This window comes from Anabrus simplex, chromosome 1, assembly GCF_040414725.1.
Source record: "Anabrus simplex isolate iqAnaSimp1 chromosome 1, ASM4041472v1, whole genome shotgun sequence".
Lineage (NCBI taxonomy): Eukaryota > Metazoa > Arthropoda > Insecta > Orthoptera > Tettigoniidae > Anabrus > Anabrus simplex.
The window spans coordinates 719,550,982-719,839,339 of NC_090265.1; the positions used below are offsets into that span (position 1 = coordinate 719,550,982).

The window sequence follows — 288,358 nt, forward strand, 5'->3', positions numbered from 1 at the left end:
AAACAAATGAACGCCCTAGCCGCTTTTTGATACGTATTGACGGAATGGAGAAAGTCCGCGCTTGACTATTCGCATACTCGGCACAAACAACATTAAGCTCAGGCTACGTATAGGCCTACGACATGCTGCTCACCACACAATGCGGGGACAACGCTCTTCAGATCTCTTGGAATTTCTCGCGAGAAGTAGTGCCTGCGCTAGACTCGGGAATTTTCGAGAAATCTCGAGACCTCGCCTCAGACTGTCCATCACTACCTATTAGACTTTTCGGCAACGACTTACCTCGTTAATCAGAACAACTTTCTCTTCACTATAAAATTTTGTAACAGGTTCAAAAAGGTTAAATTATAATTGTTAAAATCTAATACTGTAATAGTAATTAAACCAGGGGGTAATTTGGAAAAGCGGTATATGGGCCTATGAGTATTAATGTCATGCTGTCTGTTTTATTTAATTGAGATTATCGTTCGTGTTTGAATTTTGGCTCCTGTTATTTTTATTTTTATTATTATTGTACCAGGAGGTACATCTCTACGCCGCACGTTTAAATCTCGCGCCAATTGGAACTCCATATTAGAGAAACACTGAACTTAAACTGGACCTACTTAAACCTTTCCTCTGAAGATGTCACTGTGTGAATTTCGACTTGTTTTTTTAATATTTATCAAGAAGTTTGGACATTCTCTCTAAGATGTCACTGCCGAAAAACTATGATCATGCACCCTGGTGCGAAGTGCAGGAACTTTATTTGAAGAAATGTTGTATTCATAAGTTTGTACTTTACTAAATTTCGTTCATTCGTTTGGGGGTTGGCAATATTTATCTTTTTTCCGCCAGTTTCGAATTTAGCCAATCCTCAATTTCTGTAATTAATTTTCAGCCAATCACCGGCTTCTTCGATTTGGTGTGTATCTGTAAGGTATCCAAAAAATTGAGAGGGTGTGGCTTAATTATTCATGAAAGGTCTTTAACCTTCCAGGGTTTATAAATCGCTGATTTTCACATCTCTTGCCCACTTAATCTACGTCTAACTCAGTGTGTGGTTGTAAAGCAGGGGGCGGGATGCGCCTCTTTCATCAGGCCGCAGGTCTTCAGCAAGGTACTGGCCAGTTAACATCTTTATTTCTTGCTAGCTCAGCAGTTTAACCCGCGGGAAAGGTCCGAAACTTTTGCCATGTAACCTACCTTTCTGTAATGTAAATTTCTGCCGGCTTATGTAAATATAATTATAAATCGGGGATAGAGAGTGCTTTACCCTCTCGAGCTCCCCTTCATTTTGGTTTGAGGTGACTACGTTTTGGTAACTGATTTTCTTCTCTTCCTTAACGTATTAAATAATTCTTATACGAGTCACCTCCATAGTTTGGGAATAGCCCCTGTTTCATCGGCCCAATGCCTTTTAGGTTTTAAGAAGCTGCATAGAGGAGTGCAAGTATCCGCCTCCTTCCTTTTCTTTGGGCCATTTATTTAACGGTTATTTATTTTACTCGAAGTCCCTGTAGGTTGGGTACGAGATACCCCTGTTTCTATTTGTAAGCTAGGCCATGAAAGGCCAGATAGTATACGACATTTTTGGTGTTGCCTTGAATAGGCGTGGAAAACTGAGAGCGTGTCAGCTCTTTTCATGTGTTGTAAAAGTGCCTCAGAGAGGCTTGATATTTTAATTGTGTGCAATTGCTCCATGTATTAGTGGTTTTCTGCCCTTTTGAACACATTGTTGCTCGGTTAAAGTTGAACTAGGAGCTCAGTATTGTAAAATTAGGGTTTGCTACCCCAAGAATGTTTAAAGGTTGAAATCTTAGATCCTTATAAGACTTGGTTCTAAATTGCCATACCGTTGTTATTGTTGTTAAAGTTTTGTTATTCTTGTTTGATAAAACTTAGAAAATATAACCTTATTAAAGTTTTATATTAACTTTGATTTGGTAGTTAGACCCATTCACCCCGGCACCTTCTTTCACCTCTGCCGTTCCACAAACCATGGTAACAATTATTATTATTATTATTATTATTATTATTATTATTATTATTATTATTATTATTATTAATATTAATATTAAAATATGTTCGGTGTATTTTATTCTATATTTCCTTGTTCTTATTATGTGATGTCCTATTGTGCCGTTATTTATTGTGAGATGCCCTGTGTTGGTTAATTTGTCGTTATGGGTTTGTTTGCTCTGCTTTCTTGGATCGGGTGTAAATTATACCTCATAAGCACATTATGCCGTGTCCAAAGCCTCCTTGACTTAAAATCATTAACAAAGATTTTGGAATACTGTGAAATGAAATGTAAATCACTGCCACTGAAAATAATAATTATTACTATTGTTTATCGTCTGTAACATCGCGGTTGTGGAGAAATTTGTTTCTTGTGTTTCTTTAATCTCATTTCGTTTATGTTCTCCTGTCCTATTCTTCTCCACGTTTGGTTTTCTTGTCTTTTATTATTTGTTGCGTCACATCCCTTATCTCGCGTGTACGCTTTAATTTTGGTTGGCCTTGGCTGCTATTAATTAATGATAGCTTTGCTTGGGTAGCTGTAGGCTTCAGTTCGTGTATCGTTGTTCTGTTAATTGTGGAATATTAATATTGTTTTTCCCTTGTAATTTTATTTGTAATTTGTTTGGATAATTTCTCTGCCAATTATTATTTTCATTTTAATTTATGTATTTATCCCTGTGATTTTATTTGCTGTTCGAGTCACATTTTGAGTTTGTGTGTGTCCGTGTTTCTTTAATTGCTTAAACATTCACGTAAGAATGAATTGAAACCAATTTCATTTTAACCACATTAATAGTTATAGTAGTTACTGGCCAGTTTCTTTTTTTCAAGTAGGGTTTGATCTAAGTTTGATTATCTATTATTTAACCCGCGAGTGGTCGCTAGCCAAAATGTAACGCGAGTGGTCGCGCGTGAGACTTTCTCTCACATCAAAATAAATATGAAATTTTTCAGTTTTGTGGGGCGTAAGGCTGAAATTTACCACTGAAATCAAACGCAAGTTCTACCTTATATATTTTAGATAAAAATGAAATAAAGAAAATGAAATGGCGTATGGCTTTTAGTGCCGGGAGTGTCCGAGGACAAGTTCGGCTCGCCAGGTGCAGGTTTTTGATTTGACTCCCGAAGGCGACTTGCGCCTTGTGACGCGGATGAAATGATAATGAAGACGACACATACACTCAGCCCCCGTGCTAGTGAAATTAACCAATTATTCTTAAAATTCCCGACCCTGCTGGGAATCGAACCCGGGACCCCTGTGACCAAAGGCCGGCACGCTAACCATTTAGCCATGGAGCCGAACATAAATATGAAATGATTAGCTGTTTATTAAAGACACAAATTGCTACTTAAAATAACATATGCAATGTACATAAAAATAACTTCCGTCCTGGAGTTGTAAAAAATAAAATATCTAGTAATATTTACGTAAAAAGCAAGGTTTCTGAACACAATAACATTTTCAAAAAACAAGAAGTGCTCATAATACAAATACTAACGCGTACAACAGGAGTAAGTTTTCCGCTCCACTTCAACATAACACCAACGCCATTGGTCGCGCGATGAGAGAAACTCTCACGCAGTGCGCACGGTCATATAGGAACCTTTGTTCTGACTAGGGGAGGGGATGCTTACCCTTCAAATATGAATCGCTGTACACACGACAGTTATAAACTCAGCTAGAAGAGGGAACAGGCACCTCCCTTTCATCACTGTGAAGTAATAACACAATAAAAAATAATGTGAGAGAAAATCTCACATAGCGACCACTCGCGGGTTAATGGTATTGGTGTCTGGATTTTCTTTATAGTCCAAGTTATTACTATTTAACAAGATACAACCTTTTCAGTATTCTAATATTTTAGAAAACTTTTAATTTAATATTAATTGTTAATTTTTTTAAAGATATTAGTATTTGATTTCCCATAAGTTTCTATCAATTGTAATTTAAGAACATTTAATTATCTGGGTGTGATTAGTGATCTTTATTTTTTTAACATTTCCCTTAAATTTTAATTACGTGTCTTCATTTGATAGCGATATAAACCTGGCAACCTCTCAAATGTTGATTTAAGATCCTGGTGTCTTATCTCCCCCCCCCCCATTTTTTGGGCTCTCTCCCAAGTTTGCAAGTTGCTGTACCCAAGGTAAGTTGCGTTGTGTTTTTGAGTTGTTTCTCTGTATTCTTTATCTGTGTCCTCGGGCGTTGCAGTTACTCTAATTATCTTGAACTGGAAACGAGCCAATACTGAAGGAAGTAGTTCTATGAGATTCGGTCCCTTTTCAACACAACTGTTAACACTGGGATTCTTGTTTTCACATGCCGATGCAGGTGTGGTACTTTCTGTTTCACGACGTGATGATGCAGCAAATGACAGGGAGAATCCATTGTTTTTTCAGTTACCTCTTCTATTACACCTTCCTGTATCCACTCGTCCAGTACAAATTGATATGCATTATAGTAGCCCCCAGATTTTAATCTTTTAACTGTGGAATGGACACTCTTTTCAGCCATATTGTAGTTGTTAGGTAGTGGAGGATCCAGGGTAGGTAGCACTCAAATCTACCATCTCAAATCCTTACTGTATCCACGAAATGTTGATGAGTAGCCTCTTGAAGTTCTAATTTACTTTTCTTCTCAGCAGGGCGCATTATGCCAAGGGCATCCATAGTCCACAAATCTGATACACGGACTTCTCTTGTTAGCATAGCTGTCACCACCATAGGCATACTTTCCTCATTACTATGTCCTGAAGGTACTTACCCCATTAAAATCCGTCCCAAACGATTTTCCATGGCCACTAGTCAAGTACTTATTATCTTGTGGCCTCCTAGAGACAATTTGCCTGCAACATCAACTCCTATTAATATTTCTATCAGTCCATAAGGTTCGATGTCACTCAAAACAATGTCCTGACTACTTAGTTCCTCAATCCAAGGACCTTGATATACTGAAGGTATGGCACCAAAAATTCTTGTTTAGTCTAATGCTTCAAAGTGACAGTTGTAGCTACCATCCAGACTAGAGAGATGAATAGTGTACACACAATGATGGTATACACCAGTGGTTGTACCTCCAAACTGCGAGTGTTGGATATTTTCCTGTCTGCCAGTTTTATATCCCATTTCTGTGTCTGTACTCTTCAAAATGTAGGAACGTTGCGATGCTGAATCAATCGATGCTTTTAAGTCCGCTCAACTCCTTGTCGCCGAACTTTGACAACTAGTGTTTGCATTAATACCCCACAATGGTTCAACAAACTAGCTAAAGCCTCATCTTTCTGAACTTGCGCAGTAGAGGCCTGCTGAGACCAGTCTCTCTACGGCTGAGTCTACCTGGGTTTGTGGCAACTTACCACACATAACCACAAAATGTCCTCGACCACAAATGATGCACCGAGGCCTATTTCTACATTTCCTCGCTGGATGTCCGACCTTGAGACAAGAAAAACAGAATATTTTAGTCTCAAGTGCAAGACGACGTTCTTGCAGTCATCTTCAGGGCCTTAAGACAGTCTTGAGACTTGTGACTAGACTAGCAAAATACATACCCTTTTGCTTCTCTATTAGATGCAGTAAAGAGACTTGCTGCTTTAGGAATGTTCTCATTCAGATTAAGTGGTGTAATTCAAGCACTTGTCCTTGTTCTTTAGACCTCCCTTGACAGTTACCGAAGGCAAAACCTGACATAGTCAAATCAATCCCTGTTCCTGTTCTACTTCACATCTAAGAAATTCCATCAAGCTGTCTAAACGATTCTTGGAATTTACACTCTGGTCACTGACACCAGCGCCCATTGGTTCAGCAGCTGAACAACCTGAAGAAGACTGGCCAATGAGTGCGATTGAATTAGTTCTCTCCCAAATTCATAGAGTATCCTCGGCCAAACATGGCTCTACTAGCGGTAAAAGCATGGAATTACAGTTGTCCATTGTAACACCTAACGACACCACCTATAGAGAAGGCCTTAGCAATACGATTCGTGACGTCACAGCACTAAGGCCGAGAACGGGCCATAGGCGTATGTCATGCCATTCGCAACTAAAATACTTTAGACTGGATTATTTCGGTTCGAATATTTTTACTGAGCACTTACCGTACCAAAACGTATAAGATGTATTACTGATCATTTCTAACGCAAGGATTACTCGGCAAAACAACCAGTGTTTAAATAACGAAATTTTACGCAAATAGGTACCCGGTTATCCCTATACTTCGTTTGGTAGTTTCCAAAATATTCATACTCTATTCAAGAGAAAAGTGAAATAATAAGTAAACCACATATTTTACAGTAGGTACTGATGAATTCATAGACTAAGATATTTTACAAAGCGATGTCTAAACAAGAACCGCGGCATCTTAAAACACACCGTCCCGTCTTACTAATAAACGGTGTATAACTTTTATACAAGGTTTATACACAGCTTATGTAAAATTCGTTACTAATAAACCGTGTATAAGCCTCCTGTGTATACGCACACTATAACTACGCACAGTCCTACTAATAAACTGTGTATACCAAGCTTATACAACTCTTCGGCACAAAACGTTACTAATAAACTGCATATAGGCTCTATCGTGTATAAGTTTGTTATAAGCAGTAATGTTAATGCATGGCAATTGTTATACACCGGTTATACAGTATACTATATCTTTTTTTTTGCTATTTGTTTTACGTCGCACCGACACAGATAGGTCTTTTGGCGACGATGGGATAGAAAAGGCCTAGGAAGTGGAAGGAAGCGGCCGTGGCCTTAATTAAGGTACAGCCCCAGCATTTGCCTGGTGTGAAAATGGGAAACCACGGGAAACCATTTTCAGGGCTGCCGGCAGTGGGGCTCGAACCCACTATCTCCCGATTACTGTATACTATATCCATCCCCATTGAAGTATTCTCGACTTATTGGAAATTAGGTGGTTTATCCTTCCAATCCCTCGACGAACTTGCATCTCCATCGAAAAGAGATGCCTCAGGGTTCAACTCGCTATTTTGGTGATACGTTTTTCGTAAAGCTCCTAGTATAAGAAGTATATAAGACAATCCATTGCATTTAACAGTATTTCCGTGCACTCATATTAATACCGTTGGTGGTGTAGTTTGACGAATTGTATTAATTACGAGTTCAGTGACAGAAGTGGATTGAAATAATGAATAATTGTGACGATTTAGTGCACGATATTTTAGGTATCGCCTGTTTAAGTTATGCACAATAGAGTCACTGAGTCTATCTTGGGTGTCTATGGCTGAAATTTAATGAATTGTTGCCCTAGCCGTCTTACACCTCCCGAAGAAGAAGAACAAATCGCAATTGTAGTCTAACCTCCCAATTTGCATGGTCAAGCTGCCAGAACTGCTTTCATCTATAATTACTTTTGAGATGACGAAAAATGAAGAGCAGATATTATGCGACTAACAGACAATTTTCTTTACAAATTCATCTTAATTTATATTTATTAGTAAGACGGTTATAATACAATGGTGCCGATGAAACAACTAATAATGAATGTGGAGTCACTTGCTTCACTGCTTTCTGAGAAGGAAGTCTTTTTTAAAATTTCAATTTCCCAGTTAAGGTGCGTACACACTTGCGAGCATCTTGGAGCCGAGCGGGTCATGAGCCGCTCACACTACCATGCCCGCAAATGTGTACGGGGTACTGAGCGTACAGCGAGCATGTTGTGAGCCGCTCACTGCGAGCCGACTGGAGTTGGTTTTCTAGGCGAGCACGAAGGGATGCTCGCGCTCAGTGTGGACGGCCAAGGAACGTGCTCGCAAGTGTGTACGGCTACAGTGAGCATCCCGCGAGCATGGCGGCCTGGCCCGACGAAGATGTGTTTACGCTAATAGACACTTATCGGACACATTCTTTCTTATGGGACCCGAAAAATGACGATCAATTGAAAAAGAATGTGAACGAGGATGCATGGCGGGATATTGGTACAACAACTGGACGACCCGCGGATGAATGTAAGAAGAAAATTATTTCTTTGTTGGGATCACACCGGAGGGAAAGGAGCAAAGAGGAAAGCAGTCGCACTACTGGAAAAGGTACGTTCTCTTTTTTAAATAAAATGAAGCTTGAACTTTCTTTTTGTACTTGATGTATTCATTTATTTTAAAGCAACAATTGTAGTAAACAAGTAATGATATAATAACCAATAAATATCAAAAGTGAACACAGGTTGCAATTCAATAGGTAGTACCTATACAATACCGTATTCAATCATACATATTTTGTACAATTATTATTATTATTGATTTAAAGGAGCTACGGAAATTTACAAAAGCCGATTGTTTGCGTATGAAGCTTTGGAGTTCCTCAATGAAAGATGTGAACCAAGACAGACGGTAAACACAGAGAGTATTTTTCCTTTTCATTATATTTTTCATGCTAACGTATTTTTTCATGGCAGAGCTCCTTCTTTCGTGCAATAGTCAGCTATTTCACCTCTAATTTTGTTTACGGAAGGAGAAAATCTCCTAGGAACATTTCGTAGCGGTCTCACGAAGTCACATCTTCATTCTGTCTCTATGTTTCTTCAATAATCTCTCCGTTCGCTTCATGGTCTAGTGAACCGGATGGTGTGAATAAGTTAGAGGAATGAATCCTCAGGTAATTATGCAAAGCTGCTACAGGCATAACGATGATATCGGCTTTGGGGGGCTCCAAAAGCATTGGTTTTCTTAAAACTCGAAGCACTGAACTTGATATACCAAACGTATTTTCCACTACTCGTCGAGCTCTGCTCAATCGATAGTTGAAGATTCTCTAGTAAGTTCCAGAGGCATGATCTCCCGGGAATAGTTTCATAACATTTTCGCTGAGTGCAAATGCACTATACGTACGAAAGTTCTTCTGGTAATGGCAGACATCTTTGCATGGAATTCACAGACTGATCCTGCGAGCAAATGGCTCAAGCAATGCTCGCGAGCCGCTCGGACATTTAATGTTTTCCATGAGCCGCTTGGATCGCAAGATGCTCGAAAGTGTGTACGCACCTTTAGGGGCCCTTGTCCTTTTTGTAACTGTCTCCATTATACGCAATTCTCTCAATGATCCCCCAAAAATGTGCTATTAAAGAGACGGAATGACAATGAATAACTACAAAATAAATTATGGTTGGGCGTATTTTTGTGTAATATTGTGTTACTGCTTAATAGACTTTGGAATTGCGAGTTTATTATACATTTCTGCCTCTAGAAAGATCTTTCTCAAATTTGAGTACGTATAAATAGGGACATATTCCTTGACATAAAAAATGGTATAACTTGAAAAGCGTACGTAATATGATTTCCATACTTTGCAGTTGAATACGCAGAAATATGATGTATAAGTGCCTCATGGAAACTTTTATATCAAACTTTCCTTTTAGCTACAAGACAGGTTTTCCTTTCTCCTGAAAAGTAAGGATTTTGGAATGTGTGCCCTTTTCAACTCGCCGATTCAATTACAATTGCTTACGTTTTCCATACTATTCCAGTTAGGAGCTATTGATCTTTTCTTAAGCTTCTCTATTTTTTTTTTTTTTTTTTGGCGTTCATTACACAAGCAAGCTGAAGAAATGTTGATATCAGTAGAAGCCAATTTACAACTGTCTCACTTTGTGTTGCCACTGCCTTTTCGATATACCGTGCTACTGCGCGACTTTCCGAAAAGTTTTGCTCGTAGATAACCAGCAAGAGCGATCATAAAGGCGATGAACGTGCGAAATACGTCAGTGAACTGCAGGAAGAAATTCCTACGCCTTGGAACGTGTGTATACGTGCTGTATAGTACTACAGTGCGTATACCACGTTTATTAGTAAGAAAAATGTACAACGCTTATACAGGGTTTATTCACTGTATTACTATACAAGTGTTAAACAACTGTATAAGGACTTTTTATTTGTAACTATAAGAATGGCATACACAATCAATGACTCCACATATTTGCCTTAATAACAAAATACAGTACATGACCCACAAGTTTACCACTAAAACATGAACAACTTAAAACACACCAACTAAAAGCTGGCAAACACACTCAATCATACTATAATTACCTTATCAATGAATTAAGTCCAGTAGGGGCTTACATGGCTTAGACATCAATGTAGAAGTTTAAAATACCAATTACTGACAATTGCGTAGAGCATTTACATAAACATACCAGATAATTTAATTTACAAACTACTTGTCTGCTTTTAAGTTTAGTCATATTTCTTACACTAAAAGTAGTATGTACTCTGTTTACAAAATGATTGTCATAATCAGTACTAAACACTGTAATTCACTGCATTAGTTTTCTTCTTTTATGCTGGGCGAGAGTTTTAGATTTAGCACCATCATTGAAATCCTTTACAAAATTACTAATCAAAATATTGCTAGCTGTATGAAGAATGTTCCGTTGAGTGAGATCTGTCGTGTGACTGCACTCGTGGCCCATAAAAATGTCAGAGGCAAACATTTCATGGTTACTTGTAACAGCATATTCAAGTGACTGGGATTATGTAAAAACTGTGTTTTGAAATCCTCCTGTAATCGTTTATTCATAATTATGAAACAGTATGATGTGCACAGTACCACATCGCTGTGTGGATGACAGTCCTCCCCTGTCATTTGCATTTATTAAGCAAAACGGTCTCAAAGATGGCAACTAGCTGTGCGTGGTTCGTGCATAAAATCAATTACTGCCGAGGACGACTACATCATCTGTGACGGTAAGTGTCATAGAAAACATCACAGAGCGTGTGTTAAATTAAATAAACGGAAATTCAAGACACTAATTGTGGACAAATTAAAGAAGTGGTACTGCGGCAAGTGTGACAGTGTGAATGGCGATCTGGCCACAGGGGATAAGCTTGGGGATATGAAATCTGTAGTTAGGGACTTCCACAAAAGGCTATGTAAACTAGAAGGAATTGAAGCTGAACAAGCGGAAATTAGAAAGTCGGTAACCTTCTGTGCTGAGAGTTTCGACGATATTAAGCGTCAGCTGCACAAAATAACTGATGATTTTAAAAACGCTATGGCAGAAGTAGCGGCATTGAAGTCTAAGGTTGCTGTCCTCGAAAGGGAAAAGACAAGAGCAGATGAAGAAGTCTCTAAGCTTAGAGAGGAAAAGCAAGACCTTCAACAGAACGTCCGGAGGAACAACGTAGAAATTCATGGACTGCCTCAGCTTGGTGACGAGAATCCAGTCGCAGTTGTGAAAGCACTTGGCAGTGCGCTCGGTGTCGAAGTGACCGACGGTGATATTGATGCGTCATCGTCTACCCCAAAAGAAGCAGGAACTCCTTCCTCCTCTCCTTGTAAAATGTTATAGCCGGTTTAAAAAGGATCAGCTGCTCGCAGCAAGGAAGAATAAATCAACACTAAGCTCAAAAGATTTAGGTATCTAAGCAGTTAACCGAGCTGTATATATCAATGAGCATCTGACATCGGGGAATAAATATCTCCGCGAGATGGCCAGGGATCTACGGCAATATGGATATAAATATATTTGGACAAGGGACTGCAAAATCAACGTAAGAAGGACTGAAAACCATCGATCAGTGCGAATTAGGAGCATTGATGATATTAGAAAGTTGCAGAACGAAGACACAAGTGTAACGACACAGCCAAAATATCATACCAACACTCGTTAATGGCAGTACCTAAGTGTTACAAGAAACATTCCATTTTTCCATTAGGCTGTTATGAAATTCAATAAGATTCTATAAGTAACTTTGTTTTACAGAACATCAGTTCATATACAGTTGCTTATCATCTGGACGGAAACAGCTCTACTCCGTCAAAATCTTACAGTGCGGTTAGGTGCTTGTACCTAAACAGCAGGAGTATCCGAAACAAACTTGAGGAAATAGAAATTCTGTTGCACATTATAGGTCAGGTAGATATATTGGTTGTGACAGAAACCTGGGTAAAATGTGAGGAGGCGAAATACTATAATTTACCAAATTATAGAAGCATCTTTTCACACAGAGACGGCAAAGCTGTAGGTGGCTTAGGTATTTACATTTCGCACTATTGGAAAGTAAATGTGAAAATGAATTGTGAACTTGATCATAGCTGGATATGGGTTGAAATTTATAGGGATAAATTTAGTAGTAGTAAATATAAAAGTATTGATTTAATTGCAGGATATAACCCAAATAGGAATAATGCCACACCATTTCTACCATCCCTCGAACATTTTCTAATTAAAACAACTAACAATTTATGCCTATTTTTGGGTAACACGAATATTGATATCTTAACTAGTGACCAACTAAAAAAAATACATGAACCTGCTTTCTTGCTATGATTTCAAGCAATGCAATAATGTATATCCAACAAGAATATGTGATACCACAAGCACTTTAATAGATCATGTGTCTATAAATATATCTGGAATATATTATTATTCATCAAATGTTGGTAGCTATATAAGTGACCATAATATATTAATATTTTATATTATTTTGCAAAATTCTAAAACTCCATCACAATCGCTTGAACTGAAAAGGCTGAAAGCAACTAACGTAAACCGAAAAGATGATAGACCTGAAAGTAGTAATATCACATAACAGAAAAACAACAAAAGGCGATAATTGTACATCTCTAGAAATAGATAACAAGATAATTACAGACAGTCAGGAAATATGTGAATCATTAAATTTATATTTTTCAAATATTGCTAAAACCCTGGCTTCAGCACTCCCTCCCCAGAGCAATGAAACACTTCGGGTTCGTAGTTACTTGAACTTATTTTACCTATATCCAACTGATGAAACAGAAGTAAGATCTATAATATCAAATCTAAAAAAACAAGAGTAGCAGGATGGGCAGGATGATATAACTGCCAACTTTCTAAAAGAATTCCAGGATTCTTTAAGCGGGATGCTAACAGATATCATTAACGAATCCTTGGCATCTGGTACATTACCTAGTGAGCTAAAAGTAGCTAAAGTAGTTCCTGTCTTCAAGGGTGGGGATGGGAGGAATCCTAGTAACTGCAACTATCGGTCTATCTATCTGTATTCTCTCCATAATCTCCAAAATATTAGAAACTATTGTTAAAAGAGACTTCTCACTTATTTAAACAGAAATAATTTCTTTTACAATGCACAATATGGCTTTCGTGAGAACTCTAACACTGAAATAGCAACCGTAGATCTCATAAATCTGCTGCAAGAGTAAGATAGTTTTTAATAATTTTGCTGGTGGGTTGTTTATAGATCTAAAGAAGGCCTTTGATACAGTGGACCATGGAAGACTGTTAACTAAATTAGAGAGAGCAGAAGTCCGTGGTGTTGCTTTGAAGTGGTTTGATAATTATCTGTCTGATAGAAAACAGTATGTAGTGCTGAATAACTGTAGGAGCTCAGCAATTAGGGTAACCCATGGCGTTTCACAGGGGTCGGTATTAGGGCCGATACTCTCTCTAGTCTACATCAAGGACATTGCAACTTGCCGTTTGAAAAGACGTATCACACTATATGCCGAAGACACAAACTTGTTCTATACTGGTTGCAATATAGACTCCATTGTTAAAGATATGCAGGAAGACCTCAATATTCTGTGCTTTTGGTTTCAAGCAAATAAATTAATAATTAATGTGCAAAAGACTCATTATATGATAATGACAAAAGAAGGTCAGAATGAAATCCCACACAGTAAAATATATATGCAGAATACTAAAATAAAACTAGTTAGTACTGTCAAATATCTTGTGTTGGTTTTTGATAGGAACTTGAACTGGACAGACCATGTTGAATACATTACTAAAAAGATCACACCTGTTGCAGGAATTTTTAAGAAACTTAGTTACCATTAGCTCATTCAAGTCAGACTTCTTACAGCGCATCCAGATTACATTCAAATATTGTAGGTGACTATGAGTTAAAGAGTAGTAGATCTGTTTTAGAAGATGTTGTTCATCGCAGTACATACCACCCTGCCCTGTTTGAAATCTAACTGGGGTTTGATATGAACCTCATCCATTGACAATAGCACCAATTTTTCTTCTGGAGAGAGTAATGGAAATTAACTCTTCATATAGAGCAGATAATTGTCATTCTTTTCCTGCAGAGATTTTGTTACAAGCTTTGAGCATATTATTTGCAGCGTACGTGGAGCAGGAAGAGTTAAGTTACCAGATCCTCAAATAAATTTGTAACAATGGGGAGAAATTGAATGAGCTAATGAAGAATATACCATTAACTCCCAGGAATAATTCTTCTGCCTCTTCTTAGGTAACAAGAATAACTGTTCTTTTAAGATATTTAACATATTTTTCTTCTCAGGAAACTTATTTTATAAGTGTTGCAATAAATCACCAAGAACAGTCAAAGTTTCTTCTCTATCCTGGCTGCTAGACATAGTAGAATATACATACAGAGAATGTGCATTCTGTGTTAATGTTTCAATTTCTGTAATATTCTTAACATGCTTAGGCAATGACACCCCTTTACAGCGTTTAACTTCTACATTATTGACAAATAATGAAGCATGTAAATCTTGTGTTATTTTAACACAACAAGAAATATGAGGGTTGGGTTCCTCTTTCGTTAAAATGAAATATAAACGTGATCCTTTCTTGAGCAAGTCCCATTCAGTATCAAATGTAACGCCATTCATTTTTAGCTTTAATTCCGCAAAGTCTTTAAATGTTATTGCCTCAGCATGTTCACTATATGTACGTAAACTGTCAGTAAAAGCAATTTCTAAATACTGGTTTTCCACTCTACGCTGCCTCTTTTCTGGATCTTCAGGGGATGCAGTAATGGCTCCAGAGAGATATTGAGGGAAGTTTTGAAACGGTGATGGAACTGCATCTAAAATTATTAAAATTAATTGTTACACAGTTGCACTGAAACTGGCATTCTATTAAGAAACAAAGATTGTGCCTAAAGCATCATTTTGTGTTCTATCTAGAAATGATGAAGTAATCTTTCACCAATCTGGGGTTTGACAAAAGAGCATTCAGTAACCTCCCGTTCTTTTCATCGACCATGCTCGTGGATCTTTCAATCTCATCATCTTTAAAATGAAGTTCGCATATCTAAAATACAATGACATTGAAACGTGAATGTACATGTTCGTAAACTATGCTGGTCGTAATTTCTTAATGTGATTTCCGTGTCGAAAGGATTTAGTAAACCAGAACTATACATACCCTAGTGTTTCGTAGGAATAAAATCCTCCCGATAAATAGCTCTTATCCATTTTAACCTCAGTTCTTCATTAGTAGGGAAAGAGAACACACTCACTTTTGGTCCGTTTAAATAATAGCCTTTACAATTTGGCACACCGCACTTATGAGGCATTATGCCTTTTACTATGATAGGTTGGCCTACCACCAAGTAAAGAACATAAATTCACACGCACTTGTCAAAAACTACACTTGTTCACACATCCAACAAAAGTAACATTCAAATCACGCTGCCAGTTGTTTACAGTTCAGATAGGACGTAGCAGCATGACGTCACTCGAGGATCGTATTTGTATTGCTAGGCCTTCTCTTAGTGCTAGGAACGGTAGGAGCGGAGCAGTTGTTTTCGCTCGTCCTCCGGAGACCTCCGGTAGTCCTCCGATTGAATTCACTGGCGTAAAATTCAAATGCTTTGATGTGGGCAATGTTGTAACGTTGGTCTTAGGAGGAATTACAATTCAGATTTCAGTACTAATTCCACAGATGCATGTGTTCCTCTACGTTTGTCATTCAAATGCTGTAGTCATTTCAAGATCGCTGCATTATTTGTTACGCTATAACAGATTTTGATCTGCTGACATTCAGTTTGCAGTAGGTGCAGATGGATAGAATACTGTAGATTGAATATTGGCATATATTATACCGTTGCAAATGCATTTATAATATTATTAATAGTACCGTACAAAAGTTTAAGTAATAATTCTATTCCATTGCATGTAAACATGAATTATATACGATGCTCTTACATTCATTATACTCGTAGCTCATTTTTTACGGAAGAGTACGTCCGCCTACATGGCTAAATGGTTAGCGTGCTGGCCTTTGGTCACAGAGATCTCGGGTTCGATTCCTGGCAGGGTCGGGAATTTTAACCTTAATTGGTTGATTTCGCTGGCACGGGAGCTGAGTGTATGTGCCGTCTTCCATCATTTCATCCTCATCACGACGCGCAGGTCGCCTACGGGAGTCAAATCAAAAACTTGCATCTGGTGAGCCGAACTTGTCCTCGGACACTCCCGGCACTAAAAGCCATACGCCATTTCATTTTTTACTGAAGAGTACGAACTGATTGGAATTGGTTATATGCTGTACCGGGCTCAGCAGTTCAGACCGTAGATCGCTGGCCTTCTGAGCTCAAGTTTGAGGTTTCAGTTCCGACTTTGTTCGTCGGTACTTGACAGTGGTCACATACGAGAGTCTCATGTCGGCAGGTGTACCGGCACATGAAAGAATTCCTGTGGGACAAAATACCGGCACCTTAACGTTGCAGAAAACCACATAAGTGGTTATGGGAGTACAATAATAATAATAATCTTTCTATCAATTTACCCTCCAGGATTGGGTGTTCCTGTGGACTCAGAGGGGGATCTCACCTATACCGCCTCAATGACAGTGTCCTGGAGCGTGAGACTTTGGGTCGGGGATATTTTGTTTTGTTTTACGACGCACTGACACAGATAGGTCTTATGGCAACGATGCGATAGGGAAGGCCCGGGAGTGGGAAGGAAGCGCCCGCGGCCTTAGTTAAGGTACAGCCCCAGCATGTACCTGGCGTGAAAATGAGAAACTACGGAAAACCATCTTCAGGGCTGCCGACAGTGGGGTTCGAACCCACTTTTATCCTAGAGATAGTGGGTTCGAATCCCACTGTCGGCAGCCCTGAAGATGGTTTTACGTCGTTTTCCATTTTCACGCCTAGAAATTGCTCTCCTTAGCCGTTCCCACCACATCGTCGCCATAAGACGGCATGACGTAAAGCAAATTGTTACAAAAGTAATCGACAAATGAAACACAAACGATAAATGAGAATGTATATATTTCATATATTCGCCTTCGTCATACTTGCATAACAGTCTATAATGATAATGTATGTACATAAAACTTTTCCCATCACTAATTCTGCGAAAGGTCTTTGGACATTCAACAGCAGATTTAAAGATTTGTTCTTTTATTCTGAGATTGTCTGCAAGCTCTGATAATTTACTAAACGTCGCCACAATCCTTGATTTGCAACTAGTGCTGTGGCCTCATTTAGTTCCATACCTCTTATCTTTAAATCGTTAGAAACCGAGTCTAACCATCGTCGTCTTGGTCTACCTCTACTTCTCTTACCCTCCACAGCAGAGTCCATTATTCTCCTAGGTAACCTATCCTCCTCCATTTGCCTCACATGACCCCACCACAGAAACCGGTTTATGCGTACAGCTTCATCCATAGAGTTAATTCCTAAATTAGCCTTTATCTCCTCATTCCGAGTACACTCCTGCCATTGTTCCCACCTGTTTGTACCAGCAATCATTCTTGCTACTTTCATGTCTGTTACTTCTAACTTATGAATAAGATATCCTGAGTCCACCCAGCTTTCACTCCCGTAAAGCAATGTTGGTCTGAAAACAGACTGATGTAAAGATAGTTTCGTCTGGGAGCTGACTTCCTTCTTACAGAATACTGCTGATCACAACTGCGAGCTCACTGCATTAGCTTTACTACACCTTGATTCAATCTCACTATATTACCATCCTGGGAGAACACAACCTAAATACTTGAAATTATCGACCTGTTCTAGCTTTGTATCACCAATCTGACATTCAATTCTGTTGAATTTCTTACCTACTGACATCAATTTAGTCTTCGAGAGGCTGATTTTCATAACATACTCATTGCACCTATTTTCAAGTTCCAAGATATTAGACTGCAGGCTTTCGGCACAGTCTGCCATTAACACCAAGTCGTCAGCATAGGCCAAACTGCTTACTACATTTCCACCTAACTGAATCCCTCCCTGCCATTTTATATCTTTCAGCAGATGATCCATGTAAACTACGAACAGCAAAGGTGAAAAATTACAGCCTTGTTTAACCCCTGTAAGTACCCTGAACCAAGAACTCATTCTACCATCAATTCTCACTGAAGCCCAATTGTCAACATAAATGCCTTTGATTGATTTTAATAATCTACCTTTAATTCCATAGTCCCCCAGTATGGCGAACATCTTTTCCCTCGGTACCCTGTGATATACTTTCTCTAGATCTACGAAACATAAACACAACTGCCTATTCCTCTCGTAGCATTTTTCAATTACCTGGCGCATACTGAAAATCTGATTCTGACAGCCTCTCTGTGGTCTGAAACCATACTGGTTTCCATCCAACTTCCTCTCAACGATTGATCGCACCCTCCCTTCCAAGATGCCAGTGAATACTTTGCCTGGTATATTAATCAATGAGATACCTCGATAATTGTTGCAATCCTTCCTGTTCCCTTGCTTATAGATAGATGCAATTACTGCTTTGGTCCAATTTGAAGGTACCTTACCAACACTCCATGCTAATTTTACTACTCTATGAAGCCATTTCATCCCTGCCTTCCCACTATACTTCACCATTTCAGGTCTAATTTCATCTATTCCTGCTGCCTTATGACAATGGAGTTTTCTTACCATCCTTTCCACTTCCTCAAGCATAATTTCACCAACATCATTTTCCTCCTCCCCATGAGCTTGGCTGTTTGTAACACCACCAGGATGATTGCCTTTTACATTGAGAAGATGTTCAAAATTTTCCCTCCACCTCTCCAGTGATTCCCTGGGATCTATTACGAGTTCACCTGAATTACTCAAAACACTGTTCATTTCCTTTTCCCCTCCCTTCCTAAGATTCTTTATTACTGTCCAGAATGGTTTCCCTGCTGCTTGACCTAGCCTTCCCGGGATATTACCAAAATCTTCCCATGACTTCTTTTTGGATTCAACAACTATTTGTTTCGCTCTGTTTCTTTCATCTACGTACAAATCCCTGTCTGCCTCGGCCCTTGTTTGGAGCCATTTCTGATAAGCCTTCTTTTTACGTTTACAGGCTGCTCTCACTTCATCATTCCACCAAGATGTTCGCCTTTTCCCATCTTTACACACAGTTGTTCCTAAGCATTCCCTTGCTGTTTCTACTTTCATTCACTTTCTATATCCTGAACCTGCTTACTGTCTACTGTTCGAAACTTCTCACTAATCACATCCATGTACTTCTGTCTAATTTCCTCGTCCTGGAGATTTTCTACCCTTATTCGTTTGCAGACAGATTTCACTTTCTCTACCCTAGCCTAGAGATACTTAGTTCACTACACATCAGATAGTGGTCTGTATCATCGAAAAATCCGCGAAAAACTCGTACATTCCTAACAGATTTCCTGAATTCAAAGTCTGTTAAGATATAGTCTATTATGGATCTGGTACCCCTAGCCTCCCATGTGTAGCGGTGAATAGCCTTATGCTTGAAGAATGTATTCGTAACTGCTAAACCCATACTAGCACAGAAGTCCAGCAAACGCTTCCCATTCCCATTAGCTTGCATATCTTCCCCACATTTACCAATCACCTTTTCGTATCCTTCAGTTCTATTCCAAACTCTCGCATTGAAATCGCCCATTAGCACTATTCTATCCTTGCTGTTGACCCTGACCACGATGTCACTCAATGCTTCATAAAACTTGCCAACTTCATCCTCATCTGCACCCTCACATGGTGAATACACAGACACAATTCTAGTCCTAATTCCTCCAACTGACAAATCTACCCACATCATTCGCTCATTTACGTGCCTAACAGAAACTATGTTGCGTGCAATGGTATTCCTGATAAAGAGCCCTACCCCAGGCTCTGCTCTTCCCTTTCTAACACCCATCAAGTACACTTTGTAATCTCCTATCTCTTCCTCATTTTCTCCCCTTACCCGAATATCACTTACTCCTAGCACATCCAGATGCATCCTCTTTGCTGACTCAGCCAGTTCTACTTTCTTTCTTCCATAAGCCCCATTAATATTGATAGCTCCCCATCAAATTCCATTTTGTTCACCAAGTTGTTTCCAAGGAGTCCCTCGCCTGTCAAATGGGAGTGGGACTCCATTACTCCCATAGGTCCGAGGCTTGCTTAAAATGTTCTGAGCTCGGTAAATTCATGAAGCAGGATGCTACCCTACTTGCACATAGTCCAAGTGAGGATCCCTCCTCAAACGGGTTATGGACGACCGGTGAATTCTATAGTCCTAGCCGCCTGAGCACAAGGAGGGCCACGACTCAGAAGAATATGTCCGAGATGCCCACTCCCATTCCATAGCAACTGGTATCCCGACTCTCAGGACCACTTACTAGGCCACTCAGCCGTTGCCCAAGGTTCACGAACTAGGATGTGACTGCAGTAACCCACAAACATGAACCATTTTTTTTATGTAACTGCACGAAAAATAAATTTACTTTCTTATAGAACACGTGTTATTTTGCAGGCAGCAGTATGGAGTATAGTGCTTGGTCACAATCAAAAGTGGCAACGCTATTAGTCCAATCGCTTAATTCATAATCTTTTTATTCATATTAGATAAAAGTCTTAATCATTTCAGAAGCTTATTAAAGACACTTGAGGCTACATTGTGTTAAAATTTGGTTATAATTGCATATCAAGGTTTTTCCAATCCCATCAAAATATCTGAAGCTTCGAAACATATGAAAAAATATTCCATACCACCTCTAAACAGAGAAGGGTAAAAAAAAAGTTGGTGTATTTTAAGGTGAGATTGGCCTACTCATATTATAGAGGTTTAAACTTGATTCTGCATAATTTTGAATCCAACAGTAATACACAGGGAACAAATATTACTGGTACAATGCACTTTATTTTCTAGGACTTCTGTGAAAAACTACTAGGCCCCTGACTTTCTCTTGGTAGTCATAAAGGTGCGGCGCAAAAAAATAAAGTATTCAGGCTAAAATGAATTCTGTTATCCGCCTCGTAGGTTGACTGGTCTAAATCAGTCGTACAGTACATCTGTATTATACGCTGTGAATGAAAGACCAAACCCATCATTTCTCTTGCCTAGTTGATCGAGAAACGTCACTGCAAGACTCAAGAAGTGTGCGTACACTTCTCGAGTCTCCTGGGGAAGACATTGCTTCTCGAGAAGTGGGCTCTTGTTTCTCATCCTTATCAGTTTACATGTTCTTGTGGAACACTGTGAAAGCGAAGTTTTACTTACCTCTGTTGCACTGGTAGGAAGGAAAGGACAAATGGGATGAATAAAACATCAAATCGTCATATGTAATCATTTACGTTTATATAATATTTACTGACAATTACCATTATCTTAGAAGAAAATATCTTTCTGAATTGTGCACAATCATTGAAACCAGTAACTTATATCCGAGATGTTATATCTTACCCTGGATGGCTAACATTAGATCAGGTGAAGCCAGAAGCCATTTTTAAAATGGGCAGAAAGGGCAAACAAGGCACCAGGGAAAATCAGCTCGAGTACTTTTAGTCTCCAACATAAGTAGCTGGACCACAGCTTTCGAGTTGTGCATCCAGGGTATGACAAACATGTATCATAGAACTCTCTTATAATGTTTTTGTACTTTTGTCTGGAACATTCCACAGGAAAGTTAAAATATATCTTTATATGTACTAGCACATACCCCATGGTATGATTGACATGTATTCTATTCATGACACAAAGACTGAAGACCAGCTCTATCTCAAGGCTTCTTGAGCACTCTTGTAAGGGGCAACTCATGGAACTGAACTGGATGTCTCACAATATTCCTGCTGCACAAATAGAATAGACACAATGCTCTTAAGCAGCAATGATACAATCTAAAGAACTCAAGCTATGGTGCCTGACACACCAGACTTGTCTAACCATCTCATAATGACATATACCTAGAAAGAAATGCCTCTTGGTTGAAAAGCAGGGCCAACCAAGGAAGGGGGGGAGGGCAACTGCGACACCATCCAGGGCGGCAGGTTTTGGGCAGGGCAAGGTTTTAAAACAAGAACACTAAATACAGGGTTTACAGTGGACGAATTCCACAATGGAAGTTTAATATTCATGAAGATAGGCTATGTGAAAGTATGATATAATTACAAGGAACCTTGTGGGTGACACATGAATTTAATTACACTGCCTACCCCTCTATGACTGATGGCTTGTTCCTCTTGTATGGGCAAGCTCACATGACAGGCTCTGGCCAAGCCAAGATTTTTCACTCCGATTACTAGTTTTGTTTCTTAGAAATAAATGATGTAAGAACTATAAGAACTGGAAGAACTATATTATATTATAGGCCTTCAGACTAGCATGCTTACCTGTGATACTTCGAACACATAGCCAGAAGAACAGGCACTTTCTAGAAACTTGTGATGGAGAGAAAGATTAATGACAAAACTTTCTACGAGGCTACCCTTATCATGAAATACTGCTAGACTTGGAGAAAACATATCAAGACAGCAAACGCATGAAATGCCATCATGCCCTGACAAGGGCAAAGGTTTGAGGATAAGAGATATTTGGTTACTGATGATTATGATGATTATTAAACTGTCAAGGAAAAAAGAGAATGTTAATAGTTACTGTATACATTGAAGCCATTTGTAAAAATGTTTTTCCGAGTTGGAAATGAAAATCCACAGCCCGTTTCCAATCCGATCGGGTCAGGAATGGAATGAATGAAGCCCCTATCTAGCGGCGAGGATAAGAATTGTACCGGCTGCCGAAGCCTGTCGCACTCCTCTGGGGCAATGATTAATTAATGATAGATGAAATGATATTGGAGAGTGTTGCTGCAATGAAGTATGATGGAAAACCGGAGTACTCAGAGAAAAACCTGTCCGCCTCTGCTTTGTCCAGCACAAATCCAACATGGAGTGACCAGGATTTGAACCACGGAACCCAGAGGTGAGAAGCCGGCGCGCTGTCGCCTGAGCCACGGAGGCTCTGTTTCTTTCGAGTTGTTTTATCTAATTTTAGAATGGGTTTTGTTCTATTATGTAACCAAATAAATATTGAAAGATAGGAGCATTTTAATACTTTCTTATTTAACAAGTAACTTTTAAACTCTGAAATTTTGTACGTGCTTGAATTAAAAATAGAAAAAGTAAGAATAAAAAAACAGATGGTGTGCAAAACAGAATGCAGGGAGCAGCAATACTCCTGAAGCCTGCCTTTTTCAAGTGCCATACAAGGCCTGTCACACTCCCCTGGGGCAATGATTAACGACTGACAGATGAAATGAAATGATAATGGAGAGTGTTGCTGGAATGAAAGATGACACGGAAAACCGGAGTACCCAGAGAAAAACCTGTCCCGCCTCCACTTTGTCCAGCACAAATCTCACATGGAGTGACCGGGGTTTGAACAACGGAACCCAGCGGTGAGAGGCCGATGCGCAGCCGCCTGAGCCATGGAGGCTTCCACAATATTCATAATTTATATTTTTTGTAATTTTTGTGTTACAATATTTCAGTTCTTTGTTTTGAAATCTCTGTTCTCGTTAGAAACAAAATATGAGAAGATCTGTAGGTCATAACGTTTTAACAGCATGTAGTCCTTAAAGAGAAATGATCTCAAAAGGAAAATAACTTTCCTATAAATATAATCATATCTAAACTTAAAAAGATGAATATTCACGTTAACTTTCTAGTACAAAGATAGAGAAACTGGTTGGATGATAAAAACTTAAGTTAACAATATCTACAATGCACCAATTAAAAGATGACATGTCATCAACATCCGGAGCCTGATGATAATCGTATTCAAATATCCTCAAATGCTGAAAGCCCTCTAGTATGAAGCAGCCACAATAACTTAATCATGACTTTAATTAAGTCTTCAAGTTGAGTTTAGACAGTGAAATAGATATTCAAGATCTTGAATTGCACCACAGCTGCAATCAGCATTCTGTGTATAACCCCATTTTTTTTAAAGTGTAGCCTTGTTTCTGGGCATTCCAGTTCTCATCCTATTAAGGTCAAGATTGCAAAGTATGGCTAAAAGGTTAGCGTTTTTGGCCTTTAGTCACGGGTCCCCATTTCGATTCCCAGCGGCAGGGTCGGAAATTTTAACCATCATTGGTTAATTGCCGAACGCAGTCTTTGGTGAAACATCGGTACCATCACGTGCTCCTGGACCACGGCCTACAAGCTGGGAAACCTCTAATATGATTTACTGGTTAATTTCGTTGGCACGAGGTCAGAGTGTATGTCATCTTCATCATCATTTCATCCTCATCACGACGTGCAGGTCGCCTACGGTCGTCAAATCAATAACCTGCACCTAGCGAGCCGAACATATCCTTGGATATCCCGGCACTAAAAGCCATACCCATTTCATTGCAAAGTATGTGCTGGTGTTCCATCTGTTGGCCGATTCCAGTCAGATAGTGTAGACTGTTGCTGCCAGTACTGATTCCTAAGAACACTTCGTGTGGCTGGAGCTACCCTGGTGTTAGTGATGTAATATTTTTGTGACCTGAGACACTGTTGTACTATTTCATGACCATAGAGAGGATGACTGTAGTACACCTCATTTGAGTCATTTCAAGAGTACCGGTATCGAGAAAGTAGCCACTTTGCTAAAGAAGGCATTATATTTTGCAAAAATGGCATCGCAAAACTTATCCCAGGCTTAGACAAATGCTTCAATGACCCTGGAGACTATGTTGTGAAAATAAAGTGCTAAGTGAAGAACAGAATGCATACTGTGTCATGTGCAGACTATCATAATATTATACTGAGAAATAGATGTTGTAAACTTTTATTTGAGATGCCCTTCATGTTGTTTCTTAGTGATAGGGCTGTCGCAATCTACCGATCAATCTCGCCAGGACATATCAAAGTGAGCGTATCTGATATAGGGAGTTGTACACTGCCTGAACGGTTTAAAGCTCCTGTTTTCATTGAATATCCTTTCATGTTGTTTTTGTTTTTGAGTGTGGCCACTGAAGTTCAACAGCAAACCACTGCTCTGTTTGACTGATATAGTTGAGGAAGGACCTATATTAATTAGATACTTATCAGCAGAAAAGTGCAAGTGACTTTTAAAAACTTGGATTTTTTGCTAGAAGGGTTCAGTGGTCAAAGTCCAGAGAAAACTTCACATAGGTCTTAAGACCACCAAAAGATGGCAGTGATACCATACCCAAGCTCTCACATTAGTGTTTTCTTTTCTGCTGGCAAATAGGTTATCTGAAAGTACAGAGAAACGGTTTCTTGTTAATGGACAGCAATCCTTCCTCGTGATTCTGATTTCACTCTTATAGAGAAAAAGAAGGCAGTCACAAAGACGTATGTATGCTTTTCCTTGTTATTTACTGTTTGTCTTCAGAAACAGTGGAAAAAATGAAGGTATTAAAACCGTTTGAAGTAGTTCCTACAAAGTTAGCTCTTCCATACATTCATTGTAACTCAAAAAAGAACTTGAAGGCCATGATTCTATATTTAGCCATGGAAGAATATTATTTACAGATCTTTAAATAATAAATGTAGCAAAGCATGTATGAAATGTTTGCAAGACTTGGCACCTTTCAGAAATTGTGATTTTTGTTTATTTTTCAGTGTAGTAATTTTAACTTTATCATCAATCTAGGCCTACTGTTAACAAATTGAACACTGTGCTCCCTTATTTACTGCCATATACAGTACCCGAGTATTCTTGTGTTCTTTGCACTTTGCTTTCTCACTCGTCAACAATGGCATCATAGTGTCTTGATTTTTGAGCAATAGTGTGATAGAAACACTGATAAACTGAAATTCAGGTAAAAGTAGTGTTGAATTTATAAAGCCTCTAAATATGGTTAAAATGCTCAGTATGCAGCAGTTAACATGTTATAAATATGCCAGTCTTCAATATGTTAACAATCAATCAAAAGTTTTTATTTGTTCCTTTGATTTAACATGTCGAGTACCATTCGGGTACCTGAGAGCACGCAGTTTCTTGAACTTCATGTCCCCTTATGCAGTTGTACATTTGTTCGAATACACGAACTATGTAAACTCATTTGTGTGTGCAGTAAGTGTGTGTTTTGAGACTGTATAAAGCCTCTTCCTGCCATCTGTTGACCATATATTTAAGAAAGTGCTTAGTCCATTTCTCATTCGTTAATTCCTGTGTTGGCGCTACCGGATATGAGTATTAAGAGTGCTTTGTGAATCTCACAAAGTCTTTGTCTATTGTGTGGGTTAGATTTTTCATTTGCTCTCTTTAAATTTCTATGAGTATATGAAGCAGTAAAAGACTTTGTGCAGATAGTCTGGATAGTGACAATTTACAAAGTGCTGAAAGTGAGTCACAAAAATGAAAACGAGAATGGGGTTTCAACGCAAAGAACAGCCGGGAATAATACCTGCATAAAAAACTGGGGACCTTACACTGGCGCTCAGCATGACATTCCCTTTCAAGGGACGGAGGTAGTTAACACAGGGACAGCTCATGATTCCGAAGACTCACCTTATGAAATTTATTGTTTATTTGTTACGGATGAAGTAATAAATTTAATGGTACAGGAAGCAAACTATATAATGTTCAGAACGGCCAGGAAAGAAGAAGAAGCATTAGCATTTAAGAAGATTAAGTCAGCTTCACGAATGGGTGGCCACAACACCAGAAGAAATGAGGAAATTCCTCACTTTATGCTTGTGGATGGATCTTGTTCAACTGCTGTCCTTTGCATGTTACTGGAGTGTTAAGTCCGTTTTCTATACACAGCTGAAGATGCTTGTAGTGTTATAAGCAGAATTCGTGACATTCTGACATTTTATCAACAATGAGGGACAGGTTCGCAGATTGTATATTGCGCAATTGTGAACGTGATATAAAACTGATTTCAGGAAGTGAAGACTCCAGGCTGTAATATAGTCACAGATGAATCTATGGTTTCCTGGCGAGGGGAAATTATCGTTCAAACAGGATCTCTCACTAAGGCCCAAAAATATGGCATTAAATGAACATGATTTGAGATCCCGTTTTTAATTTACCTGAAGTTTGCTCTCTTGTTCATCCTACAAATCTGGATAACACGTTGCGTGTGGTAAGCTCATCGTAAGAACAAGCTTACAAGTCTTTCATAACAAAAGGTAAGTACTGCCGAGCATCGGGGCATTACCACTGTGACATTAACTATTGTATTAGTGCAACCCCACATGAGGGCACTTCTGGTATAATTTGAAGATAAGACAAGTTAACCTCATATATCATAAATATATCCTCGTTTCAGCAATCCATTGCTTGGTTAAGTCTGTGAATGTTTTGGCACCTGGAGTAACTCAGTGTTATTAGCTCATGGCACCAGACAGCAATCCTAGAAATTTTGGCTTGACACTCAACGTGTTAACTCTCAAAAATAAATCCATTAAATTGTTTGTCAGAGACAATTTCTTATGAATAACATACTGTTTATACATTTGGGACTTGCACTTTCTAGTGATAAGCATCCAATTACGCTATTATTTATATCCTGGTAGTTTGAGCATTGATTTCAATAACCCTGTGAAAGGTCTTTAGGAGACAATTAACTATTAAAACTACTAGTTTGTATAGGTCTTTTCTGTAATAATGGAATAAAACTTGTAACAGTATAGGTTTTATCAATATTTATAATGAAAAAGAAATTACCTATCCACTTTTTTTTTAAACACAACTGATTTAGTAGGTACCGCGAGTATGATGACTATGCACCATAAAAGTACTGTATAAGTAAATATTTTACACAATAATTTTAAATTTACAGATTTGAATGCACAGTTCAGTTTATTTAAGGTTCACACAGGGTTCTAATGCTATAAATAAACCAGTATTATCCAAGGAGGAGAACCAAAACTGAGAGTCCAGTAAATTGGCATATACTTCGTTACCATAGAGTGCTAATATTTGTCAGAATGGCCATTGTCTTAGCCCAGAGCATCAGTTGAGTTCTTTGTAGACAAATTCTTGTTAAATTGTAAGTAGATTTTGTTTGTGATGGATGTATTTAAAGCCTTTTCTTCTTATTTATCACAACAGATCAGAGAAATAACATTGCAATTTTTTGAAAGTGAAATGTCATTTTTTAGGATTATTCTTAAATTACCTTCATTTAACGTCCCCATTTCTCGAGGCAATTTAGACTGCCCATATGTCAATTTCAGCAATCCATTTTACTCTGCCAAATGGCAGAGAAACTAGAACTCTACTAGTTAGTTTTATTGAGGAGACATCAAATGTGTCACCAGACACACATACATCATACAACATGGAATGCCAATGACCTCTGCTATTTTTGAACCCATAATCCTGAAATTTGGTGACTGAATTTGTAAAGGGGCATTAGGCAAATACTGATGCACTTTACTCAAAGAAATTAGGTAGTGCATATACTCGGTAGGAACACCTTCGCTGTGCCTATATCATGCGTCAAAGAGCTGAAGTAACCAAAACTGACCTGTATTCCCTCAACCTTATGGAGTGTTTTCAAACAATGACCAAAGCAGTTCAAACAGACGAGTTTAGAATACAACCCATTCCATAACAATCCTTTTTATGAAATTGTACACAACTATACCCGGGAGGGTTAACAAAAGCCAGTTAAAAGAAAGAAATAAACCAAAGAGAAAGATGTCAAGCCTAGGTCCAGATCACATGACAAGACAAAAATTTGCCTATGAGATCTGCGAGAGATTAAGTAACAAGTTCTAAATGTTGGCAGTTCCTTCAAGAGTGCCTCTGTTGTCTATGGTAATTATTATAATTGGTCCACAGCAATCTTTGTAAGGATAAGAGAAACATTTATGATTGTGATCTCTGCCATTAGGAAAATCTCCGATATTTGCAAAATAAACAAGAACTCAAACTGCCATTAGCGCATAACCTAATTTTGCAATCTAACAACGCAGTTCATAATAATTTGTCTCAATTTTCTATACCACTGTTTTATAATTTTAAGTAACATGTTGCATTTTGGGTTCAATTTCTCAGGCATTTTTTGTATTGTTATAGAAAAGTAATTTTTTCAAGACAAGAGTGAAAGAAACAGTAGGCTATACATACAACATATTCTGATAAGCACCTGTTTATACTTTATATGCATGTACAGAAATATTTGTTCTGTAGTTTTAGCTTCAGAATAAAGTTTGCCAATAATTCTGGTTCATCAGTCCTGATACTTCTCCATGCAAAAAATAAAATAGAACTCTGTTTTGATTAAAAATTATGACAAAACATGAAATACAGCATTATGTACACATCAAAATACCAGAAAAAATTCTGTCACAGGTATTTCTCTTGAGATCACTATCATAGAGGTCTTCAGAGTTTCTAGGAGATTACAAAGCCATCTTTACATATTTTCTCCCAACATTTTTCAAAATAGGTATCTCCCATTTTAGAAAAAGTACATTTACTCAGGACTAATTCATGTGTCACATATCTAGAAAATATTTACTTCTTTAAGGGAGGAGGGAAGAGATCCAGTTCTCCTTTAGAATATACTGTACTTCATGTGATTAATGTTTGTGAACGTTTCTGCACATATAAGACGTGAAAAAAAAAAAGAAATGCTTTTGGCTGCAGTGGGGAAGAGACTAATATTTCAAACCAGAAATGACGGTCAGCAGGTTTAAAACAGTCTTGACTTCTAGTGCCCACGATCATGCTTTTAAAACTGACTGAAGACAGGATAATCCACTGTATATCACATCATGCTTGCTAGCAAGACAGTATATATACACTGCTGGCTAGAGATAATGTTACACACTTTTGCAATTAGATCAATGCAACAAAGTATGGAGAAAAGTACGAAAATGACAATATTACAAAGAGGTTACAAGTCAATCCTCTGTGATATTGGCAAGGTCACAACTGTCATTGTTATGAGGAAAATAATAAACCACCATACTGTAATAATCAGTCATGTCATGTAATCGCTGCTGCATATGAATGTGCAGAACAGGTACCACCAGATTATCACATCTGCTGATGTACAATATCCAGGCAGATCCTTTACTGTATTGGCTTCACCAACAACAAAAGAATGCTCTCTGTAATAATTTCATAAAATTGTGTTAGTAGTGTGAAGATTAGTATAGGAAAAACAAAATGGTTTAAAGTTGAAACTGGTCGTACTATCCCCGATATTATTCATCATAGTCATGGATTAAATTCATAAGAACATTAAACAGAGATTGGGAAGAATGTTGTTTTCAGATGATATAGTGATATGGGGCGATTATGAAACGGAAGTGCAAAAACAAGTAGATGTATGGAATCAAGATATAGGAAAATCTGGGATGAACGTAAGCACAGAGAAAAGTAAAACAATAGTGATGACAAGGGGAAGGAAGAGGAAAGATAAAACTGAATGGTAAAATTCTGGAAGTGGTTAAAAGTTTCAAGTACTTCGGAAGTGGGATCACAGAAGATGGAAAGATTACCGAGGAAATTGGAAAAAGAATACAAAAAGCGAACAGCTTGTACCAGAGTGTAAGGGGTATTTTGTGGAACCAAGATGTCATAAAGAATTGTAAGAAAGTATCATATTCAACATATTATGAACCCATACTAACCTATGCAGCTGGATCGTGGACTACAACAAAACGAGATGAGAGTAGAATACAGGCAGCGGAGATGAAATTCCTAGAGGTATCGTGGGCAAGACCAGAAAGGATAGAATTAGAAATAAAGAGATAAGGAAAAGGACAGGAATCTTGAAACTTCAAGACAGGATAGAAACAACAAAGCTAAAGTGGTATGGGTATGGGTAACAGGAAAGAGACCACAAGGAAGACCCCAAATGAGGTGGACAGATTCACTGCATAGAGAAGAGGGGAGGAAAACCAGAAGATGTACTTAAAAAAGTAGAAGAGTGGTGGAGAGACAGGCAGCGATGGAGGTCCTTGATTCACAACCTGACCCAGAAAGTTGGAAACAGGAAATGAAGATGATGGAATAATTTCAGAAAGCTTCAAATACTGCCAGAGGTACGAGCAGTTTTTATATTCGGCACTGTCATTCTCAGTGATTTCATTAATTCCTGATTCCACTCCTGCTTATGATGGGCAGTACAACCCGATGATAAAAGTGGATAGTTAAAATTCTTCTACAAGTCATTTTAATGATGTTGACTTTGAAAATTGCAGCCATACCTATATGATCTATTATTCTTTTACTGCTAGATGTCAGACTCATGAAGAAATGTCCTTCGCTAATATTGCACATGAAGTCAAAGCAACAGCAATGTGCAGAGTACAACAGACATGATAGCATTCTAACTCACTATCAAGTGTCAGTGAATGTCTTAACAGATCTCTCAAATAATATCTTCTGAAAAAATTGTTTGTATTTCAAAGGAGTGTAACAAACAGTTTTTTCAAGTGTTTCTCATTAAAAGATTAAGTGTACAAAAAATGAGTTAGGTTAATATTCTAACAAATAGTAAGGAATACCAGGATATTAACACAAAGTAAATACAATTGGCATCAAACTTCTCTATCAAAATAAAGCTGAATAAAACCCAACGTATAAAAACTACAACTGCATAATGAAATTTGGCACTAAGTTTAGAAGAGTACATTAATGGTCATTAATAAAAGAATCACAAATATTGTTTCCTTACAGTCTATAAACATCTCTCTCTAAATCAAAGTATGCAAACTATTTACAACACTAGGCGAACAGTAGAATGTACCCATTTTGACACTATGAACTAAATAAAGTTGCCAACATATAAGGGAATTTCAAAGGAGATAAGATCTTGTCTGATACTAAAATTATCACATCCACAAACCATGTGTTATTTCTACACACACTGCAGCTCATGAACATACTGTAGAGATACTTAAAATGACCAAAATAAAATCTGCAAGTCTAGGAAAGCAAGAAGAAAGACTTCAACCTATGTCAAATTTTCCTTTGTTTTTACAATGAACCGCCACGAAATTAGAGGTTTTGGTCTTTTTCTTGATGTAATCTAACTTTTCAGACAATGTGGCTATCATTTCAAATGGTGTGTAATAATTCATAATTAAAATGTTGTATAATAAAATATATAATTTGTCATCAAATAGAGGATTTCATTTGATGAGGCATACTTGCAATACCTTCAACAGGCAGTCTCCTGATACCTCTATTTTTCAGAACAAGATCTGACACAACACAATAATCACCAGTTACTAACCTACGGTTGTTTCGTTGGTTGAAATTCAAAGAGCAAAAATGGAACCTAAAATGCATGTTTGAAATCAACTAAGTCAAGAGATAGTTTGCACAGCAATAAACTGGCTCTTCAACATGTCTTGGCAAGCAAATATAGGAATAAACTGAAAAACTCCTAATTCAAAGGCAGGTACATGGTAGGCTACATACAATCTAAGCTTTTCGGGGGTACCAGGACCACATTATAAATGTGTTGATATTTCAAGTACTGCTCGGTAGCCTTGTCAACATGATGGTGCAGGTTGGGTGGATCCCTGGTCTTTCCTAGTAGCAAGAAAGCTAAGTGGTGGTGTCAGCATCAACTTGCCTCTCTCTCAGATTGATATTTTCAAAAGGACTGAGTTTGGTGACCCTGCTGGCTGCCAGACAACAGAAGAATGGCCACACTGGACCACACTGTTTAAATCCTGGAAACATCTGAAAGACAGGCACCACCAAGTCAGGGTGTCCAGCCAGCCCAAATCATTTCACCTTGACAAGGGCTCTTCCCTCCCAGATTAATGTATGAGGATGAACAAAGGAAGAAAATATCTGCTCTTTATAAGACACTAAAGAGTGGCAATAGAAGAACAAATTGAGCTAAGTCTTGTTTTCCTCTCAAGGAATTCACAACCTAAGTATTGACAAGAAAGAGAAATATCAACAAAGTGTAAGAATATATATATATTTTTTTTACACAATTTATATTCATTACTACTGAGAGGTCAGTAACTAGGTTATGGTGAAGTGTCATGAATCTCAAGGCGAAGAACTATCGCAGGGTGTGTCAGGAGAAAGCAAGCACTTGACAGGTGCTGGAGTTCAGTCATCAAACATCCTTCATGGTTTCACCACGATCACATTTAGCGAGAGAAACAAAAAGCTTGAGGCCAATGCTGCCAGCATCTCTGAAGGATGTTGTACCTCAGTAGATCAGTTCACATTTATTTGAATGAGGTACAGTGTTTGAGAACTAGACATACTGCACCATTCTTGTGTAGAACCATCAAAAAGTGGAGTTTTTGCCACATGACTCCCAACACTACCACAATTATTGAAAATGGTACAAAACTTTATCCCAGAGGATATGTCTTTAAAATTTTCCCATCATTCCCAAGTGATTCACCAAAACTAGCAAACTGAGTCACAAAACATTTTAAAACAAATATTGCTATTGTAATCTGCATTTTACTTCCACACGACATATTGTGTACATCTTCTTTCTTCACTCAGCACCATGGTATGTAGTGCTGCAACACACAGAAGAATGTTAACAGCATTTAGAAAATTCCTCATCTGCATTCCTTTCTTATCCAGTGAATCTTGCACTTACCGGCCTTTGGACCCATGGCGGCGACTGAGACGTCGACCCTGCATCGACATGTTCAGCGTGAATCTGTCCGTGTGCTGCGGATTTACCCTCAGTTCACGAGCGTTTGTATTCCTCGCCTATCAGAAAGAAAATTATGATCCACTTGTAAGTTATGACCTTTGAGTTAAAGGACATGGAACTATCATACTCTGTGCTTAAAGGCTAGAAAAAAAGCAAAGTGAATTAATATATCGGTGCAGAATTTCATGGGCAATGTGAAATGACAAGCTTTGATCCATCTCTGGCCATAACGACATTATAGATCTGTTGATGTTTCAAGTACTGTTTGGTAGTCGTCAAAACTTCCTTTGTAAAGTAAAGCAAAATAATGATGCAGGTTGGGTGGATGCCCGGTCTTTCATAACAGGAAGTGGTGGTGTCAGCATCGACTTGCCTCTCTCTCAGATTGATATTTTCAAGAGGACTGAGTTTGGTGACTTTGCTGGCTGCCAGATAACAGAAAAATGGCCACACTAGGTCACATCGTTTAAATCCTGGAAACATCTATCTGAAAGATAGGCACACCATGTCAGGGTGTCCAGCCAGCAAGTCAAGGGCTACTGAACAGTAGCTGAAATGTCGATATAATGTTATAAGGGTCTAACATCCTGGAAAAAAAAAAATTAAAGCTTGTCAATGTAAATCAATATTAAGGCTTGGTTTCAATATCTCTGCTAAGACTTCAAATGAAATTAAATACTCCTCTTCATAAATATCACTGCCCACCTTTCTGTTAAGGGGCTGTATACACAAGAAAAATTCTAAATTTGTGTTTTCTTCCTAAGTACCTATTTTCATGCAAAACAATCCAGTAGGTTTAATAAAAATGTATAATTGCATTTTAGTGAATAGATGTGTACTTCAGTCAGGACAGTGGTCCCGGTGTCCAACACAACATCGCTCTACTCCTCACATGACATTTGTTGTTTAAGTACCATGGTTTACTCTCTTGGTCTAAGAATAAACAAAGAATCAAGCTATTCCAACATATTTATTAACTTAATTGGATGATACACTTTAAAAAATTTCAAATTCTATAGGTGTAGTTATTCTTGAGGATGAACCAAAATGATCGTGTTTAATTAAAAACTGAAGAGGTTACAGGTAAAAAATAAAAAACTTTTTTTTCAAGAGGCTTTACGTCGCACCGACAGATAGGCCTTATGGTGACGATAAAAAAATAAAACAAAAATTCTCTTCAACTTCTTAGTGTTTTGGCCACAGACTGCTTATTGCTGCACGTAACATGCCCATACCAACACAGAAGCCCATGTATCCTGCTTTGACGGGTGCCACTCCCATGACTCCTTGCATGTCACTGTTTTAAACATGGTCTATGTGCGTTAAAGGGTAAGTGGGTGTACAACATTCTTGTATATCTTGGCTTTCAGGTGAAGAGGCACTGGCGACCACACAAGACTGCAGTGACTTCCCTCTATTTCAGCCAGGTTGCATTGTCACATGCATGGATGTCAGGTACTCCGGTTTCTTAACGTTTAATCTGAGTCCATTTTCAACCAACTTGGATGGGTGAAGGATTGGAAAGGTAGTAGCCGTGGACTTAATTAAGGCACAAGGTGTGAAAATGGAGAACCACAGAAAACCATCTTCAGGCCTATCGACAGTGGGATTCAAACCCACCATCTCCCGAACCTTAACCGCATGGCTAACTTGTTTGTAACTTTTGTGCTAATTGTCTCAAGTTGAGAAGCTGGTAAGACTGCCTTTCAAATGACATGCAAAATAATCATAATTGCAAAATTTTAGTTTTTGATGTTCCGTTTTTACTATAGGTCTACTAGGTGGCACAGTAAACCGGATCTCTCTTGTACGTCTATGGCTGAGTTTTAATGAATTTGGTCTGATAAAAATAAAATGCATCACCAGAAATCTTACAACATCCTACAATATGGAGTGTTGCATTGACTTTCTTCCTCCCTTTAAAAAACCGAATACCTCTGCCAGGTTTGAACCCGTCATCTCAGGATCCGATGTAATTGACCGAGTTACACCAATAAATATCTTCAGTTCTTTAAATTCTTATGTTAATTAAAGTATTATATTTAAGATCTGTAATTTGGTGTGAATGAATGCTTTCTTCCATAAAATCTATGGGTGCTATTCATAAACATTCACTCGTCCTGCTATAATCCTGACTAACTACGTACCAAGAATACGTTATTCATAGACCTGCATTATGCGCGTACTAAGTTAGTCTGGAGATCATCCTCGCACACTGCTGCTAAGCATTGCAAATTACTTGCGAGCATGTGCATAACTCCAAAACGGAGCATGGCTGACTTGATTTATCGCTCTAGCTAGCGCAATGGAGTTCTTGTTGACCACGGTCTGAGACGTCAGTAACAACTGAGTAACAACTTACGTTTGTTTCATATTCATATGTGCAGGCCTGAATGATAATAGAGGTCGAAAAGATGATTTGAGGAAAAATTATTCCTCTTTTTATGTGTGGAGAAGAGATTACCAGTGGGGGAACATAAAATCTACTTCCATAAATTCGAATATAAAGAAGATATATTCATTTTCTTCAATTTCTTGTAAACATAATTACACAAACATTATCTTCCTAGTTACTGATGATTTTACATTTCATTACCAAGTTCAATAGCATTGAATAATACCATGAGCCGGCCCCGCGGTGTAGGGGTAGCATGTCCGTCTCTTACCAAGAGGCCCCGGGTTCAATTCCCGGTCAGGTCAGGGATTTTTATCTGGATCTGAGAGCCGGTTTGTGGTCCACTCAGCCTACATGATTATAATTGAGGAGCTATCTGACGGCGAGGTGGCAGCCCCGGTCTAGAAAGCCAAGAATAACGGCCGAGAGGATTCGTCGTGCTGGCCACACAACACCTCGTAATCTGCAGACCTCCAGGCTGAGCAGCGGTCGCTTGGTAGGCCATGGCCATTCGGACTGTTGTGCCATGGGCCTTGGTTTGGTTTATTCATTTCGTTACCCGTACATTTAAAGAAAACCATCCTTTTCTGTTAATATAAATTTGTGCGTCTTCCCCTCCAGGATTTTTAATCCGAATATGTGTTCCATCAATGGTCTCAATGACCTAGAATGAATTTTTAATGATGATTACCACTGATGGGGTGAAACCCTGTGCCGGCACATAGCCTACTCTTGTTGAATAGCACGAAGGGTTTTGCTGAAGCCTTTACATCCCCATCTGATGGACGAATCACCATCAACAGCATCATTTGCTCTCACTCCATATGAACAATGCGGAGAGGTGTGCAATTTAATCAAGACTTTTTTTTTGCTAGGTGCTTTACGTTGCACCGACACAGATAGGTCTTATGGCGACGGTGGGATAGGAAAGGCCTATGAGGAGTTGGAAGGAAGCGACCGTGGCCTTAATTAAGGTACAGCCCCAGCATTTGCCTGGTGTGAAAATGAGAAACCACGGAAAACCATCTTCAGGGCTGCCGATAGTGGGACTCGAACCTACTATCTCCCGGATGCAAGCTCACAGCCGCGCGCCTCTACGCGCACGGCCAACTCGCCCGATCAAGACTTTTGACACGCCATCTGGTCATTAGAAATAGTATACCACCACCTCCCCTATCCTGCCGGCCAACATTCTGACAGTAAAAATATTTTCGACCAATGGGACTCGAACCAGCTAACCACAGTGTCAGACCATAATACACTCAATGCCTTAACGATCATGCTAGCTGACTTGCACACATTATATTACTGCAGTTAATAGATTAATACAATTAAATAACACTGACCTGTGAATTCAAACTTTCCGATCATTGCATAAAGTTTACATAGTGATCTTTTATATTTCGGGCATGCTGATTTCAGAACTGAAGTCAGTTTCCCCTATCACATCAGGTTTTTGTGCAAATTCAAAACAAAAATTTGATAAATATGCAGCACGCGTACATGCAAGATTACTATTATCACATGTAAAGAACGCTTCTTTCTTATTATTTTCACCCATCTGAACATTCCTATCTCACAGTGGTATACTTATGAACATAATATAAAGATATGTAGTGTATTGTGTTAACAGATCTGTAGAAAAACAGCCAAATGGACCAAAATTTACCACGCATTAAGCCTCATAACGTACTGAGAACTATACGTCTCTATGGTTTCAATTTTATAATGTCCTACCTTAGTATAAGAAACGTCTTCGCCTTGCTTTTCGTGTATGAGGAATAGTTGGACCTTCTATCTTTAGTAACCAGAATGTTTTTGTTCCATTTCCTGTAGATTCTGATGGTATCTTTCTCCTTGCTCTTCACTCAGCATTCCCAGGTTCTCAGGGAAATAGTCCAGATGTGAATGTAACATGTGCACTTTCAAGCTCATTTTGCAGCCTAAATTTTGGAAAAAAAAATCTATCCAGCAATTGTTTGTAGTCTGAATCCTTTGTGTTTCCAAGAAAGTTTCTGACCACATTCTGGAATGCTGTCCATGCTGATTGCTCTGCAGCGCACATAACGTCTTCATAATTAGTATCAGAAAGAAGTTTTCTGATATTTGGACCTGTGAAAATAGCCTCCTTGATTTTGAAATTACTCATGCCTGGGAACTGATAACTCAGGTACTGAAAGCATTCACCTTCATTGTTTAGGGCCTTAACAAACTGCTCCATAAGCTCTTGATATGAAGCGGAGGTAACAGTATCTTGCTCTTGTGTGAACAAGAGTTTCTTGTTTTATGTTTTTCGACCCTACAATCCATTGTCTACGTTGCCATTCTTTTTGAGTCCAGTGATGTAACCTTGCTGTGTTCCACTCACACAGAAAGCAGGGGTGCTTTGTGTAACCTCCTTGTAAACCTAACAGAATACCTATCACTTTGATATCACCACACACTTGCCACTTGTGTTCCTGGTACTTCAGTTTACACAGCAGCATTTTGAGATTTCCATATGTTTCTCGCATAATAACTGAATGAGCAATGGGAATGGATGCAAGTTTGTTTTCATTGTGAAGAAGGACGCACTTCAAACTCCGCTTGGAGGCGTTGATGAAAAGTCTCCAATAGGGTCATACTGTGGTGCTCCTAGTTTTAAGATAACCTCCGGAATGTTGTTGCAATAAACCACGGCTCCTTCTTCAGAAAAGAAGGATGTAAATTCTTGTTCGCGATGTCTGTACCAATAGTACATCGTCCCTGGTGCCAACATGTTCCTTTTACGAAGTCTAGACCTGAGTAACTCGGCAGATACCTTTGTAAGGCCAAGATCTCAAATGAAGTAATTTAATGCACTTTGCTTGAACAGTTTACACCATTGGAATACTGAATGGCAACACAGTTCGCTTACCGTTCACCCATTGCTGTGACTGCTCTATACAGGTTCTACAAGCCTTACGTGGTCTTCCACTTCACTCAATACATCCATCATGCTGTCAGAGCACTCATCATCACTAGCGTTATATTCACTCTCATCAACACTTACATCTTTCTCTCCATCAGAATCCATAAGAAATTTACAAATATCCAATTCACTAATTCTCCTCTTGGTAAGTCACTTACCATTTCTACCAAGAATATTACCACTATCTTCCATTTCTTTATATTTTTGCACAACTATACAAACCAAATGATAATTCGCACGTAAACGAGGAAAAAAACAATGCCTGGGGCGCTTTCACTTGTGAGAATGATCACTGGCCAGTCAGTGATTTTGGAAGAATACTGTGGTGCCATATGTTGGCACATGGTAACAATACATAACTGGAATAGACCCTGTAGTTCGCATTTCACGTAGTACCAATTGCATAGATGTCACAGCTGATTTTCTACAGTGCATCGCTCGAAACTCTGCTGTGCCGCCATATGGCATCACACCAACTCTGATTTCAAGACCCGTGTGTCGCCATATGGCATCACGCCATCTCAAATTTGAAGACCAGTGTGACACCATATGGCGTCACGTGGCACCCAACGTGTTAAACTACCTCTAGACCAGGACTAAAGCCGGATCATGCTCAGACTAATGGGATAAGCTGTCTATGAATAAGAAAAATGGTTGTCTGCTCTTAGTCTGGACTAAACATGACTATGAATAGCACCCTACAAATCTACCAAATTTCATCAAGATCCGAGTATGTAAGGATGGACTGAGTGATTTGGCATGGAATGATTCTGAAAGAGGGGAGAGTCCAGCAGAACATCATGCCACACTACAGGAATTGTGGTAAAGGAACTGTGTCCAATCAAAATTTGTATACTTCAGACACAGCATGAGACCAGAGTGCATCCAAAATGAATTATGAGGAACCTAGTCAAATATCTTATCTAGGTCTAAGAAGACATTATGAACTTGCTTGTTCTTCCCTCTGTGAACAATCCACTGCCACATTCCTCTACAAAAACATTTTTTTTTTCAAAAACGTTGCTTTACATCTTATCATGATGATGGAATAGGAAAGGGCAGGAGTGGGGAGTAAGCGGTCGAGGCCTTTAATTATGTACAGCCCCAGTATTTGCCTGGTATGAAAATGGGAAACCACAGAAAACTACCTTCAGGGCTGCTGGCAGCGGGGTTTGAACCCCACTATCTCCCGAATGCAAGCTCACAGCTGAGCATCCTTATCCGCAGAGCCAACTCACTCAGTCAAAAAAAAACAAAAAACAAAAAAAAAAAAAACACCACTTTGATTACGAGTTATATTGAGGATGCTGTAGAGGTGGCTATTAGGAACCCACCCAAAAATCTTCATGGTGAGCCACAGCAGACGAACACTGTGGTAAGTCATTCACTGACAGCATCTCCTTTACCCTTCCAGATGGGAACCTGTTATGCTGGAAGACCAGCCTTCCTCCACAATTCAACTGACAAAGATTGCCAAGAGTTCGGCACTGCACTGACCAAGCATCCTTCAGATTTCAGGTGGAATATTGTCTGGGTTGGTTGCCTTCCCATTCTTCACCCTGATCACTGCTGGAAAAAAAAAAAGATTTTTTCTAAAATGTATATAAATGTACCAATTATTCTCATGGTGGTTCATCCTCTGGAAGAAAACCCTGCTATCAACAGGTGGAAAACAACTCTGTCTTTTGGTTTTACTTTCGGATATACTGTGTTTTTGAAAAATATGGGAACAAAATTTAAGCCTTAGTAATCGATAGCATCATACCAAATAAATTTTTCTACAAACGGAGACGACTTTGCTATACGAAACAATTAATAATTTACATTCACGAAAATCTGTCAAACAGTCGCAAGTCCTCCACTCTATTTTGTGGCTGTTACATTAGGCCTAACGGATGTCTCCAAGAACAGGATACTGACTATATTGATATTTTATCATTTCCGAGTGTCATGACTGCTATGGTCTGTTCTTTACTTGTCACATCTTCGCTGTGGCGCTACAATCCCAGACAATCCTCGATTTTCTGCGTGGCATATTTGAAAGATAAACCAGTGATAGTCTTCACTTGTCCCATCCATCTGATTGCAGCCCTTCCCCTGGGTCTCCTTCTATGATCAATTTCTCTATATTTCCTCCAGTTCAACTCCAAAGAACTGAAATATTCTTGCATTGATTCAAGAAGAAAAGTGTTTTACAATCTTCAGCTCCTGAAGTATGGACCCATTGCTTTTTCTTGCAGTCCAAGGCACACACAACATGCTATGCCAGCACCACATTTCAAAGGTATCGATGCATTTTCTGTCTGAAGCCTTTACAGTCCAGGCCTTGCAGCCATATGAGAAAACAGAGAATATGTTTCAACAGGACGCATCTTTGTATTATTAGCAATTCCACCGTTCTTCCAGATGTTAGTTAATTTCATCATAGTGACTCTTCCTAACAAAATCCTTCTTGGAACTTCCCATATCACAGATTGTTGACCCGAGGTATATGAATTCATGCACTATCTCCAGCTCTTTCAAATGGCATGTGCTGCTCAATCAATCATCAATAGTTTGGACTGAGGTTGAACTCCAGTCCATACTCCCGACTCTCATTCTTCACTCTTGTTAGTATTTCTATAAGCTATTCCTCACTAGCTGTCATCAGCAAACTGTAAGTTAATTTTTGTCCCACCAACTGAGATGCCATCAACTCATTGATGTTGTAAAGTTGAGGGGACATGACGCAGCCTTGTCTGACGCCATGGGACACACAGAAGTATTCTATTATTAACTCTCTTGGTGCCAGGCGGTAGTGCGAGCATCCGGCCTTTAAATTGCCAGAGCCGATCTGGTCGGCCTTTAAGAATCCAGTCGGAGGTTGCCAGAGCCGATTACATCGGCCGGCTTAAAATTCTGTGGTATATGTACTTTTGAGGCAACCTATAGTGACGTGCATACTTTTGTTACAACCTGTAGTAAAGGGGCTACACTTTATTGTGTGCCTGGCCTTGCTTTGGCAGTTCTAAGAGGGTGTTATACCTTTCACAGGAGTCGTTTCCTGTGTTTACAAATACCGCTAACCGGTCAGTAAGAGATTGCTCCTTGCAGTGAGGGGATTTGTGACAGGAAAATGGCATGTCGTTCACGTGATATTTTTTCAGCAGGTATTGATGACAATAAATTAATGCAGTATTTGGAACAGTGCGAAGTTAACGCGGATGATTTATCGGATAGCGATAGGGAATTTAGTTCAGAGAGTAGCGATGAAATTACACCGCACACGTCCGCGGAATCACCGCAGCTAAAGAAGAGACGTTTAATTGTGTCTAACAGCATTAAAGCTACTCTGAATATGGTGGGAGATGAAACTAGTGATAACGAAAATGATGATGATGATGTCTCTGGAGAATATTTTGTGGAAATTTGTCCCAATGAACCCGACAACATTCCTCAACCTCCTGTCTCCTTCAAGGAAGTTCTTGGACCTAAACATGCACTACCGTCTGATTCTCCGCCCATATCATACTTCAATTTATTTTTCACTTACTCTATGCTAAACCTTATAGTCACATATAGTCCTCTAACATTACCTAAATGTCGGTCTCCGCGGTCCAAGTGTAGCGTGCTTGCCTCTCACCCGGAGGTCATGTGTTCGATTCCCGCCCAGGCGAAGAATTTTCGCCTGGTCCTGAGGGTTGGTTCGAGGTACACTCAATCTAAGTGACACTAAGTGATTGCAATCGAGGATATATCTGAGGGTGAGAGGGCGATCCCGGTCTGGAAAACCAAGAAATATTGCTGAGAGGATCCGTCTCACTGACCATGATTCACCTCGTAAACTGCAGGTACCGAACTGAGCAGCGGTGGCTTAGTAGGTGAAAGCAAATCACGGCTTTAGTGCCATACATTTCTTAATTTCGTAAATTCTGTTGTATTGTAAAATTACTTTTCTAATATATACTGCAACAGAAAAAACGAGAAACTATTTTATCTGAAAACAAAAAACTATAATATCAACTACTATTTTTTACTTATTTAATATTTCAGAATTATTTTAATACTGTGTTGTCCGCACGTAGAAAATTTGTTGTCAGTATTTGTCAAACATCGATACACGTACGCAAATTTTATCGGTGAGTAAAATTGTCTTTTTTTTACTAGTGACATATGTTTGAATTTTTATTTTTTACGTTTTTATTTTTCTCGTTCAAATTAGTTATTTTATAGAATTGTATTTAGAAATACATTATACATAATTACGTATATTCTTTTGTATCGTAAATTATTTTTTCAAAGTAGATATTGAGAGAGAAAGTGCGAAAATATTTTTCTCTTCCTAAAAATAAACGTTTTCGACAACTATAAATCAACAATAAAACGTCTTTGACTCTTTATATCACTCCAAACCAGTTTCTTATTCTACGTAGTCGATATGTAGAAAATTTCATGCCGGTATTTGCTATACAGCGGTAGATATACGCGAATTTTAAAATACATGTATTTCCACTGAAAACGGCCTGGCACTTTACAGTAGTAGAGTGGAGGCGGAGCTCTGGCCTCTTCCAGCTGATGGGGAGCGGCCGACCAGATCGGCTCTTGGCTCCAAGAGGGTTAAATGAAAAGCGCACAATGTGCAAAAACAGTTTTTGTACAGATGGTCAACTATGCTAATGCCATTCTTATTATTGAGGTTGTCCTCATTTTGCAGTTTTGTGCATGGTATTTTTCACAACGATCGTTGCACAGGTTACATATACAGTCTTCGATCGGCTGGTGGAAGTTTTTGGTTTGGCAGAATCTGTGGTGAAATCCATGAGTGGCGTAACGTGTAATTACGTGCCGTAGCTCATAATTTGCTTGCTTCCACTCTTCCATCATTATGGCGTCCGTGGAATAGAAGTCGGACCAAATAGCATTTTGTTTCTCGTTTAAAGTTTGGCATGCATTCTCGTAGGGCTTGGTGTTTGGTAGACAAAACTGTGTTTTGATATCGTCAATGAAGTAGACTTCTTTGGTTAGAACATATGTTAACCTTGAAGGGGCTGACTTCCCAATGCCTAGAATTCTCTTGAGAAATCGGGCCTCGACTTTTTCTATTGTCATCAGATCGCCGATTGTGAGATTTTCCCAGGTGATGCTAATCCCATAGGTTGCTATTGGTGATATGGCTGTCCTGAACAGTAACATTGCTTTACCCAATGATATTTGTTGAGGTTGCTGAATGTTGTAGATGGCTTTTATTGCTGCGGCTGCTCTTTCTTTGACGTGGATATTGTAGGATGTTAGAGTAGTTTGGAGGGTGACTCCAAGGTACTTGAATTTCGGCACTACGTCTAGAGGTTTGTTGTGCATGGTTATTGTATTTTTAGGTGCATGTTTTCCTCCTTTCCTAAAGGTCATTTGTTTAGTTTTCTTGTGGTTTATTTGCAAACCGTTTCTTTCTGCCCATGATGTGAGCCTATTAAGGACATCTTGGAGCTCTTCTATGTTTTCTGAGCCTATTGCCATATCATCTGCATAAAGTATAAGCAATGCTGAGGTATCTGTGATGTCTGCTGTCATGATGTTGAATAAAATTGGGCTGATTGGGTCACCTTGTAAGACTCCGTTTGTTTGGGTTATGTTTTTGGATAGGGTTATGTTGTCTGATATTTGGACATAGTTATATTTGAGGATATTCAAGATTATGATTGCTATCGGATGTGTAACCCTTATTAGGTAATTGAGTTTCCGGACGAGTGTTGCTCTATCAACAAGGTCAAAAGCCTTACATCTTGGAGCTCTTCTATGTTTTCTGAGCCTATTGCCATATCATCTGCGTAAAGTATAAGCAATGCTGAGGTATCTGTGATTATTTCTGTGTAGTCTACGAAGACTACAAAATATTTCTTTCCTGGATGCTTCAATGTATCTTGGACTTGTTCTATTAGGTATTTTATGGCATGTAGTGTGCTCCTTCCCTTTCGGAAGCCGAATTGATTTTCTGGTATCAGGGAGTCTATTTCTTCTGCAAGCCTGATTGTTAAGATTTTCATGAAGATTTTGAATGATGTATTTTCGAGGGCTATACCTCGATATGAATCAGGATTGTCAGTTTCTCCTTTCTTAAACATCATTTTGATTGTTGACAATCTCCATTGCTCTGGAATTTCCCCAGTGCGCATGCATGTGTTGAATAGTTCTACCCAGTAGTCTAGCATGACAGGTAGAGATTCTTTCAGGTGTTTCGTGTAGATGCTGTCTGGGCCGGGGGCCTTACCATTTTTTGCTGCTGTTATTGTATTATATATTTCCTGTCTCGTTATGAGGATGTGATTTTCCGTCATTGTTACGGGAGTTAATTCAAAAGCTGTTGATCGGTGTTGGAGGTTGAGAATGCTTTTGAAATGGTTTTCCCATGACTCCATTGAGATATTATTTGTTACTGAAGTTTTTGGTTTCCTAAGCACTAGGAATGGGTCATTTTGGGCGTTTCCAGCACGTCTCCTAGCGTCTTCCTCAATGTACTCCGTTCTTGTTTTCTTGATTAGTGATTTATATTTCCTTCTTTGTTCGGCTTATTGGGCCAGGTGACTCGGGTTCGATGTGTTCTTCGCTCGATGTAGTGCCAGGGGGGTCTTTTTCTGTTCATTGTAACAGTCTTTATTGAACCATGGTTGCGATGTCCTTACTTTCGTGTGAGTTTGGCATGATTGAAGGGTTCTTGTACACATTTCCACTGGCTCAGTTAGTTCATGTCTTTGAACTAATAGCCTTGCTTTATCTATTTCATCACCGATATGTCTTAGTTTCTCTGGATCTAATTTCCTGGATATTTTCTTCCTTGGTTGTATTGGCAATTGATCTTTACGAGTGATTTCAAAGACTGTTGAGATTGGTATACGTTTCCTAATCGGGGCTATGGCTGAAGTCCATAACGCTGTTTGACTAAATTTTTTAATGTCTGTACCTCTGTAAAAGACTAAATCTATGGCGCTGGTTCCATTCGAGGCTATGTACGTTTTCATGTAGGGACTATTAACAAGGACATAGCCGGCTTCTTCCAGAGCCTCTTTAATCAATTCTGTTCTGATGGTTGGTTTGTCTATTCTTGCATTTAGGTCGCCTGCGAAGATTACTCTATCATCTGTTTGTGTTTGTGACAAGGCCTCTGTTATTCTTTCGATTGTGTCCTCTGTTGACATATGTGGTTGAACATACATGCCAATGATTGATAGTAGGTTGGTCTTTACGGTAATTGTGTTTCCTTCTTTTATTATTTGTTTTATTTTCCCTAAGTTCGGTTTCAGAAAGATGGAGACCCCTCCTGATGGTCTTCCTGTGGTCTGACGGGCGAATGAATGAATTCCGTAATATCCTTGAATGTTGAAATCCTGTGTTAAGAATGTTTCTGTCAGTATAATGGCGCTGTAGTTGCTTAATGCCCCTATTAGAAAGAGAGGCAGAGCGTTTTTTATGCCTTCAATGTTCCATAGGAGCATACGTGTATATTTATTGTAGTTCTCCTCCTTCAGCATGGTTTGCTCTCCGAAAACGAAACCTTCTTACGATTGTTCTATTTGGCCAGAATTCCGGTCGTACAGCATCTTCAAGGAATTTGAAAGGGAAACCTATTTTGAAGGCCTTGTTTTCACTTCGTGTGTGAAGTTCTTCGCAATGGATGTTATCTTTAATTCCATTTTTCTCTAGGTACTTCTTAACTTTCTCTTCTGTTGCGTTTCCTTTCAGATTGCCTAGGTAAAGCCATGCCATTTTGTCAGCAGCTTGTAGATCATCTTCTTGAACCCTTGTCCCTCTGATGGTATGTGTGTTTCTTTTATTTATTACAGTTGTCCATTCTGTTTCTCCTCACACAGAAGTATTCTGAGATCTCACAATCCACCTTTAATTTTTAGCTGCAGTGTTGCAGTCCTATAAACCTTTCATTAGTGATATAAGACGAGGTGACGCACCAAATTCATATACCACATCTTTTCCCATGCAATGCAGTCGAAGGCCTTTCTTTGTAGCCAAGGAAGCAGATGAAGACAGGGACAAAAAACTTTTAACATTCTTCTATTATTTAACTCAGCTTGAGAATCTGCTGACGTGTTCCTTTACCCACAACAAAGCAGGCTGTTCCTTGAATATCTGAGGCTGTATGCAAGGTTTCAGGTGCTGATTTACGATGCGCTACCTAAAGTTTTTGGACACCTTTGTATGTATACTGATAGGTTATGACAGAATAACATATCGTCCCGACAATGGCAAACTAGCGAAACTGACAAACTAGGGAAAGTGTAGTTGTGAAGTTTTGGTCTAGATTTTATTATTTATATAATGTCTAACCCTCTAAAAATGTATCACATTTGCAGCTCGTTCTGTATGTCTAACATATGAAACCAATCATTAAATATCAAAATTGATTTGACATGAGTAATCACAACTTCTTTCAACTCTGCTAATGTTTTGCCAATTTGCAGATTCGTTAGTTTGCCAGAGCAGGGACGATATATGAAGATATTTAGGCCCAAGGAAATATTGTAATTTTGCTCATTCCTTTCTTGCTGATCTTACTAACATAATATTACAGCGTCTGTACATTCGTTTTTTTTTTGTCATAATTTTGAGAGAATATAGTATATATGATGTGAAAACTATATCCATCATTTTTCAAAGTTGTGTGTCTGTTGATCAGTTTGGATTGAATACATACAAACTACATAGCCCCTGTGGCTCAAGAGGCAGCTTCTCACCGCTGGTTTGTGGTTCAAATCCCGATCACTCCATGTGAGATTTGTGCTGGAAAAAGCTGAGGCAGGACAGGTTTTTCTCTGGTATTCCATGTAATTTTTCATTCCAGCAACACACTCCAATATCATTTCATTCCGTCTGACAGTCATTAATCATTGCCCCAGAGGAGTGTGACAGGCTTCGGGAACTGGCACAATTCCCATCCTCGCCACTATATGAGGGATTCATTCCATTCCTGACCTGATTGAATGACTGAAAACAGGATGTGGGGGGGGGGGGGAATATAACTACTACCCCATTTTTCATGGAACTTGCTGATACTAAGAGACAACCAAGAACTTCCCTACACTTGGTTTTACCTCAATCCGTTCAGTAGAAACTGAGAAACAACATTATTAACCTCAAGAATATAGCCTTCTAAGAGAGAAGTGACCTTTGCTCTCTTACCACTGATACCACAACTAAGTCCATTGTTTGGTTTGTTGCTAAAAATAGTGGTACTTTCTTGCTTTCTGCATGGAATTCAAAACCATCTGAAGTACTTTATTCTAACACCACACGTTTTTAAGACCTTAGTTTCAGTGGTGTGCCACTTGGGGCCGCATCATACCCATGCATCTACTGGTTTCCTCTACACTCCTTCAGTCCTCTTTATACAAATATTCAACTTCCATAAGTAAAGTAACAAAAACCAACATATACCAACAATACTAAAAAGATCCTGAACATATTTTGTCTACTGCAAGGATGTCGAGAGGAGCGAGGTAAAATCGCACGCTGCTTCTTAACATCATCTCATCTGATGATGATGCTTGTTGTTTAAAGGGGCCTAACATCTAGGTCATTGGCCCTTAATAGTACGAAATGAGATGAAATGGTGTATGGCTTTTAGTGCCGGGAGTGTCCGAGGACAAGTTTGGCTCGCTAGATGCAGGTCTTTTGATTTGACACCCGTAGGCGACTGCGCGTCACGATGAGGATGAAATGATGATGAAGACGATGATGAAGAGATGAAATGTAATGACAAATTAAAAGTCCAAAATTCTCCACAGACCAGAATTCAAAACGTGAGGACGAAGAATGAATGAATGGATATGAATTTAAAACAATCAGTGGATCCGACCTGCAGTGCACCACATTCACAGAAACTGGCTTAAAAACAAGAGCATAACTGACCAAGGGACTGCTTCTAAAGCATAATACTGAATCGATGATGCTTGCAGTCGAAAGGGGTCCAACATCCAAGTCATCGGCCCCTCATAATGGTACTTATCGCTAGGAAAGTAGAACCATGGTATTTGTCATGATGCGGTACTGATCAAAAGTAGCAGTGACTCGCGGTATTCCACACATTATGATACTAATCACAGGTAATGAAATTTGCACATGTAATACAGACCTATGGTGTTCATCACATAAGTGTAAGAATCACAGGGACACGTACTATCCCGTGGTGTTCCTCATATAGTAGGTACTAATCATAGGCAAGCCAGAACCATGGTGTCATTCATATAATGGTACTAATCACAGGTACTGTAAAAGCCAATAGTGCACTCTAAGTGGGGGGCCAACCGCACGGTGTTGCTGCGTGCTGCTAATCATAATCATCCCTTCGTTGCCCCTTTTAGTCGCCTGTTACGACAGGAAGGGGATACCGAGGGTGTATTCTTCGTCTGCATCCCCCACACACAGGTGGTATCATCTCATCTAGACAATCTGGGACTGAAAAGTAGAGTTGTGAGACTGTAATTGTACAAAATTTCAAACCCACGTCAAGTCAGTTTTGTATTTGTCAATATTAACAGCAAGTTACAGGTTAGGTATTCATTTTGTATTGTCTGAATCACGTATTACATTGTAGGAATACTGTGTGTATTTGTTGATGTATGGGAGTCATTGTTTGGACGTTGTAAGAACTCTGTATTAAACAGGTGGAATTCTGTATGATAATGACACGTGTATCTCGACAGTTTCAAGGTGTCAGTGCACCAAAGTTTAGTGTCACAATTTCAAACGGCATGCAACATGTGATAGATTTGGAAGATTGGGATTAGCTAGTACAGTGAAACCTCGGAATGCGAGTAACTTGGTCTACGAGTGTTTTGCAAGACGAGCAAACATTTTAAATAAATTGTAACTTGAAAAGCGAGTGAGGTTCCGCAATACGAGCGGCACGTGTGCCTAAGTCCCCCCCCCCCGTCTCTCCCTTTCCTGGGCAAGTGTGTTATTAATCTCAATTGGTGTGCCTCGTCTCGCTGCTCGCTCGCATAGTCAACACCGTACAAGTGTACATGTTTTGTTTCTTTCATTAGTGTTATAAATGTTCTGCAACAATGGGCCCAGCGAACGAAAAGAAGTCTAAAAAGGAATTTGATCAGGAGATGATTACGATGGAAGTTAAGAAGGAAATGATCAAAAAGCACAAACGAGGTATGCGAGTGGCTGATATCGCAAGATTTTAAAACAAGTCTACGGCAACAATTTGCACTATATTAAAAAAGAAATGAAAGGGGAAGATGCAGCAAAAGAAGTCACAAGAATATCAAAGCAACAGCCATGTGTTCTGGAAGATGTAGAAAAGTAGCTTCTCGTTTGGATAAATGATAAGATAAGCAAGTAACAGGTGAAACTGTGACTGAGAATTTAATCTGCGAGAAGGCAAAGACGTTGTATGCCGACCTCGTAAGTAAATTACCATGTAGTACGTCAGAAGTCGAAGAAAGCTTCAAGGCCAGGAGGGAATGGTTTGATAACTTTAAGAAGAGAAGTGCCATCCATAGTGTTGTGAGGCATGGGGAGGTTTCCGGTTCGAATGCTAAGGCATTCACTGATGAGTTCCAGCAGCTCATTGTTACCTAGTGTTACCTTCCACAGCAAGTTTTTAACAGCGATGAAACAGGACTTTTTTTGGAAAAAGATGCCGAAGGATCTACATTACAGCAGAAGAGAATTCAATGCCTGGTCACAAGTCCATGTGTGCTAATGCGAGCGGGGATTTAAAAGTAAAGCCCCTGCTTGTGTATCATTCCGAGAATCCACGAGCCTTCAAGAAATGCAAGGTACAGAGGAGCCAGTTAAATGTTATGTGGAGATCCAACACTAAGGGTTGGGTCACTCGTATTTCCTTCGTTGAATGGATGAACGAGGTCTTTGGTCCTGTAGTGAAGAAATACCATTCTGAAAATAATCTGCAGCTCAAAGTCTTGCTGGTTATGGACAATGCTGCTGCTCATCCTCCAGGCCTTGAGAACGACTTACTGGATGAATTCAAGTTCATTAAGGTTAAATTCCTTCCTCCCAACAATACTCCACTTCTCCAGCCAATGGATCAGCAAGTCATTTCGAACTTCAAGAAACCAAAGCAGTATTTTAGCGATGCTTCGGAGTGACCCTCCAAGAGTTTTGGAGAAATCATTTCCACATCGTGAACTGCCTGAAGATCATCGATGAAGCCTGGGATGGGGTCACCAACACAGTGACTGCAGAGTTTCTGGAAAAAATCTTAATATTGATCATTTACCGGGCAAGTTGGCTGTATGGTTAGGAGCGCGCGGGTGTGAGCTTGCATCCGGGAGATAGTGGGTTCGAATCCCACTGTCGGCAGCCCTGAAAATGATTTTCCGTTGTTTCCCATTTTCACAAGTTCTTCACTTTACAAGTTACAAATTTCATGTCTGGTCGGTATTGAAATGTACATCAGTTTAAAAAATATTACTAAAATTTTATTAGGATCAACCTATTCAATGCAATTGAGTTCCTAAAATTAGGATTTACATCTTATTATACTGCCCCATGTCGCATAGAATTTTTGTTGTCAAGTCCATATCAACGCCGAGACATGAGAAAATGGATCAACAGAATTTAATGAAAGTCGGTGTATAGAGTCGGGGAATAAGAATCTAAGTTATAAACAATTGTATTCGCCCTGTATGAAATTGTAGTTTAGGGGAAGGCACCTAAAATTTCATTTTTAAATACCTGTGTTATTGGTCCTGTCGAAAAGTACTACATAACAGAAGTTGTAGAGAATACAATTTCCGACCATTTATGTTTTATTCAGTTTTACCGTATCGACTATGATAAGTAGGGGCCTTATTTTTTGGTGAAATAAAACTGTTGATTTCGGTGTTAAACCTGACACTATTTTGGTAGGTATTTCGTGAAATAAATTGTTATACTGATCGATGTTTCCTGCAAAATCTTCCTTGTAGTAGCGTATGGGGCAAATGTAACATTGTGATAAGGAGTTTTAAAGTAAACTCTTGAAATGTATCATTGTTATTAAATCTTCGAAAAACCAAATATGCAAATTGTTATACAAATAAATATATAAATCACTGATACTTCGAAATGAAGTTAGGTGATCTGCCCTGTGATATACATTTATACACAGCCTACATTTTTATGTTTAATGACTTGTCTCCCAAGTACAAACTAAGCATGGTTTCAATATTATGAGAATGAAGAGTTGTGCGATAGTCAGAAAGTGTCTTTGTGTAAGCAGAGAAGCTCCTCTCGCTGACCACAGACGTAGGAAACCATAATGCTTGCGAACACTTGGATTCAAATTCACTGTGGTCTTTTATAAAACCTCCTAAAACTATGCTAACACTGTCTTCTTTCACTTCCTCAACCAGATGTGCTTTCACTGCATTTTTCAAAGTCATGTAGCTCTGGAAGATGTTCATGGATATGCTCTTTTTTCCCCGGTCGGGGATGAGTATCTCAGATGGTTAAAGCGCTGGCTTTCTGACCCCAATTTGGCAAGTTTGATCCTGACTCAGGCCAGTGGTAGTTGGAGGAGTTCAAATACATCAGCCTCATGTCACTAGTTTACTGGTACGTAAAAGAACTCCTGCGGGACAACATTCCCGTATCTCGGCTTCTCCGGAAAACGTAAAAGTGGTTAGTGGGACATAAAAACAATATCATTATTACTACTCAAACAGGCGATATATTTACAATAGGCCTACCAATACCGTCATATTTTACAGTAAAGACAGTATTATTTATCTTTCCTGTTATATTCATTCTCTTCCTCATGCCAGGATTATCCTATTTTTCTAGAGGAATGTTGGCTTTCATGAATGCTTTTCTTTTTGTGTATTACAAATTGCTCTCTATAATTTTTCAACACCTTTACGATCTGTAAAGTATCGCCGATTGTTATTTGGTGCTTAGAATTATGTTCATTTACTTCATTCTGATTCTCTGCAGTGTGTATCGCACGTTTCAACTTTGCGAATATTACCGGTACACTATCGATGCATTAGAATCTTTCTTGCAGCATCAAATACATAGAACCCCTCACACTGTTGTATTCCTCAGCCCTCGAAAAATACTCTTGCGACTTCAGTTTTCGGCATTTTTATACTAAAATGTTGGACTTTTGCCGATAAATGTTCGTAAGTTACGAACTTTCATTACGCACTGCTGTATCTATGACCGGTCTTGAACCTTGTTACGACCACAACGCTATTTGCTGTAATCGATAACAGATATCGATTTTTATCGACTGCCTTAGAGATCGCGGAACTGAATACACATACTTTCGATGCACACTGCGTACCGCTTTGTGTGCATTTGTGGAGAATATACAGCGCTATTAAGCAAATGAGAAGGAAACTACGATTGTAAAGTTCTCAGAAGCATTTAAACGTTTATTGGAGAGCTCTTCCGGTGCCATTTCGCATTTTTCGCACCAAGTGGTGTATATTTCGTGATTATTTGCGCAATTCGCGCAATAAATCAAATTTCGCGATATTTCGCAAGTTCATTTTGCTAAAATACGGTATTTTTAGTACCTGGTAAGTCATATATAGACAAGAAAGAAGATATTTAAAAAAACTTGTGCATATCGTTATTACCAAAAAATACGGCCCCTAATGATAAGAGTGGTATTTCAGAGTCAGACGAAAATTAAATGTGAAGGCCTACAATACTGAAAGCGCATAACACAGATCAACAATAACATTACATTGACCATTGTTTGTGGTAATGTTCTTTGTCTCTTATGATGCTGCTCAACTCCGATAGATGGGATTACTGCTGCGTACCGAGTATAACAGCCTGACTGAATATTGGTGGAAAATAGCTGGGGAGTTAGAAAACTTTCTTCTTTAGCATGTCATCCCTCTGGTTCATACCGTATTGCTGGTACGTAACTCACTGGTTCATCATAGTATTCCAGCTATTCAATCCCTTCTCTGACGCGGTGTTTTGAATTTGCAGTGTGTACTCTTAAGGCAGAGGCTCACTTAGTAGTAGTAGTAGTAGTAGTATTATGACGACCTGGTCTAGAATTACAACTTAGGCATATTCCAAATTATAGCACCACAATTCACTAAATAACTCAAAATTCAACCCCGAAGAGAGCCGTTTCTTAAAAAGAGCTTCTTCCTCTTCACTTTTATTAAATTCTACATTCCTTTTATTCAAAATTAGCAGTGAAGAGGGAGTTTCTCCTCTGGCTTGGAGGAAAAAATTGCCTCCAAGTCAGACAGATTATTCCGCCGCCAGTGTAGTGAATTGAGATTTTCCGACTCATCGGGTACTCCTAGGAAACAGATTAGTAAAAGGGCATAGTTTTTGCCCTGGGGTTCTCCGCTATTCGAAACCCCACCCTCATCGAAAAAAGACAAAGTGTTCACGGGTCATGGCTGTCTGTGGCCTGGTCATTCCAGCTCTGGAACTTTGGACTGTTAGATCGGCAGCATACTACTGTTCGTCAAGTGAGAAAATGTGTGATTTTACATCTGTTCAAGTATTTCATGTGAAATCATTGCTTTTACTCGTGCCATTCCTACTGATGACATTGTAAAGACCTATGTTCATTTCAGTTGGGAAAACCACTTAGACAGTCTTTCTGAGGTTCCTAACCTACAATTCTGTATACAATGTAGAATTCCGTTGTGAAGCACGGGTACACCAGCTAGTTGTGTAATAAAGCATCCAGATAACAGTAGGTCTGAATTATATAATAAGCGCATTTACAGTACTTCCTTTTCGCCTTGGTAGATAGCGATTACCGTCTTGTGTTCATAGATGTTGGAATCTATGGAAGAGTTTTTTTCTTTTTGCTATTTGCTTTACGTCGCACCGACACAGATAGGTCTTATGGCAACGATGGGATAGGAAAGGCCTAGGAACGGAAGTGACCGTGGCTTAATTAAGGTACAGCGCCAGCATTTGCCTAGTGTGAAAATGGGTGGGAAACCACAGAAAACCATCTTCAGGGCTGCCGACAGTGGGGTTCGAACCCACTATCTCCTGATTACTGGATACTGGTCGCACTTAAGTGACTGCAACTATAGAGTTCGGTATGAAGAGTTTAGGACAGAGTCGTGTTCAGAGATTTGGCTATGAAAAATCATTTACTTAACTGGCCTGACAATTTCATTCTAGTTGGTGATGATGCATTCCCCCTCTAGAAACAACCTACTAAAACCGTATAGCAGGCAAAATCTTTCCTTACAGCTATCGCTTGTCGAGAGGCAGGAGAATCACTTTGGGTATTCTGGCTTCATAATTTCGAGTTATCAACAGGCCAATTGAATTGAAGGCGAGTACTACTGATCTGGTGATAAAAGAGTGCCTGCTACTTGAACAAATGGCTTGGGACATTTGGTACCCGATATATTACAAAAGGATATGTTGATGTTGAAGATCCAGACACTAGAGAACAATGTCCAGGACATTGGCGATCGGAATTAAATTTGGGATTAGTTTCTGTACAAAATATTGCCTCTAATAGCTACACTTCATCTGCAGCACATACAAGAGAGCAGTATTCTGACGACTTCCAGGTGATATAGATGTTGATTCCCGTAGCGAATCTGAAATATTTGTCCCGAATGAGTAAATTTATAATACCAATATAGTTGGTCCGTTATTGGACTTTATAAATTTTCCAGCTAACTAATTCCTCGTTGCCAACGTTTCACCCCAATGTGCTAAGTTGGGCCATGCATCTTGGTAGGTGTGCTATTTACCAACTTAACATTCTGGGGTGAAACGCTGGCAAGCAGGAATGAGTTAGCTGGAAAATGTATAATGTCCGATAATGGAGCAACTATACTGGTATCACTTCTCCGGGGCTGGTTTGGTACCATGGCGTCTAAGAACGGTTGGGCTGATTAGATGGACGATCTCTTATACGAAAAGAAATGTATATTTCTTCATGTAGACCACGTTATAAGTGTGTTGGACTTTTCTTAGAAATATTTACGTATTCCACTAGTGAAAAGTGTAGAATGTATAAACATTAGTGAAATTATTATAAGGTACTTACCAGATTTGACGGGCTTTGTTGACAAGTTATTGCATTCCTGAGGAAACCATCTGCTCTCTCAAACCATATCAGTTTGGGATGATAAATATCATCCACACCAGCTCCACTTCTTTTAGACTTTACATTCTTGACTACTTTGATCTTTTTATGTAAGTTCTCTACTATAATCATAGCAGAATCCAGTTTATTTTTACTGCAATACTTAGAATGTAGTATGTTACAAAGGCACTCATATTGTTCATAATATCAAGCAATCTTACCATTTAATCACAATTACACTTCAATAATATCTTGGTTCTGTCTTCCCTAGCCGGAAACTTAGTAACTCTTGTGTTTGCATGTGGCAAGTATGTGCTGCAAGCTTGTCACATGATTGGTAAGTGAACTGTAACGTAGCCGCTTGCCTCTAGCCTGCTAATCTGGAATCTAATTAGCGGGTATAATTACCAGGGATAAGTTTACAAGCCGCTAAAACTTGCAGCTCCTAAACTAGCCCTGTGAAAATACCCCTTTAAGAGCCATCAATCCATGTGAATAACAAGCAATGGAATGTTTGATAAGATCGTGGGGCCAAGGAAGGAGCAAGAAAAACACACCTGTGAGCAACTAAAATTTTATTCTGAATATCTTACTGTACATATCATAGCTCTAAAAGACAAAATTATAGATGTTTTCTGGAAGAATGTAGCTGCTATATACAGCAGGCTCTGTCTCAACACTCAAAAGATTAGCGGTCCATTTGACTCCAAAGTACGTCCAGTACGTGGGCACCTCTGTATAAACACACGAGAACATTCAAAGATAAACTTAAAAAAAAGAAAAAAAAATCAAGTACGGCCATTAACACAGCACACTAAGGCGATCATACAAAGTCCAGTCGCTCGTTGGTACTAAATACCGATAAAGAAAAAATATGACACTTAGGAGATTCCTACCTTTACACCATCAAAGAATTAGTAAGAGTAAACACTTCATCTCTGCACTTTAAAAAAATGGATAAATACTTATAAAATACACTTAATACAAGCTTCAATTAAAAACTGTTGCTGTACGTAGTTTGTGCAGTTCTTCTGCAGAAAGTCCACGAGCCAAATCACTGATCTTCACAAGATTTGCATCCACCGTTTTCTTCGTTAGGTTATCTTATTTGCGCCGCTTCTTGCTTTTATCCTGAAATGAAGAGAAAATCAAACTGAGCAGGGTTGCAGCAGGACGCTCTAACTACTGAGGTTACACCCAACAAAGACAAATACTCTCCCAAACAGAACAAGAACAAGAATCAGAATTTATTTTACTTCAAGCAGATGGCTCAAGGAATTAAAATTTACTGCAACATTTCATGGACAATTTGGACCAAGGAAGATCTCTTTTCTAGCTAACTGAATTACATGAATAAAGCAGAGACAACCAATCTGCACCGTGGGGGGGAATACGTACCACCTCAAATTTTATGTGTGAAGGTTAGGAAATTACATGGGACCATTCAAGAATGCTGATGTACACATTAAAACGAGGTGATTACTACAGTCAGAAGTAACTTTGCAACTGAGCAAATTTGAAATTAATGGCAGTAACTCCAACCCATGCTGCTGACTTAAGAGTTTTCTGTTCTGCATGAATACTGTACAACTGATCTTTCAATGTTGGGTGTTCAGCAAGAGCATTTATTTACTGTATTTCTCCAAATCAATGACCATGTTTTTTCCTCAGAATCTTGTGTGAAATATCAAGGCTCGTCTTGCATTTGCAACCAACAGTAAGGAACACCCCTGGCAGCTACCATGGGAACCACGCTGATTCACCCCCCTCCCCCCGTGCACATAAAACTCTGCCTTCAACGTCCGCAGCAACTGGTTGTACAGTGCCTCTGCATAATGTCACTGGTTCTTGGGAAATAGTGAAAAGAGAATGACATTCTACTTGGCGGGAGACAGACTCGCAGCACTAGCGACTGACAATCCCCTGAAGAAATTAAAAAATGTGGCTGTATTAGCCTCAACTAAAACTCTTCTCAAATATGCAGAATGGCATCAAAACAAGCAAGCCTTCAAATTCCTAGCAAAGCCATAGCTACTCAGTGTGTTCTGTACCTAACACTTAGTAAACTGAATAGTTTTACAGACAGCAGGAATATTTTTGTGATGGATCGTCGTACTGTAAAGACATGTGGAACAGACATTTTTGGCATATTTTCAACGGGTTCTCGCCGGTATTAAGTCGAAGATTAAATTGTGAGGTATGTACGTAAAAAACGCAAGAGAGGAATGGCCATACCACGGTGCAATAAACTTGAGTTTCAACGCCCGTGCCTTCCTTATACATCGCTAGCCACTGAAGTTGGCCGAAGCCAGAGAGACGAGACAATCCCCTGAAGAGATTAAAAATGCTCTTGTATTAGGCTCTACAAAAACGTTTCTCAAATCGGCAGAATGGTATCAAAATGGAGCCGACTGCTGACTATATCATGGGAGATTTTAGAGGGTGCTTGGTTCCTGACTGATGTAGGCATTGGAGTTACAGTAGTTCCAACACAGAGCACACTCTCTTTTCGAAATTTGACCATTTTATGATTATAACCTATTCTTGGATTTGACAGTAACAATACTCCAGCTGTGCAAGTACAGCACTTCAAATGTGTGGCAAAACTTGGCAAAAAACTAGACAGAAAACATACACGAGCTCCAATGAGATTTCCTCGATATCCCTGTCCAACATGTTGATCATGTGTGCAATAAAGGGTTACTTCCGACTAAAGATAAGCTGCATTCTTTCACTCAATCACGATAAATAGGTTTGCAAAAAAATCTTTCCACTTTTGTTAACGTGCTAGGGACATCAAGAGAAAATATTTTATATTAATCAGATTGTGTAAAGATATAGATAAAATAAACAGCAATGTCATTAGTTCTTCAAGGATAGCAACAACACAAAAATCAGAACCATGTTCAAAATTGTCAGCAATTCATTCTAATTATCTGGGATGAATACGCAATATCTCACAGATGAGATGGGGAAACTTTAGATAGGACTTTGCAGGATTTAAGAAACAGGATGATGGGAGGCATGCCAAGTCATGGTTCTCTGGCATTTTCTGAAATGAAACAACAATGTCCGGGCTGTTATCCAGTATCTGCCAATTTGGAGTAAACTTAAAATACTAATATTGACAGCAGACATGAGGGTTCACCTAAAGGGAGACGAGTGTTGAGTTTGTCAAGACTTGTCAGACACAAGCGATGTCAAATACCTGAATATGGGAGATTACCATTAGCAGCAGTATAAGGCGATTTGTATTTATCCTGGATAAAATTATCATCAGATATTGCTAGATCTATACCAGACCACCACTTTGATATTCGTTAACCACATGACCAAGAAAAATACTGCATTTGAAAGAAATGATCTGGTAACGGGGATGTTCTGACAAAATTATGAGAAGAACTGCTTTAGCCAGAGCAGCCACCACAAAGTTGGGCAGGATATGGAAGGAGTGAACAGTCGCAAAGAACACTAAACTGCAGCTGGCTCACACAGTCATATTTCCCATTGCCACCTACGCAACTGAGACCTGGACAATCAAACAAGCCGTTAAAAGAAAAACAAAGAGCTTTGAGATGCAATGTCCACTTTTCGTGAACTGAACACCAACCAATACATCCATGCCAAAATAAGAAGACATCTAGACAACTGTAACTTCTTGCACAAATCAACCATCCTTACCTCAGATACTAACAAATCATCAAGACAGGCACCTCGAAAAAGCTTGAGGTGAAGGGAAAGGTTACTGGCTAGAGAACCCAAGGAAGACCTCGAATGAGATGAGTGAAGCAGTTGTAACCCCTGGTGGGAAAATCTTTCTACGAGGCTACCCTTAAGAGAGACTGCCGGACTCGGAGCAAGTAAATTAGGACAGCAAAAATATGAAACAGTGCCATGCCCCTGTCAACGGCAAAGGACTGAGGAGAAGCTAAGGAGAAGATCTACAAGTCAGCAGATGATGCACTGAAAATTGTCCACTTCCCTATGCAGTTTATTAAGTCCCTGCATTAACCACGCCTATCCCATCACAGAATAAAACTCAAGACAGTCTCCAACAGTGTTGCTAAACCAGCTCTTTGTAATGGAACCAGGCTACTATTATGCAGCTTAAAATTAGCAACATTAGTAACTGGCTGTTGGCACTGCATTAGGAATAATGATTTAGTAGTAACAACAGTAGACAGAGGGCACCTTCTGGTACAAATATAAACACTTATCTCCTAATGCATTAAAAATTTCAAATACAGTGTAGGAGATAGTCTACCAGGACAAAGCACTACCAGCACTCTATTTTAAGGAAATGTAAAGAACTATGCCACATTATCTGAGCCTCCATGGCTCAGGTGGCAGCGCACTGGCCTCTCACCACTGGGTTCCATGGTATAAATGCCGGGCACTCCATGTGAGGTTTGTGCTGGACAAAGCGGAGGCAGGACAGGTTTTCCTCCGGGTACTCCAGTTTTCCCTAATTTCATTCCAGCAACACTCTCCAGTATCATTTAATTTGTCATTCATCAATCATTGCCCCAGGAGTGTGACAGGCTTCGGCAGCCGGCAGAATTCCTATCCTCGCCGCTAGATGGGGGTTTCATTCATCCATTGCTGACCCGGTCGAATGAATGGAAACAAGCTGTGGATTTTCATTTTCATGCCATATTATCTACACACATTCAATGAATCAACTTCAAAACTAGGACTTAATTATCAATTTTCATATGAAAAAAAGGTACAACTTCTAAACTCCAGCAAGCCTAATTTTATACCAGTGTGAAATGATAATGCTTAATAAATTGTGTCAAATCTTTCGAACCTTTCATGTTCCACATTTCAGGAAATCTACAATAGAACCCAGTAAAAAGTAGAGTACATTTTTATTACCATATATATGTGAATCCCGGTCTAGAAAGCCATGAATAATGGCCAAGAGGATTCAGCATGCTGACCACACGACACCTCCTAATCTGCAAGCCTTCAGGCTGAGCAGCAGTTGCTTAGAAGGCCATGGTCCTGTGGTGTGGTTGTACCATGAGGTTTTGAATATATGCAAATACTCTTGAGTATTTTTTTTTTTTTTTTCGAGAACTGGGCAAAGAAAAACTCAGGGTGCCCATTAATTGAAATAAGACTGATACCACTTCATCTGAAACAATGGATCTCGTTATATTAGAGCGTTGTCCAGCCTTGGTCTGTGAGGCATCACTAGCATGTTAGGAGTAAAGTATGAACCACGTATTAAGTAAGGCTATGAGTTCTCATAATTGCTTGTTTACGGCTAAAGAAAAGCTTAGTGTTACGGAAGATTCGGCAATGTTCTCCCAAGGATCTTTCTAACGGGCCGGCTATCATGTGCTAGTTACATACCATTTGAAGCTGCTTTACGTCGCACCGACACAGATAGGTCTTGTGGCGACAGTGGGATAGGAAAGTGCTAGGAGGGGGAAGGAAGCGGCCGTGACCTTAATTAAAGTACAGCCCCAGCATTTACCTGGCATGAAAATCAGAAACCACAGAAAACCATCTTCAGGGCTGCCGACAGTGGGGTTCGAACTCACTATCTCCTGAATGCAAGCTCGCAAGTTGTGCGCTCCTTAACTGCACGGCCAACTCGCTCGGTTTACATAATATTAATACGTATTTGAGTCGGGTGTTACAAATTAAAATGTAAATACTGGAAACTGTTTATTTAATAGAAAAATCTTCATTGTCAGCATAATTGCGCAAGTTTTGTCAGAATTTAAAAGTACAGCTTATCATGTACTGTCGTGCACGAGCGGTGTCTGCATTAGCGTGGAATCGAAATGCGATTACACAATTCCGCGGGAGGTAACAAACCCGCCCGACTCTCCACAGCAAGCGAGTGATTATGAACAAGCAGTAGAACACTACAGTAGAAGTCAAAATACTTTGTTATGTCTTCTTCGTGATAACACTAAAATAGTTAATTTTTGCAGTTAATGTTTAGCCGTCTAATATTATTGTTAATGGTCTGACGGGAATAAGTTGAAATTTTATCATATTTATTTTTTATTTAGTATTCCACCCCCTGCTACTCATTCCTGCCACCCAGCTGATGAACATTTCTGGGGAGAACACCGTGAAAAGTATATTCGAAACAGCGCAGCAGGAAGTAAGTAGACCTACTCAGAGAAAGATGAACTTGCCACTGGTAGGAAAAATAAAAAATAAAATAAAATAGTAATCACTGGGCATTTTACACACACTTTCCTATACAGCTAATACAAATAAATACAAACTAGCCAATTACAAATATCAGAGGTATGTAAGCGAACCCCATGACAATTCAGTTTGGGTGGGTTGACTAACAAACGACATGCGACTATAATGATGCGTTTCCTTAAACAAATTTATATTTTATTCACTTTTGTATATCACTGTTACATAGGATTAATTTCTTGTAAATAAAACACAAATGAAAGCCAATTTTCTTTTTTTTTAAATTACCTCCTAAAATTAGGAAGCACGGATTATTAGCGTGTATACATATATTAATGTTAATATAAGCGACCAACTGCTAGCATACACAAGGCAACCATTAACCCTTTAAATAAATGAAATGGCAAATGGCTTTAGTGCCCAGAGTGTCCGAGGACATGTTTTGCTCACCAGGTGCAGGTCTTTTCATTTGACGCCTCTACGTGACCTGCCGTATTGTGATAAAAATTAAATGATGAAGATGACACCCCCAGCCCCCGTGCCAGCAGAATGAACCAACTATGGTTAAAATTCCCGACCCCGCTGGAAATCGAACCTGGGACCCCTGTGGTCAAAGGCAAGCACGCTAACCACTCAGCCATGGAGCTGGATAACCTTTTAAAACTGATTAAGCAATGATGTGTTTGCTAAATCAGTGCAACCCGGCCCGCAGTGTAGAGGTAGCGTGCATGCCTGTTATCCAGAGGCACCGGGTTCAATTCCTGGACAGGTCAGGAATGTTTACCAGCATCTGAGGGCTGGTTCAAGGTCCACTCGGCCTACACAATTAAAACTGAGGAGCTATTTGATAGTGAAATAGCGGCCTCAGTCTAGGGGGGGGGGGGGGGGGAAGGCTGAGACGATTCTTCGTGCCAACCACACGACTCTTCAGGCCTTCGGCCGGGCAACTGTCGCTTGGTAGGCCCTGGCCCTTCAAGGCTATTGTACCATGAGGTCTGATATGGATTTTGTCGGTGCAGAGTTCTTATTTGTATATGGATTTTTTATTTTATTTCAGATTGTTAACAGATTGGGATGACGACAGACTTATGATTTCAGAGAAATATTGGGTCTTTATTTAATTCCAAAAAACCTCAATTGTTCTAGAATTTTATTTTAGAGATACTTAAGTAAAATTTTTGCCTCATTGCCTACTTAAAACAAGCTAAAGAGCCCATGGTAACATTACTCCCTAATATCTGTAAACACATACTGCTTGTCCATTCCAAGTAGAAACAAACTAATTTGAAGAAGGATTTTTTCATTTTTCTGAGAAATCACAATATGGCTGGAAGGAACTAGGTTGTTTTTCCATTACGTTTGTTTATATCAAAGATGCCTCCCCTGCGAACCATATGACCTTGCCGCGTTAAATTTCCCCAACTGATTAGTGATTTTAAGTTTTTCCGCATGTTTCTGTTGTTGGAAAATGGGATGTCAGTTTATTGGTTGAATGGGTGACAGTCGAAGCGTCGTGCAATGTAATTAATGTTGAGCTGTCTTACGTATGTGAAAATCTTAAGTGTTGTTGGGCTGTTACCTTATTGCTAAGAGGTGTGTGAAGCACTGGCTAACGACATTTCAACCGCCCTCATTCAAGCCGTTATTTTAACTTATTTCAACATAGATTCATTTTGAACCAAATATCAAATTTTGTTTACATGCACTAGGCACTCCGTCTTCATAGAGTGTGTCCAACGGAGGTGATTATCCCATGGATACTTCAGCGAACTAATTTGAGTCTAAAATATAATTAGTCAACATAGACATCCAAGTTGAATTATGACGTAATGCAACATTTTTACATGAGCTGGTCATAATATCACATATAAAATTCCACATCTTGAAGCTAATTCTGATTAAACTACATCAGGAACGTAATATTGAAGTTAAAAAAAAAAAAAAATTATGGAAACTAATACAAATTTGGAATGCTTTCCACAACATTTCACAACGTAAAATACATGTACAGTAATTGTAATTATATGTATTCTGCACTCATTCACAACATTTGTATATAAATTTTAAACTGTCTTCGAACTTAGCATCAAATAAGACTTTAAACTACCATTATTGTCAATACTGTACATATGACGGCCTTGTTTTAAGTGAAAATTCACCAACGTGTTCACTAGTGTACCATTTTTTTAAATCAATTTGATATTTTTTTAATGATAAGATCTTGTAAATGTTTTTTAATGTATTCACTCATGCAACATATTTTTATAATTTCCAACCAGACGTCTGGTAGAATTTTGAGGTATTGATATGACTAATGATGCCCCACAGAAGGGGCAAGAAACATGTCTCAACTATCTTAACAATGTTTAACTAATACGTTAACATCTTGTACTGTATTAAATAGGTTGAAGTTAAAATAATTCTTTTATTATATTAATTTTAAGTCGTTGAGAGAGAGTTCATTGTCATTGTGAGGATATGAACCATTGACCAGTTATGCACATTACAGTGGATATTTAGAGTCTGTTTCATCAATAAGTAACATGTATTTTGACCAGTAAATGAAAATGAGCTGTGAGGCAGTGGGTATTCTGTTATATAATTCATTTTCGTGGTTTAGTTAAGATTAGCTTTGAAGTAAGGCCTTTAAGATACGAACACCAGTAGCAGGAAACGAACCGGTGATATTATGGAGCGAGATATTTGAATATAGTGCCAGCAAAGTGAAGTAGGGTTTCTTGATATGTTACGAATCGTGGTAAGAAGTGCACCAGTAGACATGTGAAGTGTGAGATGAATAATGTGTATTGAAAGCGCTGTATGCTTATAAATAATTGATATTGTCGCCCAGGAAGGCTCAGTTATACGAAAGATGATTTAAGAGAAACATATGGAGTTAAATAGAACGGAGAGATATTAATTATAAATTTGTGTTTTTATCAAAAGGTTCTCATTCAGATTTTTTTATTTAATTTATCTTCTCTCTTATCCTTCCTGCTTAATAATTTAAGGTTAGTTACATGATTTGAAGATATCGCTGTGGGTAGTACCCATTCAGCGACCCTGGGATTCTTTCTGCCGGTGCCACATTTCAAAGGCTGGAAGGGTAGGGGGTTGAGTATAAAAGCACGTATGTTCGTAAATGTGATAAGTGGAGTACGCCAATTTGAAGGAATATGCCAAAAATGGTCATATCTTGCGTTGTTTTACAATTGCAGTCAGTTATTTGAAAAGGGGGATGTAATTATCTCCATTATATCTAATAGAGTTAAGCTACTCCCTAAAGTATCCAAAACTTTCTTTCTTCATACACCTAGATATACAAATAAATCCATAAAATGAATGGAATTAAACCATTAAAATAAAAAGTTAGCAGCTTCAATTTGATCAACACATTTCTTTAATTGGAAATAAATGCCAATAACATTATTAACAGATATCTTTTCACAGGTAAGGATTAAAATCCGTAACTGAAAAGACACTGACATGATTACATACCGTATCTAGGCTGTCAGGGAAAACGAGTATAAGTCACAGAATGACTTGTACTCATCTCCCCTACATGGATGTTAACATGTTTACTTGTACCATTAGGATCAAATGAAATATTGTACATATAGTTTAGTTCTGACTTATACTACTTAGGGCCGGTATTATAATAGAGGTTTAACTGTTGGTTCAGTTTAAACTTTGGTTTATCTGTTAGTCGTGTATTATAAAACTTAATCTTAAGTTTAACTAGAGATTAATTTTACTGCCACTCATCTACCGTTTAAACTGAAGTTTAAGAATACATAACCTTACAACATGGCAGAACGAATGGATCTCGAACATACTTTTGAGGTGTTTGAAGAAATACTAAGCGATGACGAAGAAGTGGTTCAAATTGTTGAACGACCACGGGCACTACGAGTTTTCCGAGCAAGAGGTCGTCACTTTGATATATGGAATGAAAAATAATTTTTAAATAGGTTTAGGATTACAAAACAGACTTTCATAACCCTATTTCAACAAATTGGTGCTAGAATAAAACATGCTTCGAAAAGGTAAGAATGTAAAAATATTTTGAACTGTTTGAATGTCAAAAGCGTAAATTTTAGAAAATAAAGTAACTTCCTTCTATTTCAGAAATCATGCTGTCAGCTACTAACAGCATTGCAGTTTTATGCCTCCCATAGTATATTTATTAAAATGGGAGATTTCGGAGGAATTCATAAGGACACTGTTTCACGGACTATATAAATATTTCTGTACTAACTGCACAAGCAATTCTATTTCCTTACAAGTAAAATTCGGACAATGTCCATTGCTTTTATCCGCCATTTTACCTACAAGAAGTAAACAAAACATTATTGAAGGTTTTCTTTTCTCGCAAGTCACTGCTACCAAGATCGTATATTTCCTTCTTCACCTTAGTTTAAATTAGGCCGGTCATTATAAGACTCAACATCGGTTTAAACTCAAGTTACAGTTTAACTCAATCTTCAGTTTAAACACTCATTATAAATCCGGCCCTTAGACCAAAGACTGTGACTCACATTATGGGCTTATCTTACTTTGAACCTTTTCTAAATATATTTCGGGACCTCGCAGCATAGCCGTCAGTCGCACACCTTAACTGAGCGGCTGAGCCAAATATCCGGAGTTAGAAGGTTCAAATCCCGGTCCCGACAGTGGTTTTTCCACACTCCTTCCAGGAAAATGCCGAGATGGTTTGAAGTCCTGGGGCACGTATCCCAATCCTAGACCCTAAAAACTAGTTATACACACTAGGTTTTCAAACAAATTCAACAAACACCTAAGTATACCTGGATGATGGGCAATATGTCCCAAGCCCCTCAAATGAATTGACAACACCTCATGTGTTTAATGTAAGATGACCGGGCTGAGTGGCTCAGACTGTTGAAGAGCTGGGATTTTGACCCCAACTTGGCAGGTTTGATCCTGGCCCAGTCCGGTGGTATTTGAAGGTACTTGTAAACTAAATGTGAAGGTTTGTGGATAAGTGTGATGGTGGTGGAGATAGCTCTTCTTAGGGGCAGAACGTTGAGGTTATCAGCTGCGTTAAGTATTAGTACCTTCAAATTTTCTTTAACTTTTTGCACTTCAAAGTCGAGTCCCACTCGACATGACAATATCTCGTACTTTCAGCGCTCCTATGACAACTGTGCTGTGTTCCAGTATTGTAGAGCTATCTAGCGCTCTCCGAGAGAACACCTCTCCCTATTTACTATAGTTTGCGGGAATTGTAATGACTTTGTAACTTCTTATTCTAGAATGTTTGAAAGTTTACCGATGATATAAAATCATGAATTTAAACATGGCTTCTGCTTCATCTTCACTCGTGCAAATGTATAATTTAGAACAGTTAGTGGACAGTATTGATGCTTTCAACATATGGAAACAATTCAACCTCAGTTATTAACAGAAGAAAGCGAACCTGTGTTGAATAATTAGAGAAACCAAACTTAATTATTGGCTGCACGTCAAAGATGAAAGGCGTTAAAATCTCTCTGTGTTCTGTGTGGACCACTACACATCAAGCTATGCTTTTAAAGTGGAAAGCTTGAAATGGTGGTGGAAATTGTACTTCTGGCTATTGTGAGTGGCAATAGTCTACAACGTTTTGCTCTATAAAGATTACTGCACCGCAAATCGCATGGATATTCCATTGCACAAAACCTTGCAGAAACAGGTGCAAAGTTCAAATGTGGGGAAGGCCATCTACTTCAGATGTTAGTACCACACAATGATAAACTACAAGGATTAATGTATTTTGTGTTCTAACTGCACATATATAACATGAAATACAATCATATTTTGTGTTAGTTTGTCAGTATTCACTTCCTGCAGCTGTTCATAGTGAAGACATCAATTCAGAGTGGAATAGGAAGCATACGCTAACGGTTATGGAGTTCAAAAGGTTAACAATAATTATTTTAGGTGTAATGGGGCCAACTGCATAATTACAAGCCATGTTTCTCGAATTATAAGACTTAACCAGCAACATATCAACATTATTAGAAATGCAGGTTATTGGTATGTTTTGTCGAGTTTATTATTTCCAGAACTGTAACAATATTTTATAAAGAACTATTTCAGATAAATATTACAGAGAAAATTCAACTTATGAAATTAAGAGACAAGTAACTAAAATGGGTTAACCATGCAAGGCACAATCAAGCCACCGTATCGCGTAACTGATATGTAAACACATCCAAATATCACACATAGGTAATTAATGATACTTAACACTTTTCATACAAAAAGGAAAGGAAATATTCCGCAGGAACTGCATTTATCACCATCTTCGATAGTTTAAATCAATTAATCATAAGGATAACGCTTAAATTGGGATTTAAAACCACACCGTAATGCTCTTCTTATGGAAGACCGCCTTGTTTTACCCTACATCAGCTAATCGCTCAGAGGTTGATGTTGGTGCCATGCTTGGCCGGTAGAAACATACGGAGCGCCCTTTCTATCTGTTTGTATGCTAGAAGAAACACACTGCTTGAATTCTGAATTGTTATTCAGATATGTCTATAGCCCAAAAGTTAAGACATAAATAATGTGTTTCCTGGGTAATTCTGAATAAGAGAATTACCCGTACATAGCACATGCTGCCACAATGTTATCCTTTATAGATTATGTAATACGGCATCAATACCAGATGCACACTACGCCCTATCTCAAACAATATGGGAGACAATGAAAACTAGAAAAACATGGGAAATGAGTTCGAACAGCTTACCTTTCCTTAAAGAATTACAAATATTTTATACGTGTAATGTTACCAGGGCGGAAAAAGTATAAACGGGAATTATTTTTAAAAATTCGTGCATCAACCAAAAAAATACACAGAGATCACTTCTCTAAAGCGTCCTGCCTTCGATACACATTTTCTCTGTCAGATTTGTAAGTTTTTGAGGCTACCCTGATAGAAAAAAGAGGAACGTGTGCGGAGCCAGTTGCGCACAATCTCTTCTACACTTGCATCATCGAACCGCTGTCCTCCTAGCTCTTGTTTGAGTGGTCCAAACAAATGGTAGTTGCAGGACGATAAATCTGGACTGTACGGAGGGTGTTCCAGAAGTGTTCATTGAATTTCCTCCAGTTTGCATCATCCAAAAGGCGACAGTAATAGACTGCATTAACTGTCCTAGGTTCGTTAAAAAAAATCCACCAGCAAAACACCAGCGGAGTCCCAGAAAATGGTTGCAAGCACCTATCCAGCAGATGGGTGTGTTTTGGCCTTGAGTGAACCTGTTTCGTCTCTTCGCCGTCACTCCACGGTTGCTTGCTTTGAATCTGGGGTGTAATGACGCACCCAAGTTTCATCACTAGTCACAATACGACGCAAGAAATCCTCTCCTGCTTCCTCGTAGCGACGCAGGAGTCTCTGACAAACTTCCTTGTGTAAAGTTTTTTGATCCTGGTTAAGGATGGAAAATTCTAAATTCCCATGGAGGGAATTAGATATTTTTCACCAAGGCGGGCAATAATTCCATTGTGGAGATTTATCTCCCGTATGCAGTTATCAGACTGTGCCTCTTTTAAGAGATTCTGATAAGTTCACCTGCATACACCCCAGCGTCAGTGGGTAGGGTCTGGCACATCCCACTCTAATGAGTCTAGTGTCGGACCTAGGACGGAGCGCTGGTTAATAGAACGAACGCCTGAAAAGCCTTACATCTGATATGTTTTTGACATTTTTGCCTCGTTAAGGAGACGAGGAACCTACCTGACAGACAATATTCTGAAATGGAGTTCATCTGGATAATGGTTTGAACACTTCCATAACCTATTCCTATGACTAAAACAATTTGCAAAATTTTTATTCGGCGATCTTCACCAATAATTTCACAAATGGCAACAATGTTGTTTGCAGTGATGCTTGTCTGCAGTCTCCTTTCATGAGGTTCATTTCCTGCCACAAGTTTTTTAACCCACTCATACAGTAGAGTCTGAGAAAGTGTTTTTTCCCAAACTGCGCGGAGCCATCTCAAAATTTCGGAAGGTTTGGCACCCTCTTTTGCGAGAAAATTTATGACGCGTTGCACAACAGACATGTGTACCTCTTGTTCACTCATGGCGCACTGAAGCACCCCAGCTCTCCACCACTCTTTGCACGTGCAAACCCCTTCCCCAGACACCTCCACCAACATATTGGCAAAGCACCGCTTCAGAATTATTACTAACAGCAGCGGTACATTCAAATTCCCATTTACATTTGATCCACCTTCGTATGTCCACATGAATAGTGCATGTATGCAATCTCATTCCCTTTAGTCTCAGTTTTCACTTCAAAAAGCCATTAAGTTTCAATTCTTAGTTTAAAGTACCTTTCAAGATTAAGGAACTCTCCAGTTTAGTTACAGGAAGAGAGATAGTTGGCCATTCAATGATATCTTCTACTAGCTGGTCTAAGCCCACATAATTTCATCTGAATGATTTGTTTCGTATGAAGATTAAGCAAACAGGAAGAGATTGTATCACGTGGCATATGCCATATTCCCCATTTAATGCGTTAATACAGTAAGGGCAATGAGTATGATATGAAAATTAACGTCTCCAAGACTTAAGTGATGTGGTAGGTAAGAAACCTGAGAGAACTGAATGTCAGATTGGCAATACAAAGCTGAAACAGGCAGATGATTTCAAGTATTTAGGATATGCATATTCCCAGGATGGTAATATAGTAAGTGAGATTGAATCAAGGTGCAGCAAAGCTAATGCAGTGAGCTCGCAGTTGCAATCAGCAGTATTCTGTAAGAAAGTAGTCAGCTCCCGAACGAAACTATCTTTACACCAGTCTATTTTCAGACCAACTTCACTTTACAGGAGTGAAAGCTGAGTGGACTCAGGATGTCTTATTCATAAGTTAGAAGTAACAGACATGAAAGGAGCAAGAATGATATCTGGTACAAACAGGTGGGACCAATGGCAGGAGGGTACTCAGAATGAAGCGATAAAGACCAAATTAGGAATGAACTCAATTGAGAAGCCATACGCATAACCAGCTTCGATGTTGGGGTCATGCGAGCAAATGGAGGCTAAGTTACCGAAGAGAATAACAGATTCGGCCATGTAGGGAAAGAGAAGTAGAGGAGACGAAGATGATGATTAGACTAATGATTTCTAATGATTTAAATATAAGAGGTATAGAACTAAACAGGGCCACTGAATTACTTACAAATAGAGCATTGTGGTGGTGTTAGTAAATTTACAAAGGCTTGCAGACTGAACGCTGAAAGGCACAACAGTCTACAATGAATATGTATGTATTGAATCAAAAGCCCACCCAGTAGCCCCATCATTAAGGTAAGACTTACGATCCGACACTGTGGTTTGCCACCATCTGAATATTGGCTGTCCGGGTAGGGGCGGTGTTGATGTACAATTTCTAATCACTCGATTGCGTACCAACAGCCTGGGTTATATTCTAAACCTCTCCACAATGCTCAGGTAGAATGAGGGTATAAGACGCATAATGATCTTTGCCACCAACCCATCCCCGAGGCAAGGATTAACTCATTCCACGGCCAAGGAACTGTGCATAAATATACAAAGATTGCAATCCACTCCACATCAAATGGAATATGCATTGTGAAAATTAAAAAAAAAATTGGAAGCAGAAATAAGGATTTTTAAATTTATTTATAAACGTTAGTGGTTTTGCTCCAATTTTGAAAAACAAGGTTTTGCTCCAATTTTGAAAAACAAGGTATGCATGCGTAGCTCAAACAATGCTGAATCCAAAATATGTTTGTGACTGTAAGCAAGCTTATCAGTTATTTTTGTATAAAAATGTGAAAACTCTCTAAAATACTCAGTCTGCAGTGTCTCTCTTCACCTGCTCAGTCTTCAATGTGTTAACTGCTTCAGCAAAAGACTAGACTTTACAGATTTTTGATGTTAATAACCATGCAAGTAAACATTTTTAGTAACTATCCAGTCTAACTTCAGACAGGTTTGGAGTGGAAAAACTAGTACTGTAGTGTCGGTATAAAGCAATTGTACCTTTCATGTGAGCAATCAGATTCAGCACAATCCTGTGGATCTATGGCAATCTATATAACTATTGAATATATTTTGAAGAAGCAATTTTCTAGGGCAGCAGACGAGGGTGGCTTTAGCTAGAAGACTGAAATTTCTTGTGAACTGTCACGTTCTGAAGTTGATACAGGAAACAAAATCATATGTAGAATAAGGAGCAGAATAATCCTTCCTGGATGTCTAGCAAGCCAAAGTGGCATCCAACTAGCAAATACTCTGGTGCGTCGGATAAAATCTTTACAAGGCAGGGTAGAGTGGGCTAACTTGCTGGTACTATCTTCAAACAAAAATCTGAATTCCCTTACAATTTTAATATGAAAAGTAGGTTGCTGTATTGATTTGATCTTTATTACAGGTTTCAATATGATAGCAATTAAGCAGAAATACCATTATATCGGTTGGCCCAAGGCACGTTATACCTCGGCCCACCTGAAACTTTTTTCTTGTATTGTCTGCTACAATGATACAGTTTAAGAAAATATCAAACAAGTTCCCTGCTTTACTGTAGATGAATAAAGAGCATCACTAGCCCACCCTTTAAATTGATTGAAAAATTACATCAATTTTAAAAAATACGGCGCTAGGTACAGCGGTTTTTACCCCCCACCACCACCACCACCACCACTTACCCCAAGGGCAGTAAAAATTGGAAGTGCAAGCAAATAGTCATACAGGACCCAATTACCCCATAGTAGGGTAATTTGGCTATCGCCCACTATGTCTAATCTAACAATATCCAATATTAGCAAAAAAAAAAGGTTGTTTCTAGTATGTGTACTTGACATCAAGCACTTCCAATTAATCACAACTTGACCCCAACAAATAATGTGAGCGATTTAGGATTACAAGAATTACTCCACCCTACAGTACTTTAGGAGTTGCCAAAATTGGCAATAGTCTTGATATTTCATGAAAAATAACAAGGGAAATTATTGGTTCAGAATAAAAATTAAAAAATCCTCATTGAAGTAGCACAACGAGAATTCAATATAAGCAAAATTAAAACAGATTCCAAGACTCTTAACAAGGAACACAATACACCCAGTTTTTTCACATTTCCACAACTGAAAGTTAAATAGCATTTATTATTAGTAAATAACTCATTCACAATGTCCCTAACATGAAAAGCTGTGGACTGCAGGATGATGTTATTTACAATACTGCATGAAAGGACAGTGGCTAATGACAAAAGATCATACAGAAGTTACATAATTACAGACTGACATCAGGTTTTTTTTTTTTTTTTTTTTGTTAGCAGCAACTGGTTTTACGTTGCACCAAGTTGAAAAGGCCTTCCCATGGACAATAACAATTGGAAGTGCAAGCAATAGTCATGTATGTATGTATGTTTAGTCCTCAGCCCGAAGACTGGTTGGATCCTCAACAGCTCCGCACAGCACCCAATTACCCCGTGGTAGGCTAATTTGGATATTGCCCACTATGCCTTTACTGCCCTTTGATAAAAATATAAATTTTTATCTTAAGAATGATTTTCAACAGGGAATTGTATCCCCATTTGTTAACAGGATTCGGTACGTTCATACTGGCAGGCCAAACTGTACCCCAAGAACAGGAAACAAATATTCTGTCATTTTTCAAAGAGACTGTAGTGCTTCCTTTCATTAGGCTACTATTCTCACTCGTTTGTCCGGCTCCATGGCTAAATGGTTAGCGTGTTGGCCTTTGGTCACAGGGGTCCCGGGTTCGATTCCCGGCAGGGTCGGGAGTTTTAACCTTCATTGGTTAATTTCTCTAACACGGGGGCTGGGTGTATGTGTCGTCTTCATCATCATTTCATCCTCATCATGACGCGCAGGTCGCCTACGGGACTCAAATCAAAAGACCTGCACCTGGCGAGCCAAACATGTCCTCGGGCACTCCCGGCACTAAAAGCCATACGCCATTTCATTTCTCACTCCTTTGGTCTGCTGGCTAGTCTTCTGCTCACTGCTCAATACAAACACTGAAAAATCAGGTGGCACAAAAGTCGCTACACATTGCATTTCACCTGTTTGCAATCTGAACTTTGCAGCTTCACCTTTGTGTCAACTACAAGACTTATACTGCAAACAGATTTTTGCTATGCAACTGTAGTTTAAGGGAGGTTATGTTATTAATCACTAGGTACTTTTACAGCAGTCAACAAATTTTAGCACAGATTTGTCATGGTCCATCTCCAGTTGAGTAGGCCCAAGGTCTCAAGAAATCCACACACACAAGGCATCTCGAGAAGACTGGTTTATAGTATAACATAATGCAAAACTCAAACATTTATGCTCCCAGGTGTGATACAATTTTGATCATATGTAGTGGAAAGACTTTTTCGCATTAACAATAAACGCGAGAAAAATATTTTAAAGCGATTTTGAAATATCTTAATGAATTATATGATTATCGTTAAGAAATTAGCGATTTTGTTTTTGTGAATTACAGCAAAAAGGCCAGTTTAAAGCTAAATTTACTTATTTTGAGATAAGTGCGAAAATGCAGTGAAATTCATCGAAAATACCGATCTTGAAATTGTATTCCAATATAACGTGTGTGAAGGGAAACAGAAGATAGAATAGGGATTTCTCATTTTGACAGAAGTATTTCCTCTTATTAATATTCAATAAAATCCCTATGCCTTTGCTGGTGGGACCTAGTGTTTACAGCGCACCATGTCTTCTGGTATAGGCTAGAACAATTTTGTTACTTTCATTGACCTGTCTTAGTCTTGTCCTTGGCTTTGACAATATGAAAGCGACTGAGGTATGAGTGATGCTAGTAATGCCATTCCTTATGCAGCCAGTCCCTGCTATGAATGGTGTGAAAATGCTGCTTATAGGGTCAGTTGCATGCATTTCAGTGGGCTTGACAGACTAATATGTAACAGCAAATTCTGGCCCAGTGAGGAGCAACGGGAAACTACCTCACTCCTCGTTTCCCTAGTACGCCTCTTCAGTGATGCCTAGGCCATCTATGACAGCTGATGGCGGAGCTGTTGGGGATCCTTAGGGCTGACGACTGAACACACAAAATTCCTTCACGGTATGGCCATATTTGGTGAAAGGATAATTTGTTGAATAATGAATGATTATCAATATTGCTTCTCTTTATTCACCTATCTTTCACATAAATAATTCACAAATATCACGAATCAAACTTATTATGAATAACTTAAGGAAAGGATTAAAGCAAATTTAAAGTGATTGGGTCAAACCTATTTCACGAAATAATGTGAAAAATTATTTCCTTTTTGCAAAATCAAACACAAATTAATATGAAAAAGTCATCCCTCTAATCATAGGGTACAGTTGTGCCTGGTCGTGTTAAGGAACATAGTTGTATGAATAGCTATCCAGAAAGAAATGTTACACTTGAAAGGCCAATGAACCAGTCAGAGGTGGAATGTCAAGCCATGGAACATTCAGATCATAGGGAGAAATTTGGAAATAATGTCAACGTCCATAGTAATAGCTTTATACATTCCTTACAATAAACTTAATTCCTCTTACTTTCAACACTATGACCAATAAATTGAATGCCACTGAACTCAGTTCTTCCCTCTTAGGATTAAAGATGAATGCCCAGAACACTTTAAATATCAAAACAAAAACCTTTAAACAAGTAATGAAAAGGAATAAACAAGTGGCAAATCAAGTCATAAACAAAGCACACTGTGTGCTCCTATTCAGAAACCTCTGAACAAACTGATCCAGACACAAATCTGGCAAGCCCTTTGCCTCTGTTCTTGGATGTAAGCAAAAAGGCTGTCAAGTTTTGGTGGATGCAACTTCATTTCAAAAACCGTCCTGCATTGGCCATGGTTTGAACTGAGACCTCCTTGGCAAAAAACCAGTGATGATAACACTCAGCTATTATGCTTTGCTACTGGATGTGATCAGGTTTGTATCAATGCACAGAGGACATAAAAAGTAGCTGTAAGTCATAAGTTAGGAAGTGGATTTTGTGATAAATGGGCAGCGACTTTTGTGCAACTCTATATTACATTCATGTTGACCCCTTACAAGATGACATGAAGAGAGATCTGACTTGTTACCTAGTGTTAAGTTAGTAATGTTAATGGGAAACATAATGAGCTTTCATCATTTCTTACCTTTTCCTTACATCTTCAGCACCAGTCACTTTCTTCAGCACCTTGGTTGGTACATTCATCATTCTCTTAAAAAGAAACACAAACATTTCCACTGCCACACGGTAGACTAGCGACAAACTTGCCACTCAGTATACTGATAACTCTATTCATGTACTCTTCGAAGAGTTTCCGCAATATTAACTATGTAATGTCTGACTCGTTGGCTGAATGGTCAGCGTACCGGCCTTCGGTTCAGAGGGTCCCGGGTTCGATTCCCGGCCGGGTCGGGGATTTTAACCTTCATTGGTTAATTCCAATGGCTCAGGGGCTACGTATTTGTGCTGTCCCCAACATCCCTGCAACTCACACCACACATAACACTATCCTCCACCACAATAACACGCAGTTACCTACACACGGCAGATGCCGTCCACCCTCACCGGAGGGTCTGCCTTACAAGGGCCGCACCCAGCTAGAAATAGCCACACGAAATTATTATTAACTAGGTAATATCTTTGTTGCCAACTTTTTGATACCAATATGATCCCCTCTAGTACGGAGCAGTGTCCAGTACAGGATCCAAGAACACTGTAACTTACCGTGTTTCACATTCGAAACCAGTAAATTAACTAGCAACTAACACAGATTGTAGTGGCTTGCATTTATCACTCATTAGAATATCAAAAGCATACATTGTACTACAGCCCTTGTGCTTTAGTGGCTAATAGACAACACTTAGGCCATTCAGAATCTGACAGATCAAGAGATAACACTATGACAGAAATCACAGAGTGGGCACTAAACAAGTCCTCAAGTTTATTCTATATATATATAAAATGAAGTCCCATTAGTGTGTTCCTCATTAAGACTCATTCCATTCTTGACCCGGTCGAATGGCTGGAAACAGGCTGCGGATGTTCAGTTTTTCCAGACCAAAATATATTATTATTTCATAAGAACAACAGTAACAGAAACAGCTTCCCATCAGACTATCACCTAATCCAGTAAGGGCATGGACGGAACTATGAAGACAATCACAGCGCATGTATGAACTTTCTGGTTATGAGGAGATATTCAAGCTCGGGTAGAGCCGAATAGGTGAGCTTTGTGCAGTGGCCTCCACTACATCCACAAGCACATTGCATCTTGGTAGGTGTGCTAGTTAGCAGCTAATGAGCCCAAACTGGCAAACTGGGGCAAAACGCTGGCAACCAATCCCCATGGGAATCAAAGTATCATTAGTAGACATCGGATTTGTATGCAAATGCGTATTTTGTTTGGCGATATGTAGACCTGCAAAACCGACAAGGAAGTGCATTTGAAGGTGAAACTGGACAAATTATTAAGTTTAATAGTGCATATTTGCATATATCTGAGATTAGTGCACACATTTCAAAAATTTCGGATTCATCAAGCATGGTTTTGACTTTTATTATGCATATTTTAAGATATTTCACACGGAGACACAGAGTCCGTAATGAGGAAATCCGCAAGCAGGCTCAAGTGATAAGACTGCAGGACAGAATAACATCGCAGCGACTGAGATGGTATGGAGAAATGCGACGCGTGGAAGATAACATTACCGAAACAAATGTATGATCTAAAACTTGAAGACAAATGACCAAGAGGGCGACCAAGACTCTGATACAAGGACATGGTGAAGATTAACAATGAACAGCAAAGACATACTTTGGAAAGCATTGAAGAAGGAGAGAAGTTCAGAGACCGGAACTGGTGAAGCAGCCTCGTTTGCAGTCCCATTGCTTAAGATGGAACGACGTCTTCAAGCAGTCTTCAAGAAAATGTAAGGAAATTAATGCCATGAATTCTTTTTGCAATGAAGCTGTTCAAAGGGAACTGGCACTTATCAAGACACACTTCCAAATCATACCAGTCAGAATCAATCAAGAAGCTAGAAACACATAGGTTGCGTCTTGGTGATTCACTGGATATTATCGAGTACGTGAAGCATGAACTGAAAGGTATTCCAGAAAGCCTTGGATTCTGTCTGCAAACAAAATATCGTGATGTCCTTAAACGAAATCTAGGCTATGACATCATGGTACCGGTAGTTATAAACAAATATGTGGCTGGTACTGATAATGTGGATCTACCATAATATTCAACACTTACACTCGCTCCAAATTCAACTACTGTCCTCTCACATCCGTAGACATAAGAAATCATTCTCCGCATTGAAGCTAGATTTACCAGACAAACGCCACAGATTTATACCAGAAAACTTGGCGAGGACTGTTGATGTGTACTACAAAGCAAATTATGGACAAGAAAAGTAGTGTGAGTAGTGTAAAACGAAAGAGGAATGTGTATGTAAGTGTGTTTCTTCACAGTTTTCTTACAACCTTATTAATAGATTTATCATTCTTTAACACAGTGTCTGATCTAGGAGATGTGTGCATATTGTCTTAACAGTGAACACTGATAGATTGATATGTCACACAAACTATGCACGGATTGTTCGTACTAGTAGAACAGCTGCAGCTGTAAGAAGTGTGATTTTTTGTTTTCCATTCAGTTGTTTATTCATGATAATTATTTTATGTATTGGTGTGGGTGAATCGTGCGATTCTAGTAAGGGAATGTAATGTTTGCATTTCATACAAGCATTCTATACATGAAAATAAGTGCATACTTTCTACAGCACAGTTGCTTATATTGGTGATTTATACAGCATATAAAATTCGATATCTAATCATTAGTGAAGTGGTACTGCGAAACTTGCAGTTTAAGCCAAGCACAAGCCTTGCTAAGACTCTTGTTTACAAGGAAAGTACATTTAGTGACACCTGCTGGATTTTCTGGAACTAATTGCAGTAAAACCTCAATTCAAAGTCGTTGGGACACAAAAATCGGACTTCCAATTACGTGATTTCGAATTAACCGCCAACACATAATTTGGAAATGCCAACCCTTGTGGCGTCGAAATATGTTCTAAGACCCGTTACTGCATGCAATTAGCCTCGATTCACAGTTTAAACCTCTCAAATGCCGTAGTAAAAAAACTATTTCCAAAATGTATCCAACAAGGTGCATTTACAGTATTCAAATAATGCACTCGGACAACTCACCGGCAAACATAACCTCAAGCAATGAAACCGAAGGAAAGAAAACATGATTCACAGACGAGGAGAAATCTATACAGGCTCCCCTGTGCAAGTACTTTATTCATTATATTACTGTGCTGTATGCATTTTAGATGCCTTGTGCTTGTACGGAAAGTACCCGACAACCTTAAAACATTGCAGCTTATCGAACTTTCCTATGATTAGGGAAGAAAGTCTCTCACTTCCGTCCACATTACAACAGTACAGTGACTATACTGGCACTTCCGACCCATTAATGCATGCAATCACCGTGATTCTCAGTTTAAACTTTTCAAATGCCACGGAAAACGCTATTTCAGAAATGTATCCAACAAGGTGATTTACATTATTCAAATAAGGCACTTGGATAAAACAATGACAAACATAACCTCACGCAACGAAAGAAATACACGATTCAAAGACGAGGAAAAATTATGCTGGCTCCCCTGGGCAAATGCTTTATCTTTTGGATTACTGTACTGTTTGCATTTTTAGATGCCTTGTAGGCCTACTTGTATGGAAAGTGCCCGACGCCCTTAAAACATCGTGGCTTTTCGAACTTTCCTATGACGGGGGAAGGAAGTCTCTCACTTCCATGTGCACTGCATAGCAACACACTACATTTCCCGGCTGGCAATTCTCTCCTTTAAAACCATAAGTCTGTTTGGCCTCAGCATTTAAAAAAATAAACAAACAAACAATGAGTTTCCTAAGCACTGACAATATTGTTTGGTACGTACCAACTGAGTGCAGGCTATAAGCCACGCTTCTTTGCCACCTGTCGGCATCGCCAGTTTCGCGGATTTCACCTCTCTGCACACTGCCTACTACGTGATATTGTGGCGTTCCTTGAAATGCCAAATACAAAATAATTACGATTCCGCTCAAACTTAGCAGATATGAAGCACACTGTAGACAAGCCAAAGTGGGTGAAAGTGTGCAAAGTTACCCCTTCACGTTCCGGAAGACGCGTTCTTTCATGACGCGGAAAACTTTTGAATTTACATTACTCTGTAAAATCCTATTTTTTCTAAATGTAAAGGCAGTTTCAAATCAAAAGCCTGAATTTCGGTAATGGGACAGACATTGTTCTTCAAATTACGAATTATCCGTACTTCGAATTAAACGATTTAACACTGCAGTGGTCGCGCGTTCTACTACCGTAGAACACAGGTTGTTATTATTATTATTATTAAAATAACTTTATCAATTATTTTGGACTTGGGTGTGTAAAATATACAATATCAAATCCATGTTATGAATTGAAACCTTTTATTTTTATAAACGCAGGTAACTAAATAAAATTACATAAGTGTTTTTGTAAGCGTCACATCAGCATTATTTTTACTTAATACAACTGAAAAGTGTCCAAAGATATCAAAAATTTTAAGAAAATGTTCTTTGTAATGCCACTTTGATGAACAATGTTTTCCTACAGAAAGTGTCTATTCGTAGCAGTATCACACATGACTTTCTGGTGGTCTGGGCACACCCATCTCTGGCATGTTTCACAAGTCTTCCTTGTTGATTTATTGCGACACCTGCCACAGAGAAAACATTTTCCTACCGTACCAGCTTGCACTCTTGGCACTGGAGCTTCTTCAGGGATACGAAGCAAAAGTTTTCCTCTTCGTCGTATCTCTTTCGGCATGGTTTCCATGGCGATGCGGCATCTTATTGCTGGTTCCATCACTTCAAATGCCAAATCCTTCAGAAATTGCTTACGATTGATATTTGCATCATTCTTGTTGGCTTTGTAAATGTTGATAGCGTTCACACCCGCAACATTCATAAGAAAGAAGATTGTTAGCGGCCACCTGCGGGAATTCCTGGAAACGTCAAAATGTCTACTCAATTTATCTGAAATGTCCACTCCATGCTTAGTCTGGTTGTATTTCGTGAAGATACAAGGCTTCTTCTCATATGCAGTGTCATCTTCAATTGCCTTGTTGTAGTGCATGGTTGATATAGCACACACTGCCCTGTTCTTCTGTGGAACACAGGATACAAGCGTACACTTGTCTTGAAATCCAAAAAGGCTGGTTTTAGGTTCCCTATCTTTGTTCGGCAGAAAACATTCAAGAATCTCCGGCTTATTTTTTTTGAAGTCCCCGCGTAAGTCAGAGATTTTTGCAAAAGGATTCTAGCTAGAAGGATCGATGAGAAAGATTATCGGTTCAACTAGACGACACACGAGATCATTTACTTCGTGCTCTTGCGAAACGGCCCGTCTGGCTGTTGACCTACATACACTTCTAGATTGGTGGTATAATAGTTGGATGACGACACTAGGGCATAAACCTCAATTCCAAACTTGGCGGGTTTCTTTGGCATATTTTGCTGAAATGGGCATTTTCCACGATAAGCCAAAAGCCGTTCGTCTATGGTAAGATAATCAGAAGGTTTGAAGGTATTAGCAGAGTTTGAGACAAATTTGTCAAAAATTAGCCTAATAGCAGCTAACTTATCAAGAGCTCTACCCTGCTCTCTGCCACGTATGTCATCAAACCTTAAACATCGAATTAGGAATCTGAATCGATGCTCACTCATCGTGACAAAGATCATCTCACAACCAGTCCCACAAACATTGCCCCAAAGCTCAAACACATTACGCCAGCTTGATTTTAAAACACCGCACATATACATAATGCCTAGCAAAGATTTGATTTCCAACTCATCTGTATACAGTATTTAGCATCTCTATCTCTGCTAAATGTATTTCTTATCTTACCTATATATATATATATGTTTGCGCATGAAACTACATGTCGAATCATTTCATCAACGATAAGACACGGCAATGACGCTAATGGACTTGTTGCATGTTTTGCATTTCCTTGAGGCCCAGCCCTATGAAAAGCCGGTATTATGTTGAATCAGGTGTTCTTGAAATTCGTGGGACTAAGGGTTCTGGATACCAGCGAGATGGTTCTTTCCTTTCTCTATTTTTTCTACCAATGTAAAACTCACACATAAACATAGATGTTGCATCTGTGTGTGTTGAATCAACAGCAGGCTGTATCGTCACGGGTTCTTCATCCTCTTCTTCTTCTACTATTGGTCCTGGTGTGTCCTCAGTATCACTGTTCAGCAGTTTCTTCTACAAAATCCTTCTCTAGTTTGTCTTAATCCTCAACACCGAGCACACTTTCATTATCACTTTCTGCCTCCTACAACCACAATCGCACTTGCTCCCTGTTACACTCCAACATTTTCAATTGTATATAATCACTCAATTGTCAAAAAGGACATGGAGAGAAAAAAAAATACACAAGAGAATTACGAAACAAATGGTACGCGAGTGGTCGCGCGATCTACAACAGTAGAACACTACATTGTTGCTCAGCTCAAGCTGAGTACGTGACAGCTAGACGCACAAAACTGCACTGGGGTACGTGGAAGGGTGTGGGGGCAAGGTACATTGACCCTCAAGGCCACAGGTGTAGCCAACCGCTCAGGGCTGGAAAAGATATGGACCTGTTCTACAATAGTAGAACACGTGACCACTGCAGTGTTAAACAATATGCAAAACCGTACCTCATGTTTCCGGGAACGAGAGCCACTTCGAATTAGGTGAGATTTTGAATTAACCGATTTTGAATTATCGAGGTTCTACTGTAACAGTTAAGGTTGACAGAATCTCAAAGCTGGAGGGTTTGGATAATCCAAGCTACCACCTGTTTACATTCCTCCTCAGTTTTATGCTTTATCAGTTTTTCACCCTCGTGTGGTGAGCAAGATGATGATTCGCAGGCTGACTGTGTGTTAAGATGGAGATGGAATTTTGAAACAAATTTATGTGGTTAAGCATTTGGAACAATGAAGTGATGCTGAAGAATGAGAGTTCGATATTGAAAGCTCTTCTGACACAAGTGTCTCTGGTGATGATAGAAATGCCTTTCAAAATAAAGTGAAGATGTGGTGGCTGAGAATGATCCTGAAAGTTATGTAGTGAGTGTATTACTATACCCTTATAATGCAATCTTGCACTTGTGCTGACAGGGTTCATTTAAACCAACGGGTGGATTTGAGACACTTTATTCAAGAATCTTGAGAAACCAATAAACAATAAGATCTGTAGAATACATTTCCAGCCATTAGATTTTTAGAATCCAAATTTCAACCCAACCAAGGAAATAAGCATTTTCTGTTGTTCAATTTCAGTCCACTTAAAATGACATGCAATGTTCAACTTACCCATAGGATATCAATTCATAATAACAGGTTGAGGAACAAAGTGGTTCCTTCCCTCAACTAATCTGCCAGGGAAGGCTGTACCCAGTGTAAAGAAAAGGCAGAGGCTCAAGAATTGCCACATTTCCATGGTAAACTATTAATACGTTTTTTTTTGAGACACCAAAATGCCAGAATTTTGTACCGCAGCAGTTCTTTTAAATCTACCAACACGTGGCTGGCATATTTGAGCACCTTCAAATACCACCAGGTTGAGCAAGGATTGAATCTGCTAAGTTGGAATCAGAAGGCCAGCGCCTCAACTGTCTGAGCCACTCAGCCCAGCAGGAGCAGGTTGTGCAAGAACTTTAGTTTTCTGAATGTTGATAGGCCAAAGTGTTCATAAGATGTTTTAAAGCAGTCAACAGACATTTGCAGATCCTTGGGAGAATGACTGGAGAAGCATTGTGCTATGGCACTTAAGGGGCTGTAGACACAGCTGACAAAATGTGTGGCACTTACACTGTCTCTTGAACATCATCTCGACGGCCACCAACAATAATTCGGCTTTCCGAACATGGTTGCTATCAATGCTTAAGTTTCAATGGATCTCACAAAGGGACATCTGGCATCGAGAAGTAAAATACAGACTCTCAACAAATCTCCAGTCGTATTCTGAGGCTTTCTGGAAAAACCGAGGAAAGAAAAAGTACAGTCCTCGGAAAGCGTCAAGCAGGGAGATGTGAAGATTGTGGAAACAAACAGGGCAGAAAAACATGTTGTGTAATATGAATAAAATAATTTGCCAGGAACATGTGAAGACCGTGTGGAACAAGTGAATGAGTAAAAGGAAGTAATGCACCAGGACTGATGTGTGATTAAGCCTGATCTTCAAACATCCTGTACAGTTCTTACCCTCTGCTCTTCTCTCTATACCCAATGGGTGTTTACTGTATACGATTCTTTTAATACAAAAAATGTGTCTCTAATATAAATTATCTAATATAAAAAACTGAGTGATGCCAGTGTATAAGTAACCATAAAAAGAACATGAATATTTCAATATCAATTCTTATCATCACACGTTGCACATTGCTATAATTGCTCCCAAATTATTATAGTTGATTTTGTACTTATATATATCATCATTTACATGGTTTCCAACAATTACAATTTAGAATGAAGGAGGGTCGTTCCTTGTGGGTCTTTGCGCCACGACAGAGAGCGTGTCCTGCCAGGTTATATATATACCTGGTTTCCTCGGAGACCAACTCATGTTCTAACATTTCTAATTTTGTGGTATTTTTTCAACATAGTAATAAACTTGCAAGAAACAAGTGACTACCTGAACAGCAGTGCTGACCGGAAAAAACAGTTTTGACCGCATGACAATGCCACTGCAGTGTCTCGTCATCACTCACAAGCTAAATGAAGGAAGTGTCTGGTATTGGCGTTGTACAGTATTTGGTTTGTCTGATGTTTCAACATTCCGTGAACAGTATTATTCACATTGAATTCACAAGTTCATTGAAGAAATGAATAAGCAACAGTTTTACTTTTAGCGTTTCCTAACTGGGAGGAGTTTAGAAGAGATATGTACATTTAATCCAATTCAGGGTCCTACGTTTCTACGATAAGGCTGACAATACTATTTTCATAAAATTGGTGGAGTCATCAAATGTAATCCAGATTGCCTCCCAATGACCTTAACTGAGAATATTTAGAACATTCCTAGTGGCAACTGCAGATTTATAACTGATCATAGTACCAAGTTTAATAAATATTCATTTTCATACAGAGGGACTTTTTTTTAAAATCTATTAAGGGGACTGTCGCTCACACTATGAAGCTTATAGATTAAAGACTTACGAGGGAACGGTACAAAGTTTGACGGCGAATTTCAATTTGATTTTTACATATTCATGAAGGTCTTTTTAAGCTGAAACAAGTAGTGGAAGTCCAATTTTTCGCTGGTTTTTTTAAAGAGGCATTTGGGAGCCAAAATTTGGCGGTGCGCGCAATGGATTGTACAGTACAGGCCGGTACACGTCAGCACTCACAGACAGCGGCTGTCTTGCCTCGCCTTCCCTCTTCACCCCTTCAGTTCTCCTCTGTCCCCCAACAACATACGGCTGCCTACAGTTGTGTACATGGGATTGCGGGTGAAGACTGACGTTAATTGGGACATTTTATTTACAAAGATGAATTCATTATGAAAAAAAGAAACAATAAAAAATGTTTACAAATCGCTACTTAACATCCAAATAATACATAATCAAATATCATCTGCATCACCATGACATTCAAAGTGTTCAAGAAGTGACTTTATTCTAACAGTCTGGCATTGGTGTGAAAATCTAACACAAAATGTGAATAACAAAACATGAAACAACAATGTGTGCACCTTATAAACGAAAAATGGGTACAATCATTTCCAGCACACTTTTTATCAGTCAAATCATGAAAATTCATTTGTGAGACAGTATTAAATTGTGGTACATTGTCATTAATGGAATAACCACCCACTTTCCAACCATATTTCAGCATTGGTACAAAACAATCAGCTTATAATTGGTTATGCGCTAGTATTTGACAAGTTATAATGAAAGGTCTGTTTTTGGGTTTTAATTTTGACTGGCCGTGTAAATTCCTTACCCAGCAAATGTTTTCCATTCAATGGACTATACATTTTAGTTGTCGGAAGGGCAAAGATACGTAGTTCCTTTCGGTATGTATTCAATTTGTACACGTTTGTTCATCAGGGATTCAAGTCGTGCATTTTTGCCCTGGCCACTGAATGAATCTATGAGTCCATCTTTCTGAAATTGCGGATGGAAAACGTTTAGAAACCAGTCACGTACATGCCTTCCCCCCATTTTCCTGGAAGATGAACAATCAATTATGACATATTTAAAGGCATCCATATAGGCTTTGATACTTTCTTGTACTCTAGGTCCAAACTTTCCATTCATTTCTTGGAAAACGATCAAGAACAAAATGTCCCTTACTCCGGCTTTAGAAATGTGATATTGCACTGTGTGGGAGTGCGTAAAACTATTTTGGCAAACAAGCGTAGCCAAGAACGTCTTTCACACCACGAAAATCATAGCTTCTCTGCGTTACCATTTCGTACTTAAATCGGGACTGGTCCAAATTCCAGATATTGGCACTCGGGATCTCTCTATTTTCTTGCTATTCATTAATGAATGTTACAAACTTTTTAGCCACTTCGTGTCGTAGTTCGTCTGTTTTAAACGTTTTACTGACTAGTTTGGTTACTTTCTGGAACCGAATTTTCAAACGCCTTTTAAGGTTTGTCAAGTATGAGTCACTTTGGAGAGAGTGTTTGGGGCAAAACAACTCTTTACCCTCACCAGTCCAGCGCTCAATGTCCGACTTTGTGACATATAAATAACACATCCTTGCCTTGACGAACTCTTCTTTCACATAAGCTCGAACCATTGCAAATTTCCTAATTTCTCCATTGTGTTCAACGTGGTTGATGATTCCATAAATATGTCTCCGAGTCTTCTTACACTTCTGTACAGCGTACATAGGTCCCCGTTCCTTTATTTCTTAATACATGCCCAACAATGATTCGGAATCATGATCTTCCACTGACTTACAGGGTTTTCCTCGGCCATCACAAGACTTGTTATCTTCTTTAAACTCATCTCCGTGTTTGCGTTTTTTCAGTGATGTTGTCCTCCCCTCAATGCCATCTTCGTCTCCTGAATCAACGAAAAGTTTCTTCCTTCTGAATAAATTCGCATTTTCCCTCCAAAATTGCATCAAACGTTGTCTTTATTTGTATATACATGATTTGCTCTTCATCAGAAAGCTCTGTAGCTTCCTGAATATTACACCGTAGTCATTAAGAAGAGCTACAATAACCCTGCAAGCGGCCATAACAAAGTTAAGAATCTAATGCGATTGCCTGTATGTGGAATAGCCATCAGTTGTGGAGAACTTGACCGAACAGAATAGGACTCGCCGTCCCATATACACAACTGTTGGCAGCCGTATGTGGTGGGGGACAGAGGAGAACCGAAGGAGTGGAGAGGGAAGGCAAGGCAAGTCAGCAGCTGCTGGCCGTGAGCACTGACGCACCGCCAACTTTGAGCTCCCAAATGTCCCCTTAAAAAAGATCAGTGAAAAATTAGACTTCCAATGTCTGTTTCAGCTTAAAAAGACTTTCACGATTATGTAAAAATCGAATCGAAACTCACCGTCTGACTTTGCACCGTTCCCACGTTAGAGATGAAGTTGTTATAGGCCCTATGAACGGAGCAATTTGGCTTGATGCCTGGTAGGAGCACAACAGACCCAATTTTTGAACTAAGAAAACCACAGAAAGGTTTCACGAAAAGCAGAGAGACCTTCACTTGGTGTTTATAGATTCAGGAAAGGCCTATGATACAGTGCCCAGACAAGAAGAGAGGAGAGGTCTTAGGCAAAGGAATGCCCCCGAGAAATATGTTAGAATGGTACAGATTATGTACAGGCATGTGAGAATGAATATAGACAGTAGTACTGGAAAAACAAGGGATGAAATAAAAGTCCGGTTGCAGTAGGGATCTGCTTAAGAATGCATTCCTTTTTAATACAGAAATGGATGCGATGACAGAAACATTATAAGAAACTAGCCTCAGCACTGGAAGAGAGAGCTAAGAACACCATCTTCACGTTTGAGAAGAGGTGGTGGTAATTATTGTCTTAAGAGGAAGTACAACTGGGCAACCATCCTCTATACAACACTAATCAGCGAGAAAAAATGGAAGGGATCTGAAAAATGAAGGTATCGGCCAAAGAATGACAAGGGCCACAAAGGGTATGGAAATGAAAAACTCCCTAGGCCTCGAGTGCTCCAATACCGTTGGGATCGGAAAAGAACAAGAGTTGACCAAGAGAGGTCAGATAGGATAGATGAAAGTGAGGAGCCTGCCACAAGTAAGTGGAAGTAATGCCTGGACTCAGCTGAGGGGCCAGTAGTCGCCAACCCACGCTCCCAAGTTAAGAGCCCACGGAGCCCCTTTTAGCCACCTCTTACGACAGGCAGGGGTTACCATGGGCGTTATTCTACAGCCTCCACCCAAGGGAGGATGTTGGAGAAGATGATTGACTGTAACTGAATGGTGAACGCATCATGAGAGTGAACCTGGGATCAGTCCTGTAAGAAACTGGAAATGAAGAATTGGAACACACTAGCAGAATACAGGTAGGGGTACAGGCTTAAAGGAAAAGTGTACAAGAGAGTAGGCGAGACCAGCAATGATTAAAACTAATTGAATCCTCACCTTTTTAAAAAAGACAGTGGCAAAAATGATGATGTTCAGATGGATGTGTGAAGTAACCAGATTGGACTGTGTCCAAAACAAACGTATGAGAGGGATAGTGGAAGTTGCAGAAATTGCAGAAAAAAATTAGACAAGACTGTGATGGTTTCCAGAGGAGTGTGACAAGCTTCGGCAGCCGGCACAATTCCTATCCTTGCCGCTGGTTGGGGGCTTCATTCATTCCATTCCTGACCCAGTCGAATGACTGCAAAACTGGCTGTGGATTTTCATTATCATGAAAAAGGTGTCTGTCAAGGGTGCATTCTGTCACCATTCCTTTTCAATCTGTATGCAGAAATAATTATGCAGAAGTTCAATTTAGAGGAACTTTACATTGGTGAGAAGATTGGAGGAATACCTAAAAAACAATTTGAGATATGCTGATGATACAACCTTACTGGTAGAAAACGGAAGAAGATCTAACGCTTTTAATTTCTTGCCTCAACGATGAAAGTGAAAAAAAGGGCATCTATCTCAATATAAAAAAGACCAAAGTTATGACTATGGATGAGCGTGGTATAGTTTGTCTAAAGCTAAAGGGAAAGAGGGAGAGAATGTGCGGGATTTCATCTTCTTAGGAGCCAAAATCGGTCAAAGTGGACATTCAATAATAAAGTTAGTCACTTGCAACAAAGTGGACATTGCCGTCCTGATATCAAAAGACCGATTTTGCTTGGATGTATCGCTATGATGACTATGTCGCCGATCTGGAAGGGCAGAGATATCAGTTTGGCTACCAAGTACAGATAAGTCAATGCGATTATATTCCCACTGTTCTGTATGGATGCGAGAGCTGGACGATGAAACAGACAACAAAAGGAAGATTGACGCCTTTGAGCTCTGGTGTAGGCGAAGAACCTTACGAATACAGTGGAACCTTGATTCTCTGGTTTTGGAGGGACCACTGGAAAAAAAACCGTACAACACGGGAAAATGGTAAATCTGGGAACGAATGAACCATCAACAATTTGGCTAAACATCACAAAAATGAAATATGTATACTTATCTTACAAAGACCCCTAAACCAAACCAAACTACAGCCCCAATGGGCCTTCCACCTACCAAGCGAACGCCCTCGGTCCAAAGGCCTGCAGATTACGAGGTGACACATGGTCAGTGTGACGAATCCTCTCGACTGTTATTCCGGGCTCTCTAGACTCATCATTCAATAGCTCCTCAATTAAAAGTAATCATAGAAAGAGCCGGTAATCAAACCCGGGTCCTCTGGGTGAGAGGCAGACAAGTTAGAATGCGGGGCCGGCTTCAAAATTTATTAGCGGTACGCGACTTAAAAATCTTGAAACTTTACCTTCGGTTTTATTGGGGAAACTTCCTCAGTTTTGCAATGAAAAATTCTTTCAGTTCAGTAACTTTGATGTAAATGGATCAGAGAAGTAAGAGAGGATCTGAAGGAAATAGGCCTTACAACAGAAGACACCAAAAATAAGATAAAATTGAATACAAAACTCAAGAATACAAACCTCCGCTTTACCCTTACACAAAACAAACCAACAACACGCACATTTTCAACTGAGGAAAGGGCACGAAGATCGGAGCGTCTGAAGAAGTACTGGGAGGACCGCAAAGCCCGAACAATCCCTTCAAAGAGACCTGAACGACGGACTGACTAAAGTGATCCTATGTGGTCATAAAAGAAGAAGAAGAAGAAGAACTTTGATCAGCCAGAGCCAAACTCTTCGAAAAATCTTATACCCGTAACGGCAAGCCAAACAATCAACCACAAGTAGTTTTTAATTCTCTAATATAATAAAATACATTAGATACAAAAGTGCCCAACATGATGGTAAAATCATCTTTTTTTAAATCTTCCATTGCTGTTTGGTCACCGGTATATTGTTCGTAGTCAGTTTACGGAAATCTTGTAGCACGTAAATTAGGCCTACGTCGGCTTTTCAAGGTTATGTTGAACTCGAGAATATGATTTTGAATTGTTTCGAATTTAAGTATCGATCTTCAAGTTCTCGAATGCATTACATTCAATTCTGCCCATCAGTAATCACAATCAAATTGGAAATAGAAAAAATATCATTAACACTTCCAAAATTACGATTATTCGCGACCTTGAGCTCAGCTGGAAAGCGCGCTCGCTGTACAAGTCAATACGAGTGAAATGACACAAAGCTTTAAATGTAACGTGCGCAAATAAACCACCTGCGGTTTTTACAATATTTTAACACAAAAACGTGAAATTCCCAGTCTTACATTAGGACGAAAACAGTAATAGGCGATCCCAAAACATCCCACGACTAAGTATATATGTAAGCTGCAAAATCTGTTCTGGTCTCCACAACATAATCGTGTACGATAATATTAAAATACTACTGTAAATTTGTGTTACCTACTGAAGGAGCAGTTTCGATTCCTGCCTAAAGTCCAGTGACTATACAGTGCCCTGAGGGAAATGCCGAAAACCTGTTCAGCGATACACTCGAAAAAATTTAAAAAATAAACATCTAACCCTGGACATAATGTAGACATTTTGCAAGTACGAACATTTGACGAAATTCGTTCCGTCTTCATGTAGAGCTGTTGAAATGCGCTCTGTCTCCTTCCAATTGGTGTGGACACTCTCTGCTTACAATTTCCACGGATTCTCTAAACAATACCACTCAAATGCGTTGCTAAGATGGTCCCTTATGCAAGTTCGCCGCCGATCGCTTTTCCAGTACAGTACTTCCTCAAATTAGCGCAATGACGAGACGTTAACACCAACATCCGTAAGTATGCCATAGCCGCCCTTTCGTGAGATGCAGTTTATTGAAAAACGCGCGATCGTTGATTTAGCGTTGATGGGACTGAAATTTCTGGACGGTTGATCCGGGAAATCATTTCTTCGAGGAACGGATAATGCGGGACTTTTACAATGTGATTTAATTAGGATGCTCGCGGGACCACATAATTTGAACGAATAATATGGGAAAACGTAGTTTCCGGGAACGTATAATCGAGGTTCTACTGTACCATGAACTGCAAAAAAAAAAAAAAAAAAAACCACCAACAAGGCAGTTTTAGAGCGCTTCAAGCCCCGTATGTTATTGGTTGGTAAGATTATGAAGGTGAGACTAGCTTATTTTGGCCACGTTTTACGATCAGAAGCATTGGGAAAAACAATCATGCTAGGAATGATCAACGGTACAAGAAAACAAGGTCGCCAGACGACTCATTGGTTAGACACCATTAAAACAGACACAACCCTCCCCCTGGAACAACTAAAGGAGGCAGTGTGGAATACTTGGAGAGCGCTAATTCATAGAATCGCTGATAGCCGGATTTGACTGAACGGATGACATCATCATCCGTGAATTGTTTCAAGGTAACAACCATCGGTGCATCTTTCATCAAGACAATGCGCCATGCCACAGTGCTAGAATAAGAAATGGTTTGCTGTCCATCACATTAGTGTGCTTCCTTGGCCTGGCAACAGTCCAGACCTCAACCCAATTAAGAACTTGTGGGCAGGGCTGAAAATTTTGGATTCACAACGAAAGCCCAGTAACAAGAGGGAGATGCTAGAAGCCATTGTCAATTCATGGTTCAGAGTGATATAACCAGAATATCTCTGAGATTTGGTAGAGTCGATGCCGTGCAGAAGCAAGGCAGTGATTAAATCAAAAGGATATCCTGCGAAATACTGAGAATCTTGCAATAACATTTATACCTAATAATATGTATTTTCTGAAATTGTTGTGTTGTGAGTATTTTGTTTATTTTATTACATTTTGAATTAAATTTTTAAAGTTTAAATGAAATTTTCAAACAGCAGACATTAGGGCATGTTTTCTGATAATTTGTAGTAATTTACACTGTATATAAATGTAAATGTATATAAATAAATATAAATATATATAAATGTATATAAATGTAAATAAACTCCTGAATACAATATTCAATGAATCACTAAAAAATGTTAGGAATTAATGCACAAGAAAAGTTGAGAAATTTGGAGATAGTGGGGAGATCGATCAAAGTCTGTCTCAGGGATACAACTAGGTATTGAGCCTTAGAGGTTGCAAGATGTTTCCTGGCTGTTGTTTTACAGCTTTAAGCCAAAGGTTAAAAACAAAATCACAGGAAATCTATCAAGTAACAAAAAAAAAAAAAAAATCACAGACACCATTAGAAAAAGAAGATTAAAATTCCATGGCCACCTGATCAGGATGGATAACAATAGGCTAACAAAGAAAATACTAAATCTCGTATCTCTAAAAAATCACAACTGGCTTACAGAAATAAAGATCTTCAGGAAATTGGTATATATGATAAAATCTTACAAGACAAAAAAAAATTCAGAAATCTCATAAACACAAATTTGCTGACCAACCTAAAAGACAAGCTACAGGACGGGCGGAAGAACACAAAAAGCAGCAGAGCCAAAGGATGAAGAGATTTTGGAAAGACAAGAAGAAATGTTGATGATGCTTGTTTTGAAGAGTCCCAACATATAGGTAATCAGCCCCTAATGGTACGAAATGTAATGACAATTTGAAAGTTCAAAATCATCTACTGACCAGAATAAAAAATGTGATGAAGTATGAATTGATGGATATGAATTTAAAACAATCAGTTGATCCGACCCAGAAACTATCATAAACAATAGTATTACTGACTGAGGAACTGTGTCTAAAGCACAATCCTGAATCGAGGATGCTTGTCTAAAGGGGTCCAAAATCCAGGTCAACAGCCCCTCATAATGGTACTTATCGCTAGTAAGGTAGAACCATGGCATGTGCCATGTTACGGTACTAATCAAAAGTAGCGTACTCGCGGTGTTACAACATCATATGGTATTACTCATAAGTATTGTACGTCGTACAGGTAACGCAGACCCATGGTGTTTCTCACATAATGCCGCCACTCACACGCAACGCAAACCCATGGTGTTCCTCAGCCAGGTGTACTAATCACGGGCACCGGTATTGCCGTGGTGTTCCTCATATAGTGGGTACTAATCACAGGCAACGCAGATCCACGGCGTTGCTCACACAGGGGTACTAATCGCAGGCAACGCCCAGACTCGTGGTGTTTCTCACAATGGTACTTATCACAGGTACTGAAAACCCACAGTGAACCACTCTCTGCTACTAATCACAAAGCTACTGTACACCTAACATAGTGGTACTACTCGCAAGTAAAGGCGACTCATGGTGTTCCCCGCGTAATGGAAGTAATCACAAGTAGTTTCATAGTTCTAATACAATCTTCCCTTGGTCGCCCCTTTTAGTCGCCTCTTACGAGAGGCAGGGGATACCGTGGATGTATTCTTCATCTGCGTCCACTATCCACAGGGGCTGGCAAGAAGAAACACTGTCCTAAATGAGTTCACACGCGCTTATTAGTCGGGCATAACGAATCAATAATAATAATTCTGATAAAATATCAAATGCAACGAATATACAATACTATGCAATTTTTCTTCTTTTCAAGTTACTAGACATAAATTACGAAGGTCCATCAAATATAAACGGGATTTTTGTTCCTAAATATCAACAGTTGGTAGGACTGGCACGGTGCTGCTTTTATGCTTAGACGGGACCGTTAGGAGTGGGGTGAGCACACTGTTTCGTCAGTAACGCTCATTGCTAATTAATCATAAATAAGATTTCATTAGACTGCGGGGACACAATTTGTAGTTATTGTCACAAATTGGCACTGCAGACCAAAACGCCCGTGTTTTTTTTGGAATGCCAGGGAATACAACATTACAAGAGAAGGAACTTCGAGTGTATTAATAATGACATCAGGAGCAGAAAAGTAACGATGCACCATCATGCACTGCAGATGGAAGAAAACTTCCACCGTATGTTATCTTCAAGAGAAAGACAATGCCAAAATGTAATTTTCCACACGGGATATGTGTACGTGTGCAAGATACGGGCTGAATGGACAGCGATCTAATGAAAGACTGGGTAAAAACTGTCTGAAAAAGCCGCCCTACCATCCATGTTAGTAGCTGACAGCTTTAGGGGACATTTCAGGCAAGAAGTCAAGAACTCTCTTCTCAAAGGCAGAACAGACATGGTAGTTAATTCCAGAAGGACTAAAATCTGTCCTCAACTAAAAAACATTTTGAGGATCACTTCCGGCGTTTTTATACAGAGTGGATGGCAGCGGGCAAGCGCACATTCACTCCAGGTGGCAAGATTTGGTATCCTCCTTTGGAATGAATGTGCCAGTGGAAAATAGGAAGCTGGAATTGAATTCCGTGTGAAATGGATAAGAAAAGCTTCAGGAAAACGGGAATATCAAACTTGCTGGATAGTCTAGAAGATGACTACATATGAAACGATACAGAATCACACTCCAGTGAATGTGAGGACTCCTCATCAGCCAAGAGCAAGGATGAAATGTCGAAGAGTATCGGTAAGTTTGATCAGTGCTCTTTTTATTACCGGCATGTGACTTTCATTATGTTAGTATTCATAACGTTAACACACGTACTGGAATATTTCCTACTTTATCATCACATATTTGTAGGGCATACCACAGCAGCGTACAACAATGTTAAGCAAGCCACGCTAACTTTTTCGCCTGGTCACCTACTTGAAGCAAGTGTTGAAAAGCTGTAGACCTGCCGGTAAACTGAAGTCATATACATTTGAAAACTTGCTTGTTGATATTTCCTTTAATATTGCAGTGATGGAAACCGGACAGCCTACTGTAAACACTTACAAACGACACGTGTTGTTGTAATAAAAACTATTTTATTAATGTTTGTCTAATCTGTAAACAAATATTCAGTGTTCGAGTTGATCGAGTCATCGGTCCATAGACTGGTTTGGTGTAGCTCTCCATGCCACCTTATCCCGTGCTAATCTTTTCAATTCTACACAACTCCTGCCTCCTACATCTGCTCTAATCTGCTTGTCATATTCATACCTTGGTTTACCCCTACCATTCTTACCCCCTTCACTTCCCTCAAAAACCAATTGCACAAGTCCTGGGTGTCGTTTAACACTAGGTTTACCGCAGCGGTCAAAATGATCGTTTTGAGTTCTGTTTTCTCTATCACTCTTGTTATGCAGTTAGGACAAACAAATCCTTTGGTTGCTTTTAATGATTTTAAGTGTACTTTTCGGCATATAGCTTCAAATACCCGTAACTCATTTCTAGTTCGTGCAGTGAGGTCATATACCTACTTTTACCGGACGGTCATTTTGACTGCTACTGCAGACTTTTGTGGGAATCACTTAGAGCGGAATATCATTCTAACAAGATGCAACCGTATATTTTCTTACTGTAGTATCGAATATAGCACATTGGTGTGCTACAATAGGGCAGCTGTTGGCTCTTTTCAAACAATGATTCAAGTACACTGGCAAGAAAATATAGTCAATATTTGTTCAGCAATGAATGGTATGCAATCATAACGAGCAGTCAACTGTCGTACTCAGTCGTTACAAACATTCAAGCCACATTTCCCAATTATTTGTAATTACTCCGAAGTAGTAATCTGCTGGCGGATGCCGAAATTCTGAACCATTTACATAATATTTCCCCATAACAGTCAAGTGATCTCAAGGGTTAGGTAATTAGCTGCCAAATGGCGACACACTCACAACAGCAAAACTGCTGATGAAAAAAGGTAAGCATATTTGACATTAGTCATTTTGTATTTACGTACTTCTGTGCACCGTGTAAGTGAATCATGAGGTTTCTTCGATTCAATGAAAAATTTACCTGCAGGGATCGCCTGAAAACTGACAGATTTACGCTTGTATCCGTTGTGTGGGACAAATTTTGATCTAATTGTACTATTTGCAACTTACCAGGTGAGAACATTACTGTGGATGAAAAGCTTTTTCCCATTTATGCAGTATATGGACAATGAACCAGACAAGTTCGGCTGTCTATGTGGAAGCCAAGTACGTCATAAACGGTTTTTCCTATCTTGTGAAAGATGAAGCGCGACCCACCGATCGGTCTCTAAGTGAACATATTGCGTCTTGCTGAGCCTTTCATCAATCACGGAAGAAAAATCACTAGTGATAACTTTTTCAGGTCACTGAAACTAGCAAAATCATTGAAGAAAAAGGAACACAAGTATTGTAGGCACTCTGACTCGTAGTAGGAGAAAAGTTCCTCCTTCTGTGGAGAACAACACTACAGCACAGTAGCGTACAAACACGAGGATGAAACTCTCACATCCTACCAAGGTAAAAAGAACAAGGATGTCCTCATTCTCAGTACAGTACATACTGACGTAAGCATCAGCGAACAACATCCAAAGAAAAAATCTGAAGCAGTCCCTTCTTATAATTCTACCAAATTTGGTGTCAACATAGTTGATCAAACGGACCATTAAGTACCTTGTAAAATCAATGAGTCGGCAATGTCTTCAACTTATCAGATCTTGCTGGTATAAATGCTTATGCATTGTATAAGGCAACAGCCGGCAATCAAATACCGGGTATTCCTGAGACAGCTAGCAACCAATCTAGCTCATGCATATGCGTCTTGTCGTATTAGTAGGCCTTTCAACACCATTGTCGCTGTTGGCTGCAACAAAGAGGCCCTAGCCTCCGAAGAGCGTTCACATCGCAGACAGTGTCAGGTCGCAGTTTGCAAGAGGAACAAGACAAAGGAAAGGTGTGCAATCTATTGAAAACTGGTCTGGCATAAGTGCACATTGAAGGTGTAAGAAGAACATTCTGCCTTACTAGTGTATTTATTTATTCATAATAATGTTTACAAGTCCTACATGATCATAAATTATATAGCACCTATGATGTTTTTGTACTTAATTTGAACCTTTTTCTAGCATCAATATCCTCAAGAAAAGAATGTATGTTACCATCGGTCAAAATGACCGCTTTAATAAAAGTTGGTAGAAAGAATGTTTAGTAATCCTAGTGTTAAGATGTGTCCTATCATTCTATTTCTTCTTGTCAAATTTAGCCAAAATGATCTCCTCTCAACAATTCGATTCAGCATCTCTTCATTCCTGATTCGATCTATCCATCTCATCTTCAGCATTCTTATGTAACACTGCATTTCAAAAGCTTCTATTCTCTTTCTTTCTGAGCAAGTTACTATCCATGTTTCACTTCCATATAAAGCCACGCTCCAAACGAAAGTCTTCAAAAACATTTTTCTAATTCCTATCAATGTTTGAAGTGAGCATATTTCTTTCTTAAGAAAATCCTTCCTTGCTTGTGCAAGCCTGCCTTTTATGTCCTCCTTACTTCTGCCATCGTTAGTTATTTTACTACCCAAATAACAATATTCATCTACTTCCTTTAAGACTCACAATTCCCAATCTAATATTTCCTACATCACCTGACTTCCTACAACTGCACTACATTACTTTTGTAAGAGTTGTAAGACTCTGTCCATACCATTCAGCAACTTCTCCAGATCTTCTGGAGTGTCAGATAAAATAACAATATCATTGGCAAATCTCAGGGTTTGATTTCCTCTCCTTGGATTGTGATTCCCTTTCCAAATTCTTCTTTGATTTCCTTTACTACCTGTTCTATATAAACACTGAAAAGGAGGGGGGACAAGCTGCAGCCTTGCCTCACCCCTTTCTGGATTGTTGCTTCTTTTTCATAGCCCTCGATTCTCATCACAGCAGACTGATTTTTATAGAGATTGTAGATAATTCTTCTATCTCGGTACCTGATCCCGATCATCTTCAGAATCTCAATTTTCCTAACCTACCACACAAACTTCAAACATTCCACGCTCTGACTCGCAAAATGTTAGTACCCATCTTCCTGATGACTCTCGTGTAGTCTTCACCCAGATCCGAATAGGGAACTATCAGTACATCATTTATACAGAGAGAGAGAGAGTTGCACGTTCTCGGGAGTTAGTTACGGCTGCAGTTTCCCCGTTGCTTTCAGCCGTATCAACATAACTAAGCCATGTTGAGTATTATTACAAGGCCATATCAATCATCTTGACTGCCGTCCCTTGTAACTTCCGAAAGGCTGCTACCCCCCCCTTTCGATGAACCATTCATTAGAGTGGTCTCCTGACAGATACCCATCCGATATGGTTGCACCTGCAGCTCGGCTACCTGCTTCATTGGGATGTGCAAGCCTCCGCACCGCGACAAGGTCACATGGTTCACAAGTGTTCATACAAATTGGTATTTTCACAGCTATCTTGGTGATTTCATTGATTTTATTTGAAATATCAGTGTAACTTAATCCCTTCAAGAAAATCTGCATAACTTACGCAGCCTGAGAAAATTTGGTCAAAAAATTTGCAAAAATTGCATGGGTACATAAGGGAATTTTAATTGCTAACATTAAAACATTCACGCTCTTTAAGCTTTTCCAATAATTAAATAACTAGTGTTTTGGCCCACTTGATACAACTTTGTTACTGAAAAAGCAGAAAGAGCTTGAATATTTTAACATCGAAGTTATTGGTCTGTAACTCTTATTTATGACCTCAGTATTTGTGGCATTTTGTCAAATAACCATCTGTATTAACAAATCCGTGTTGCATGTGCAGATGTTGTCACAAAAATGTAATTTCGAGAAAATCACATTTGAAAGTTTAGGATAATATATAATTCCCATAGCGAGCATTTTACAGATGTTTGAAGAACAGTTCGTACTGTCCTCCATTTATAGTAAAGTAACATAACAACGTCTTATTTTACCCTCCTGCAAGTAACACCTTTTGCACACGTAGTGCAGAATTCTAATTTTGTAAGAGTTGTAAGACTCCGTCCATACCATTCAGCAACTTCTCCAGATCTTCTGGAGTGTCAGATAAAATAAGGATGTAAGATATTTTCATGTCATATTAAGAAATGGAGTGCTCTGAGTTGGACTTCAGTTTACGCAAAAAAGTTCCTAAAATTTGGATAACAACCATTTAAAAAAAATGACATACACCAGGGCAGAGTGATCCTTCCCGAAACTAGTTTTGACATACAAGGGTCTATGTCCACTGAAACATTTCCTTAAACTGTGCTATTTCCATGGCATAAGCTTTTGAATTAATGGTTCCCATATTTCTCATTGAAAAGCAGTAAACTTCCATACCGACTACACTGAGTGGAGAATTTGATACAGACATTATGAAAATGTTTGTACTTTTTAACTCTACATCGACGTGAAAGTTGTCAACAATCCTGTTATGAATGCGAAATGTGTAGAGGGCCACATTCGCATAAAAAGATGCAATAATACAACATAAACATGCATTCTCACCTTGTCAACCTTCGCCATGAATTTCTCAATCAAATCTGGACAACTAAGGTTTTCTTCCGGTTCCCACGTGTCATCGTTGGAAGAAAATCCCTTCCATCGGATCAGAAACTCTCGTTTGCCATTCTTTTTGAAGTGAACTTCCACCACCTTCTCAACCTGCAAATATTTAGGACATGTATGTACATTACAGATCTCTCATTATTATCAACAAACTTGTTCCAGTCCCTATCAGAGCACATAATTCCATACACAACAAGAGGAGATTGAGATTGTTATCCTCTGCACAAATAATATTACCTGGTCTAGTGCAAAGGTGTTCGCTAGGATTGTCTCATGGAGCAGGTTTTGACAAAGTATAAACAAAAATATGCAGCAAAATTAACTCTATTTTTAGTTTATTAATTGAAATATCCAATTACAAGGACATTTTTTTAATATACAAGTTGTTTAACGTCGCACTGACACAGAGAGGTCCTATGGCGATGATAGGACAGGAGAGGGCTAGAAGTGGGAAGGAAGTGGCCTTGATCTTAATTAAGGTACAGCCCCGGCATTTGCCTGGTGTGAAAATGGGAAACCACGGAAAACAATCTTCAGGGTTGACGACAGTGAGGATTGAACCCACTATCTCCCAAATACTGGATACTGGCCGCACTTAAGCGACTGCAGCTACCGAGCTTGAAAGGACAATTAGTAGTACAGTATGACTAATTGTTGCAGCAGTGTCCAGACCCTTTACAGTAGGGCGGAATGCTTTCAGAATGTAACTGGTCTAAGACAGGAAAGTGTGCTGCCACCAAAAGCTTTTTGACAGAACAGACAGAAATAAATTGAGATGGCTTGGAGATGTTAATAAGATGGAAGAGTGGACGTGGATGAGTGAGGCTAAGATTGAAGGAAGAACAAGAAGTAGATCCACACTAAGGTGGTTGGCACTTTACAAGAACAGCATAATAAGAATAAACCGGATTGTATCATCATTGAGAAGCAGCAATGATAGTTGTATAGAAGAAGTCTGAAAGGGCCATTAACAATCTGACCTGGATGAAGCTGGAAAATGGAAATTTATGATGATCAACTATAACTAAAAATATGGATGTCCTGGAAATGTATCTATTTTACTGACCATTCCTTACTTATTTCCTCTTCATACTTCCCCCTTATACCACACTAAAAAATACAAGATCTGCATTGTAGTCTGAGATTATTGAATTAGATGCACCATGACCACTAACAAGAATTAACTCCCACATATTACCTCACCTAATGTAAAAACCGATGGATGAAAATGTTTAAAATGTACTTGCCAGTTCACATAACCTAATAAGAACAAATGCATTTTGTGTATATTAATGAAATTTAATTTTTATCAGCTTATTTTCAACTTCCAGGACTGAAGGTCCCATAGCTGATATCACGATAGGATCAAAGTCCCACAAAACTACATGCAAGCTTATTTTTCACTGTATAAAAATGTATGTGTAAACAGCTAATGGGCAAGTTTATTTAGAACATTTTTTTTACTGTAATTACTTATCATACAAAATAAATTTTTAAGTGAACTGAGGAATTTTTTAAAAACCCAACTACTTTATGACACTAAACTTCAAATTATAAATGTCGACATAAAACTGATTTTGCTACTTTGCTTTACGTCTTATGACGACGATGGGACAGGAAAGGCCTAGGAATGGGAAGCGGCCGTGGCCTTAAGGTACAGCTCCAGCATTTGCCTGGTGTGAAAATGGGAAACCACAGAAAACCATTTTCAAGGCTGCCGAAAGTGGGGTTCGAGCCCACTATCTCCTGGATGCGAGCTCACAGCTGCGTACCCCTAACCGCATGGCCAACTCGCCCAGTAAACTGCAAATTGTAGACTTCCCTCTTGTTTTTAATGCACGTACAAAAAGTAGCCAAACTTTGAAAGTACAGTACAAATGCAAAGTAGTGGTTTCCAGTACGTGGTACTGTAACTAGCCATCTGCTGCACATTTCTGGAACAGTTAGTGCACAGAAATTGTTAGCCTGCGAGTGTGTTGTAATAGTTGAGAGATTCTAATTTGTCAGGCCTTGAGACACGAGATAGACACATCCGTGGCAGCAATCCTTACCTCTCACACCCCTTACCCCACAACCATAAGGAATAAGGAAGATACAGTTACAGGGAAAATGCACCCTCAAAAGCTATTTCTCTAAGTCCATCGTGTATTGAGTTCATGACGACTGAACCCTGAACTGAATCAGGCAATTTAGCACTTTTAACAGGACAGACTTGATATGACCCTCAGGGCTGACCAGATTTGGTTATAGAGGGGTGTCCAAGATAGATGGGAAATGAGGCTCTACCTCAACCCCATCCTGAAAAATTAAAAAAAAGATAAGGGCAATACACGTTTCTGCTTGTGTTTTTGTGGTATTGAAAATTTCAGTGATGTTCATACACGAAGTGTGATTTTGGTGTGGCAAATGTGTTGTAAAACAATATGAAATGTAAATAGTAATGTACCGTGTATGTGTTAAGTTGAACGAAACCATCGTAACTGGCAAAAATATGTCTGGAAGATGGCACACGATGTTTCAGTGATGTTCGTATTTAAGAGCATCTGTTCCTATTAGCCTCTCTAAAGAACCAGAGAAACACGGAAATGCCATTTGGTCCTTGTTTCAATTACTGTGAAATCCTGACATTCACCTCCCCGCGGTAGAGAGGGGGCAACGACTGCATATTAAAATAATATTTTATATGCAGGCGGCTAACGAATGAAGGGACCGATTATCTCCCGGTATAAGGAGATCCCCTCTACCAAGTGCCAACAGTCTCTTTGAGAGTGGATGAGCGGGTATGGATAAGGGCACTCTATTGTCCTGGGGACAAGAAATTGTTCCCAAAGGCGGAGGAACCAGTTTGGTCAACGGCATTAGGATGCAGAAGGCAACGGGAAACCACTGCATTAAAGATCCTGAGAGATATTCCAATAAATCCACATGGCATGGCTGCAACGTCAAGATCGGAGCTGGCCATGTGGATCGTCTACCTCCGTTTGGAGACGACGGCTTAAGAAGAAGGTCCTATTATCGGACGTTTTCAATTTTTAATTTTTTGTGTAAATACGTAATATTATCTAAATGTTATTAAACCCAGTAGTATCATTAAAGCATATTATATGAAACTGTACAAATTTCAGTGGTAGAAATATTCAATGCTATGTGCAGTATACAAAAACATCTGAATTGTCTGGATCGTCTACCCTATGGAGTCATACCAAGTGACGAAAGGGGGCGTGATTTGCCCAGTGGCTTAGCTGCTTGCTTCCCTCCTGGAAGGCTGCGGTTTGTACCCCAGAGAAGCCTGGGTTTGAAATTATCATCTCAAAAATCACTTAACGTCATGTAGGGCATCTGACATTAAAACCCTAGCCAAAACCAAAATAAGCCTGAGTAGCTCAAGCAACACCAGAAATAACTGGGATAAGGTGAAGAAATAGAGATCAAATGATCGTTTGATTCCAGCAATCCTGCAGGATGGGTACCAAAGTGCCACCCAACAGACTACAAACAATAAGACAACAATAAGAAAGTAAACTGATTTTAATAATTAATTTATTAAATACAATGTGTACAATCAAGTTTTTCACCACTCTGTTATTTCTGTGATTAGAAATTCAGGTCTGTTCAGACATTCCACTAAATGGTACTTAGAGCATGGATTATTGCATTTCTTGCAGACGCAATCCTCCTTGGGTTCATGGAGTGCCTCATTCTGGCAGATCCTTCCACGAAACCCGTGGACAGCGAATCATGTATATAGATGTCGAAGCTTGAAATTCGGTCCCTTCCAAATTTCTGACTTCATTGCATCAGTCTCCATTATTTCTTGGGGTATCTCGTCGGCTTTTTTCCGTCTCTCCTCGATGATAGTTTTATATGCATGCGTTTCCGGTAGACCAATAATATTGAGTTCTATATTATTTTGAACAATGGAAAACAGGTAATAAATTGAGAATAAGTAAGCCAACTGATTTAAATCATATATTTTTTACAAAAAAAAAAAAATTGATTTAACCATCCACCGCAATGTTAATGTTGCGCAAAACGGCCACAGGGCATAAGAACGATACATTCAAACAAGAAGCCCAGCTATGGCTTAAGCACTGTCATCTTCTTGTGGCAGCTGTTCTGGAGATATGGCATATCATGTTTCCTTTCAGGTACCTACCACATATCAATACTACCCGTAATTTTGGACTTGCGTAACACACATTTCCTTTATCATAACACATTTTGTGAAAAGATGAGCGACAGCATCGGTCGCAATCTATCAGTCTGATACATAGGTTCTGCAATAGGGTAGTTTAACCCAGTATATGCCATTTTCAATTCTGCGATGGTTTGTTTTCTGTATTTTTCAGTGCAATCATTTATTTATTACTTATTTCTAAAATACAGTTTTCTGTAAACATCATACAACGCAAGTAATAAATAACCAAGAGTAAAAAAAAAAAAAAAAAAAAGGAACTACAAACTAAATCTTCAACAAAACTAAACCACACATTGAATTTGGAATAAACCATATATCAAAATAATGCTGCAAAGTGATAATTTTTTTACAGTATTCAGTTCAGTTGCCAGAGTACTTGCTGAATTAGTCCTTTTCTGTTTGTCACACTCTATCCTCTATGCAGACTCTTCACTCAAACTGTCTTGCGTGTTTTGAAGTTGAGAGGGTAACACACACTGCAGACTGCTGTCGCATGTTCCCCACAGACATACCGTTTACAAGATTTATGAACAGTCTCGGTCAGTCTGGTTTTCTACGATTTGTAGCACACAATGCAGTGATGACGCTTTGTTGCGACACCAGCATTTTCTTCCATCGATATTCCAGCTTCTTCTGATTGTTCTTCAGGTGGTCTGAACCTCTTTAAGTTCTTCAGAAAGAGAGCGAGTGATACATTGAGTCTGAAGCCTTCGTCACTGCAGCCGGGGTAGTAGTAGTAGTAGTTCGTGACCACGCCGTCGAAGGAACAGTCTGCGCCACATATTTATAATCCAAATAACTTGTGCATTGATCCCTGCGATGTTCAGCATAGCCAAAAAAAACCCATTGGCCACCAGCACATTTCTGGCAGCGTCGTACTCAGCACCGAGTTTGTCCACTACGTCGACTCCTGATTTTGTGCTATTATAATATGGTAATCATCACTGGTTTGGAAGATTCACCTGATCCTTCATCTATGGCATAACTGAAGTGTTGAGAGGATATAACAACATTTAGATTTTTTCTTGGCACATAGGACACAATCTTACAACTCTCCCCAAAGCCACATATCCCCAAGTTCACAGGTCGTTTCTTCACATTCAAGAAATCGAGTAGGAGCTCCCCCTTATTTTTCTTCATGGTTCCTACAAGTGAGATCCTATTTTCCTTCAACTCTGTAACCAATTTCACATCCGAAAACCAGTTATCAGCAAGTTATATTTCGCCCAGTCCCGTGAATTGGTTGTGCTAATCTCTTAACAACATCCACCGGTTTGTTGCTCTATTAATAAGGTCCTTCGGGCTGTTTTCCAGCATATATCTGAAGACTGTAAGTGTAAAGAGACGGCTGCATTGTACATGACATATTTTTACACTGTACTTTGCCGGCTTCGAAAGAATAAATTGCTTGAAACGCCACCATCCACAAAACTTTTCATCAATGGTCCACACTGTCCAAAAGAGTAACTATTTTTGCAACTGTCAACAAAAGCCTTGAAAAGTTCTCGAATTTGAGCTATGTTATCAATGGCTTTCCTTTCGAGTCGGTTGCTGGGACCGTCAAAACGAAGGCATCTCCTAATAAGCTTGAACCCCCTGAGATTCATTGTCTGTGCTCAACAATGCTCTGAAGCATTTTGTCAGAAAACAAGTTACTCCAGCATTCTATAGGTAACTTAGCTTGTCGTGCATCATGAATGACACATGGCAAGCGGGTGGTGATGTTCTGTGTATGTGTGCGACACTTCTTTTGACGAGATACTTTTAGCCAGGTTGTCATTTTGTCTTTTCCAAAATAAAACAAATTGTCGTTCAGATCACTTTCTTGATCACTGCCACTTTCTTCAGACTCAGAATAGCTTATTCTCGGTTCACCCGGCGTATCTTACGCGTACGTGTCCACATCGTCTTCAAAACCTTCCAGCGCAGAACATCGCGCCTCTTCATCTACCATTAGTTTCTGAACAGCTTCTTTATCCCTAGGATCTTCCAGATTATATGTTTGCTACTGTGCCATCATATCATAACCAGATGTTCCAGTTCCATGGCTAAATGGATAGAGTGCTGGCCTTTGGTCACAGGAGTCCCGGGTTCGATTTCCGGCAGGGTTTGGAAATTTAATCACCATTGGTTAATATCCCTGGGGGTGTGTGTGTTGTCTTCATTATCATTTCATCCTCATCATGATGCGTAGGTCACCTACAGACACCAAATAGCAAGGCCTGCACATGTCCTCAGACACTCCTGGCACTATAAGCCATACGCCATTTCATTTTTTGTTAATAACCAGATGTAAAATTCACGAAAACAGAAACAGATTTATGAATAAATGTTGTGCCGTAGGTTGCAATGTATCAATCTGATATGCTCTGAGTAGCTGACAGTGTGACTGTACGAAGGCTGGGATATGACTGGCTGGAAATGGAGGAGGAAACAAGAAGGTACTGTTAGGGCCTCTGTTGCCTAGCACAACAATGACACGAGAAAAAAGCAGGCTGGTATCATTCTGATACGCAGGCAACCGATGGAAGGTTAAATCATCGCATCCTACTCAATACCAGTTGAATTTCCTTATAAAATGTTTTATTTGATGCTATTCTCCACTGTCCATTAACTTGATATTGTTTATTTATACACTTTGCAATTATTCTTTCTGTGTAAAGTATTTTGTCTATTTCATCTGTATTAGTAGTTTTAAAAATGGTTTCACTAGCGTAAGTTATTTCAAGCTGTGCGTCCGTTTTCTTCATTTTCAGTTTCTAGTCTCTGTGTAAGGTTGTAAATCAAGGACCTCCACAATACTCTCTCTCTCCCCCCTCCAACACTCCCTCCCTTAATATTTCTTCTCTTTCCTATACTCTCCTTCACCATATCCATATACCACCTTCTGGACCTTCCCATTATTTTCTCCATAAATACTTGCTTTTGAATGCTATCCTCTTCCATTCTCATCTTGTGTCCATACCATTTCAGCTTACTGGTTTATTTTGTCATGCAGTTCAGGGAACCAATTCTCTCTCTGATTTTAGCCCTTCATGTCTTCCCAATTATCAGCTGCTTTGATTCAATGTCAATTTCATCATGTTTTGTTGATGTCCATGTGCCCACCATGTATATCAAAACTTGCATGTAATACAATGAGTAGAGAATTTTCTTGCATTTCTCTGGAAGGTCCCAGTTCCACACTATACCTCTCACACATTGATCAAACCAATTGGCTTTTTGGATTCTCTTTCCAATGTATTTGTTTAATTTCCCATCTTCTGCAAGTATACTCCCCAAATATTTGAAGCTTTTCACAACTTGTAACTGTCTTCCATTTACTTCAATATTCCCTCTTTCTTCTCTACTACCTCTCGGCATTACTACAGTCTTACTCTTTTCCACGCTTATATTCATTCCATACTCCTTTATCTCCCGATTCCATGCATTTCCCATTTTACTAGCGTTTCCAAAGAGTAAGGCCTTTTGTCTCTTTGCTTCCCAATTTTTGTTGTACACTCTTGTGGACCACCTATGACTGTGATGAAGAGTGGAGAGAATAACACACTTCCTTGTTGAGGTCCTGCTTCTATACAATGAAACCAGTTCCTTCTCCCTATCTTGATCTTCGCACTATTTACATACTTTTCATACAAGGCTTTGATCATTTGTACTTCTGCTCTGCCTATCTTCTTTTATATCAATGCATCCCAGACAAGGTCCCTTGGTACACTATGCCTTCCCAATATCCATAAATGGCAACGTCACCACTAAATCCTTCCTGAACTCCCATCTTTTCTCCAACTGCCTTAACGTAAAAATTAGATCAAAAATGTATCTGTTTCTTCTAAATTCACATTGCTTTTCCTGCATTTCTTTTTCTACTTTCATCTTCAGTCTTCCCCCCTAATACCGTATTTATGCGAATAATTTCCACACACTAATTTTAGGAAGGCTCATGTTAAAAAATGAAATGAACTAAAATGCCTTCCATCGAAAGAGTAACGTAGGCATAAACAAACATTTAATATCACTCCACGAGGTCTTTACGCAAATATGAACATGTAGATTTACAGATATAGCTCCTTTGCCTGTGATGATCAAAATATCATTATCACTTACGCGACAGATATTTCATTAATCTGAAATTACAATAGGCTTGATTCACTGTTGATCGTTCGTTGTCTCTTGCATCACTAGAATCCTTTCCTAAATTACAAATTCGTCACACTCTATGTCTAAAACACTTCTCACACGCGGTCTCTCTTTACTCGGATAGTAACACGACCGGCGGTGGATAATTCTTTTCGTGCAATGTAAACACTTGAAACAGACACACTGGCACATTCGGATGTTAATTTTGCAATACAGTAAAACCTTGTTAATTCGAAGTCCGATTTCTGCGTTCAGAAGACTTCAAATTACTTGATCTCGAAGTAATCGCCAACTTGTAATTAAGAAATGCCAACCCTCACCGCATCACAAAATATTCTCACACCCATTACTACAAGGCATTTAACATTGATTCACAGTTTAAAACTATTTCCAAAATGCATCCAACAAGGTGCATTTACAGCATTCAAATAGGCCAAATGCACGTGGATAATTCACTGGCACTTATAACCTCATGCAACGAAAGAAAAAGAATTTTTCACAGGCGAGGATAAATCTATGCTGGCTCCCCTGTGCAAGTGCTTTATTCATTGGATTACTGTACTGTATGCATTGCCTTGTACTTGCATGGAAAGTGTCCGATGCCCTTAAAACATCGTTGTTTACTGAACTTTCCTTGTTCTTTGTATTTGATAGACTTCGCTCGCGCATTACATCCAGCCACCAGTCTTATATATAATAAAAGGGAAGTTTATAAGTAGACTATGCCTGTAGAATATCTCTCTTGCTTCCATTTGCATTTAACTACAGTACAGTTGACTCTCCTTGTACGATTTCCCGCCATGGCACTTCTCAAGTTCTCTCGTAATGCCAACCCTTGCCACGTAACAAAGTATTCTAAGACTCATTAATTCATGCAATCACCTTGATTCACATTTCAAACCTTTCAAATGCCATGAAAAAAACCCTATTTCCAAAATGTTTCCAAGAAGGTGCATTTACATTACCAGTATTCAAATAATGCACTTGGATGAATCAGTGGCAAACATGACCTTACGCAACAGGAGAAGAAAACACGATTCAAGGAAGAGGACAAATTATGCTGGCTCCCCTGCTACTCGCAAGTGCTTTGTTTTTTTTGTTTACTATACCATTTGCATTTTTAGATTCCTTGTACTTGTCCGGAAAGTGTCCCGACGCACTTAAAACATTGTGGCTAATCAAACTTTCCTATGATGAGAGGAGGAAGTTTTTCGCTTCTGTCTGCATTGCCGTCCGTTTGGGTTCAGCATAAAAAAAATGCAGTTTCATCGGCACTGACAATATTGTTTGGTGTGTACGAATTTATTATAATTATGAGCTACGCTTTTTCACCGTCACCACCGCCAGTTTTCGCGTATTCTGCTTCTCCGTACACTACCTGCTACGTGATATTGTGGCGTTGTTTGTTAAAACGCTGAATAAAAAAGATTTGGAATTTCACTCGAACTTCAACTATTAAACACACTACAGACGCACCGAAGTGAGTGAAATTGCTGAAAGCTACAGCTGCACATTCCGGAAGACACGTTCTATCGTGATGCAGAGAAATTTTGAATTTAAATTACTCTGTAAAATACTATTTTTAAAAATGTAAAGGCAGTTTAGAATTAAAAGTCTGAACATCGAAAACTAGGTGAGCCAGGAACATGTTGGCGACCTTGACGCAAATAAAACCTGCACCCCAATTTTTTGCCTCAAATTTTTTTAAAAAATATGTGGGGATTATTTGCGTAAATACAGTATCCTCTCAAAGATCTTTGCTACATTTGAAATGAGGGCGATTCCCTTTAGTTGCTACATTCTTTCTTATCACCCTTCTTGAATACTGGTACTTATTTTTTCTCCCATATCAATTGAAATAATCTATATATCCAATGTAACCCTACCGGCCCTGCTGCCTTATCTTTGTAGCCCCTCATCCACCCCTGATGCTTTGCCACTTTTCATCTTCGTTATAGCTCCTATTTCCAACATTGTTATATCTTCATTTTGGTTTCCTTCCACCATTTCTTCATATTCCTCCTCCAGTCCTTTGAATTTGATATTAATTTAGCAAAATACTCCTCCCGTAGCTGAAGAATATCCTCTTTTTGTGTCAAAATTTGTCCTATACCTGTTCTTACAAAGTTTAATTTGCTTTGACCAATCCATACAATATTTTCTACCGAGCTCGATAGCTGCAGTCGCTTAAGTGCGGCCAGTATCCAGTATTCGGGAGATCGTGGGTTCGAACCCCACTGTCAGCAGCCCTGAAGATGGTTTTCCGTGGTTTCCCATTTTCACACCAGGCAAATGCTGGGGCTGTACCTTAATTAAGGCCACGGCCGCTTCCTTCCCACTCCTAGCCCCTTCCTCCCTCATCGTCGCCAAAAGACCTATCCGAGTTGGTGCGACGTAAAGAAGAAAAAAAACCAACATTTTCTTACTTCCTTTAACAGTCACTTGCAAGGTTCGTTTTCCCAGCAATTCTGTTCCTCCTCCTGTAAAATCTTCTGACATGTTTCTTTGCTTCATGATACTTTTGCCTACCCTCTGAATTTCTGCCTCCTATCTAGCTCCTCCAAGCTTTTCGATTTTCTTTCACCACATTCCTTACTTGTTATTCCACCAGAGTGTCTCCTTTTCCTTTTTCCCTGATACTCAACAACATGTAACTTCTGCACACATCACCATTCCTCTTTATCACTGCCAACCTGTCCTTTACAAATTCTTTTTTTTAGTTTTTCTTGGAACTTCTGTTGTGTTCCCTTTTCCTTTAATTTCCATAGTTTTAATTTTAGTTCTTTTGTGTCTATTAATTCCACTATTTTACGAAGTATGTGCAACTCACTGCTGCTATCAATAAGCTTTTTCTGCTGGCAGTCTCGAGTGAAATAAAATAGCTCTTGTGGACCAAACACACAACAACCACCTCTGTGGTTAACAACCATAGTTATAATTCGGAACTTGTTCCAATTAAGGTTCATCACCTTCAATAGTCAATATGGAAAGGTCTTTTAGGATAATAATAATAATAATAATAATAATAATAATAATAATAATAATAATAATAATAATAGCCTGGTGCAACCTGTGTAAGGCAAACCATCCAATGGCAGGGGCAGTGTTTGCCATTTATAAGAAACTGTGTGTTAATGTGGCCAAGGATAGTGTTGTGTGAGAGTCGCGGGAATGTTGGGAACAATACAAACATGCAGCCCCAGAAATAAGGGAATAAACCATTTAAGATGAAAATCTCCGATCCGGCTGGGAATTGAACCCAGGGTCAATTATAGTTGAACTGAAGGCAACTTTGATGACCCTTAGGCCAACGAGCCAGACAACCAAATAGATAATACATAAAGGTAAAATTTAGGTTGCTAGTTTGTGAAGTATAGGTGAGAGATCCACCATGACGCACCTCACAATGCACTGAACAGGCTTGTCAACAGTCGCATTAAACACAACTACTGAATAACAAGAAAGATGAATGAAAAAGATGAGAAAAATAGGCTACAGCTGCCAAGGTACTAATAGCAAAGAGCCTCTCGAAGGGAGTGCGGTCCAAAGCAGCCACTGTCTCCTCACAGAGATTGGCCTGGACAATTACACGTGAATTGTCACCCAATTATTATTTTCACCGAATGTGGCAACCCTTTGGCCGCACATCATGTGAGTTCTACCACACAATATGAACAAGTCTTCATCCTTCATCCCAACCGATCACAGCTTCCCAATACGAAAAAGAAAATGGCCACATTTCGTACATTCAGTTTTAATTCATTCATATGTGAAAGAATACCTTTTGGAGTGGTACATTCCCAGTAAGCATCGGGGAAGGATCTCTCATCTGTGCTACTTCAAGTATTGTAAAACATTTTTCTATAATTCCAACATCTGAACCAGATACAAAAGTGAAGAGTTTGAATCGCGTATCATCCTAGATGATGAGTCAAGTAGCCCCCTCCTACTGCATTACACAACCGTGAAAGTCTTACGTAGAAGTACACCTGATAGAAGGAAGCGACATTAATGGTTTGAATGACTTTCAGTATTTGTACGGCACATGAATTCATTTCATACACCATGCTCTTCAAGTGTTCACCACAGGTAGCAAATATTTGCTATTTGTTTTACGTCACACTGGTACAGGCAGATCATATGGAAATGTGGGATAGGAAGAGGATAAGATTGGGAAAGATGCAACAAAATGTATTTTAACACATTGCAGACCGAGTGCCCTTCATCCCATGCACTGCCCTGTTCCTGGCCACTTTCTAACTACTTCCAAACTGGAGTGCATGCATTCAAATAAACTGTCAGAACTTCACTAGCCTTTGAAGGACTACTGTATTTGTTTTTCTGTTGACCTTCCGGAATAGTCATTGACATGCAGGTAGGCAAGTATTTGCTGAAATCTATTTCGGCTCATAAACCAAACCAAACCAAACCAAATCCCATGGCACTACAGCCCTTGGCCTACCAAGCGACCGCTGCTCAGCCCGAAGGCCTGTAGATTACGAGGTGTCGTGTGATCAGCACGACGAATCCTCTCAGCCGTTATTCTTGGCTTCCTAGACCGGGGCCGCTACCTCACAGTCAGAAAGCTCCTCAATTCTAATCACGTAGGCTGAGTGGACCTCGAACCAGCCCTCAGGTCCAGGTAAAAACCCCTGACATTAACGGGAATCGAACCTGGGGCCTCCGGGTAAGAGGCAGGCACGCTACCCCTACACCACGGGGCCGGCTCATAGTTTTTGGAAATATGGGATTTTCTATTAGGGGATCAGTTGGCCAGTAATTTTTCAGATGCGATTTCTTCACCTGCCCTATCAATATACCCAAAGCATTTTTTAAATTTCCCTGCTAGTGAAATTAGTCCACTTTAGTGTTTTAGGGGATATGTTATGAGAATGTGAATTCTGCTCATAGTATAAGTTTGTCTGCTCAGCCACATACTGAAAAGAATCCTCACCAAACCTAAGTCCTGCTACTTGTCCTATGTTTCCGGATTTATTACGCCATACCTTTGTACCAGGAGCACCTTCAAAATCTTCTAGCGTAGCTTCACTGTTGTCCATAACCCAGTTGTCAGAAAACACTACATTATTTACAATATTTAGAATATTTACACCCGAAACACAATTATCAGACTCGTTCTGCGCCACGTTGTGTTCCATACTTTGAAGATAAGGTTATATGCTCGTCAACACTTGAAACATTTCCATTAGAAGATATTTCATCATTGAACTGTAAATATTCAGCATCACTAGGACATTTGGAGCCTGTATCTGCACATAATTCACGAATAATTTCATCCCTGTCTAAACACGTGCGATCCCTGCACGCTGCCATCTTGCATGGCTCTTCAAACTTAGTAAACATGTTGTCAGGAAATGCAAAGAAAAGCTATTATATGAAGAATAATCGATTGTGTAGAACTATACATAACAGAGTTTTATCACCCTTGACCTCAAAATAGTTCCAGTATATCTCAAAGGATAGCACTAAACTTCAGTCTGCTGCTAACACGAGATAACTCGGGACCGGTCCGCAATGATCGGCCAGGCAAACACTAGTTTTCTCGGGACGGGTCCACATTGTATTAAGATCAAATGTACCCATATTTTATAAATATTACAAGCAACAACACACCAATTATGTTCAAATTAATATCAAGAGAAATATTTTGAACTGTTGTAGTACTTTGTCAATTGGAATGTTCATATTCTGAATTTTTTTAAAGAATCAAAACAGTGTTTTATACAGATACAATATTAATCCAAGGGGAATTTAAAGACGTAACTTATGTGCAAATACATCATATTACATGGACTTTAAAGTTAATGAATGTAAATAGTTGTAGACATAATATAGGCTCCGTGCACATAGCAATATGCTGCTGTGGGTACATACCACGAGAACTACTTAAATGTTCATCAACAATTGACCGTATGGAACTGGAGTACCGGCGATGTTCACATGCATTTATTCAATCCTTTTATAGTACTACCTTCAGATTTTTATTTTTTAATGCCGTAACGTTCCAACAGAACTATGTGCTTACTGTTGGCTGCATTAATAGATACTGTAATACAGAGCAAGAAGTAAATCGGTTTTTACTTAAAATAACTGTTTATGAAACTTATTTTAATTTTTTTACAAATAAGTTAACAATTACAAACAAATTATTATACCAAATTTCAATACAGAGCAACGTGTGAAACTTTATAGTATTCAGTCACGACCTCAAGTAAGTAATTTTAAAATGCAGTATATAGAAATATAATGTCCGGGTCCATGGCTAAATGGTTAGCATACTGGCCTTTGGTCACAGGGGTCCCGGGGTTTGATTCCCAACAGGATCGGGAATTTTAACCATAATTGGTTGATTCCGCTGGCACGGGAGCTGGGTGTATGTGTCGCCTTCATTATCACTTCATCCTCATCACACCACACAGGTCGCCTATAGGCCTCAAATTGAAAAAAGACCTGCACCTAGTGAGCCGAACATGTTGTTGGACACTCCTGGCACTAAAAGCCATATGCCATTTCATTTTAGAAATTTAATTACAGAAATAGGCCTACATTACACAATAACAATAGCTCACAGAAATACTGCATTTCATTTTCAGGCACAGCCCTAGTGGAAATGACCTGCATATACCACTTCAACCACATAACACCCTAATGCCAATCTTACATTTCTGGCAGTATCAGCAATCAAACTGGGAACCTGAGGATGGTGGCTAATAACGCTAATCATTACACTACGGACATGGACTTCATCATTGGTATTCTAAATACAGAAACATAATGTAAATAACAATTCACTGGCAACTTTGAGGGATTTTGATTTTTTCTCCTCATGCTAAGTTTTGATAATGAACATGCAGTTTCAAATTCAGGAATTTCAATTGGTCCAACAACATATTTCGTTCTTTGTAGCGCGCATTTATATTCCTTGTTCAATAGGGTTCTATTTAGGCCTACAGGAATGTTAAGAGTATAATATTTACATGGAAATGGTTCGTTCGACAGACTGAAAAGCTTTTTAAGTTACATTTAACCGAGATGACAATGGAAGGTGTGGCTTCCTTCTTGACAAGACATTCAGAGGGTCAATTAGTTCTGAATGAACTGCATAATTAACAACTGAAATATGCTTACATTTCTCTCACGGAGAGCATTTACAGGAACAATTAATCGCCACCCTAGCAGCATTTACCTTCGCTAACACGTTGTATTGAAAATAGGCCAAAACAACTGTCTACTCTAATGTTAGTTCATGCAAACTGTTTTTCTTGTAAATATGACCACTTTCTGCAAGATTGGAAGAATTAGGCTGATAGCTGTCATATAAAACACTCTGAAGTCCCACTGATATTATTATTATGAAGTCAGCCATTGTAACAAAAGATGAGACTACAGCAGAGCGGCAAACAATAACTTACAATGTTCGCCACACGCAGCAGTGCATTTCTCTCAAACGCAAAGAGCCTATATGTGAGCATATATGAGATTAAGTTGAGTGTGTATGCATGTTATATCTTCCTCAAACGGTGTATCTGGGCTGAAGATAGCCATCCCGATGTATAATAAACAATAACATATGGTATTAAGTAGGTGGACCTGCCCATCCTGTTAAAAGTAGTCTATCAACAATACGGACCAATATAAATTAAATCAATTTCATACCACTCCATTACACGGACCTACCGTTCTCATCCTTTAACTAGCCTCGCTCCCTGCCACATTCGTTAGTCAAGTGACAGGTAGTCTGTGTCCGCTCGCTCTTAAGCAGGAAGGGTTTTATCTGATCTGGTAGATCACTGCAACTGTTCCCATAGCGATTTGTGTTTCAAAGAGATGCAAACAATTACTGTTATGTAAGTAGTTCAATTCTTTGCTTACTCTAAATTTGATGTCATTTCCCATGTAAGCACATAGTGCAGCATAAGCCTGGTACTTCACAGGCACACTGCGACTACTTACGTACCAATTTCCGTTTATTTTAGATTTACTATCCATTATGGCCAGTAGGAAAGAACATTTTAACTGAGACAGAGCAGATCTGGAGGCTGTCCAAGGCTGGATGATGATGACAATGCATTACACAAGAATTTTGAAGACTAGAGAGACACAAACACTGATGATCTTCTGGAATCAAAGAGATGGTGACTTGGAAACAGAACAAGAAGATGGCAGAGATGATGCTGATGAACAAGTAGCATTAGAGGCCAGTGCTATTATGAAAGGAAAGACAAGGCAAATGGTGCATGGGGCTGCCATCCCATTGGGTCTGTACCAGGAAGCAAGATCTCTTACGACATCTACACGGAGTTATAGGAAAAGCAAGGCTAGCTCAATCACAGCCTGACTCCTGGCAGTGTTTATTTACAGAGCAGATAATAGAAACTACTGTTACTTACACAAATAAGTGTGTGGACTACGTGAAAGAAAACTTTACACCCGAGAGGGATGCTGAGTTTGCAGACCAGACGGAGATAAGTTGGAAAGAATATCACACTGTTTACATCAAAACTGCTCCAACACCGATAGTGCTGATGTGTGTTTTGCTATGTTCAATCCCGGAAACATTTGTGTTTCACGTCTTGTCACGATGTGTGCCAGGGTGCCAGGAAATGTTCTCCACAGTGCCTACGTGTTGCTGCGTAAGGGAGCATCAGCAGTTTAGTTGGCAGTACGGTGTCATATCTGTCTCGCTCACTCGCCGACAGGCCAACGTCAACAGACAGCAGTAAAGAGAAGGCCACACGTGAGATGTGGGCTGTCAAAATCGTTCAGATAGATTATTTGAATAGTGCAACAGGATACGAGCGGTAATGTTTACTACTGAAGACTGAGCTTTTATGTTGGAATACGTTTTCTGCAAAGGCGATCGGTTTACATAAAATGTAAAACTAAAATTTCAGGTGCAGTTTCCTAATTCAAAGTTTCCAAACCAGGATACCGTTCGAGATTTGATAAGTAAATTTCGTGTGACTGGCTCAGTTCACGATGTACCAGGTACAGGCAGGCTACACTTTTAACAGACGAAAAACAAATGATGAACTTAAAGTGAACATCATTAATTATGTGCAGTCCATTATGCAAGAAACTTCAACAATATCTGTAGATGTGTTGAAATCTGTCTTCAAACACAAGGACAATACTTCCAGCATCTGTTATGAACAGCAGCACATAGGCGCTGCGGAGAACATTTTCTGGCGACCTGTATAAGAAAAATGCTAGTGCTCTCTAGTTACTTCCCACTTAAACGACACGGATTCGGTGTTGTGTTGAAAATAACGTTCTTGTAGTATTGATGAATATATGACCCGTTTTGCCCTGTTTATGATAATCATCATGTTTGTCGTTATTGCTCAGACCTATTAACACAGTTTCAGTCGACATATGATTTAGTCTGCAATTAATGATGAATTAAAATTTTAAATACTGCAAAGATACTTAAAATTTTGAAGAAAACAGTTAACAAATGCAGCTTATTTTGGGATCAGACTTTCGCTCAACCGTTTTTAACTGGCACACTTCACAGGTCCCTGCTTGAACTTCCAGATTACCAATAACTCCCGGAACACAGCAGTAAACAGAAAGCACATGGGTTGCATGTTAGCTAAATGAGTCGCTACTGAATACTGCAATAGCTGTTCCGCTGCTGACGCATCGCCCCTCTCAAAAGGCACTTTTAATGAACGAATATCAATTATAAATTTAAACAACTTTTTAAAAGTAAAAATAAACGGATCTGTTTGACGTACAAAACTTTTACGCAGAAATAACATTACTCAACACATGCAAAGTATTTTTAATGCCCCAAAAGGCAGACAATACCGCCGCATTTACCACATTTTTTAGTATTCACTTTATCTCCCAGGTTATTTGAGATAGGGTATAGTACAAGTTTGTATGATGCCTGGAAGTACCTTAATAGTTCATGTCTATTTTCATTTTTATACTTTTGAACAGACTGCTTCAGATCGAGTTCCATTTATTTCTATCCTTAAACTGTGACTGGCAGTAGGCAAGGAGGCCTGTCGTTATAATGGAAACTCCCCAACTTGGTAGTGACTGGCACTAGGCAAGGGGGGTCTTTAATTATAATCAAAACTCCCAAGCTCGACTGTGTATGGCAGTAAGAGAAAGGGCTTGCCATTATAACGAAGAATCCCAAACTAGGCTGTTACTGGCATTATAATGAAAACTCCCCAAGTTGATAGTGACTGGCTGTAGGCACTGCCACTGTAATCAAAACTCCCCAACTCGACTGTGAATGGCAGTAGGAAAGATGATCTTCCATTATAATAAACACACAAACGTGACTGACTGGCAGTAGGAAAATTGGCTTTTCATGGTAATGAAAAATATCTAATTCGACAGGCTGGCAGTAGGCCTGTCAGTATAATGAAAACACCCCAACTCTATTGTAATTAGAGGAATGATCTGCCATTATAACGTGAACTCCCTAACTCTACTGTAACTGTCAATTTTGACCGGCTGTACGCAAGGGGGCCTGCCATTATATTGAGAGCACCCCATCTTTATTGTGAGTGACAGCAGGAAAGGGGGCCTGCTATCATCATCAAAACTCCCCATCTCGATTATGATTGGCAGTAGGCAAGGGTACCTGCCATTATAATGTAAACACCACAGCTAGAGTGTGACTGGCAGTAGGGAGGGGCCTACCATTATAGTGAAAACTCCTGAATTGGAATGTGGCTGGAAGTAGGAAAGGGCGCCTGCCACTAACGAAAACTCCCCAAATCAATTTTAACTGGCAGCAGGCAATGGGGCCTGGCACTATAATCAAAATTCCACATCCTGGATTTCATGCGAGACAAGATATGGGAACCTCCCCATGGTGTTTCTCGGGTAACGTTAAGACACATGAATTTTAAAAATATCTTACCCCAGCATTTATATTAACTAGTCATTTATACTGCACATGAACTGACATTTCTTATTTTCATTTTAGTACTGGTATTGGAAAAAATCATAATTACATACTGTATATCTACCTATCTATCATAGCTGTCTCACAATATCCCCCATCTAGAAACCAAGAATAATGACAAAGAGGGTTTGTCACACTGACCATGCATCACTGCGTAATCTGCAGGTCTTCGGACTGAGCAGCAGTCGCTTCGTAGACCAAGATCCATTACGGCTATTACGCCATGGCATTTCTTTGAAGACATGGCTTGAAATCGCAACTACCACACACTGGCACAGCCTCTTCACGTGTCTGTTGTGCCGCTTACATGTCGAATCTTTTGGTCTTTGAGTAATCCTATGGTAAAGGCCCGTAACTTGTAGGGGCTTTTTGTTTTGGGGGTTGGGTATGTTATACATAACACACCTCGTCTGCTGCAGCAGTGGACTTTTGTTGACTCACTTCGATGTGTTCAACACTGCTCACACCAGCGTTGTTAACTAATATGCATAATACTGTGTTCCTGGGCAAGTACTAAGAATGTTGTTGAAGTCAAAGCTGCGAATATTAGGTACTTATTTATTATAGCTGCCTGCCAGCATTCCTCTCTGGCCAGTGTACCACACTAGTGAGTAACCATGAGTACCGGTATACCAGTACACAGAATAACATTAGTAATTAATAGACTCAGTGGCAGATTTGGGTTCAGAATTGTCCGTAAATGTAAACAGAAGTGGATTATAGTGATAGCAGGGCGAATAGAAATATAGTGTGACAACTTGTGCTGGTTAATATGTTCCTTCACTACGCGGCGTTGGCGTCAGCCGACTCTGAACCTGTATTTCTAAATGGGAATTGACGAGCCTTAATTCGGAATTTATCATATAAATAAATGATAAGAAACCGTGTATTCATAATTGTGGTGTTTCAGGACTGTGCATTCTGTTTACTGACCGATGGCTTTGCTTATGTGCAATATGTGTTTTATACAAATTAACCCACCGGCTTACTTAACCGTCGAATCGGCGGGATGGGCAAGCCTGTGGCCGGCTTACCTAACCGTCGAATCAATGGGGTAACGCAGCGCCCTGCTTTATCGATGGTAAAGATCATCATCATCATCAGTTTTCCACTCCAGTTGCCCGGGTGTGGTTTACGAGCACTCTCCACTTCTGTCTGTCCATGTACCACTCTTCTCTCAAGACGAAATCCCAGCTAATTCCTCTTGTTCCTATGTCCTCTTTCACTTGGTCCAGCCACCTCTTCCCAGGTCTTCCTACCGGTCGTTTTCCGGCCACGACTGTGTGTAGCCATTGTTTTGCTGTCCTTCCATCGTCCATTCGTTTGACATGGCCAAACCATTTCAAACGGGCCCTTGTCACTTTTTCATTCAGGGATGGGTACACACCAGCTTGCTCCCTTATTCTTTCATTCCTTACCCTGTCCCTTTTTGTCTTCTGTACCATAGTTCGTAGGAACTTCATTTCTGCGGCTTGTAGTTTGCTGTCCACTTGTTGGGTTGTTGTGCAGGTTTCTAGGCCATATGTTATTATGGGGGTGAAGTATGATTGGAATAGAATCTGCTTTGATCTTAAGGGAACTTGTTCGTTCTAGAGGAGGTTCCGAACTTGATGGTAAAACTGAGCTGATTTTTGAATGCGGTTGTTAATCTCATGCTGTATTCTGTTATCACTTGAAATGATGAACCCAAGATATTTATATTGGTCTACTGTTTCCAGTTGTGTACCTTCCAGCATAAGGTAGTATATTAAAAACTCAACAGATGGCATTACAATTATTTTTTATATCTGAAGGAAGTCTCTTCAGCTGTATTTGAGTCATTAAATTGAAAAGAAATTTTTTTTAAACAACTATTCAAATGAATAGACATATTTTTTAAGCCGACCAACTATGTAATCATCCGTTCTCATATCATTAACACACTAACCCCTACATTGTTTTTAATATCATTCAATTTAATTGGTATTTTTAGTAGTTTTTAAGAGAATCAATGTACCTGCAAATTAACGTGTTTAAAATCTTAGCAATTCATCTAAGCTTTAATAACAGCTGAGGATGTTCCTTAGTAGGAACGAAACATGTACTGTTGACAAATAAAAATTTGCTAAAACGCAAATAAAAAAGTATCAAAACAGTGGAAGAATTTTAATATTGTAAATCTCAGTGATTAGATTTTGATATGGAAAATGAAGCTGATTACTTGCAATATTTATCATAACCCGACTTGTAGAGTGGGACACAGCAATTCACATGCAATAAAAATTTGAAGCATATGCCGAAGTATACATCCTACTTCTCAAACGCATAATATTTTTCGCTTTCCAGTTCACATAAAGTTAACGCCAGATATCTGGTGCATACACAACTACTGAAAATGACCAGAAAAGGTTTACACACTTCCGCTTTAGGTCGACAAAACGCACGCCTACTTGTTTTTACATCGACAGCAGAACTGCAGGTGGCGGAGAACACGTCTGTTAACATCTGATTCGGAAGGAGTCGTCACACTATTCATTCCTATTCGTCCTGGTGATATCATTGGGTTGTACCAAGGTGGCAAGATATCAGTAATGATGAAAGAAGCAAGGACCACAGGTTGGAACTAAGGGCAATGGATGGATTTTGTTTTATGCTGTATGCTATGACTTAGGCCCGGTTTCACAGTATACGCTTAAGCCTTGGATCGGGCTTAAGCGGGAGCTTAAACTCTGGACGAGTTTCACAGTGGGGAGTGCAAGTGGTAAGCCGAGCTTATCTGTGACTGGCTTAAGCTGTATGAAACTGAGGTTTAAGCTAAGGATTCAGATCAGATGGTAGAGCGCTGGCCCTCTTATAGCCCAACTTGGCAGGTTCGATCCTGTCTCAGTCCTGTGGTGAAGGTGCTCAAATTCATAGTTAGTGGGACGTAAAACCAATAACATTAATAAATAACTTATATTTCTAAATATATTTCGAGGCTCAAGAGACAAAAATGTCGGTCGGTCACTTGCTTTCTTGGCTTACGCTGCATGAACCATCAACGATAGACCCCAAGTGTAAGTGTACGAATTGTAGAGCATAGAAACCTCTACAAAAAAGTCCGCGATGGTATATACCTATTTCCAACCGTTTGCCCTCTAGAAACGATGTATAACCTACAAGTCAATCAATCATAGGCAACGGATGTAAACAAAGATGAGAACTGAATCACTGCGCATGCGCAAGCATTACCAACTTCGGAGATGTTCAGCTTAGTAAAGCTGGACATGGTCCCCCTACTGTGAAACTCGTAGTGTTTAAGCCAAAGAGTAAGCCTTGCTTAAGCGGCGTGCGTGGCTTACTAAAGCTTCGGCTTAAACTCAAACTGTGAAACCGGGCCTTAGAATATTTTTTAATTAATTTCTTTATCTAATTATGCAGCTAAGGATTCTTGAATTGTATGAAATGCATCAGAGAAAGAGTGAACCAACTTCAGTTGACCTCTATATTGGAACAAACAATTTTGCATCTTTTTCTTGGAAGGCCCATTCTCAGATATGTTCCCACATTTACCATTCTTTCCTCTATCAATAACAGAAAGTTAAACAAAGCAGACAGAAACAGTTGGTTCAATTGATGCAGAGAAATGCTAAACAATTTTAACACTACCATATTTTAACACGGACCCTAGCAGTGAAGTGGGTCTTTTCCCTGAATTTTAATACATTATAACACAATGGCGAAACATACTACATACCTGATTTTTGTATCATATGAAGGTATTAGCCATCCAAATTGAAGATGTTAATCAGGAAGTACATATCTAAAGTTATTTAATTACTAGCTGATGTACCCGTGTTTCGCTACGGGATTCTCAGAAAGACTGACTTCGTGGTTTTCCTAACCTGAAATCAACATAGGTCATTACAAAAACGTAAGTATGAATGTAGCGATTAAAAGCAATGCTATCATACCGGGCGAGTTGGCCGTGAGCGTAGAGGCGCGCGGCTGTGAGCTTGCATCCGGGAGATAGTGGGTTCGAATCTCACTATCGGCAGCCCTGAAGATGGTTTTCCGTGGTTTTCCATTTTCACACCAAGCAAATGATGGGGCTGTACCTTAATTAAGGCCACGGCCGCTTCCTTCCAACTCCTAGGCCTTTCCTATCCCATCGTCGCCTTAAGACCTATATGTGTCGGTGCGACGTAAGGCCCCTAGCAAAAAAAATGCTATCATATAAAATACTCGATCAAATGGAAAGACGCACGTTTTATCACGTTTAACGAACAGTGCTGCGGTTAGATTGCGGTGCCAGTCTAATAGTCCAAAGTTCCAGAGCTGGGATGACCAAGCCGCAGATTGCCATGGACTCTCATCTGCCATTATTCCGCTAAATATGCACACTGTTCATTCCAATCATTGCCTCAGAGTAGGGATTGAATAGCCCGAATGCTATGATGATCCAGTGTGTTACATACCAGTAGTATCAGAAAATTCATAAACCAGGGGAATGGCATGCTAAAGAAGAAAGTTATCTAACTCCCCAGCTACTTCCCATCAACATTCAGACAGGCTGTTACACTCTGTACGACTGGGCGAGTTGACCATGTGGTTAGTGGTGCACAGCTGTGAGCTTGCATCCGAGAGATAGTGGATTCGAACCCCATTGTTGGCAGCGCTAAAGATGGTATTCCGTGGTTTCCCACTTTCACACCAGTCAAATGCTGGACCTGTACCTTAATTAAGGCCTAAGGCACTCCTAGCCCTTTCCTATCCCATCGTCGCCATAAAACCTATCTATGTCGGTGCAACGTAAATCAAATAAAAATACTCTGTACGCAGCAGTAATCCTATCTACCGGTGATGAGGGGCAACAGAAGACACAAAGCACATCACGACAAACAATGGTCAATGTAATGTTATTGTTGATCAATGTTATGAGCTTTCTATATTGTAGGCCTTCACATTTAGTTTTCTTTCGACTCTGTGATTTGTAAAATATTTTATACCATAAACTGTAGTTTCTTATTCTCCGACTTTACATACCGATTTTCATTACATACTGTTTACCCATTTTCCCGTTACTCGGCACTGATATGGATTTAGTAACAAAAATCCAAATTCATGAATATCTTTGTAATCATAGCCAGTACGGTAACAATGTATAAGACATGAATAATAGGAAATGTAATACTATATAACCTTAGCTATGTAGCATTCATCGATTACACCTCTAATAAGAAATATTTGAGAATTACATTTTAGGCCTTCCCCTAAACTACCATTTCACTCAGCGTGAATAAAATAATTTACAGCCTAGACTATAGCGACTTATTTCGTGACTTTGCATACCGTTTTTCATCAAGATAGGACTACTAATAACAATTTTTGAGAATTAAATTTTAGGCCTTCCCCTAAACTACCATTTTTCTCAGCGTGAACACAATTATTGATAGCCTACATTGTAGAAACTTATTCCCCAACTTTGTATACCCATTTTCTTTAAAATACGACCACTAATAACATAAATAGTTGAGAATTCAATTTTAGGCCTTCCCCTAAACTACCATTTCACTCAGCGTGAGTAAAATGATTTATAGCCTAGATTGTAGAGGCTCATCCCCCGACTTCACATACCGGTTTTCATTAGACCACTAATAACATAAATAGTTGAGAATTCAATTTTAGACCTTCCCCTAAACTACCATTTCACTCAGCGTGAGCAAAATGATTTATAGCCTAGATTGTAGAGGCTCATCCCCCGACTTCACATACCGATTTTCATTAAATTCCCTTCAACCGTTTTCTCGTGATGCGTGTACATACATACATACATACAGACAGACAGACAGAAATTACGGAAAAGTAAAAAATGCATTTTCTTGTTACTATGGACATGACCGATGCAGAAATACCATTATTTTCAAATTCTGAGCAATGTACAGACAAAACTCTTATTTTATATATATATATAGATACTAGTCTTACGAAAAACCTTAGAAAATTATGAAAAATCTTTTACATTCAAGTTATACCAATAAGCCTGCTCAAATAATAAAAATGAACCATTTAATGTGGCTAGTGAAGCCACAAATAAACAATTACATTTCTAATACAAAATTTACACAACATACATTGTTTTGGTATAGTAGCCCTAAAATATTGGGCTATAGACAGTCCAACCTTGCACCATCATCTACTTTCTTTCCGTGGTACAGGTGAATCATCAGCCTGTGTCTCTTCGTCTAAACTAAAAAATAGGCAAATTTTCTGGAGGGGTGAAGTATTTCCATCATTTGTATTTGGAGTAAAATACTGCAGCTAAAAACTTGAATTCAAAAGTGACATAACAAAAATCTTCCCCGAACTATCACTTGATATGTTATCTGGTTCCTAAGCAGTCTTTTCGTCAGTGTCGTCTATTTCTCAACTCAATTCTTCCGATACAATATCCAAGATATCACTACCATTGAGGCGGCATGAGGACATGTTTGTACAGTAACACAGCTGACAGCACAAAATATTTGCTGCACTCTGCACATCGAGTGCTTTGGTAGGTCACGGCAAGGAGAAACTACCCTTTTTATCGTTTCCATTTGAACTCCCCGATAATTGCTGCATTCTAGGACACTTGATAAAACTACAACCTCGAAACAAGGGACGGAAACCATATGGGATATGTGCAACTGCCTATAAACACATGAAAATCATGCCTGTATGGCATACGGGTGCAGTCCACAACCTGGAAGACAGTGTGCCCGTATCCCGTATGGGCATAGTGTTGAAAGTGTTAAAGACTGTTGACAGTTAATGACTGTGTTATGATGACTACCCGACCACCCACTTAGTACAATGCTAGTAAATAGCACGAAAGGCAGCTATTTATTTAAGGATAATATACCCACCTCATACACTTTCTCTTCATCCTCTTCTTCATCTTCACCTTCAGCTGTCTCTTCTTCTGAATCTTTCTTCTTCTTCTTGCTCTTTGGCTCAGCAGCACTCGTCTTACCACCACGTTTCTTATTTTTGGAATCTTTGCCCTTGGCCTCTTCAGGTTGTGATTTAAGAAATTCTTGTATTAGTTCAGGACAGTTCAGATCTTCCTCTGGTTCCCACGTATCATTTTCTGGACTGAAACCCTTCCATCGTATTTTGTACTGAGTTTGACCACGGACGATTTTACTGTCGACTACCTTTTCAACCTGAAAATTAAAATGAAATTATACCGTTGAAAGATAAAAAAAACCATTACGCCAAGCAATCTATCACAAGAAACAGATGGACATAGTCATATTTTAAATTTTGTAATCAATCCCAGGATCTGAACTTATTGTTGCAGTTTATATTGCTAATTTATTCCACCATATTCACAGGATGTTAATTATGGAATATTATGTGATGCCTGATGACAAGCCTATACAATATTTAGCAATGAGAAACAATGACACAATTTACAAATCCATTAATCAGCCAAGCAAATCTGATTTATAAAACAAGAAAAGATTTATATTGCTCTGGAATATTTAAAAATGTCTTCATATCAAATTTCATAGTCCACTGTAAATTTTAGCAACACATCTGTATTTGCAAACAATACTGTAATTGCGGTACATTTTTTGGAAATAGTTCAGAAGCCACCCATATAAATGATATTTCCTGTGCACTTTTTTTCCCCCTTGTACTCCGCTTTTACCTTGGATTAGGTATACCATGACTAATAAAAAAAAAGTGCGAGGACTCCTCGAGTTCAAGTGCGCCCTGGCAGGCAGCGCTAGACGGGGCAAGCTCCAAAGTACCGATCAGTTGTTCTTAGGAATGATGCCAGAGGAAACGTATTCCTCTGTAACTGATAAGTATATACACTGTCCTTTAGAAAACAATCAGAGATTACAATTAAATTACCCATGGAAATATGAGCTACGGCCTTATTCACATGTTGCAGAAAGCACAGGTTACTGGAGTGTACAATTTCCAATCTTTTATGCCTAATACTTATTTACTGTACGAGTTCAGATAACTGCTATTTCACTAATTTACATTTTTCATAGTAAAGTCCATAGTTGAATTTTTGCAGTCCATGCAGAACTAGAACTAGAAGAAGATTGACAGCTGCTTCAACAAATGTTCTACAGCTGTAATGAAGATGGAGTGAGAAGAAAGCATTAGCAGCATTGCTATTACAACTCCCAAATGTGACCAATCGTATGCAACTGACCACACATGTGCGCAGGTTAGAGAAGAGAAGACAGGGAAAGCTTAAGACAATGTTGTTCTGCTAGATTACTAGCTTCCGCCAGTAGTTTCTTAACGGTGAAGGTTCCTTTTTTTTTTTTTTTGTTAGTATTTGTGCGTCCGTGTGTAGAACAGTAGCCGTTTCATGCATAATAGTTAATCATAATCAGCTTCTCTAAAGACGTCTGCATGTATATAATAATAGCGTAGTTGTAGAGTTAATTTTTAGATATCATTTGTGTATATATGCCTATCTTTTTCAAATCAAAGGTAGAAAGTGAACAGAGAAAGTATTTTAATAAAGGCAGTCACATAAAGGAACAAACTCAGGACGTTATTTTATTTGTTAAGCGCGAGTACTATGGACGGGAGAAGGATTATTCCTGTAAATATAGTGCTAGACAGAACTGCAGCTGCAGTTAGAGTAACCAAGAACACTAGTTAAAATAGGAAAAGACAGGTATGGTTTAAAATTAACCCAACCAGGAAAGTCAGATTTGGAAACACCTGGAAAGAACGCAGAATAGAAAAGAGATTTATGAACACCGACTCTTTCCAACAAGACGTTAAACGACGCCACAAAGAAACCATCACTTAACTACACAAATCTCTCAGAGAAGCTCAGATATCTCAAGGTAGGAGACCTACACTTAGGGAGTCCCACAAGAACTTTTAAGTTTCCATTATAAGAACAGTAGGAAAATTCTAATGAATGAAAAAAGAAAAACCACAGACATTTCTACTCGGCAATGTAGGTTCCTGAGATATACTAAAGTATGATTCTGAAGAGAGAATTTTGACTGAATGAAACTTCGGTCAACACCAACCATTCTGTGACAATGCTAGAAAGATGACACAGTCAGGGTAACAATGAGGATCCCGCTGGGTAAAGATGACAGAATTATTCTTTTACATGCAGGTTCATCTAGGAAACTTCGTGCTGAATTGTTGTCTCCTTTCCAAGTTTTAAGAAAATTGGTTATTACCATGAGATGAAATATGATACTTTTTCAAATAGTACTCAAAGTCCTTTTTAAATAAAGTACAGAAAGCATCCTTGATTGTTTTTGATAATGCAAAATACACTGACAGCAAATGAAATCCCAACACCAAGGAGTTGTGCTGGATGCACAAAAATTCAGATGTGTTTGCACATCTGAAAGATCATGATTATTCAAATTTGCATGCTGGTCAATGAAGAGTGATTCTAGTAGTGCTGCTATGAACTTGCAACGCAAGTTTGCTTCAAATAAGCGCTGTATACTGTATCAGGAACACACAGTACATGCCGCATTTATTAAGAGCAATGTCTTATCATTATCACGCACGCCGAAAACTCCACGCTCGCTGTGTTTACATCTGTCAGGACGAGACAGCGAGCAAGCGAACAGCTGTGCGTGATGTGGATGCAGGAGCAAGGCAGACTAGCCCGCACAACTAGTCAACCTACCTCGTGACAAGAACTGGTCGCATCTGGAATCCAAGAGTCATGCATTTGAGAATTTTCTATTCAGAAATTCACAAAACTTTGTTAATAATGGTCGTATCATCTTGAAAGATATGTCATTCTATAGCCAATCATAAGAACGTCTCTGTTGTCAAATCTCAAGAAAATCCATCAAGGGATTTTATAGTAACTGCACTAGGAAATAACAGACATTCTTCGGCATGGGGTCTGGCTGGTCAGACCCTGTGTTATTCTGTCCATCGTAAAGTAAAGTGACGACGTGGTAATTGTAAAACACAACTTGTAAATTCTCACGGTGAGAACTGAACTGAGTGTTATTATGGAACTGTGGTAGTTAATGTTTCTTCGATCAAAAACCAAGTGAAGTGTTTTTCAATGCTGTGCAAGTGTTAGAACATTATTATTTAATATTTCAGTAACTACTGTGATATTTGAAAGTGTTTGAGATATCTCATACCAGTAGTTATAACACAAGTGTTTGCACATTTCTTGACATTCAACGTCTTAGTGCTCCGTAACTAGTGATAAACCTTGAGTACGATAGACTGTGCCAACCGTACTATTAAATACAAGCGACTTGAACTGATAATCCATTACGGTGTTAATCTCAACAGGATTCAAACTGTTTTCTGCACATAATTTTATATAATTGCTTCTAAATATTCTTCAGTGGTTTTGCTATTTTATGAGATTCACTGTGCTAAGAGTGACCGACTAGTTATTATTTATTTCATCGCTATTATCAGTGTTGTACAGATAAACTCTTTAATAGTTCTCTTCTGTGTGTCAAGTGCGACATTATTTGTACGTTGTGGCAAGTAACCACAGACAGTGTATAGCAAGTGAACTGTGTTTAGTCTCATAGTTTTTCAGTGGTAAATAACCATAAACTGTGTTCCATCATTTCATTTTTTGGTAAGATTTTAATTTCTTAATGTTATCTGCATTTTCAACTTTAACATTTTGAAGTGACATTCATTAATTTCTATCTGCAAGTGTCAAGTGAAGTTCACTGGCATATTCCAAACGCGTTGTCTGCCTATATAAATTAAAGGCAGTACTTTGCAAATTTTGGTGACAAGTGATTGTGAATGTGTTAGAAGGGGGGGACTGTACGACTGTGGACACTCGTATAAAGCTAAACCACGAGCGATTACCCTGCATCAAGATCGCCATAGACCTCCGAGAAATTTGAAACCTTCAGGTACGAGGTACGGGTTTGATTCCATGATGGCAAGTGGACATGGGAGCACGAATCCAACTCCATGGTGAGGAGAGGACCATTGAGTAATAGTTGCCTGGAGAACCATTCTGGAAGACGATTCGGGAGATGGCGTTTACTGTACCAAGGAGACATGAATTTCAAACTTGCAAAAATTTTGAATAAACCAGGAGTTCAAAGTACATCTTCACTTATTGTAGATAGAACCTATCCTCTTGTACCAATCCCTAGCTATTTTTGCCTAGGAAGCGCCTTGAAACTTTAATTCATGTTCTTTTCAAATAACAAGTTAGTACGAGCTATCTTTTACTGGTACAATACTTCATGAGTGTTAGTCATCGCCTGGAGTTGATGTGAGGTAGGCGAGAGTCCCAATTGTCAGAGGGCTGTCACATACATCAACCAGGAGGGATTCACTTATATTTACTGCCAAGTAAGCACACAAAATAGTGAAAACTAAAAAGTAGGTAAGTTTTTGGCAACTATGAGATAGGAAAAGGCAAGCGGAAGTGATGGTGGTTATTATTGTTTAAGAGGAGGACTGGGGAAGAAGAGACGTGGCCATAACTCTAGTATTTGCCTGGTGTAAAAATAGGGAAACTACGAAAAACAATCTTCAGGGCTGCCGATGATGAGTTTCAAACCTACGATCTCCAGAATGCAAGCTACATGTCTGTACAACACACTCGGTTACACATTACTATTGTTTCATCTTTCCTTCGTCGAAGCTCAAGAAACAAGTCTCTTGAAAAGCAAAATAGTATTTTGAACTACAGACCTACAGAGCGGCCGTCAGGCTAACCTTTCTTCCCGGAATTACATGTTTCATCGTTCTTAACCTCTGATTGTGATTCACACCTCACATTTGAGGTTAAAGAGTTCTCGGCAGTGTTTAAATATGGCTGGTTGAACATCGGTTTTATTTAGACAGTGTCTAAGTCATAAATAACATCTTTGCAATGTGCCAGCCATACTTTTATTTAACCGTAGACATCATGTAAACAGTTGCAATCAACCCATTGTGTTCGTGTTAATAAGTGCTAATAATAAGTGTATTGTTATCAAGACTGGCATTTTAGTGCAGTGTAAATTTTACGTAGTATAATATTCATAAAAGCCGGCCCCACGATGCAGGGGTAGTGTGCTTGCCTTGTACCCGTAGCCCCGGGTTCGATTCCCAGCCAGGCCAAAGATTTTTACCTGGATCTGATAGCTGGTTCGAGGTCTACTCAGCCTACGTGATTAGAATTGAGGAGCTATCTGCTATTGGTAGGCAATGCCCTTTGAGACTGTTGCACCACGGGTTTTGGTTTTATCTATATAAATAAAAATGGATCGCTGAATGTGTTGCTAAGCACAAAACTCGGGAACGGCTGGACCAATTTGGCGAATTCTTTTTTTCAAATATTCGTCGAAGTCCAAGTAAGGTTTTTACGAAGAGAAAAATTGGAAAAAATGCCTGAAAAAATGTAAAAGCACAATTTCTCTTTTTGTATTCAAACTGTTCGTCTCTCTTTCATTCTCCCACGTTTGCGCTTAGCACTGTCCTCCTCTAATCCAGCGTGTTTGCCAAATGTTCGTAATTCTCAATGTTATCTGTTAAAATGGGTGAATATCGGATTCTGCACAAAATTTCAAGCCGCATTTGATGCCATTAAAAAAAAAAAAAAAAAAAAAAAAATTGAGTGTGAAAATGTTAATATAATGGAATGTTACGTCAAATGCAAAATCTTCATTGCATAGAACTTATCATGTCATAACTCCTATGTTATATTCACTCTATTCATAATTTTTTCACTGCTGGTAAAGGAACATTTCAGCTCGACGTAAAGTTTGTTTTTAAATTTAAGTGATAAGAACATGCACTATTTGTGTTTCTTTTCAGATTTTTGTGTGCAGGCAGGAAAAAGTCAGTCGCTGGGCAACTTCTTTGCTATTGAATTTGCATGGGGGGTCAAAGCGAGGCATATGGTCTTCAGATATGGAACTTATTTTTGAAACAAACCTCTAATTCATACACAAGTTACTGAATACCTTACCAAGCATTCCCTCTTTAATCCCTTTCAATCCGGCTTCAGGAAAGGACAGAGCACTGCGACAGCTTTACTACGAGTGACAGATGATATCAGACGTGCAATGGACCAACGGGACGTGACTGTATTGACATTATTAGATCTCAGTAGTGCCTTCGACACTGTTAATCCTCAGTTACTACTGCAGAAACTTCGAGAGCTAAATGTTAATAGCGTATCACTTTGTTCCTTTTTATCGTATCTTGAAAATCGCCGGCAACGTGTAACAGTTGGAAATTTGAGTTCAGGATGGCAAAGGAAGACCCTCGGCGTCCCTCAGGGGTCGGTTCTCGGACCACTGCTATTTATCATCCAAATTAATGATATATCAAAAGCTCTTAAATTCTGCAAATTGCAAGTGTACGCGGATGATATACAGATTTACTATCATTCAAAACCGAGTGATATTGATACTGCAATTACTAAAATAAATTCTGACCTTCAACATCTTAGTGACTATGCAAATAAAAACAGTTTATTAATGAATCCAAATAAGACTCAAGTTATTGTTATCGGTACCAGTAAAAACCTTTATTCCCTCAAGCAACAGAACATCCCCCCAATAATCTTAAACAATAAAATCATACCCTACTCTACTTCAGTGACCAACTTAGGAATTATCATGACTGAGACTCTAAACTGGACTCAACAGGTGATAAGCACATGCAATAAAGTACATAAATACTTATATCCCCTGAAACGGTTCGCTAATATATTCTCGGTTCGACTTAAAGTACAAATAATTCGCTCTCTTATACCACCTATATTTGACTACTGTGACACTGTGTTGACTGGAATAACCTGGGACAGTAACAAGAAACTGGACCGGAGCCTGAACAGCTGCATAAGATATATCTTTAATCTGCGATATGATGCTCATATATCACCTTATTATAAGGAGCTGACGTGGCTTCGAGTGCACCAGCGCCGTGAACTTCACATGCTATCGCTTCTGCACAAAGTTCTTTCCACTAATACTCCCGACTATCTGTCTTCATCTTTTTCTTACCTCTCGTCCTATCATGAACACAATACAAGATCTGGTTCCTCTCTTGCCATACCTATAAACTGCACTGCTGTGTACAACCGCTCCTTCATAATCTCTGTGTCTAGGTCATGGAATTTGCTACCTGCGAACATTAGAGAAAATCCTTCTCATCGCAAGTATAAGTGGCTTGCCGGGAGCATTTGCTGGGTAGATCCCGCTGACTTGCTGGATAATTGTTGAGTGAATGAAGGAATGAATGGGATGAATGAATGGATTACTGCAGTTACATAATTTAAGTGTACGTTATTTTGTGTATTTTAAAATTAAGGGTTCTTTCATTATTATTATTGCTATTAGTATTATTTGTTTTATTTGTATTCGAAATGATAAGTTATGTATATGTATACTCATCTAGTGGTTAAGTGTAAGAGAGGGCCTTGAGCCCTAACTTCGCCACCAATAAAGGCATTATCTATCTATCTATCTATCATCTATCTATCTATCAAGTCCTTATCTCGCTTAGTTCTCAGTTTGTGACAGGAAGAATGTCTCCTTGGGTTTTGGTTTTGCACGGGCTGGCTGGCTGTCTCGACTGCTGGTACGTATCTCCCAAACATCGCTCTCCAGACAGTCGCATGCAGTGTCGTGTTTTGTTATAGTTGGAGACCTTTGTCTACCCTAATTATTTTTAAATCGCTTCTCAACAAACGCTTCCCAACAAACAAGTTCATCGATTTCTTTGGTCGATTGGTTTATTTTGTGTGTGCTTCCATTTACAGTATACTCATTTCAAGACTTATGCCGCCTATAAGACTTCGGTCGAAGAACTCGAAATCCTACAAGCCAAGCTAATTTTCAGTCTAATCGGACTGCACAACAACGTGAAGAGCGAAATGAAACTGAAAGGATTCGAATATCACCAACCAGTGCAGTGCATCCTTCAAATAATTATCTTCCAAGTTTGAATCATGCTGCTTTCAGTTACGATGTTTCAATTGACTACAGTGCCTACCAATGCGTTGCTATTCGATCTACGCACTCAGTTTGCCAAAATTGTAAGACATTGAAATACAAAAATGAAGCCGCTGGATTGTGTAGCGCAAATGGCAAAGTGAAATTAGTGCCATTGGTTCCATCACCAGATCCATTGTACTCATTAGTTTCAGGAACAGGAACAGATATCCAACTATCCAAAAATATAACAACTGCTTTCAAATAACTTCATTTGGGGCAACAGACGTACTTCGGGACTATTTCATGCCAACTTTCAAGGTAACATATAACATTGCTTTCTTTTAACATAACAGACTTACCCCCCATATTGCTTTGTTTATTTTTAAAAAAATAGTTTTTGTGACAAAAATAATAAACCTGTCCTTAATTTACAGATTTTTGAACTGCTGGATTTGCCACGATTGTCGCCTCACATTCTACAATTAAAGGTCAGATCAGTGGTCATAATGTTTCGAAATATCAACCAACCACGTCTTTGTGATGGCACATGGCTAGCGGTGAAAACATTACTGAACAACGTGATCGAAGCAACCATTCTAAACGGGGAAGTATAAAGGAGAAGACGTTTTGATACCACACATCTCTATGATTCCGACTGACATGCCATTTAAATTTAAATGACTTCAGTTTCCAGTGCGGTTCGCTTTTGCTATAACCATAAATAAATCCCAGGGGCATTCATTGAGTGTTTGCGGCATTAAACTTGAAAATCCATGTTTCTTGCATGCCCAATTATATGTTGCCTGTTCCCGTGTTGGAAAACCATCAACTTTGTTTGTTTACGCGCCATGTAATCAAACAAAAAATATAGTGTACCTTAAAGCTTTACAATGAAAAATATCTTTACAGTGTTGATTGGAATCAGTGTTTTCTATGATAGTTATTTCCTACGAAGAAAGAGGAGTAACTTTTGCCACACAATCTTCATGCCATCAACTTATCATATTACTTGATTTGCAACGGGGGATAATTATGGCTCTGTGAGGGATTTGAAGACCTGCTGAACAGTTCCCATCTACGGTACAGTCAATCAGGGTTATTTCTGGGTAGTGATATGCTGTGACCTATTTGAGCATTTCCTTACTCACAATCAAGATATTAATATTGCAGGTAATGAAAACACCTTTTTCCAGTAGTTTGTTACTAACTTTGGTAGCAGTAGAAAAGTAACTCATTTGATGTTGATAATGTATATCATTTGCATTATTCTGATTTTTGCGTGCAGTACGGACTGAATTTCAGTTCGTTCCATTGTCATTTATTTTTGACAGAACGACGTCTGTCAGGTCAGCTAGTAATATCAATAAAATGTAATTTCAGATATTTCTCGAAAGTTGATAATAATGCAATTTTTCCAGTTCTAGCACATTAAGCCCGCAAAATTAGAAAATGCCTGAAAAGTTGATATTTTAATTGAAGTACAGTATAACAGATGTTACCAGCACCCTTCAAAATTATGTTAATTATTTTTGGTTTCTTAAAATAATAATTATACATTCTTCTTCTCCTCCTTCTACTTTTCTTCCTTCTCATTAAGGTGGAGGGGCTTTGATTTTTTGAATTTTGGACAAAGCAAGCGAGATTTTAGAAATTAAGAATCACGACCTTTGGTTAGAATGCCTAAAATTTAGCTTTTGCTTTGGATTTCAATAAAAAGAGGTCCCATAACTAATGATCACAAGTTTAAAGACACTCGAAACAACAAGGTGAAAGATGGACTTTTACCTATCATAACTCGCGTTTCAATTATAGCTAGTATCTTAAATTGTGCCGACGCCTATGGCAGGGTCCAAACGATTTCCCTTCTTCATGGATACAAAAATCTCATATTTCTCCCATTCTCACCCAGATTTGAACCCAGAATGTTGAGCAGGCTAGTCAAAGTGCCATTCTGCTGCTTAAATGTACCTAAAAATTAAATCGATCATCTGAAGTTTGACATATAAAAGCCAGTGAGGCAGGAGAATTATGAGTATGTCTTACGATATTTGAGCTGATAAAATTACTACTGAGCCACCTTGGAATAAAAGCAACGATGTTCAATGTTATTCTAATGCTGTAATGATCTCCGTACACGAATATTATTTTCCGCAGCGCCTAGCACAGAGCGAGAGGCTTTGATTGGTGTTGTAACTCCAGCCAGATCATGTGGCTTACGACTTACATCGTTCCTTTGCTCGGCGCCACATGCTGCGAGCTGTCAGAAAACTCACGTTGTTTTAATAGGACTATAGGCACCGTGCGTGTCGCTCTAGCGGCCGGGCGGAGAACAAGTGAGGCAGACTCCAGACTCGCAGTAGCTGTTCTGAGTGAGCGTGTAGTTACTCCGATGAAAATGGCAGAGAAAAGGAGATCAAGTAAACGCAATTGTTGTGTTGTCGGATGTTCCAATACTTTCGCAAATACAGGAAGTGAAGTACAATTTTATTGTTTTCCAAAACGAGTGATAGAAGTGGACCGAAGGAGGCGATGGATACAAGCAGTTAACCGAACGAAGTAAGTAGGTCTACACATACGTACTGCACATGTTTGCAACAAGTTCAATTGATCCGATTTAATTTCATTTTGGTTTTAATTTTTAGCACTGATGGATCACTTTGGCAACCCACGACTTACTCAAGAATATGTAGTGCACATTTCAGCAGAAACAGAAGATCTGGACATCCACTAAGTCCAGCCTATGTTCCGACAATATTTCAGGATGAATACAAGAAGAGGAATGTGTCGCCGGGGCCCAGCTTACAGCGCTTTCATAGACAACTCAAGCGATTGAAAAAGGAAGAATCAGACGGAAAATTTTCGAGTACAGTATGCCCAAGTAACATAACCAAGGATGCATCCGTGGGAACAGAGGCATCTGATTTTCATTGTTCAGACTTCATGTTTTCTTGTTCAATACATGAAAACGACGTAAATACACAAACATGTATTCCACTTAATTTCGGTCTGAGAGGGGACATTACGAAACATGATCAAATGTGTGGAACGGAAGACGATCATGCAGACATCAAGGGTTCAGGTTTCCAAGGCTACAATTCCATAAGGAACAATACACAAATGCGTGATTTAACAGGTGTGAACTTCAACGTCTTTGCCTTGCTGCTTGCGTTATTACCAAACTGTAACGTTTCGAAATTATGTAAAGAAACCAGATTACTGATTGTCCTAGTGAAAATGAAAACCAGACTGTCCTATTCTGCTTTGAGAGTGCTGTTCGGTGTTCACAGGACAACAATTTCACGTATTTTTACGACCGTGCTTATGCAACTGACACTGCGTACGAAACATTTCATATTCTGGCCTAGTAAGGAAAGTGTTCAAGAAACAATGCCTTCAGCATTCAAGAGAAATTACGGTAATTGTCGAGTCATTATTGACTGCACGGAATTTAGGGTTGAACAGCCTCCCCAAGTAGATCAGAGAGTGTATTTCTATTCTCAATACAAGGGTTGCTACACTGCAAAAGTTTTAATTGCAATCACGCCTATACTGCTAACATACCTGCCAACTTTTAGAACCCAAAAATAGGAAGATTTTTTAATTCTTGGATTTCATCACGCATATTTCACCACAGTCTATGTGAAAATAGCTCAGGATAAAAGGCATACATACCTACAGTTACAATCCGAATTGATCATTAAATTTAAAATCTTAAACTAAGAAAACATAAAAATGGTTACATTAAAATGTACCTAATCACTCTCATTTATGACACATACGAATAATAATATTTATGTCACACCGACACACACAACAAAATCCATAATACCATATTTTCTCGCGTAATTAACGCACTTTTTTGACGAAAAATACAGGCGAAAACTGCGGATGCGTAAATTATTCACGGATTTCAGATCTTTACAAATTATTTATAATTCATTTACGTTTAAAAGATACATCAAATATAATATGAAGACAATTGGTTCAACTCATTTGCGATTATCGTCATACAGCGTAAAATTCCGGCGTGAGATTTTTTCTGAAAAGTCAAATAGGGTACATCAGGTAAGTTAGACACGTGGGTTTCAAGTACCGACACTAGAAAATATTCTTCTCATTACGAGCTGAAAATACGACCTGAATGGCATACCGAAAAAAAAAAAAAAAAAAAAAAAAACCTATCCAACACGAGAAGGGCCGGGCATCGAACAAGGGACCCCGCTACATTACCCCAAACCGTTCGTATCTAATCTTGTACGAGTGACGTGTCCATCCATCCTTTCTGTTGAATACGAACGTGGATCACTCGCGGAAATTTTGCTTTAGGCATTGTTTTTCGTTTTAGAACAATGTAAAGTGTAACCTTTCTGCCATCAGCAAGCATTGCAGTACATCGTTGTTTTTGGCTTTCGATAGCGCGTACGATAACACTATATGTTCCTTTCTCATCGATTCTTCGACTTTGTGGCGTACGGAAACTGATTGGCGTCTGACGTGCGGTTCCTATAAAGGGAGATCAAATATTCCTTCATTTCACGCTTCTCAATCACAAAGCGATGACAATGGTTGAAATCATTCATCATTTTTTGGCATAATGTTGTTCTTCGTCGAAGAGAAAGTTCATTTCTCTTCAGAAAATTAATCAAGCCTCGGCTAACCTTCAAATCCGAGACACTGATTCCATGTGCCGCGGCTATTTCTCATTCTTTAAAATACAGCATTTCGTGAGAAACGGCTTATCCAACATTGCCCAACAAAATCATATATTTAAGCAGATAATCCTCTACTTGCAGAAACTTGCCGCTTTTTGGTCCGCGAAATGCTTTGGGAGACTTGTTGGCTGCTTGAAGTGCACTTCTGTTACCGCGGTAGCGTACGTTTCATTTGGACACTGAATACTTGCTGCCCGCTGCTCTATTCCCGTATGTTTCGACGTAAATGATCACCGCGAGTTTGTATGATGCAGTATTACTGGAATACTGTGTACTGACAAACAATTTTGAGATCACAGAAGGTCCCGTACCCGAAACACTCGTAAAACTAGTGCAGTGGGATTTCCTGACGGCTAATAACAGCACGTTGCCCTGTGTGTGGAATGCCTGCTTCGCGATAGGAAGCCTGCTACTTAAGTAGTTGACATCTTTATTTCGAAACGCATCCGGAGCTGAGTGATGGATGTTCGAAGTTGTGGGTGCGTCAAATACGTGAACATTTCTTTTTCTCCACTTTGGACCCTAAATTATTGGGATGCGTAAATTATGCAAGGGCGTTAATTACGCGAAAAATACGGTAGTTTCCCTTAGACGGTAAAATGAACGGAAATTTATAGGTATCTCTGAACACTTGGAGATAACGTTTGTTATATTTTTTGGCCATAACGAGAAAAGAAAATGCCAGAAACTGTCACCGACAAGAACCCCCTTAAAAACATTAAATTCATTAAAATTATGCACTTAAATACGCGAAACTACCACATGCAAAACAATTCAATATGTCCCATACATTATTAACAAACGACTTTGACAGAGAGGGGGAAATACACGTGGCCTACCACTCCGACGAAACTGTGCACAGAAAAGATGTCAACAGCGCGCGAACAGCACAATAAACTCGTTCTTTCGTCCCGATTAACTGAGTCGCTAGCGCGCGCTAGCCTCTTGCTTGCAGGACGATTGTCGCCCCGAATCCCCAGCTGCATAAAGCGCGCACGCTGTTGTGGTGTGCGGGAAACACGATACACGGAGGCGACGGACGAAACACTCACGAAATAAAGCAACAAATAAATACGCTTGAAAATAAGGTTTCGTAAATTACACAAGTACGTAAGAATTTATCCTTTATCGAAGGGGAAGAGTATTGGCGGTACTAGAGGTTATATTAGTCAAAAATCGGAAGAAGTAAAAATAAATCGGAAAATCGGAAGACGAGTTAAAAACCGGAAAGTTTCCGGGTAAATCGGAAGGGTTGGCAGGTATGTAATAATAAGAGTTGGCGTCTGACAGGTAAGGTTGGAGGGAGGAGCACTGCACGTGCCATTTCACGATGTTGCCACATTCCAGCATTCCTTTCTACATGCTCTTACCCCTCACTTCCGGCTCACTTGTTCCCTCCTTCATTCTGGCCGCTGTGATCTGTTGTAGACTACCTGGCCAGGCGGGGTCGTCCCATTTTCGATCACTCTTATACAAACAATCAGGTTCTTATCAGTGACAGTGACAGGTTTGGCAACTCCCAGCAAGACGAGCTGCCCTGAAGTTTTATCTCCATGGCAACCACACAGCCACTCCCTTTATCCCGCCTCGGCAGGCAGTAAACGGACCTCCCTCAAAGAAATGTCAGACGACAACTCTTATTATTAGCAGTATAGTGGTATGATCACCTTTAAATCTAAATGTTACGGTGGAAGAGCTAGCGACTCATTCATAACAACCGACAGTGGTTTATTAACTTTCCTTCAACCTGGCGATGAGGTCATGGGTGATAAAGGATTTCCTGGCATCAGAACTAACTTACCTGGCCGCGGTGTGGTAATCGTGACACCACCGTTCTTACATGACGGGAGATTAACAGTTGAGGAAGTTGAGAGTACTTACAATATTGCGAGTGTTAGAATTCACGTAGAAAGGTGTATTCAAAGAATTAAAATATATAATATATTACAGAAATTGCCAACAGAACTTTTTCCACACGTGGATGACATCGTGCATATGTGTTGCGTGTTAACGAATTTGCAACCTCCAATAATTAAAGAATAGTTTAAGAATTGTTCTACCATCAGTTTGTTTTATATATTCTCTGTTTACATTTTGATCTGTTCAACGTTCAAAAAACAAGAATTGGCAAATAAATACTTAATTATTTTTATCATTATTATTTTTAGGAATACCGCTAATTTTTTGGCAAGTAATTATTGAAATAGAACTTTGTCATTTTGGTGAGACATTCCTGGACATACTTATTGTCCTGGTAAATAGGTATTGTCAACTGTTGTGCTTTGCTATATACATATAGATCACATTTTTCCAAGCCAGTTATGTACATCAGTATTTGTATTTGTGTGTAATACATATGACTTGTCTTTAACTGTATGTTATTTTGCTCGTCAAAGTAAAGATAACGTACTCGCACATTTCCTGACTCATCTACTATTGGTTTATCTTTACACGAAGATGGACACTTAACTTCTAACACTCTGTCAGCTACATTTCCTCTGAGAACTATGCCATCTGGAGATCCACAAATCCAAGGTTGTTTCTTGTGGATTATTAACCCACATCGAATAACACGAACACCAAATGAACTTCCATAGCATTCTATTGCTTCACTTTCCTTTTCACTTCCGTAAGAAAGATTGTTCAAAGCAGCTCCCCCAATTGGAGATTCAGTTACAAATGCGAGAGCTAAAGTATCGAAGTTATGTCGCCTAGTTTTGATCCGATGTGCTTTCGTGCTAGCAGATATTCTTATCTTTCTTTCCTGAAACCACCGAGGGCTTCCTGATTGAGATAGAGTATCCAGGGAGATTTTAATTATATGATCTGTATCAACCTGCACTTTGCTGATAAAAAACATTTCGTCACTCACAGTGCGAAAGGTGTATTTGTCTGGCAAGCGCACGTCGTTAGAGACTTGTAAATGTAATAGCTGTGTCACAATTTCCTCACATTCTTCTCTCTCCACATCATTCACTACCCTGTCTATCAATGAGATGACTACGGCCCTGCACGATTGTTCGATTTCAGTACTTGCTTCTGCTCGAAGCATTGTACGAAGACTGCAAGGGATGTGTTTTAAAATATTCTCAGTTAATTCGAAGGGGGGAAGAGATGTCCTCAAAGTCTTTTTACCGAACAGTTCTTCTACGCGTTTGCCTTTTCTATATTTTTCTGTTGACATTGTTTTCGGGCTCGGTTTTCCCCATTGTTGCGGACGGTCTGTTTTGGAGACAACATTTTCATTATTTATATAATACACTACCGCAGCCACGTGTTTGCAAGTTCCTCTGGCGCCGGCAGGACAGGAACATTCGCTGGTAGAGACATTACAATTCTGGTCAACCTGAACACAAAATAAAAATGCGTACAACTTAGCAAACATGCATTAAGTAATCCTTACTAAATAAACTTTATAAATTGTTACCTAACTACATCTTGCCTACCTCAAGTTTCACGATATAAGGTGGCAAACTGACAGACGTTTGTCGGATGACTTTTCCTGTGATGTATCCGAAACCATTCGAAATTAACTCTTCAACGCCGTTCACGTGGCCACTGACAACAAGGTTTCTTACTTTATTGCATGATGATTCACTTAGATCCCCGAACTGAATCGCTTTAAACCCGCAACTTGTTCGAATGTCACACATGTTGTACCGAGACTCTCGCACTACACCTCACCTCTTGTTTCAAAACGGGCCACTATGTAGCGCTAGCAGTAGCATTTCGATGTATCTGCACGGTGCCTATAGCTTAGAGGAATGCAATTTAGGATAAGCAATTGTCTAGATAACATATTTATTTTAACAGTTGTTGTTTGGTAAAAAATAGTCAGTAATGTTCTTTTGCTTTCGAGATTCACGTAAAGTACAAATGTTCCAAAGTGCAACAACATAACTATAATTAAAATCTTGCTGTTAAGCATAATATAAACTTTTCAGCACTTTCCAGAGCTGAAGCAGTTGCACATGTGCAACAATTCTATAATTATTCACTAATTTCTTTACTGATTCTCCTCCGTAATTAAAGGTTTTTGTTTTAAAGTTAAAAGCACTTTCTTTTGCTTTGTAGCCACGACTGCTATCAAAGAACTTCCACCTTCTTGTAGCTCTATTACATGGCCTCATTCAAACTCGGTAAGCTGCTGATACTGCCTTCTTTGTATCCTTAAAGGCACGTTGGGACTCTCACCTACCTCACATCAACTCCAGACGATGACTAATACTCATGAAGTATTGTAGCAGTGTGAGGAAAGCTACGGGAACTACCTCACTCCTCATTTCCCTAGTACGCCTCTTCAGTGTTGCCTAGGCCATCTATGACAGCTGATGACAGAGGTGTTGAGGATCCCACCAGCGGAAGTGCTGACGGACTGAACATACATACATTGTACCAGTAAAAAATAGCTCTTACTAACTTGTTATTTGAAAAGAGCATGAATTAAAGTTCTCAAGGCGCTTCATAGACAAAAATAGCTAGGGCTTGGTACAGGAGGATAGGTTCTATCTATATATATAAAATAAGAGTTTTGTCTGTACACTGCTCAGAATTTGAAAATAATGGTATTTCTGTATCGGTCATGTCCATAGTAACAAGAAAATGTACTTTTTACTCTTCCGTAATATCTGTCTGTCTGCATGTATGTACACGCATCACGAGAAAACGGCTGAAGAGAATTTAATGAAAATCGGTATGTAAAGTCGAGGGATGAGCCGCTACAATCTAGGCTATAAATTATTTTATTCACGCTGAGTGAAATGGTAGTTTAGGGGAAGGCCTTAAATTTAATTATCGAATATTTATATTATTAGTGGTCCTATCGATAAATACTATATAACTAAAGTTATATAGAATTCAATTTACAATCAATTATGTCTTATACATTTTTACCGTACCGGCTATGATAACAGATATATTCATGAATTTGTATTTTTGTTGCCAAGTCCATATCAACGCCGAGCCACGAGAAAATAGAATTTAATGAAAATACATATATAGAGTGGGGGAATAAGAAACTACAGTCTAAGCTATAAACAATTGTATTCATCCTGGATGAAATGGTAGTTTAGGGGAAGGCGCCTAAAATTTAAATGTTAAATACGTATGTTATTGGTCCTATCAAAAAGTATTACATAACAGAATTTAAAGACAGAAAAATTTCCGATCATTTATGTTCTATACAGTGTTATCGTACCGACTATGATAAGAGCGGTACTTGAGAGTAGGAAGAAAACAGAATGTAAAGGCCTACAATATCGAAAGCTCATAAAATTGATCAACAATAACAGTACGTTAACCATTGTTTGTTGTGATGTTCTTTGTCTCTAATGCTGCCACTTTTCTCCGATAGATGGGGTTACCGCTGTGTACAGAGTATAACAGCCTGTCTGAATATTGGCAGGAAATAGCAGAGGAGTTAGATAACTTCCTTCTCTAGCATACCATTCCTGTGGTTCATACATTTCCTGATACTGCTGGTACGTAACTCGCTGGTTCATCATAGTATTCCAGCTATTCGATTCCTACCCTGACGCGCTGATTGGATTGATCAGTGTGCACATGTTGTATAGTAATTGCCACGTAAGGAAATACCCCAGAAAGTAAATATCGCCGCCCGATGCTCTTCTTTTCTCTTTTTTGTAAAGGCTGATCACTGCTGCCAACCTGCCTGGTTACATATTAAAATCATCAGACATAACCATAACAAACTAACCTCAATGTAAATATTAATGAATGTTTCCCTACCCTAGTAAATGATAAAAGATAAGATGAAAAAAAAATCAAGATAATTATGAATATCTCCTCAATGAGAAATAAAGGAATAAACACACTTTCTCACTTAAATTATCTGTCTTTATTTTGATATACAGTAGGCGTACTATAACCATATTCTTGAAAAGAGGGGCGTGTTAAACGATGCAATTTATTTAATAAGTCTTTGCAGTGTGATTTTCGAAAGTTCCAGACATCCAATGACTTCCCTTTCTTTTGCGCGAATATTTCCTTCTCTCTTCAATACCGGTAACCAGTGAGGAGAGAGATTATTGGGCATATTTTCAGCCTGCAGGCTGGTTATATCTTCAAGCTTATCAGGAAACATATAGGAATACTAATGTGCCAAGCTCCGTGAACGGAATTTAGGTCAGCTTTCAAGTTCACTGCGGATTTGAAAATAATAATGTTATAAGTTCTACTGCCAAAATTTCGTCCCGCAAGAGTTATTTCATGTACCGGTAAATCTAGATATGAGACTGACGTATTTGAGCACTTTCATCATTTCACACAAACTATGTTATTAAATGCATTATCCGAACATGCCACAATCCTACTTACCTGGTATTAGCCAAATAGATTTACAATCCCACAGAAAAAGAAAATATGCTTTAAATATTCTCGCAAATGTATCACTAGTGACTTCAACGGCGATGCGGTGGCAACACGCACTTCACGCTAGAGCAGTGATTGAACGTTGCCAACGTGCCAGATTAACGGTAAATGTAAGACGTCGTATCGGCAAGTAGGGTCCCTAAACTGTATGGTTACCGACACTGAAAAAGACCCAACAGCAAGAAAAGTAACCATAAATCAATATCTTAATATTACAGGGGAGAAAGGGTAAGGTTGCACCCTTAGGGTACGTCCTTACACGGAGAGGACTATATGTTGGGTATTCAGCCCGAAGACTGGTCTGATCCTCTGTAGCTCCACCAACAGCTGTCATAGATAGCCTACGTGTCACTGAAGAGGCATTCTAGGGGAATGAGGAGTGAGGTAGTTTCACATTGCATTCCTCACTGAGCCAGAAGTTGCTATCACATATCAGTCTGCCAAGCCCACTGAAATGCATGCACCAACCGACCCTATGGGCGATATTTTCACGCCATTCATAACGGACTGGCTGCTTAAGGAACGGTATAACTAGAATAGCTCATACCTCGGTCACTTTCATATTGTCAAAACCAAGGGTGAGACTGAGACAGGTCAACGAAAGTAACAAATTTATTCTAACTTATACCAAACGACATAGTGCACTGTATACATTACATCCTGCCGGCAAAGGCAAGTGTGCACAATTAACGGAATAATGGCAGACGTGCATTTATGACCTGGTCTAGAATTACAATTTCAGCATATTCCTATTCTCTAAATAACTCAAAATTCAACCCTGAAATGAGCCATGTCTTAAGAAAAGCTCTTCCTCTTCACTTTTATTAATTTCTACACCCATTTTATTCCAAATTAGCAACCAAGAGCCGGTTTCTCCTCTGGCTTGAAGGAAATTTTTTCCTTCAAGTCCGATAGATTTCCCCCCGCCAGTGTAGTGAATTGAGATTTTCCATCTCATCGGATACTCCCGGGAAACAGAGATTAAAAGGGCATAGTTTTTGCCCTGGGACTCTCCGCCCTCTCCCCTGTTTTCACGGCTCGCGGCTGTTTGCGACCTGGTCATTCCAACTCTGGAACTTTGGACTGTTAGATCAGCATTGTACTACTGTTCGTTAAAAATTAGAAAATGTGTTGTTTTCATACGATTGAGTATTTCATATGATAGCATTGCTTTTAATCGCGACATTCCTACTGGCGTCATTGAAATGACCTATGTAGATTTCAGTGGGAAAACCACTAAGGCAGTCTTTCCGAGGATGTAAAAAGGCAGGTGGAGAGTCAGCGTCTGCCATGATAACAAAAATTATCCAACTTGATTGTGACTGATGGTAGGCAAGAGAGCCTACCACTACAATGAAAATTCCCTAACCCATTCTTCACATAAAGAAAGAAGTTTAGTTGCTTCCCCGTCGCGTTTCTAGGGTAACGTTAAGAGATATGCAATTTATTACAAACTTACTCACAACGTGTACACTACCTAACATAGAATTCTCTATACAATGTAGAATTCCATAGCGAAGCAAGGGTACATCAGCTAGTAATATAATAAAGAGCAGCGCACGGCATTCTCCATAGCTGAAGTAGCCACTTGCATTGCTATTGGCCAAAGTGAAATTGGATGTGAAAATATTCCCAACAATGATGATAATCAGATTGGGGCCACACTCACTTCGAAAGGCTTTTATCTATGACCGCGGCATATTATCCGCACAGCAAGCAAAAGTAGTAATTCACCTTTGCAACACTAGCCCACACAGAATGCATAGTAATTCACCTTTGCAACACTAGCCCACACAGAATGCATTGCTACAGCCCTAAGGCAATGTATGTCATGCAGACACAGCAAGACGGATTTGGAAATGGATTATCATTTCTAACGTATCGTCAGTGGAAATCATCGTTGCTTTATTATGATTTTCTAAATCGTCCACAACAAGTTTTTCTCAAATTAGTTTTTAAAACCTCTATCAGGCTAGTTAATTGATCAAATCCTGTTACTTTGGTGGGTTAAGTATATGCGAGGAAGCTTGTGGTTTTATGTGATCAGTTGATATTGTCATCATAGGAGCAGGACCTCCGGTTTACCTGGAATCCAAACCATGGGACTGTTAACACATTTCCAAAATCCCACATAGAACAGTGGGGTAATTTTATGGTACATTTTTCTAATCCTAAATTGCTCACATTATTAAGTACTGTACTTTGAAGGGTCAAGATATGGCTAATTGGAAGTACTTGTAGAGTGCAGGTACAGTACTAGAAATTTAATTCCAATATTGGATGTTGATAGATGAGAATGTTCAGATGTAGTGCTTGCACGGCAAGAAGAAAAGTATAACTCACCTTTCACCACTAGCAAATTAGTGCTCATCTTAGTTTCGATAATAGTTCAGCCCTGGACCGCTGTAATTTGTAATATTACAAATAAGTGGAAGTGAAATCTTACTTGGAGAGCGTCTCAGAGGAGAGACGTGTTCATTGCGATGTCCAGGAACCCACGATCCCGCCCTGAAGTAGCTACTTGTATTGCTACTGGCCAATGTAAAGTGGCACGTGATCTCCTTCCCGTCAAACATGTTGATCATAATCCATTACCAACCGCAGCACAATAAAAGCGCAAGTAAATGTAACATGTGAAGAAAACAATCAATTGTGTTTCCTCAGGAAACTAGGGGCCTAGGGCCGCTTCGCGGCTTTAACCGTCCAGACCAATGGTCTTGCCCACAGCAAGAATCCTAACCATCCAGACCAATCATCTTTTCTAGATCCTATCCTAACTGTATACGAAACAAGGGGCCTAAGCCCGCTTCGCGGCTTCTAATCGCCCAGACCAATGGTCTTGTCCACGGCAAGAATCCTAACTGTCCAGACCAATGGTCTTCGGCACGGCAAGGATCCTAACTGTCCCGACCAATGGTCTTCTGCACGGCAAGAATCCTAACTGTCCAGACCAATGGTCTTCTCCACAGCAAGAATCCTAACTGTCCAGACCAATGGTCTTCGGCACGGCAAGGATCCTAACTGTCCCGACCAATGGTCTTCTGCACGGCAAGAATCCTAACCGTCCAGACCAACTGCCTTGTCCAGATCCTATCCTAATGCTAACCGTCCGCACGGCAAGAACGGGGAACAATTCGAAGCATAGTTCCTAAGTACAGAGGTTGGCAGCACTGAGCACTGCTGTTGAACATCCTTTCCGAGTAGGCCGCGAGCAAGTAAACAAACGACAGTCGTTGTCCATCTGTTGTCCACGGGCTGAACTAATGATTTAGTTTGTAACTAGACAGATCGACAGCCTTGTGAACCACCTGACTAGGTCCTCCACGAGAAGTAAAAACGACAATCATCCCATGCATATATGTTAGTGATATAAGAGAAATGAATGGCATTTGGCTTTTAGTGCTGGGAGTGTCTGAGGACATGTTCGGCTCGCTAGGTGCAGGGCTTTTGATTTGACGCCCTTAGGCGACCTGCAGGTCATGATGAGGATGAAATTATAATGAAGACGGCACATAACACCCAGCCCCCGTGCCAGAGAAATTAACCAATGACGGTTAAAATTCCCGACCCTGCCGGGAATCAAACCCGGGACCCCTGTGACTAAAGGCCAGCACGCTAACAATTTAGCCATGGAGACAGACAGTGATACAAGTGGTGACCCGTGACACTAATGATGGGGTACACAGGATTATTAATGGTTTGGTGGGTGCCTGGCAAACAGCACTCACCCCGCTAAAATTTCAGCCGTGCTCATGCAAGTTTTATAGGGAGGTGATGTAGAAGAAAACATGCAAAACTTACTTTAATTTCCTTTTAGAGAATAGATGTGTCCATTGCCAAGGCCAGGGAACCACGAACCCACTTCAAGAAGTACATTTACTTTTATAACCTAACGAAGAGTAGCGGACGTCATTTTCCACTGCTGCAATGGCTACACGGATTAAGGACTGCAAAACAACCTATTTGGTACAAGTTCAATACAGAGTCACCAAAGAAAGATTTTTCCGGGCACTGGCATACCAACCACATTCCCAACCCCCTTGTACTCGCCGACGACATGAAAAAGCTACACGATTGAGCTTCTTATTCACTAATAATTTAACCCCACGGCCACAATTTTCACATACTCTGCTATTTGAAAAGAAATCGTGATGTACATACAACTGCACTAAATCATTAAAGTTGTTCTTGTAATTAGATGAAACTCTGGTAACATTAATGACGCATGCATCGCACGATGCCATGTGAATAGAATTACATACGTATTCTGTATCAACAATGGACAGATGCACTGTTGTCTAGATCCGGAGGCGCTATGTACCAAGAAAAACGTACTAGGCTTTGCTACTATCAACTGTTTCATTTTCTGACTACTAACCTACATAGAATGCCCTAGTGTAGTCAAGTGAGAAAGAAGGTAATTTTGGTCCAGGGCTCACTACCCTAATGAATCCAGACCAATGGTCTTGTCCATGCCCTACCCTAACCAGTGCAGACCAATGGTGTTTGCTGAGGTAAGTATAGTCCGCGCACCTTTTAGCGATATTTCTTTGTACGGGGTGGTGGAGTAAGGAGGCAGCTCTCACGATTCCGGTAATACTGCCAACTGAATAAAAATGAAATCTGAATTGAATCGATAATATGATCGATCAATATGAATTTTCTAAACCTTTATTATCTTAAGCCAACAACTGTGTGATACACACCTTATATAACATTTCTCGATGCAAATCTTGTTCCCAGCATGAATTCTATAGAAATCATTAGTCCAGCCCGTGGACCGCTATTCACACAGACGCGTAACGATTGTCGTTTGTTTTCTCGCTCGCGGCCGCCTTGGAAAGGATGTTCTGCACCAGTGCTCAGTGCTGCCAACCTCTGTAATAAGGAACTATGCTTCAAATTGTATACGTTTAGGACAGGATCTAGGCAAGACGATTGGTCTGGACGGTTAGGATTCTTGCCGTGGACAAGACCATTGGTCTGGGCGGTTAGAAGCCGCGAAGCGGCGTTAGGCCCCTAGTTTCGTATACGGTTAGGATAGGATCAAGGCAAGATCATTGGTCTGGACGGTTAGGATTCTTGCCGTAGATAAGACCATTGGTCTGGACGGTTAGGATTCTTGCCGTGGACAAAACCATTGGTCTGGGCGGTTAGAAGCCGCGAAGCGGCGTTAGGCCCATAGTTTCGTATACGGTTAGGATAGGATCTAGGCAAGACCATTGGTCTGGATGGTTAGGATTCTTGCCATGGACAAGACCATTGGTCTGGACAGTTAGGATTCTTGCCGTGGACAAGACCATTGGTCCGGGCAGTTAGAAGCCGCGAAGCGGCGTTAGGCCCCTAGTTTCGTATACGGTTAGGATAGGATCAAGGCAAGACCACTGGTCTGGACGGTTAGGATTCTTGCCGTGGACAAGACCATTGGTCTGGACGGTTAGGATTCTTGCCGTGGACAAGACCATTGGTCTGGGCGGTTAGAAGCCGTGAAGCGGCGTTAGGCCCCTAGTTTCGTATACGGCTTGCGCTTTTATTGTGCTGCGGTTGGTAACGGATTATCATCAACATACTTGACGGGAAGGAGATCACGTGCCACTTTACATTGGCCAATAAGAATACAAGTACCTACTTCAGCAATGAGCATGGCGTGTAATAATCTTTATTAGGTTATAAAAGTAAATATACTTTTTGGGGCGGGATGGTGGGTTCCTGGACATCGCAAAGAACACACCTCTCCTCTGAGACGCTCTCCAAGTAAGATTTCACTAATTCCACTCACTTGTAACATTAAAAATTACGCCGGTCTACGGGCTGTACTAATACCGTTTGGATTTGCTCTGTAAACAACAGTACTATACTCCGCATGGCCTTACTTCGAAATTGAAGTTTCGCAAAACAAATGAGCATCGCCTTTCCTCTGCTGCCAGCGCGCTACGCCCGCGAGAACAGCCGATGCAATACGACCGCGGTAAACAGCCATATATAGTAAAATGTAATACCGTACCCAGAAAAATGAATACATATGGAATGAAAACAAATTCATAAAATCTACACTTACTAACATCTGACGCTAATAAGAGAATATATTATTCAGAATAAAAGAGAATGAGGAAATAACACATCACTCACCGCCAATGGCTGGCACAGGAAGGAGGTTATGGCCTACAAAGGGAACACTCCACTGATCTCAGAGTCACTGGAACCCTCCAACAATGAATCATTGTCACTATCACCAACTCCCAAAGATATTATTAAACTTTCGATGGAGTTCTCCAGTACATCTTCATTTTCCCACGCCTCATGTATTAATCTTTGTGTACTGCGCACAACTTTCCTCCAGTCATCGACACTGACATTCGCCACAGCTTCGGCTAACAGGTTTTCCACCTCGGGTACAGTAAAACGCTTATTTTTTGTTGCAACATAACCCTTAACCTGAGCCCAAATCTTCTCTATTGCATTGAAGTGGCAATGATAAGGTGGAAGTCGAATAACTTTATGTCCATGACGCCTTGCAATTTGGTCCACGACATACACAGGAAATTGTGGCTTGTTTTCTTTCATATGCTGCAGCAGTTCACCTTTCTTCATGTCGTCCCGCACAGGAATGTTGTGCCTTCTTAACCACTCAGCAAGAATTGACTTCTTTGCTGCTATTGTCGGAGCTTTGTCTTTGAATTACGGAATGGTAGGGGGCATTGTCCATTATTATTGTACAATTTTCAGACAGGTTATTCATTAACGTGTGTTCTGAAAATTGACACTATTGATCTCCTCGTGGTAATCGCCAGTCTTCTTAGACCTCAGAACATATAAACAGTTAGGTACAAACTCATTTGTGGTACCGGCATGTAGCACAATAATTCTTCCCCCCCTTTCCAATGGGCACTGTCATTGTACCTTCCACAGAATCATCTGTCCAGCCTTTTCCTACGGTATGGTTTGCATTAATCCACGTTTCATCTAACCACACAATCGAATCAAAATTTTCCTTCATAACGTCCCTTAAAAACCGGCAGCGCCACATCACAATATCACTTCTCTCCATTAACAATCGGCGACCGTTTAATTTCTTGTAACAGAATCCCAGTTCCTTTACCACAACATTCAGTCTTGCTTCCATTAAATAGTTCACTTTCCTTCAGAAACTCACGTAGCTTCGCATGGCATCTTTCTTGAAACTGTCCAAGTTCGTCACTGGTTTGGCCCGATTTCTTTTCTTACCCGGTGTTTCAAACTTAGAGGATCCAGGAGATTGTTCCTCAGCGTGGTATTTCTCCTTTCCAATTGCCACTACTGTGTATTTACTTACTTTGGTAGCATCGGCAGTTCTCTGTATAGCTTGTGCTAAAGGAAGCAATGTAGCACCGTTCTCCCTTTCTTTCTCAAAGTACTCGCGCATGTTGGACACAATTTCACGAGCCTGGCTTCTCAAGGGCGTGCCTTGTCCCACACGTCTCGATTTCTTGTCACTTGTCTTTCCCGAACTACACTGAGACATGGTAAACACGACGAACTAAGTACACTGATACACGGACGTAAATAAAACTACAGCTATTTAATAATTAAACCTGTATTGTACTTATGCTATGCTAAACTGTACTATACTAGAGCGATAAAACTTATATGAAAAAAAAACACACTAATTACTAGAGGAAAATGCAAATGATCACGAACCGTACCGAATACCATACACGTTGAACGAGATAGGTTAACCACGTGGTGAATGTAAATATCAGACTTGGCAACTAGGTTTCGAGATTGTGCTCTGCCGATATAAATCGATATAAATAGCAGGTTGGGATTGGTTGGATGTCTTATGCTTCGGTGCACAGCCACCAGACAGAGCCAAAATCAGCCTAAACGTCAATTTAGAAGTAGAGCCGTGCGAAGTATAGTACGTAAAGTGTACGCCAGATGTCACACAGCGATGCATAAGCGATTCATAGTTTGTGTTTCAAAGGTTGCCAATACAAATCTCAAAGATACCCGAGGTCGACCTATTCAGCACCAGGGTGTCCATATATCGCTACAGGTGCGCGTATGGTAGATGCCTGGTCTAGTTCCTAAGCACAGTGGTTGGCAGCGTTGTGCTTCGTCGGCGGCGAGAAATAAACATAGGACAGTCACACCGCGTGTAGATATTGGCGATGCAAGATGTAACCATGGTACTAATGTTGCGTGAGCACCACTGAAGTTCCAATCTCTCCCTACCACCCATTTGCCACAAGGACAGTAAAAACTGGAAGTACAAGCAAATACGTCATACGGCACCAAACCCCTCTGGTAGGGTAATTGGGATATTTTCCACTACATCTGAACATTCTCATATACCAACATCCAATATTGGAATTAAAATGTTATATTTCTAGTAGGCTACTGTACCTGCACTCTACAAGTACTTCCAATTAACCATATCTTGACCCCTTCAAAGTACAGTACTTAATAATGTGAGCAATTTAGGATTAGAAAAATGTACCATGAAATTACCCCCACTCTGTGCTATGTGGGATTTTGGAAATATATTACAGTCCGATGGTTCGGATTCCAAGTAAACCGGAGGTCCTACACCTATGAGGACAATATAAACTGATCACATAAAAGCACAAGCTTCTTCGTATATATTTAACGCACAAAAGTAACAGTATTTGTTCAATTAACTAGCCTGATAGAGGGTTTAAAAACTAATTTGAGAAAAACTCGTTGAGGATGATTTTGAAAATCATAATCAAACAACGACGATTTTCACTGACGATACGTTAGAAATTGGGATCCATTTCCAAATCCGTCTAAAAATAACGATCGAAAGCAAAACTTTCCTCCTAGATCAAAAACTTTATATTCAATAAATGTCAAGAAAACTCGGGACTTTATCTCATTTACATACGAAATAAAAAGTATAAGCTGATGATAATAGGAATTATTTAAATGTGTTTTCAAAAACTGAAGGAAGACGTCAACAATGAAGAAAGAATAGAATCATGATAAGACGAACAGGGAGCCAATGGAACAGTACAAAACAACAGAGCTCACATGACAGCGAGCAGAACATAACCTTAGTACAGTCTGCACAACTACCCTCGAACAACCCCATTCGAGGCCAGCAGACAAAAACATTACGCATGTAAACACAAATGAGACATCAAGGCAAGTACAAATATGCCGATAGTAGAACATACCTCGTACTCTTCCTCGGCGGCTTCTTCATCGTTATCCTCTGATTTTGCTGTACCAGTGCTGCGTCTTTTTCGCTTTTCACTTCCCTCATCTGCAATTCCATCCTCGTTAGCCTTCTGGGATGCGTCGTTCTTTTTACCGCGCTTAGATTTTTTCTTCGGCGACGGTTTATCTTCACTCTCCGATTCGTTTTCACTTGCCTCGTTCCCATTGCCTGCGGCAGCCACCTTCTCCTCCTCAGTGCCAGTACTTTCGCTACTGCTCTGCTCCGCCTTTGCTTTCTTAGCCTTCGTTGATAATCGCCTCATTTTTCTGCGGAGCGCAAGTTATTTTACCAAAATGGCACAAGTCACAGTTTCTATAACTTCCACTATCTGACGCCACAATTAACGACGCTTCCTTCGAATTAGAACGCGCTGCCGTATCTCAATTGTTTTGAACCGGGGCGTACAAGACTAGCATCAGGGACGTCACGTGATTGAGAACAGCCAATCAACAGCACAACATACTATGGCAAGAAATAAGGATTGGACTGAAATAGCGGGAAAATGTCAAGTTGAATTACGAAATGTTTGTTACGTCTCCTTCCCCCTCCTCATGCCATCTTTGAGCGCGGTAATTGACCGCCTTATGCATAAAATTTCAGCCAAATAGTCCTCGAAAGAGCTGGAAAGAAACCAAGGATCAACACAAAAATAATAAAAATCGACTGCTAAGAGGAAATTGTATTTTGCCTACCTTTTAATACAATATTGAGAAAACGTTTCACTATAAATAATGAAAAGCATTATCACCATTACATCTTTCGGTCCTTATATACCATCTTCAACTGGCTAGTAAAATTGACAAGAGACATATTAAACACTACTAGCAAATTAGGAATATGATACCGTACATAAAAGATGATTTGTTGTGAAATTAAAAGTAACTCCTCTTGTTGCAAGTCTTAACGCTAAATTCACACTGTTCTAGTACGAATATAAAATGTTTATGTTGATGAAGTCATCTTGTTGCATTCTTGATAACATAACAAAAAAGGAACTGTTCACTTTTCATATTTGTCAAATGGTTAAGTGTGGTGTACCCTTATATTCGTAGGACGGAGTTTACGTGATGAAATGTCGGTACCGTACGGAAAAATCATTTGTTCAGATTGACTAGTAGTTCCTATGTTTGTAGGAGTTCCCTGTCCTTCCGTCCCTCTGAGCGAGCACCGTCCTATTACTTAAGCGATCAACATCAACATCAACGGCAACACGACATGACAGTACAGATAGGACATATAGATAGTGGAACAAACAATGCAATGACGCCTTTGATGAGAGGCTAAGGGTCTGGAAGATGTGGCATTCAAACCAACAAAAAATGGAACGACTTCAGTCAACAAAGAGAAAGCACTGCGAAGATCATAAGAAAAAAAAAAAAAGAGGAAGTATGACAAAAGCTGGTTGGGAAGTCTGGAAGACTTCAAGATACATATCACTAGGGAATTCTATAAAACATTAAAAAAGGAACTACCAGTACTGGAATATCATCCGCCATGTCTGCTTTAAAAGAAAGGATGGCACTTAAGCTTTAATCAACAAGGAGAATTGCCAGCTTTGGGCCAATATTTCTAAACTGCGAGGCACTATCAGAAAGACTGACCTGTAAGAAACCACTTGGGGAAGATAGAATAACAACTGAGATATGGAAAATCAGAGGAGAACTTACATTACCAGTAACTGATCTGTGATAAATGGGGAAAAAGATATAATCCCCAGAGAGGTTGGAAATCCACCCTTATACACTCACTCCATAAGAAGGGAGATTGCACCAAAATAAACATTTACCAAGGAATTTCACTATTACCAGTCTCATACAACATGCTTTGCAAGACCTTACTAAACATAGTTAAAGAACAGTTGCATAATCAAATATCAAGGAGGCTTCAGAAATGGAGGATAAGATCATGTGTGGTGCAGATATTTAGTCTCTCTCTTTTTTTCCTAATGCTAGTAGTTTGTCAAGCTAACACATCAAAGGTTTTCAGCGACAGAAGGTTGGCAAAGGGCTAGAATTGGGAAGGTAGTAGCTGTGGCCTTAATTAAGATACAGCCCCAGTATTTGCCTGGTGTGCAAATGGGTAACCACGAAAAACCATCTTCAGGGCTGTCGTCAGTGGGATTTGAACCCACCATCTTCTGAATGCAAGCTCACAGCTATGCAACCATACCTGGACGGCCAACTTGCTCAGTATATTTAGTCTCAAAAGCATCCTGATACTTAGCACGATAACAGGTACAAATATGATAGTGGTATTTGTTGATATCAGAAAGGCCTATGCCTCAATTGACTGATTGACCAGCGGACACTCTTCAATATTCTCGAAGAATTTGTGATAGATGGTAAGACTAGCCAACTTATGAAACAAACATTAACAGAAACTCTCCCAAAAGTTAATTTTTGTTGAGAAGGGAGGGAGACGGAGTGTTACCAGTTTTGCTTAACACTGTCCTGGAAAAACAATGAGATCATGGAAGAAAGCAATGATGGAATAGATGGAATAGACGGAATCTCGTTAAGTCCAAAAAGGCAGGATTTGAAGGTGGAATGCTTAGATTTTGCTGATGATCTGGCACTGTTTGCAAGAGATAAAGAAGAAGGCCGAACAATGCTTGATAACTTTCCAAATTGCAGAAAAAGCATGACCTATGATTTCATACGATAAAACAGAGGACATGGAATACCAATATGGTAAAGAAAAACACCTGGAAACAAAATTTGGGAAAAATAAAGAGAACAAACAAATTTAAATACCTTGGTGAATGAATTTGGCCAAATGGATCTCATAAACAAGCAAATAAGAAAGGAATCAGAAAGATAGAACTAACATATAGATGGTACAGATTATTATTTTTGGTTAGTTGTTTAACATCGCACTAACACATTGAAGGTTTTTGGCGATGCAAGGAAGGGAAAGGGCCAGGATTGGGAAGGTAGTGGCCAAGGCCTTAAATAAGGTACAGGCCCAGCATTTGCCTGGTGCAAAAATGAGAAACAACGGAAAACCATCTTTAGGGTTGCTGAAGGTAGAATTTTAACTCATCATCTCCCGAATGCACTCTCACAGCAATGCAATCCTAACTGCACAGCCAACTCGCTCAATGAGGCAGAATAAATATAACAGGTGAGCAGTATCTTATAAAGGTAAGATGAGACATTACACTACAGTTAACAAGCCATGTTGGGGAGTTTTGTGCGTCCCAGTGAAGCAGCCGAGCCATAGATACAATCATATTGGATGGGTATCTGTCGAGAGACCAAAATAACGAATGGTTCATCGAAAGGGGGTAAGTAGTCTTTTGGAAGTTGCAAGGGCAGCAGTCTAGATGATTGCCTGATATGCCCTTGTAATAATAATATGGCATAACTGTGTTGATACTGCTACACGGCTGAAAGCAACAGGAAACTACAGCTGTAACTAACTCCTGAGGACATGCAGTTCTCTCTGTATGAGTGATGTACTGATGATAACTTCCTCCCGGGTAAAATATTCCGGAGCTAAAATAGTCCCCCATTCGGATCTCCGGGTGGGGACTACATGAGTTGGGGGGGGACAAACATCAGGAAGATAGATACTGACATTCTGAAAGTTGGGAGTGTGGAATGTTAGAAGTTTGAATCATTCTGGTAGGTTAGAGAATCTGAAAAGGGGAATGGGTAGACTAAAGTTGGATGTAGTTGGTATACATGAAGTATGTTGGCAGGAAGAGCAGGATATTTGGTCAAGTGACTACAGAATTCATCATCATCATTTCCCAACTCCAGTTTCCCAGGTGTGATGTGCAAGCACTCGCCATCTCTTTCTATCTTCATACATCTTCTGTTCCATTACATCCTCCCATTTGTGTCCTCTCTCCTCTACATCTGATAGTCTCTATCCAGCGTTTTCTTGGTCTTCCCCGTGGTCTTCTTCTTATGAGATTAAGGTCAAAATATTTTCTGGCAGGTTCATTCTCATTATGTGCCCATACCACTGAAGTCTATGTTTCTTTATATCACTAGTAATAGGAACCTCGATACCAGCTACTTTCCTATTCACTTCATTTCTGATCTTATCCTTTCTGGTAGTTTGGTTCATGGTTCTAATGAATCTCATTTCAGTTACTTGGATTCTAGTGAAGTCTTTGTTTAGTAGGGTACATGTCTCTCAACCATACATGAGGACTGGTACGAAGTAAGTGTGGTACATGATTGCTTTTGCTTTTTGTAGTATTTTGCAGTCCCAGAGAAGATTTCTGACTTGACTGTAGAATTTTGATGCTTTTTGTGTCCTGCTGAGTATTTCCTGCCTATCAGTGTTGTCTTTCGAGATTGTGCTTCAGAGGTACTTGAAGTGGGAAGCTGATTCGATTTTTACTCCTTCCAGCAATATATTTGAACTTGTTCCTTTACCGTTGATGGTCATTTCCGCTGTCTTTGTTTTGCTCATCTTCAATCCAAAATTTTTTAATGTATTGTTCCATTTGTTAAGTTTCTTCTGAACTTCAGTTTTTGTCTCTCCCCATAAAAGCACATCATCAGCAAATACCAGGTCATTTGGTTCACTATCCATTTTCTTAATAGATTTTATGTCCTTGTCCATTACTATTATGAACAGGAGTGGTAATAGGGCACTTCATTGTTGGAAAACTCTCTTTGTTTCAAACTATTTTGATCATCCGTTGCCTATCTGGACACAGCTGTAGCACTTCTGGTATAGCATCTTTACTTTGTTAATTAAGTACTTTGGCACCGTTAGTCTTCCAGACATTCCCATGTCTTGTTTTGAGGAACATTATCATATGGTTTTTCAATGTCCACAAATGCAATCACAAGATTTCTTCTGTATTCCCAGTACTTAACTATCAGCATTTTTACTACAAACATAAGATCCACAGTACTTCAACCTTTCCTGAACCCGTGTTGTTCTTCCTCAAGCAAAGGTTCCACTATCTTCCTAAGTCTCATTTCTATGATCTTTTCCAGCAGCTTCAGTGTGTGTGACAACAGCGTGATCCCTCTGTAATTTCCACATTTCAGTTGCCCTTTTTGAATAGTGGGATGATGACTCCTTTACTCCAATTTTTTGAGATTTTGTTTCTTTCCCAAATCACTGATAACACTCTATATAGCCAGTTCAAGCCTGCTATTCCAGCTGCCTTTATCATGTCTGAGATGAGATCATCAAAGCCTTTCACATGCTCTTTAGTACTGTTTCCACCTCAAGCCATGTTAATGAGTATTTTGGCTTCATCTACACTACAGTCATTGGTAGTGGTGTTGCACCCATCTCCATTTAACAATATGTTGAAGTACGTCTGATCCCTTCCTCTGTTCGTATTAAGCTGTTTCCAGTGCAAGGATGTTTATATATTCATTTCTTTTACTGTTTACTATTTTGTGTAGTGGTTTCCTTCTTCCTTGACAGTCTTCCTCTATCCTTGTAGTAAAGTCACCCTAGCACTTTTCCTTTTCTTTCTGGATCAGCCTTTTTACAGCCAGTTTCCTTTTCTGATATTCCTGTGCTAGATATTCAATTTCTAATTCATTTCATCTATCATCTGTTTTCTGTTTCTCGAGCTTACACCTTATCCTGAGCTTACACCTCTCCATAAGATCCACAAGTTCTTCATATTTCTTGGTGAGAGTGAAGATATTGAGTGTACGAATTTTCAATTGCTCCTTCTTGGGAGGGTTTTGTGTCTTCCAGTATCTCTGATGAGCATCAGGCTTTTGGCCATCATAAATTCGGACGGTACAAGAAGAACTGTCATGTCCGGTATTTAATTTACTGCTAATTTCACTCGGTCATTCCTCCAAGTTGTTTCCTTCTCTTTTGGTGTGGCACTTGTTTTTCCACAAATTTCTGTGGCTTTTGAATAAGGACCATTCTTCTTCTACTCCTCCTTTCTCAGTTTTGGGTGATTTGGCTGTTATCCTTGCTTCATATTTTCCTTTCTTCTCCATGTCCTTCAACAGCCATGTCTTAATTTTTGGCATTTTCTTTTGTTTAATTTTTAACATCTGTAACATACTGACCCGCTTTTCTATCGGTGATGGTGTCGATCATAGTCTTGAAGTTTCCATCCCAGCTGTATCTTGTTATTTTATGGCTCACCCTCTTCTGATACCATGTGTTCTGTATGGTTAAGTTGTTTTGCACACAGAAATCAATCAAGTTCTCTCCTTCAGAGTTTCTGTTACCATAGCCATGGGAGTCAATGATGTTTTCACAGCCTAGTCTTTCTTTACCAACTTGGGCATTCAGATCACCCATAATGAGTGTGTTCTCCTCTGTTACTTGTTCCTCCAGTTCAATAAGGAATTGCTCTTTCTCTTCTGTGGTACATCCTGCCTGCAGTGCATGTATTTTCAGAAGAGTATGATGTGCCTTACCAACAGTTGGTCTCATCTGGATGATCCTATCACTCACATATTTGACATCTGTCTGTGTGTCTATATCTTTATGAAGGAGGAAGCCAATTCCACTTTTGGATTCAGTATTGTTCCCACTCCAGTACAGCACATATCCATTTCTCAAGGATTTCTTCCCATATCCTTTCCATTTTGTCTCACTCAACCACAATATCCTGAGCTTACACCTCTCCATAAGATCCACAAGTTCTTCATATTTCTTGGTGAGAGTGAAGATATTGAGTGTACCAATTTTCAATTGCTCCTTCTTGGGAGGGTTTTGTGTCTTCCAGTATCTCTGATGAGCATCAGGCTTTTGGCCATCATTAATTCGGATGGTACAAGAAGAATATATAAGTAATAATAATAATAACGTAAATGTTTCCACCTTTTCAATACAATATATTCACAAAATTACAAAATTATACGGTACTAGTTTCGACCCATCTAGGGGTCATCATTAGCCGTATTGGAGCAAAGATCATTTGTGGCGAAATCCTAAGACAATATTATTTTAAAGAATAACAAGTGAAATGAGATGTTATGGTAATAGTTAATAATACAAGGAATATACATACTAAGAGGTTTTTAACAAAGAATAAAGTATAAATGGGGTGTTGTAAAAATTATAATCATTGAAATCAGTAAGTTCTTGTATTGAAATGAAATATGGCTTAGGAAGAGGGCTTAAGGTGGGGCTGAAGGGTGCGGGAGAAAGTGTAATTGTCTTGGAAAAGTACCTTTGATTAAATTTAGGATTGAGTTTAGGTTGGCTGCATTATTGTTTCTGAGGAAAGTGATCCCACTTACTGATTTCCATGATTATAATTTTTACAACACCCCATTTATACTTTATTCTTTGTTATAAACCTCTTAGTATGTATATTCCTTGTATTATTAACTATTACCATAACATCTCATTTCACTTGTTATTCTTTAAAATAATATTGTCTTAGGATTTCGCCACAAATGATCTTTGCTCCAATACGGCTGATGATGACCCCTAGATGGGTCGAAACTAGTACCGTATAATTTTGTAATTTTGTGAATATATTGTATTGAAAAGGTGGAAACATTTACGTTATTATTATTATTATTATTACTTATATATTATTCTCAGTTCAATACGGACCAAAAACATGAAATTCATAACCATCAATGGTACAAGAAGAACTGTCATGTCCGGTATTTAATTTATTCTTCCATCCAAGGCTTGTTTTAGGTTTGAAATCAGTGTATTCGTACTCAACTGTTGACTTGCTAGGCCTAACACAGGTGAGGATTTTCTTTTGGGGTTTACTCCCTTAGCTTTTGAAGATCCCTCTTCTCCCCAAGGCAGTGTGGTGTCCTTATCCCCAGGGAGGACGAGTTGCCTCATCCGCCATCTCTGCCATTCCGAAGGTCTCCTTCTCTGCCAAAGATGCCGTTAAGGTCTTCAGCCGTAACCCTGGGCATGGGTTCCATGTTATACCCCGTGAGGATGGGTCCCTGTCTGAATTTAGCCATCCTTTCACACCGGTCTACTGATGTGGAGGATGCCCACCGGCGCCATGTGGATGCGCCAGGCAAGAATTACTCAACTGGAGAACAGAGAAGGTGATCTTCTCTTCCTTTAGCCGGGTTAATGGTTGCATATGATGCCACAACCAAAGAGTTATCAATACAAAATCAAACAGGGGAAATTCAGGAGTTGGTTAAATAATGAATAAGAAAATAGGGCAGCAGGTAAGCTACTACGACCAGCATAGTGAAAGAATTATTGTTGTCCAGATAGACACCAAACCAATGCCTACCACAATAGTGCAGGTCTATATGCAGATGATGAAGAAATGGGAGACTGGAATGCAATGATAAGGCAAGGAAGAGAAGGTAATGCAGTAGGAGAATTTGGATTGGGAGAAAGGAATGAAAGAGGAAGTTGGTTGGTTGAATTCTGTACCGATCATAATTAAGTCCTCAACGAAATATTCAACGGAGAAGATGGACTTCGGAACAGTGGAGATTGCGGAAGAGGCAGCTCTATACTTGGGGATTAATATGAGTACAACCTGCTGTCTTGCAGGTTGATAGGGGAGTACCAAAGGCTAAGGCAGAAAGCCCCGACAGAAATATCCTCTCCCGCCTTAATTGGCTCTTAACCCAATCGCATCATTTGATGACCCTAGCTCATCATAGTTATTCGTGGCATATGAATCAAATGATGAGCTCTGCTCACGGCGATGCACAGCTGTACATCAATCCATGTAGTTCAGTCACTGACCCACAGATGCCACTTGTATGCATTCTGAGCTGAAGTTTACATACGTGGCTTCGGTTTTTTCCCTTTCACCAGGTTCTCACACACTTCCAGAACAAGAGATAAGAGAATCTTTTTTCATATTATTTCAGTCTTGTCAGTTGCCATCATGGCGTCAAGCAGATGTGCTGGTGTTGAAGAAGAAGGAATACAGAAGCTAATAGATAGTGTTTTAGAGAGTGATATTGAAGGCAGTGATGTTTGTGACGACAAAATAGACCCTGAAGTCCTTAGTTCGAATACTAGCGATGCGTATAATAGTTCTGATGACACAGAAAGTGATGTATTTAATGACGGTGTTCCAAGTCTTTCGAAACGAGCTTGTACCTCGGCACAGACTAACTTGACTGACTGGGACTGGACAAAAAGTGACAATAAACCTGTTGTACATAAGTTTAGTGAATACAGTGGGGTTAGTGAAAACTTTGATAGTTTGATACGCAGCCACTATCTGAACTCTCAGTTTTTTGTGAATACATGAACCCTTTGTTTGACAAAATATCTGTTGAGACAAATTCATATGCAGAAAAACAGTTGAGCAATCCTGATAGAAAAAAGTTGAAAGACGATGACAAATGGTTTCAGACTACACCTGATGAAATTAGGGCATATTTTGCATTAGTTATACTAATGTCACAAGTGCGAAGGTCAAGAAAACAGTTATACTGGAGTAAAAACAGGTGTATAAACACTCCTATTTTTCATGAAACCATGAGCAGGGGAAGATTTATTATAATTTCACGATTTTTACATTTTGTTGACCATGAACAAGTCGATAGTAGTGACAAACTAAGAAAGATTAGGCCTATAATACAACATTTCTGCTCCAAATTTTCAGAATTATATTTACCTTCACAAGACATTGCTCTAGATGAAAGTCTAATGAAATTCAGAGGCCACCTTTCATATGTCAGTGTAATAGGTCTAAACATTCTAGGTTTGGAATAAAAATTTACAAAATTTGTGAATCAATTTCTGGCTACTGTCTGTCTTTCAAAATTTATGTAGGTGAAAATGTAACGGATCCAAGTCTGCCACCAAGTACAAACGTTGTGCTCAACATGTGTGAACCCTTGTTAGGCCGAGGGCATACATTGTTTTTAGATAACTGGTATTCTTCCCCAGATTTATTCAAAAGGCTACACGACAAGCAGATGAATGTAATTGGAACTGTTAGACAGAACCAAAAAGACATGCCTCGCAATATCAGTAAGACGAAACTGAAACATGGAGAGTATGAGACGTGGGATGCCAACAGTATGTTGTGTGTGAAGTGGAAAGATAAAAAGGATGTTTGCTTTCTCACCACTAAACACAAATCAGCTGACATGACAGGGACAGGTAAACTCAGACAAAAGAGAGGACAAACTCCTAGGGAAGAAGTGATAAAGCCCAAGTGAGGCCTTGAATACCAGAAGGGGATGCGTGGTGTTGACCTTCAGGATCAGGTTACAGCTCTGTTCCCCGTCATGCGACGCACAGTGAAAGGGTATAGGAAAATATTCTTTTACCTTTTAGATATGTGTATTTTCAATTCCTTCACTGTGTATCACAAGATTGCTGCTAACAGAAAGACGAACTACACGGACTTCAGAACTAGCATTGCACAGCAGCTACTAGAGACTGTTCAGTTGCCGGAGTACTCAGTTTGAGGTCGACCTTCAGCGAGCACCACTTCCACCAGATTACAAGCTAAATCATTGGCCCACTTTCCCATCCGTATTCCCCCTACAGAGAAGAAATCAAAAGTCACAAGAAGGTGTGTTGTGTGCTACAGCCAGGGTAAAAGAAGTGAATGATGCTGGCAGTGCAAAAAGTGTGGCATAGCTCTTCACTTAGAAGAATGTTTTGAGGTGTACCACACCCAGCAGACGTGCTAAAATAGCGGCATTGGTAAGTTTATTACTTCGTTATCATGCATGCAAATTTTCAGAAAGGAATATTTACTGGTTGGTTTTGTATGATTTTCTAAATAATAGTGTGATGACGACAGCCATAGAGCGGTATTTAAATGTGATTTCTTAGTGAACTCCTATGGTATTTAAATGTGAGGCGAATGGGTTAAAGGGCACTCTTTTGTCCTTGAGGTGGGAAACTGGCTTTAAAGGCAGAGGAACCACATAGGTGGTCAACGGCATAAGGATGTAGAACGCACTGGACAATGACTACATTAAAGGCCTGATGGCAAGTCCTAGTAATCATTCTGGCTATGTTCATGATGAAATTATCATCATCCAGAGTAAGTTCCTCAGTCAGATTTCTGGGAGGAATAGTTGTGAGTGCAAGGCATGAAGAAAATCAAGTGGTAAAAAAAAATTAAAGTGGCAACCTGGAATGTGAGAACAATGAGTCAAGGAGGAAAAAATACATAATAAGATTAAAGAAATTGATAGGATGGAGATAGACATACTTGGTGTTAGTGAGATGCGATGGCCGAATATGGGAGATGTTTACATAAATGAACATAGAGTGCTATACTCAGGTAGAGCTGATGGAACGCATGAACATGGAGTCGCTGTAATACTTTCAGCGGAAGTAGCAAAGTGTCTCTCACACCCATATCAGCCAGAGTAATGATGTTACAGCTGAGTGCTAGGCCTAATGATATAAAAGTAATACAAGTGTATGCGCCTACAATGGACAAGGAAGATGAAGAGGTAGAAGAATTCTATGAAAGCATAAATGGAATTTTGAAAAATCTTAACAAACATGACTTGACAATTGTGATGGGTGATTTCAATGCGAAAGTGGGGGAAGGTAGAACATCAAACATGGTAGGACCGTTTGGACTAGGAGAGAGGAATTTCAGAGGGGACGATCTTGAAAATTTTGTGATGTTAAATGATTTAGTGATTATGAACACTTGGTTTAAACTCCCACCTAGAAGACTATATACATGGAAGTCTCCAATGGACAAACCTGGAAAATGTGTGAGAAACCAGATTTATTTCATGTTGGTAAATAAACATTTCAGGAACAGTTGCACCGCAGTGAAAACCAACCCAGATGCAGACGTCAACTCAGATCACACACCACTTGTTGGAGCTTTTAAAGTTAAAATGAAGAAAGTGAAGAGGAAGAACAGGCAAAACTACAACTTGAGGAAAATGAAAGACCCAATAGTGAAACAGAACATGCAAGTAGAACTTAACTTGAAGATTATCACTGAGGAAAACATCACCAGTAATAATGTCAAATTAGAATTGACTAAACTGCAAAACGCTGTACAGCAATTAAAAGAGAAGCACATGAAACCAGACAGGAAAAAGAGAAAGTCATGGATGTCGAATGAAATAATGAACATAATGGAGAAAAGAAGAGTCAATAAAGGAAAACCTTCAGAATACAGAAAGATAAATGCAGACATCAGAAGAAAGATCAGGGAGGCAAAAGAAAAAGAAGAAGTGGAGCAATGTGGGGAGATTGAGTTATATCAAAGTAGGTATGACAGCTTCAATGTACACAGGAAAGTAAGAGAAATAACAGGGAAATACAGAAAACGCACTGGTGGAAAGTTAATAGATGAAGCTGGGAACTTGATGGTGGATTTAGAAGACAAGAAAAAGATCTGGAAAACATATATATAGAAGATTTATTTCATGACACTAAATGTGCTTTTGCACAAAATACAAGTGAAATAAATGGCACAGATATAAAATATTAGAAGAAGATGTTCAAACAGCCATCAATCAGATGAAGGATGGAAAGGCAGTGGAACCAGATAAAGTAGAAACAGAGTTCTTAAAACTGATGGATGAAAATCATGTAAAATGGTTGGGCAAAATTTTCAACCAAATTTATGTATATTCCATTGGAATGGCTTAAATCAGAGTTCATCATCTTGCCAAAAAATCTAAATGCGAAACAATGTGGAGATTATAATACCAATATAAATGGTCCATTATTGGACATTATAAATTTTCCAGCTAACTCATTCCTAATAATAATAACGTAAATGTTTCCACCTTTTCAATACAATATATTCACAAAATTACAAAATTATACGGTACTAGTTTCGACCCATCTAGGGGTCATCATCAGCCGTGTTTGCTCCAATACGGCTGATGATGACCCCTAGATGGGTCGAAACTAGTACCGTATAATTTTGTAATTTTGTGAATATATTGTATTGAAAAGGTGGAAACATTTACGTTATTATTATTATTACTTATATATTATTCTTAGTTCAATACGGACCAAAAACATGAAATTCATAACTCATTCCTGGTTGCCAGCGCTTTGCCCCCATGTGTTAAGTTGGGATCATCAGTTAGTACATAGCACACCCACCAAGACGCATGGCTAGTGCATACCATGGAGGCGACGATGACGAAAATGTTTTCATTCCCTGCCCAGGAGGGCGAGGCGGGCCCCCTAGATTGTAACGCGATCTCTCGGGCCAGGAGCAGTGAAGAGAGTAATGTGATGCTTGTAGATGTAGGAGATGGGTAAGCGATGTGAATATTATGGAGGAGCCACTCGGCGTGGGGAAATAACTTTAGATGGAGGTTTACACCAACAAATTGATATTATATCATTTCACCAGAGTGTCGAGAAGGAAGTTGCGTGGAAAGGTAAGGTGGTGAAGTGTTGAAGCGATATGGTAAAGGACAGTTATAAGGTGTTGGAGACGTGCAAGGGTAGGCGGGGAGAGATTAGCAGATGAAGTAGGTGGATGGACATGGAAAGAACGTTGAAAGCGGGGATGATATGGCTGGGTATGGCGACGAGATGTGGAGGTGCGATGGCTAAGGCAGGGAGGTGAGCAAGAGGGTTCGATGGTATGATGATGTCCGTAGAGAAGTGCTCCGTTGGACATCAGGTGGGCGACGGCTGCTGCGTTGTGAAGCTGAAGTCTGATTAAGTATGTCAGGCCGGTGGAGTTGTAGATATGGAACGCCCTCTTGATGGGTATGGCTTGAAAGCGGAGTTGTTCTTGAATATCGGTTGCCGGGATGAGTGGGCTTACGCTGCGGACAACGCAACAGAAGATTTTGTTTGTGGCTGATGTTGCTGACGGTGATGGAAATTGATGAGCGGCTGCTGCTGGTATGACGGACGGTGGTGGTGACATCGTGGTTGGCAAAGCAGATATAGACGGTGTAAAAGGCAGGTGAAGTAGCGGGGAGGAATACGTAATATTCGAGGTGGATCAACAGGAGGTAGCGCGGGAAGAGAGGTGGATCGAAGCGGCGATGAATGGGACGACGTAACAGTTATGATGGAAAGGGAGGAGAAGGTGTGAGCAGGGGTCGCAAAGGTAGTGGTGATGGTGGTTGTCGTCATGGTGGTTGATAGTAGGGAGGCTGACATCCAACAAGGAGTCGGCCTATATGCTTTGTTGGCTCGGCGCGAGCAGATAGTAAAGATGTGTAGCCACCCGCCCAGTCAAAAATAGCAGGAGAGTCTTTTGCGACGAGTGTGTAGTCCACTTGAGAGACGTCGATGTGTTCCCGTGAAGGCCACTGTGTAGGCTACTTGGAGCCACTGACAGTGCCAATGCACTATGAGAGACTTTATCTCATTACCAAAAATTGATCCCTGCTTGGCCATCAGATGATATAGATGTTGATTTCCATAGGGAACCTGAAATATTTGTCCTGAATGAGTAAATATAAATGGTCCGTTATTGGACATTATAAATTTTCCACCTAACTCATTCCTGGTTGCCAGCGTTTCGCCCCCGTGTGCTAAGTTGGGCTCATCAGCTGGTACATAACATACCCACCAAGACGCATGGCTAGTGCATACCGTGGAGGCCACGCAGTACCAACAAACCATCAATGGCAACATTAACGACCTCTATGTGGAGGATACTTTTAAGAAGAAGCCTTTCTTGTGGACAGTCGAGATTTTCTTCTGATGATGCAGAGCACAGTTCTCTGTGAAACGTAAAGAATTTCACCTTATTTTCTTGACACGGCATAAGCCCAAAAGCCTATACAGTATCATGTCTATAAGTACGGGCTGTGAAAGCATCAATGGCAACATTAAAAACCTCTATAGGGAGGATACTTTTAAGAATTTAAGAAGAAGCCTTTCTCATGGACAGTCAAGATTTTCTTCTCCTGACGCAGAACACAGTTCTCTGTGAAATGTAGAGAATTTCACGTTATTTTCTTGACATAGCATAAGCCTAAAAGCCTATACAGTATCATGTCTATAAGTACGGGCCGTTAAGCATCAATGACAACATTTAAAACCTCCATGGGGAGGATACTTTTAATAAGAAACCTTTCTCATGGACAGTCAAGATTTTCTCTGATGACGCACAGCACTGTTCTCTGCGAAACGTAAAGAATTTCACCTTATTTTCTTGACACGGCATAAGCCCAAAAGCCTATATAGTATCATGTCTATGAAGAAATAGAATTCAAAATATTAAAATCAGAGAAGAGCTAAATATAGAACCGTTTGTACAGAAGATACAGAAAGCAAGACTGAGATGGTTTGGACATGTAAAAAGAATGGGAAAATAACGTGTAGCAAGAAGGGAATTTAGAAGCTAAAGAAGTAGGCTTGAAGTAGGCTTAAAGATTAATAACAAAAAGACTAAAGAAATGCACATAAACCATCGTAACAATTGCAACTTGACTCTAGATGGAATGGATATAGAAAGGGTAGAGGAATTTTGCTACTTAGGAAGCATGGTAAGCCAGGATGGAGGTGCTTTTAGAGATGTGGTGAGTCGTATAAATAAAGCCAAAGGAGCTTTTGCACAGTTACGACCAATATGGAGATCCCCTTACATTCGTATAAAAACGAAACTAAGGATATTCAGCTCAAATGTTAAATCTGTGTTACTGTATGGAAGTGAGACCTGGAAAGTGACCAAAGACATTACCACAAGGTTACAGACTTTTATAAATCGGTGTTTGAAGTACATTATGAGAATATGGTGGCCAAAAACTATCTCAAACAAAGACCTTTGGGAAGCCACAAGTCAAAGTCCCATACAGGAACAGATAATGAGAAGAAAATGGAGATGGATTGGGCACACCCTGAGAAGACCACAAGAGAGTATCACAAGGCAGGCATTGAGTTGGAATCCACAAGGCAGTTGCAGGCAAGGCAGACCGAGGATTACCTGGAAGAGAACCACAGATAAGGAGATTGCTGGAGTTAACAAGACATGGAGGGAAGTGAAAGCATTGGCGGCAGATAGAACAAGCTGGAGAAATTTCGTCAAGGCCCTATGTTCCACATGGAATTAAAAGAAATAAGAAGGGAATTGGAAAGTGAAGTTAAGGGAAAGAGACCAGTTGGAAGACCGGGAAGAAGGTGAATGGATCAGATTTGGAAGGACATTAGAGAAGCTGGATTGAATGGGACGGATGTAATGGAGCAGGAAAAGTGGAAGGACAGAAAGGAGTGGAGGAGGCTTGTTAACCACACCTGGGCGACTGGAGTGGGACATTGATGATGATGATGAATGTAAATTTCTCACTCAATTCTAAAGAACTTACTCGAAACAGGGAATAAAGTGATACCCTCTTGTATTCCCCTTCAATTTGGTGTTGAGGTGACTACGATTGTGTAACCTTTAAAATCTATCTAGTAATTTCTGTAACCTAAATATTGATCACTGCTTGGCCATCAGATGATATAGATGTTGATTTCCATAGGGAATCTGAAATATTTGTCCTGAATGAGTAAATATAAATGGTCCGTTATTGGACATTATAAATTTTCCACCTAACTCATTCCTGGTTGCCAGCGTTTCGTTTAGAGATGTGGTGAGTCGTATAAATAAAGCCAAAGGAGCTGGAGATCCCCTCACATTCGTATAAAAACGAAACTAAGGATATTCAGCTCAAATGTTAAATCTGTGTTACTGTATGGAAGTGAGACCTGGAAAGTGACCAAAGACATTACCACAAGTTTACAGACTTTTATAAATCGGTGTTTGAAGTACATTATGAGAATATGGTGGCCAAAAACTATCTCAAACAAAGACCTCTGTGTTTTGAACATTTACTGAATTGCTACGTTATGATACAATGTTAATTTTTTGCCTGTATTCAATGTGCTAGTTGTTTTAAGATCTTCGCAAATTGGCTGATGATGACACTTAAAATGTGTTGAAACCGGTCCCATTAAACAGGTTGTAACTACTTTTTACCATCTTATTACGGAGTATTGAAAGGTGGATCCTAACCTATAATATTGTACATCTTATTTCTCTATTCAATACGGAACAATAATGAAGTTTTTAACTTTAAATGACCTCTGTAACGTCGGGCCATAAGCCCAAATAGGATTTTAAGTATTTCATGTAAATTGCAAGGAGTGCAAGTGTTCGCCTCCTTACCATTTTGATTTTCGTCCAGTAACTTTAACCTTTTGTTTTTACCAAAGGCCGTGTAGAATGGGTACTTGTTACCCCTGTTAAACTCTATTTCATTCATTTCATGTCAAGGATATCAGACTGTTGAGCAGTTAAGGCAGTGAGTAATGTTTAATTTTGTTAAATGTAGGTTGTGCCTGTGATAGGCCTGGAAAGTATACATTTGTAGAGCAAAGATGCTCTTCCTATTGGTGTAAAAGAAATTGGGAGATCCATCTCCATGACTGTTAGTTGAAAGGAGCAGTAATGCTCATGTAAAATGTGTAATTAGGGAGCTTCAAGGTCAGGTTGTTAATTGTTTATTAATTGTTCTGAATTTTCCTAACATTGTAACCCTAGCTCATGAGCTAGTTTTGTCCCTGAATTGTTATTTGCTTAGCAAAGTGTAAAGTTTAAATAGAAAAAAAGAAAGAAGAGAAAGAAATACTGTATAACTCAAATTTTAAAGTTTTAAATTTATCTTCTGACTTTCCTATATCCACCCATTCATGCCCGCACCTTCTTTCACCTCTGTAAACCATGGTATCCCCGGAACAAGTGGTCGCAGAGCGTGGTTGAATGGGTCTGGATAAAGCCCTTTTTGACGGTTCCTCATAGGAATCGATACCGAACTCTAAAAATATTTTGGTTGTTGGAATTTTCCAAATTTTGTCAGCTTTTGTATCACTATGTCTGGTTTGAGAGAAGTACTTGCACCTGGGTACTTGCGCAAGGAGGAATTAATTTATGAACTAATTAGGAAGGTCCATTCTGGTGGCACTGTTGCGGCAGATATTGCCAAACTTATAGAATCTTTAGAATTTCTCATTTGTATCCCAGTATTTGGGGAGAAAGATATTGATGAGGTTCTGTTCACTATCACTGATAATAGCACCGAGCTAAGAGTCCGTTCTTAGTTTCTTTGAAGTAAGTGATCCTTCTACAAATCGGCTTAAGCGTGTTCAAGCTAGACTGTTCCATTTTTACAATAGGGCTAGGGACTTATTGTCTCTAAAACTGAAAGAAGATCATGCTAAGGAAGGTAGTAATTTAGTCGAACACTTTTCTGACATGTCTATAGGGTTAGTCAATTGTTGTCTAGGGCCGCTAGTGCTAAAAGTGACCATATTCCAACTGTAAAATTGACTACGGAAGATGACTCTTGCAGGCCTGCTGAGAACAGGAAATCGGCGGTCACACCACAAACGTCTGCCCCATTGGAACAAGTATATGATAATGTAAAACAACTTCAACCTTTCTTTATTAGTAATGCAGCTTTTGAACCCCCTCAAACTCCAATACCATCCCCTATTACTTTGCCTGGTTTTAGGAGCTTGCCCCATCCGTTAGCCATGTTGCTTAAGGGAATATCCAAATTTTCGATCAATTCAATTAATGATGTGATTTAATTTCTGAAGTTCCTAATTGAGTTTCAGGATCATGCTTTGGTATTTGCTCTGTCTCATTCTCAAATTCTACAAATTATTTAACTATATCCAGTGGACATACAGATAAAATTGTGAAGGCAATGGCTGATAGATCTTCTCTAGAAGACTTCCATGCACATCTCTTGGCTAACTTCATTCCAGCTAGAGCAATGTCATCTCTTAATACAGAAGTACTACTTCCGAGTGCAAAGGTTGGACGAGAATTTGGCCGACTTCATCCAAGACATAAATTTCTACACGCGGGTATTCGCTCTTCATTTTCCCGAAGATCAAATCGTACAGATCATTGTAGAAGGAATTTCTTCATCATACAGGTCATACTTATGTTTTGCTTCTCGACCTCAAACCTTCTCCGAACTTGAGGCAATGGCAGTGTCAGCCAAGGGAGTGAGGTGCGCTGACACCTTATGAGTCCATCATTTAACAGTTCTTGGCCACCACCTCGCCGGATTTTTCCTCCACGTAAGTGTTATGCGTGCGGATCAGCAGAACATATTCGCAACAAATGTCCTCTTGTAAAAACTAGTGGTACTAGGATCGGAGCTGGCCCGTCCCAGGGTTGTTTTAAGTGTGGATCGTTCTCCCACTTGGCCAAGAATTGTACTTCATATAACAGCACACCTTCCTGTTCTACATCTGGTGCTGCCTCCGCTAATTTAGGTAATAGGAAGTGACTAGTGTCATCGGCTGAATCACCATGTTCAACTGCCCGAGGCTCAGCCCATGTTAAATCAGGCATCGAACTCTTTGAGGAAGATACCTTCTCGAATTTATCATTTGAAGGTCTAAGGGAATGTCTTAGAATTGCTTCGGAGACCCCAGGATTCGTGCCATTTCTTAAAATTGAGGAGGAGTGGTACACTAAGTTGTTAGCCTGCTGTAAATTTCCAGACTATTGTTTGTCTTCTATCAAATGAGTTTCAGCAAATTCTTCACCTTTAGAAATTTTGGGCTTCATTTTTTGCTAAAGTTCGCATCACAAAATTTACATGGAAAATTAAATTGTTTGTTGCTAAACAGTTGTCTTGCCCTGTAATACTGGGGGCCGATTTAATGTTGCATTCTGGTTTTGTGCTCTATCTTCAGAGCAAGTCATGCACATTCAAGTTTAACAGTAACTTAAATATTACCCTTTTAAAATATAATTCTGCTTCATATTAATCTATTTCACCTACCCAGAGTGAGATGTCGTTAGATCTTAGGCATCACCCTGAGGACCAGGCTGAGAGTATTCGAAGGTTATATCAGTCTTTTCCAGATGTATTTTTCCTCACCCATTTTTCTTGGACCGAAACCCCAAGGTGGTTTCAGGCCTGTCAATGATGACAGGGCTTTTACCGTAAGGTTGTATTACAATCAGTGCCCCTTTCTGTTCTTCATTCATGTTTTTCATCGTTTCGTAAGGCTAAGTTCTTCACCATCTTAGATCTTAAGCAAGCATACAATCAGATCCCTCTGGCAGAAGAATCCAAGCATCTGACGGCTTTCGCTACTGATTGGAATTTGTATGAATACAACCGTGTGATTTTCAGGCTCCCCACAGGCGCGGCTTTCCTTATTAGACTGCTGGATAGAATCTTCTCCAACATCAAATTTGAATATCTGTACCATTATCTTGACGATGGCGTAGTGTTTTCTGAAACCTTTGAAGAACACTTAGATCATCTTAAGGAAGTTCTAAAACACCTTCAGAAGGCTGGGTTGAAAGTTAAGTTATCCAAGGTAGCTTTTGCTAAGCCTTTTATGTTTCTGTTAGGGCATATGGTGTCGCCCGATGGAGTTTCTAACGACCATTCTAGAACGCAAGCAATTTGTTACTTCAAACCGCCTAAGGACATCAAAGGAATCGCTAGGTTCATAGGCATGGTGAATTTCTTCAGAAAATTTATTCCCGACTTTGCTAATAGGACGGCGTCCTAAACTACTTCATAGGAAAGGTGTCAAGTTCGAATGGGGACCATCGCAGCAAGCGGCATTTGAAGATCTTAAGTTAGCTCTCTGTAACGTCCCAGTTTTAGCTATGCCAGATTTCTCTAAGAGATTCATAGTTCAAACTGATGCCTCTTCATCCGCTGTTGCTGCCGTCCTTCTTCAAGAAACCAAACTCGGAAGATGGCCTATTGCCTATGCGTCTAGGACCTTATCAGCTCAAGAAGCCAAGTACTCCATCTATGAATCAGAAGGACCTGCAGTACTGTTTGCCTTGGAGAAGTTCCGCCTTTATCTGGAGCATGTTAAATTCGAGTTAGAATCTGACAATCAGGCTTTAAATTGGGATTTACCTAGGCCTCGTCATACAGGATGTATCGCCCGCTGGGGTATCTGTATTTTAGCTTTTCAATTTGATGTATGACACATTAGAGCAGGGCCTCTCAGGGTGCATGCGCGTGGTGCATGCACTGTGCATGGTGCAAAAGACGACTTGGCTTGGTTGACCAGAGTGCAGACCCCCCACTCCTCGATTTGGAGCAATAGCGCTAACTCTCTCTTTCCTCACGCCTCTCTCGCTCGCTCCGCCTGTCTCCCTCTCCCCCACTTGCGCCGTAGCGCTCCAAATCCGGGCTGAGTTGAGCCGAGTATAGCCGAGTAGAGCCGAGCATAGCCGAGTAGCCCAGAGACGAAGTGTTGATCCGAGCCATACCGAGCGGCACCGAGCGACACCGATGCACAGTGCACGGAGCTCTTGCGCCTAGCTCTGCACGCGTGAGATTTTGGGCGTTTGAGAGGCCCTGCATTAGAGGATCAGAGAATGTGGTCGCAGATGAATTAAGCCACATGTTTTCTGGTGACGTTGAATCCATTGAACAGAAGAACATTTCTTCTCCTTCCATTTCCAAACCTTCTGGTGTTAATGCTATTTTGACTGATGCCCCTATGTTATTTCGTGATATCGAAAAATATCAAGTGGAAGATCCAGTGCTGATTCCTATAATGGGAACCCTTTCTTCTGGAAAACATGTTGTCCCTTATGTGCTGAGGAATGGGGTTCTGTGTTGCCCTTCGAGACATGATCAGAAGATGAAAGTGGTTGTACCAGCCTGTCTTGTGCCCATGATCTTCAAGTACTATCATGAGACCCTATTAGCGGGGCATTTAGGCATCTTCAAAACCAGACAGAAAATCAGAGAAATTTTCATCTGGAAGAGTATGGATGGCAAAATCAGGGAACGGTTAAAGCTTGTAAATTTTGCTTGCCTTGTCTACTAAGCTAGGGCTATTGTCATCTCATCAAGCATCTCACCCTATGGAGCGTTTGTATACAGATTATGTTGGACCATTCCCCCATACTAAGGGGAATGGGAATAAATTTGTCCTTGTGTGTAGATGGCTTCACCAGATTTTCATGGTTTCCCGACTAAGCTAGTTACCACTCAGTCTACTATTCCTTGCCTTAATACTATATTTACTTCTTTTGGTCCTTGCTCAGGCCTTCACATCTAATTTACTCCAAAAATTCTATTTTGACTTATCCATATCCCATGTCACCACTTCTGCTTATTACTCTCAATCATCTCTGGCTGAACGGGTTAACCATAATCTTCGATCTTGTTCATGAGTAAACTGACCATTTTTTCCATGGCTCAAAGTGGGACACAGTGATTCCGACAGCCTACACATAAACAAGAGGTCAAATTTTGACTCAGCTATTTTTTACATGTTAAAGTTGGTATTGCATTATTTCTCCACTACCCATTTTAAGATAAAATTATAATAATATAATACCTTCCCTTGTGATACATTTCAGTGTTACTTGTACTTCTCAGAGGGTATAATTAGCTGTAACAACAGTGGCAATGAATTAAAAAACTTATGAAACTCTAAACAATTCTGCGAAAAGTTAAACTTGATCATTAACAAAGCCTTAAGAGTAGAAAGCTTCAGGTGAGATTTTTCAGATGTCCACAGCTTGTTCATTTGAGAGAAAATTCTTTCAAACGAAGCATTAGTTCCGGGAAGAGAAAAAAATATACTGTGCCACTATTGAGAGTTGACTGTGTCTTATATTGTTTTCATTGAAGTGAAGAAAAACCTCCATCCACCTATTGTCTACTGAAACTTCTGCATCATTCCAATTTCATATATTCTCTGCAGTGGCATACTTGGTTAAGCAGGAATATTGACCAAATAGTTCTGAGTCATTTCCACTGTCAGAAAATCCTTTACTTGCCACAAAATCACACCATTCTTCCACATCAGACTATTCAGGAACAGTTTTTAGTGATGCCCATTGGAAATTATACATGTATTTTAAATGACTAGACCATTGGTCTAAATACTCTATAGAGGTCTCATGAAAAGTTCCTGCCACTTCTTCAACATTCTTCCTACTTGCTAATCCTTCACCTTCAAGCGCACCAACAAGAATTCTTACCTTATGTGGTAAAAACTTACGAGATAACTTATCTGAAAGATTGTCTTTTAGCTCACTGATGGCTTCCATAACCTCATTTGCAGAAATTAGGTCACCTTCAATTTTCAGTACCACTTTGTGGAAAGAACTGGCTTGTGTAAATCTGATTTCTTTATGATTCTATGCAGCTGACGTCTTTGTCTACCATTCAGTTTCACAGCAATTTAGTTGTGTAATAATATATTTAATTTTATCTTGTTTCTTTTAAACAATCCACTTAGCATCTCAATGTTCTTTTCTTCCACAGCCTTCATGATTATGCTCTCTTTCTCCAATTTTAGTTCCCTATGAACTTCCAAATCATAGTTCATTTTACATGATTCCGTCTTGCGTGGGCTATACATCTACTTTGACGCCATTTTATAACGTGCCAGAAAATGCAATGGCACACATCGTATACCACTGGTTTCGTGCCGGCAAAAAAAGAACTGCGGTAGAGCGAACGGCTGTACTTGCATTGACTAAGCTGTTTCTTTATCAAGTTAAAAAAAGTTTTAAGGAATAATAAGAAAATGTAAATACAAAATTCTTTGCTCCAGCACCACTTGAGTAGCTGGGGTTCAGTGCACGCTAATGCTTGATTACTTCCATCCAGCAGGTTCTAGGTCTTCTAACCTGGCATTTTCCATCTACTTCTCTTTCTGAGGGAACTCAGGCTATTCTCGTATTTCAGTACAAATCACGGCGCAAGTAATATTGTGTTCATTCTAGTTCCTCCATACACTGCTTTTGTTGAAAGAAGTAGGTTTTAAGCTGTTAGTTTTCAAAATCTGACTGCTGTGTGTGTGTTTTCTGTTTTCTAGGAGGATCTTACTGTGAAGGACACCGAAGAGATTCTTGACGAGTTGAAGGAAGGCAAAGTCCCCAAACCAGGTCCCAGGTGAGCGAGTGCAAACTGTGATTGTGGGTTATGAAGGTTGTTTGAAGACCAGAACATCAAGTTCTGTTTGTTACAGGAATGGGCGATACGCTGCCGAACCAGCTGGCAAGCTCACTTCGCTGACAGAGGAGCCTCCCGGCCCAGGAGTTGGAGTCCGCTCTGATCTATGAACATATTACCACATCGTGTAAAATATTTACAATCTAAGTTAATAAAATGTAATAGCTATTAAAGTGATTCATTTTCCTAGTTGTAATATCCTTTCTTTTATGTACGAGGGGCGTTCAATATATAATGCAACACATTTTATTTCTCAGACAATTTTGGTTTTAAAAAATTGAAATTATGTTTGGGACATCTTTGAATATTCCTGCTTCGTCTTGTATACTTTTATTAATTTCCGATAGGTGGCAGCACTATACCTAGCCTTCAAAATGGTGTCTGTAGCGGAGATGCGTACCAAACAGAGCATTTATTAAGGCGGAAAAGCAGGGCATCACAGATATTCATAGGCGCGTGCTGAATGTCTACAGAGACCTGACAGTGGACAAGAGCACAGTGAGTCGTTGGGCGAAGCATGTTTCATCATCACAAGAAAGTCAAGCAAACCTGTTCGACCTGGACTGTTCTTCCTCATCCACCCTACAGCCCAGATCTTGCGCCTTCTGACTTTCATCTTTTTGGCCCAATGAAGGATGCACTCTGTGGGAAGCATTACGTGGATGATGGGGAAGTTATTAATGGTCGGATATCAATGTAACTTCATACATGTACACATCATCAGCGGATATGTAAATGATTAGAATTGCAATTCTATATGATACATACAACAGCCACCAGAGTGCATTAGTGTTGTTCATGTTTAGTGTTGTTACCAGGCTTGATAGGGAATATAAGGGGCATGAACAGCATGAGATATTGAATGATCACTGTGAAGGACACGGAGATGCTGCATACTTGTGTGAGATAGCATTATCAGCACCTGACAGTGTTTGAAAGTGGCCTCATTGTGGGTCTCCATTTGACTGGCTGGTCGAATCGGGCAATATTCAGATTTGTGGGACACGTGGATGTTACAGTGACCTGATGTTGGACTGCATGGGAACGTGAGGGCAGGCATACTTGTCGTCAAGGTACCGATCAAGCACGTACGACCATCATAAGGGAATATCACCATATTGTGCACCAAGCACATCTGCGCATGCCATCTGAGAACAAGTAATGGACTTCCTGCAACATTCTGTGTCATCCCGCACCATTGGTATGAGACTAGCAGCAGTCAGACTATGGAATTACTGTCCCATGTGTAGACTGCCGTTAATACCACAACACAAACGGCTGCAATTGGAGTGGTACCGTGACCGGGTAGCATGGACTGCTGATGAATGGTATTGCATTGTGTTCAGCGATAAATTGCAGTTCTGCAGTACCCCAGATGACCATCATCTGCGAGTATGGTGGCGAAATGGGGAGAGGTCACATTCTTCCAATATTTTGGAGAGGCACAGCGATGTTACTCTTAGTGTCATGGTGTGAAGAACCATCGGGCACGACTTCAGGTCACGGCTGGTAGTGATTCAGGGAACTCTACCAGCACAACGGTATGTCACGGACATCCTACGTCCTCATGTACTGCCTCTCATGCGACAGTATCGTAGTGCCATTTTTCAACAGAACAATGCTTGTCCACACACAGCACGTGTCTCTATGAACTGTCTGCATGATGTTGAGGTATTCCTGTGGCCAGCAAAATTCCCAGAGGGTATGCAGCATCATACTGATTAGTGAGCTCGCATTGCAAAGTTCTTTGTAAATTTGACTTGATTTTGTAATCACCCTCCCAACACGTGAAGTTTCATTTCATTTCCTCTTTCCCTTCTGGGTGCTTCAATTTTCTTGTCAGGCAGTGTATTTGTAGATATGTTGTTTTCATTGAAAGTGCTTACTGCAGTGGCATCATGAACCTCAGTTCATCCATAGCCTTGCCAACCAGCTTCCTCCAACATTCTGTCTTTGACCAAGCATCTATGTCCATTCTTGGTGTGTAGGCATCCAGTTTTACTATTGGTATCCATCCTGCCATAGGTCTTTCTGGAGGTCTCTTTCCTTCATGATTCCCTTATAAATTAGTCCCCTTCTAATTGGTTCCTCACAACATGACCATACCATCATATTGTGAAGGTACGAGGGAGGATCAAATATAAATGGGAATAATTTTTGTTAATTTATTGCATCAACAAAAAAAATACACATATAGAGATCACTCTTCTACATAGTGTCCTGCCTTTGATACACATTTTCTCCATCAGACTGGTAAGTTTTTGATGCAGTTCTGAAAGAAAGAAGAGGGATATGTGCGGAGTCAGTTGCGCATAAACTCTTCTACACTTGCATCATCATTGAACCGCTGTCCTCCTAGGGCTTGCTTGAGCGGTCCAAACAAATGGTAGTCGCAAGGCGATAAATCTGGACTGTACGGAGGGTGTTCAAGAGGTGTCCAGTGAATTTCCTTCAGTTTTTCCCGCGTTAAAGCGGCAGTATGCGGCCTTGCATTGTCATGGAGAAGAATGATATTTTGGATCGGTTGCCGGCGCCGCTTGTTGCGATACGCAGCTTTTGTGTCATCCAAAAAGTGACAGTAACAGGCTGCATTAATTTCCCTTTGTTCATGAAGAAAATCTACCAGAAAAACACCTACGGAGTCCCAGAAAACGGTTGGAAGCACCTTTCCAGCAGTTGGGCATGTTTTGGCCTTGACCGGACCTGCTTCGTCTCTTCGCCGCCACTCCATGCTTGCTTGCTTTGACTCTGGGGTGTAATGATGCACCCAAGTTTCATCACAAGTCACAATACGATACAAGAAATCCTCTCCTTCCTCCTCGTAGTGACGCAGGAGTCTCTGACAAACTTCCTGGTGTAAACATTTTTTGTTCCTGGTTGAGGAGACGAGGAACCCACCTCGCAGACAATTTTCTGAAATGGAGTTAATCTCGGATGATGGTTTGAACACTTCCATAACTTATTTCTATGGGTAAAACAATATGCAAAATTTTTATTTGCTGATCTTCACCAATGATGTCACGAATGGCAACAATAATGTCTGCAGTGATGCTTGTCTGTGGTCTCCTTTCATGAGGTTCATTTTCCACAGCTTCACATCCTGCCACAAATTTTTTAGCCTGCTCATACACTCGAGTTTGCAAAAGTGTTTCTTCCCCAAACTGTGTGCAGAGAGGTCTCAACATTTTGGAAGGTTTGGTGCCCTCTTTTGCGAGAAATTTGATAATGATGTGTTGCGCAACAGACGTGTGCACCTCTTGTTCACTCATGGCATACTGAAGCAGCCAGGACTCTACTGACGTTGTGGCTACTCCAACCACTACTCTTATACCTTCATCTCCTTCACACAATATACATAACATTTGTTTGAGCACCAGTTGCTTTTTAAATAAAAACAACAAAATTTGGTAGAGCATACCTCTTATATCAATTATCTCAAGGCGTGAGGTGATAAACTCACATATCTGGCAATATACAGGGATATGGATCAGGACAATATTAAATTACTGTTGCATTTCCACAATTGAGGATTGTACATGGAGCTGGAATCACTTATTATAATTAAAATAAAACTGAGTTTATGACTATAATTTACGTCACAATGAACAATCATTGACGTCTTTTAATTTAACAAAAAAAATATATATAGTGAGATTTGCGGTACTAATAAAAGGAAAATTTAATCTAAACAAAGAAAGCTATTACCGGGCGAGTTGGCCGTGTGCGTAGAGGCGCGCGGCTGTGAGCTTGCATCCGGGAGATAGTAGGTTCGAATCCCACTATCGGCAGCCCTGAAAATGGTTTTCCGTGGTTTCCCATTTTCACACCAGGCAAATGCTGGGGCTGTACCTTAATTAAGGCCACGGCCACTTCCTTCCAACTCCTAGGCCTTTCCTATCCCATCGTCGCCATAAGACCTATCTGTGTCGGTGCGACGTAAAGCCCCTAGCAAAAAAAAAAAAAAAAAAAAGAAAGCTATTGGCATGAACTTGAAGTGAGATGTGATATCGCCGCTGATTACATTCTTCTTCATGTTATGAATGCATAACATGTCTGATGCTTTAATTACCTGATGTCTGCATACACCGCTGTTAAACTTGAAATTCTTGGGAAAACCTATGAGCTGAAGTCGGGAGCCGTCTGCTGTTATCTTCTTATATAACAAGGAGTTGGCCTACATACCATGTACGCGTGTAGGGAGCTCCAATGTAATTACGTCCACTCAATATATTATAAGAAATTTGAAAATATTATTGAAACATCTTGTGAAGTCCATCCTCACAAGAAGATGATGTTTCTTTATCAGCATAGTACCCGTCTCTGCTTGGATACAACCACCACTTGTAGACCTCCTCGATTATTACAAGACCTCTTGAAAACACAACTCTTAGCTCTGACCATCACACAAAGACCACTTCTTCCATTTGATACATCTGACTGTTACATATGATCTGAATGATATGATCTGAATACCTCTCACCACCGCTGCATTGACTTTTATAACCTCGTGATGACGACTCATCTCCCTACTCTCTGTTCATCCCTTCCACTTCAACATACATTAGCTGGCGAATACTGACACTTGATCGCAATCACGTGTCCACGCACTGATGTCATCAGTCATGTGTCGTATAAGCGTGCCCAAGCGGATTGAGGATGACTATGCTGAATGCGTCACCGGGAAATCTACTTGCACATAACATTCTCAGTTAAACATAGCCTCGATTGCAAAATACTATGCCAGCTCATCTAGCCAGAGTTACAAGCCACAGCCTGACTATATGAAACCAACAAATCTCACTTACTACAATACAGAATAATTACAAACAAATTTCACTTAACCTATGATTAAATACAATAATATACGTGATACCTAATTATTACAGTCTAAGTGATGAGAAACAGAATATAAAATCTAATGAATCGGGTTAATAATAATAATAATAATAATAATAATAATAATAAATACTGAATGGAATCTGTAACCCTGTTGTACAGTTACAACGTTCACGCACATGAACGCCTCCTACAGACACCCCAACCAACATCCTGGCAAAGCCCAGCCTTAGAATTATTACTAACAATGGTGGTACATTCAAATTCCCATTTATATTTGATCCGCCTTTGTATATCTACCACTTAGTCCCGTTTCTTGATACAGGTTCGGGAAGAGGTGAGATGAAATTATATGGCATTTTTACAGCTGAATGCCCTTCCTGTTGCTAGGAGCTTGTGACGATGAAGTGAACGACGGCGAATGAAACTGGGTTAGGAAGTGGAAGGAATCAGCTGTGGCTTATGAATAGGAACTCTCCCGGCATTTGTCTGGCAGAGAAAAAACTATAGAAAACTATCCTCAGGACAGCCGATGGTGGGGTTTGGCAGACCTTGGCTCCATAGTCAAAGGGTGAGAACATGTGCTACCACTCCATTCTCCATACCATCATAATATCCTCCCCTTAATCGCAACTCCTATCTGTGTTTTAGAAAGAACTCAGGAACAAAGCATGATTAAATGATTAACATTTGCAGGACTGTTTACATGCAACTGTAAGCAACTTCTTCCAAGACATTGCTGTTGTTCTGTGTTACATTCAAGCTCAAAGATATCATTAACCTGGTGAGTGTTTTAAAAATGGACTAATTGAAGGAGTCAGAGTCATAGTGGGCCAAGCATCATTTTTAAAAGATAGAGAAACCAAAGCTTAAACACTACTCATAATTCAACAAAACAAAAATCAACTCATTCAGTATATGCGCACTGTAACTAAAGAATACTGCAATCTTGAAGTAAAAAGTAATCTTGTTATCTTGACTCTCATCATACTTAGATTTTGTTCTTGGAATAGGGGCGCCGTAAGCTGAAAGCATTGATGATGATGATACTTTTACGGTATGCCTTCCTCTGCAATTAGGAGTACAATCAAGTGTTTGCCATGCTTGCATCTCATTTAAGGTGTAGCAAAACTTAAATCTGAAATGGATATTTTTATTCAAATCGGAACCATTTTATTTTGAGCCACTGTTGCTGTTCCCCATGAACAGTTTCCTTACAAACTAATAACCTAGGTCTTTTATTTGGACAAAATCAGACTGTTTCATTTGCTTTACAGAAAAGTGTTTCACATTATTTTTTGCTTATTTTAAATACAATTTTCAGTATTTCTACATCTTTTATTTTATTACTTTGTTGACGTTCTCACCTGCCTCTGTGTCCGCCGTGATGTCACATAACTATTAGGGATATTCAGATTGGCTGTGAGGATTTGGACCACTTTGGCTCTAAAATAAGAGGGCAATTATTTTGCTTAAATATTTGAAGGCACAATATTATAAAAATGGAAGTTTTTGGAGATGGACCACTTTCATAACAGATAGGGAGTGCAAAATTATTCCATTATATGACATTATCTCATTTTACCGACTTCTGGAGATGGCCCACTATGATTCTGACACCTTCAATTATACTTATTGGTGCTCACAATCTACAGCGCTGTCCAACATTTTGCATTGAGTTACTGGCTGTCTGCTCTACTTAGTCTTAATAATAATAATGCTATTTGCTTTACGTCCCACTAACTACTTTTAAGGTCTTCGGAGATGCCGAGGTGTCGGAATTTAGTTTTGCAGGAGTTCTTTAACATGCCAGTAAATCTACCGACACGGGGCTGTCGTATTTGAGCACCTTCAAATACCACCGGACTGAGCCAGGATCGAACCTGCCAAGTTGGGGTTAGAAGGCCAGCGCCTTAACCGTCTGAGCCACTCAGCCCGGCTCTACTTAGTCTCATAGTAGGTAAACCTGTTTACTTGCAATGAGTTAATACTGTAGAATGATACAAAGGTGCTTCAAAAAGTAAGGTAACAAGGGCTCTCATAGATGGCATATTCCCAGTCATGCTTCAATTTCCTTCCAGGGCCAAATCAATAGACCACAGCTTTATCACGCAGCAATTATATGGAGCATATGTTATGCTAGACCAGAGGTGTTCCCTTGGGTGCCTGTTGAGGCTAACCCAGTGTGGCTGGGCTCATCTGGTGTAAATACGGGCAGCTTACGTAGCAAGCATGTGTCATAGTGAAGCGAGAGAGTGAACACAATTTGCAGGAAAGGGAACAGTGACATTCAATTGTGATTATAAGGCTCTCCTCCATTACTCAGCAAAATGTTGGTTGGGGTACAGTATTTGAAATAAAACACTATAATCGCAAAAAACCTGATCTTTTCAAGATATTCTGGTTTGATTTATACTGTGCTCAATATATTTTCCTATGTTTATTCATTAAAAAAACTGACACGTTTTAATTTTTGTGTTACAATCTACAAAGGTTTAAGCATATGTAGTATTACGCAAATAACAATTAAAAGAAGAATTATTAACCATAGAAATAAGATTAAAATAATAAAATATGAATAAAATGAAATAATCGCCTCACACTTGGGCTTCAATTAATATCTAACTGAATAAATAATAAAATAATTAAAATAAAATAGATTAATAAAAATAATTGATCGAAATGTCTGTAGCATGGGCGCCAGAGTTCACCAGAATGGATCCCTCGAATTTAGATAGAGCATGATAAATCTTTCTCTCCCTGGGTGTGCACATAAAGCTGCATACTGGTACATTTGCTTCAGGCCTTACCTAACCTTCTGAAAATGACTAAATAGGTAGGAACTGCACCTAGGTTCATCAATAACTCCACTGATTCTAAAATAACCGACTATATTCTGAATAACATCTTTGCATGAGCATCTCATCAACACATCGAAATATACATAAAATACACACATAAAATATTGCTGGAAGACTCCATATTTACAACAATAACAATGAAAACAGTGGGAAAATGGAAAGCGAGGACCAAGCCACCATTTGCAGTTGGTCCGTTGAACAATGCACATATATGTAGATAAGTATCAATCACTGACTCTCTGTATCAATACAACTTGTAGATTCTCATAATTGGCACTTACATAGATACTGTACCTCATAATACTGTGTTCACTGACTCTAAGACTTGTTGTACAGATACATTCACATGAGCAACACACGCTTGTCGTTCCTGAACATAAATTACAGAAAGTCTGAGATAGCTTTCACCTACATATAATACCAGGCTGCCACAAGTGATACAATACCCAGTGCCTAAGCACTCCACAGTTTGTAGGTCAGCCACGTTCCATAAACATAAAATACTCCGTTCCACAAACATTTGAAGTTCAGTCCAGTCCAGTGTGTTTAGAAATTCATTCCCATGTGTCTTCTCACTGTTTGATCAGATACATATATAGACCTCAGCTATCACATGATATGTTGAGATTTATCCTGATCAGCCAATGATGAGTAGGTCCTCTTGTCAAGACCACACCCTGAACCTCTCTCTGATCCCAAGACAATAACAGCATCAATAGACTCTGGGCTGTTTCATATGATCCACTGCAGATTTCCGACTACAACATCAACGGACTCTGGTTAGTTCCAAATGACTCATACAAATTTTCCAAGTTAAGATAGCAATGATTTTGCCAGCCATTGTGCAAAACAAATTACTCATACCACATATGGAGACCTTCCAGCTTACAATATTAACCTATTAACGCCTGAATTATTTTTTTCTAAATTTTTATTTGTTTTTTACATTATTATGACTCTAAGTAACACAAACACACTGAAAAAGAAATGTTTAATGTTATTCATCACTCAGTTTTGAAAATATTTGCCGTTACCATATGGCAACGCTAGGCACTTCTACTACCTACTTATATTGGATATCACTTAGATTAAAAATTTACACTCTGAATCATCAGCAGGCTACTATTCTACATTATGATTATTATTAAATGTAATACTACTAAAATTCAATAACAATTAGAACTTCACATTTGATATATTACACACATCACTTCTTTCTGTGTTTGTAAAACCACACGGTCTAGCCAGTATGAAAAGGAACAAAACAGTCGATGCACAATCCCACTCCACACTTCAAGCACATTGTCCTCACACTGGATTTACAGTTTTCATTAGCGCACCTTTTCCTCTTCTTTCCTTCTGTGTGCTGGACAAGGTGGTCAGTTTTATCAAGTCTTACAGAATCGGATATGCGGCCGCTAAGAGAGGTCCGTGAAACTGCTGGTCGTCCAGCTCCTTTTGGTACATTCTGGTATCTCTGGAGATAGATTGTAGCTATTTCTCTTTTGAAATCCAGCTGAGAATTTTTTTGTTTTCTCCCTTTATTGTATAAAATCCAGCTGTTTTGAACAGCCACATCTAGCATCCATGTGAACAAAGGCCAGTACCATTTTTTGCCTCGTATCCCAGTGCGATAGCAGGCAACATTCTGATCCATCTGGTCAGTGCCTCCCATAAAGGTGTTGTATTTGGCGACCAGCCTTGGCCTTGGAATCATTACAGTTCGCTTCTGCTGCTGTGAGTATCTCTTTACTTGACCGACTTCTTGTGCACCACATGAAGAAGAGATCATTGTTACCACGGAGTTATCCATCCACCGGACATAAAGCAGTCCATCATTCTTCTCTAATGCTGTCTCATAAGTCCCACGATCTTTTTTGGAAAATATTTGCTTGTTTTCCAGAGGACATCCTTTAGGAATTCGATTTTCTCGAACAGTACCAATGGCAGAATAGCCACAATACTTGAGAAATGAGAAAAGTCGTGCACTAGAAAATAAATTGTCCATGAAGAAGGTGTAGCTTAGTTCTCTTTTCTCATCTGGAACTTCCTCAAGCAGAACAAGTAGGGGACTTGCAGCCCTACCAAATAACTTGTCATAGTCAGCATTAGATTTTGGTCCTTTACCCTGGTACAACTCAAAATTCACTAAATATCCGTCCTTGGTGTTCAGGCTCCAGATCTTGTATCCAAATCTAATGGGCTTACCACGAATGAATTGTTTGCACCCATGGCGGCCACAATATTTCACCATACATTCATCAAATGATAGATGTTCCTCGGGCATGAAATTATCAATACATCTCTTCTTTAACTTTTCCATTATAGGCCTTATTTTCCATGCCTTATCATTAGGGTCAATTCTAGAGTTGTCTGCAAAGTGCAGAAACCTACAGATTTGAAGAAATCGGTCTCTTCTCATTGACCGAGAAACTGCCAGGTTCTTCAAGTCATCATTCGAATCCCAGAAGTGCCTTTTAGAAGGCATGTTATTGTAGCCACTAACATATAGAATCGCAATGAAGCAGCGTATTTCTTCTGCTGTTATCTTTGGGTCCTGATAATTCAAAAATAATGCATAGCGTCTGGTTTCCTCCACTAAATGTTCTATGAATTCTTCGTCTATAAACAATTCAAAAATTTCAATTACTGACAAGTGTTCATATCTTGAATAATCTGGAAGGGGGAATGCAGTAGGGTTTTCAATGTCAAAATCAGCTCCTTTCTCCCACCGCGTGTCGGATGTTTCCCTCTCAGCGACCCACTTGATAACATTTTCAGATATTGGGGTAGATATAATTTCACGTGAAGCTGCCCCGAGTGTGGGTGGCTGTACCGATGGGCTGTACTCATTTTCGTCCACACCTATTCTTTCTTCGTTGGATAACTTTATTTCAGCGTTAGCCAGTAATTGACGAGACGTCAGGTTGTCAGCTAATCCACCTTCATCCTCATTTCCAGAATCCTCATCTGTGTCTATATTTGGTATTGGTGGTTCAATAAACACATCACCGTCAATATCATCATTGTAAATGATGTCCAGTGCTTCAGCAAGTGAAAACCCGCTCCTAAAACAATAAAGCAAAATATACCTTTTACTGAGTATAAACGCCTAGCGTTACCATATGGTAAACTTGAAATTCGGAAGCCATAACTTCCACATGTTTTGAGTAAAATCATTTGTTATGGTCATAGAATGTATATTACACTATGCAAATAAGTATAACACCAAAAAATAATCCATGTAATAATTATAAGCTTATAAAAATGCACTTACTCGAAGCGGATGTCCATTTTTGCTGCACATTCAGCGATAGCAATTTTTGAACTGTCTGTATGCTATTATTGTAACAAACACGTCAATGAGCGCTACATTGTCGTAAGCGCGGTTCCCTTATAGAGCGATAAGCAGTGGTACCAATCCGCCAGCACAACTATTGAAAGTACAGTAACAGCTTTAATAATGTATTACATGTGTTACCATATGGTAACGCTAGGCGTTAATGGGTTAAGAATAAATGTACAAATTAAATAAGCATAATAAATTGAATACTGACAATAATATCTCTCACTTCTAAATACTATGTGAGGGTGTGATATATGTACTATCACACATACAAGCTATGAGTACAATTCCTTGACAATATTTCTTTTTTTTTTAAAAAGGTAAAACTCCTGTTTTTCATTCAGCAAAACATAATATAGTTGCATAATTCAACAAGTTTACTGCTTGATTTTGTGCAGTGTTATGGGATTTTCCCTGTTCACTGAATTTCTGAAAATAGTGTTTAAAACTTATCAGGCATCCTATGATAAATGGTGAGTGAGTTACATCACGAGGAAGGACACAGACATTTACTGTCCAAGATTAAAGTATGGTTCAAAAATGTAAATGTATCTACCAGACAGATTTTATTCCTGGAAAGCATGTTTGGATTTTTGGTGAGTTCATCAGATAATTTAATCCCAAACAACCACAACCACAAGCCATAGCTTATCCACCTTAACTCTGTATTATGTTAGAAATGTTTCTAAAGCACCTCTTAAAATGTAATAGTGAAAATTGTAATTCATTACGTATATTTCTTTATTGTATCGGGTCACAATACATAAAGTGCAGTAAATAACTTATTTCTTACAACATAAATTGAAACTGACGTGGATTTCTGCCCTCTTTCCTTCATTATTTTCTCCTGCCATTTCAATCTCGGGTATTGCCACAGCGGACGAGTGACTGGGAGAACTCGCCCAACCTCCACCGCCAGTGACGTAACCACAACGTCACTGTGGTTGAATAGCATACGCTCATCACCTGCCTGCCCACCCGTGGGATGAAATGCCCAGCGTGAGCACCTCTGTACCAGACCCTTGCAGTATCAGACAAGGTCAAGCATGGATCTACGTAGTGTGATCCAGTTTTTACAGCTGAAAGGCACCTCATTACCAACTTGTTGCGATGTACGGTGTAAATGTCAAGTCACAGAAATAGATTTGGTATCGAGTTTGATAACGGCAGCATGGATGATCAAGATGAGTGCAACAGTCTGGTCTGGCAAGCAGGTCCATCGTAGATGACAAGGTGTGCCATGTGAAGGTCTGATCCAGGACGATTGTCTCGTTCGACTTAGTGACATTTCTAATGAACTCAACATCTCAGTGGACTGGACTGCCAAAAGATGTGTTCACAGTGAACGCCAAGGCACCTCACAGAAGATCAGAAAGTAACTCAGATGGATTGTCTCTCCATTTCTGCACTGTATTGTTACTGGAGATGAAATGTGGGCACATCATTTGACACTGGAGAGCAGTGTTGCCAACTTACATTTTCAAGATCTGCTAAATACTACTAACAATCCGCTAAAATTCTGCCAAGAAATCTGATCTCAAATAATGAGCATTAAAAATGAGCAATAATAATAATAAAAAATAATAACAATAAAAGCAAATGTCTGCACTCACCTGATCTGTGAGTTTCACTGGGATTACCCGCCCTGCCTGCAAGCCGGTGAGCTATAACTTGTAGGCGTTTTAGTGCCGGGTTCAAACTAGGTCAATCCCCTACCTCAAGGGCCACACACAGAACATGCCAGTTCATTAAATGGTCTTTCTTCATAGCATAGCATAAATATAAATGCTACTCTCTCACAGTTTCATTATCTGTCATCATTCGTCAACTAAGAGATAAGTAACCTTTCCCCACGCAATACAAATTTATGATACCATGATCTCATAACATCAGATCCAAATAACATGTTTTCCTCATGTGACTGCTAGCTCCTGACAAGAAATACGGAATAGCTCGGAGACAGACTGGAGTACAAATTTTAAAAAACGTAAAATGAATAAAACACTAAATTCTGCTATAATAAATCTAGAATTCCGCCAAAAATCCGCTGTCCGCTAAGTGACATATTTCTCCGCCGACGGTCTTCTAATTCCGCCAAATTTAGCGGAAAATCCACTAAGTTGGCAACACTGCTGGAGAGCGTTCATATCATAGAACCAACCCTCATCCCCACCTTGAAATAAAATCCAAACACTGAGTGAATTTGACTGAGGAGCTACGACCTTGTATTTGGGAGTTGGCAGCATTGACAGTGGTTTTCCATGGTTTCCCATTTTCACACCAGGCAGTATCTTAATTTTTTTTTTTTTTTTTTTTGCTAGGGGCTTTACGTCGCACCGACACAGATAGGTCTTATGGCGACGATGGGATAGGAAAGGCCTAGGAGTTGGAAGGAAGCGGCCGTGGCCTTAATTAAGGTACAGCCCCAGCATTTGCCTGGTGTGAAAATGGGAAACCACGGAAAACCATCTTCAGGGCTGCCGATAGTGGGATTCGAACCTACTATCTCCCGGATGCAAGCTCACAGCCGCGCGCCTCTACGCGCATGGCCAACTCGCCCGGTAGTATCTTAATTAAGGCCAAGGCCATTCCCTTCTCAACCCTAGCTGTTTCCCGTATTTGCATCGCTGAAAACCTTAGACGCATTGGTGCGACGTTAAACCACAAGCAAAAAGAAGTCCAAACATCTCCATCCATGAAGAAAATTTTGGAATCACAAGGGCATGCTTCTCATTGATTTCCTCACCAGGGAAGCAACACTGAATGCTGTCACTTACTGTGAAACGAAGCATTTGCAGAAATTGACCTGGACTTCCCTCAAGAGGCATGATGGTGCTGCACAACAACATCACACCCACACAGCCAACAGCACGCAAGAATTGTTTTATCACTTCCAGTGGGAGGTACTGGACCATTCTGGGTTTGATTCCCAGTACTACCAGAGATTTAAGAACAGTAGGGGTGGTGGTTTGTGGTTAAAATGGTACATGCAGATTACCTCCATCAGGTGTGGCTGAAAAGAGCTGCACTAACTTGGAATGAGGACAAGAGTTTATTTGTCCAGCTCTGTGACTAACTGGTTAGCATGCTAGCTTTTGGTCCAGGGGTCCCAGGTTCAATTTCCACATGGAAACCTTCATTGGTTATTCCCCCTGGTTTGGGGACCGGGAATTAAACTCATGCCTGTGAGGATGGCAGCCAATAGTGCTAACCATTATATTATGAAGGCGGATGACAGGTCCAATGTTAATAACTGAAGAAAAAAGTATATATTCGGTAATATGATGACGAGTAAGATTCCGAAGTTAAGGAAAAGTTATGTATATTACTTTCCTCAGCCCATTTTACCCGAAATCTCAAAAACAAGTTGTAATGATGGGTCCCTGGCCCTGTTTAAAGCAATTTGATGTTACACATAAATGCATATTACAGGCATTTTTATTATTCTGGTCATATTTTGCTCATTATCATTTCTGCAATTTTTTAAAAACTAAGGCGTTGTTAACAAGGTACGTGTTATGTGCATCGAGTTTCAAACACAGTATTTCCAAATAGTGTAGTGTATACTGTATTTACTCGTATATTAGACCCCTTTTTTTCCACTTTTACAGTCCAACAAAGTAAGTGGCGGGGTGTCCAATACGCAATAACCTCAAATTTTATGCAGTGAACACATGGCTTCTAGGCTATAAATGACACTGTTGGACACGAAACTACTCACTTATTTGTGCGACATCATCAGAGATGCAGTTGGCCTACGCTACAGAGATGGACATTTCTTAACTACGAAACACAGATTTTTCACATGACTTCGACGCGTGGTTTCATGTGTGAGTCGTACGGACGAAACTATTCACAAATTTGTGCGATATCATCAGAGATGCAGTAAGGCTTATACCCGCTTCGAAGCGGAATCATTGTTCTTCTCTGATGAATTACATTAGGGGGTCATATGCAAGATTAATTTTATTCATTTTCTTCGTCTAGAAAAGTAAAGGGGGGTCTAATACGTGAGGGGGTATAATACAAGAGTAAATATCATATATTTATCTTTATTTTCCCAAACAGGCAGGTAGCAGGTTTAGAAAACCTGATTACAAGAGAGAGCTGCTGTACGGAAGTCTTTTAGCACATCTTTCTGAACAGGTTAGATTTCAACACTATATGCCTAAGCTCATGTAATATGTGGATAGTGTCTTTCCACCTTTGAATAGGATGTCACTCCAGTAGATATATTTAACCGGTGTATTATCGCTGATCGCATTTTGGTACTTAAGACGTAAAATTCATGCCATATTTTATCATTTTAGCTAGTTTTTTGGCCATATTTGCTTGCATATTTTTGTACTTCTTTAGGTCATAAACTTCCAAACCCTAGTGACTAAAGATGATTAGTCAGGAATTCAAGGGTATACTATAAAGTTCCTAAAGAGGTATCCAGTTTCCAGGCCTTATGGTTATTTATGATTCAGATACTGTAACCAGTGGCAAAGCGTGAGTTCAAGGTGAAGGCATGTGCAGTTCAATTATACCAATATCTATGCAAATTGTAACAAAATATTACCATTGATGCTTTCATGGCCGGTAATTAGATACATGGTATAGGCTTTTTGATGTTATGCTCTGTCAAGAAAATAAGTAAGGTGAAATTCTTTATGTTTCACAGAGAACTTTGCTCCATGTCTTCAGAAGAAAATCTTGACTGTTCACGAGGATGACTTCTCCAATACTGAAAGTTTGAATTTAGACGTTCGTAATAGAAATGTAAGTGGTACGTTCATTCGTCACCAGGTGGCTCACCATAAGTGGTACAACAGTAGCATGATGTCATTAGCTTCCGCTTCAAATGCTACCGCTGTATCGCACATGGTGAGCCATCTGGTGACGAATAAACGTACCATTTACACTTCTATTACTAACATCTAAATTCAAACTTTCATTATTGGAGAAGTTTTACTCATTAACAGTCCAGATTTTCTTATGAAGATGCAGACCAAAGTTCTCTGAGACCCGCAAAGAATTTCACCTTATAATAATTCCAAAAAGTTCAAATTTTTCATAATAGCCCCCCCCCCCCCCCCCCGAATCAAAATATTGGACTCAAATTTCGTGTTAAACCCTCCCGCTCAATCAAATTATCAGACTCAAATTTCGTGTTAGATCCTTCAAGCCGGCAATCTGATACCTATTAGGCTGTAACCGAAGGAATAATTCCAAAAAGGTCAAATTTTTCATGTTTAGCCGTCTCCCCACCCAATCAGTGTATCGGACTCAAATTTCGCATTAGGCCCTTCCAGATGACCTTAGGAAGTTGAAATTAATCAATCTGATAGACATTGGGCTGTAAGCCAAGGAAAAATTCTAAAACATTAAAATTTCTCATATTTACCCCTCCACAACCCAATCAAATTCCTTTGAACACTCCCCCAAAGCAAAATGGCGGACACCATGATGCAGTGCCCTACAATATTAAAATTTGGCAAAGATATAGCTCCTATCCTGTGACTGACATAGAAATTGCAAGGAGTTCAAATATTTAATATTTTACCCATTAAAAAATTCAAAATATTAATCCAAATTTAATGACGGTGCAGACTTTCGTTTCGAGCTATTTTGTGGCTGAACGGCAATTGCTATTAAGAAATGGATCCAATTTTCTTGCTTAAAATGAATGTTCTACAACTTCGGTCCTATGACTTTTTGTCGTATCTTGACCCCTTCTACCTCAGATTGAGCTTCATTTTCCCGGTTTTGGAAAATTGTGTTAAATTTCCGTAAATTATTTTACTCATTCACACACTAATAAGGCAGATAGATGCACGAAATTCAGCACGCTCCTTGGCAACATTATTGGCCATATGTAGACCGACTTTCCTTATCCTAGCTGCCTTGCAAGTATGGGAAAACGAAAAGCATATGTCGAAACACTATTGAAACTTCAGCCTAATTTATGATCTTTAAGCAATTTATGGTGAAGCCCGTTGAGATACGGCAAAACCTCAAATAACCAAAATAATAGGTCGTTTCATCGTCAACCTCCCTGCCAAGTTTCAAGAGTGTAGCTGTCTGCTAAGTTGGCAAAATTATTTTTCAACTTGTGAAAAGTGGACGAAATTTGACATGGATCGAAACGTTCACCTCTTTTTATGGTATAAATATGCGGGATACGAGAAATCGCCTAAGACAGTAATGTAGACGACTAAAAGGGTCGTCTGACGCCGCAATCGATACCTGAATACGACGTTCTGTTTGCCCCCAATAAATTTAGCATACCCATTGCCTGGCTCTATCCCTATTATATAAAGCCACAAGTCTGACCGACTGACTCACTGACATTAATGTTTGCCCACTTCCAGATGAGCTAGGGACTTGAATTCGGATAGCTATTAAGCTGCAATCGAAGGTAAAATGGCAAAAAGTTCAAATTTTTCATATTTAGCCCTCCCACCCACTCAAGATATCAATTTTGGTTTAGACCCTTCCCGATGAGCTAGGAACTATAAATTCGGCAATCGGATAGCTAATAGGCTGTAACCCAAGGAAAAATTCCCAAAAGTTTACATTTTCAATTTTTGCCCCTCTTCCCCCGAACATAATGGCGGACGCCATGATGCAGTGCCCTACAAAATTAAAATTTGGCAACATTCTAGATCCTGGCCTGTAACCGACGTGGAAATTGCAAGAAGAGCAAATATTTAACATTTTACCCACTAAAAAAGTCGAAATATTAAGCCAAATTAAATGACGGTGCAGACTTTTGTTTCGAGCTATCTTGTTGCTGAACGGCAACTATTATCAATGTACGGATTGCACTTTCATGTCCTAAAATTAAGAGATCTACAACTTTGGTCCTATGACTTTTTGTCGTATCTGGACCTCTTCTACCTCGCTCACGCTGGTGCTTCTGTTGACTTAGCAATTTTTTCTCTCCACTTAGCAGGAATATCATCAATTCTAGGGGCCGTTAATTTTATTACCACGACTATGAATATACGAGCCCCTGGGATATCACTAGATCAAACACCTTTATTTGTATGGGCTGTAGCCATTACCGCTCTTCTTCTCCTCCTCTCCTTACCCGTTTTAGCAGGTGCTATTACTATATTACTCACTGACCGAAATTTGAATACCTCATTCTTTGATCCTGCAGGTGGGGGTGATCCTATTCTCTATCAACACCTCTTCTGATTTTTTGGACCCCCTGAAGTCTATATTTTAATTCTCCCAGGATTTGGTATGGTCTCTCACATTATTAGCCAAGAAAGAGGAAAAAAGGAAGCATTTGGTACTTTAGGAATAATTTATGCAATAATAGCAATTGGTCTTCTTGGATTCGTCGTATGGGCACACCATATATTCACTGTAGGAATAGACGTAGACATACGAGCCTACTTCATTTTCCCGGTTTTGGTCAATTTTGTTAAATTTCCATAAATTTACTCATTAACACACTCATAAGACAGATAGATGCACGAAATTCAGTACGCTCCTTGGCACGATCATTGGCCATAAACAGACCGACTTTCATTATTCTAGCTGCCATGAATATACAGGAAAATGGAAGCAATATATGGAAACACTGGTCAAATTTCAGCCTAATTTATGTTTCCTAAGCAATTTATGGCGAATCCCGAGGAGATACGGGAAAACCTCATATAACCAAAATTTAGGTCGTTTCATCGTCGATCTGCCTGCCAAGTTTCAAGACTGTAGCTGTCAGCAAAGTTGGCAAAATTATTTTTCAACTGGTTTTAAGCGGACAAAATTTGATGTGGATCGAAACCTTCATCCCTTTTTCTATGGTATAAATCAGCGAGATACGAGGAAATGCCTTAGGCAGTACTGCACTATTTAGTGCACACATTGCCTGGCTCTTATATTTTATATATTCTTATATAAAACCGTTTAGTTCACTGGCTGACATAAATGTTTACCCACTTCGGCATGAGCTAGAAACTTGAAATTTAGCAACATGATAGCTATTAGGCTGTATTGCGTAAAAGTTCCAAAGGTTGATTTTTTGTTATTTTTACTTCCCTTCCCTTAAACTAAATTATGGAACATATGTTGCTGTGCGCCAGAAAATTAAAATTTGTCGCAGGGTCAACTTTGGCCTGCAACCGACGGAGAAATTCGAAAGAGTTGCATTGTTTAATGCTTTTATCTCCAGAAATTATCGAAATCTGGAAGCAATTTTCATTATGGTGCTAACTAACGTTTCGTGGATTTTGGTGGCTAAACTGTAAGTCGTATCGCCAAATGGACAAGACGTTCGGATCCCACTATGAAGACATCTACAACTTCGGCCCAGGGAATTTTAGTCGTATCTTTATCCCTTATGCTTTGGACAGAGCTGCATTTTTCGGATTTAATGTCAATTTTTTACACTTTCCGTAATTAACTTTAATGTTATACACACTTATAAGACCGATAGAATCATGTAATTTGCCACGCTCATTTGAACGTTCGTGGGGTCACATGTGAGCAAAATGCATGATTCTAGCACCCTGTAAAAATGGAAAAATGAAAGTAATACATAAACACCGTACACCTAATCCTAGGTTCTAAACAAATCTACGGTGAACTCGATGCAGATACAACAAAACATCAAATAACGGAAATATAGAGCGTTTCAACCACGATAAACCTGCCAAGTTTCAAGACTATAGCTCCCCGTTACGTTAGGAAAATCATTTCTTATCTTGTGAGAATCGTATGTAATTTCCACCACGTTGAAACGTTGAACGCTATCTTTTCTATAAATAGTGAATATACAGTACGAGAAAATATTAGAGGACCAAATATGTACGCGAAAATATGGGCCGTCTGGTGGCGCAGTCCGTTTTTCGTAACGAAGTACCGGTTCGTCACAGTAATTATCCATGTGACCACTTGTAATATAGAGGAATTGGGGGTTTGGGGGCGGAGCTCCCAACGAGCGAAGGCGAGTCTATATATATAAAATAACACGTCCTGACTGACTGACTGATTCATCATCACCAAGCCAAAACTACTGGACATAAAGAAATGAAATTTTGGGAATACATTTATATTACAATGCAGGTGCTCACTAAGGGAGGATTTTTGAATATTCCGTCGCTAAGGGGGTGAAAATGGGGATGATTTTTTAAAATGAGTGTACATATATCTAAAAAATTGGTATTTAGAATCTCTTTTAAAAATAAAGAAACACATATATTTTTATGTGGATACTTACCGGTATATCTCAAAAATTGGAGATATTACAGACATAAAAATTGGTATTTGGAATCTCCTTCATAATAAAGAAACACATACTTTTTGTTTTTGGAAAATTAATGGGTGCGGGTGGAGGGGTTGGTAAACAGGAGTAACAAATGGGGTGAATTTTTAGAAAGACTGCATCTTAGAAATGTAACATGTTACAGACGTAAAATTGGTACTTGGAATCTCCTGTAAAAGTAAAGGAACAGTGGTAATTTGTTTTAGGAAAATTCTGTTAAGTGGAACTAAGAAGGGGTGAAATTTAAAAATGAGCATATCCATAGTATCACAAAAACTTAACATGTTACAGAAGTGAAAATTGGTATTTCTTTCTCTATTAAATGTAAAGAGACATGTATTATTTTGATTTCCGATAAACCACTTGGTTGGAGGGGAGGGAAGTGGTAAAATGGGTGAAAAGGGGGTTGAATTCGTTTTATTATTATCCTGATATCTCAAAAACTGAAGATGTTACAGATGTGAAAATTGGTATTTGGAATCTCCTTTACAAATAAAGGAATACATATTTTTTGTTTTTGGAAAATCCACTTAAGAGGGGGTGAAAGAATTGAAAAATTAGTTGAATTTTTTGTATGCAGATACTCATATCTCAAAAACGAAAGATGTTGCAGACGTGAAAATTGGTATTTGAAATTTCCTTTAGAAGTAAAGAAACATGCTTTTGGGGGGAAAATCAATTTGGGGGCAGTATTGAAAAGGCGTTTAATTCCTTTTATGACACACATATATCTCAAAAACTGAAGATGTTACAGTCGAGATAATTGGTATTTGGAAGCTCTTTTATTAATAAAGAAACACGTATTCTTTGTTTTTTAAAAGTTCACTTGAGGGGGAATGTGATAGTAAGTAAAAAAATGCAAATTCTTTTTAAGGTGATACTTAAATCTGAAAAGCTGAAGGTTACACACGTGAAAATTTGTATTTCGAATCTCCATTAAACATAAAGAAACATGCCTTCTTTTTTCTGGGGAGGGGAGGCGAATGTAGGGCGTGGGGTGAAAAAGTTGAATTCTTTTTTACCAGGATACCTATATCTACAAAACTGAAAATGTTACAAACATGAAAAGTTGTATTTGGAATCTTCTTTCAAAGTAAAGAAACACGTACTTTTTGTTTTTGGAAATCCATATGGGGGCGGGGGGGTGAATGAATTGAAAAATTAGTTGAGTTATTTGTATGAGGATACTTATATCTCAAAAACTAAAGATGTTACAGACGTGAAAATTATTATTGGGAATCCCCTTTAAAAATAAAGAAACGTGTTCTTTTGTTTTCAGAAAATCCATGTTAGGGGGTGAGAAAATTGAAAAATTATTTGAATTATTTGTATGAGGTTACATATACTGTATCTATAAAAGCTAAAGATGTTATAGACGGTGGGGTGGGGTGGGGGAAGGACTGATAAAGGGGTTGAACTCTTTCTTTTGGGGATTCTTGCATCTCAAAAACTGAAGATGTTACAGACATAAAAATAGGTCTTTGGAATCTCCTTTAAAAATGAAGAAACACGTTTGTTTCTTCCGACGTGAGGGAAGACTTTTCTCACATATACATTTCTATGTCACTTGGTTATCTCAGGGCCACACACGCTGTGTACAAAGAGTTTCTGGGGTAAATGAATCTCCGGTCAGTTTTTATACTTTGGGGATTTTCAGTTAATGTGTTAGTACAGTACCGAGGAACGACTACTTTCATCAAATTACGAAATCCATGCGAGCGAAGCCGTGGGTAACTGTTAGTTTAATATCATTTTAATGTCATTAATTTCATAATTTTGATGTAATTCATCGTCATTGGCTGCAGTTCATATCCAAGTAAACAAATTCTTCAGCAGTTTACATTTTGACACTCACAATACTTTGTGGATATGTTTCATATGCCCCCTCGTGTGTGCTTCTACAATTGTAGGGGGCTAACCTTGGTTACCCTCTTCAATTGAAGATCCTCTTCGCGGTGAGGGGGACTAGTAGCTCCTTTCTTGCGATGCCGAATGGAGCCCTATTGGGTAACCATTCGGCATACAAGGAGGAGGAAGCTAAAGCACCGCCCAACCCTAAGGTGTAACGCGACCCGTGCCGATGGGGTGCATGGCACATGGGAGATGTGTCTTGAACGGAGCCTTCGAGATACTTGGCGACCTCTCGAAGTAAGTAGCCTTACCCAGGTATGCGGGGCTCTGCCTGGGCGGACATATATTTCCCTAGCTACTCGTGGGACCTACATGAGTTCCGTAGCCACCCATAAACCGGAGAGCTCTTCTGGGGCCTCCGAGAGAAATACCAGCACAACAACAACCGAAGGGGACTCTTCGGAGATACCCTCGGACAGTTCGACTTCAACAGTTAGAGGGCTCACTCAAGAGGTGGGCAATCTGCAGGTGAAGAAGAAGAAGAAACAGCGCTCTGGCGCTGAAAAGAGGAGATACAAGAAGGCCTTAAAGGCCCGGGAGCAGGCCAAAGAAGGCCTAACTCCTGGGGCTGAGGGGACTTCTACTACCACAACAGCGACAACAGTGGAGGGATCCAATGGGCACAAGAGGCGGGACCCTGAAAAGGGCTCTGCTTCTAGGGCACAGAGGACCCCACCCACTAAGATGCCAGCGGGGAAACGACTTCTGTCGGGGGCAACCCCAGAAGAAGATCGGCAGACCCGCAAGAGACCCAAAGTGGAGTACGCCAGGATAGCTAAAGCTGGGATCAGGATGGCCATAGTACCTGTGGGATATCCTGACCAGCAGCTATCCGAGAAACAGGTGGAAGCTGTGGAAGAGGCTATCACCAATCTGATAGACAAGCTTCTGGAGCAGGGGCCCATTAAGCCTCAGTTCCTGGACTGCTATCTGTCAAGGGGTGCGGCCGTCATCATAGCGGAGAACAATGAAACTGTAGCATGGCTTTCTAGCCTTGTTACAGGTATACAACCGTGGGAAGGAGCCAGGCTCACAATTGTGGGCATGGACAAACTCCTTTCCTACAAGAGAGTCATGGTCTGGATACCAGGACAACCAAAGGACAATAACGTCCTTTTGGGAAGAATGGCACGCCAGAACCATGGCTTAAATCCCGCCAGCTGGAGGGTCTATGACCGCAAGGAGGAGAAGAGAGGCGTCCGCCTTGTGGTCAGCATGGACTCCAGGGATGTGGAGAAAGTGGTGGGGAAGAAGATCTTCTGCGGGGTGCATGTGGCTACCTTCACATTAGTGGAGGGCAAGCGTGACAAGCAGAGGACCAACCCCACCACAGATAAAACCGAGACCAGCAGGGGCGAAGAGCTGGAGCCCGGACAGGAACCGGGGCCAGCCAAGCCCCAGGATCCATCGCGGGAGACGGAGCTGCAAGTTCCGGAGACCGCATAAGGTAAAGTATTCTATGAAAGTAAAGAATGATTACTTTCATACAAGCAAATATACAACATTGTATAGCGGCCTCTAGGGTACTTAATAGAAGTATCCAGAAAGGTGGGTTTTCGGTCGCCCTGATACAAGAACCCTGGCTTAGACAGGGACATATCATGGGACTAAATTGTGCAGGTTTCACTCTATTCAGTGGAATAGCAGAGGAGAAGCCTAGAGCATGTATACTAGTTAAGGATCATAACGCTTGGGCTATACCGGGTTTCATTACTAGAGACCTAGTAGCAGTCCTAATGAGATATGAAGAGGGCGGACAGCCAAGAGACTTGGTTGTCTGTTCTGCATATTTCCCAGGAGACTCTGAATCTCCACCCCCGCCGGAGGAGTTCAAGAGACTGGTGATATACTGTAGGAAACAAGGATTAAACCTCGTAGTAGGATGTGATGCCAATGCTCATCATAGCATTTGGGGAAGTAAAAATACAAACCGAAGGGGAGAGCACCTCATAGAATTTCTATGTACAACTGATCTTGAGATCATGAATATTGGTGATACCCCTACCTTCATTAATAATAGGAGCGAAGGGATCATAGATCTTACCCTGGGTTCCATGGGAATCACGCAGGAATTTAAAGACTGGAAGGTCTCTCTGGAGCCTTCCTTGTCAGATCATAGACACATTGTGTTTTATATAGAGGGCTCCATCGAGATCCCGTCTTACAGAAACCCTAGACGAACCGATTGGATATCTTTTAGGGAGGACGTGAGGAGGGGACTGGAGGGAGGACCCTCAAATATAATTAAAAACAAAGAGGAGCTGGAGCTCAGTGTGAGTTTTCTCACACGGACACTGGTTACCTCTTATGAATTAAACTGCCCTATTGTTAAGGCAAAAAGAGTAACAGGAAGCTTCAAGTGGAATAGTTATCTCGAACACCTGAGGAGAAATACACGAAGGCTCTGGAATAAATACAGGGAACTTCAGGATCAAGAAAGCCTAGATTCTTACAAAGAATCACAAAGAAGGTACAAGTCAGAAGTCAAGAAGGCTTCTAGGAAATCTTGGAGACAATTTTGTGACTCCATTGAAAGTCAACATGAAGCGGCAAGGCTTCATAAAATTTTAACCTTGGATAGAAGGGCAAGGCTGGGCTCATTGGAGACTCCTTCTGGTGGATACACATCCACAGAGGGGGAGACCCTGAGCTTACTGCTTGATGCCCACTTTCCAGGTTCGGTAATCACGAATAGTGAGGTAGAATCGAGCGGATCCTTCAGACCCGATAAAAGTGGCTGGAGGGAAGCCGCAGAGATTGTTACCCCAAGAAGGGTTAAGTGGGCATTAGAATCCTTTGCCCCTTACAAAAGCCCAGGTGTGGATGGGATCTTCCCGGCGCTTCTTCAGGAGGCGGGGGGGGTCCTTATACCATACCTGGTCAGAATCTTTAGAGCCTGTCTCACTATGGGGTACGTGTACTCCTTGTGGCGTCAGGCGAAGGTGGTATTTATACCTAAACCCGGAAGGTCTTCATATATTAGACCTAAGGATTATAGACCCATTAGTCTAACGTCTTTTCTACTTAAGACCTTGGAAAGACTGGTGGATAGACATATCAGGGAGAAAGTATTAAGAGACTTTCCCCTGCATTCTCATCAACATGCATATCAACCAGGGAAGTCGGTTGAGACGGCACTACACCAGCTGGTTTCTAGGCTGGAGAGTGCCTTGGATCAGCAACAACTTGCTATGGGTGTATTCCTAGATATAGAAGGGGCCTTTAACTATACATCTTTGGGCTCCATAGAACGTAGTCTAGAGAGAAGAGGAGTGAGCAGTATGCTCATAAAATGGATTATGGCCTCACTGCAGGGCCGTCAAGTTCTGTTTACTCTCAACGCTGTAATGTTGAGAGCTAATATAGACAGGGGGTGTCCACAGGGAGGAGTATTATCACCAACATTATGGTGTCTGGTAGTGAACGAACTACTTACCAGGTTAAATGTTGGAGGAATATACGCCCAAGGCTATGCAGACGACATAAGCCTGATGGCGGTAGGAAATTTCCCCAGTACGGTTTCCGAACTCGTACAGAGCTCTCTACGTAGGGTGGAAAGATGGTGTCACGAGACAGACTTGTCGGTTAATCCCGATAAGACGGAGCTCGTGGTATTTACCAGGAGGAGGAAGCTAGACGGACTGTCAGAGCCTTTCCTATTCGGAAAAAAATTAGTTAAGACAACCTCGGTTAAGTACCTAGGAGTAATCCTTGAGGCAAGACTGAGTTGGAAGAAACATATAGATCATAAGGTGGATAAGGCTCCCAAGATTATGTGGGCCTGTCGCAGGGCCGTCGGGAAGACTTGGGGCCTAAGACCTAGGGTGGTCCAGTGGCTCTATATCTCCATTGTACGGCCCACGATCACCTATGCATCTATAGTCTGGTGGCCAGGCTCAGAGAGTAAAACTGTGAGCACCAAGTTAAACAGTGTCCAAAGACTTGCGTGTCTAGGAATAACAGGGGCACTGGATACTACACCATTATGTGCAATGGAGGCCATCCTAGGTTTTCCCCCCTTACATTTATATGTTAAGGTAATAGCGGGAATGAGTGCCTATCGCCTTTGGTCACTCGGAGGATGGTCCTTCAAAAACCCGAATAGAGGTCATGCCTCTATTCTTACAAGGCTTCACCAGACTTGCCCTATGACAATGATGATCGGGGATCTGATGAAGCCTAGCTTTAATCTGAATTATAAATTCACAGTGGTGATACCCACAAGGGAGGAGTGGGCCGCAGACGCTGGGGCCCGTCTTAAGTCTGGGGGCTGTACATGGTACACAGATGGCTCGCGGACGGAGGCGGGCACAGGCGCCGGGGTCTGGGGGCCTAAGACAAGGCTCTCCCTTCCTATGGGTAAATATGCTACTGTTTTCCAGGCTGAAGTATACGCAATACTAGCCTGTGCTTTAAATATATGGAAAATGCCTGGACACAGAAGACACATAACTATATGTAGTGACAGCCAGGCAGCGTTAAAAGCACTATGTGCAGTTAAAACAACATCAAAACTGGTATGGGAATGCCAAAGGATGTTAGATCAGCTGTGTGAGCTTAGCTCAGTTACCTTATTATGGGTTCCTGGGCACACAGGAATCAGTGGAAATGAAGAAGCTGACAAACTAGCGAAACAGGGCTCAATGGGTTCTTTCACAGGACCAGAGCCCTTCCTGGGAGTGTCACTCCGAAGTGTGAGACTGGCAATATCCCAATGGATAAACCAGTCTCACCTAGATATTTGGAAGAGGTTAACCATAGCAAGACAGGCACGTGAACTTATCAAAGGGCCTAGTCAAAGCTATAAAAAGGTCCTAATGAATTTGAATAGGACCAGAATGAGAATGGTAGTTGGACTGTTAACAGGCCACAATACCTTACAGAGACACCTACACATCATGAAAATCACCCAGGATCCGATGTGTAGAAGATGCGGTAAGGAGGAGGAGACCTCCGCGCATGTGTTATGTCAGTGCGAGGCTTTTGCAAGCACTAGACATCGATACCTGGGCTCACATTTTGTGAGCCTGGAGGACATCAGGAACGCCAAAATCCGGACACTGGTATCCTTTATAGGAGCACTAGGGCTGGACTAGGCAAACCCGTTCAAGGGGCACAAAGGGTCTTCATAGACCTACGTGTGGAGCTCTGCGAAAACAGGGCTCACCCATTTCTTATCTATCTATCTATCTATGTTTCATATGACTTAGTAGCCCAAATCTTGGCATGAAACGTATGTCCACACAAATCACATGAAATGGCTTGGTGAGGGTGGAGCTGAGCTTGACGGAGCTTCCATGCCTGTCATTTAGCCTCTTCATCTCCAAGGCTGAATGGTTAGCGTGCTGGCCTTTGGTCACAGGGTCCCGGGCTCAATTCCCTGCAGGGTCGGGAATTTCAACCATAATTGGTTAGCCGGGAGTGGCCGAGGAAAAGTTCGGCTCGCCAGATGTAGGTCTTTTGATTTGACGCTCGTAGGTGACCTGCGTGTTGTGATGAGCATGAAATGATGATGAAGAACGACACATACATGACGACAAATAATCTTAGTACTACTAAATACACATTCGTCCTTAATGTTGCAGCATAAAACACATCACGTTTATGTAATAATTTTCACGTCCCTTTAAACCAAGCTTAATACCAAACTGACCAGTAAATACAAGCTGACTCAAATCAGTTGAAGATCGTGAAGACTACAAGTATGATGCGTAAAACAGAGTATAAACCTCCAATGATCCATCCCTTAATAATGGCGTAGATCTCAATTAACGAAAACACAAGGGAAAAATACCGCAAGTTTAACCTTTTAACTTTTACTATTTTCGTATGAACATTGAAACTTCGATAAATACACTAAGAGTGTTTGGAAAAATTAAGAATCAAATGAGAATTAGCCAAATCTATCAAATTTAACTGGCATATTTACTATGACTTCGACATCAATATTATGTTATTAACATCTAGTCCATTAATGATACATTTTGATTGTTAAATTCTCTTGTTTACTTTTTAAGTAATGACGATATGTTATCAATATTGTGTAATTATCGTTTAGTCCATTGATGAGACATTTTGTTGCCAATTTTTCTTGTTTACTTGTTAAGTGTGACAACATTTTATTGTGTAAAACATTTTTAATGTGAAAATTTATTGTAAATAGGACTTAATGAAAGACTTAGCCTTGAGACAATCGTATAAAAGATGGCTGAAGATACTTGGTACAACAAGCGAAACAGGGCCCAATTAACGTTTGTATTGTAATGTACCTTTAGGACAAACATTTTATGTATTAAATTTTGTGGATAATAAATACAAGAATTGTAAATACTCTGGTTTTCCCTGTCATCTTTCATTCCAGCAACACACTCTATTAACATTTTATAGCATCTATCAGTCATTAATAAACTCACTTTGGGAGTGGCGACCCCATCGTACTAATGGCCTATATATGATTCATTCATTACATCCCTGACCTGGTCAAAGACTGGAAAAAAGGTTGTAGGTTTTCATTTTCAACCATCTAAGTGTGAAGCTTAAAACTTGCAGATACGACATTTTTAGGAAGGAAAGAAAAACACGTTTTGTGCGACTATCGGCTATAACAACCTTGATTGGCGGTCCCTTCGAGGGTGTTATAACAGATTTTGACTGTACTTCCAAAACCTACTTCAAATAGTCATTCATGCAAACACTTGAAAAGTTAGAATATATGCTACTCGTAACACCAAGATGAAATTTGTAAATCCGCTCTTTCCCCATTCACCTGTAATATCCTTTAATTTGAAGATTTATCAAATTTAGCCAAATCGATCTTCTCACACAAACTCAATCTCTCTTCATTTGTGATTCAATCTATCCATCTCACCTTCATTCTGTAACACTACATTTCAAAAGCTTCTATTCTCTTTCTCTCTGAGGTAGTTATCATCCATGTTTCACTTCCATACAATGCCACGCTCCAGACGGAAGTCTTCAGAAATATCTAATTCCTATATCAATGTTCAAAGTAAACAAATTTCTTTTCTTGTGCTAGTCTGTATTTTATGTCGTCCTTACTTAAGCTACCGTATTGTTATTTTACTACCCAAGTAACAATATTCATCTACTTTCCTAATCTAATATTACCTGTATCACCTCCTATCGTTCGACTGCACTCCATTAATTTTGTTTCGGACTTATTTATTTTCATCTTGTACTCTTTACCAAGCCTCCGTGGCTCAGGTGGCAGCGCGCCGGCCTCTCACCGCTGGGTTCCGTGATTCAAATCCCAGTAACTCCATGTGAGATTTGGGCTGGATAAAGCAGAGGCGGGACAGGTTTTTCTCCGGGCACTCCGGTTTTTGCTGTCATATTTCATTCCAGCAACACTCTCCACTATCATTTCATTTCATCTGTCATTCAATAATCATTACCCCAGAGGAGTGCGACAGGCTTCGGCAACCGGCACAATTTCTATCCTCGCCACTAGATGAGGGCTTAATTTATTCCATTCCTTACCCGGTCGAATGACTGGAAACAGGCTGTGGATTTTCATTCTTTACCCAAGACTCCGTCCATACCATTCAGCAACTTCTCCAGATCTTTACTCAGCACTAATTCAATTCTTCCACACCTACCTGTGATAATCTGTAGTTGGAAAGTTGGGAATAAGTAAATAAACAAAAATGTAGTAGGCCTATTTCTTCACTTGCAATGATCTACCACCACATTTCCAAAGCTTCTACATCCGTTCCACTTCCATACCATGCCATGCTCCAGACGAAAATCTTCAGAAACATCTTTCTAATTCCTATATCAGTGTTCGAAGTGAGAAAATTTCTTTTCTTGTGCTAGTCTGTATTTTATGTTCTTACATCTGCCATTACAACTAGGAAAGTTAATCATTTTAATAGCTATTACATTTTATTAACTTAGATTGTAAATATTCTGCACTGTGCTCCTTGTACTGCTTTAGTGGCTGTCACAGTTATACTTGTCTACTCTGTTTACAAAGTTTACTGAACTCTGCTGATCTAGCACTATGGAGCAGGGTGCTCAAGAAAATTTGTGCAAACTGTATTTCAGTCTGTTATGTATCAGTTTTTCATTTTGCATTTGCACTTTTAGTTCTTTTTTGTACATCTTCACTTTTCATTCTACCCTCCTCATTTTTCCACACCATACTACTGCTTCCTGTATTCGACTCAACTCTATGTCACAGTCCACATTTCTGCTCAGTATGATCTGTGCTAGACAGCTCCAGGAAAAATGCAGAGAGCAACAGCAGGCTCTGTATTTAGTTTTCTATGATCTGGAAAAAGCCTTTGATTCAGTACCAAGATCTGCTATGTGGAAAGTATTGGGACATTTTGGATGTCCTGAACGTTATGAGGAATTGGTTCAAGCTCTTCATGATGACATGTCTGGACAGGTTCTTCATGGTAACTCAGTATCAGATTCGTTCCCACTCATGGATCGAAACAAGGCTGTGTGGTTGCTTCTACACTCTGTGTACTGTACATGGCTGCCATGCTGCATAAATCATCTGCAAACAACTTAAGCATGGAGATTAAATTTTTTTTTGATGGATTCTTTTTCAATCTGGCAAGACTTTGCTTACAAAGACGTACTCTGGTTACCCGGGTAACAAAACTGCAGTATGTCGATGACACCACATCTTCTACTCTAACACCTGCAGAACTACAACAGTCAGTCAACTGCTTTAAAACAGCATGTGATCGCTTTGGTCTTGCCATTAATACAAATAAAACACAGGTACTTGCACAACCTGCCCTAGGATTGACTCTTCCTGAATTCAGTATCTCCATCAGAGACAACACTGAAGCAGGTTGATCACTTTTCGTATCTTGGTAGCATCTTGTCTAAACGGTGTACCTGCGAATAAGGTGTTGACAAAAGAATCGGGGCTGCTCATGCAGTATTCGGAGGGTTAATGCACGGAGTCTTCATGAATAACGACCTAAAACTACATACCAAACTCATGGTGTACAAAGCTGTTGTTATTTCCACACTACTGTATGGCTGTGAAACTTGGACACTCTACTGCTGTGATATCAAGAAAACCGAGTGCTTCCACCACAAAAAAATGAGATACATCTTGAATATTAAGTGAGAGGACTATGTGACCAACACGGCAGTTCTCGACAACGTGCAGCTAAATAGCACTGAGGCAACAATCATCGCTCATCATCTGAAATGGTTAGGCCATGTTCACTGCATGAGTGATACCAGACTTCCCCACCAAATTCTTTATGGTGTAATTTGCTCCAGCAGTATCCTCATGAAGTCCCTCTTAAACGTTTTAAGGACCAGCTGAAACACATCATGAAGACAACTGGTATAAATATACAGACATGGGAAGAATGTACTCTGGACCGTTTACTGTGGCGGAACACTACATCCACCACTGTGAACTTGTTCGAAATGGAACGCCACAAACATCAAGAGGCCAAGCGACAAGCAAGAAAGCTCTGTCAGTTACAACCCTGGCCTCCTGCATCCATTCAGTGTTTTTGTGTAGGCGTAATGTTTTATGCCAAGAATGGTCTGTTTAATCATCGCAAACACATCCATAAACAGAGCTGATCTGCTTACCTTATGTAGGAAGAAGTTATATATACTTGGATTGAGTTACAGCCGACTCATTACAGGTACATAATATACGAAAGGAGTTCAATATAGAATGCAACACTTTTTTTTTCTACAAGCAGACAGGTTTTACTGCGGATTCAAATAGACCATGTTATTCCCCAATCTTTTTGCTACAATACCCTATTTTTCAACATAGTCTCTGTTCAATGCTATGGCCTTACGCCACTGTAATGTGAGGGCCTGTATGCGTGTATGGTATCACTCGACTGGTTGATGTCGGAGCTAACGTCGTTCTGCATCGATAACTTCCCCATCATCCACGTAATGCTTCCCACAGAGTGCATCCTTCATTGAGCCAAAAAGATGAAAGTCAGAAGGCGCAAGATCTGGGCTGTAGGGTGGATGAGGAAGAACAGTCCAGGTCGAACAGGTTTGCTTGACTTTCTTGTGATGATGAAACATGCTTCGCCCAACGACTCACTGTGCTCTTGTCCACTGTCAGGTCTCTGTAGACATTCAGCAAGCGCCTATGAATATCTGTGATGCCCTGCTTTTCCGCCTTAATAAATGCTCTGTTTGGTACGCATCTCCGCTACAGACACCATTTTGAAGGCTAGTTATAGTGCTGCCACCTATCGGAAATTAATAAAACTACACAAGACGAAGCAGGAATATTCAAAGATGTCCCAAACATAATTTCAATTTTTTAAAACCAAAATTGTCCGAGATAAAATGTGTTGCATTATATATTGAACGCCCCTCGTACATAAAAGAAAGAATATTACAACTAGGAAAATGAATCACTTTAATAGCTATTACATTTTATTAACTTAGATTGTAAATATTTTACACGATGTGGTAATATGTTCATAGATCAGAGCGGACTCCAACTCCTGGGCCGGGAGGCTCCTCTGTCAGCGAAGTGAGCTTGCCAGCTGGTTCGGCAGCGTATCGCCCACTCCTGTAACAAACAGAACTTGATGTTCTGGTCTTCAAACAACCTTCATAACCCATAATCACAGTTTGCACTCGCTCACCTGGGACCTGGTTTGGGGACTTTGCCTTCCTTCAACTCGTCAAGAATCTCTTCGGTGTCCTTCACAGTAAGATCCTCCTAGAAAACAGAAAACACACACACAGCAGTCAGATTTTGAAAACTAACAGCTTAAAACCTACTTCTTTCAACAAAAGCAGCATATGGAGGTACTAGAATGAACACAATATTACTTGCGCCGTGATTTGTACTGAAATACGAGAATAGCCTGAGTTCACTCAGAAAGAGAAGTAGATGGAAAATTTAAACCTAAGAATTTCATTTTTTTCCGTATTGAACTGAGAATGGAAGATAGGAAAACTTGAAAGGGTCCACCTTTTCAATACAAAAATGTTATAGATTTATTTATAACATGTATTTGCACTTGGAACTAGTTTCGACGCTGTTTGGCGTCATCATCAGCCAAAATGTGGGAAATAGGCCAGCATGTAGGTATTTATATTACACAAGGCGTTACATTAAACAATACACATCTTACAAGGAGATAAAAACAGGGACGAATATAGAAACAAATGAATCGTTGAGAAAGCAAAAGTTATGCATATTAAAAATAACCTTAACCACACAACTTGCAGTGCGAAAATATTCTTCTTGAATGATTCCTGAATATAAAACACACGCGCACACATTTCTGAAGAGCCAGCAGGCAGGACAAAGTAAAGTGAAACCTTAAGAGTTCTTTACTTTGTCCTGCCTGCTGGCTCTTCAGAAATGTGTGCGCGTGTGTTTTATATTCAGGAATCATTCAAGAAGAATATTTTCGCACTGCAAGTTGTGTGGTTAAGGTTATTTTTAATATGCATAACTTTTGCTTTCTCAACGATTCATTTGTTTCTATATTCGCCCCTGTTTTTATCTCCTTGTAAGATGTGTATTGTTTAATGTAACGCCTTGTGTAATATAAATGCCTACATGCTGGCCTATTTCCCATATTTTGGCTGATGACGCCAAACAGCGTCGAAACTAGTTCCAAGTGCAAATACATGTTATAAATAAATCTATAACATTTTTGTATTGAAAAGGTGGACCCTTTCAAGTTTTCCTAGATGGAAAATGCCAGGTTAGAAGACCTAGAACCTGGTGGATGGAAGTAATCAAGCATTAGCGTGCACTGAACCCCAGCTACTCAAGTGGTGCTGGAGCAAAGAATTTTGTATTTACATTTTCTTATTATTCCTTAAAACTTTTTTTAACTTGACAAAGAAACAGCTTAGTCAACACAAGTACAGCCGTTCGCTCTACCGCAGTTCTTTTTTTGCCGGCACGAAACCAGTGGTATACGATGTGTGCCCATTGCATTTTCTGGCACGTTATAAAATGGCGTCAAAGTAGATGTATAACCCAAGCAAGACAGAATTATGTAAAACGAACTATGATTCGGAAATTTACAGGGGGCTGAAATCAAAGAAAGACAGCATAATCACGAAGGTTGTGGAAGAAAAGAACATTGAAATGCTAGTGGACTGTTTAAAAGAAACAAGATAAAATTAAATATATTATTACACATCTAAATTGCTGTGAAATTGAATGGTAGACGAAGACGTCAGCTGCATAGAATCGTAGAGAAATTAGCCAGATTCCGTTAGAAGATACTGAAAATAACTGTTAAGAGAATAAGATATAGCAGAATATTATATATTCAACATGAAAGAACAGTAGTACAACTGAAAATAAGATTTAAGATTAAATAAGAGAGGCAAGTGGTCAGACAAGGACCGTAACGTTGAATGCTATTGGAATTAAAGATCGTCAAATAAATAGAGGACGAGAATTATTTCAAGAAGAATTAAGACACGAAGACGTCAGAAAACTAAATTATTATTTGAAATCACATAAAAATTAAGGCAGAATTGATACTGGAACTATACTAATCCCAGTATTATATATTTGAAGATAGTCAGATTAATTAACAAACAAATAAGAAGAACATTGATAGAATATTTTAAACTACTGGAGGAGTTGATATGAACCTGCACATATCAAAACTTTATTCTGCTGAGCCTAGCGCAAGAAAGAAGAATATGAATATGTGCTGCTAAATCTGCACTGGACCGATCTGGAGATGAGTGTGTCACTGGCCGACCAACCAACCTGATGTAGAAGTGGAGACCAATTGATCCATGGGTTCCAGCCGGCCGAGGACAGCAGCTGTAGCTCAGAGGGCTACAGAATCGTCGTAAACTAGAGAATGACAAGCCAAATTTACTAAATTTACTAAGTATATCATGAAATTATTGTTTTTAGTAGTGTATTTAAGTTGTCATGTGATTCAGTGAAGTGCAATTTCAGAATCTAGCCTTCAAGGTTAAGTTATATGAGAATCGATATATCTCGATTGGAAGAAGTGACCGTATATATTGAGTGTAATATGATTAGCTATGGAGAATTCATGATTAATAGCAGGAATGAGTACAGATTAACACAGCAAACTGAAAGTATATGCGAGTTGTGGATATCTTAATTGGGTTAGGAAACCAAACATGTTTGTTGGTCATCGTAACGGTATGATATAGAAGGGATATGCAACTAATACGAATTATTCCTTGTCGATGTAGAACGTGAAGAAGTATCTCAGTATACTAGATGGTTAAATGTTATTCTGAGGGATGAAGTGTGATCTAGTAAAGCGAATATAGATTCAATGAAGTATAATGCGTCGTGGGAAATATTGTATATAAGAGGTTATGAGATTTTAGAAAATGGTTATGTTAAGGTTATCGTGAATGAATTGAATGATATGTTGGTTGTAATGAAGAAATAAGAAAGCGTTGAAGAGAGTTGATATGGAATTAGGTGCAGATGTTATAAAATGATGGACGCAGAATACGTATATTTAATTTCTGGATCGTATACATGAAGCATATGCATAGAAAGAATTCACATCGAGGGAATATAGTAACATAAGGTAGGCATAGCTAACCCAAACGCATAAGTCAAGGTAAATAATTCTTGCTATAATTAAAATGTGGTTGCGTTATTAGTAAATACCCATATTAAATATTCTATAGAGATAGCGCACAAGATACTAAATGATATATACATTGCTGTGATGAATAATATTGACATCTGAGATTATAATGGAGCTATCCTATTGATTTGAAAGGAGTAACTTAATTTTCAAGGCAAATGACATTTCATTGAGAGTTAAATTTGGAATATTAAATCGAAGCAATAATTGATTAAGAACTAGAATAGTTAGAAATGAGTTTGAGAAGTGGATTTCAGAAGGTTTCATGTTGATATTCAAATTATTACACATAGTGCAGTTAGGATAGTAGGTGCCAAGATTTTGTATGGCAGTAGGTGATGGTAAGCTTAGCAAGTCATTCAATGGTAATTAAGAGAAACAGCAATGACAAACAGTTTAGTGGATCTGATTCAAAGTTTAAAACTCAAAGACAGAAAAATGTGTGTTATTTTCAGCAATGATTTTATTGATTATTAACTTAATTTTTTTTAGCATGTTATGATTTAAAGGATGATTTCAGACATCAAGTAATGATCGAGAATATAAAGTTAGCTCATATCAGGACTGAAAATGAACGTTATTAATGAGTGCAGTTGTATATAAAATCAATGGATGATCTTTATTTTACTTCAAAGATAAGGAACAAAGACTTATTTAATTTGTCTCTTTTCTATGCGTAATATCATGATAATAAACTAATTGGTTAAGATTGAATTTGTGTGACATATTCATTTATAGTTTGATACGGTAGAATAGTATAATGTTAAGTAGAGATATTGCGATTTATGACATTTTAAGCGTTGAGTTAGGTGCGAGGGGAAGGAGACGTTCATCCAGTACACTGAATAGCAATTTATATGGGGTTGCACCTCTCTTCGGAACTCACATTAAATGGAGCGATACAAGAAATTTACCCTGAGATAAATTGAGCGGTCAGACAATTTTGTTACGCTGTTGTTGGACGCAGTAAGAGCGCAGATGTGAGGAATATTTTCTCCTGTTTGTAGTTGCTGTACCTACACTCAGTATGTGAATGAAACTCTGAAACTCCGGTGATGGTAAAATACCTGCTATATTTTGCTCAATCAGTTTACGTTAGGCTTCTTTTAAACAAAAAGTTACAGTAGCCCCAGTATATTTCTGTGAAAACCATGACTGTACTATTACGAACCGATACCGGGTGAAATTGTAAGTAAACTGTTTAATATTTGCTGTAGTTTAAGTTATGATGGTGTCATCACTGCCGTGAATACCAATTTGGAAATATTTGCGAGTATTTATTTGAAAACATTCTTATTCAAGTGAATTATAATTTCATAAGTTCTTCAATACCTAAATTGTCTTATTTTCTGATCTGTTTGCTTGTTATATTTCCACTTAGTTATCGAGTGAGTTTATAAAAATAGTAATACTGGCTTTTGAGTGAATGGTGGGGCTGCGATTGCTTTTTTAAAAAAAATTTTGCAGCTGGGGTAACGAATGTGTTCACTGCACGCCACTTTAGTCAAGATTGACATTGCAGCTAGGGGAAGGACACTGGTTGTTGTCATGAAGAACACGGCATTTATGAATAAGGGTGAGTGGGAACTGGGATGATGATTATGTTGTGATCTGGGGAAAGATAAGGGAGGGATAAAAGAATACTTGATGGAGAATGAGGGAAAGTGTGCAGAAATTCAATACAATGGTGATAACAAGCAGAACAAGAGAAGTATAGAAATTGGACACAAAGATACCGAAGTGGTGTTTGCGTGGTTCTGTCTCACAGTCTGTAACTTCTCAGTTCTTTTATGTCTTTCCAAGTATCAGCGAGTAGTACGGACTTCCTTGTTTTGTCAGAAGGTGAACAGGCAAGTGGTCAGTTTGTTGGATGAAAATCTTGCCACATCCTGATGTCACTGCAATAGAAGTGTCTAACAGGCAGGTACAAGCCAGCTGCATCTTCGGAGGAATAACGACCCATTACCCCACATTTTTTATTTAGATGAGACCTACATTTATCAGAATTACACTCCAATGAGAATATGGCAAGTTAAAAACGGCACAGGAGGATTAATAGTTTTTGTAGGGAAAGGTAGGCGGATTGTTTGTCGCGTAGGTACTATACTACATCCAAGATAGAATGAAACTCATACACAGGCCATACTCAAATTAGAACACATGAACGTCTATTTCATAGTTATGAAGATTTCTACCAAACTTAAATGTGTGCGTGCAATCCCAGCAACGTTGTAGTAGCACTTTCTGTCCCGTTGCCTTACTGGCCTCTTACGTCGTGCTGGATTGGTCATCCTCCCGTTCGCCACTTTCCTTGACAGCATGTAGGCCAGCTGTCGTCAGTGTGGAAAAGAGCTATAGTGGTCCCATTGATAAATACTACATAACCAAAGTTATAGAGAATTTAATTTCTGATCATTTATGTCTTATACATTTTTACCGTACTGGCTATAATAAAAGAGATACTGTATTCATGAATTTCAATTTTTGTTGCCAAGTCCAAATCACTGCCAAACCATGAGAAAATGGGGGAACAGAATTTAATGAAAATCAATTATGTAAAATCTACAAATAAGGTACTACAGTCTAGACTATAAATAATTTTATTCATGCTGGATGAAATGGTAGTTGAGGGGAAGGCACCTAAAAATTTAATTTTTAAACATTATGTTATTGGTCTTATTGAAAAATAGTACATACCAAAAGTTAGAGAGAATACAATTTCCAATCACTTAAGTCTTACTGTACCTGACTATAATAGAATGAATGAATTTAGACTTTTGTTGCTTAGTCCGTATCAACGCCAAGCACTGCTAACATGGAAATATTGTTTAATCATGTTAACTGGCGATGGTTTTTGTAAAACTGTGTGGTCATCGATGCATATCATCAAGGAAAATTGTGAATATAAAAAATGAGAAAAAAATCGTAAAGGAATAATCGCTTGAAGAATAAGACAAGAGGGAGTCATGAAAGAAGGAAAGCCTCCCTTTACATTAGATGCCTAATATCACAAAGAGTTGGAAGAAAACTAAATATGAAGGCCTACAATATTGAAAGCACATAAAACTGATCAACAATAACATTACACTGACCACTGTTGCAATGTGATTGGTCTCTTCTGCTGCCACTCATCTCCCATAGATGGGATTACTGCTGCGTTTGGAAGAAATGAGTTTTATTTCCCATATCAAATCTTATTTAAATTAAATCAATAAAAGTAAACTTCCACCTGTTGGAAAAAATAAAATTTCTTATGAACAACATGATGAAGTTAGACACAAAATTGGGAAAAGATTACCACAGTACATCAACAGAAACAGTAATGATAATAGCAACAAAGGTACTATGAACAACATACAAATGAAAAAACTCAAAAATAAAATTAAACAGAACAATTTACTAATAACTAAAGCAGATAAAGGCAACACTACTGTCATCATGGACAAAAACGAATACATAGCCGAAACCAAACTTTGCTTTCTAGAAAACACCTTTCAAATCAAAAACAAAGACCCAACAAACAGTGTCCAAAGAAATCTTTACAACATTACTAAAAAATACTCATTTTCTTCTAAATGAACAAGAAACTGAAAAACTCATCGCAATGAACCCCAGATTACCGACCGCTAAAACCTATTACATGTAATAAATATCATTTTTGGTCCGTATTGATGATATTTGATTGAAATAATAACATTAAGTTATTTATTAGACCACCTAATCAATACAAAATCGTCTTGGATGATTAGCTAACAAATTTATGTAAATCATCCAAGACGATTTTGTATTGATTAGGTGGTCTAATAAATAACTTAATGTTATTATTTCAATCGCTAAAGCCTACCCGAAAATTCACAAAGACAACGTCCCAAAGAGACCTATAATAAACTACAGACCGAGTCCAACTTACAAACTGTCACAATTCATCCAAACATTCCTTAAAAGACACTATGTACTTTTAGCCAAAAGAACAGTACGAAATTCAATAGATTTCTGTAATATCATAAAAGAAATAAAAATCGAACACCACCACAGATTAGCATCATACGATATAATAAACATGTACCCAAACATACCCACACAAAAAACCATAAAAATAATAGAATCTAATCTTAAAAACCACAGCAAACTCAGTATCCTTGAAATAGAAGAGTTTATAAAATTACTCCAGTTCGCTATCAATAATAATAATTTCAAATTTCATGACACCATATATCAACAACAAGGCTTACCAATGGGATCCCCAACATCAGGCATACTAGCCGAAATCTACATAGATTACTTAGAACACAAAGAAATCAACAAAATAGACAATATCTTTTTCTGGTGTAGATTTGTAGATGATACCTTTGTCATAATAGACAACAGATATACTAATGAAACCAAAATATTAGAACAATTAAATGAAATAGATTCGCACATAAAATTCACCATGGAAACAGAAAACAACCATACTATAAATTACCTAGACATATCTATAACCAGGCACAAAAGTCATTTATCATATAAAATATACAGAAAGCCCACACATACGTCAAACACAATAAAAATAGACTCCATCCACCCTAACGCACACAAGAAAGCAGCATACCATAGTATACCATAGTATACCATAGCTATACAGTAGAGCTTTTAATATACCAATAACACAAGAAGAACTAAACAAAGAACTTAACCTGATTCACGAAATAGCCAGACAAAATGGACACAAAAAATAAACTATCAACAAAATTATATACATAGTAAAAAATCAACCCAAATCAAAACTAATCAGAACTGACAAAACTAAGAAAGACTACGTACTATTCACTTTCAACAACACCCACATATATTCTATAACGAACATCAAGAAACAAAATCTAAAAATAGGCTACAGAACTACATATAACAACGCCAATATCTTACACAACTCCAAATCCATCAGCAATAATAATAAATACAGTCACTCAGGAGTATATTGTATAAAGTGCAACAACTGTGAAGCCAGTTATATCGGACGTACTGGAAGGAACTTTCAGTTACGTTACAATGAACATATTAACGCAATAAAACACAGTCATTTCTCAGCCATAGGCCAACATATTGAAGACTTCACACATAAATTTACAAACATTGAAAACGATATACAAATTCTAAGCACTAACCCCAAGAGCCCCTTACTCAATATAATGGAAGAATTCTATATCGATTTAGATCAATACGCCAATCCAAATTTCAATTTAAATGAAATTACGGACAAAGTGAACATTTTCAATGCGGTCATCCCTTTTCTAAAAAACAATTACTTAAAAAGAATCAAAAAGCAAGACCCGATACACACAAAAGAACCGCAAGAATACACCCCCTGCTCCTGTCCTACTTCCTCAACAGCCGCTCCTCCTACCCCTCCGAACTTCCCCTCCACAGCCACAAGCAGCAACTTCAGACAAATGCCGGGCTGAGTGGCTCAGACGGTTAAGGCGCTGGCCTTCTAACCCCAACTTGGCAGGTTCGATCCTGGCTCAGTCCGGTGGTATTTGAAGGTGCTCAAATACGACAGCCTCGTGTCGGTAGATTTACTGGCACGTAAAAGAACTCCTGCGGGACTAAATTCCGGCACCTCGGCGTCTCCGAAGACCGTAACAGTAGTTAGTGGGACGTAAAGCAAATAACATTATTATTATTATTATTATTATTATTACTTCAGACAAACACGGAACAGTGCTCGACGTGCTGCCGAATAGCACACATCAAGTGTCAACATCTACAGTAAGTACACGCACACCCATTCCAACTTCAAAACAAACTTGGCAGACACAACATTTCTTACACTTTATTTCTATTTACAGATACAAAACACGTCCTACAACACAAAGTGAAGAAAGAAGCTTTCACGCTAACTAAAAACACAAAAATATGTTGAAATAAAGTATTATAATACATACTGACATTTGACAAAATCAAGTACAGTAACATAAAACTAAAGGAAGCACGTCGCTAAAACAACAACTTATCTACATTTATAATCCGTATTTTATGGTCAATTCAGTCTTTGCATAGACTATAAGCTTTGTGTATATATCGACGAAGTCCCGTACTAAACACCGGACAACTACCTGATTTCAACATAAGTGTTCATATTACTTCAAGAAATTCATACCATTATACCACCAGTAGACGAACACAGCTGATCGTATAACATAGTCGCATATACAACACGCCGCAAGAATTAATCTGTACTTCAAAATGTTTTATTCATCTAGCCATAAGTTTTAATGTGGAACAGTGGACACTTCACAATTCAAGAATATTGTATATTCAACATATATCACCTGTGCACATAGTAGTACTGCAAAGTTTAAACCCTCATACCGATTAACGTAGATGAAGATAAGACGAAAAACATTTGCAAATTGATAACGTTTTTATCCATACTATGTGACACCTTTATAATTTAAGAAAACGTATTTTAACATACATCATTCATGTACATATAGTAATGTTAAGTTTTTAATTATTATATCAGTTATTGTAGACGATAATTTAAACTAGAACAATTGTAATGACTATGTTTTCACCCATACCATGTGACATTCTTATTGTGATATTTTAATTGTATGTTATGACTGTCAGCTGAAGATGACCTTCACAAGGTCGAAACCGGAACTGTAGAACAATAATATATAAATATATGTATTGATTAGGTGGAAGCTTCAAAACTTCATATTTGTGAATATAATCAATACGGAAATGAAACTTATAGATTATGATACTACAGTAGAAGCCCGCTATAGCAAGTACGGCATATAACGAGAACTCCATTATAGTGACGACTTTTTTCTGTCCCTTCAAAATTCCTATATTAAACTGTGTATTGTCCCTCGGTTACAGCGAGAACGCTATCACTGGCGCATCCGTTATTACGAGCGATTAAGCACGCACGATTTTTTCCGTTACCGATATTTATGCACCCCAGCGATGATATTGCATGTGATCGATTACCTTCAGCATCGTTTCCTCGCTATGTGCACTAGCGATTTCTCTCGTCGACATTCGAAAGTGATGTCGGAGTCGATTAGTAATATCCGTAGACAGCTGTTCCGTAAAGAAAATTCGAAATGAAAGAGAACATATTTTCGTAATAAATGCGTAAATAACGTGTCCGATAATGGTTGTTAACTCGTTAAAAACTAAGGCTGACTAAACGACCACTTAATTTTGAGGCTAAATACTGCAATTAAGTAAGAATGGGATACACCTCGAGATATGGCAGAGTTACATAAAATCAGCTTCATGGTCCTATCGCACTTCAATAGATTCACAATTAAGTATTTATTTATTTTCCACCTAGTCGATACAATGATTGCTTAAGGTATCGACTAGGTGGAAAATAAATAAATACTTAATTGTGAATATGGCAGAGTGCTTAATTTCATAGGTTAGTTTGTATTTTGTCGTGTCTGGTTAAATTACGGAAAGCCTATTATGAAAATTTATAGTGAGAAAGGTATAATTCCTCTACCGGCGCTTGAAGTATTTTCATAATACATCTAGTATGGTTGAGTTAGGATACATGACGCTGTTTGAATAAGAAAACTGAAGCGTTTGCAACAAAATGCGATCGATCATCTTCGGTACGGTATAATTTTCTCATTTGTGTATTTGCGAGATCTCTCGTTGACATTCAAAGGCGATGTTGGAGTTGATTAGTAATATCCATCGACTGCTGTTCTCTAAATTCAAAATGAAAGAGTATAACATGTTTTCGTAATAAATGAGTAAATAACGTGGTCGATAGCAGTTGTTAACTCGTAAAAATAAAGAGTGAATAAACAAAATCTTAATTTTAGTGTTATATACGGAAATTACGTAAGAATGTCATACACCTCAAGACATAGCAGAGTACATCACTGATTTCAGAGGGTATTTCATATCTTCTCGCGTCTAGTTACGGCTATTTGCATGTAAATTATTCACGAGGAGGTTATTTCTCTACATGCGTTTCAAATATGTTTTCATGATAGGCTACATATACGGTTAGGTTAGGTGACGCTGTTTGAAGAAGAAAGCTGAGGTGTTTGCCACAGAAATCTCTGGAGTGATACTGTATTTCTCCGAATCCAAGACTTTTTTCCCTCAGAATCTCATGCGAAAACTCAAGGGTTGTTGCATTCGCGGCCTAACAGTAAGTTAATGGATACTACTGGCAACTACCGTGGTAACCACGCTGCTTCTTTTCACATGCGCACAGAACTCATTGACAAACGACCGCCTCTTTACAACACATCGCTACCGGTTGTACAGTGTACAGTGCCTGTGTGTTTCTCAAATCTGCAGAATGGCATCAAGACATGCGACCCTTCGAATTCTTAGAAAAGCCATGGCTACTCAGTGGCAGAGTCATAATGCATCTATTGTACTTGACGCTTAGTAAAATTAAGGTTTATAGAAAGCAGGAATATTTTCGTGATGGATAGTCTTATTGTAAAGATACGTGGAAAAGGTATTGCCGGCAAATTTTAAACGAGTTCTAGTCTATATTATGATGCCCATTTTAAGTTAATATTTATTAAACACTCGGAAATGTAGAATAATTGTGCAGCCGCAATAAAATATGGCATAGGCCTAACTAAAGCCAATATTTGGCGTTAGCGTGAAGACAAAGAGCTAAAAAAAAGTGTACTGTACAAAAAATGCACTCAGTGGTCCGCAACAAGGATGCTTTAAAGAAGTCGATGATGAAATTGTGAGGTATGTGCACGATAAACGCAAGGGCGGTTGGCCATACTGTGCCGCAATAAATTAGTTCGTTGACTTTCAACGTTCGCGATTAGGCCTATACATCGCTAGCCGTTGAATTTGGCCGCACCCGACAAGCGAGACGTGCGTACAGTGGTAGCCGGTTATATCTGATGCTGTGTAAAAGTAACAGTTTTATAGACAGCAACAATAATTTCCTGATGGATCGTTGTATTGTAGAGACGCATGGAATAGGTATTGCCGGAAAATTTTCAACGAGCTCTCTTCGGTATTATGATGGCAATGTTAAGTTAATGATCCTTAAACCCGCGGAAATAAAGAATAATTGTACAGCTGCAAAAAAAAAACGGCGTGACGAAAGTCAATGTTTGGCGTCTAAAAATAGTCTAAAAATGCGTAGGCCTGTATGATTTTACAAACTTCTTTTTGAGCCTTATTTATATTTTTGAAGGAAAAAGTGGGGTTCATCTTGGATTCGGAGAAATACGGAACTATATTTTTTTCAGAATGAAATTATACATACACTTTCACGTAGTATCGGATTACGAAACATAACAAACAAGTAAGCCGTTGTGTGGATATCATCTGCAGAAACGCAAGTTTTGAACAAACTGATTGGCGTTTCATACCAATTTTAAAGTGCATGAAGGGTTTTCCGACTTTTATACAAAAATCGGATATAACGTCAAGCCGTTATAGCAAGTAAAGTTTTTGCTGTTATGAATTCTCGCTATAACAGGCTTCTACTGTATGTATTTAAAGAAATTCATTCATTTGTAGAACATGTTTTATTCCTTAGGGACAACTTCAGCTACATTACATTGCTTTATGTGAAATTACATAGAATTTTCTTCTAAAAAAAATCTCTTTAAAATGGTCCCTTTCTTATGCTTAAAACAAAACTAACTTAAAAAGATAAAAATAATTAAAATATGTGGGGTGGTGAAGTGGGAATGGAAGATGGATCTACTTATGTTCCAACTTAATTGCAAACAATTTCCTACTCACACAAATAGATGTTAAAAGTTTGTTAGTATACAGCACCTTTGTTCATTTGTGATTTGTATGTTTTTCTGAGTAGTTCATTTTTAAAAACGTTTTTGAAAAAACTGTTCTCTTCATTTGCTCTTCTTGTCTGAAGCGAGTACTGTTGCTTGATTTAATTTGGTGAAACTGGGTCTCTTGAATTTTTGTTTATTAACACGTTCCTTGTGGTTCAGGTCACCATGTGTCCTGAAGCATGTTACTCTTATCCGTCAGTGCAAACTTCCCAAAATTGCGGAGTAAGTAACTACTTCCTAGTTACAAATTTCCGATAACTAATGGCAACATAGTGTTCCTACTGAAGTAAAGGATTGAGGCATACTGCTAGTTTCTATCGGCCCAGCGGTAACCCGAAGGAAGTATTTTGCAACTTCCATTCATATCACTTCCCGTATTTTTATGCGGAAATCGCTTGCGCGGTTACAGTGAATGAAGCCTACAATGTTGCTGCCTTCAGATGGCAGACTGTTGTTTATTACGAGGAGCACCACCCTTCTGACATCTCATGTAACCTATTGCTTTCTACATTGCTCTCAGGTAAGCGGATATACGTTTTCAGACTTTTATTTATTGAGGTAGTTATTGATATGTTTATTATCTTCTGTAGATAATATTTACAAGCATGTTCACGTCTTTTTTTTTTTTTTTTTAAGGAATGGAGCCTTCACAACTGACTCATTGGAGGCACAGAAAAGGAAGAAGTTTAGGACGGCACTGGATCCTGGACGAATTACACATGATTTGAAACAAAGTGATTACAATGACAGCGAGTTCTCTGCAGTATCTAATGATGATCCTCCATACAACCTTGTTTTTTGTGATATTATTTTGTTACTAAGCATAATATAAAAATAATTAACATACACCTATCATATTCCCATAAACACAGATCAATGAACTAGAAACTAACATTTATTTCTGGGTCACGCACTTCTTGAATAAAAAAACTGTCACAGAGGTAAATACATTGCAATTTCTCCTCAACAATAACACATATAACAAGTGCACCATCATTATTTTGGATTTCATAGCAGGGACTAACCAAAGTCAAATTCATCAGGTCACCAATGACCTGAACCAATAATAACTAAAGGCAGCATCAGGTCACTAGTGGGCCGATACGACTTAAAATTAAGTCATCGAAATTCACTGCCACAGGGAACATGTTAAGGGATCCTGTGGAGCTGATTGCTCCTATAGATGTTATGAAATAGCTTCCCCAAAGTCTGAAATTTAAACCCACTGCCATGCAATTATTTTCCTTGAAAAATGTACCTTGGAATACAATTATATTTTTACATTTTAAGTTGTGGATGCTAAAATGGTTACAAAAGCATACTCCATCAAACTGACAACATTTTGGGTTACAGTTTAACTTCCTACAATAAATTGAAGTCTTTTAAGATATGGTACACCTTGAAATATCCATCAACCTGGAGGGCAACTTTGCATTCGTTGCACTCGAAGCAAGATTCCTTCAAAATTCCACGCTCAAAACAGACTTTACATCTCCCTGATCGGGCTGATTTACTTGATGCAAGAGCAATCTTCTCAGGAAAATGACCCAGTGCCTTCCCTGTAGTCTTACTGGTATGCTATCTGAGATGAACATCCTCTAGTCGAATAATAAGGAAGGGTAACATCATCTAGAATTTGCTCTGCAATGTTGACCCGGAATGATGAGAAGCTCATTCTCTTTTTTCTTGTGCTGACCATGTCATGTATGTAGCTAGCATTCTACAATGTCACATCCAGCAAGTAGAAGTACAATTTCTTGTACCCTTTTACATACCTGCATTGCCTTTTGGAACTTTACTGATCAAATTCCAGTTCCAATTGTTGGATTTGGTGAGGTTATGTACGGAGTTATCTCCATCCTCACTATCGTTTTCACGAGCGGAGTCACAATTCTCAGACGCACTATCAACGCTAAAACTACTATCAGATAATTCTAAGTTATCTTCATCACCACTATCGAGAAGAAATTGCAGAATTCTTTCCTCTTCCTCCTCACGATGTTTACACAACATCTCGCTCAGAGCCATTCATTTCATGAACAAGACCCACTTTAGAAGAAACTAGCTGATGTACCCGTGCTTCGCTATGGAATTCTAGATTGTATGCAGAATTGTAGGTTAGGTAGAGTACACGTTGTGAGCAAGACTGTATTAAATTTCATAGATCTTTCTGTTATCCTAGAAACGCGGTGGATAAATCACCAAACGTCTTTTCTCATATGAAGACTGCGTAAGGGAATTTTCATTGTAATGGTAGGCCTGCTTGCCTACCATAATTAACAATCAGGTTGGGGTTTTCTCTATAATGGCAGACACTCTGTCTCCATCTGCCTTATTACATCCTCAAAAAGACTGTCTTAATGGTTTTCCCAACTGAAATAACATAGGTCATTATAATGACGTTAGTAGGAATGGCGCGAGTAAAAGCAATGATTTCACATGAAATACTCGATCAAATGAAAAACCACACGTTTTCTCACTTTTAACGAACAATACTACGCTGCCGATCTAACAGTCCAAAGTTCCAGAGCTGGAACGACCAGGCCGCAGACAGCCGTGATACGTGAACACTCTTAGTCTTTTTTTGGGGGAAGGGGGGTTCGAATAGTGAAGATTCCCAGGGCAAAAACTATGCCCTTTTACTAATGTTTCCTAGGAGTACCCAATGAGTCGGAAAATCTCAATTCACTACACTGGCGGCGGAAAAATTATCTGGCTTGGAGGCAAATTCTTCCTCCAAGCCAGAGGAGAAACCCCCTCTTCACTGCTAATTTTGAATAAAATGAATGTAGAATTTAATAAAAGTGAGGAGGAAGAAGCCCTTTTTAAGAAACGGCTCTTTAAAGGGTTTAATTTTGAGTTACTTAGTGAATTGTGGTGCTATAATTTGGAATATGCCTAAATTGTAATTCTAGACCAGGTCATACTACTACTACTACTACTACTACTACTACTTTTTTTTTGCTAGTTGCTTTACGTCGCACCGACACAGATAGGTCTTCTGGCGACGATGGGACAGGAAAGGGCTAGGAGTGGGAAGGAAGCAGCCGTGGCCTTAATTAAGGTACAGCCCCAGCATTTGCCTGGTGTGAAAATGGGAAAAAATGGAAAACCATTTTCAGGGCTGCCGACAGTGGGGTTCGAACCTACTATCTCCCGAATACTGGATACTGGCTGCACTTAAGCTACTGCAGCTATCGAGCTCGGTCTCTACTACTACCACTACTACTACTACTACTACTACTAAGTGAACCTTTGCCTTAACAGTGCACACTGCTCATTCAAACCAGCACGTCAGAGTAGGGATCGAATAGCTGGAATACTATGATGAACCAGCGAGTAACGTACCAGCACAGCGGTATCAGAAAATGTATGAACCACAGGAATGACATGCTAAAGAAGAAAGTTCTCTAACTCCCCAGCTATTTCCCACCAATATTCCGTCAGGCTGTTATACTCGGTATGCAGCAGTAATCCCATCTATCCGAGTTGAGCGGCAGCATAAGAGACAAAGAACATCACCACAAACAATGGTCAATGTAATGTTATTGTTGATCAATGTTATGCTCTTTCAGTATTGTAGGCCTTCACATTTAGTCTTCTGCCGACTTTGAAATACCACTCTTATCATAGTCGGTACGGTGAAATTGAATAAAACATAAATGGTCGGAAATTGTATTCTCTATAACTTGTTATGCAGTACTTTTCGATAGGACCAATAACATAAGTATTTAAAAATTAAATTTTAGGTGCCTTCCCCTAAACTACAATTTCATAAGGGTGAATAAAATTGTTTATAACTTAGTCTGTAGTTTCTTATTCCCTAACTCTATATACCGACTTTCATTAAATTCTGTTAACCCATTTTCTCGTGGCTCGGCGTTGATATGGACTTGGCAACAAAAATTCAAATTCATGAATATCTGTGTTATCAGAGCCAGTACGGTAACAATGTATGACATAAATGATCGGAAACTTAATTCTATATAACTTTAGTTATGTAGTGTTTATCGATAGGACCACTAATAATATAAATATTTGAGAATTACATTTTAGGCCTTCCCCTAAACTACCATTTCATTCAGCGTGAGTGAGATGATTTATACCCTAGATTGTAACGGCTCATCCCCCGTCTTCACATACCGATTTTCATTAAATTATCTTCAGCCGTTTTCTCGTGATGTGTGTACATACATACATACATACATACATACATACATACATGCAGACAGACAGACAGAAATTACGGAAAAGAAAAAAAATGCATTTCCTTGTTACTATGGACATGACCGATACAGAAATACCGTTCTTTTCAAATTCTGAGCAATGTATAGACAAAACTCTTATTTTATATATATAGAAATACACACTGACGAAATGGCCTTTGGATAACAACATTGGCATGTAAACACACTAGCACTATCTAGGAACGTAATTTTGAAGAAATCAATGGTAAGACCGATGTATTTCCAACTTGAGTACACAATGAAGGTTGTATCCATCATTGCATGCTAATGAATGCGAACTCTTGACAGTTATACCCGTCACTGTAGTGGAATGGGTTGAACATGATGATGATGATTATGATGCTTGTTGTTTTAAGGGGCCTAACGTCGAAGGTCATTGGCCTCCCAATGGAATGAAATGGATGACATGATATATGAAAGTTAAAATTTTAAAACGTATCCACTGACTAGAGTTAAAAAAATGGCGATGAAAAATGAGTATGAGATTAAAACAATCAGTGGATCTAATTCGCAATGCCTTATTTTCTAATAAAATATGAGAAAATACTGGAGACAAAGAAATAAGGCATTGCCTGCTAGTACAGATACATATACATAATTTACGTTAGACGTTAAAATAACACATTAAAATATGTAACACAAACTAAAATGAAGTTAATAGGATAAAAGCACAATTGACAAAAATACACTAGCACAAAGGACATCATTACACACGATAAAACAGACCACTATCCTTCATAAAGCGGATGACGAGGTCTGCTGACTGCTCGTCATCTCGCAGGATGAGGGAGATGGTATGCGGGAGTTTTAGACTACGATGCAGATTGACCAGGTCCACGCACTCTGTAAGGATGCGTACAGCGGTAAGATGATCGCCGCAAGTACATACCGGAGGGGGTTCTCCTTTCAGTAGATGGGAGTGCGTCAAGATACCGTGACCGATTCAAAGGCGACATAATACCACTGCTTCCCTCCGAGAAGCCCGAAGGGAAGTCTTCCATACCTTCGTTGTTCCTTTTATCGCTCTCAGCTTATTGGGAAGTGGAATGGCCTGCCACTCCCTCTCCCAATGGGACATAACTAGATGTCTCAGCTGAGTGCGAATATCACTTGCTGGAACCTTGAAAGGCAAAGGGGGCAGTGTAACTGCCTCCCTGGCAGCCTGATCTGCTAATTCATTTCCCTCTACACCCATGTGGCTTGGGACCTACATAAACGTGATTCTGGTGCCGGAATCCGAACACCCGGCCAGCAGATCCTGGACCCGCTGCACCAGAGGGTGCCGAGGGAAACAAGTATCAATAGACTGTAGCGAGCTCAAGGAGTCAGTACACAGAAGAAAGTGTCGGCGCCCATTGGACAGTGCGTACCGCAGAGCTTCACAGATAGCATAGAGCTCTGCTGTGAACACACTGCAGGTTTCCAGGAGAGCAAAAAGAAACCTCTCATTGTCGACAACGAACGCACAGCTCACCTTCGTTTCTGTCCTTGAACCATCCGTGTAGACGACGACTGAACCTGGATAGCGGCCAACAACGGACAGGAAGAGCCTCCGATAAATCGAAGGGTCCGTGTTTCCTTTCGGGCCAGTGTGCAAATCCAGGATTATTTCAGGTCGTCGTACTACCCACGGAGGTACCCCACTTGGTTGTCTGACAAGGCAAGGAACCGAAGGCACGTCAAACAATTCGTAACTGCTATCCAAGCGTATCCCAACCGGCCGCGTCGCACGAGGACAAGCTGCATACAGCAAACGGTTGCCATTGTTGAACATGCAAGGATAGCTTGGATGAAGTGGCATCTGTCGCAAATTTGCAGCAAACATAAGTAGAAATTGCTGATGCCTCAGGTGTAAAGGCGGCACACCAGACTCAGCGAGCGGGCTAGCAATGGAGCTTGTACGAAAAGCTCCTGTCGCCAACCTAACCCCGCCGTGGTGGAGGCTGTTAAGCTTCGCAAGAACGCTTGGTCTTGCTGAGCCATATGCTGCCGTAGTCTAGCCAAGATAAAATATGTGCCCTATAGAATCGTAGGAGCACCGTGCGGTCAGCCCCCCAAGAAGCGCTGCTAAGAAACTTCATGATATTCAGCTTCTTAGTGCATTGCACTTTTAACTGCCGCACATGTGGCTCCCATGATAATTTGTTATCGAAAAGGAGCCCAAGAAATCGGTGTCAACTACAGGAATAGCTACATTTCCTAAATAATGTTCAGGAGGAGGGTGAAGAGAACGTTGGCAACAAAAGTGGACAACACAGGTCTTTGTGCTGGAAAAACGAAAGCCATGTTCTAAGGTCCACTGCTCTAACCTCCTAATAGCTTGCTGTAATTGTCGCTTTGCGACTGCCATACTGCAGGAGCTATAATGCAGAACAAAATCGTCCACATACAGGGACGGTATTACTGCTGAACCAGCAGCAGCAGCAGCAGCAACAATACCGTTTATGGCAATCGCGAACAGAGTGACGCTAAGAATCGATCCCTGTGGGACTCAGTTTTCTTGAACATGGTATTGCGAATATGTCCTCCCTATAATACCAATATAAATGGTCCGTTATTGGACATTATAAATTTTCCAGCTAACTCATTCCTGGTTGTCAGCGTTTCGCCCTCGTGTGCCAGGCTGGGCTCATCAGTTGGTACCTAGCACACCTACCAAGACGCATGGCTAGTGCATACCGTGGAGGCCACTGCGTAGGCCAATTGTAGCCACCGGCAGTGCCAATGCACTATGAGACACTGTCTCACTACTAAAAATTGATGCCTGCTTGGCCATCAGATAATACAGATGTTGATTCCCATAGGGAATCTGTAATATTTGTTCCAAATGAGTAAATTTATAATACCAATATAAATGGTCCGTTATTGGACATTATAAATTTTCCAGCTAACTCATTCCTGGTTGCCAGCGTTTCGCCCTCGTGTGCCAGGCTGGGCTCATCAGTTGGTACCTAGCACACCTACCAAGACGCATGGCTAGTGGAGGCTGGAAAATTTATAATGTCCAATAACGGACCATTTATATTGGTATTATAAATTTACTCATTCGGAACAAATATTACAGATTCCCTATGGGAATCAACATCTGTATTATCTGATGGCCAAGCAGGCATCAATTTTTAGTAGTGAGACAGTGTCTCATAGTGCATTGGCACTGCCAGTGGCTACAATTGGCCTACGCAGTGGCCTCCACGGTATGCACTAGCCATGCGTCTTGGTAGGTGTGCTAGGTACCAACTGATGAGCCCAGCCTGGCACACGAGGGCGAAACGCTGGCAACCAGGAATGAGTTAGCTGGAAAATTTATAATGTCCAATAACGGACCATTTATATTGGTATTATAAATTTACTCATTCGGAACAAATATTACAGATTCCCTATGGGAATCAACATCTGTATTATCTGATGGCCAAGCAGGCATCAATTTTTAGTAGTGAGACAGTGTCTCATAGTGCATTGGCACTGCCGGTGGCTACAATTGGCCTACGCAGTGGCCTCCACGGTATGCACTAGCCATGCGTCTTGGTAGGTGTGCTAGGTACCAACTGATGAGCCCAGCCTGGCACACGAGGGCGAAACGCTGGCAACCAGGAATGAGTTAGCTGGAAAATTTATAATGTCCAATAACGGACCATTTATATTGGTATTATAAATTTACTCATTCGGAACAAATATTACAGATTCCCTATGGGAATCAACATCTGTATTATGTCCTCCCTACTCGGACACAGAATAGACGGAGGGACAAAACATTCGCAATAAATACCGGCAAGTTACCTCGGAATCTCCACTGATGCAGGACTGAAAGGATACCATATCGCCATGTGGTGTCGTAGGCCTTCTCAAAGTCAAAGAAAACAGCTACCAAATGCTGTTTGCGGAGAAACGCATCCTGGATCTCTCCAGGGGTACCAAGTGGTCAGTGGTGGGTCGAACGGCTCAAAAACCCCATTGGTACTCGGACAAGAGTCCTTGTTTCTCCAGACACCACACAAGTCGGCGATTTACCATCCTCTCACATAGCTTACACAGGCAGCTTGTAAGACAAATAGGTCTGTAACTTCCTGCATACTTAGGATCTTTGTCAGGCTTGAGGGCAGGAATGATGATACCCTCTTGCCACTAAGACGGAAAATCACCCTCCATCCAGATTCTGTTCAACACACGAAGGAGATATAGAAGACTGTCATCACTAAGGTGTTTCAACATCTGGTTATGGATGTTGTCTGGTCCAGGAGATGTGTCCTTGCAAAGCGCTAATGCGCTGCGGAGTTCCCACTCCATAAAGGGCACGTTATAGTACTCTGAAGCCTGAGTGGCAAAACTGAGGTGATGTCGTTCTGCCTCTCGCTTCAGAGTGAGGAAATCACGGTGGTAATTCCCCGGAACAGACAAATCCGCGAAATGACTAGCTAGATGGTTAGCACTGTTGTTTATAAGTTTCATTTCCGTATTGATAGATATTACTTTACAAAAACAATATAAATATAAGTCACCACCTTATCAATACAAAATTTATTTACATTCAGCTAGTAAATATGTTCAAGACCGGTTTTGACCCCTAGGGGGTCATCTTCAGTGCAACTGAATATATTGTTTTTGTAAAGTAATAGATAGTTAGCAATCGAGAGTGGTTCAGTGACGATGTTGCCTGCAATGGAAATTCCCGGTACAGAAGAGGATCCTTGGATATCCGAAATACGTCGAAGCTTAGTCCACACTTGAGATGATGGAGTATGGACGTCATAGACGACACATATCTCTCTCATGAAGCCTTCTTACTCTGTCGAATAAGAACTCGCACCTGAGCGCGGAGTTTCTTAAATGTTACCAAGCTGGCCACAGTAGGCTGTCTACAGTAACGCTTATGAGCGCGACGGCATTCTTTGATGGCTGCTGCTATTTCATCGTTCTACCAAGGAACGAGTTTTCGGCGAGGAGTCCGCAAGAAGAATGGAATGGACTTCTCAGCAGCAGCAAGAATAACTTGGGTGACGTAAGTAATTTCCTCGCCGACGTTCCGCCTGATATCGTCATTAAAGACAGCTAGTGATGTGTACTATGGCCAATCAGCATGTTTAAGAATCCATCGAGGGGGAGCCTCGACGGATTTATGTTTCAACAAAGTAAGGATAATGGGAAATTGGTCACTGTCACAGAGATCATCGTGTGTATTTCACCGAAACAGTGGAACCAACGTTCGGCTGCATAGACTTACGTCTGTGCGAGAATATGTGCCGTAACGTACACTAAAGTGAGTTGGTTCCCCTGTGTTCAAAATACATAAATACAGCTCTGTTACTAATGTTTCCAGCTCTCTTCCCCGGGGGCAAGGCGTCTCAGAGCCCCATATGGGGTGATGGGCGTTAAAATCGCCCAATAAGAGGAAGGGAGTTGGAAGCTGATCTATAAGATCAGCGACATCATTTATGTTAAGATGCTGGCCTGGTTGAAAATAAACATTACACACTGTTACTATGAGAGGCAGTGGAACGCGAACAGCTACAGCCTCAAGCAGGGTTCTTAATGGAACCTCTTCACTGTAGGTATCAGAACGTACAAAAATGCCAACGCCACCGGAAGCCCGGTGAGCATAGTATCATTCTGTCGAGTATAGTCAAATTCCTCAAGACTGTATGATGACCAGGTCTGAAGTTGGTCTCCTGAATACAGACTATACTCGCTGCGTATTCACTAATGAGCTGACGTAACTCAGCAAGATGCCTGTCATAACCGTTACAATTCCACTGTAACAGTGCCATAGTGTGGACTATATAAAAGGAGTGTTAGGTTATGAGCGACAAAATGCTCGCAAACCTAAATTCAATCAACATCTACATCCGGAGATGTAGAGGACAGCACGACATCCATCCCATCATCAACAGACGGTGGGGACGCCACTCAGAACTTCAACGTTTCCCGGGGGCGAGCAGGTCCCCTACGAGGAGAGCGCGCAGGTTTGGGAGCAGGAGTACCTCCCGGCGCAGTCTCATACCCCCAGATGGGGGGCATAACTTCTCCTTCGCAGGGGAAGTGCGAGAGCACTCAGTAACGGCGCCCTTCTTCGCCGCCTTCTTCCTTTCTGGTTTAGACGGGCTGGGAGATGGTTTCCCAGCCCTGGTCGACGATGCTGCCTCCGCCGGCTGGGGCACGGCTTTCGCCGACCTCTTAGGGAGGGGAGACTTAGCCTTCCCCTCCTGCTGTGCCGGCTGGCAGGCACAGACTTCTGGTTGGTCGAAGGTAGGGTGGTCCACCCCTTCGAGCTTTTACTCTTTGCGACATTGCTGGGAGCAGCGATCAGCACAGGTGACGATGTTGAAAATGACGAACCTGGAAGACTCTGAGCTATCATGCTGTAGTCGAGTGGACAGGCAGGTGTATTCGTGGAATTAAACTTACGGCGCGCTTCCTGGTAGGAAAGGTCATCCAGGGTCTTGATCTCCTGGATCTTCTTGTCACTCAGATATGTCGGACAACTCCGATCCCGAGGAGAATGAAAACCGGAGCAGTTAGTGCACTTGTATGGAGTTGTGCACTCCTCCGCGCCGTGAGTTACTCGTCCACATGTACCACATACAGCCTGATTTGAACAGCGAGATACCATATGTCCAAATCGCTGGCATTGATAGCATCGCGTAGGAGGCGGGATGTATGGCCTCACATCGCAACGATAAGTTGTTACCTTGACTTTCTCTGGTAAAACTGACAACTTGAGACAATGAAGGCACCAGTGGCAACGTCTTCACCGTTAACCTTGCGCGTAATGCGCCGGACGTGTGTCATGCCACGGTTCTTCATGTCTTCCATCAACTCGTCGTCAGTGTTCAAAATAAGGTTGCAGTGAAAGATTACTCCGCGAACCAGATTCAAGGACTTATGTTCCTCCACTTTGACGGGGATTTTGCCAAAGTGTTCGCACTTTAGCAACTGATCAGCTTGCAGTGCTGTACGAGTCTTCATAAGCAAAGTATTGTTGCGCATTTTCTTGAGGTCCTCAAGTTCGCCGTAGACGACTTTGATGTGTCTACTAAAAAGGATCGACTTCACCAGCTTAAAATCATGCCTATCAGTTCTGGAAGCGACCAGAAACCTAGGGAAGCTGGATCCTATTCCTTCACGCTGCGCATGTTCCCAGGGAGTTGAACCTCTCAGGGAAGCAAAAGTTAAAGACTTATGTGGGGGACCACCTTAAGGGCAACTTCGTTTGGAAGCCATGCCCGAAAACTTCCTCCCCTAATGCCACCCACTCCGATCAGGGGTCTTTGCAGCCGAACCAAGCAGCCAAGGCAATACCCACCTGGTCATAGCAGGTACTGCCCGGGGTCCGATGTTGGACGATGCCTAATATGGGATGCCTGAGGCAATGAGCACTAGGACTCCCTTCCTCCAGTCACCCGCAATAGCATGTACCCCATAGCGTGTACAAAGCACTAAATATAGAGAAAAAAAGGAAAAATAATTAATAATAATATGTCCTTCTGGCATTCGGCTGTGTGGGGACCTGTGTTGTCAGGCGGATACTACTGCCAAGGTACAAGGTACATGGCGCTCCCACCCGCAATGTTCCTGGGTGGGCAGTTGCGGGCTTTTGGGCATAATCGCACACATAAGAGGCCCATCTCTGAGCAGCACGCACATCAAAATCTTGAAATGGTCTACACCTGACCCTCGGAAAAATAAAAAAAATAAAGAGGGGACCATGGCCACATGACCCTTTAAGTCGTCTTCTACGACAGGCAGGGATTGCCTATGGATGTATTCAGCCTCTCCCATCCACAGGAGGTCCAACACATTATACCAAACCGCAATCCATGTCCGCGCCTAGGGCGCCCCTTTTTGTCGCCTCTTACGACAGGCAGGGGTTACCGCGGGTGTATTCTACATGTGCGTCCCCCACCCGCAGGGGGTAGTGTGTTTGGTCCGCGAGAGGTATTTTATTTCCCTCAAGTCCGCCGGCAAGCCGGTTAGGACCCCACTATCCGCCTTGGGACGCGCCACGTGGGAGTATCACCTCCCCCCCCTGCTACGCCTGTGTAGCAGGTTCGTGGAATGGATTGAACAAAAATGGGGGATTGCTTCGTATTAATGTGTATTAAAATCTACACAAGGGAACCTGGTATTTAAATGAATGGTGTCTCACCTCCTTGTTACGTCGTCAACCTGCTGTGTCCTTGGAGGGGTCTAGCAGCAAGTGAAGCGGCTTTCCGTCTAGTGAAATAATGATGTGTATGTTCTGAAGCTTGCTCCTCCCCTGGGGGAGGCAAGGCTGTGGGGTAGGGAGGAGGTATGTCGCTTACGGTCACTGTTTCAATGGCTTCAGAAGAAGGGGTTAGGGGGAATTTATATTCGAGAGGACAGAGGTTTGATCAGTTTTTTCCTTTTACAGTCTGTAACACTTTTTTATACCTAATGCTTCCAGATGTGCTAGTATTCCTTCGAATAAGGGGTTCTTATTATCACTTATATCATTAATGTTGTTGTTCTGGTTACCTTGTTTATCTAAATAAATATATATGTACAGTACCTTCTAGTATGTTTAGTAGACTGCCTTTATTTGTTTTATGTACAATTGTCAGATCTTGCTCTATAGTAGTGAAATGATGACTGGTTGCACTCATATATGGCCTATAGAGGATCTTTTTTTTGTGCCTCTCCACATTAACGTGCTCAAGGTATTTTACTGTAAAACTATGCCCGGTCTGTTCTATGTAAGATTTTTTCTTTTTTTTGCGATGGTGACAGTTCAATTTGTATACCCCTGAATCTAAATGATTGTCCTTCCCTACAGAATTAAAACTATTGTAGTTGAAAATTTTTGCTTAGCATTATTCCTAGTTGAGTATGCAATTTTAGTCATATTTTCTGAACAGATTCGTTACTGCATATAGATTGGGATTGTTAAAAGTGAATCTAGCATATTTGTCATTCTTCTTCAGTTCAGATGTTAGACTCGTTTGAAACCTCCCCACTCCACAGCTGTGCCTCCCCCGGGAGAGGAGCAAGCTTCAGAATGTACACATCGTTATTTCATCAGACAGAAAGCCGCAACAGTTGCTGCTAGACCCCTCCAGGAAACAATAGGTTGACGACATAACAAGGTGAGACACCATTCATTTAAATACTAGGTTCCTTGTGCAGAATTTAATACAAATTAATACAGTTTTGATTCACTGCAGACTTTGAGGAAGCTATTTCGTAACATCAATGAGAGAGCAATCAGCTTCAGAGGAACCCTTAATAAACAAAAATTCAAGAGGCCCAGTTTCACCAAATTATATCAAACAACAATACTCACTTCAGAAAAGAAGAGCAAATTAAGAGAACAGTTTAAAAAAAATTAAGATGGAACATCGACATGAAAAAGTCCTTTTCAAAAACTTAAAAAAATGAACAACTAAGAAAAACACACACATTACAAATGAACAAAAGTGCTGTACACTAACAAACTTTTAACATCTATTTAAGTGAATAGGAAATTGTTTTAGGTTAGAACATAAGTAGATCCATCTTCCCTTCCCACTTCACCACCCCACATATTTTAATTATTTTTATCTTTTTAAATTAGTTTTGTTCTAAGCATAACAACGGTACTATTTAATTTCACCTAAGCGATGTTACGTATGAGTAGCTGAAGATGTTCCTAAGGAATGACACATGTTCTACAAATAACTAATTTGCTTAAAGCAAATAAATATATAGTATCAAATAGGTGGAAGTGTACTTTTACTGATTTAATTTACTGCTGCGTCTCGAGCAAAATAGCCTGCCTGAATACTGGTGGAAAGTAGCTGGGAAGTTAGATAACTTTGCACCGGCTAAATGATTGCCCCGTCAACGATGGGTACTACAGCTAGTAATATTATAAACCTACGCAAAGCTGCTTCCCCACGCATTTTGTTAGAGTTGGTGGATGACAGCGTAGAGGAGCGACCGGGGGGCGGGGGGTGCAGACGTTGTATGGCCACCGTACTATGCAAACTGTGAAGTCTCAGTGATGCTGAGTTTTGTTGCCACTTCTGCATTTGTTTTCGTGCTTTTGTTGCTTTGTTGGTTTTATATATATATTTATTTTCTTTAGTTGTAATCCTATAATCGCTTCTCGTATAACGTGAACTTCACTGGTAAATGTTTTTATGTAGATAGTGCTGTGTAGCATGTTATTCTAGTGATAGTGTCATTTGAGTTCAGTTATGGCTGCCACTTCATAGTCTTTACAACCATTAAGGGGACAAGCCAGAGAAATAGAATTATAATGCTGTGGTTTCAACAAGTGAAGCAACAGGTGTTTTACAGTCACTAACCCCATGGCACTAGAGCCCTGAAGGGCCTTGCCTACCAAGCGACCGCTGATCAGCCTGAAGGCCTGCAGATTACGAGGTGTCCTGTGGTCAGCATGACTAATCCTCTCAGCCGTTATTCTTGGCATTTTAGACGGGGGCCGCTATCTCACTGTCGATAGCTCCTCAATTCTAATCACATAGGCTGAGTGGACCTCAAACCAGTCCTCAGATCCATTTAAAAATCCCTGACTTGGCTGGGAATTGAACCCAGGGGTTCTGGGTAAGAGGCAGGCATGCTACCCCTACACCACGGGGCCGGCTTTTACAGTCACTGGCGAAGCTTATAATAGCAGGAGGGAAGATGTCTATAGTCAAGTGTCCATTCAACTCCATGCTTTATACTTTCGGTCACTTCACATTTGCTCCCCTTCTTTTTAATTGCATCGCATTTCCAGCATTCACAAAAGATCAATCTTAATCAATGACTCAAATGCAATCAATCAATCAATCAATCAATCAATCAATCAATCAATCAATCAATCAATCAATCAATCAATCAATCAATCAATCAATCAATCAATCAATCAATCAATCAATCCTGATCTGCATTTAGGGCAGTTGCCCAGGTGGCAGATTCCCTATCTGTTGCTTTCCTAGCCTTTTCCTAAATGATTTCAAAGAAATTAGAAATTTATTGAACATCTCCCTTGGTAAGTTATTCCAATCCCTAACTCCTCTTCCTATAAATGAATATTTGCCCCAGTTTGTCCTCTTGAATTCCAACTTTATCTTCATATTGTGATCTTTCCTACTTTTATAAACGCCATTCAAACTTATTCGTCTACTAATGTCATTCCACGCCATCTCTCCGCTGACAGCTCGGAACATACCACTTACAAGTAACTATTCTCATTTTGGTTCCGTATTGAAGTTGACGTATGTCTCAAATATTATACAATACAATATTGTACTGAACAGGTGGACTTAAAATATTGTAATAATATTTGAGACATACCACTTACAAAAAATCAGCTTCATGGTCCGTATCGCACTACAATAGATTCACAATTAAGTATGTATTTATTTTCCACCTAGTCGATACAATGATTGCTTAAGGCAATTTTTAATGGTCAAAAGTGGTACATGTTTCGTATATTATCAACATCTTCAGCCACATAACACTGTTTAGATGAAAAATATATAAAATTGACAAAGTAATGCTTTAGAGGAAGTGTACTTAAAATTAACATAAGATTGACAAGATTAAAACAAACAAATAACTCAAGAGAAAATATATAAATTATTTATACAATAGAAAGCAGGCGTCAAGGAAACACTTGTACAATATTCCATAGAGAAATTGTCCTAATAAATATTCTTTTCTTAATAATTCATGAAAAATGATCAATTTATAAATTAAAAATTATACAATTTATAAGTAATTATCGAAATGAAGAAATCCTGATAACACAGTGCGGCTCTTATCATTAATGTAGATGAAAATATAACTAATTCCTAGTTGTCAAATCTTATTAAGCCTGCTTTCCTTTGGAACAGTAACTCCTGTCATTCTTTCACAGTTTTGCGCCGGGTGTAATATTGATGATGCGTTCTTCCTTGCTCTTGCACCTGAGGAGGTGGAGGAGCGGGGGATATAGGTGTGTCAAGAACTTCCTTGCTGTTACCTATAGCTTCAACTGAGGAGGAATAAGTTGTAGGGCTATCTGTAGGTGGAGAAATTCCAATTCTTTTTTCTTGATCCTTCTCAAGCATTTTCAAATATACTAGAATTTGATAATATAATGGATTCTTATATTCTACAGCCTCATTAAGGTTATCATTTTTCTTTACAAGTTGGTCTAGATGAATGTACAGGTCTTCATATGTGTTCATTAAGCTGCCCTTTCTTAACTTTTTTATGATGGTCAGGTCTTGTTCTATGTTGGTAAATTTATGACCTGTGGCAGTCATGTGTGATCCCATTGCTGAGAATCTTCTATGTTTTTCAGCATTCACATGTTCCAAATATCTAACTTTAAAATTGCGGCCAGATTGTCCTATGTATGTATTCTTACATTCAAAGCAAGTGAGTTTATATATACCGGAATCAAAAAAATTATCTTTTTCCCGAGAGATTTATTGTATCATGGTTGAAAATGCTATGTTTCATGTTGTTATTGGTGGAAAATGCAATTTTGAAATTTTTTCTCTTAAATAAATTTGTTATTACATGAATGTTTGGATTATTATATGTGAAGTTGATATATTTTTCAGTTTTACTAGGTTCGACTGCTAATTTAGATTGTTGCTTCTCCGAAAATTTATTAATTATTTTATCAATCATGTTATTGTTGAAACCATTCAAGAGGGCTTGTTGTCGGATAAACAACAGTTCTTTATTCCTTTCAGATTTGGATAAAGGAATACTAAACGCTCTGTTAACGTAACTATAATATGCTGATCTTTTCTGTGCCTCAGGGTGTAATGAGTTGTTCTTGATAGTGGTCAGTGTGAAAGTGGATTTTCTGTGTATTTTGAAAGAAAATCCTTTTTCTTCTCTTGTTGTGACTATGTCCAGAAAATTCAGTGATTTTTCAACTTTCTTCTTCTAAAGTGAATTTTATATTGGAATCCAAATTATTCAATATATTTAAAATTTTATTGCTATCGGTGAGTCTGTTATCTATTATAGCGTAAACATCGTCCACATAACGTGTCCAAAAATCCAAACCCTCTATTTGATTAATAATTTTTGTGTGTTCCAAATAGTCTAAGTATATATTAGCCAATATTCCTGATGCTGGGGCTCCCATTGAGAGTCCTTTTTGTCTGTAAATTTTATTATTAAACGTAAAATAATTTTGATTTAACACGAATTTTAAAACATTAATAAAATCTTCAATTTCTGGTATGCTTACTAATTTGTTCTTCGTTAAATTCTTCTTAATGATTCTGATAGTGTCTTCTATTGGAATGTTTGTATACATGTTGGTTATGTCAAACGAACATGTCGTGTGAGATGATCCAAGTTTAAAATCTTTAACTAGATTGCAAAAATCCACTGAGTTTTTGATAGGTGTTTTACAATGAAATAAGTATTTACTTGATAAGAAATTATGTATAAATCTAGAAGTTTTATAAATGGGGCTATTTTTGAAATTTATGATAGGTCTAATCGGTTCTCCCTGTTTATGTAATTTCGGTAGTGCTCTTGCAGTCGGGAGTCTAGGGTTCATATTTATTAATGTTTGCACATCATGTTCATTAAACAAGAAAGACGTGCTTTTTAATAGTTTTTTAAGATCCCTCTGAATAACTTAATTATCACAAAAGCAGATAAAGGAGGAACAGTTGTAGCCCTAGATAGAAATGTTTATATTGAAAAAACAGAAACATTTTTTAATAACAATTCGTTTAGTACAGTTGATAAAGACCCGACATCACGTATTCAGAGGGATCTTAAAAAACTATTAAAAAGCACGTCTTTCTTGTTTAATGAACATGATGTGCAAACATTAATAAATATGAACCCTAGACTCCCGACTGCGAGAGCACTACCGAAATTACATAAACAGGGAGAACCGATTAGACCTATCATAAATGTCAAAAATAGCCCCATTTATAAAACTTCTAGATTTATACATAATTTCTTATCAAGTAAATACGTATTTCATTGTAAAACACCTATCAAAAACTCAGTGGATTTTTGCAATCTAGTTAAAGATTTTAAACTTGGATCATCTCACACGACATGTTCGTTTGACATAACCAACATGTATACAAACATTCCAATAGAAGACACTATCAGAATCATTAAGAAGAATTTAACGAAGAACAAATTAGTAAGCATACCAGAAATTGAAGATTTTATTAATGTTTTAAAATTCGTGTTAAATCAAAATTATTTTACGTTTAATAATAAAATTTACAGACAAAAAGGACTCTCAATGGGAGCCCCAGCATCAGGAATATTGGCTAATATATACTTAGACTATTTGGAACACACAAAAATTATTAATCAAATAGAGGGTTTGGATTTTTGGACACGTTATGTGGACGATGTTTACGCTATAATAGATAACAGACTCACCGATAGCAATAAAGTTTTAAATATATTGAATAATTTGGATTCCAATATAAAATTCACTTTAGAAGAAGAAAGTTGAAAAATCACTGAATTTTCTGGACATAGTCACAACAAGAGAAGAAAAAGGATTTTCTTTCAAAATACACAGAAAATCCACTTTCACACTGACCACTATCAAGAACAACTCGTTACACCCTGAGGCACAGAAAAGATCAGCATATTATAGTTACGTTAACAGAGCGTTTAGTATTCCTTTATCCAAATCTGAAAGGAATAAAGAACTGTTGTTTATCCGACAACAAGCCCTCTTGAATGGTTTCAACAATAACATGATTGATAAAATAATTAATAAATTTTCGGAGAAGCAACAATCTAAATTAGCAGTCGAACCTAGTAAAACTGAAAAATATATCAACTTCACATATAATAATCCAAACATTCATGTAATAAATTTATTTAAGAGAAAAAATTTCAAAATTGCATTTTCCACCAATAACAACATGAAACATAGCATTTTCAACCATAATACAATACATCTCTCGGAAAAAGATAAATTTTTTGATTCCGGTATATATAAACTCACATGCTTTGAATGTAAGAATACATACATAGGACAATCTGGCCGCAATTTTAAAGTTAGATATCTGGAACATGTGAATGCTGAAAAACATAGAAGATTCTCAGCAATGGGATCACACATGACTGCCACAGGTCATAAATTTACCAACATAGAACAAGACCTGACCATCATAAAAAAGTTAAAAAAGGGCAGCTTAATGAACACATATGAAGACCTGTACATTCATCTAGACCAACTTGTAAAGAAAAATGATAACATTAATGAGGCTGTAGAATATAAGAATCCATTATATTATCAAATTCTAGTATATTTGAAAATGCTTGAGAAGGATCAAGAAAAAAGAATTGGAATTTCTCCACCTACAGATAGCCCTACAACTTATTCCTCCTCAGTTGAAGCTATAGGTAACAGCAAGGAAGTTCTTGACACACCTATATCCCCCGCTCCTCCACCTCCTCAGGTGCAAGAGCAAGGAAGAACGCATCATCAATATTACACCCGGCGCAAAACTGTGAAAGAATGACAGGAGTTACTGTTCCAAAGGAAAGCAGGCTTAATAAGATTTGACAACTAGGAATTAGTTATATTTTCATCTACATTAATGATAAGAGCCGCACTGTGTTATCAGGATTTCTTCATTTCGATAATTACTTATAAATTGTATAATTTTTAATTTATAAATTGATCTTTTTTCATGAATTATTAAGAAAAGAATATTTATTAGGACAATTTCTCTATGGAATATTGTACAAGTGTTTCCTTGACGACTGCTTTCTATTGTAGAAATAATTTATATATTTTCTCTTGAGTTATTTGTTTGTTTTAATCTTGTCAATCTTATGTTAATTTTAAGTACACTTCCTCTAAAGCAGTACTTTGTCAATTTTATATATTTTTCATCTAAACAGTGTTATGTGGCTGAAGATGTTGATAATATACGAAACATGTACCACTTTTGACCATTAAAAATTGCCTTAAGCAATCATTGTATCGACTAGGTGGAAAATAAATAAATACTTAATTGTGAACATACCACTTAGTCGAGCAGCTCTTCTTCTTTCTCTCAATTCTTCCCAACCCAAACATTGCAACATTTTTGTAACGCTACTCTTTTGTCGGAAATCACCCAGCTATGTAAAGTATCATATTTTCGTACATAATTTACGCATCCTAATATTTTTGGGTCCAAAGTAGAGAAAAAGAAATGTTCTTGTATTTGACACACTCACTTCTTTGAACATCCAACATGCAGCTCCGGATGCGTTCCGAAATAAAGATGTCAACTACTCAAGTAGCAGCCTTCCTATTGTGAAACTGGGAATTTCAAATACTGAGCAATATGCTGTTATCGGCCGGTAGGAAATAACACTGCACTAGTTCAGCGAGTGAATCAGCGCAGAAGTATCCACTGACGCTCCATTCCAGTCTGGTACAAACATATTTTACGAGCGTTTCGGGTACGGGACATGTGTTTTCTGTGATCTCAAAATTGTTAGTTAGTCCACAGTGAGCAAGGATTTGAGTAGTACTGCATCACATAATCTCATGGTGATCAGTTACACCGAAACATATGGGAATAGGGCAGCGGGCTGCCAGTATTCAGTGTCCGAATGCAACACGAGCAAGAGTGGTATCAGAGAAGTGAATTACAAGCGACCAACAAACCTCGCAACGCATTTCACGGATCAAAAAGCAGCAAGTTTCCGCAAATAGAGGAGGATCTGATTAAATATATGATTTCTTTATGCAATGCTGGATATGCCATTTCTCACTAAATGCTGTATTTTAAAGTATGAGAAATAGGTGTTGCACATGGAATCAGTGTCTCGGATTTGAAGGTTAGCAAAGCTGGATTAATTTTATGAAGAGAAATGGACTTTCTCTTTGACAAAAAATGCCAAATGATTTGAACCAAAAAGTAATTGATTTTCATCGCTTTGTGATTGAGAAGCGTGAAATGAGGGAATATTTGCTCTCCCAAATAGGAACCTAGGTCAGACGCCAATCAGTTTTGCATATGCCACGAAGTCGAATAATCGATAAGAAAGGGACATCGAGTGTTATCGTATGTAATACCACAAGCGTAAAACAACAATGTACTGCAAGGCTTGCTGTAACAGCTGATAGCAAAAAGCTTGACCTTACGTTATCCTAAAACGAAAAGCTGCCTAAAGTAAAATTTCCGAGAGGGATTCACGTTTGTATCCAAGAAAAAGGGTGGACGGACATGTCCCTCGTACAAGATTGGATACAAAAGGTTTGGGGAAATAGCACGGTCTGTACTTCGATGACTGGCCCTTGTTATGTTCAACAGATTTCTTTTTTTTGCCGGTATGTCATTATTACCTACAGTGAAACTTGGCAGTCAACCCTGGACAATTTATTTTCCAAGTTTAATGTCTAATGCAGTATGGAATTTACATAATATATGGTTACCATCTACCGTTTTAATGTTCTTAGTAATACTTCTGATCTCTTGTGCAAGGTTTTATATAATATGCTCCCTTCTCTTATCAACTATTTTTATAATACAGTATGTTCAATTATTTTACTTTATCTCTAAAAATACATGTCATGATAATCTAGTATTTATACTGTGGCTTTCTTTTAGCAACTCTTATATATCAGCCTATTTCGGTATTGTTTACAAACAAGGAAATCTGTTGGCTGTGTGTTTTACATGTATTTCAAAGTACAGAATAAGTTTTCGGGCATTACACATTTTAAGAAATTCAATGCTTAAAGATTTTTTTTTTTTTTTTTGTGGTCCCTTGAAAAACTCTTAACAGAGTTTCATTGTACTTACACGAATGGTACTTTTATTAGTTCATGTCTATTTCACTTCAGGTTGTATTGTCAGCTTGCAATGGGAAGAATATTTTTCAGTGTCCGTACTTCAAACCCACGATTCCAACTCACCTGATGTACTTTAATTTGACTTTTCAGAAAGTCTCACGCTGGAATTTTACGCCAAATGATGGTAACCGCAAATGAGTTGAACCAATTGTGTGTATATTATATGGTATTTGACGTATATTTTAAATGTAAACGATTTGTAATTTTTTAAAAATATCTGAATTCCTTCAATAATTCATGCATTCGAAGTTTTCGCCTGTATTTTTTGTCAAAATATGCGTTAATTATGTGAGAAAATAAGTTACGTGTTTACAGCAACTTGACAGCTAGCTGCGAACATGATTGTCCTTGATCCCATAATGTCGGGGAAGATAGGGGAGGGGGAGAGCCGAAGCAAGGTGTACGAACTAGACAAAGGTTCCTTTGCTTCTTGCATTGCTCAACTGAAATACAGACAGAGCTATTTCAATTGAACAACCCATACATTATCTGTAGGAAGGTGGCGTTTTGATATAGTGTACATTGTTCAATTCATACACAGCGGAACCTCGATTATCCGCTCCCGGAAACTACGCTTTCCCGAATGATTCATTCAAATCATGCAATTCCATGAGCATCCTAATTAAATCATGCTGTAAATTTGCTTTATGTTGCACTGACACAGATAGGTCTTATGGCGATGATAGGATAGGGAAGGCCTAGGAATGGCAAGGAAGCGGCTGTGGCCTTAAGGTACAGCCCCAGCATTTGCCTGGTGTGAAAATGGGAAACCACGGAAAACCATCTTCAGGGCTGCCGACAGTGGGGTTCGAATCCACTATCTCCTGATTACTGGATACTGGCCGCACTTAAGCGACTGCAGCTATCGAGCTCGGTAATCACGTTGTAAAAATCCTGCATTATCCGTTCCTTCAAGAAACGATTTCCTGGATCAACCGTCCAGAAATTTCAGTCCCATCAATGCTAAATTCTCGATAAAGAGTTTTTCTTGAAACCGTATCTCACGAAAGGACAGCAACGGCACAACTATGGATCTTGGCGTTAACATCCCGTCATTGCGATAATTAGAGCAAGTACTGCATTGGAAAAGCGATAGGCGGAGAACTTGCATACGGGACCGTCTTAGCATCGCATTCGGGTGGTATTGTTTAAAGAATCCTTGGAAATCATAAAGCAGAGAGTGGCCACAACAATTGGAAGGAGACAAAGCGCATTTCGACAGCTCTACTTGAAGACTGAACAAGTTTCGTCAAATGTTCGTACTTGTAAAACGTCTACATTATGTCCAGGCTTATATGATTTTTAATTTTTTTTAGATTGTGTTGCCGAACAGGTTTCTGGCACTTCCCTCAGGGCATTGTATAGTCACTGGGCTTTCAGGCAGGAATCGAAAATGCTCCTCCTTAACACAAATATAGTATTTTAGTATTATCATATGTGATTATGTTATCGAGAGGAGAACAGATGTTGCACCTTTCATACATAAAAGGCATGGGATTTCTTGTGATTGCATATTACTGTTTTGGTCCTAATATAAGACAGGGAATTTTTAGTTTTTGTGTTAAAATGTCATAAAAACTGCAGTTGTTTTATTTGCATAACGTTGCATTTAAAATGTTTGTATCATTTTCCACTTGTACTGACTTGTGCAGCGAGTGCGCTTTCCAGCTGAGTTCAAGGTCGTGAATAACCATAATTTCTGAAGTTCTGATTATATTTTTTCTCTTTCCAATTTGATTGTGATTAGTGATGGGCGGAACTGAATATAATGCATTCAAGGACATTTGAGAATCGATACTTACATTCGAAATAATATTCTCGAGTTCAACATAACCTTTAAAAGTCGATGTAGGCCTAATTTACGCGGTACAAGATTTCCAGAAACTATGAACAGTATACCGATGAACAAACTACAACGGAAGGTTAAAAAAGAAGGGATTTCGCCATCATGTTGGGCACTTTTATATCTAATGTGCTTTATATTATTAGATTAGAGAATGAAAAATTACTTGTGGTCAACTGTTGTTTGGCTTGGTGTTAATTAGATTTTTTGAAGAGTTTGGCTGATCAAACTTGCTGACTTGAAAGAAGTTTTCACGGGAAACTGACAAAGTTGTCAGTTTCCCCGGTTAAACCCAATGTAAAGTATGATTGTTAACTCGTGTACTGGTAATTAATGTCTGAAGGCGGCCTCGAGGTCTATCTTACCTGCCTCTCACCCGGAGGGCCCGGGTTTATTCCCGGCCAAGTCAGGCATTTTTACCAGGATATGAGGGCTGGTTCCAAGTCCACTCAGACTACATGATTACCTTTGACTGAGGAGCTAATCGTGAGATGGCGATCCCGGTCTAGAGAGCCAGGAATTACGGACAAAAGGATTTGTCACACTGACCATGTCTCACCTCGTAATCTGCAGATCTTCTAGCTGAGCAACGATCGCTTGGTAGGCGAAGGCTTTGGTTTGGTTTAAGAGTTTTTGTAAGATTATAATTATACACATTTCATTTTTGTGACATTTAGCCAAACTGTTGATGGTTTCCATTTGTTCACGAATTTTTCGGTTTCCCGTGTTGTACTTACTTTTTACTCCGTGGTCCCTCCAAAAACGGAGAATCGAGGTTCCACTGTAGTGCAAGAATCTATACACCAGCCTATTTTTACCAACACTTATGCTGTAGATAAGTACTTACATAATAGTTATCATTGATCTGGACCATGGGAGCATTGACACAAGCACCCAGACACTCAACCTCTGAGAGAGTGAAGAGACCATCCTCTGTTGTTTGACCAACCTCAAGGTGGAGCTTTGATTTGATGCACTTCATGATCTCATCAGAACCTCTCAGCCAGCACGGCGTGGTGGTGCACACCTGCACGTGATACTTGCCAGTTGGGTTCCTACACAAGAAAGAGACAACTCAACACACACATCACTTATTTTTCTGATATTTGTTAATGTCACACAGACAGGTCTTATGGCGACTATGGGATAGGAAAGGGCTAGGACAAAAGACAACATGGCCTTAATTAAAGTACAGTCTGGTCGGAAAATGGAAACCATCTTTAGGGCTGCCTATGGTGAGGTTCGAACTCAGTATGTCTTGAATGCAAGTTAACAGCTACAAGGCCCAAACCCTGCACCATCTCGCATAATTTTATTTGATTCCTTTTCAATTTACAATTAAATTTATAGCTGTAAACAATAAGCTGAAGTAGGAACCATTTTCTTTAATTACTTCAAATATTAAATTTTCATTTATAAAATATCAATTCAAAAGCTGTAAAAAGTAGTGGCAATATATGCATACATAAACAGTTTACTGAAAAACCATTGTACCTGATCCCAGTAGCAGTGTCATCATTGATGATCTCTGTGATGAAGTGCTCTATCACTTGATCTTCTTAGCCTTTTTCCTTACTTACCTGGGTTGGCACATTGTATCAATTTAGCCCAGTTTTATGGCCAGATGCTTTTCTTGATGCCAACCCTAATGTGTGTGTAGGGGATGTATTCACTATTGCGTGTTTCTGTGTTTTTAATTTTTTTTATATGGTGTATGGCCTTCGAAAAGGACTGGTGCAGGTCTTTCGAGTTGATGCCATATAGGCGACCTGCATGGCTGCAAGGATGGGGTCCTATCTGTGATGAATTCTAATTATGCAGATGGCACACACACCCAGGACCTGAGCAATTGCGATTAATCAATGAAAGTTAAAATCCCCGACCTGGCCGCAAATCGAACCCAGGACCTGCAGGATCAAAGGCCAGTACGCTAACCATTTAGCCATGGAACTAGACGTTTCTGTGGTGATTTCTGGAGCGATGTGTCACATGTAAATGAAGATGTGTATTAAAACCAATCCAGTCCTCGAGGAAGAGGAATTAACCAAACAAACCCTGACCCGGCTGGGAATCAAACCTGGGGCCCTCTGAACCGAAGGTTGACCATTCAGTCAAGGAGCCAAACCTACTGTTTGAGGTGTGGCGTCTCATCTATGGGACTGCTTCCCTTGGAATGGTTCCCTTACTTTGGGAAATGGATTGAGACACGGGGACTCGTTTTGGTTTACTCAATCGTGTCAGAAATATAACATCAAAGATATTAAAAAATATTAAAGATATAAAATAAAAGACAGCAAAATCTCGATAAGACATTTTAGTAGGGGACAGAGAAAAAGAATGGGTTAACCAAGAAAACGTACTACTGAATACACGAATGAGAACTACCTAACAGGGATAGGAAAACACTAAAAACAATTTTTTCCGACATGAGGGTGTTTTACATCGTGTATCCATGGGTACAGTGAAAACTATATGAGAAAAGAGTATTAAAAGGTGTAAAAAAAAAAAAAAAAACTCGAGAGAACAAATATGAAAACCTTTTCTGCTGGGGCTTATAAAATAACAGTGCACTGAAAGGTGTGAAAAACACCAAACAACAAATATGAAAATATTTGCTCAGGGGCCCATAAAAGAATCAAAGTATTATTGCAGATCGCACTCTTACATTATTTTCTGGTCACACTCTTAGACACTGAATTGGAGGTTACACTTGACCATGGGTGTCTGCGAGGAATTACTTTGGCAGCCATTTTGAATCTGTAAAAACTTCGAACGACTAGAGTGATTGAATTGAAACTTGAAGGGGCGAGTTTCAACATTCATGCCACCTCTGCTCGCATTAAGATGCAGATTCCCGTCAACTTTCTGACAGATTTTAATTTTGTCATTAGTAAGGAATTTCACAACTTTTCCTGTATCCATAATTAGGCTATCACAATACAAATATGCACCACTCTGGTCAACTTCATATGGTTATGTTCCTCATCCAGATGTAGGCTATCACGCAACAAATATTCACTACAGGACCCTTCACTGTACCAATCAACACAAATTTTTAACTTCTGAATGGAATGTGAAATACAAGTACAAACAGAATCACTATGTTATTCAGCAATCTCTACGCTAACTGACAAGCAAAACTGAGCATTCCTGAGGCTAACGGTTTGCTCCCTGAAGGTGGAACTTATCCTGTGCATTTCAGGATTCAAGGCCTTTTTCCATTATCATGCAACTGTGGCAAGGTCTCTTACCTGAGTTGGAAATCACGTTCCTTTGACAAGGGATGACATTTTCAGGGCTAGGAAAAATGTGATCGTACTAAGCAGCAATAGCTCAAATTCATGACGTGATTAGTGAGGTATTTTTATTTAGATTTAATACGATAAGAATCAGAGCTTCAAATTTATGACGTGCTGGTGGGAAAACCTGTTAATGAGGAGTGCACTAACAAGGTTTCACAGTACATCCAAAAATTGGTACTACAAGATCACCATACAATTCCCTGACAGGAGCAGCACTGTGACAGCAGGCAATGTCTTGGAAGACCCTGGAGCATCCTCCATATTCACCAGACGAGCCCCTGTGGCTTTGATATGTTCCCCAAACTAAAGGAACCATTCTGAGGGAAGCGGTTGTGTACATGAGACGCCATACTTTGAGAAGCAGGGCGCTCCGTTGCGGACGTCAACAGATGTGGCTTTCCACACAACTAGCAACCGATGCAACATGTTGAAGGGGATTACACTGAAGGTCTGTACAGGTACAGTGGTTCTACAATCAATGGTTCCGTATACATGCATATGTTGGTGCTACCTTTTTTTCCAGTCCTCGCAGAACCATCTTACTTCACTTTTTAAACATTAAATTAAATGCAAGAGCTATTTTTATTACATTTAAATTTATAAATTTCAATGTCCAATAAATCTAAAATTTTCGTACTTTGAGGTGTTGTTTTGGCATGTTCGTTTGCAGTAATCTTTGGTATAATTAAAAGAAACCCTTTTAAGTATTAGTAGGTTATTCTTACACAGTTTGTTTGATCTAAATTCAGAATACTGTAGACCTTAACTGCGACGAATGGTCTTATGATATTACCTACGACGATCACATCATATGAAATATGAAATAATATTTTTCTAAAATACGTTTAGAAGAACAGAACAACAAAGTCATCGACCTAGAAAATAAATAACATGCACTAAAATATGAGGTTTTTTGCTTATTTGCACACGGAGGAAACGTCCAGGTGACATCACTTGTCACAACAATGATCACACACTCGCTCACAGGATGCACGATCGCGCCGAAATGCTGACAGGATGAGTCCAAATGAACAAGGAGAAAGGTATAGGGGTGGAAAGACCAACGGTTCAACTGAGAAGTTCAGTACCACGCAAAATGTAATTGGCCTGGAGGAAATCTCCGTGAGCGACTAAAGGAAGGTTAATGTTAAATTACCGTATTTACGTGAATAATCCCCGCACCCTAACTTTAGGTAGGCTTATTTTGAAAAAAAGAAATGCCAACTTTGACGCAAAAACCGCATCCAAATTTCGTGCCTCAAATTTTTAAAAAAATGTGTGGGTATTTACGCGAATAATACCCGCCATCGAATAATACCGCACCCTAAATTTAGGAAGGCTGATTTTGAAAAAAAAAAAAAAAAAAAAAAAAAGGCCAACATTGACGCAAATAAAACCCGCACCCCGATTTCGTGCCCCAAATTTTAAAAAATGTGCGGGTATTATTCGCATAAATGCGGTATTAAATTAGACATTTAGCGTAGAATACTCAAATATAAAAGTCTTACGGAATGTGGTTTTTGAAATATTAAAGAAGCAAAGTTGAGGAAATCTGGATGTGATGGCGTTTGGTATTGAAACTGGGATTTAGCAGGTTCTGAAATGAAGGATTGAAAGATATGAAAATAGGGTAACGCTGGAAGAGGTGCTATTACCTGTGTAATGCAATAATCATGTTTAATAATTAATGGTTACTAGTTTAAATTAATTCACCTATCTGAAGACAGAGTTTTATTACCACCTTATAAAGGAATGTGTCAATTACAACATACTCCAAGAAGCATTACTTCTAAGCTTTTCTACACTTTCCTTGCATTTACAGTACAGGTGTGTGTATTCCTTCCTCAAACTACTACGTCTTCTTTATCTTCTTCAGTCTGAAGTCCTAGATCTTCCTGGTTTTCTAACACAGAATAACAATTGAAAGCTCATTACAGTATAACCCTGATTTTGCATGACCTTGATTTAGCGTAAATCCACATTTAACGGAAGAAATTTTCAGTCCCGATAATTATTCTGTAAGAACAAGGCAATTTTATATTCGATTTAACGTAATTCACAATAGGGAAAAACCTGCATTTAGCACTAAGGAAATGTTAAAATTCTTAAATATTTATTTCTTTTAGTTTTGGTTCTGGGACATTAAACCTATGAAATAAGATGTTGTAAGCTTGCTAAGGATGATTAAGGCAGAAGAAGAATTAAGAGTGCGGGTATTTAGGGCTAAAGTGAGATGTCGGTCTCAGATGCACATCGGACCACAGCTGCTGTAGTACAGCAGAAAAAACCCTTGTTTTAATGACAAAATGTTTTTATAACCTTAGAAAATTCCTATATTAATCTGTGCAATATCCTTAGGTTAAAAGGAGAACCCTTTTACTGATTCATACGTTATTACGGGCAAATTCGGGCATTTAGTTTTTATCCGTTATCAATATTCATTACAATCTATTCTAGCATTTAGAATGAATGCGATCGATCATCTTCTGTATCGATTCCTTGCTACGGCGAGTAAGTCAATCTTGAGCGAGCCTGAGGTCTCCTCAAAACTTCAAAGAGAACAACTGGTGTAAACAAACATTGGAAAATGATGTTTTTGCAATTAAGTACAATGACAGCAGTTGTTAACTCCTTAGAAATGCAGGCTGAATTAAACAATTCCTTAAATAAAATAATCTAATACTTCTTCTCAAGATACAGCGGTGAGCATAACTAATTTCAGAGGTTAGACTACCCTCGTGTCTTGTTAAATTTCAGAAAGGCTGTTCCCATATAAAGTTATAGTTAAAATGTTATTATTCTACAGGGAGCTTGAAATATGTTTTCATAATCGTTGCGCAGTAAACCTAGGTTAGGTAATGCCGTTTGAAGTAAGAAAATGGAAATGTTTGCCACAAGCCTCTGGAGTGAAAATGAATATGCGTTTTCAGACTATTGGAATTAGAAAATACGTGCTAATGAGTAAGCCGCTGCTCGGAAAACATCCGCGAAAATGTTTGAACAAACCGAATGCTGTTTCATGCTGATTTTAATGTTTTTGTGTGTGTTTGGTATCTTTCCCGACTTTTACGATTAGGTATTCGGAGCATGTCAACGCTATAAAATATAATAGGTTTTCAGCAATAGGTCAACACATTTCTGACTCCAACCATAACTTTACCTACATTGAACATGAATTAGAGATCCTTCAAATGGCTAATAAAGGGCCTCTCATGAATATAATTGAAAATTGTTTTATCCATTTTGATCAATACTTCAACCCTAACTTCAACTTAAATGACATTTCTGAGAAGCCTAGCATTCTTTTTGATTTCCTTATTAACTGGTTTAAAAACATCAGAATTCCAAACACGAGCGCGATCTTTCAAGCTATGTGCAATACGCATCTCCATCAATTACCCCCACTACCTCCTCCTTCTGCTCCACCTTAGCCCTACTCCCCTGCTTTGGCTCCTCCCTTCCCCTCATTCTCCCTTTGCCACCACTACTTGGCCTCTATTACTGCACTCTTCAGTAGCCCAGCTCCACACCTTTCAACAACTGCGCCAACACGCTGCTCAAGGTGAGTTTGCCTCCTTTCACTTCACTTTCTTTTCGTCTATGTAAACTTTTATCACGCCTAATTTGGCTTTCAATCTTTTCATCAGGGGCCTATTCCACGAACGAACTTTGCAACTTTTCACTTTGCACTTTGCACTTTTCAGTTCAGATTTTGTTCCACCATCACTTTTCAAATTTAACTTGCAAAGTGAAAAGTGAAAAGTTAGGAATCTTTTCACTTTTCAAGCCTGTTATGTTCCTCCATTGGTACAGAAATGCAAAGTGCAAAGAAGTGAAGTGAAAAGTTTTCATAAATCTTGCAAAGAGATGATTCCCTTTTCATATGTTAATTAACAAGTATGTACACTAGTTTCTCGGCGTAGAATTTGGTTTAGTGATATAAACACGTTACGACGTGAGCTTTTATTAGCATCAAGTGAGGACAGTGATGAAGAATCCAATAAGAGAACGTACAAAGACGAGATTAATTTTCATAACCTCACTTCGACGGACTTTCGCGAGTGATTTCGTTTTACCCCAACACAGGCTCATTATATTCTTGAAATGATCGGACATTTATTGAAACATGTAACAAAAAGAAGTCAATCCCTTTCCGGAAAAGAACAAATTCTTATATGCTTACATTGGTTAGTAAATGGTGCCCAGCTGCACGGTGTAACACCAATGCATGGGACATCAAAACCATTATTTGCGAACTGTTACCAAAGTCGTAGATGTTATAGTAAATGTAATATTTCCTAACAGTACGTTAGCCTGATAATCCACTCAATATAGCGACGGCATTTCTAATGAAGGGTGAATTTCCTTCTGCGTGTGAATGTGTTGACGGCAGCCTACTCTCGTTAATATTGATGTGTCATAATTTGAGAGGTTATCTTTAAAGTTGTCGAAAAAGTATGTCACGTTTCTCCTTGACAACTTCCAGCACAGCCAGCTAGTTGTAATAATCTTTTTTCCCATGATATAAACGTAAACTGTACGACAATTATACCGTCAAATTCGCCGCGAAAAGTAAAGCATTAAAATCGTAGAGTATTAGGCCTATACAGTTTGCTCATGGAATAAACTCGATCGTATCACTCATTCGCAAAGACTTTTCACTTTGCGAAAAAATTGAAAAGTACAACCTAGACCATGGTGGAACAGAAAGACTTTGCACTTTGCAAAATTTGAAAAGTGAAAAGTGCAAAGTTGAAAAGTTGCAAAGTTCGTTCGTGGAACAGGCCCCAGGTCTCCACGATTTCATATCGAACAGGGAATCATAACACTGGTTCAAATTAAGATCCTCACAGAACCACATTGTTTGCTTCGGAACCACCTGAGTTAAGCCTGTTGAATACCACAGATTAAGAGAACAAGCTTTATTCTTCCCACGGATAACACGTTTTAAGTTTCTTTTTAAGAAGACTAAATATACACCTTTATGATCTATATGCCTCAAACTGGACTATTTTCTTCTGTATCAAGACTTTACAACTGAGTTACCTTCTCAGATCTTATAGAATTTTACTTTATGGTCAGACAAACCATACTCTCATCATCTTGTACCACAATTTTAACTTGTTTAACATTTGTCACTGTAGGTGCTGTCATGTGTTTTATATTGTTTTTTGATCAGTTGTGATTTACTCAATTGATTCATTGGGTGATGACGACGCGCATGTGTGTCAAAACTAGTACCAATCTTGTACAGAACGACATGTGATCTAACTCACATCAATAAATTTGTCATTGTATTGAAAAGGTGGATCCTTAACATTTTGAATTTACTGTGATCCCAGTACAATACAGAACATAATGAAGTTTCTAACTCTTAGTACCGAAGATGATCAATGGTATTTTGTGGCAAACATTTCAGTTTTTCTTATTCAAACAGTGTCACCCAACCTAACTTAACCGTACTATATTTATCGTGAATACATACGTATTTCTAGTGCCAGTATAAAAAATACCCTTCTCGCTATAAATTTACATGATAATAGCCTTTCTGAAATTTAACAGACGTGAGAAAATAGAAACTAACCTCTGGAATCAATGATGCATGCTGCCATATCTTGAGGTGTATTCCGTCCTTAATTAATTGCAGTATTTACATAGCATTAAAATTAAGCGACTGATTTCTCAGCCTTTATTTTTAACGGGTTAACAACTGTTATCAAACACTTTATTTACGCATTTATTATGCAAAAAGTTCTCTTTCATTTTGAATTTTCTTTATGGAACAGCAGTTGGCGGGTATTACTAATCGATTCCAACATCGCCTTTGAATGTCGACGACAGAACTCGCTAGTGGACATAGTGAGGAAACTATACCGAAGGTGACCGACTGCATGCAACATAATCACTAGGGTGCATAAATATCAGTAACGGAAAAAAAAATCGCTCGTAATAATGGATGCATCAGTGTTAGGGCTCTTGCTGTAACCGAAGGATAATACACAGTTTAATATAGGAATTTTGAAGGGACCGGCAAAAATTGTCTTTATAGCGAGGCTCTAGTTATAGGCCGTACTCGCTATAGCGGACTTCTACTGTACCTTGTTGAGATAAAAATATACTTGTACAGCTTGGTAGGGCCAGAGCCACCACACACTGTTCAGCATTTCAACAAATTCATCTTGTTTTAATTGCTGCCACAGCCCGAAACATGTACAATTTTAATTTTTAAAAATAAAATTCAACTTACCTCATCAATTGATCACTTTTCCTCGCTTCAATGGATTCACAGGTTGCAGTTTGTCACAGTATGAATTACCTGACACAAATTAGAGTTAACTTCCCTGACTCAGGCCAATTTTTAAAAGACTTCCCTGACTTCTCCTGAGAAGTTTGTAATTTCCTGACAATCCCTTACCTCCCCTGACTTTCCAGGTCGCCAGGGACCCTGTACTATACTCCGTACGGCTTTACTTCTAAATTGACATTTCACAAAACAAATGAGCATCGTCTTACGTTTGTTGTCAGCGCACTACTGCCGCAAGAACAGCTGATGCAATACGACCGTGATAAACAGCCCTTGTAAAATGTAATACCGTACTCAGAAAAGCATATGAATCGGGACTGAAAACACAATGCATTGTTAAGAATAAAAGAAAATGAGGAAATAACCCATCACTCACCGCTAATGGTTGGCACAGGAAGGAGGTTATGGCCAGACTTTCTTGCCACTTGTCTTTCCCAAACTAAATTGAGACATGCTAAACACGCATGAACTATGTACACTAACCAATACATGGCCATAAATAAAATTACAGCTATTTTTAAACACTGAACTACTAAACCTGTATTGTACTAATTTATGCTATGCTAAACTGTAAACTTCAATATACTGTATTATATTAGAGAGATAAAAACTAATATGAAAAACACTTAATTACTGAAGATTGTGAACCGCGCCAAATACCATTCACGCTGAGACAGATATGTTAACCACGTGGTGAATGTAAATATTACAGTTGGCAACTAGGTTTCGAGATCGCACTCTGTCGATATAAGGCAATATGAAAGGCAGCTTATGATTGGTTGGATGTCTACGTTTCAGCACATAACTTCCAGAGTTAAAATTGGCCAAAACGTCAATTTAGAAGTAAAGTAGTGCGGAGTATATGCACCTCAATTCTATTCTGTAGATGGCCGTGCAAGAACCCCTTAACTTTCCCACCCTCCTAATTCATTAGCGCCTTTTAGAAATGGAAAGAGAAAACAATTCATTTGTGCCATTACCTCTTCTCTGTGTAACTTACAAGCTTTTCAGTCTGTCAAACACGAACACGACACTTTGTTTACAAATATTTTATAGTGTTGTGTTATATTCATATTTGACAGACTGAAAAGCTTGTAAGTTGTATTAATCGAGTTGATACTGAAAGAGAATAGTGTTTTTGCATCTGAAAACTTTAACCTTCAATACCTCTGTTTCACGTTTTCAAGTTTAAGAGGGTTTCTGCAGAGAACTCCTCAATAAGACTTACCTCATGAACATGGTGTAAAACGTGGCCACCTCATACACTCTCATCCGAGGCATGTCGAGGATCTGAGCTACCTTGTGCATTGCTGAAATGGGGAGCCAACCATGTTGCCTTTGGGCCAAGTCCAGTAGTGGAATCACTGCTGCCCTCTTATGGCCCTCAGGATAGATAGCCATGATGGCATCAGCTCGCTGCAACAACAGGGTGAAACAATTTTAAACATTTTTCTTACCTCAGCCCTATTTAGCTGTTTTCTACTGATGGGCTTCACTTATCCTATGTAGCCTACATATATTCAAAAGGATGTAAAGAACAATCGACTTTAACCCTCTCAATGCCACATATATTTGTTCGATACTAGTCAAGAGTGCCCCCACTTTTTATCTGATTTGCAACTGTCTAGAAAAAAATTAATTTCTCTCAATTTATATAAATTATAAGTGAAACTTTTTTCTATTATAGCCTAAACTATAAGAGGAATGTCGCTTTGTATTAATGGCACTTTATATCTAAAACATTTATAGTTGATATTAAAATAAATTATGAATTTAAAAATTTAAAATTCAATTAATTAAAATCCACATTTTAAGGCAAATACGTACAGGGTCTCTCTTATAAACCCAGACTGAGCGCACATGCGCTACAGCAGCTGCCACAGCTCAGCTGACGTCGTGCATGGCCGCCCTGCTTTAAGCGTGTATACACTCTCATATTAAATCTTACCTTGTAAAAGATGCTGGAAGTGTCATCCTTCATAATAAGTGACTTCATAAACACCATTAGAATTTTCTGCACACCAATAGCGAGAGTTATGACTGTTCACACAACCTCATCAAAAAAGAACACAAGCTGTGGGTCGAATAAACGACCATTCAATGATGCAAGATACCACTCGCAATGTTTCACTTTTGTGGTTGGATCAGTAGGTTTTAAACAATGGGCCCACATAAACCTGTACGGTTCGATGTGTAACAGCTTTGTAGCTCTGTGTGCAGAAAACGAAACCCCTACTTGTTGTGCTAATTTTGTGAGCGATTTATTTGGTGACCGTTCAAGATTCGCACCAATGTGACCTGTCTTTTCCTTTATTAAAACTGTTCGTATGTGCGCATGTTTTTTATTGAGCCAGTAGTTTGAAATTTATTTACAATTATGTGAATCTGTGCTTGTGAAGGTAATTGGAAATTGCTTAACAAATGCATCCTGTACCCACTGAGCCGACTCGTACTTACAATAACTTCTACGTACGAAAATACAGCATTGCAATGATAACTGTCTCACCATGTTAACAGTCGAGATTCCAACAGGCTATTGATGCTAGGTCAAATACGCGCACGCTCCTTGCAAGGTCAAGAATTAGTGTATGTGCATGCCTCTCGTGCAGCTGCGTACGTCTCCGAGAGTAAAAAATGCCACTGGACGGTCTGGGTTTATAACAGACCCTGTAGTTCTAAAAATCAGTATGACACACCAACTGTTGTTCTATAGTACACCCTCTTGACTGTCATTCTGCATAAAATTATGTTATTTGGAGTGATAATATGTCATAACATTCAAAATATACGCTACAGGTTCAGCATCATATGGAAGGGCTTGTTTCAGTCCAGGTAACCACTGGTAAACATTTTGTTGTGGCCAAACATTGTCCTCGTATTGTGCTGAAAGTCTTCTATGAATTTCCGCTTCTGGTACACCCTCAGACCACAAAAAACAGATTACAGAACGCTGTTCTTCCTTGATGCAAACAGAGTGTGGTGTGGCCATCTTTATGTCGCATTAGCACAAGCTGTACTGATTTGGTAACGCTGAAACCTATTACATAGACAACGGTGCCATCTAGCAGCTGGTGAGCACACAATGCCATAGAGCCAACCCAAAGACAGTTAGAGCAAAATTTCAGATATTTATTGACTCGCCTTGAATTAAAGAACTTGCTTATGGTCTTAACATCAAATTACTGGTGTACAAATAAATTTTAAAAAGAATTACTCTATATACATACCTTCTTGTTTTCAGGGGTGAATTCAAACGGTGTGTCTGCATTGTTTTCACTTGAATCTCGATGCTTGAAAAAAAAAAAAAAAAAAAGAAATTAGCAAACTGTTAGTTAGTGGAATACTGTGTAGAAGGGATACTGACTGGAGGGTGATTGGGGATTTAAATGAGACTATGGAGTGGGTATGTGGGAAACTGGGAGTGAAATTTCTAGATCCTAATGGGTGGGTAGGAGATAGGGATCTGCGCTCAGATGGCCTTCATTTAAACCGCAGTGGTACGTATAAGTTAGGAAATTTGTTTGGAAGGGTAATAGGGAGGTACATTCAGGGAAACGGGATGGCCTAGGGAGCGGTGATAAGGGAACAGGGAACTGGAAATCAAGTAGGGATGACATAAAATTGTTAGTGTTGAACTGTAGAAGTATTGTAAGGAAAGGAATAGAATTAAGTAATTTAATAGATATATATTCACCAGATATTGTAATAGGAGTTGAATCATGGCTGAGAAATGATATAATGGATGCAGAAATTTTCTCACGGCACTGGAGTGTGTATCGTAGAGATAGGATAGGAAGGGTGGGAGGGGGAGTTTTCATTCTGGTGAAAGAAGAATTTGTAAGCTACGAAAAAGTTAAAGATGAGACACATGAAATTCTAGGTGTAAGGCTCATTTCTAAAGATAATAGGCAACTTGATATATTTGGAGTGTACAGATCGGGAAAGGGTAGCACTGACGTGGATTCAGAATTATTTGATAGGATAGTCAGCTATGTGGGAAACGACATGGAAAGAAATGTGATTGTAGCGGGAGATCTGAATTTGCCAGATGTCAATTGGGAAGGAAATGCGAACGACAGAAAGCATGACCAACAAATGGCAAATAAGTTGATATGGGAAGGACAGCTGATTCAGAAAGTGATGGAACCAACCAGAGGGAAAAATATCCTGGATGTCGTGCTGATAAAACCAGATGAGCTCTATAGGGAAACTGAAGTAATAGATGGTATTAGTGATCATGAAGCTGTTTTTGTGGTAGTTAAAAATAAATGTGATAGAAAGGAAGGTCTTAAAAGTAGGACTGTTAGGCAGTACCACATGGCTGATAAAGCAGGCATGAGGCAGTTTCTAAAAAGTAGCTATGATTGGTGGAAAACGGTAAATATAAATGTAAACAGACTCTGAGATGGGTTTAAAGAAATTGTTGAGGAATGCGAAAACAGGTTTGTACCATTAAGGGTGGTAAGGAATGGTAAAGACCCACCTTATTATAATAGAGAAATAAAGAGACTAAGAAGGAGGTGCAGACTGGAAAGAAATAGTTAGAAATGGCTGTGGAAGTAAGGAGAAATTGAAGGAACTTACTAGAAAATTGAATCTAGCAAAGAAGGCAGCTAAGGATAATATGATGGCAAGCATAATTGGCAGTCATACGAATTTTAGTGAAAAATGGAAGGGTATGTATAGGTATTTTAAGACAGAAACAGGTTCCAAGAAGGACATTCCAGGAATAATTAATGAACAAGGGGAGTGTGTATGTGAGGATCTTCAAAAGGCAGAAGTATTCAGTCAGCAGTATGTAAAGATTGTTGGTTACAAGGATAATGTCGAGATAGATGAGGAGACTAAGGCCAAAGAAGTAATAAAATTTACATATGATAATAATGACATTTACAATAAGATACAAAAGTTAAAAACTAGAAAAGCGACTGGAATTGATCAGATTTCTGGGGATATACTAAAGACAATGGGTTGGGATATAGTACCATATCTGAAGTACTTATTTGATTATTGTTTGGTCGGAGGAGCTATACCAGATGAATGGAGAGTTGCTATAGTTGCCCCTGTGTATAAAGGAAAGGGTGATAGACATAAAGCTGAAAATTACAGGCCAGTAAGTTTGACATGCATTGTATGTAAGCTTTGGGAAGGCATTCTTTCTGATTATATTAGACATGTTTGTGAAATAAATAACTGGTTCGATAGAAGGCAATTCGGTTTTAGGAAAGGTTATTCCACTGAAGCTCAACTTGTAGGATTCCAGCAAGATATAGCAGATATCTTGGATTCAGGAGGTCAAATGGACTGTATCGCGATTGACCTGTCTAAAGCATTTGATAGGGTGGATCATGGGAGACTACTGGCAAAAATGAGTGCAATTGGACTAGACAAAAGAGTGACTGAATGGGTTGCTATATTTCTAGAAAATAGATCTCAGAGAATTAGAGTAGGTGAAGCTTTATCCGACCCTGTAATAATTAAGAGGGGAATTCCTCAAGGCAGTATTATCGGACCTTTATGTTTTCTTATATATATAAATGATATGAGTAAAGGAGTGGAATCGGAGGTAAGGCTTTTTGCGGATGATGTTATTCTCTATAGAGTGATAAATAAGTTACAAGATTGTGAGCAACTGCAACGTGACCTCGAAAATGTTGTGAGATGGACAGCTGGCAATGGTATGTTGATAAACGGGGTTAAAAGTCAGGTTGTGAGTTTTACAAGTAGGAAAAGTCCTCTCAGTTTTAATTACTGCGTTGATGGGGTGAAAGTTCCTTTTGGGGATCATTGTAAGTATCTAGGTGTTAATATAAGGAAAGATCTTCATTGGGGTCATCACATAAATGGGATTGTAAATAAAGGGTACAGATCTCTGCACATGGTTATGAGGGTGTTTAGGGGTTGTAGTAAGGATGTAAAGGAGAGGGCATATAAGTCTCTGGTAAGACCCCAACTAGAGTATGGTTCCAGTGTATGGGACCCTCACCAGGATTACCTGATTCAAGAACTGGAAAAAATCCAAAGAAAAGCAGCTCGATTTGTTCTGGGCGATTTCCGACAAAAGAGTAGCGTTACAAAAATGTTGCAATGTTTGGGTTGGGAAGAATTGAGAGAAAGAAGAAGAGCTGCTCGACTAAGTGGTATGTTCCGGGCTGTCAGCGGAGAGATGGCGTGGAATGACATTAGTAGACGAATAAGTTTGAATGGCGTTTATAAAAGTAGGAAAGATCACAATATGAAGATAAAGTTGGAATTCAAGAGGACAAACTGGGGCAAATATTCATTTATAGGAAGGGGAGTTAGGGATTGGAATAACTTACCAAGAGAGATGTTCAATAAATTTCCAATTTCTTTGAAATCATTTAGGAAAAGGCTAGGAAAACAACAAATAGGGAATCTGCCACCTGGGCGACTGCCCTAAATGCAGATCAGTATTGATTGATTGATTGAAAACTTGTTACCTCCTCTGCATGACACAGCAGAGTGCTTTTGTTTGTCTGTTATAGTGAAAGCCATCTCTCCTTACTTTTGACTTTTAATATACAATTGAGGTTCTTTAGATCAGTGGTTTTCAACCTTTGTGGGCTTGCACCCCCTTTGTATTCGCAAATGATATCTGCCCCACACTGCTCCCCAATGAATTATTGGTTTACACAAGTTCTATTTTTCTGTTAGAGTTAACATCTCAAAAAATATTTTATAATGATTTTATTATTAATTATGAGTGCTTAATACATAATATTACATGTTTCAAAGTAATAATTATAATAAAATCACTTTACAAGGAAAGTCATGAATAACACAAATTGCAGTAAATGTATTACGGAGGATTCTACACAATGAAAGTAACATTTCAGACATCATTTTATTTTGTAAGAAGAGAATTAATGATTAATGAGAGGCACTGTTCATCTTTCAGAAGTTTGTTAATGTTTGGTTCCAACTGTGATAGTTCACACCTCAGATCACTTTCAACATCTAGCCGTGTTCGGTATTTTTATCTGATGTAAGCCAGCGTAGAAAATCCAGAATCACATAGATGATGGAAACTGTACCAACAACCTTGCAGCTTCATTAGCAACTTGTGGGTATACTGAAAAATAGTTTAACCAAAGTTCTTCAACAGTCAAATGTAGAAACTCAGCTTTTGCTTCAGAATTACATTTTAGGTCGATTGCTTGCTCCTGAAGGGAATCAGGAATCCAATCCTTTTCCATTTTCAACAGATTTCATGTCAACTGATATTGCCATCTGAAGAAATACCTGGAAAGTAGCGTCCAACTCCGGTTTTCAAGGATGACAAATGTTTTGAAATTAAGCTTTTCAGTTCACTGTTCAAATTTAATGGAAGATTTTGTGTGTCATCAAGAAGCTCGTTAAGTATAATAAGTTTAGTAAAAACTTCTTTCTACGTGTGTGATTTAGCAGTGATGAAGATAACATATTGTAGTAGATTCTTTTCTTTATCACAACTTTTTACTGTTTAGCAAATTCGTGTGGTTCTTTCATTACTCACCACGCCACCCCAGGGGGGTGATTTAGATAATATCTGAAAAAGAACACGCTAAATATTAGATTATACCTGAAAAAAAAAAAAAAAAAAAAAGAGAATGGCATGTTTCATTCTTGAAAGAACTTAGTCTACCAAATCACACGTTTAAACTATGTATTATTACTTATACCATATATATTTACACCAATACAGCCAACTGTGGACTACGGTTACATAAGCTACCTGCCTCTCTCTGTTTCTTAGGCTTACAACTTTGTTTACACTGTAACCATAGGTTTTTCAACCTCATGCTCCTTTTTTCAGTCACTCTTCCACCGAGATGTTCGGCTGTTTAGCAGGTTCTTTCCATCCCTCATCCCGGCAACTTTCTTCCTAAAGATGATCCTCTCCATTTTAGCGTCAGGTCCTATATAATATACCTGCATTTCTTGGTGTATCATCTCCTTCAGCCAGTGGGGTTGTAATTTCCACTTTTCCTGTAAAGTGCACAATTTTTGTGCCAAGCTATCCTGGTTTGATCTCTTCAACAGTCTGTAAAAAGTTAACCAGTTTTTCATATCAATGGTGATCCTTTTTTGATTCTCGCATACAATTCCTGGTTTGACCTCAGGTGGAAGACAAAACCCTCAGACACTTTCTAGGTCACAAAATCTTTTTGAGAAACTTCCTTCTCTTTTTCTTAATCAACACGTCATATTTTTGCTGGTGTATGTGCAGTGCAAAGCCATGCTGGTCTGATTACTAGGCAGTAGTGTGTCAGTTTAGTCTGATAGGAGATGGATTTGGTTCTGCAAGTATCATGGCTCATTTTAAATGCCAAATCCATCTTCCTTACTCTCTCCCGCAGTGCTTACTTTTCATTGTCATTGGGCGTAATGATTTTGCCAAGGTATTTAAATTATTAATATTATTTCTTTTAAATTATGACCTATTATTATGAACTGAAGAATATTATTAAGAAGTGTGTAAACATTTATGTACAGCGTACAGCCTTCTAATAGTTGTTGAAATGTTGGAACGTATCTTAATGAGTCTTGTGCTACATACATATACACATGCTGGGCTGAGTGGCTCAGATGATTGAGGCACTGGTCTTCTGACCCCAACTTGGCAGGTTCAATCCTGGCTCAATCTGATGGTATTTGAAGGTGTTCAAATATGTCAACCTCGCGACTGTAGATTTACTGGCACATAAAAGAACTCCTGCTGGACAAAATTCTGACACCTCAGCATCTCCAAAAAACTGTCAAAAGCTGTTAGTGGGACGTAAAAATAGTAACATTATTATACACACATAGATACATCTTCATTATAGACTGTTGTTCAGTCTGCAAACCTCTGAGAATTTACTAACCATCACCACCACAATCCTCTATTAGTTTCGTGGCCTTGTTTAGTTGTCTACATCTTATCTTTAAATCGTTAGAAACTGAGTCTAACCATCATCATCTTGGTCTCCCTCCACTTCTCTTATCATCTATAACAGAGTCCATTATTCTCCTAGGTTACCTATCCTCCTCCATTCGCCTCACAAGACCCCAACACTGAAGCAGATTTATGCTTACAGCTGCAACCACACAGTCCATTCCTAACACCCTCTGTCTCCTATTCCAAGTGCCCTCCTGCCATTGTTCCCAGCCATTTGTGCCAGCCATCATTCTCACTACTTTCATGTCTGTTACTTCTAGCTTGTGAATAAGATATCCCGAGTCCACCCAGCTTTGCCTGCCATAAAGCAAAGTTGGTCTGAAAACAGACCAGTGTAAGAAGATAGTTGACTGCAGGCTTTCAGCACAATCTGCCATCAAGATCAAGTTGTTGGCATAGGCCAGACTGCTTACTACATTTCCACCTAACTGAATCCCTCCCTGCCACTTTAAACCTTTCAGTAGATGATCCCTGTAAACTATGAATAGCAAAGGTGAAAGATTACAGCCTTGTCCAACCCCTGTATTTTGAACCAAGAACTCATTCTACAATCAATTCCCACTGCAACCCAATCGTTAACATAACTGCCTTCGATTACTTTTCATAATCTACCCTTAATCCCATAGTCCCTCTGTACGGCAAACATCGGTACTCTGTCATATGCCTTGTCTAGATCTACAAAACATAAACACAACTGTCTATTCCTGGCGCATACTGAAAATATGATCCTGATAGCCCCTCTGTGGTCTGAAACCATACTGGTTTTCATCCAACTTTCATGACAATAGATAATTAAAAGTGTGATTTGACAGATTCTGATGATCTTTCAAGAACAAAACATGTCATTCTGGTTTTAATTAAGGTTTTCTTTTTCAAGTATTATCTAAATCAGCAGTACAAATAAACAGAATATTCAGAGGCTTGCCAGAAAATCTACAGGCCCACTTTTCTTGCCTGATTTACTGCTTATACACAGTCCGACATGATTTCTTGAGAAACCAGTTTCAAATGGGTTCTGTCGGGTAAAATACGGTGACAGGTGGTTCCTTCGTGCTAATAGCCATTAGGTTATTACAGTAAAACCTTGGATTGCGAGCAACTTGCTCTGGGATTGTTTTGCAAGATGAGCAGATATTTCAAATGAATAATAACTTGATAAACAAGCAAAGTTTTGCAATGCGAGCAGTACTGATCTGTCTGCTTAGTTCCGCGTAGTCACAACTGCAGTTCGTTGGCACACCCCGTTTATATGGTCAACATTCATATGAACTGTATACTGTGGTACAGCACTACAATCACTTATGTGCTTAAGTAAATCATTTTCTATTTTGTTTCCTAGGGTAGTACTTTGAATAAAGCAATGAGCCTCATTAACAAAAGAAAAAAGAGGAAGGCAGTAAGGAGGAGACAATTATGCCAAAAGTTAAGCAGGAAATCATCAAGAAATATGAACAAGGTGTGCATGTGCCTGATATCACAAGATTTTACACAAAGTCTATATCAATTATTTGAACAATACAAGAAGGAACTACAGGGTCTGGATGCAGCAAGAGCCATGAGAGTATCAAAGCAATGGCCGCGTGTTCTAGAAGATGGAGGGGAGTTTCTTCCCGTGAAGATCATTACATATCAGTACATATTTTTGGGTTGTGGAACGTATCATCTGCTCTTCGATGATTTCTTACGGGGAAATTTGCTTTGACATACAAGTGCTTTGGAGATGGAAGGCAACTATACAAATGACGCAACGTTCCTAGCTCCAGTGCGTTGTCGGTGGTGAACAAAGATTCTTGGCGAAGAAAGTGATCTATGCACCTGGTTGCATGTGCGTTATCAGAAGGTTCAGGTCTAACGTGTAGAGTTATAACTACAGGTATGTAATAGACATCGCAAAAAACAGAAATTTAAACATTCAAAACACTCACTGTAAAATGTATGTTTTTGGGTGATTTTCTTTTAAATTCTGTTGCTCGTGTTACTGGAATCCTAGGAGCCCATGGAAATAATGCAGACGCTTAGGGCATTGTGGGCATCTGCTTATTTGCACCCCCTGATCTAAATTATTTCATCCTAAATTAGTTTTCGATAGACTGAAGAACGTCAGAGAGTGTTACACGGTACATCGCATAATCACATTTCAGAATAAGGTTAAGAAGACAAAGTAAGCATTCTGCACGAGACTAATGATAACTGTTCAGTTAATAGCTAAAACAACAAATTAAAACTAGACAGAATGAATAATTTAAAACCAACATATTACAGTGGTCAACAATTCAGAACATAAAAACTGTAACATCCTAAAATAACATTTAAATACATATTATAAGATGGGAAAATGAAATTTTATACATCCAGTATACAATAACTCAATAACAAATCTTTAATAAACAACCTTTCAAAATTCTTACTAAAAATACTGGCTACACTGAGCCTGAAGGTAATTTTGTGTAAGTCAATATGGTTCAGATTGTGAAGTTTATCACATGTAATCATAAGTGAGCTAAAATTGCAAAAGACCACCTGATGCGAGTTAGGAAAGGCTTCAGTTTTAGTGATACCGGAATGTGCTAACTGGAGGATGTGTTACAACCAGACATATAACTGAACTGATGAGCTTAACAGTGAGCTAACTTTTCTTGCAGACAAAAATGAGTTGAAGGCAGAACTTTTTACAGATCCTGGAAATATCACTGCAATGGAAACAGTGCTGAGATGAAGAGAGAGAGCAGGCCGATCTTCATGCCTACTTGCCCTCCAATGGAGTGAAAGGCATGCTCGTCACCAGTTACAGTGGTAAGGTGGTCCAAGATGAATGTGGTGATGAACTCTGCGTTGAAGTGTGACAATAGTAATCCACTCAAATGCATAGCTACAGTGAGCTGGAAACATTTGACACAGTAAACCTTCAGAAGAAAACTGTTGGGAGGGCATCTTTAGTGAATGTTGAATTTCTGGGTCAGGTTGTGGATCAACGACCATCAGTGTTGCTTGTCTCTCCACCAATCCTTTCCTTCCTTGAGTACAGTTCGTACTTTTCCTCCCCTATTCTCTATGCACTCCCTCACTGTATCTGCCCATAATCTTTCTTGGCCTCTTTCCCGTTAACTTTTTTGGCACCCTCTCCTCTCCCATCCTCATCATGTCCCCAACCACTTCAGTTCAGCTGTTTCTATCCTGTCCTCAAGTTTTGAGGTTCCCATCCTCATTTCTATCTCTATTCTTTCTGCTCTTGCCTTTGATGACTCTTAGGAATTTCATCTCTGCTGCTTGTATTCAGCTTTCTTTTTGTTGATGTCCATTAGAGCAGCATAATAATAAATACAGTAGCATGTAATTAAAATATCAGTTCCATCCCCCATTAGACATCCGGATGTCTAATACAATAACAACTTGTGAATTGTCTAATGGCTGGAAACAAATCATGTACTAGCTGATGATGGCCGTTAAAGAGCCGAAACCGGTACTAGTTTAATGTATTTAAAATAAATTGTGTATTGATTGGTGGAAAAACACTTTTCTTATTTACATTTGGAGATTACCCGACAAAATTCATTAACTCTCAGCCATACAGTAGTGTATGGGTTCATGATAAGTTGAATATAAAACTTTTTTTCAATGCTATGGAATGTCTTGGTCCCACAGAATACCCCTTACACTCTGGTAGAAGTTCTTCTCTGTTGTATTCTTTTCCCTATTTCTTCCTTTTCTTTCTTAACTGCAGTTCCTAGTTTTCTTCCCCTATTCTCTATGCACCTTCTGTGATCACACTTCCCGAATACTTCAAACGTTTGACCACTTCCGGAATTTTTCCATTTAATTTTATCTTTCCCTTTCCTTTCTCTCCCTTGTCATCACTATTGTTTGACTCTTCTCTGTGCTTACTTTCATCCCACATTTTTCTATCTCTTGGTGCATGTATCTACTTCCATTTCATCCTCACAACATTTCACTATATCATCTGCAAACAAGGCTTTTGTTGCCTCTCTTCCCAATCTCTGTTTAATGGTCTAATGCATTTCGTCCATGACTACACTAGTGTCCAAAAGTTAAGCATAAGTTACGAGTAAGCAGGGTAACAGGAAACAGACTGCAAATCCCACGAAATATGCACCTACCAACCTTACGTGTTTGCTGTGTACAGGAAAGGAGTGTTCCCTGCTTTAACTCGCAAGGTAAACACAGCCAGGGTCTGTGTCCCATATACCCTCAGTTGTGTTTGCCCTGTTATAGTGTGTGGAGTGTAGCCTCATGGAGAACGCGACAGCATAATGGCACAATAACACCATGCGAACCCCGTTTGGCAGGGTAGAATACTCGGCCACCTGGAAGCAGGCCAGACACAGACTGATGTTGCCGTATCCTTGAATGTGCCACAAAGTGTCATTTCCAGGCTTTGGAGACGATTTTGTGACACAGGAGATGTTAGTCGCAGGCCAGTACCAAGTCAACCAAGGGTAACCACCTTACAGCACAGCCGATGTTTGGTCTTAACCACCCGACGAAATTGGAGTGCACCTGCAAGACAATGGAACTTGCAGCCGCCTCAGTTGCCTGACATCCAGTGGTGTGTGTCCCGCTCACTCCAGCACAGACGGGCCCGTTTACTGTAGAGCTGTCAACATCGAAACTGGGCCATGAATGAATGGAGGCATGCGCTCTTCACAGATGAATCCCGCTTCAGTTTGCAGAACGATTCCCGTTGCATATTAATCTGGAGAGAACCAGGTAGCCGATACAACTACAGGAACATCGTAGAACGGGGCGGGTATGGTGGTGGTGACATCATGGTGTGGGGCGGCATCATGTTGAATGGCTGTATGGACCTGCACATCTTCATGGGTGGTCCGTGGAACACTGTTAATGCTCGGAGATACAGGGATGAGGTACTGAGACCACATGTTCAACTCTTCAGAGGTGAAGTTGGTCCAGACTTCCTCTCAATGGACGATAATGTCCGACCGCACCACGCTGCTCTGGTGGATGAATTTCTGGCTGGGGAAGACATTCATCTCATGGACTGGCCAGCGAGGTCTGCGAATCTGAATCCTATAGAACATGCCTGGGATGCATTGGGGAGGCGAATTGCATCCCGTCAGCCTCCAACAAGGACCCTCCAAGACCTTCGCATAGCCCTTTCGGAGGAATGGGATCGACTGCCACAAGAGCTTTTGGACCAACTGATAAGAAAGCATGCCACGTCGCTGCAAAGCATGTGTGGCCGTTAGGGGTAACCATACACCCTATTAACAGCATATTTTGTTGTGGAAGACATTGCCAAGTTTTGTTAGTTGTTGTCAAAGGTGTACCTTAGCTATCAGAACCTTTCTGACACTATTTTTTTTTTTTGGACACATTGTGTGACATATGGTGTGTGATTCAGCTTCCGTTTGTTCAGCAATCCGTCTGACATTGCTTTAAGGCGGTATGGCCTTGTTAAGTGATTATGCTTAACTTTTGGACACTAGTGTATTATGAATACTACAGGGAACAAGACACTTCGCTGTCAGAGACCAGTTTTAACTTAAAACCATTTTGTTTCTCCTATTCTGGTCTTTATGCTAATAACACAATTCTTGTACATAGCTTTTATCTTTTTCACTTCAGCTCTGTTACCTTGTTCTTTCCTTAATGTGCAGTCCTACACAGGATACTGGAACTACGAAGAAATGAAAAGGACAATCCAAAGAAGTTGCAACTATAAGGCAGTACTATTAGAAGATGATGCATGATTAAGGTTACAACTTATGAGGATAGAACAAATTTTTCCAATGGAAATTTAAGAATAGCAGTATATCAAAATATGGGCCAAAATGGTGTCAGAGTAGGCCACCGTTTAGCATTTTACTGTGGGGGAAGCTGCAGTAGAATCTCAGAAGTGCTTGTCACCTAAAAGAAAGGTCTACGTTTCGTATCCATGTCTTAACCAGGTACACACTATAAATATTTGTTTATTGGTAATTCTATTACGACTGTAGTTAATCTGTACATTTTTAATGCATTATGTAAAGTGAAACATATCACTGATATTAAATACTGGAATGACTTCCACAATCACAACACGAGGAATAGAAATAAGGCGGATATACCCTACTGCAGATTACAGAAAACAAGTAGATCATCAAATTTATCCATTGAAGCTCTTCAACAGATTACCAACTAGAGTAGAGGTTCCTGCTGATAATATACTTAAAACTAGACTGAAGTATTGGCTGTTCCAGCATCCTTTTTATTCAACAAAGGACTTTATTGAAATAGATGTAATCCGTATTATGTAGCCTAAAAAATGTATTATATATATATATATTTGTATACAATATGTATGTGACAATGTGTATGCCATATTCTATGCTTCATGTCAGAATGAAGATTGATTGATTCTACATCTGTAACTAACAAAACAGTAGCCAAGTGTTGTCAGCGCTTGTATGAATGCACAGACAGCACAAAATAGCTCTCCTGAATTTCAGTTTTTGGCTTAGTGTAATTGGAAAGAGGTTGAAGTCTGATCTGTAGAAGTTTATTTTATTTTTGGTATTGCAGATTAGTTCTCTTATTTTTTGTGTAACTAAATTATCTGGGGTATTGGTCTATGTATCACCAAGCTCGATAGCTGCAGCCACTTAAGTACAGCCAGTATCCAGTAGATAGTGTGTTTGAAACCTACTGTCGGCAGCCCTGAAGATGGTTTTCCCGTGGTTTACCATTTTCACACCAGGCAAATGCTGGGGCTGTATCTCAATTAAGACCACAGCCGCTTCCTTCCCACTCCTAACCCTTTCCTATCCCATTGTTACCATAAGACCTATCTGTGTCAGTGCGATGTAAAGCAAAAAAAGGTCTATATATCTCCCCCACAGTACAGAGGTAGCATGCCTGCCAGTCACCAGGAGGCTCTGGGTTCATTGCCTTATCCAGAGATTTTATTTCTGGAATGGGAAGCAGAAACTAGCTCGTCAGAGGATGAGAAGAACTAAGATTGATGAGAGAGTCTATCTGTTGGAACCCGGCAGTGTTTGAAGATATGGAGACTGTCCTTATCCTTTTGCATCTGCATGTTTTCCAACATCTCTTTGCCTACTGCTCTGCCTTACATGCTGATCTGTCATTGTGCTTTGTTTTCTTTTTATCTAGGAGTTGAAAGTACGCCAATTCAGACACGTCTTAGGGTGACGATAGAATAGTAAAGGGGATTGCAAAGGAAGTGAACGTAGTCTCGATTAAGATGTGAAAATGGGAAGCTACAGAAAACCATCTTCAGGGCTGCAGACAGTGGTGTTCGAACACTCCATCTCCCAAATGCAAGCTAACAAATACATGGCCCTTACAGTGCAGCCCACTTGTTCGCTGTTAGTATGTTTATCCTATCATGTATTCCTATTTATATTTCTTCTTTAAGTATTTGCCTTGGTAGTCGTATTTGTTCATGCCGTGCGGTGTAAAGAAAGGGCTGCTAAAACAAAATAAAGATGAAAAATAAAAATCTGAAACATCATGATAGCTCATGGCAAATAAACCAACTTGGTATATTGGAGTAAATGTACTAAGTGGTATATGTCATTTTTTTGTGTGCAACTGAATCATTCGGGGCACTGGTCTATATACTTGCTCCACAGTGCAGGAGTAACATGTCTACCATGTCCAGCTCCATGGCTGAATGGTTAGCCATCAGTGATTCATTTCGCTGGCATGGGGGGCTCGTATGTGTTGTCTGCAGCATCATTTCATCCTCATCATGATGTGCAGGTTGCTTACAGGCTTTAAATCAAAAGAATTGCACCTGGCGAGCTGAACATGTCCTCAGACACTCCCGGCACTAAAAGCCATACGCTATTTCATGTCTACCTTTTATCATAAGTTCCAGTTTCAATTCTTGCCTTGTCAAAGGATTTCAATTCTGGATTGTGGACTCGAATAGGATTCACTCACACTCGTAGGACCAACAGAGCAGCTGTCTACGTCTTGGTTTTACTGGCCTAAGCATATTGATTTTGGCAGCATACATTTATAATTAATTTTAAAACTCTTAAGACTGGATCCATAACAAAAAATGAACTGTAATATACTTGGAAATGTTACCCCCCACCAAAAAAACCCCACTGCAATACCTGTACACCATTGCATGTTAAATTCAGTTGAACTAAGCAACTGCACAGCCTGTAAATCGGCAGATTCTTCTACAAAACCTAAAATGTGGGACATTTCCCAGTTTCTAAAATTCATCACCACTTTACTATATAAGCATATAAGTAGGCTATACGTAGATCTACACGATCTTTCGCCATGATGATTGGAAAATTTTTTTAAATGTCTAATTTTTCTTTTATATTTTAACATAAAAACCAAATTAAATCAGAAATTAACCGTTCGCTGCCTATTAAGATAAGTCAACATCGACTGTGACCATTCTGGAGACAGCAAAACTTACCACGAACAGGCTATCACTCAAAGCACATGCTGAAGTTTTGATGTTTCTGGAGTGAAATAACTGGAATTAAAACAGAGTAATCCAAGTTATACACTGGGAGGTTAATATAAATTTTATGAAAGAAAAAAAAACCGGAACACTATATTAAAACGACAAAGGATTAATAAAAACCAGTAGTACGTACTAGGAATCCTTCATAACGAAATTCATGCGTACTTACATTAAAAATTCGACTAATATTTATACGCGACAACATTATTATTTTCTATTAATTTTCACAGGCTACTATTCGATCTATTCCCACCATAGGGTTTCCACAAGGGTCCCTGATCTCAGCTGTTCGTTTCACAGAGTAAGGAGCGCAACATCTAAAGCATTTGCTGATATACTCAATCCCATTGCAGTGAAATACAGGCAACCAAAGAGAATGTGTAGGCATTAGTGATGGGTAGCTCGTGAATGAGTCGTTCAAAATGAACGCTTCACTCGTATGAAGTGTGAACTAACCACTCAATTTCAATGAACTGGTAGTTCAAACACTTCACAGTTCTCACACTTCACATCATTCACAGTTCCAAAACATCACATCATTCACAATTCATTCGATTTGTCTGTCGCTCGCTCACTCTCTCTCTTCCCTCCTATGAGTCTAGCTACGTCATTCATTTCGTCCTTTATGGGACGAAGATACTGAAAAAATCCGACAGAGTGAGCACAGCAGACATGCAAATAAAATGCTTGCCTTGCGAATCTGGAAGTAAAACGTGCGCTGAATCCACAGCCGAAAGAGGATCTTCCTTGCAGGAATGTTCATCTCATACACAACACTTAATTAAACAAAACTGCACTTGGGAAATAGACCAATTAAATAATAAATCAAAATGAACGGACTTCATATCATTGTTAAAGACCTGAAGCCGGAATCGTCTCTCCTATAGAGAGTGCTTTAAGTACGACGATATAGCTCTTCCACTAGCTTCTCGGCCATCTGTTTCACATCACCACAAATTTCAGAGTTAATGGTGAATCTGCTACACCATCTTTTCAATGACCGAATGAGGAGTATAACTTTTGACGCAGTGACCAGTCTTTCACTGCTCATTTTTTAGAACAATCTTTGAAAACTTTAAACACTTCGCAGGCTTGTGTTATGCTTGCAATGTCGTCTGCAGAAGCGGTTGTATTGACAATGGATGGGTGAACTTCAATTAAAAATGAGAGCTACTTGTTAGTAACAGCACACTATATAAAAGGTGGTGGTGGTGGTGGTGGTGATTATTGTTTTAAGAGGAAGTACAACTAGGCAACCATCCTCTATTAAAACTAATCAGAGAGAAAAAACTGAAGGGATCCGTCACTACGAAAAATGAAGGTATCGGCCAAAGGAAGACAAAGGCAACGAAGGGCGTGAAAATGAAAGACTCCCTAGGCCTCGAGTGCTCTAATAACGTCGGGGTCAGAAAAGAACACGAGTTGACCAAGGGAGGTCGGATAGGGTGGATGAAAGTGAGGAGCCTGGCACAAGTAAGTGGAAGCAGTGCCAGAACTCAGCTAAGGACCCCGTAGTCGCCAATCCACGCTACAAAGTTCAGAGACCCTGGGGCCCCTTCTAGTCGCCTCTTACGACAGGCAGGGGGATACCGTGGGTGTTATTCTACCGCCCCCGCCCACAGGAGGATAACTATATGATAGATTCATCAGGGTAGATAAATAGATATTTATGGCAGTGGTAGTCATATTCATTCTATTTCGGATTGTATTTTAAGAGGAAAACATATTATGATATGATGAATAACGTTGGTAACCCTGGTGTTTTCTGCCAGAGTACAGCTAAAACAGGTATCACGTGGCAGATAAAGACACTGTTGAGTGCATCATGCGAATAAGATGACCCTAGATTAAATATATTTCCTTCGTTACCGTATATCTTTATCTCTTCCCTGTCCCTATCGACCATTATCTAGATGCTGTAAGCAAGCAAGCTATTTGGCCCATAATTACATAGCTTTGCCATCTGTTGGTAATATTATTAAGTATTATGAAGCTTTATTGAGTGAGTGAGATACTGTGAACGAAGTCGCTGCTGAACGACATACTCAGCAGCTTCATCAGCCTTGATTACTTCATGAACTACTTCATGAACGATCTACTTCATTTGAACGGTTCACAGTAAAGAGTGTGAATGAGTGAAGTAGTTCATAGGAATGAACTGGTTCAACCCATCGCTAGTAGGCATGCAGGCAACTATCAAGAGCTAGAAATAGGACTACGGAATGGCTATTGGACCGCCATATTTGAATCTACGTGAACGCCGCGTCCGCCATATTGTAAGCGATCAAACCAAGTAGGCATCGTGGTGAAGCAAGACCAACTACAATATATTATTGTAGATGGTCTTGGGTGAAGCCAAATACAACAGATACAATCAAGACCATCTGCAATAATATCAGACCTTAATACAAAAAAACATGGCCGACGCATCGGTTCCATGTAAACACGCATGTGATACATAAACATAACCTTTTGATTATCGTATTGAATTGCTAAGCTGTCAATAATAACGAACATAAACTTTACTTTGGGTAATAGACCAACACTATCTAGAAATGGCCTATATTTAGATAAGCAGTATGTGGATAATTCAAAATGCAAATATTTTCTATGATCTAGTATGGTAAAGGAAATAGGTAATACAGAATTGCATTCTAAAATAACAGTCCTTCCTGGGGGAATATTTGATGCGTTTCAATTCAGTCAATTCATTAATCACCAATGATCTGAATTTAGTGCTGTCGTCCAAGTGGCAGATTACGTATCAATTGTCTACTTAGTCTTTTCTTAAGTGATTTCAAAGAAATTGGAAATTTATCGAATTGGTGAAGATATACTACGGGGCACCCTTGGTAAATTATTCCAGACCGTAATTCTTCTTCCTATAAATCAGTACTTGTTTTAGAAATACATTTATTTGAATGACCTTCCTATTACCATACGCTTTTAAGTATAATAGCCTACCTCGTTCAAGAAATTTGTTAGAAACATGCACATGCATTTTCGTATAAAGCACTTTAACACCCAAATCGTTAGCAACGTAAATACGTACTGTAAGTGACAGTATATCAGTTACCTTGTCCTCTAATTTAACAAGGAGAATATAATCTTCATTCACAGATAAAATAAATAGCTTTATCACTTTTTATAACCTCACTTTCACAATCCTCAAAAGGTATAGTAATTGAGAAATGTACTAGGATTAGGACCAACACAGAGTTTTGACCTTATCCGAAAAAAAAAACAGCACATCAAGTATACGGAACACATCCTCTCTATTAGCAAATTTATCCTCGAATGTTTTAATGCACCCTAATAAATTACTTGTAACTACGAAATCGTCACGATGCATTAAGTGCACTTGATCTGAATGTGAGTGTATCTCCTGTAATATGAATTACATCCAGGCCTGCAATACCGATCGACACGTCCTAATATATCAAGATAGTTTCAAAACCGAATTTCAAAAAAAACAAACAAACATGAATACACTAACGTTTCCTAATCAAACCAAACCAACAGAAAGAACTAAACAGATGCTTCGCACATGCTCATGTTTACATTTGAACAAACCGATCGGGGCGCCATTTTAGATAAAATCGATAGCTGCATTAAGGTCTGATATATTGTAGTTGGTCTTGATACAATACGCGACACTCAGCGAGATATCGAGGGACAGCTATTAGAGCGCTCTCTAGCGGATAGACCTGAGAACTACTGATTCTGTCATAAGAGCACGTGTATTTGTGTGTGAAGTTTTTGGTGTTATTTATGCGTTTTCAGTGATTGACATAATTAAATAGTAGCGTGTGTCATTCCTAGATATCTCCTCTCAACATGAGGGGGAAGATATGTGCTGCGTTTAGCTGCAGTAACTATGAAGCGGAGAAGAATGCGCGGTCTTTCTTTCGCCATCCTCGTGACAAGAAAATGTAAGTAGGCTCTAATATTGTGTTTGCATATATATTATTCCAGTGACAAAGATACTTTTATAGTACTTCATAATCTTCTGGCCTGCTCGACCCATATTTTAACTGGCTTAAAATATAATACGCATATTTTATTGTACAGTATAGTGCAGCAGTTAACCTTCAATACCGATGTGTTCCTGTAGGTGTGATCTGTGGGTTTTGAAATGACACAGAAATGATTTGGATAAAGTGTAGAAGAAAGAAGGGACGTTACGCTTATATAAGAATTGTAATATCCGTTCAGATCATTTCCAGGCCAGCGACTTTAAAAATCCTCGACTATACAGCCAAGGGTATGTTACATTTTTACTCTAATTGTACGTAAATATTCCTCAAAGCATCACTATCGACAACATTTTCATACTTTTCTTTCTTTTATACCTCTTCTCAGATTAAAGCCGGGATTTTATAGATTTTCTTTCTGTTAGTAGGCTTCATGTTAAGAGGAAAATTGTCCATTGTTAATTCATTGCATCATGTGTGTAAGGAATGTGCCGATATTTTTATTGACAAGTGTCTTAATGTGATGATACAATGTCTTAAACGAGAAAAAGACATATCTAACCGTAAAAGTTCAGGCAGGAATGCTAAAACAAAAAGAATGCGTAAATGAAAGATCAACCCATTTCACAGCAGTCCATTTCACATCTTGTTTATATGTCTAATTTCAGTCTTTAAATAATAACCTTTCAAATAATTCTTCATTCATTTATCCAGAATAGCTTTAGCAACTTCGAAATTAATATCTCAATAATACTTTCTTTCTAAACGTAATTTATTTATCCATTTTCGTATATCCATTTCCATTGATATTTGAATTTAGCGCGACTTTTCAGGTCAAGTCACTAGGAGCGCCACCGTCGAATTGTCTCCCATTTTAACAAGGCTAAATCCGTAGGTGTCGCGTATTGTCTCTACTGTATTTGGTGAAGCAAGTACAGAGGCTGCGGAAATATATTCCTTGGACAGTTTTCTTAATTAGGAAATGACTCAAAGATGTATCATGTCTGTATAAAAAGACATAAAATACAAGATACAGGCTGCATGCTGTACTTACATAGCCTATTGTATAAAGACGGAAAATTAACGCATTTCCAGTAATTAGAAAATAAATTACAATACATTGCCATTAAACAAATTTAGCTCTACTTATAGAGAATAAAAATGTATATCAGGAAACCTTGAGCAAAATAATATAACAGCATCGATAAATAATTCGTATTTTAATAATAATTTATTATTATTATTATTATTATTATTATTATTATTATTATTATTATTATTATTATTATTATTATTATTATGACCCAAGTGAAGATTTCTTCTTGTTTTTGTTTTCTTTTCCTAAGGACTTCTTCTGCTTGTGGTGTAGATGGTAGCTGTAGGATGTACCTCGAATCTTCTATGAAAAAGCGTTCTTTTGCAAGCATATACCGTACGTTAGCCTTGACGGCGCTGTTTTTGTTATCCCCAGTATTCTTTTCAGGAATCTGGCTTTTACTCTTTCCAGGGTTTTTAAGTCGGTCATAGTAAGGTGGTCCCAGATGAGATGAATACCATAAGTGAGACTAGGGAGAATGTTGTTGCGGAAGAGAAGCATTGCTGTTTCTAGCGAGATCATGGTGGGGTTTTCTATATCGTAGATCCCTCGTATAGCTGCTACCGTTCTTTCTCTTATGTGTATTCTGTAAGAGGTTCCATTAGATTGAAGAGTGATGCCAAGGTATCGAAAATTAGGTACTGCGCCGTCCCTGCGTCCAGGAGAGGACACATAAGATCTAAGCTAGCTTAACTGGCGATCGTAACGGTTAACATAATCATCTACCCGGGCTATGAGTTCCGAATGTTGAGAAAAACACGTCATATTGAACCTAAGGAATCTCTGAATCACGTCGAAGGACGCCTCCTACACGTTACTGGCTAGAATTCCTTATAACTATCAAGTTGTTACGACATACACACTTAAAAACTAGGTCGCTATACTATGATACACATTGAAAGACGAATTCATGTTTCACATACCATATTTATTATGCATTCCTTTCATTCCAAGTATTGGACATTGAATTATTCTCCTTTAGACTCTAATTAAGGACTTTGTAGGCTTCATCTAAATATTATATTCATCGACGGGATTAGCCTTGAATTCCTAAAATATAATATATCTCCTATCAGAATGTTTGATGTAATTCCTAAATATTTCATTAAAATCCTCCATTACCACTATTTGGCTTAGAATACCTTTGTTTTATTTTTTGGTATGAAAGGAATAATAAACAAAAATGTCAGTATCGGACTAAGAAGTTGGTGAAGTTCACCATAAGTACGCTAGTGCTCAATATGTCCGACCTCAGTCGTGCCTAGTAATAGAATGATCATTTGAGTTAAAATACTCCTCAACAAGAATATTTTATCTGTAATATATCAAGTGCTAGAGCCTTGATTGGTCGAAAAATTGACTAAAGTCAGGAATGAAATTCAACGAAAGATCATTAAGGTGCGTAAGGTAAATTATCAAATTAAATATTACTAAGCCTTTAGCTCAGAAATGCTAAATTAGGAGTATAAGGTTAGAAATGTTGGGTTCAAAATATTAGATTAAAAAGGAAATACTAGATTAAAAATATTAAATTGAAAATATTAGATTGGAAATACTAAGTTAAAATAAGGTCAGATGCATCTAACGAGAAATAATATTTACATTATAATACACTGTATATAAAGCTGTAGATTGAGGGTGGTTTTCAAATATGCAGGACGCACTTTCATGTTTAGAACCAAATCTTATAAAATTGGAATCATAATCCTCCTATATTACATTTTGAAGCCTTCGAATTAATTGTTCTTTCTTAGTTCGAGCCTATATTGGCCTACTTAAATATGGTAATTCTTTTTCTCTCTCAGTTCATAGTGATACAGATACACACTCAGATTAACTTGGGAGAATCCTTTCCTAGTATTATAACAAGTACTGGATCTTAAGAGGTATGAATGTTCATGTTTCTTTATTTTTAAAATTAATGCATACGTTCAATAAATGATTCAACATAGTACCTGTAAGCTTAAATACTACTCTTAACCTGAGTATACTGGTTACTCTAAATGAGTACTAGTGCAATTTCATCATATTCTCTAGTGGATACTATCTTAGTTCTATCTGAAACGCATTGGCTAGTGTGGTCTACTTTGTGTGAAAATTCTGTCACATGGTGATAACTCATGCACCTACAGTCAGCCATCAGTGATATGGAATTTTGCCTAAGAAGTATACTACATTCCTTTTACTTGAGAATAAATTCAGAATTGAAAAATATCTGTGGTGGTATGAACAAGCTCGACTTCATCCTCCTAACCGTGAAATTATTGGTACTTTCAGGTTTACTGGTTAACCAACAGGTGTCACTCCGATTATATATCAACCTATTTATGCTTGCTCACTAACGAAATAATCAAAGGAAACACAACGAACTTATTACCATTCCATAAAACTCAACTGGTAAACAATTAAGTCCACCACTACATAACCATGATCGTAGTCACGACGAATCAATAACTATCACCATTCTTATCACCAATCTCACATCAACATCTCTTTAAATAACTATTATACTACTCGTTAAACATATAACACATTTCATTTACCTAATATTTTTTATTCCTCACTCTCACGAAGTATCTATTATTTCTACCATGGCCTGTGGACTTATTCACAATATTATGACCTCGATTCTGTCATAACCCTAAATTATTGTAAACACACATATTCATCTGGCAAGCATTTCCTACGGATTGTCTAATTTGACATTCTTGGATTATAACCATCGCACACACATACCTGAGTTTACTCTTGACATGGTACACCATTTACCAACACGTTAGCGCAATCAACTTTTCTCACATTAAATGGATCATATTTCGAGCGTAGGCTTTTATCACTGACTGACTACCTATCTAGGGATTTGACATTTAGAATGTGAAGGTTACCTGACCACCTCTGACCTAGTTCATAATCCACTATTTACGTCGTCTCATTATTTATACACTGAATAACTTGGTAAACTTGTAATGAACAAAGAAAAGAACATCAATCATTAATACATTAGTTTAAAAGAAAGACTTATCTGAATTTCCGCAATGCCTGTAGCCGGTTATGTCCAGGTGACAGGACATATGGACACGCCTTCTTTCATTTCCCTATGTAAACTGGGAAGGCTCGAATACGTCTCCTCTGGGCTTGGTCATCTTGCGGCAGGCAATATCATCTGACGGCGCTCACTTGGGCAGTCTAGCCCTTCATCTTCTTAGAACATCTTGCTCATTTCTGGACTAGTTGAAACAGAATAACATATAATTTAATTAACTTTATCATCATAAGAAAAGCTGTGTTATTATCTGTTTATAGCGAAAGATTGTCTCCTTGAAAGAGTTGATTTTATCGACAACTAGAACTCTGGGGGTAATGATTGAATATGACGTTCGAAACAAACAGATTATGTTCAGATATTCTTTCTAGAGTTTACTATTGAAATCCCACTTCTTTAATACTTTAGGTTTGACGATATCAAGTAATACGTCAGCAAAGGTTGTGGTGACGTAAGCCTGTCGTAGCCTTGTACTTGAATTTCCACGTATTTAAATTTCGTGGAGTGAAATAAAAATCTTCTATTAATGATCTGCAGCGCAGCTATCAGTAAAATCCACTCCTTGTTTCCGCTGGATGAATTTCTTGTTGATACCGTCTTTATTTAGTAAACGATGTTGCTTTCAGTATATTATTCAGTTGAAAAGTAGCTCTCTTCCAATTTGTTTCTTTTTTCTCAATAATTGTCCGTAACAATCTTCTTCTTTCGTTCTTTTTGCACTGCCTCCTGTATCTTAATCCTTTCACAAGCGCCTGATGTAAATGTTGTCACCTTAGCTTGCGGTATCGCCAGACGTTTTGATATTTAGTATTCGGAAGTTTAGACTCCATCTTTGTTCTTACTACGGACGGAACTTTATGTGACAGTGAAATGGCACAGTACCAACTCTTTTCAAGGTCTGTCCTGGAAACGTGATTGTGTCTTGTGCCGCAATTCTTCCTCCTGTTCGAAATGTCACGTAAACAGTTTTGTCTTTATTTAACTGTAGGTAATTTTCGTCAGCCCAGATCTTTAACTTGTCCATTGCTTCCTGGAGGACCTCCCTGTTTCTTGAGCCTAGTATCATAGCATCAGCATAGGCGTATAACACGACTGGAGAGTTCTGTATTATCTTTGTTACATCTGCTGTGGCGATATTGAATAAGACTGGGCTTATTGGATCACTCTGGAGGACCCCATTTGTCTGTGTGATGGGGGACGAGGTTGTTACACCGTCTTCGATTTCAACGAAATTGAATGCTACCAAATTATTTATTGCAGTGGCCTGAGGGTTATTTTGTCCAATCATATGTTATAGCGTCTTTATTAACTTGGCTCTGTTCAGGAAGTCGAAGGCTTTCGTATAATCAATGAAGATAACGTGGAATTTTCCTCCTTTGTGCCTTAGTGCCTCATGTATGTCGTTTAGTAGATTTGCAATTGCGTGCAGGGTCCCTCTCCCTTTCCTGAATCCAAATTGCTCCTCCGGAATGTGGATTTCAATTTCCCTCTCAGGTCGCCGGGTGAGAATTCTTGTATAAATCTTGAAGGAGTTGCTCTCTAACGCTATTCTTCTGTATGCATTTTCATCATCGGTTTCTCATTTTCCTTTATAGAGGATTTTCATTCGTGATTGCCTTCAGCTATCTGGGATAAAGCCGGTTGCAAGGCTTCTATTGAAGAGCTTTGTTCATACAGGACCTAGTATTTCTAGGGAGTCTTGCAGATTTTCAGTATATATCCCGTCGGGCCTTGCAGCCTTCCGCTTTTTCATGGCAAATACAGTCCCTTTTTCTTCTGTAAGGGTTATTGCAGATATTGTTGTATTGTTCTGTTCTCTGATGTCGTGAGCCCGGGTTCTGTTTTCTTTGTTGAGAATTGTGGTGAAGTGGGTTTCCCCAAGATTCAATGTTTATATGATTTCACTGATTTTGTACTTTTTCTTCAAGGCTATGTATGGGTCTTTTAGAGCATCCTTAGGTTGAGTCTTTACGTGGTCTTCCATATATGCTGATTTCTTGAGAGGTAACAGATGCTTATAGAATTTTCTTTGATAAGCGTACATTTGAAAATTTGATTTGTTGTCAGGCTTGGAGCAGTAGTTGACGTGTTTTCCTTCGTTCTTCATAACATTCGCGATCAAACCAAATTTTGGAGGTCCGTTCTGTTTTTGGGTATCATGGCATTTCTAATCTAGTGGTTGATAATTTCTAGAGCAGAATCTGTTTGGCCTGCTTCAATGAGCTGTGATGATATTTCTACCTTTGTTTGGTTTACCTGTAGTTTATCGACGTCTAACCATATCGGATGGGTATCTGTTGAGAGACCAGACTAACGAATGGTTCATCGAAAGGGGGGTAGCAGCCTTTCGGTAGTTGCAAGGGCGGCACTCTAGATGATTGACTGATACGGCCTTGTAATAATACTCAACATGGCTTAGCTGTGTTGATACTGCTACACGGCTGAAAGCAACGGGAAACTACAGCCGTAATACCTCCCGAGGACATGCAGCTCTCCCTGTATGAATGATGTACTGCTGATGGCTTCCTCCCGGGTAAAATATACCGGAGGTAAACTAGTCCCCCATTCGGATGTCTGGGTGGGGACTACACGAGAGGGGCGATCATCAGGAAGATGGATACTGATATTCTGCGAGTCGGAGCGTGGAATGTTAGTAGTTTGAATCGTTGTGGTAGGTTAGAGAATCTGAAAAGGGAGATGGATAGGCTAAAGTTAGATGTAGTTGGTAGTACGTTGGCAGGAAGAACAAGATTTTTGGTCAGGCGACTACCGAATTATCAACACAAAATCAAACAGGGGAAATGCAGGAGTTGGTTTAATAATGAATAAGAAAATAGGGCACCGGGTAACCTACTACGAGCAGCATAGTGAAAGAATTATTGTCGTCAAGATAGACACCAAACCAATGGCCACCAAAATAGTGCAGGTCTATATGCCTACTAGTTCAGCGGATGATGAAGAAATCGAAAGAATATATGAGGAGATAGAAGATTTAATACAATATGTAAAAGGAGACGAGAATCTAATTGTGATGGGAGACTGGAATGCAGTGGTAGGCCAAGGAAGAGAAGGTAGTACAGTAGGAGAATTTGGATTGGGACAAAGGAACGAAAGAGGAAGTCGGCTGGTTGAATTCTGCACTGATCATAATTTAGTCCTTGCCAATACTTGGTTCAAACACCACAAACGACGGCTGTATACGTGGACGAGACCTGGAGACACTGGAAGGTATCAAATAGACTTCATTATGATTAGGCAGAGATTCAGAAACCAGGTGTTGGATTGCAAAACTTTTCCAGGAGCAGACGTGGACTCTGACCACAACTTGTTGGTCATGAAATGCCATCTGAAGTTGAAGAAATTGAAGAAAGGAAAGAATACAAAAAGATGGGATCTAGACAAGTTGAAAGAAAAGAGTGTGAGAGATTGTTTCAAGGAACATATTGCAAACGGACTAAATGAAAAGGCTGAAGGACACACTGCAGAGGAAGAGTGGAGAGTCATGAAAAATGAAGTCAGTAGGGCTGCTGAAGAAATGTTAGGAAGGAAGAAAAGATCAACTAAGAATCAGTGGATAACTCAGGAGATACTAGACCTGATTGATGAACGACGAAAATACAAGAATGCTAGAAATGAAGAGGGCAGAAATGAATACAGGCGATTAAAGAATCAAGTGGATATAAAGTGCAAGGTAGCTAAGGAAGAATGGCTGAAGGAGAAGTGCAAGGAGGTCGAAGGCTGTATGGTCCTGGGAAAGGTAGATGCTGCATACAGGAAAATCAAGGAAACCTTTGGAGAAAGGAAATCTAGGTGTATGAATATTAAGAGCTCAGATGGAAAGCCACTTCTAGGGAAAAAAGACAAAGCAGAAAGTTGGCAGGAGCATATCCAACAGTTGCATCAAGGTAAAGATGCAGATAATTTGGTTCTGGAACATGAAGAGGCTGTTGATGCTGATGAAATGGGAGACCCAATTTTGAGGTCAGAGTTCGACAGAGCAGTGAGTGACGTGAATAGGAATAAGGCACCTGGAATTGATGACATTCCCTCTGAATTACTGACTGCCTTAGGAGAAACCAGCATGGCAAGGTTATTTCATTTAGTGTGCGAGATGTATGAGACAGGAGAAGTCCCATCCGATATTCGGCAGAATGTTGTTATACCTATTCCCAAGAAAGCCGGTGCTGACAGGTGTGAAAACTATCGCACCATTAGTTTAGTATCTCATGCCTGCAAAATTTTAACATGTATTATTTACAGAAGAATGGAAAAACAAGTTGAAGCTGAGTTGGGAGAAGATCAATTTGGCTTCAGAAGAAATGTAGGAACACGCGAAGCAATCCTGACTTTACACCTGATCTTAGAGGATCGAATCAAGAAGGACAAGCCCACGTACATGGCATTCGTAGATCTAGAAAAGGCATTCGATAATGTTGATTGGACCAAGCTATTTATGATTCTGAAGATGATAGGGATCAGATACCGAGAACGAAGAATTACCTACAATCTGTATAAAAATCAGGCTGCAGTGATAAGAATCGAGGTCTTTGAAAAGGAGCAGCAATCCAGAAAGGTGTGAGGCAAGGTTCAGTTTGTCCCCTCTCCTTTTCAATGTTTACATAGAACAGGCAGTAAAGGAAATCAAAGGGAAATTTGGAAAGGGCATCACAGTCCAAGGAGAGGAAATCAAAACCTTGAGATTTGCCGATGATATTGTTATTTTATCTGAGACTGCAGAAGCTCTCGAGAAGTTGCTGAATGGTATGGATGAAGTCTTGGGTACGGAGTACAAGATGAAAATAAATAAGTCCAAAACAAAAGTAATGGAGTGCAGTCGAACGAAGGCAGGTGATGTATAGAAATATTAGATTAGGAAATGAAGTCTTAAAGGAAGTAGATGAATATTGTTACTTGGGTAGTAAAATAACTAACGATGGCAGAAGTAAGGAGGACATAAAATGCAGACTAGCACAAGCAAGGAAGAGCTTTCTTAAGAAAAATTTGCTCACTTAAAACATTGATATCGGAATTAGAAAGATGTTTTTGAAGACTTTCGTGTGGAGCGTAGCATTGTATGGAAGTGAAACACGAACGATAACTATCTCAGAAAGAAAGAGAATAGAAGCTTTTGAAATGTAAGTGTTACAGAAGAATGCTGAAGGTGAGATGGATAGATCGAATCACAAATGAAGGGATACTGAATCGAATTGGTGAGAGGAGATCGATTTGGCTAAATTTGACGAGAAG

The 288,358-nt window shown here is 39.3% G+C and overlaps 2 protein-coding genes and 1 long non-coding RNA gene across 5 annotated transcripts; 1 reads left to right on the forward strand and 2 right to left on the reverse strand.

Annotated features, from left to right (window-relative positions):
- Window positions 1–21,259: 21,259 nt before the first annotated feature.
- On the reverse strand, window positions 21,260–155,018 carry LOC136857412 (chromobox protein homolog 5). Of its 2 annotated transcripts, XM_068225175.1 has the most exons (5): window positions 154,594–155,018; window positions 126,279–126,578; window positions 100,067–100,222; window positions 33,499–33,614; window positions 21,260–33,415 (listed from the first exon to the last, which is right to left on the reverse strand). In XM_068225175.1, exons 1-5 carry the CDS (start codon window positions 154,897–154,899, stop codon window positions 33,391–33,393), a joined length of 903 nt encoding a protein of 300 aa, XP_068081276.1. In that variant the 5' UTR covers window positions 154,900–155,018; the 3' UTR covers window positions 21,260–33,390. The 2 variants fall into 2 exon arrangements, with proteins under 2 accessions (XP_068081276.1, XP_066992164.2); XM_067136063.2 differs by lacking the exons at window positions 21,260–33,415; window positions 33,499–33,614 and adding an exon at window positions 56,511–57,081 and having other exon boundaries at window positions 154,594–155,016.
- A 22,944-nt stretch (window positions 155,019–177,962) lies between these two features.
- LOC137500545 (uncharacterized) lies at window positions 177,963–178,639 on the forward strand. The gene is made up of 2 exons (XR_011018083.1): window positions 177,963–178,390; window positions 178,467–178,639. It is a non-coding gene; the product is annotated as an uncharacterized lncRNA (long non-coding RNA).
- Window positions 178,640–211,048: 32,409 nt separating this feature from the next.
- Window positions 211,049–275,320, reverse strand: ND-24 (NADH dehydrogenase ubiquinone). Of its 2 annotated transcripts, XM_067146277.2 has the most exons (7): window positions 275,168–275,320; window positions 274,948–275,007; window positions 260,809–260,871; window positions 258,810–258,997; window positions 248,823–249,030; window positions 211,298–211,374; window positions 211,049–211,221 (listed from the first exon to the last, which is right to left on the reverse strand). In XM_067146277.2, exons 1-7 carry the CDS (start codon window positions 275,201–275,203, stop codon window positions 211,128–211,130), a joined length of 726 nt encoding a protein of 241 aa, XP_067002378.2. In that variant the 5' UTR covers window positions 275,204–275,320; the 3' UTR covers window positions 211,049–211,127. The 2 variants fall into 2 exon arrangements, with proteins under 2 accessions (XP_067002378.2, XP_067002382.2); XM_067146281.2 differs by lacking the exon at window positions 260,809–260,871.
- Window positions 275,321–288,358: the final 13,038 nt, after the last annotated feature.

What these genes read in the sequence shown, in the direction of transcription:
- LOC136857412 (XM_068225175.1), bottom strand. Translation starts at nt 154,899, where the DNA reads ATGAGGCGATTATCAACGAAGGCTAAGAAAGCAAAGGCGGAGCAGAGC. An exon ending in CCGCCGAGGAAGAGTACGAG is followed by an intron (nt 126,579 to 154,593) that starts GTATGTTCTACT and finishes TTTAATTTTCAG; the next exon opens with GTTGAAAAGGTAGTCGACAG. An exon ending in CGCCATGGGTCCAAAGGCCG is followed by an intron (nt 33,416 to 33,498) that starts GTAAGTGCAAGA and finishes TGTGTGTTGCAG; the next exon opens with CACTACATACCATGGTGCTG.
- ND-24 (XM_067146277.2), bottom strand. Translation starts at nt 275,203, where the DNA reads ATGTTGTCGCGTATAAATATTAGTCGAATTTTTAAT. An exon ending in TGAGTGATAGCCTGTTCGTG is followed by an intron (nt 260,872 to 274,947) that starts GTAAGTTTTGCT and finishes TTTTTTTTCAAG; the next exon opens with CATCGAGATTCAAGTGAAAA. An exon ending in TCACCCCTGAAAACAAGAAG is followed by an intron (nt 258,998 to 260,808) that starts GTATGTATATAG and finishes CTGTTGTTGCAG; the next exon opens with CGAGCTGATGCCATCATGGC.